At 37.2% G+C, this 259,946-nt stretch overlaps 10 protein-coding genes and 2 non-coding genes across 29 annotated transcripts; 4 read left to right on the top strand and 8 right to left on the bottom strand.

The window, feature by feature from the left end:
- The first annotated feature begins 22,371 nt into the window (after positions 1-22,371).
- On the top strand, positions 22,372-87,237 carry eya4 (EYA transcriptional coactivator and phosphatase 4). 11 transcript variants are annotated; one of them, XR_003672946.1, is made up of 21 exons: positions 22,372-22,660; positions 26,775-26,828; positions 56,661-56,710; positions 61,073-61,194; positions 63,351-63,434; positions 63,920-63,997; positions 64,634-64,700; positions 64,850-64,992; positions 66,203-66,346; positions 66,491-66,573; positions 69,441-69,612; positions 72,062-72,198; positions 74,553-74,636; positions 78,352-78,441; positions 79,099-79,157; positions 79,376-79,536; positions 80,541-80,655; positions 81,914-82,035; positions 84,448-84,548; positions 84,625-84,725; positions 86,592-87,237. XR_003672946.1 is itself a non-coding variant. In XM_028439366.1 (20 exons), exons 2-20 carry the CDS (start codon positions 26,796-26,798, stop codon positions 86,670-86,672), a joined length of 1,926 nt encoding a protein of 641 aa, XP_028295167.1. In that variant the 5' UTR covers positions 22,372-22,660; positions 26,775-26,795; the 3' UTR covers positions 86,673-87,237. The 11 variants fall into 11 exon arrangements, 10 of the variants coding, with proteins under 10 accessions (XP_028295167.1, XP_028295168.1, XP_028295163.1 ...); XM_028439366.1 differs by lacking the exon at positions 84,448-84,548; XM_028439367.1 differs by lacking the exon at positions 84,625-84,725.
- Positions 87,238-90,238: 3,001 nt separating this feature from the next.
- Positions 90,239-94,131, bottom strand: rps12 (ribosomal protein S12). The gene is made up of 6 exons (XM_028439573.1): positions 94,070-94,131; positions 93,900-93,945; positions 92,143-92,259; positions 91,969-92,071; positions 90,897-90,998; positions 90,239-90,334 (listed from the first exon to the last, which is right to left on the bottom strand). The coding sequence occupies exons 2-6, from the start codon at positions 93,911-93,913 to the stop codon at positions 90,272-90,274; spliced, it is 399 nt and encodes a 132-aa protein (XP_028295374.1). The 5' UTR covers positions 93,914-93,945; positions 94,070-94,131; the 3' UTR covers positions 90,239-90,271.
- On the bottom strand, positions 91,815-91,897 carry LOC114458145 (small nucleolar RNA SNORD100). The gene has a single exon (XR_003672991.1). It is a non-coding gene; the product is annotated as a small nucleolar RNA SNORD100 (small nucleolar RNA).
- LOC114458142 (small nucleolar RNA SNORD101) lies at positions 92,330-92,404 on the bottom strand. The gene has a single exon (XR_003672988.1). It is a non-coding gene; the product is annotated as a small nucleolar RNA SNORD101 (small nucleolar RNA).
- A 1,225-nt stretch (positions 94,132-95,356) lies between the features above and the next one.
- On the bottom strand, positions 95,357-97,413 carry LOC114457713 (SH3 domain-binding glutamic acid-rich-like protein 3). The gene is made up of 3 exons (XM_028439740.1): positions 97,182-97,413; positions 96,862-97,029; positions 95,357-95,571 (listed from the first exon to the last, which is right to left on the bottom strand). Exons 1-3 carry the CDS (start codon positions 97,224-97,226, stop codon positions 95,509-95,511), a joined length of 276 nt encoding a protein of 91 aa, XP_028295541.1. The 5' UTR covers positions 97,227-97,413; the 3' UTR covers positions 95,357-95,508.
- A 1,612-nt stretch (positions 97,414-99,025) lies between these two features.
- Positions 99,026-114,609, bottom strand: LOC114457474 (deleted in malignant brain tumors 1 protein-like). Of its 2 annotated transcripts, none has more exons than XM_028439313.1 (17): positions 114,263-114,609; positions 113,508-113,584; positions 112,930-112,956; positions 112,534-112,845; positions 110,761-111,060; positions 109,116-109,430; positions 107,894-108,184; positions 106,656-106,970; positions 105,461-105,754; positions 105,067-105,375; positions 103,472-103,786; positions 102,087-102,395; positions 101,716-102,009; positions 100,959-101,294; positions 100,769-100,879; positions 99,712-99,796; positions 99,026-99,613 (listed from the first exon to the last, which is right to left on the bottom strand). In XM_028439313.1, the coding sequence occupies exons 2-17, from the start codon at positions 113,557-113,559 to the stop codon at positions 99,457-99,459; spliced, it is 3,822 nt and encodes a 1,273-aa protein (XP_028295114.1). In that variant the 5' UTR covers positions 113,560-113,584; positions 114,263-114,609; the 3' UTR covers positions 99,026-99,456. The 2 variants fall into 2 exon arrangements, with proteins under 2 accessions (XP_028295114.1, XP_028295115.1); XM_028439314.1 differs by having other exon boundaries at positions 100,769-100,876.
- Positions 114,610-114,636: 27 nt separating this feature from the next.
- sh3bgrl2 (SH3 domain binding glutamate-rich protein like 2) lies at positions 114,637-126,630 on the bottom strand. Of its 2 annotated transcripts, XR_003672945.1 has the most exons (5): positions 126,438-126,630; positions 120,368-120,550; positions 118,520-118,600; positions 116,557-116,664; positions 114,637-114,677 (listed from the first exon to the last, which is right to left on the bottom strand). XR_003672945.1 is itself a non-coding variant. In XM_028439319.1 (4 exons), the coding sequence occupies exons 1-4, from the start codon at positions 126,480-126,482 to the stop codon at positions 116,650-116,652; spliced, it is 324 nt and encodes a 107-aa protein (XP_028295120.1). In that variant the 5' UTR covers positions 126,483-126,630; the 3' UTR covers positions 115,228-116,649. The 2 variants fall into 2 exon arrangements, 1 of the variants encoding a protein (XP_028295120.1); XM_028439319.1 differs by lacking the exon at positions 114,637-114,677 and having other exon boundaries at positions 115,228-116,664.
- A 597-nt stretch (positions 126,631-127,227) lies between these two features.
- On the top strand, positions 127,228-134,414 carry lca5 (lebercilin LCA5). Of its 3 annotated transcripts, none has more exons than XM_028439317.1 (9): positions 127,228-127,314; positions 129,304-129,732; positions 130,148-130,386; positions 131,113-131,418; positions 131,556-131,693; positions 132,471-132,567; positions 132,689-132,825; positions 132,894-133,014; positions 133,507-134,414. In XM_028439317.1, exons 2-9 carry the CDS (start codon positions 129,342-129,344, stop codon positions 134,286-134,288), a joined length of 2,211 nt encoding a protein of 736 aa, XP_028295118.1. In that variant the 5' UTR covers positions 127,228-127,314; positions 129,304-129,341; the 3' UTR covers positions 134,289-134,414. The 3 variants fall into 3 exon arrangements, with proteins under 3 accessions (XP_028295118.1, XP_028295117.1, XP_028295116.1); XM_028439316.1 differs by having other exon boundaries at positions 127,242-127,427; positions 129,304-129,717; XM_028439315.1 differs by having other exon boundaries at positions 127,242-127,427.
- A 1,265-nt stretch (positions 134,415-135,679) lies between these two features.
- fam167ab (family with sequence similarity 167 member Ab) lies at positions 135,680-142,533 on the top strand. Its single transcript, XM_028439318.1, has 3 exons — positions 135,680-135,794; positions 139,260-139,764; positions 141,977-142,533. The coding sequence occupies exons 2-3, from the start codon at positions 139,417-139,419 to the stop codon at positions 142,238-142,240; spliced, it is 612 nt and encodes a 203-aa protein (XP_028295119.1). The 5' UTR covers positions 135,680-135,794; positions 139,260-139,416; the 3' UTR covers positions 142,241-142,533.
- Positions 142,534-146,193: 3,660 nt separating this feature from the next.
- ccm2 (CCM2 scaffold protein) lies at positions 146,194-157,334 on the bottom strand. 2 transcript variants are annotated; one of them, XM_028440248.1, is made up of 10 exons: positions 156,987-157,334; positions 154,129-154,305; positions 153,838-153,921; positions 151,777-151,960; positions 151,525-151,661; positions 150,738-150,873; positions 150,572-150,629; positions 150,359-150,494; positions 150,138-150,276; positions 146,194-147,497 (listed from the first exon to the last, which is right to left on the bottom strand). In XM_028440248.1, the coding sequence occupies exons 1-10, from the start codon at positions 157,014-157,016 to the stop codon at positions 147,193-147,195; spliced, it is 1,386 nt and encodes a 461-aa protein (XP_028296049.1). In that variant the 5' UTR covers positions 157,017-157,334; the 3' UTR covers positions 146,194-147,192. The 2 variants fall into 2 exon arrangements, with proteins under 2 accessions (XP_028296049.1, XP_028296050.1); XM_028440249.1 differs by lacking the exon at positions 156,987-157,334 and adding an exon at positions 154,689-154,896.
- A 5,436-nt stretch (positions 157,335-162,770) lies between these two features.
- xkr6b (XK, Kell blood group complex subunit-related family, member 6b) lies at positions 162,771-234,802 on the bottom strand. Of its 2 annotated transcripts, XM_028439639.1 has the most exons (4): positions 234,682-234,802; positions 233,836-234,606; positions 166,668-166,864; positions 164,558-165,528 (listed from the first exon to the last, which is right to left on the bottom strand). In XM_028439639.1, the coding sequence occupies exons 2-4, from the start codon at positions 234,393-234,395 to the stop codon at positions 164,558-164,560; spliced, it is 1,728 nt and encodes a 575-aa protein (XP_028295440.1). In that variant the 5' UTR covers positions 234,396-234,606; positions 234,682-234,802. The 2 variants fall into 2 exon arrangements, with proteins under 2 accessions (XP_028295441.1, XP_028295440.1); XM_028439640.1 differs by lacking the exon at positions 234,682-234,802 and having other exon boundaries at positions 162,771-165,528; positions 233,836-234,395.
- Positions 234,803-242,678: 7,876 nt separating this feature from the next.
- On the top strand, positions 242,679-254,602 carry mtmr9 (myotubularin related protein 9). Of its 2 annotated transcripts, none has more exons than XM_028440362.1 (12): positions 242,679-242,743; positions 244,571-244,760; positions 244,837-244,945; positions 245,786-245,911; positions 245,997-246,170; positions 246,688-246,905; positions 247,310-247,471; positions 247,555-247,696; positions 247,782-248,002; positions 249,243-249,394; positions 253,050-253,240; positions 253,575-254,602. In XM_028440362.1, the coding sequence occupies exons 2-11, from the start codon at positions 244,579-244,581 to the stop codon at positions 253,211-253,213; spliced, it is 1,650 nt and encodes a 549-aa protein (XP_028296163.1). In that variant the 5' UTR covers positions 242,679-242,743; positions 244,571-244,578; the 3' UTR covers positions 253,214-253,240; positions 253,575-254,602. The 2 variants fall into 2 exon arrangements, with proteins under 2 accessions (XP_028296163.1, XP_028296162.1); XM_028440361.1 differs by having other exon boundaries at positions 253,050-253,247.
- Positions 254,603-259,946: the final 5,344 nt, after the last annotated feature.

The raw sequence follows: 259,946 nt of genomic DNA, 5'->3' as shown, positions 1-259,946 counted from the left end.
GTCGCTGTTCACAAATGGAAGTCGTTTTGTGTTTCTAGCCGGGTCAAAAACTGGGAACACTCAGAGCTGTGAAACATACTTTTAGGGCGTGGGTTAGACTCAGGTTAAGGGTCAAGTTAGGGTTATGTGTTAACTTATTGGTTAAGGTCAAAGTGTGATGGTGAAGTATATCTACATGACTGAGAAAATGCTTTTATTGACCTTGAACTGGGCCATGACTTCTTAGAAGAAAAAAAGGCCCATAATCCAAACATTTTATTTGGTAAAATAAAGGTTTAGAAAAATCATTCACTAAAGAATGAATAATGATGACATCAAACTTAAACAATTCCAATAATTCCTGACTAGATAATAATTTTTTATATTTGTTGGTAAAATTTGACCCTTGTTTTTGTGCTATAATACTGGATTGCTCCTTAATAAAAACTAATTTATAATATCCACAATATCATCATTCTAAAAAGAATTGGAGGACCAACTTAATGGTAATAAATAAATAAATAAATAAATAAATAAATAAATGAATAAATAAATAAATAAATAAATAAATAAATAAATAAATAAATAAATAAATAAACAGAATCAGAAAATACTTTATTAAACCCCAGGGGTTAATTGGAACGGCAAAGAGCGACTTATTAAAAACAATAATAATAATAATAATAATAATAATAATAATAATAATAATAATAATAATAATAATAATAATAATAATAATAATAATAATAATAATTACACACATGCATATAAAGGAGCAAGACTACACAGAGAAAATGTGCAAATGAAAGATATGGTGCAAAATATTAAAAAGAATAAAAATTATATAAAAAAATACAAATAAATAAAGTATATACAGTATATGGCAGGTCGGCTCTGGTAAATGTATAGATATATATAAATATATGCCATTATCAAATAAATGCATTAGTAAATCACTTAATATCTAAATATATGACATAAATGCTATGTATTTATTCTTTTGTTTATTGTATTTAATTGTTAATTTATTTATTGTATTTCCATTCATTCATTCAGTCATTGTTTCTTTAAATAATTATTTTATTAATAATTGTTTTTATTTTCACACAATGAAGGCTGTCCCCAGTTGCTGAACTTATTGCCTATTGGTTAATATTAATGAAGCATTTTATTAACACTTGTTAACATATATTACTACTTAACTAGCAAATAATACATATATTTATGAAGCTTATTTAGCCTTATTAATGTCAATAAACATTTAATAAGGTCTTATTAGGAAGCTCAGTAACATATAGTTACTGCTTATAACATGCAGCTTTAGTGTGTTAATAACAATAGGAAATATATTAATGAAGCGTTGTATTAACAATTACAGCTTTATTAATGTTATTAATAATTCAATAAGCCCTAGTAAGAAGATACTGATTAATGTTTATGAAGGCTTATTACAAGCACTTTATTATAAAGTGTTTCTGTTATTCTATCAGTGAGATTTGGAAGAAAACAGCAGAATTGCAGATTTTGTTTTATTGTTTGCAGATTTAAATGTTTTTCCTCTTATCAATTACAAAGTAATTTGCCTATTATTACGATATATTCCAACCTTGGATAAAGACGAGTGTGAAATGTGAGCAAAGTCAGTTTCTTCTGCATAAAGGAAATGATTGGGCGAGAGAAAACATTGGCCAGGTTAACCAAAAGAGCATTCCCAGGTGTGACCACAGCATTCCCTTCAACAGACCACTGTGTGTGTGTGTGTGTGTGTGTGCGTGTGTGTGTGTGTGTGTGTGTGTGTATACGTCATTGCAGCAGCCAATAACAACAGCTTTTTGGTAAAACACATTCAAACACAAACTTGTTTGCACACATTTGGACTCGAGGAGAATTGGATTGATTTTTCCATGACTAGACATTTCACGCATCATTCATTACATATGGTGACATCATACATTATTTCCCTGTTTATTTACAGTTTTTCATTCTCTTGCATGGTTGTGGAGCTAGAGATACAACTATTAGACCTTTGTCACATGACCATAAGTAAGTTAGCTTAGTTCCATCAGTAGGTTAGTTAATTATCACGAGTTTAATGGATGTTCTTGAGTGAAATATGACTCTCACAGCAGTTGGCAGATGTAGGGAATCATAGCCAAGATCTGCATGGGCGTCCACATGCTGCAGTTAATTATTGTTCTAAAGTTAAAGTTATAAAATTCTAAAGTTAAACTTCCAAAGGTAAAGATAAAAAGTTGAAATTCTAAAGTTTTAAATTTAGGCTCTAAAGTTAAAGTTGTACAGATAAAATATTAAAGTTAGAAATGTTAAAATTCTGTAATTTTAAAGTCAAAGTTCTAAAGATCAAGTGAAAAAGCTGTAAAGTTCAAAATTTAGGCTCTAAAGTTAAAGTTCTACAGATAAAGTTTTAAAGTTAGAAAAGTTTAAATTCTCTCATTCTAAAGTTAAAGTTCTAAAGATAAAGTTAAAAATGTCACTATTCTGAAGTTAAAATTCTAAAGTTGAAGCTCCAAAAGTCTAAAGTTCTAAAGTTAAAATTCTAAAGCTCTAAAGTTAAAGTTTGAAAGATAAAGTTAAAAAGTTAAACAGTAAAAACTCTGAAGTTCTTAAGTTAATGCTCTAAAGTTTGTTTTGAGGTTCTAAAGTTAAAATTCTTAAATTGCAAAGTCAAACTTCTAAAGATAAAGTTAAAAACGTTAAAACTCTGAAGATAAAAAGTAAAAACTCTGAAGTTCTTAAGTTAATGCTCTAAAGTTTAAGTTTTGAGGTCCTAAAGTTAAAGTTCTAAAGTCAAAGTTCTTAATTTCTCAAGTTAAAATCCTAAACTTGAAATTCTTGTGTGGTGTATTCCTGCATTAAGATGACTGACAAGTGAGCATCGTGTGTGTGTGCGTGTGCGTGTGCGTGTGTGTGTGTGTTAGAGCTAGTTAGGGGATTTACAGCGGCTATACAGTGTAAATAAAATGAAAAGGTATGAAATGTTGCTGTGTATATTCTATGTGCATCATACAGTTGATCATATTTCATTCTCAAACGACGTCTCGTAAGGGGAGGAGGTTTAAAAAACAAAAAGATTTGTTTGTGCTCCATGTGCCCCTTCTTAACTTTGAGCCCCGCCCCTTCAAAGGTCTCTGCACGGCCCTGCACATGGAGGAGGTGGGAGGGGTGTGAGAGAAAATAGACCAGAATTCATTCAAGTGTTGCATGTAGAGCTGGGTTCAAAAATAAAATTATCGATTTGAATTGATTCTCCTTTGCCTGATATTGATCGATGAAATCCTAAAACTGTCTTTTCTACTGTGTGGGATCAATTCTTAATTTTTAATATTAAACCAAGTTAAAGGTAGTTTCTACTATTTAAAGCAATAGTTCTATGAGAATGTGACTGAAATATCCTTAAATAACAGAAAAAATGATATATTACATCTATGGCTATAGTGTTGTCTTTAAATGAGAATGGAACTGAATGGAATGTATTACCATTGTTGGTATTTTGCTTTGTATTCTTGTATAGTTACTGATTATTATGTCAGTGTTTTTTTCCTATTCTGTTTAGTACTTATTGTGTATTTTTAAAAGTCCAAACAAACAGAAACGATATGATTAAAATTGTATAATTAAGAATCAAAATCAGAAAGTTTTATTGCCATTGTTGATGAACAAAATTCACAATTAGGGATTTGCTTAAAAAAAGGTGCAATAGCAAACAATAGAATAGAATAGATTAAATAAAATAAAAATAAGGCATGCAATAATACGTTCTTGATAATAATACTAAAAAAATACATTATAATAAAACATGTCGTCAGTGCAAGAAGAAATGGGGTTGAGAATAAATAAGTCTTTCTTCTTCCCACTCCCTTTTGAGCAGACATATTATTACAATTATAAGTGTACATGGATCTTATCTATTATTTTGAACATCTCTGATTGTTTTTTTTTCTTTTGTTGCTTTTGTTTCTGTTTTTTCCTTTCTTGTCCCTGCTCGAAGAAACAAATAAATTAAATTAAATAAATGAAGAATAAAAAAAAAATTCTGGATCTTGTACCAAGTGAGTGGATTTAGCATTTTCATTTTGTTTTTGCCTAATCGCAGAAATGTCGCCCAATTTAAACTCCCCGTGTGCTTTTTTTTTTTTTTTGCATTCGCTATTGTGAAAAAGGAACTTATTCTTAGTAAATACTTGATAAAATATCTTTATCATTAAAAAAAAACACACACACATTGATTTCTTTTATATGGGTGCTTGATTAGAAAGAAGAAGAAAAAAGTTACAACATGTTTAATGGAATGCTGTTTGGAGGCAGTACTGAGTAAAGCCTTGTTAGCCTGGAAACAGGAGCAGCTGCTGAGTGAGGCCTAACATATGGCACAGGTACAGGACACACACACACACACACACACACACACACACACACACACAGAGAGAGAGAGAGAGATCAACATACTCCATATGATGCATTACGGACACATCCTGCCCTGCAGTAAGTCCTAAATAAGCAAGGATGAAATTTAATGGCTGCTTTACATACCCATCATCTTACTTTCTCCCCATGTGTTGCTTTTATGCTCTCTCTCTCTCTCTCTCTCTCTCTCTCTCTCTCTCAGCACTTCGTGCCATTCAGCCTCGGCTTGTTATTTGAATGGGAGGAGTGGACCACCCTGGGGAGGAACAGGGGAGATTGTGTTACCCCCCAAAAATGTAAAAGGCCTACAAAAGAGCCATGAGACATCAGGGTGAGGGAGAGGGGGCAGCAGTGAGAGGGGGAGAAATAGGAGAGCACATGAAAGAGTGCATTAGTGATGGGAGGGGGAGATTGATTGGGATGGAGAGATGAGGGAGAGGATAAAGTGCATGAGGTGGAGGTGAGAGCGATGGTGGGAGGGGACGAAACATTTCATTTACTGTAATGCCACACAAACAATGCGGTAGGATTTGATGTAGAGGTACGTGCACAAACAAACATTTTAAAGTCAAACCAAAAATGGAAAATTGTGTAAATAAACACTTGCATTTATAGACTTGTTCATAATAAGGTGGTAAAGAGCCAGAATCTTCACTCTTTGCATTTCGTCAGCTTATGAAACAAGTTCGGATGAACTACGGCCGGGCCCACGAATAGCACGTACCACGTTCCCGAGTTTTCCATAGCAAAAAAAAAAATGGGGGCCCCCTGGCGCCCCCGTGACACATACGGAGTAATGGGCCCCATTCATATATTGGTATGTGTCAATGATACGGTACAACCAACTGTCGCAATAATTAACTCAAAAATAAATTAAAAAAAGACTTTAATGGAAACTAAATCATAATCAAAATCTACGTTGAATTAACTTTGAAACGATATATCACACGACTATGTTCCCATAAATTTGGAAATTACCGGAAATGGGGGGTGGGCCCCCGGGGCCCCATTTTAAAAAAAAAAGGGCACTGAGCATCTCATCATATTCATTCATTGAGTATTCATACCAAATAGTATCCCGATCTGACGAGAACTAACGGAGGTGTAGTAATTTGAAAAATGGGGCCCCCTGGTGCCCCCTTGACTTTTATATATTGGTTTGTTCCAATGAGTTGGTACCACCAACCGTCGCAATATTTGACTGGCAAATAAATGAGAAATCGACTTTTGTTTTTTGTGGGGCCCCAAATCGAAAATTGTGCTCTGAGCATTGATGCGTAGATATCCATAGATTATACCTACCAAATTTCAGCACGATCTGTTCTGGAATAATAGAGGAGTAGCAATTTTAACTAGTAAACACAACAACAACAACAACAACAACAACAACAACGCGAGTGGCATTTTGAGTCCGGTAACCCAGCCTAAAAATATCACTTACACGCACACACTTTAAACAACTTTAAATAGGAACCCTTCTGCTCTCTGGCAGTTCCATTGTGTTAAAATGTTGTGCATATTTTAGTTTTATTTCTGCTTCAAAGCCACAGTTCGCAAACATTTAATCAGCATTTTATCAGGTCTTTGTCACAGTAAAAGTCAATATATGTAACTATTGGCCGTGGCTGAAAAAGTTTGAGCAACACTGTAAAACAATGACTTGTTGACTAGAGATAATGGGCCAATGTGGTAAATGTGGTTATTTAGGTATAATTTAGGCAGGTCAGGTTAACTAGATTTGTAAGGAGGTAATTGTAACATATTTTAACAAGCTAGCAGGTTCAGACTGACTGGTTGGTTTATTCAAACTTGTATAATATTATTGTGTCGGTGGAATTTATTGAAAAGCAGAATTGATCGCTTGTAATGCTAAAGGCTATTTCACTCATGCATCACATGGAACATCTTTAAAATATTCCAATCGACTTAGTGTTGCAGGGAAAATAGGTAAAACGAGACAATTTAACAATGTGCTTCTTTTTAATAGAATAATAATAATAATAATAATAATATAATAAACAGACTTATACATGACACGAATAAAGTAGTTGATTTTCCTCTCTATTATCACCTATTATTGTTCTGTTCAAGTCTAACAGTCAGGGCTGGCCCGTTATATAGACAATATAGGCAAATGCTCAGGGTGCCATACTGTACATCCAGGGAGCGCCATATTGGCTCATTTAGTTTGTTAGTTTTTTATTTTAATTTTTTGTAATTTAGGCTAAGCCTTTTATATTCATCTTGTTTTGTGTATATTTAAATGTTATTTTATTTACTTGTGTATAAAAACTAAGAAAAAAGTAATTTTGCTGATGTTTTCTTCTTATGTAAAGCATCTTTGTGTGTATGGTGAAGACCACTATGCAAGTGTTATAAATTTTTTTCTGATAATAATATTATAACAATAATGTAAAAATCAATTACTTGGTATTAAAAAAAAATGCCATATAAGGGGATGCCAAAAGAAAATTTTGTATATATATATATATATATACATATATATATATATATATATATATATATATATATATATATATATATATTTATATGTTGTGTTTCTGTGTTTTATCTTTAGTTGAACAAGAGAAAAGAAGCTTCACGTACAGAGATAGCTAAAAGAGCTAGTATCGATAGCTAAAATCTGACTTTCTGTTATTCTAATTCTAAGTGTTCTAAAGCAGTGGTTGTCAACTGGTCTCACCCTGGGGCCCACATCTTGCCACAATCATTAAATCATGACCCACATCATGTTAGAAGTCAACCAATCAAAATTAGTTGAAAACACTTTATATAATATTTTTGAAAAACATAAATCTATATATTTTCCTGTGCAACATGCATTTCACAGCATTCCTGTCAAAAAAAAAAAAAAAAAAAAGTTTCTTTCAAAATAAAAGAGTCCAACATGAAAGACATTAAATATTTATTTATTTTTGACCAGCTTTCTGCGACCCACCCAATACAGGTCCGCGACCCACTTTTGGGTCCCGACCCACCAGCTGAGAATCTCTGTTCTAAAGTAAATTGGAGTAAAGGCCAAAATGTTTACGTCTTATTATTTATTTTCCATCAAAGCATCAGCTTTAGATTACGATGATTGTGCATTCTAGCTTTCTGCAAGACAAAAAGAAACAAAAGAAAAAAATGTTAAACAATCCAAATTTTTGCCACATGGAATATCTCCTCCTCTTATTATAGGTCTCATGACTCAGACTCAGCACATACATTATTCACTTGTTAACTATCCCGTGTGACTAAGGAAAATGACTCAAGAAGTGTAACAGTAGCTTAATGCATGCTAGAAAATAAAGGTTGGGCATATGAGGTAATGTCGCTCTTTTCAATAAAGTTACACAGTGCACTTGAGAGGAGGTCAAAGGATGTGAAACAGTAGCTGGACGAGAGATAATGGAAGAAAAGGTTATACGAGGTTAAGGTCTTCTTCTTTTCGTTAACGTTACTCTTCGCACATCACGCTACTTGTCTCACCTCACCTCATCCATCCTCGTTCCAACCATGTACTGGATTTTAAATCAGGGGCCAAATATGGACCAGTTTGAACTCAAGTGGGCCACAGATTTTAGGCGGGAAAACAAGTAATTTCAATATGAATGTGCTCTAGTTTGCACTTCCTCAGATTAATGATGTGTAAAGTGTGTGCGAGGCACTGATCTGCAGGATCTTCACTAAATTTCCTTGATTTTATGACTAATTTAAAATTTAATTTGGGGACATTTTTTGTAATGATTTGAAGAAAATTGCAAGATTTCAGATTTTTTTTAGATTTATTTTACAATTTGCAAATAAAAGATGATATAAGTAGAGGAAAACAAAGCCCTGGGAACTAATTTGGAGTTTAATCTACAAATGAATTACCGTAGTTGGTAAATTACACAATGATTCATGTTTTCTCTGTGATTTTTTACATTTTTCCTGCAGGCCGAAGCGGACGCTTCTAAGGGCCGGATTTGGCCCCCGAACCTTAGGTCTGACACCCATGATCTACTCACTGCAGAATTGCTGCGTGATTGATCATTAATTACAAATATGATGTAATTATATTAGTAATTGTAATGTTTTTAAAAATATTGCTGTCGTAATTATAATAAAATTGTAATTGAGCTTGTAATTGTAATTGCCATGAAAATTCTATAAAAAATTGTCAATTATAATTTAATGCAAAGCTGGGGAACCATGTTATATTTCTAATTCATTTCTACACATATGTAGTTAACAATCATTAAAATATGTTTCATATCAAAAAAGGCTCAGATTCCCACACCAAAAATATTAAAACCAATATTTTCATAATTAGGAATATATATTTGATTTTAGTGTATTTTACAGCTGATTTGGGACCTGTTAGCATAAAAGATGCTAACATAAAGTTAACAAACTTTATGTTAGCAGGTCAACTTTTATATGGTTACTCATTTCAGGCTCAGGAATTGTGGTTAATTTTAACTGAACTTTAGTAATTGAGAATGTAATTGCAATTTTCTTTCTGAGGATAAAAAAATATATATATTTTAATTGTATTTGGAAAAAAAAATGCAGGTCACTGTAATCGTATTTGATTTGTAATTGAACATGGGTAATTGAAATCGTAATTGTAATTGAAAAATGTACTTGACCCCAACCCTGACTCACTGCATGCTATTCCTCCTCCTGCAAGTCATTCACATGTCCATAGGGGGCGCTGTGGGGCAGCACTACTAGATGCATTAGCATGGGATAGATTTTCTACAGCTTTCATTGACATTTAATGATAACAATAACTTAAGTCACACCAGGGACAAAAGCACACACACACACACACACATGCACACACACACACTCGATGCCTGGTTAAAAAGACAAAGACATTAGCAGTAACTTGATGCGTATAGTGAGTATTGATCTACTCACAGGGAGTACAGCAGACAGCACTTTATCACAGCACTTGACCGTGTGTCTCTGTGCATTCATTACCACAAGGTTTTCATCTTTATTTTGTGCATCGCAATCTATCAATAACATCAGCATTACCCAGACCCAGAGGTGTAAAGATCACCGATACATCCTACTCAAGTAGAAATGATGTTACTTGATTGAAATTCTATTCAAGTACAAGTACATACAGTACAAGTCATACATACAATACTAAAGTACAAGCAAAAAGTAGCTCAATTAAATAGTACTCAAAGTAAACGATACTTTTCTTTCACCCCCCACATTTATTTTTGGTAATAAATATTGCCACGGTTCCAGGGGGTCTCAACCATGGGGTCGCAACTCACAAGACACTGGGAGGGAGTCGCCAGATGCCTTCAACAAACTAAGAATATGTATATTTATTTTTTCAATTTGAACCCATTTTTGCTTATTTTCACCCTTTTTCTGCAACTATATCGAACTCGCCATATTTTAACCTATTTTCATCCCTTTCTATTGCCATCGTTTTTCTGCTTTTAATGCATGTTTGCTACATTACTCCCATTTTTGCCACTTCTCCATCAAATTTCAATGCCTAAATTAAATTGAATTACCCAAACCCCCTTGTCCCCCGTTTCAGCCACTTCTAAGCCAATACTGAACCCTTTGAACCACTTTTTACGTCAGTTTTTGGCCACTCTAATTTGCAACTTTTAACCAATTTCTGTGGTTTTTTAAAATCCCATTTTGCCAATTTTTCCACCATTTTTGGTCACTTTTAACCCATTTTATTTCTGATTAACCATCTTCAGGACAGGTACAGTGGGGTTCTCTGTGACCTTTATTTTGGGGGTCGCAGACTGGTTGAGAACCACTGCCCTTGCATATAGCAAACATCTCAAGTATAAACTTTAAAAGAAGAGGCGGAATCCTGCACAATTGGAACTTAATTGATAACCCGTAGCCATAAAAGCAACTCAGTTACAGTAACATGAGTACTTGTAATTCATTACTTTCACTTTTGCCCAGAGCAGACTGAAAAGCAATCATACATATACGTATGTGTATTACTGTATGTGCTGGGACCAGTAGGGATTACTTTATGATTGTTGAAGACATATGTTGCTCAAATTCTTCGACGATTGCCTGCCTCTCAAAGAAATACAAATGCCAAATAAAACAAGAGAAAAAGAAAGAAGAAATGACAACATCATACATGGAAAGTCCGGACTGTTTTTTGAGGTTATCCAGACCACAATAACAAAAGGGAAAAAGTGACCAGAGGGGACCAGAAAACAAGGAGCAGATGGAAAATCAGCTCCATAATTACACATGTGGGCTTTTCCATGTATGTTCATTTATCACAAATCGTTAATATGAACAGCAACCACACTAATTAATTTTGCTCATGAAGACTTATTATCCTGCTTTTTGTCCTATACGTTTGCTACTCTACTATAGTTTCTATCATATACACATAATCTTACTTAACAATTTTAGTTTTATTGTCATAGTCTGATATATTTGGAAATATGCTGATTTTGTGGTGGAAAAGAGGTTAGAAATATTTTTGCCATCATTGATTCATATACAATTGTACAGTATGTGTAGGTTTGCACCTCATCCTTTCTGTGTTTCATCATTTTCTTTGTGATTATTGCAACAAAATCACGTCAAGAAGGTGTGAGACACAGGTGAGACGAGAATGAACTGTAAACTGTAAAACTGTAATGGGTGACACAAGATAAATGGAAAAAGTTTGGTGTTTACCAAGTGAGTACTCTGTTTGTGGTAAAGCAGAATGGCTATGTCATAATAACATCTCAATTGTTTGGACTATTATTAAAAATATATATATATTTCAGCAGTTGTGGAAGTAATTTAAAGTTCTTAGTAAGTTGGTTAGTAAGATTTTTTGCTTTAGTGAAGACAGTCTACAACCCTCTGTTCTTATTAGAGTGAACCTGCATTAACTGGGTTTCTTCTTGTGATTTTGTGCATTTGATGTCAGGACGTCTTCACCTTTTCTAGAATTTTGCCCGAAAAATCTTGAGCAAAAAACATATTTTAGATGAAGATTATTTGGTTAGAAAAGGGCAGTATTTAACTGTGTCTATTCGTACGGTTGCCATACGGACAACCCCTGGTGCTATTGGTACGTTTACTGAAGTACACGTTTGTAGCGTTTTAGGGTTAGGTTAGGTTATAACCCTACATCGCAACAATTTTTAGGGTTAGGTAAAGGTTTACGGTTAGGTTTAGTCTTGGTCACGTGACCTAAACTGGCCAATGAGGGGCACTGCATACGAATAGAATGTCAGTATATTGATACGGCAAGGGTTAGGGTTATTATTGAGTTGGAAAAATTTCAAAATCTATTTTGCTCTCATTTTAGTTAGACTAATGCAAAAACACTGAATTGACAACAATTTAATTATTAAGACCATGTCAAATAAATCAATTGGGATAATCTAACTTAAAGAATTTAACTCAATAAAGTGTTACCAATTGGAACAATTCAATTAAAGCTAGGGTAGGCGATTTCCTCTAGATATACTTTTTAAGTTTTTGGTTGAAATTGTCTTCATGAAATTGACAGAAATTAAGATCTTATGTGCTCTGAAAAAAGAATGAAAAAAATCTGTCAACTGTAGCAGCTGTAAATCTGTAATAACTTCGACCAATTAAAAAAAAAAAAAACGTTTTTTTTTTAACCAATCACGTCTCTCTGTCTCCCTGCTCGTTCTCGATCTTTCGCATGCACAAGCTCACACTGAAAGCGCAGAGTTTTTAATCACGTTTGTTTTAACATATATAATGGTAAAGTTTAGTGTTTACTTATTGCTGAATGAGACACGAGACAACGACGTTTCTACACAATACTAGCGATGAGCTGAGCTCCTCTTCTGCAGCAGCTGTGCGAGTGCATGTGAGTGAGCACAGGGGGGAGGGGCGAGGGGGTAAAGGCGGAGCAATCAGGGAGGCTACATTCAATATCATGCTAGCTTTTGAAAATCACCTACCCCACCTTTAAGTTACGTTGGTCCAACTATTTTCTTTTTCCAGTGACTGGTACTGATGTCAAACCAGTTCAATAGAAAGAAAACCACTTGACCTCAACTCATTCACACGTCGTCAGAGGACATGTTCCCTCGTATAGTGCAGAGGTGAAAATAATGGATTACAAGTACTCACTCACTGTTACTGTAAAGGAGTTGGTTTGTACTTTTTTCATGATATTACTAAATCTGTAATTTTACTTGTAGCCTACTTAAGTCCATTTTAAAAGAAGTAAAGTTATTCATTACATTTCTACACCCAACCGTTACCAAGTAAATTGTCATTTTTTTTGTTTTAAGATTATCAATCGACAAAACATAAAATGACAAGACAACAATTAAATGCATCATGACGCCAAAACAAACTTAGAGTTTAATATTTTATTTCGAATTGAATTATTATTTTTTTAATTGAATTAAATATTGAATTTATTCTTATTTCATTTATTTATTTTTTATTATTGTTCTGTTTTCTAATGTATTGCACTGTTTTTTATTGTAAAGTGTCCTTACCTGAAAGCTGCAATTAAATAAAATTAATTATTATAATGATTATTATTTATATTTATTTATTTATTTTTTCAATTTTACATTTTAACAAACCTTTTATTTCATTCAGATGCTTTTTTGGAAAATAAATGAAGTTCCAATCATGCAAGATTTCGTCTCTTCCTTTTTAAGTTTATACATGAGATGTTTACTGTACGCAAGGGAACCGTGGCAAGATTATTACCAAGAAGTAACTTTTACTTTGAGTACTATTTAATTGAGCTATACTTTACTTCTTAAAGGGCACAAACGTCAGCTGTTGTTGTAACTATGCTCCAATTTATAACACCATGTAGGCACAGGGACAACATGTAAACCACGCACTGAAAGGAAATAATGCAGTTTTTAATGCCAGTCTTCAAAAATAGTATTTCACAATGTAATAAAACTAACGTACCTTTTTCATGTGACTAATGTCCAACAATTCATTGCACCGCTCGTTTCTTCCACTCCCTCTGTGTATTTTCTTTTCTCAATTTATTTCTTTTAATTTGGTACGCCGTTTGTTTTTCCTTAATTCTTTCATTAGTTGGAACAACATAGCCTGCATTCCAGCTGTAATACCACAGAGATTCTGTATTAGTGTTGGGGTTTGGCTTGGTGTACGTGAGCGTGTTAGAATTTGATGAGGGAGAGTCAGGGAGATGGCAGCACACTGGAGACCGTCAACTATTGCCTCATAATGATTCATCACTGTCCATATGTGTGTATGTCGAAAGACAGCAGCACTGGTGCATGCTGGGGAATAATTCAAATGGGACAAATCTTATTGGATTTGTGGTTTTTTTTGTTACTTTAAATGTAACAATTGTTCGTTTTACTGTTTGTTGTAACTAAATACAGTAATTTAGCACATTTCAGTTCTATTACGCAATGATTTTAGACATAAAATTGTCACATAATGTAGTCTTTGAGTTATACGAGTCCTCAAATACCCCAATAATAAGGTTTTACCAGTCGGCACAATAATTACAAGCTCTGCTAATTTTCACAGACAATTGACCTATAGGAATTGTGCAGTTATTTCCCATCTTTGGTGAAGAACTGTGAGTGTTAAGTAAATGCAATAGTTTTCTTCTCCCAGTTATAGATTATTCCTTTAATGTAAAAATTATTTGTTTATTATATATATAAAAACATGAGGTATTTATTTATTTTTGTCTGTCTGTAAGCAGGATTAATAAACTTTGACCCAAAAATAGACCATTTTTATATGGAAGATTCCATTACATTCTGGAGAGGATCCCGCTCAGTATACTGATTCTGGATTAGTTTGAAAAGTAAAAATCCCAATCTCCTGTTATTAGTGACAAATTTCTAATATTTATATCTCGGTTGGTGATTGACTGATCTTTATGAAATTTGGCTCAGTTATGTCGGGTTGGATTCTCTAGTATCCCACCAAGTTTTATTAGGACTGAATCCAGATTGCTCATTTTATCGAGATTATTTGAAAAAATGGGGGTGCGCATACATTATTATTTTTGTTTTTGTTTTACAGGGTAGAACAATGTTGTTAATTTTCTATGTTTTTGGATACATTTTGTGCCCTTTTGTTTTTTTATTTTGAATGCTTTTGGAGACATTTTCTTTTTTATTATTATTATTATTATTATTATTATTATTATATTTCACCCAAGTACTGTACATCCAAAGAACTAACAGAAAAGACAATTACAGACAAATGTGAATATTCAATGTTTTCAAGTTCATTATTTATGAAAGTATGTTAGTTTGAAAAGAGTCATGTGTATATGTAATGCACAATGAACTCGGAATAAACAATCAATCAATCAATCAACAAAAACCTATATATCACCTATATTTATACTTTTGTTTTACACATGCCCATACATTTAGACCTACTGCTTTGTTATTAATATGGATATAAATTTCATACAAGCCTTTAAAGTGTCAACGATCATGATATAAACAGGATCAATGATCCAGATAACTGCCAATATCTGACAAAGAGGAGGTTTGTGTTCTCAAGCTCTCGGTATATTTTGTGCCAACTGTTTTTAAATGAATGTTCTCGTTCTTCAGTGTATAAAGTAACACTCAGTCCATCACTACCATAGAGCTCCTTTGACTGTTTCTACAATTAAATATTATGTCTGATCATAAAACATTTGATCCACATAAAGCAAACTCAAGGATCCCTAAAGTGCTGCAGTAAAAGCTGCATTAGGTGGAGAGAGCTGGCAGAAATCGTGGGCTGAGACTGAATGATAGATAGCGAGAGCACAGCTGATGGTAAACTAATTTAGTTGGCCTGTGTTACGCCCTCCCCGACACACAAAGCACATGTTTCTACTTTAAACACAAGTACTGTACAGTGTTTTCACTCCAGTGAAAAGTCTCCTATAACACTGAGTGTGCAATAGAAAATTTACAGACATTTTAAAATTTGTTTCTTACATTCGAACTCAAATGACTTATGTGAAGATTTTCATTGGTGTGTTTTCCTGAGAAAAAGAAAATTGGAATGCATGATCATTTTGGGGAAAGTGATGGAGTTTAATAAAATGTATATTTTTAAGGGTATTGCCATCAGTTTTTCGTTTGTCGTCCTTCTGTGAGTCCGTCCGTCTGTCTGTCTGTCTGTCTGTCGGTCTGTCTGTCTGTCTGTGTGTGTAGAGTGGTGTCGGTATTTTAATGCAACACCCACCAACCATTCCCACACCAAAACATTGGTACTAATGGGGGGGTTCCAGGTAATGAAAAAAAAATCTTGGTCGGTCATTTTTTGGCGAAAAAACGGCGTTTTTGAGGATTTTGAAAAAAACTTTGTCGTGGACTGATTTTAAAGAAGGAGGTGTACCACTGATACCTTGCTGTAAGGTGACGTTCACTCAGGGCTTTAGATTAGTGCAATTTTTTTTCCGATCTGATAATTTTTGGTGAAAAAATTGCATTTAAAAAAAAAAAAAAAAAAAGTCTATTTTTGGACTTTGATATTTTATGAAGGTGTAAATCTGAATTCATAACCCATCAACAACTCATGCAACAAAACAGGTAGTTCTAGGTAATTAACAACATTTTCCAGTCGACAATTTTTGGTTAAAAAACTGCGTTTTTGAGGATTTTGAAAAAACTCAACGTCATGGACTGATTTTAAAGAAGGAAAGGAGGCGGACCATTGATACTTTGCTGTAAGGTGACATTCACTCAGGGCTCCTGATTAGTGGCACATTTTTGTGTTTGTCACAGAAACTACTACGTAATAAAATTCTATGCATAAACAGGTGAGTAATCATCTTTAATAATGTTTTATTCCCCTACCGGTATTATAAATGTAATGGGTGAACCAATTCCAACAATAAATTCACTGAAGTGCTTAGCTTGGTCACAATAAATCAATGTACTGTAAATTATTTTTTGTGACACAAGCACAATATTTACGGTAATTCATTTGATTTATTTTCTGTTTACTGGGATCACAGTGGTGTGATAATGAAGCTACGTCTGTTACAGGGCCAACACACAGAGACAAACACATTCACTTTCACATAGAATACCACACAGTACATCACATTTGACTGTAGAGAAACCTGTTTTAGCAAAAAGAGAACATGCAAACTACACGGATAAGATAACAACCATAAAGAAGATTTATTTTTCCTCCAAAATAATAAAACATTTCTTAAAGAGTTCTTGAACACATCTTGGAATTTACCGACAGTTCACAGAGAGACATAAAACAGCATCTTCTTAAACTACCTTGGCATCCGGTGGTTGCCATGGTAGCATTGCCATAGCATTGCCAAGTCCCATTTCTCATTTGCTGCTAAACGCAACTTCAAAATGACGTCCCTGCACGGATTTGAAAAAACACGTAGGATGACACCTAATTAAGCATTAAAACCTCTGGAATGTGGACACTGATTGGCTGAAATAACCAAACTGGTGATGCCCATGCACATATAAAGGGCTATTGCGTGTTTGAATGCTGAAAGTTGATAAAAAATGACTCCGAAGTCATTTCTTTCCAGTTTTATTATCTAGACCGATCATCTAAACACCATTCATGTCATGGGTTTTGTATTGCGTTAACTGCTTTAGGCAAATAACAACTTGTGTGGGGCCTAAAGTTGATACTTGATCTAAATAACAACCCATGTTAAAGTTACTTTTTTTAAACTTTTTCAAAACTCTGTAACCATTAAAAAAATAACAACTATCTATTTGTACTTTTCTGCCAATTAGTTTTCCTCTAATTTGCTTCCATATGTCACTTGAATCTAGAAAAAAAAAAAAGTCGCATCAGTTCTAGTGTAACTGGAGCAGCGGCGTAGCAGCAGGACATTAGAGGAATTTACGACGTGTTAAATGTTTCCTTTGTTCTTCTCTGCAGAGTCTCACTCTTGTAATGAGGAGAGACAACGGCCTGCTGTGAGCTGAGCGTCTTCATTTTTGCAAAACAATGGAAGTAACTTTTCATTAGATCAGCATCATGTGTAGCTCAGGATGAAAATAAGTCTTTACACCGCTGATGGATGAAGAGATTTGGATGTATTTGTTATAAGGCTTGTCCACTGCTATAATTTCATACCATCTTATTCAGTTGTAGATATCTCAGCTAGATATCTAAATATACAATATTAGCCCCGCTCACAGTGTCCCAACCCTTATATCACAAGATTGCAGTCGTTTTTAATCTGAAATTGTTGAAAGAACTCCAAATTTTTTCCCAAACCCTGCAATTTTCTTCAAATTATTCCCCAAGTTTCCCCAAATTACACAAAAATTGGTCACAATGTCAACTAAATTGAAATTGAAGATCCTGCAGGGACTGATATCTGTCAAGTATTGCTTTGAAATTATTGGTGTGTTACATATTTTATCATGCGTGGAAGTGCAAACTAGAGCATATAGCATGCCCCCTCATATATGCCTGCCTACAACCGGCCCTGCATGTCATGGTATTTATGACATTTGAACTACTGGTAAATAATAAAGCAATATGTTCTATTTTAAATTATTATTATTATCCAAATGCTTTCTTAACATCTGAAATACAATTTTTTTATCTTGGCACTTGGTGCTCAAAATAAGCCCCCCATGCGTCACAGCCATTGGGAACCCTGCTTGAATTGGAGAAATTGAGGGTGGGAGCAGGAAAGGGAGAGGTATAAGTTGCTGTAGTAATAACCATAAATCAACTTTGAAATGCTGCCATGTCACATGCCACACTGGGCCACTAATGACCAGGCCCATCTTTCACTGGGTATTTTTATCTGTGCGCCCTGACACCCGACTTCTGGAATCGTCCTCTCGTTTTACGTCGTCAGCACCTCGGCCCAGCCTCAGCATAAGTTCTTTACATATCTATAAATACCAGCAAGCTAAACGGTATTTCTCTCACCCCTCACCCCCCTTGTGCTTGGCAGGAACCAGGGGCTCTTGGCAGAGGACCACAGTCCTATGGCTCTAAACATCTTAGGGCTGAGCCCCCCACCAACGCCACCATTCTCCAGAGAACAGCTGGCCAGAAAAATAGATCATTCTGCCACTGCCTTTATTTCCAACGTGGTTTCAAAAAACATTAGGAAAATGTAACACAACAGCAAAGAGTGACACACAGGAGACCACCTAATGAATTACAGAGGTGAAAGTAACAGATTGCAAGTACTCACGTTACCGTAATTGAGTTGCTTTTATGGGTCCTTGTATTTTTTTGAGTATATTTCTAAATCAGTAACTTTAAAGTCATTTATCATACAATATACAAAGAAACAAGAAACAAAACACAAAAAGGCACAGATGGGTGAGAAAAAATAGGCAGGAGGTAGATGAATCTTAATGAAAATGTGTACAATTCAAAAGATAGTGCTAGATAAAGGGTTTAGCAGTCAGATCAAATCTATCACATAAACAGCCTTCTACCACCTAAAGAACATCTCCAGACTGAAAGGTTTAATGACTCAGAAAGATCAGGAAAAACTGGTCCATGCTTTTATCTCCAGCAGACTGGACTATTGTAATGGTCTTCTGACAGGAATCCCCCAAAAGATCATCAAACATCTACAGCTGGTTCAGAACGCTGCAGCTCGAGTCTTAACCAGAACAAAGAGGTCAGAACACATTACTCCAGTTTTAAAGTCTTTACACTGGCTCCCAGTCAGCCTCAGAATAGACTTTAAAGTTCTGCTGCTGGTGTATAAATCTGTGAATGGGTTTGGTCCAGAATACACCAGTGAGATGTTAGTCAGGTATGAACCCAGGAGGTCTCTATAGACACAGGTCACATAGTGGAACCCAGCACTCACAGTAAACATGGTGATGCTGCTTTTAGTTGTTATGCTGCAAAGAAGTGGAACAAACTGCCTGCAGAGCTTCACGCTGCTGCACACTTCTCATTTTCGAACTCCATCAAGGTATTGATACCCTGAAGCCACACACCAAATGTGGTTATCCTATCAGCTTCTAGGAAAAGCTGTCCCCTTTCAAGATACCTTGTACAAAGTCCAAAAATGGAAAAAGGGCAATAACTATTGCGACTAATTATTGTGTGCTTCTCATTTTCAAACTTCATCAGGGTATTGATACCCTGAAGCCACACACCTAATTTGGTTATTCTTTCTTAAACGGTTTCTGAAAAAAGCTGTCCCCTTTGAAGATACCTGAAACAGAGTAAAGAAAATAGAACAAGGGCAATAACTCCGGAAAAAATATTGCGCGCTTCTCATTTTCGAAGGATACAAATCCTTATAGTAATTTTCAGAGGAGTTTTGTATTTCCTTTAAATTATGACATATTTTTCCAGATTGTGTGTCTTTAATGTTATGGCTGGACCTTTCCTCTTGTTGTTTTGTTGTCCTCCAGGCTAACAGTTTTTTTTTAGCTCTAGGTCCATTATCATAGTACCTTAGTTTGATGAACTTAGCTTTCATCTCCTCATGACTATCTAGTTTGTTACATTTCTACACCAAACCGTTACCGAGTAAATTTTTTTTTGTTTGTTTGTTTTAAAATGATCAACGGACATTGTGAAACTACAAAAAATAAAATGACCAGACAACCATCAAATGCATTACATCATAGCCGACCAATCAGATTAAAGTTGATGTTTCATTTATTCAGACAAGTTTATTCAGGAAATTTTTATCTCCAGACATGTTTATACTGTCATCTGCCAGTCTTCCTGAAAAACCTCATCTGAATTAAACAAAAAATCAACTTAACATACTATTCAATAAGAAAACAAAATGAATCTCGCTGGAACTATTATATGGAAGTCAAGTGAAACTTCAAAGGAACCATCAAAGGCGATCAGCAGAACTCTGAAGAAGGCTGGCAGTTGACAGTCGAAACATGTCAGGAGATAAAAAAAAATCCTGAAAAACCTTGTCTGAATAAGCAAAACCTCAACTTAACATGTTCTTCAATAAGAAGAAAAAATGAATCCCCGCCAAAAAAAGAAAGTCAATTTCATTGACGTACTAATATATGAATGTGGCCCATTATTCCGTATGTGCCACGGGTGCCCATTTTTCAAATGACTACCCCTCCGTTAATGCTCGTTGAATCGGGCTGTAATTTGACATGGATGTTCTATGAGTGGATGCCAAGAGTTTATCTGAGACCTTTTTGAAAGGGGGGGACGGGGACCCACCCCCTTTTCCTGTAATTTCTGAATTTATCAGAACATAGTCGTGTGATATATTATTTCAAAGGCAATTCAACATAGATCACAATTTTACGTCGCACAATTTCATTTGTTTTACTCGATGGAACCGAGTCAAGTCGCTGAATTCTCTGGAACGTGTATGTGCTATTTGGCACGGAGACGTTCTGCGGGCCCGGCTGTAGTTCATCAGAACTTGTTGATCATGTAAAACACATTGAATTGCCTTGTGTATGAAATGCACTATACAAATAAATGTACCTTTCCTATGAAAGAAACTGTGGCAAGATTTATCACCAAAAATAAACATGGGGGGTGAAAGTAACTAGTAACATACATTGAGTACTATCAAATCAAGCCACCTTTTACTTGTACTAGAGTATTTCACGTATGAGTTACTTGTACTTGTAGCTGAGTGCAATTTCAATCAAGTAAGAGTACTTCTAGTTGAGTAGCATATATCAGTACGCTACACATCTGATGAATTAACATGTAACGTCTACATTCTGCCACTCTAACAAACACCTGTAGTGTACATGCTTCCTTTGTGCACAACATTCTGCCAAAGCTTTTTAAGCTCGCTGACATGTGGCACTGCACTGCAGGTCAGAAACAGCTTCCTGCTATTTTTGGGCTGTGTCACAACATGAGGTTTTCATTTATTCTAGCAGAATGTGTCAATCAGTCAGCAGCAGGGCTCCAGCCACAGAGAAGAAATGCAGGCCAACATTTTACTGCTCAAACAAAGAGCAAAAATGACCTGGTGTTATGACAGCGTGTAAACTGCTGTCATTCAATAAAAAAAACACTTAGCAAAGATCCGATTTAGTCAGCTTAAAAATGCTGAAACCACTCATTTGTGGAATTTAAAAGAGATTTCACGGAACAAGTACGCTCACCGTGCAAAAGAAAAGATTTTCACAGACGCTTGCTTAATGTTTAATAAAAGGCCAATTGTGTTGCGTATATTATTAAAATATAATTGTTTAAAAAAATGGCGGTCACATTTATCTTAAAATGAGACCAGCTACAAATAGCTGAAGTGCATTTGTATTAGTGGTAATATCATAACAACAAATATTTATAGTCATTTTACCATTGCTAACACTGCAGCATCATTAAAGTTCAAAGAATATATTTATTTTTGATTTAATTATTAACTGTGTGCTTAATAACACAAATGATCAAAGTAAATCGTGAAAAATCATGAGATTTACACTTTCAAATGTTGTTCAATATTGTTGTTTCTTGAAGATATCCAACGTCTCAACATAAAATAGATATATATAGATAGATAGATAGATAGATAGATAGATAGATAGATAGATAGATAGATAGATAGATAGATAGATAGATAGATATGTGTTTTTTTTATTTTTACAAATGATCAAAGTAAATCCTGAAAAATCATAACATTATATGAACTTTCAAATGTGAATTGTTGTTTAGTGAATCTAATGTCTCAGCATAAAATAATAATAAAATAAAAAAATATATATACAGTAAGTTTATATATATATATATAGATAGATAGGTTGTTTTACAAATTATTAAAGTACATTCTGAAAATTCACATTATATACGCTTTCAAATGTTCATTGTCGTTTCCTGAACTATCAAATGTCACATTTAAAAAATAATAATAATCATTTTAACAGAAGATGAGAATGTAAAATAAGATAGATGGATAGAGAGGTTGTTTTGCACTAATAAGGTATCTAAAAATGTGAGCACATCATTTGGTCCCTAACTATTAATAAGCTAATAATAATCCCCTCCTTCCTTTGGACACTTGCCCACAGCGTCCACATGGCTGCCGGGCGCATGCGCAGACCCAGCGCTCAGTTAATACCTCTACAGTCAAACACAAAGTTGGACACGGAGTGGAAAATAATGGTGTTTCTCAGGGTTCCGTTCCACAAAGCTGCACTAGAGGACTAGTTTGAGGGCGTGTTGGTGGCTTTCGTCCCGCGTTGAGCTCCTCCAGGGCCGTGTTTGAGGGCTCCAGAGGGCAGTGACGGTATGCGGACAGCAGGGAGAGCTGTACCAGTGTGACCCAGTGAAGGGAGACTGGACCACCACCAGCAACTTTTAGGCTCAGGTAGGTCTGAGCCTTTATCTCTGTTTGATAAAATGATCATTTAAGTTTTAATTTAATTATAAAAAATTAAAAAAAATAAAATGTGGATGGAATTGTGAACATTTGGGTCTATATTATTAACTTTGGGCCTAAAAACCATCTGTAACAGGTCATTAGTTTATAGCTCACAGCTGTGGGGGACCAATAGTTAATTTACTGATGGACAAATGACACGTTAACTATTATATTTATTTTTTTAAACTCATATGTAGACTGTAGATTTAGCACAAGCGTATATAATAATAGAATCTAATAGATTAATGAATAGATTATAGAATAGAAAAGAATATGTGATAGAATAGAATAAAATAGGACACGTTGCAGCAACACAATAAAATAGCATCAGTAAAAACAAAAATGAATACCAACAAATAGCCTGCAAATATTCGACTGTGGGACAGACATAAATTGGAATAAAAAAAAATCAAAGAAAATAACAAAAGAAAATAAATAAAAAGAAAATTAAAGTTAAGAAAGGAGAAAAAACAACAACAAAGCAACAGCAATGGCATAAAAAAAAAACACAAATGTGCAAATGACAAATCTAATGAATATGTTTTTTTGTTGTTTTTTTTTGGTGGGGGGATCAGTGTTGTTACAGTGGCGTTAAACAGTATGATGAAAAGGTAAACAAGAAACAATCTGCACACACCTGGAATAACCTGTACTTCATTACAACATGGGATTTAGGTGTCATTTATTATTAACTATGAATGAATATATAATATAATATTAGAGATAATTACTAATACAACAGCACACTTTCTGTCATTTATCTCCATCATTCCATCAGTGGCGTGTCCATATTCTCTCTCTCTCTCTCTCTCTCTCATCCCACGTGGAGCGTGTGTTTATATTTGATCTGTAGGAAATGGAAATCTTATAGCCTGCTGCGTCCAGTCTGCTGGCTATTGGCCTTAACAACATAGTGAGTTTACACTGACTCTCATCTGTCTCTGTGTGTGTGTGTGCGTGTGTGTGTGGACGCAAAATAAAGTTAACATTTTTGAGGTTAACATTCATAAATAATTTAATTTGACTAATTTAAAAGTAGTTTTTTTTTATTATTGAATATGCATTTTAAAAATGCCAATATTTCCTTTGTTTTTACTTGTTTGTTGACATTATTGTATTTATTGCTGTGTTTATTTTGGTAAAACCTTTTAAATGGTTCGTGTTTTTTATTAATAATAATTAAAAAAAACAAAAACAGATGCACTATTTACAACTTTTGTAAATTATTATTTTTTTTTATTTAGAATTGTGAAATTACGACCATAAATCTTCCAAATTATAAAAACTGTCAAAGTCAAGGCCCGGGGGCCGAATCTGGCCCTTTAGAGCATCTACTTTGGCCTGAAGCAGAGAGCAAAACAACAACAAAAAAAAACATGAATCCTTGTGTAAATTACCAACTACTTAAACAAATTCAATGAAACTCCACAATAGTAGCAGGGCTCACATCTTCCCCAGGCTTATATCACATGATGGCAGTCATTTTTAATCTCAAAATGTCTAAAGAACTCAACTTTTCCCCAATCCTGCAATTTCCTTCAATTTTTTTTCCATAAAATGTCCCCAAATTACACAAAAATGTGTCACAATATCAACTAAATTGAAAGTGAAGATCCTGCAGGGAGTACTATCTTTCACTTCTTGCTTTGATATTATCAGTACCATATTTTATAATTGATTTATACGTAGAAGTGCAAACTAGAGCACAATAATGATTAAATTACTCATTTTCCCTCTTCAGAAAAACTGCTCCGTATTTGGCCCCTGAACTAAATTAGTTTGACACATCTGATCTAAAATAAATCTTTTGAAAAATACATGCGTGTCATGGTATTTATGAAATTTGAGTTACTGGTAAATAATGAAGCAATATTTTCTATTTTGAATTATTAATATTATTGTTAATATATGTTTTTCATGAAAAAACCTTTATTGTGATTCACTCAAGGCCGCAAGTAAGAGCAAAATATTTTAGAAATATTAAAGGCAAACTGTTATTCTATTTTCCCCATGCGTGATCATTTTAGGTTTGTCCATTTAAAATCAAATAAATACGCTGTGAGTTTTTTTTTTTTTTTTTTTTCCAGTAACAGTCTGCGGTTGGGTAACCATTCAGTCTAACTGCAGGTTTCGTAGCATGTCTAGCCGTGTAGTCCACTTTACTTTCTTCTCCCCACTCGGTCGTCCCTCATGTGTTTCTTGTGTCACTGTCAATAGCCATAGTGAGAAATATAATTCTCTCTGCAGGGAAATGGCAGGCACTATTGATTCCCTGTTTCGTGTCAGGTAACCAGTGGGTGGTTGGAGGGCCATAGCAGGGCCTCTGCAGCACTCAGGCCTTTTAAGAAATAATATAAGGTTGTTTGTTAAAGATGGAATGCAACATGCTTTACTTTTTTTTTGTAAAGAACAATTTATTATGCACTCACTGACAACAATTGCTTTAGAAATGCTGAGAATAAACATAAAAATCACGACTAAAAAGCAGAACATTGCATCTAAAAAAAAGGCTGATAACGTACTGAACGTAGGTGCGTGATCGAGGGAGAGAGAGAGAAAAAAAAGAGAGAGAGAGAGATGATGAAGAGAGGGAACGGGGTGAGGAAGGCCACAGCACAAATCAATTCACCTGAGAGACGCATTATTGTCTTCGGTTTCAGGCCTGGAGAAGCCGAGCGCTATGAAAAATTAAAAGGATGCCAGTTAGTTTAAAGGGTCGAGCCAAATAAACTCCACACACAAATCTTTGCTGTAAACCAGTGATTTCTAATCTTTTTTGTCCCGTTTATCCCCTTTTTGCATTTTTGTCAAATCACGTGAATCCCCTTCATATCATAATCATAAGTACCCTCTCCATAATTTCATATGATTTTTCATTTGTGGAACAATGTCTCCAACATTGGTTCCCTAAGGCTTAATCTACAAATTCAAAACAATGTGTGAATTTAAAGTGCTATATATATGTATATTAAACACCATGCAACTTTTATGTGATTACTTCAATAGTAAGTAAATACAGTCTCCTTTGTAAAACGTAGCTCATTATTGTCTCCTATTGTCCAAAGTGTAATAAAATGGCCTCTATAGGATAAAATTATCATTTTTCAATAAATTACAAGAAAATATACTATTTTATTGAGTTCATTTTTTCTTCTTGTTAAGGTTTCATTTATTCACACAACTTTTTTCAGGAAATGTACTTTAATCTCCTAACATGTTTCAACTGCCAACTGTCAGTCTTCCTCACAGGCAGTCAAAACATGTTAGGAGATTAAAGTACATTTCAAAGTAAATTTCCTAAAAAAAAAAAAAGTTGTCTTAATAAATAAAACCTTAAACAAATTATCTCACAATTCTTAGTTTGAAGTTTTTCGCCAGTGAAATGATCAAACTTATTTTTATTTTATTTTGAAACTCTTCGTCTGTGACTTTTACACTGCTGCCAACCTAATAACGGGGCTCAACATGTTGCCCTAACTGCACGTCTGCAGAAAGGAGCTCTGTTGTGCTGTTCTCATGGAATGACACCATTATTGTCTATTTTTTTCTGCCCATCTTTTGTTTTTGCATTGTTCTCTGCCTTCCAATGGCAACAAAAAAAAGACAAAAAGAAAACGCCGTATTGTTTTTGGCTTTTGTGAATTGCAACATCTCGGTGAAGTGCACAGACGAGCCGATTGGCCTCTTGTGCAGATCCTGCGCCAACCTGTCTCCTATCTTGTATTAATAGGGTCACTCGCTGTCTTTGTAGCTCGCCACTGTGTCTGTGGTCCACGGGCAGCCAAGCAGCCGGATCCTTTTCACTTCTCCTTTTTCATTGTTAATATTTACTTCTGCAATTATCTCTCGACTTCACCCTCAGCTGAAGTTGATATGCTGAAGTTAACTAGGGGTCCGGTCTCCTGTTGCTCACACATAAACACAATGACACGAGGTCTAAACAAGCAGACGCACACAACAAATCAAACTTCAACTAAAGCAGGTGCCGAAACAGTGTTGATCTGGTAAATAATTGATTATTTCAGGTAAATTAATACACGTTTCATTTTGTTGTGTGCAGTGCGTCACAGCTGAAGGAGCCATGGAGGCCTCGCAGGACCTCAGCGAACAGATGGTGAGTTAAAGCTACCGTATGTATGCGTGTGTGCGTGGTCACGGGTGGGTTAGGAGATCTTGTATTGGCCACACAAGTGATAAGTATTGATGCATTAGAAAGTTGTGTGTGTGTGTGTGTGTGTGTGTGTGTGTGTGTGTGTGTGTGTGTGTACGCTAACACACAGCAGATGTGGTTCAGTGAGTGTAAAGTGACCATATGGCAGCAGTGAAGGAGGAACAATGCTGGACACAAGCATTCAATTAACCCTCCTATTATCCTTGGGGTCAATTTGACCCCATTCAATTTTTATCATTCAAAAAATAATAATTAACTTTATATTTTTTGCTTCATGTCGTGTCTTTTACTGATTTGATGGGTACAATTTGATATAAGCATAAAATTATTATGGTGATAATTTTTCAATTTTGCACGCATTCGTGTTCCTCTGGGGTCAATTTGACCCCAAGCGGTGTGACCTTACATCCCCACACCTGCAGGTGTAGAGTTGATACTTTTGAATTAAATACATGATATGGGGGGCATTATTCTCATGAGAACAGACACAATCCCTACCAAAAATGGAAAGACCAGCATAAGAAAATGTTCTCTAGAAAAAGGTTTACTCTCAATGAGGTTTTGTAACAGCTCTTTCACAGTGAAAGTGACGTTGAGGAAAATGTGTCTGAAACTTTACAGTAAATAACCCCAAATACAGTATGTTGCAAAATTATGAAAATAAGTAAATAAATATGTTGATGAAAGGGAAGGGGGGGTCATGAAGGTGCACCGCAAATTTTGAAAAAAAATTTGATGAAAGATTTTCCAAGATACACTAACTCAAACTGTAAATTTGACCTGATGGTGGCGCTGCAGTAAAGATCATATCACCACAACCAATACGGTTCATACTCTTGTGGTCATTAATGTTGTCAATAAATTTCAAAAGATTTGGATGAAAACTATTTAAGGTAAATTCAGTCTAATGTAAAAGTTTGGCCTGATGGTGGCGCTCGAGAACAGGTCAAGATTTATGTAGTCAACAAAGTCACAAAAACCTTTCTGAAAATCAATTTCTGGAGGCAAATATCCCTGGGGTCAGATTGACCCCAAGGGTAAAACGTGTTAGTAATATTTGAGGATAATTGGAGGGTTAAGAAGTGTGATTTTAGTGCAAATGTTGTGTTTTCTAAAGTTGTAATGATTGAATACATCCATTATATACATTTGTAGATGTTTTTTTTTCTCACACACACACACATGCTCGGACCCTGATGTTTCAGCACTGGGGGCTGGTCCCTGCGTCACGTCAGTGCAACGTCCCAGTTCTGCTTGTTTAAAGATCAGACCCGTATTGTTTGGAAAATGATTTTGGCGGCGAGCGAAGTCCACTCGCATTTCAAAGTCGTTAGTCAGCCACCAGAACAGGTGTAATTTCATCTTCTCCTCCTCCTCCCCCTCCTCCTCCTCCATCAGGCCCTCTCTCTCTCTCCCTCCCTTCTCCTCTGACCTGCCAGCGTCAACAGTAATAATAGCGCAAACTGGGACAGAGCTCATGAAGTATATGTTGTTTTTCCCCCCACTTTTGTTTTTGTTTTTGTGTGTGTTTTGCTCCCTCTGTCAGACTGGTTATGGGTTAGATTACGCACTGACCCCATAGTGGAGCACGTCATTGCTTCATGCACACAACAGAGAAACACACAGCAGCGAAAGAGCATTCATCTATTCCCATTGCTTTATCTCCATATCAAATATTGATATCCCCATTCCCACAATTACTTCACCGACTTTAAATAGGGCGAGGATATCATTTATAATGTGATATCGAGCTCCCGCTCAAAGACATTGATTAATTGTTGAGGTTGGAAACAGGATCTGGGTGCAAGAACAGGGATTTTAATCATACCACACAGACTGCAGTCAGACTGTAGGCCTGAGATAGGATGCTGCTGCAACATTTGGGTTTATTCTTTACTCAGAAAAAAAAAAAAAGCTTATATGCTGATCAAGAAAAATTAAAAACCCAATCTAGTTGTTTTGCTGATCAAATGATATAAACCCTCTCTTGGGGGAATTACAGGATTAAACTCAGGAAACTATCTAGTTCTGTTGTTTTGTTCTTAGCATTGTTAAACATGTATTTTAACTAGGGATGAAACGATTAATCGTAAGGCAGTTAAAAATCAATTCATAAGTATCACGATTCACATCGATACTGTGCAAATTGAATCGCAGTACTTTGTTCAAGTCCAGAAGCGTTTTTTAAGTTCAATTGTTAAGGCACAAAATACATTTTCAGTTGCACTTTTAAAAAGAAAAGGAACTATTATGCAGTTTTGCATTGTTTACTATAGAACCAGAATTTGATTTAATAGGCTTCTTCATTTGTATTATTCCTTTATTTATTTCATTCAAGATTTGTTTTTAGTTAAATTGCATTGTTTTGAATAGTTTATCAAGGGATTCTTTTGACAATGAAAAATACAACAATATAGTTTTTTTCCCCCAAAAAATAATGGAATATTTTTCAGTCATCATTTTTCTACAGTCCCATTTTGTAAAATAAATCGTGAGAGAATCGTATCGTGAACCCAGTATCGTGAATCCAATTCTATCGGGAGTTGAGTGAATTGTTACATTCCTAATTTTAACTGATCCATGCTTTATACAGAATGTTCTTTGGATGAATGTCAGCCCTCAGTATCTGCACTTTATAGATGGACTACAGAGCAGGATAGAGATTGATTTTGTTGCCTTTTGGCCAATGAATTGCCTATAAAATATTTATATTTTGATATAAATACAGAACATAGAAAACATGTTGAATAACGTGTAGCATTTGAATTGGTCACTTATTGTCAAGTTGTGTCAGTTTAAACACAGATTTGCCCAAACTTGAAAAATGGCTTGCTTCTAAACATGAAGGCAAAGGGACAACTCAGATTGTTTGTTCCTTTTTTCTCTTTTATATTGAAGTAGTTTTAAAAGGGTAATGGAATAGGTTGATAATATTAGACAAACAGAAAAGAATACAAAAATGATCTTGTTTACAAGTTTCATGACCAATATATATATATTTCAATTTAATGTAATTTAAACTCAACTTTGGGTTTCTTCTCAAAATTCCTACCAGTTGCATCTTCATGTTGAGCACATTCTGTGTGTTTGTGCCTTCTTAGTTTGGTCAAAAGGCCGAATGACTTTGGAGGAAGGTGCTCCTCGAATAAGGTCTCTGAAAGAAACGCTGCTGGATGTTTTTTAAGTTCCACTTTCAGGAATTGCTGTTGCCCCTTCAGGCCTGGATTGGACGCTACACTTTTAAACTGTTTGTGGCATGTTTGTGCTCCAACTCAACACCTATAAAGAAATATTGCTTGGTTGATTAAATAAAATATTCTTTCTATATTGAGGGGAACATTTTAGAGTAAGTAAAAATCATAATGCAACTGAGTGAACGTCATGTATCCCAGACAATGGACACCATTAGAATAGTCCCTCCTATCTCCTTTCCTATTCACTTTTCTTTAACCCCCGGAAGTGTTTAAGCGGCGGCCATGATAAGGAGTGTTCCAATTCTCTTAAAGCTAGGGAAAGGAGGCTCAATGCTTCCTTGATAACCTCTTTTAGCCTAGGAAACACTGATGCATCATTTACCAAAGGACACCAGATAATGCTGACCCACAATTCCTTGCGGCGATAACATTTAAAGGAACCTGCTCATCCGAGCGTTCACGGAAACTCACGATGACTGAAAACAGAACACTGTCATTCAAGAAAAAGGTGTTAGAGACATTTTTAGCCACATTGTGTTTTATTTAACATATGTAATTCCCCTAGGAATGCTTTGTGCGGTTGTACATTTGTATGCCTACAACATTATGTATCATACTTACTGTATTTTGGATTAATGTTGATTTTCGAGTGGAAGGTGTGACATTATTTTAGTTTCACTTTTGTTCCTCGTAGCCTGGTAGCCTCTTTTCCTTTGATTTCAATTCAAACCTTTTGATATTTGAGATTATATCAGTGGTTAGAGGCACAGGGGAAAATGTTTTTAGTCCATTTTTGGAAATTTGTAGTTTTTTCACCACGCAGACGTCACTAACCTTTGCTGACATTAGATTATTACATCACCTAGTGAAGTGCGTCTTATTGTCAAAACAAAGTAATGGCCTTTCTCTAACTCTTTAGGAAGTCTCCTAACACCTTTCCTTAACCCTGTGACGTCGTCTACGGGGTTAAGGAAAAGTGGATAGGAAAGGAGATAGGAGGAACTATTTGGACGCAGCCCATGACAATGATCTACTTTTTCTGAGAATGAAACAATGATAACCCTCGATAACCCTTTTGTTCTCTAGTACAATACCGCAATATTTTTTTTCATTTTTCTATACAACCTCAAAAATAGGGTTTCAGCTCAGCTGTCAAAGTCATTGTATCACAATTGTTGATTTCCACATCACACCTCCCTCTTTAATTTCCAAACTGAAAGTGGCTAATTCTTTCCCCAACACTGCTTCAATGAAAGTGGCGTGTCTCTAGTGACTAAGAAAACAGCGCGGACCTCACACACAAAGTTTCAGGGAGTTGTCTGCTGACACCTGATACCACCAAACCTCCCCCCCACACACACACACCCACACACTCCCCCTCTCTACCCTTAAAAGTACCCTGTTCCTTAGTTTCTCCACCCCTCCCTTTAACCAACACATCCATCTCACGTCATCTGGGTTATAGTCAGGCGTCCTCGCAGGCCGCCTGCCGTCTGGGGTCTTCGGGGAAAGTTGAAGGCAGCCTGAGGCTAGGCCAACAATGGTTAGCTTGGTAATGCTACTTATAGCTTGATTAATGTGTCGTTCCACCTGTTGCCACGTACTTGTTTAGCTTTGGCTCGGAGGTGATAATAGGTTCTTTTGAGGTGATGGTGGAGCGCTAGTCATAAAGCTAGGCTGGATGAAGTGTTTTTAAGATAAATTTAATCTAAAATGCTTAGCATGTCCCAGTCCCCAATGGCTAACCTCGTGCTTCATCCTTCATTGGCTTTTAAAGAAGTAGAGCCCACCCCCCCTTATTTACTCCCCAAGACTTAACCCTAACACATTTTACCCTTGGGGTCAATCTGACCCTAGGGATATTTGCCTCCAGAATAGGATTTTCAGAGAATTGTTGACCAAGTTTTTGTGTCAGCTAGGCACTTTGTACATAAATAAATGCATAAATAACCCCTTGATAATGAAAAGGTGAGCTGCTCTCTAGTGCCACTACCAGGAAAAACTTTTAAATTAGAATTAATTTGTCTTGAATAGTTTTCATCCAAATCTTCTCAAATTTACTGACAACATTAATGACCACAAGAGCATGAACCCTATTGATTGTGGTAATGATATGACCTTTCCTGCAGTTCCACCATCAGGTCAAACTTTCAGTTTTATACCAAATATTTGCTAATTTGGGGTGCACATTCATGACTCTCACAGAATGAACCATAGTGATTGATGTTGGGAACCCCCCTTTCCTCTCATATACATATTTATTTACTCATTTTTATTAATTGTTATTCACTACAAAGTCCTCTGTCTCAGACACATCCTCCTCTATGTCACTTTCACTGTGAAAGAGCTGTTCCAAAATGAGGATATTGTCTGCAAAAAAAGTCAACTATTATGTTTGAAAGATGAACATTAAATGGGGTCAAATTTACTCCAAGGATACTAGGAGGGTTAAATGTACAACAACCTGAACAACAAGTGAAGAAGAAAATGGGAAAAAGAATAAAAAACTATGAAAACAGAGTGGAGAGGTGGTCTTTTAGCTTCAGCCTGGTCCTCTGGTGCACTGGAAGAGGTCTTAAGTATGGCAGCTGTCCCAGTCTTATGAGTGAGAGAGACAGAAAGACAGACTTACAGAAGAAGGGAAGGGCTCGGGTTGCACCCCTCTGTCACCCCTACAACCCCATTCAGACACATTTGCACAAACCTACATCCAGTGGCAGTAGCTTGATATGAGCACAGCCCAACCCTGATAGCTATCATAGTACATGTCAATGATGGGCCTATGTAGAATCTGCTCAGCAACAACACTAAAGTGTGGAGTGTGACGGCCACGCCCAACCTAGCAACCGTCCTGCAGACTGGCATTCAGGCTGTGGCACCGTGGGGCACTTCCATTTTAGCTTAGCGCTCAGTGATTCTTGTAAACATTTATGTTTAGCTAGCAAGCTCAGTTTAGCAGAGATAATATTCTGACCCACTTGATTTGTTTATCACAATAAAATATGTAGAAGATTAATCTGTATCATGTCCTAATTTACACAATAAACCAACAACTAAATAACTAAAACTTTAAAGAAAACGTTAAAGAGTAAAAAGCAAGAAAAGATCTGTATAAAAGCTCCAAAATGTGTCTTATATAAGCATTTGTCATAGACTAATGACATTTATTTTAGCCAACAAAGTCTCTTTTCCATTTTGCATTTCAAGTAAACTGCATTTTAGACCTTTTTTTTTACTTAAATGAATTATGTGATATTTTGTATTGCAGGACAAAGCAGATATGAGAGTAAGAAACAATCTAAACCTGTCATCATCCATGTAATGATGTCAGCAAGCTCAAAGTCAAATCAGCAAAAACTGATCATTAATGTGTACTGTATATGTTTGGCTTTTTATTTTGTAACTGGAACAGCATGCACTTACTTCCTATTATTCTCTACAACCACAAAATTGACATAACTGAACAAAACTAACCAATCACACAGGACGTTAAGCCATAGAACTTGTTCACACATGAAACCAGTGAGAATAAAGTAGGAGATGGACTCATGATAAAAGGAAATATGGTCAGATTAGATTGTATTAGGTTAAGCATTGTTTTTATTTTAATTTAATTTTTATATACTGCTTTAGTTTTTTTACACTTCATTGATTGTATGTTTCTTGTGTATTTCTGTAGTTATCTTGTGTGTTTTTGGACTAATTTTGTGTATTTCTAATGGTATTTTGTGTATTTGTCTCCCATTTTGTGTGTTTTTGTTGTCATTTTTTATTTTTTCTGTGATCCATTTGTGTTTTAGTTGTTGTTTTTGTGTAATTTTGTAGTCAATTTGTGTTTTTGGAGTCATTGTTGTGTATTTTTGATGTTGTTTTGAAAATTTTTCTGTCATTCTGTGTTTTTTTTGTTGCGGTTTTATACATTTTTCTTTCATTTTGTCTGTGTTTGGATAATTTGTGGTGTTTTCTTCATAATTTTGAGTTTTAGGAGGCAATTTTGTGTATTTTAATACTTTTTTTTGGTATTCTTGCAGTCTTCTTGTGTGTTTTTGCCGTAAATGTTTTTGTATTTTTCTGTCATATCAAAATTTTTTTAAATTTTGTGCATTTACGTTAGGGGCCACACAAAATGACTCCGATCTTTCAAGATTGAGATCGGTAAATTCCGACTTTTAAACAATTACATAAATAGGGGTTTACATTTTACCAATACAGTGCATACGTCACTAATTGTTGAGAGACATTTCTCCACTCCATTTGAAAAAAGAACATGTAAAAAAAAAAAATCTGGTTTACATTAATTTGTTGAATTTTAAAATAACTCCACAAACCCCACAAACTTCTTAAAGACAATGGAAACGGGACGCACACACACAGCTGCTTTGTTTTGACGTTGCTTTTATTTAAGAAGCGTGAAACAACCAAAACATCTGTCTTTCACTGAGATCTGTTCAATCCTTGTCGTGGTTCAGATAATTTAGAACTGGAATGAGTGAAAGTCTGTCCAAAGCCAAAGAAAGACAGCAAGGTGTGAGGTCAGCAGGTCACAGACAGCCTGTGAGCCAGTTAAAACCCCAAAACAGACTGGAGAATCCATCTCAAAGCCCGCAGTTGGCGGCGTGGTTTTTTTTTTTTTTTTTTGTGAGGAACACACCAGACAGGAAACCACATGATATGTGTGCTTTAGTGTCTGCTGTGTGAGAGTGTGTGTGTGTGTGTAGGTGTTTCGCTCTCTGTTATACACATAAACGTTGTGCAGTGTGGGATGGCTGAGGTCATGTGAGTGGAGGCTGTCTCTCATATTGTGGCCAAGCTCTTTAATGGAAGCCAATCAGGGCACGGCGCGTCCTGCCAAGACACCCTTCTTTATTGATTATACAAAGAGTTTTCAACAACGTCACGTGATTGCCAGATGTTTCCTTTTTCCTTTTGCAGAACATTTTATTGAAATAAAACACGGAACCTTTTTCACATATAGAATATTTGTTAGTGTGATATTATTTTCTATGTAAACTTCTTATTAATACTTTTCTTCTCGTTTGAATTCGACTTGAATTCGACACGTTAATTCCAGCAAGTTCATTTTGTCACCTTTTTTAAAATAATATGTTAAGGTTTCATTTTTTCAGACAACTATTTTAAGGACACATCAAAGTGTTTGGCAGACACCTCTGAGGAAGACTGACAGTTGGCAGTCGAAACATGTCAGGAGATCAAAGTATAATTTCAAAGTAGATTTCAAAGTGAAAAAAGTTGTCTGAATAAATGAAACCTTAACATAATATTTGTGCAACTTCCTTTGAAATTGTATTTTTTTTCCTTATTTCAATCCCATAATTTATGAAAACACATTCAGTGATCACAATGTGTTTACATTTCTAGATAGCGGCTTTAAGCTTAACACCACTTTTAGCTTTAGCTTAATTTTGATGCTATATTACTATTTAAATCTGGTTAACAGGAAGGAACAACAATATACGTTTAGAACAGTGATTCTCAACTGGTGGGTCGGGACCCAAAAGTGGGTCACGAACCTGTACTGGGTGGGTTGCGGACAGCTGGTCAAAAATAAATAAATAGGATTTGTCTTTTATTTTGAAAGAAACTTTTCTTTTGATAGGCATGCTGTGAAATGCATGCTGCACAGGAAAATACATAGCTTCATGTTTTAAAAAAGATTATATACATGTGCTTTCAACAGCTATTTTTTAAAAACTAAATTTGGTTGGGTGAATTCTAAAAAAAAAAAAAAGTGGGTCGCGATTCAATGACTGTGGCAAAATGTTGGTCCCAGGGTGAGACCAGTTGAGAACCACTGGTTTAGAATGTACAGAATTTCTATATTTGATGCTTTTATACTGACAGGATCACTAATGAGCTAACTTACTGATCTGTTTTTATAAAAGCAGGTAAAATAGCAACCAAATACGTTTGGGCAAAAGGGTTTAAAGCACATATTTGTTTTATTTTGAAATCACAGTATCGTGTTGAGAGCCAAGATATATTAAATTGTGTCACTGTCAAACTATGTATAGGGCCTGACTGCATAAGTGTTAAATGAAGGAATGAAGTCAAACAAAAACACACACACACACACACACACACACACATACACACGGGGAAGCAGAGGAAATATTTACACCACTAACTTTCTGAAAGAAAGCCCTTGGTTTGACCCGGTCTCTTTTAGGATTTGCTCATCTGCCATTGGTTACAAAGAATGAGCGTATTTCCTCACTTTGCTGTGAAGGAAATGAAATCGCAACAATTGTGCTTTGGTTTCGGAGGAACCTGCCTGCCGCGAGAACTTCCTCTGCTGCTCTGCTGGGAGATTGGGTTTCTTCCTCCTTACAGTTCACCATCACAGAGAGCAGCGGGTCCGTTCAGTTCAGGGGGCCGTGACACACATCTCTGGACTCACTTCAGTCCATATTGGTTTCCTTTTAACATTTTAACATTAGCTGCATGTGTTCTGCAGTTTTTAAAGTATTTGAATGGCCAGAATCTAATGCTTTGTTGTGTTTTTAAATAAATAAATTACTGTCCATATTCAAACAGTGAATTTGAAACACTTCTTCTGACACTAATTTATCACTGGTAATGACAATTTTCAGATGCCATTTGATTTAATTGACCAGTTGTAGGGCCTCCCATTTTCTTTGATCGTTGAAATGGATGAAACAAAAAAAAAAAAACAGAATTCACATTCTCCAACAGGAAAAAAGAATCAAGGTAACACTTAACTTGAAGTTTTATACTTAAGTCCGATATTACGCTATCAATATTATGATTCTTAGCATGAATAAGGTGTCATGAAGGCTGTCATTAACTGTCGTTCCTTACCATAACCCTTTATAACCCCTCTAGATCCCTCCACCTAACCCAAAAAATGCCAACATAGCTCCAAAGGTGTCATAATTTAGCGAACAACACTTAATGACAGCCTCCATGACCACTTTATTCATGCTAATAACAGCGTATTGTCAGCCTTATGTATAAAACTTCAAGTAAAATGTCACTCAAAGCAATCTGACCATTGTTTATGTAATTTCTCTCTCTTTGTTTAAAATCAGGCCCCAATGTGACACGAAAACGCCTCACATGCATGTTTTGGGACAATATCACGCATTGAATCCCTAGAAAGTTTGCAAAACTGACAAATGCGTCTAATTCCACCCATAATTCCGTTCAATATCTTGAGCTACATGTTACAGTGAGACTACTTGTCATGTTTTTAATGTGCTGGGATTAAAAAAACAGGTTAGATTATTATGACGACCGTGGCTCAGGTGGTAGTGGGTCGTCTTCTGATCGAGAGGTTGGGGTTCGATTCCCAGTAATTGACTATGTGTCGAAGTGTCCTTGGGCAAGACACTGAACCCCAAGTTGCTCCCAGTGGTTGACTAGCGCCTTGCATGGCAGTCCTGTCCCATTGGTGTGTGAATGTGAGAGTGATTGGGTGAATGAGCTGATATGTAAAGCGCTTTGGGACTGCTTCAGTGTGGTGATAAAGCGCTATATAAATCAAGTCCATTTACCATTTACCATGACTGCTACAAAGACAGCTTTAGCTGTTGGTGTACTAGCTGAGCTGGTAGTCGTTTTACTTGGTGAGACATCACAGCAGAAGCATCTACAATCACACAGCTTTGTGGGGTTTTGTGCAAAACGTGAGGGAGTTTAATTGGTTGGGGGTAAATAAAGGTTTGACAAAGTTTAGCGACCATATCACACATTTTCAAGGTATTTTTTCAATTAAAGCTAGGGAAGGCGATTTCCTCCAGATACACTTTTTAAGTTTTTGGTTGAAATTGTCTTTGTGTGCTGACAGAAATTAAGATCTTATGTGTTCTGAAAAAGGAAAATCCGTCAACTGTAGCAGCTGTAAAACTGTAATACTTGACCAATGGAAAAAAAATTAACCGTTTTTTTTTTAACCAATCACGTCTCCCCGTCTCCCTGCTCGTTCTCGATCCCTCACATGCACGAGCTCACACTGAAAGCGCGTCACTGCTGACAGAGTTAAAACAGAGTTTTTAATCATGTTTTTTAACATATATAATGGTAAAGTTTATTATTTACTGCTGAATGAGACATGAGACAACGACGTTTCTACACAATACAAGCGATGAGCTGAGGTCTGCTTCTGTAGCAGCTGTGCACGTGCATGCGAGTGAGACGGAGCACAGAGGGGAGGGTCAAGAGGGGTAAAGGCGGAGCCATCATACCCTACCTTTAAATGGACGTTGACGGTCTAGCAGTGTGGCTAACGTTGCTCTTGTGTCTTAATCTTGCATGATTTTAGCGTAAATTCTCATAAGCATATAAAATGTAAAATTAAAAACAGTAGTTCACTCTAATAAACTTTTTTAGCATGTTTGGTAAGATTTTGCGAAGTTCAATGGCCAGACAAGTCATCTAAACGGAGAAAGACGATGAAACTGAAAAGCATAAAGCGACGTGAAAATGCGTAAACCCTGAAACTGAAAATCTGACATCCTTCATATTTAATAAACAAATCAACTGTTCTTTTTTCTCATGTGGAGCAATGATGTGTGTTTAAACTTTAACTTTCTAAACCTTTTTTAGTGCATGACCCCAAAATAGAAATTCAGTGACTTGTTGGGAGCCAATTGTGACATAACTGACAAAGAACAAAGCAAAACACATTTTGAAATAACATCAATATGTTAAAACCTCTGAATCCCAATGTTGCCGTTTAATCTCATGAAATACATGAGAGGTTTACCTAACCCAGTGGTTCTCAAACTTATTGTACCCCCCTTTTCTTTTTTATCTGAATCCAAGTACCCCCTTTTGTCCGACTACAACATTGTGCTTAGAAAATTACAACTCTAAAGCATAATGATGAAATAAACAAGTGAAAACACACATTTTAGATGTATATTTTACACAATGAAAGTATAGAAATACAGATGTTTAAGATCGTGTGTCATTTTATTTAAAAGAAAAAAAAAAAAAGAAAAAATTAAAAAAATATATAAATAGATTTTAATTTTCCAGAAATTTCAGGCGCACATGGGGTCCCGACCTCAAGGTTGAAAAAAACTGATTTAGTGGCTCCTGAATAGATTTATTTCTCATAAGTAAGCAAGTAATCTTTATTTATAGAGCGCTTTTCACAGGTAGAAACCACAAAGTGCTATAGTTTTTGTAATTTCCGTCACCTCACGCCTGGTGTGGGACCAAGGCTGACACTTTTTTTGGTTATTTTTTGGTTAACTGTCTCTCTCTCTTTCTGTAGTGCCATTGCGTACCCCTAGAGGTACATGTACCCCCATTTGAGAAACACTGACCTACCCAATGTCAACCCAAAGACAATCCATCAACAACACATTTTAGGTTTCTACGCATGTTTTTGATAAAAACAGGTCAAATGTATCAAATAGATACAAGTTCACCCAAAATATCATCTGACCTGATCTATTCATGATATCGAGAGACATATTTTCTTTACCCTCTGTGTCCTTGATTAGTTTTCGTGCATTTCTCCCACCGTCTGTTTCCCCCGCCGGCTCGCCCGCCTCTCCGTCTCTCTTCGTGTCTCTTTGGCTAGAGTGATGATTCAGGGCCTATTGTGAAGTCAGCAATCCGATACAGAGCCAGCCCAAGAGCGAGGGTGGAGAGGTGGCGTGGGGATGATGGAGGGGAGGGGATGAGGAGAGCACAGGGCTATGAGAAACAGGAGGGATTATGGGTGTTCTCATAGCCGTGTCTATGCCGTCTGCAGGCCCGAGGCGCTTCTGGCACCCGTTCCTGTCCTTCGTCTCATACCTGTTGCTCTCATTCTTCTGTGTTTTTCCCCTTCGTCTTTTGTCCTCCTTTATTCTCGTCCTTTTTCACACCCCGAGGATCTTGACTTTTTCCAATTTCTGCCATTTTCTCTTGGATTTTTTTCCCACACTTGTTGTCCAACATACTGCACATATGGTATGACTGGTGATTTTATTAGGAAGATGATATGAAGTGTTTCAAGGACTGGTATGAGTAACAGCTTGCTACTTTTGAGACGTTCACCTTCTGTTCAGTCCTTTAGAAGTGAAGGGCAGCAGTAACTTCTAATAATCATCAGCATATTGAGTCTGAGAGCAGATGGCGTGTGTGTGTGTGTGTGTGTGTGTGTGTGTGTGTCCATTCTCTTGGCCGAAGATCTTTTTTTTCTCTCTCTCTTCTTATAGGAACATCTACCTTATGTCGTGTACACCTCACATGCGCGCACACACACACACACACACTGGGATGTCATGAGCAGCATTATTTAACAAGCAGCTGGGAGGCCATTCATCATTTAATTAAAAGCGTCTGAAAGGGATCTGAGGCCTAATGAGATTAGCTTTAATTATTGATGCTGCTGCTGCGGCTGCCGCTGCCACACACACACGCGTGTCGAACACACACATGCGCACACACACTGCCCAGTTCTGACCATTATTGACTGAGTTTTTATACAGAAAGTACTTAAATGTCCTCATTTCTTTTTGATTCTTTGCTTTATTACAGGGTTCCTGCGGATCTCTAAAAAGTCTTAAAAGGCATTAAATTAATTAATCTAAAAATAAGGCCTTAATTGTCTTAAAAATGTCTTAAATAAGGATCGACCGATACCAATTTTTTTTTCCGTCAGCCTTAGCCATTGATCTATACGGACTGCCGATTTTCTTGGCCCGATACTACTTTTGCTCCCTCAATTTAAATGATAAAAGTTACACAATGATAACAAATGGTAGAAATCTCAATTTTTAAAAAAGGAATATTTATTGAAATTAACAAAGGTGAGGTTGAACGACAACAATTAAAAATATTTAACAAATATTAAAAACAAGATGTAAAACAAGAACAAGTAAAATATAATTAACAAATATTAAATAATGTAAATCGGCAACCGCAGCAGGCTACATCGGCCAATGCCGATACCCGTAAAAAACGCAAAAATCGGCCGATATAATAGGCTACCCGATGTATCGGTCAATCACTAGTCTTCAATCAAAGTCTCAAAAGTCTTACATTACATCTTTTTTTTTTTTTATTACATTACATCTAACACATAAGTATGATTTTATAATTGTAATTAGTCTCATGTCAAAATAAATTGTGCACTTAATTTTTTTTTTTTTTTTTAAATATATAAACAACGTGGGAAAATGTACATTTAATTAAATTTGCCTGTCCAACAAAGTTGTTGTTTTATAGATTTATGGCCATTTTTTTAGTCATTTTGCATTTTTGGAGTGATTTTGATTATTTTAGTCTGTTTTTTGTGTATTTTACTGTTATTTTATGTATTTCTGTGTGTAACCCTATGTAAATGATGTGGTGTGCCCCCCCCAAATTATGTTGACTGAAGTTGGTCTTAAATTTAATTTCAAATGGCAATAAAAAGTCTTAAAAAGTCTTGAATTGAACTAAAGCTGTTGGAACCCTGTATTACCCGATGTGACTTTTGCACTTCTCCCCTGGTTCGGCTTCACATGCCTGGATGCGACGGCGCTCAGGAGGTGGGGTTGATGTATTCAGTGGGGAAGCTTGTGGCATGGGGACCAAGCAGGGGGTGCGGTTGATGCGGTTGGGGGGTGGCGGAGGGACGGAGGGACGGAGCATGGTGGTGTTGTGTTTCCTCTGGTCTCTCACTGCCTTCAGAAAAAGCTCTCGCTGCTTCACTTCGTTCCCCACGTTTTTTAGACTTAATACATTCCTGTTCATTCATGGAGTGAAAAAAAAAGAAGTCTTTTAAATCCTCTTTAGAGTATCAAAGCCAGGCATGTCTGAAGAAATATCCTGTTTCATAAAAACCTGGAAACGCACGATTATGGGAACGTGGTACAACGGCGAGATATTACAAGCATGCCTCATTTGGTGCGAAGTGATTAATGTTACAAGCAGAGTTTCTGAAGCATTCGCTCGGACTGAATAGAGCTTCTGTTAAACTAGTTAGAACTCCAGCACATTTCTTTCATTTCTTTTATGTTCCCATAAGCAGGTTACAGGCTGTGAGAATGAGCTTCTTAGCCACATGGGGGGAAAAAATCCAATGTAGCGTATCCCACTTTTTCAACAGAAACAGAACGTGGATAATAACTAGAAAATGCTTTTTATAATAAAACATAATTGGTCCTAAATTTGTACACACATCTGGCTGCGCATAATTGAAATTAATGAACCGACATTAACTTTAATTGTTTAATAGAACGTGTTCGGGTAGTTGTGCTTCTGTACCGTGTGTGTGTGCGTGTGTGTGTGTGTGTGGTCAGCCATGAGCAGGTTTCAGTTTCTTCAAGTTGTTTTTTTAATCACTCTCATCAGATTAGCTGCACAGGGGCAACCGAGGCCAAACGGACAATTAACAGTGTAGCACATGCACACACACACACACACACACACACACACACACACACACACACACACACACACATATACACACATCCATCAATGACTGTTCATTTGTCCCCATTTGGGTAAAGCTGCATTGTGATCCCTTCACTCGCTGAGACAATGAGGAGCCAATTTAAACATTAGAAATGAAGACCACCGGTACAGTTAGCAGCATGAGGAGAGGCCATAGTTCCCCCTTTACTCTTCTCCCTCTCCTGGTCAGATTGATTGAATATAAATAATCTATTAGGTTTAAAAATCAGTTTTCTACTCTAATGGACGCGTCAATGGAATTTCATCAGGAATTGGAGCTTATATGATTAATAATTTGGTTTTTGTTTAGTAATTGCCCAATTGCTGAACCATTTGTTATGGAAAACAGATTATATTGTATTTAATGTTGTAATGTAAAGATTTAATTCATGACTTTGTTGCAAGTGTAACACCTGCAACTGACATAGCACCACCTGTCAGTGCCCAATCCTTTATACGTACAGTATGTGCAAAACACGTCTCCATTCAGTCGGCCTGTTTTACAGCAGTCTGCGTACTATTTAAAAGGATGAAACCCTGCTATTTAAAAATAATTAGAAATGTATGTTTTGAGTGAATTCCGATTTATTTTGGTTTTTATTATTATTTTCTGTTTGGTTTTTGATTGTCAGTGTTGTGTATTGTGTTTTGATCCGTTTTTGTACATATCACAATTTGCTGTGGTTTTTATTAACTAACAATTAAAAACACCACAAAAAAAGTCACATATTTACATGTGTACTATTAAAATATTTAACAAACGTCGTATGGTCGGTTTACATTGAAATATCAAGTCTCAGGAGCTCTGTCGTAAAGTTTGCGAGTGAAGGAAGTGACGTAGTCTACGCAAATGCGTTGAAAAGATCTGAAAGGATTGGGCCCTGACACCACCTACCACCATCCTTACATTATTTATCTGCATAATCGTGCTGAAAACATTGCATTGTTTGGGTGCTTTCATACAAGGATATAGACAGGGAATACCAAAATATTTATATCTTTATTTGTTTTGACATTGCAAAGATGAAACTGTGTAAAAAATGTCAAGCAGTTGAGATACTACAGCATCCCTATTCAACTCCTTCACTTACAATACAATACATATACATACAGTACATACAATACATTAATTGTGTCCTGGAGTTTTGGCCGAAACTGATATTTATCCGATTTGATGTCAGCTTCAATGATACATACTTTTATTACTTTTTTGTTGTGTGTAATTTTAGAAAAGGCTTAATCAAGTGATATAACTCAAAAAGTAGGTATGAGGAAAAAACTAGAAGTGTTGGAGCGGAGTCTGGAATTGACTGCTTTTATCAGATCATTTAGATGCAGGTCAATGTGATCCAAAAGTAGTTTATTGGCTGATATTGGATCGATATCAATATCTGATGGGAACACCCCTAGACATTACAGTACTGTGTTTCTAGACAGGTTCCCCACCGTCATGAAATACTGGAAAAGTTATGGATTTAAAAAAAGTGATTTTCCAGTCTTGAAAAGTCACCGAATAATTTAACTGTTTTGGAAAAGTTTTGGAAATATAGCCTGTTTTATTCTAATGTTTAAGTTATATTGAACCCCAAAGATGTAAGGCGTTATCTCAAAGTTTAAGTGCAGCATACAAGCATGGAAATTTGGTTGAAATATTTTTGAAAAGTTTTGAAAAATCATTGCGAAATAAAGTGTAGGAACCCTTTATAGACATTAGCACCATGTTGCTCAGTAGAAATGTTGATAAATTCAGTCTTCAACACAAATGCTGTACTAGAGCTAACGTGGAAAACGCAAAACTTCCATTGTTAGCAAATTTGGGGATAGCCATGGAATTAATGCACACAGCATTTGATGAGAAGACGCCGCCCTCTTCTATAAAACCCAATGAAAGAACAGTCCATCTTATATGGGATAAAAGGTCAGTTAACTTGATTTATATTATACTTTAGTCTCAAATTGTGTTGTTTCAAATTCCTTTGCCAATTCCTACATACTCTCACGCTAAATGCAACAGAGCTTCCGTTCAAATGTAGCACTTGGGGGGACTTTAGGGTTCATTGTTCTACCAACGGACACACTGACAGGTAAGGCTTTGGATTCATAACGTCATTGTCTCCATTAGAAGACTAGAGATTGCTTATTTGGTTCAGATCCTGGTTAATAACTTTCACATCTGCTAAAACGAGGCAGACTTTCCAAACAAAACAAAGTCTGTGGACTTTGAACGCGGTTTTTGAGTTTTATCGATAACTCATAAAATGCTTTCTTGTTAGTATATGGATGCACTCCAAAATTCATCAGAATCAACAGTCACACACACACACACACAGAAAGAGGAAGCGTACCCATTTCACCTTAACCCCCCCCCCCCTCATGCTCTACAGACTCACCCTGTTCTTTCTTTTCACTCCCTCTCTTGTTTTGTTCTTTTATAGTTTCCTACTACACCTGAAAAAGGGGCATTTTTGGAGGCATAAAGAGAGGGATAGATTTACACCTCCCCCGGCTGGGGAGAGGGGTGGAGCAGAGGTGGGGTTGCTGGGGGAGTGAATGAGGAGGAGGTTCGGCGCAATGTATTTTACATGAAAGGAAGGGGATAGAGTTACCATGCTGATAACCACTCATACAAATGGTAAGAGGAGGGTGCTTTGAGCAGGTAGACAGGTAGCTGTGTGTGCGTGTGTGTGTGTGTGTGTGTGTGTGTGTGTGTGTGTGAACAAATGCAACAACCATGAGAGGGAATGCAAAAAAAATAGGCCATAAACTAAAATCCTTATGCGGTGAGTAACGTCCTTGGTGAGCGTGTTTTGTGGTCGACAAACCAGCTGTAGTCAAGAATCGGGGCTGACACGATGCACAGTTGTGCGTATGTATGGGCTAAACGTTGTCTTTACCAACCCTCATTGCTCTATTGAAGATCTCACAAAGTACTGTATTTACAACTATAACTTATTATTTTCACTCGTGTTTGTTGTTTTGTTCGTCTGTTTGCAGAATTATGTCAAAAGTACATGATGGATTTTGACTCGATTTTAACCAAAGATAGAACTGACACCATGGAAGATTCCATTACATTTTGGAGGGGGTGCGGATCAATATACTGATTCTGGATCAGTTTGAAAATAAAAAAAATCCTGATCTCCCATTAGTGGCAAAATTTCAAAAAAACCACATCTTGATTCGTAGAAAACCGATTATTATGAGTTTATGGGTTGGTTCCTAAATTATTCCATCAAGTTTAATCAGATCGATGTTGCGCATTTAATTTTTTTAATACAATCATGGTGTTCATTGTATACAGTGGCTGTGTAAGTGATGGTGTCACGCTAAGAGCAGCAGTCTGATCCTGGTTGCCTCTATTTACTGTACATGCACCCAGAGCTCTTCTTCTCTTCTTCATGTCACAGATTTTTTCAGCTCACAGATTTTATTTATCAAATTTCGGTAAACAAAAGGTTCGCATCAGCTTTTTTGACTTTTACTGATTTTTAGAGCAACCCAAAGCAGCACAAGTTGTCAGTTTGACTGAAAAAGCTACAAAATGATCGTGAATGCTTCACTCCTATCGAACTCAATGGGCTGAAAGGGCGATTGGCGTCATCAATGATGTAATTTAAACATGACGGCGCACAGGGAAAAGTAGTCCCAGTTTTAGAAGTTAAATAAACAAATATGGTGCAAAATAATTCGTTTTGTAAGGCATAGATCTTCTAATAAGGACATTTCAAAGGTTTTAGGCCACATTTGTGAAAACAGTGGAGGATCCCTTTAAAGTGTGAATGATGAATAGAACCATGATCAGGATCAATGATCCAGATATAGTAAGAGGATATGTGACACTTGTGTTTGTGATCATTATCAATATGTTTCAGGTCTTTTCCTGGTTCTGTACTTTGTTCTCCTTTAGGGAATTCAGTTCATAATCTACTTTTTCCCCCTCACCTCTCCTTTTGTTGTTTTTTCCATTTTTCATCTAAATACGGGGCGGGGCGCCTCCAATGCCCTTGGCGACCCACAGTTCTCCCGTTTTTTTGTCTCCCATGTTATATTGTGACTGTTCTTCCATGTTCTTTTTAGACGGGATGATACTGACATTTTTGTAAAGCACTTTGTGGTTTCTACCCGTGAAAAACGCTCTATAAATAAAGATTACTTACTTTATTTTGATATATCTGTTAATTGATGCTTATGAGAGAAAATAACAATAACAACAACTTCAAAAAATGTAATGGTTTCATCTTCATTTGAAGAAAACCAGGTTTTTTTTTAAATTCATAGCAAGAAAATATTTAAAAACCTTTAAAAACAAGCATTTTAAAGCCTTAAAGACCATAACAAATGTATGTATTGACTTCATAGATAAACCATTTCTAAAACAATCCAAAGCTCGGTCCATCTATGTCAGGGCTGTCAAACTCACTTTAGTTCAGGGTCCAAATACAGAGCAGTTAGATATCAAGTGGGCCGCAGATTTTTTTTTGCAGAAAAACGAGTAATTTCAACATTATTGTGCCCTAGTTTACATGTCTACATATACATGAAATACAAAATATGTAAGAAACTGACAATATCCAAGCTATGCGTGAATTTTAAATTTCTTAGAGTTTGTGATCAATTTCCATTTAATTAAGGGAAATGTTATGTCATAATTTCAGAAATATTTAAGGATTTTGTAAGAAATTTCATTTTTTTTACAACAGTGTAACATTAAAGATTACTGTCATCATGTGATATAAGCACTGGGAAAACTGTGAACCCCTGCAAATATTGTTGAGTTTCATTTACACAATGATTCATGTTTTCTTTGTCATTTTTACTTTCTGCTGCGGGCCGAATTGGAGGCTCCAAAGGGCCGAATTTGGTCCCTGGACCTTGAGTTTGACACAGATGCTCTATGTAGTCACACTCATATACGACTGTCCTCCTTTACCTCCCCTCACTGCTCTAATGTATACGTGCCACTGTTTTTTGGTTTTTTCCTCTTTGTGGGCATGTGTAGATTTTATCAGGCAGGTTTCGGGACACCTCCTCTGCTCCCTTCTCCACTTGCTGTGAAAACATTTCATCTTGGATGTTTATGGACGACCCCCTCCCCAATAGGGTCTTGCCTGGCTAATAATAAAGTGCTTGAGTTGTCAAGCGCTTCGGCAACACCCTAATCTGTTCTGACAGCCAGTCCTTTACATAGACTCTCAAACGTCCAGCGCACAGACCCACAAATGCACGCCAGCGTCCACATATAGCGTGCTTTCGACAGACATTTGCTCTGATCTGAAGCTCCACAGATAGTCCATCAATGGAGGTGTTTATTGGGGTTGGGGATAAACGCTGTGGGACAGGGGCCCCATGGTGTGACCATGGTGACCGAGCTAAAGATGGCCAGGGCACTGTGGGAGATGGTGGCCCACTTCCAGATTAGTCTTGAGATGTGTTTACATTCAGTACAAGTTTTCAGCTGTTTTTTTACACGAGTCTCATGTACATTACATAGATCAGTGATCAAACATTTTATTTCTGAATCCAAATACCCCCTTTGTCTGACAACAACATTTTGCTTAGAACACTGTAGTGAATTAATAATGGAATGAACGAGTGATAACACACATTTTAAATAATCTTGTTTTGTAAATAAGTGGAAATAAACAGCATATGGCGCAGTGGTTACCAACCTTTTTTGGATCGCGGCCCAATTTTGATTTCAAGGAGTTCTGGCGACCCCAAAGTCTTTTTTTTCTAGAATTATTTTTAGATCACGTTTAAGCTCAGATATTTATTTCTTTTTACTGCATTTTAGTTTAACTAGATTCACAAAGTGAAAGTATAGAAATACAGTTGTTTTAATTAAAAATGTTTTTAAATCTGTTTATTTTTCAGATTTTTCAGGTGACCCCAAGGTTAAAAAACACTGATTTAGTGGCTCCTGAATAGATTTATTTTTATAGTACATATTATTGTATAGTTCATATTACATCTGGGGTGGAGCCAAGACTAACACTTAATTTGTTATTTTCCACTTTCTCTCTCAAGTACCCACTGTAGTGCCATTACGTACCCCTTGGGGAACACATACCCCCATTTGAGAACTGCTGAAATAGATAACTGCTGTGGAAGTCGTAAGTGGACAATGAAATGTCTTCAAGATCTCATTTAATATAGGTGTAGATTTTACAGAATTGTGTTTTTAAATTATGGCTATTACACCTCTACAAACCCACAACGGGTTGGAATCCAAGAACAACACTACTTAACAAATTGCTGTAATAACACTATTACACGATAGTTAATTATCATTCTTTTCAAATAAAAACATCCCTGTTGCTGCTGTGTTTTCACCTGTTTAAAAAAAAAAAGGCCTGGAACAGACACCAGTTTCCAGCCTGACCCTAATTGTTCTCTGACCCGACTAAGTGGAAGCAGCTTTTGGGCGTTCTGACCCCACAGCACTCGCTCCACGTTGGAAACAGTAGCTCTGTCTGCCTTACAGTTGGTTCATACCTCAGTGGGTTTTGCATTTCTGTGCAGAGTTTGCATGTTCTCCCTTTGCGTGGATTGGATTTTTAATGCGAGCTCCGATTACTTCCTGATACGTACTGAGAACATTTATTATTACACGGTCAAGGAGGAAAGAGGGTTCATTGTAGGGATTATGTGTGTATGCATGCTAGGGGCGGGAACCTCTGGGTACCTCACGATACGACACAGCTCACAATTACGATTATCTCACGATACTGCGATTATCGATATATTAGTCAGAAATCAATCTACGATAATCTATGACATAACAAGAAAAAAAAAGATTAAGTGAAAAAATACAATTTTTATTTCATATCTCTGAAAGACAATAAATTGAAAAAGTGTCCTATGAACAGTGACACTATTTTAGTGCAACATTTCTGTAAATAAGTGTCAACATACCAATGTAAACCAATAAGTATCTCCAATAGTGCTTTATGTAAACAAAACATAGGGTCTTTCTTCTTAGTGCAATATTCCAGTTAGAGCTGGGCGATATATCGAATATGCTCGATATATCGCAGCTTGTAGTCTGTGCGGTGTTGAAAATGACCATACCGTTAAACTCGCGGACTTTTTTTTTTTTTTTTTTTTTAAATATCTTAGTGGCATTATGCACAAAAGGTGCACTTAAATTTAGTGTTGTTTTGAAATGTCATCTTAATGACAACATGCACAAAAGGGCACTATTTGTTTTAAAATATTGTAGTGGCATTATGTACAAAAAGTGCACTTTAATTTTGTGTTTTGAAATGCCATGTGAGTTGCATCCTGCACTAATGTCTTGTTTTGAAATGTCTCTGTGACAATTTTGCACAGAACGTGCACTTTCTGTTGACAATTTTATGTTTGAGCCACTCACTGTTTAATAAATACAGTTATGTCAACTTTGACTTAGTTGTGATATCCCCTTTTTTGCATGAAAGTTTAAAATTGGCATATATTAATGCAGTATGATCAAGAATGTTTTAATGTAGACATATAGAATCATCATACTGGTGTGATTTTGTGCATCAAAGTGTTAATTCAAGGGTAATGCAAAATATCGAGATATATATCGTGTATCGTGACATGGCCTAAAAATATCGCGGTATTTATAAAAGGCCATATCGCCCAGCCCTAATTCCAGTAAACAATATATTGGTTCCTTCAACAAACAGTGACAACATTTCTGTGAAGACGTACCTGCACATTTTAGTGAAAAAGCAGAAAAGGTTTTGAAAATAATAAAACAAATTTTAAATCCAAAAAAAAAAAAAAAAAAAATCGATACTTGGCACAAGCATATCAATAATCAATCGTGCGAAAAAATATCGTGATATATCGAGATATCGTCACACTCCTAATGCATACGTCCTGCAGGATACTGGTGAGATTAATGGATGGATAGGTGGTTGATTTTCTACTCTATATGGCAGAGATTGGACCAATTATCTAACCTAGGTATAAGGTGTGCTGATACTTTGGGTGGTGGAAAAAAGATAATCAATTATTGCAAATATATAATTGATGATCATGAATCGATTATTTACGTTGTTCAAATTGTAAAAAACAAACCAGGCAAGTCCTCCTAATTTGTATGTTCATTTACACTGCGAAGAAATTTGTGATACAACACAAACAGTTGGATGTTGGTTTGATATATTTGTTACAGTTTGTTATTATGATTGCAAGAAGTAAATTGGAACATTTTCAGATTTTATAATTTACCATTTATGACCATACAAAAGTACCAGAAAAGTGCTACTGTTGAGTAGTGATACAGATTGACAGGTACCGAGCGTCTGTTCAAATGTGAACGTTACAAATCCATAATTACAATATACAAAACTGAAGGCATTTTAAAGTGTTACTGAAAAGAGAAGTCAAATAATTCATCAGTTGGCTGACGTTAAACAGAAGATCAATAATCAGCAGTTACAGAAAATGTAACTGATAATTGTTAATAATCAAAAATCTCTACTGATGCTAATGATTATGAGGAGATAGCAGCCTTCCAGGACCTGGGCTTGAATCACCTGACCTGGACTTCATTGATCTATAAATATATTCACCTCTACTGTATTACAACTTTAAGAAACCTGGAAAAAAGCATAATTATCGTCACAGTTTTTATTCATTTTGCTGTTGTTGGTGTGATTTCTGATTGATGCACAGTGGGTGTGTTCACAGTGAAAGAGTGCCATCTTCAGACAAGGGCCTCTGAACACTCATACGTGTGTGTGTGTGTGTGTGTGTGTGTGTCTTGAACTACTACACACTCCTACACATGCCAGCAGCTCAGCTACACGTCCTATATCACACACACATGTGCAGGTCGTGTGGTTCTAATTAACGCCGATTGAGAGTGTGTGTGTGTGTGTGCGCTCGCTCAGGTGGATGTGTGTGGTGTGGGTGTGTGCGGTAAAGGGGGGAGGGAGGGGGGAGGGTGCCAAATAGCATGGTGTGAAGTTTATGGTCCAACACAGACTTTCTACTGCTCTGGAAGAGATTGAGGAAAAATCCACGACGAGTCTTGCTCTACATTACAGTGGTTCTCTAACGTTTTGTTCCACTACCACATTTTACTCAGAATTCTATGAAAAAAAACAAATATAGAACATCGTGATGGGATGAATGAGTGATAACACATTTTAAAGAATCTCATTTTGTAAATAAGTGGAATGAAATTGTTTATTTCCATTATTTATTAATATTTACGGTCATCTCCCTCCTAGTGTGGGACCAAGACTGACTCTTATATTTTCAGTTCATGTTCTAATCAAGATCATTTTGTGTGTTTTTTGTGTCTTCTTTTGTATTTTGTTGTGGTTTTGTCTGTTCTTTTTATTATTCAGTATATTTTCTTTTATTTTGTGTTTTTGTTGTTGTTTTTGTGTTTTTTGTTTGTATTATTTGAATGATTTTCTGTCAGTGTGTGTTTTTGGTGTCGTTTTGTACGTTTCTCTGTTTTTTTTTTGTGTGTGTGAATTTTGGAGTGAACTTATGTATTTTTCTCATTTAGTGTGTCTTTGTTATCGTTTTGTGTGTTAGTGGTAATAGTACGTATGTTTATCTCTTAGTGTGTGTGTGTGTTTTGGTGTCATTTTGTGTATTTTGTTGTTGTTTGTCTGTTCTTTTTATTATTCAGTATATTTGTTTCATTTTGTGAGTCGCTGGTAATATTTAGTACGATTATCATTTTTCAACAAAAAATAAATATTATAAAACCCCGTATTTTAATGCTTTCATTTGTTAATTATCTTCGCTCTCTTTTTTTCAAGTACCCCCTGTAGTGCTATCGCGCAACTATAGGGGTACACATACCCCAATTTGAGAAACACTGCTCTACCAGACCTGAATCATTTCAGAGTTTGAACTCAGTTTAAATTCGTTATGTTTTCCCAACTGAATTCGACAGAGTGTTTTCATAAGCCATTTAGTTTGACAATTAAGATTATTTTGTGGCTGCGAGATTAAACCCACATAGGAAAATGACATCTGCTCCACTTGAAAAAGTTGCTTGGCTTTAAACGTAAGCTCGAGTGAGTTTTAATGAGTGACAGTCGAGAGAGAGAGAGAGAGAGAGAGAGAGAGAGAAGGAAAAGAAGGGGAGGAGGCAGAGGAGGAGGGAAACAGGACGACTGAAATGTTCCCCATTACTGGAGTCGAGAAGACGGGAGCTGAGCATGATTTGACCCCAGAAGCAGCAAGAAAAGAAAAAAAAAAAAATCCCAGTTTGTTTTTTTGCCTTTTTTGTCCTCTTTAAGCTGGTGAATGTGTACGAAACACAAGGAAACAGCACAAGCCCTAAATGTTCCCCCCTTAACTATAAAAACAAGAAAAACTCCTGAAGACGAAAGAGAGAAGCAGGTAGACCTGGACGAGCGTGCGTGCGTTTCCGTTTATGGGGGCGACTCTGGTGGATCGTGAAAGTCTTTAATGCTTTATGGATGTACAGAACTGCTGACTATCATCTTTGCTCCCTGAGGTAAGACCAGAAGATGCTCAACTATTTCACCTTTTGAACGTCTGCATTGGGATAAATGCGTTTGTGCACCAATTAATGAAAAGGAAAAGATGGAGAGAAGATTTGCTCAACGTGCATAATATTTAAAACGCCTAAAAAGGTTAGAATAAATAATAATACCAATAACAATACATACTGTAGTAAATGTTTTGATTAATAGAAGCCACACACAATAATTTCTGTATTTGTTTTTGTTCATTTTTTATGTTAATTGCACAATTAAAATTCACCTTAATTGTTGGTTGTATCATTACATTTAAGAACTAATTTAATTGAAATACAGGAACATTAACAATTTTAGTGTTTTTCCTACTTAATGTATTTGGCCATAAATGTTTTCCTTCAGGTGCAACTTCAAAAGTTTTTGTAAGAAAAGAAAAAAGTGCTTTGAAATAACTATTTATTTATTTTTTTTAAATGCATCGTTTGCGTGTGAGGCAGCGAACGCATCGTGTCGCGTGTCGCGTTGCAGACATTACCACACACCAGTATTACCACTCATCTTTTTCTCTTGTTCCTCTTTTGTACGACACAAATCATCTCTGTGGATTTCATGTGCCAACATTTTATTTTGTTGAGTGAGTGACTTAAAAAAAAAAAAACACACTATAGAAATTTGGAATGTATTAACAAAGAGTTGATTTTTTTAGGGTCACAATTGGTTTCTCCCTAATTTTATCGTCTAGTAGAAGATAAATACTAGTCTACGCAAACATGGTGCGTTATAATCCCCTGAACTAAACAATAGTTATTGGTGTTAATTACTTTTGATACCTGAATTTATCCCTCGGGGAGTCCCTGAGGGTGGGTAGGTAGTGTTCTAGTGCGGTCACTCAGCCTGACAGGTTAAAGGTCATCTAATAAAGTGGTTCGGGTGACACAAATGGGCCCTTCAGGCTTCACGGCCACCTAAGGGCTGCTTTGTTGAATTCTCTTCTTCATGCTTTTCATTTTTTAACTCTTCACTCTACAAGACGTGTTGTATTTAATTGATTAAATGTATTTTTATCAGTCTAAAATGGAGGAAATGAGATTGATTACGTGCTCAGGAAAACTTAGACGATGCATACTTTATATTTAACTTTTTTATTGGATTTACTTCGAAGTGTAATAAATGTATTTAAAGAAGGGTTAGAGTTAACGTTTGTGATGCATAAATAGTGACGCGGCGAGGAAGGGAAATAGCTGCGACAGCACAGTCTGCTCTGAGGAAAAGCAAGAGGATAAAAGCGTTTCAGGATCAAAGCCTGCATGTGCTCGTGTTTTTACAGATCCTGTCGAGACAGAAGCATCCAAGCTTGTCAGTGCACATGTGTGTGTGTGTGTGTTTGTGAGTGAACTTGGGGCACTCTGTGTGTGTCTGCGTATATTGAGCGGCTCCGCGTGTGCGTTACATGTGGATTGCTGTTGATGTCGTGACTGACAGCCTTGTTAAATTTCAGCAAAGCATGAAACTTGACATAAAAGTGGTTTGTGTGCGTGTGTGAGGCTCAAAGTGTGTGTGTGTGTGTGTGTGTGTGTGTGTGTGTAAAGTGATCCATACGAGAGCACTAGCTAACCTTTGAACCTCGTCTTAAACGGGTAAGTGCTGCTTCTTATTCGTTCTCAGCAGGATCGTCTAATCAGAACCATAACAGCACAATGCAGTCCTCTATACACACACGCGCACACACACATGCACACACACACACACACAAAACATATTCGCTTCCACATTCTGAAACTTGCGTATTTGCCGAGCCAAGCACTTTCTATGTATACTTACCTGTGATTGCGATAATGTGCAAATGACGAGAATATATGCTGCCTGGGTGAAATTGACTGTGTGAACATTTGAATGTGTGTTTCCATGCGCGCGCGTGTGTGTGTGTGTGTGTGTTGGCACCCCACGCGTGCCCTACACTTCGACAGTGTGTTGACATAGTGATTATGGGGCAGCTGGTACACATTGGTCCTCGCTCCGCCCTGCATTTACTGTTCTAATTAGTTCCTGTTCCAAATAAGAGGGAGGAATTTTAATGGAGAACCACTGGTTCACTCTACACACACACACACACACACACACACACAGAGACAGATAGACAGAACGAAAAGCACAAAACCACTCTGTGTGTTTAAGCGCAGGGGGGTGTACGCTGCGGTGGAAACGTGCAGAGGATGAAGTGTGTTTTCTTTATTCCTTTTTTTTTTCTTCTTCTTCTTCTTCTTCTTCTTCTTCTTCTTCGTTTGGGTGTTATAAACAGACGTAGCACTCAGTGATTGACACCGCCAACTGTGTCCCCGCCCTCAATGTCAAGGCTCAGGGTGGTGTCCACGGTTTAAAGGTGAAGAGCGAGACCCCTGCTGTGACCTAACATGACCCAGTCGTGACCCTTACGTCTCTTTAAAAAGGTTGAGAACAGAGCTGGAGTTCAGGATGGATTTGGGTCAGGGGTGAAGAAGGGAAAGTTAATACCTGTCACTTAAACGCCACTTAGCGCCCCTGTTATTGCTGCAGCCATTAATTGAAGATTTTTATTTTAATTTATATAAAGCTCAATGTTTAAATAACTGCAGTAGAGAACAATACGCTATATACATAACGCTATATACATAACGCTATATACATAACACTAGATATTTGGATCATACCAACTCATTGTTCCTCAAGTCAGAGTTTGCAGATTTAGTTGTTTTTCAAACTATTGAAGATGACAATTAAACTAAGTATGAATATAATGTAGTTCAATTTTTTTTTGTTTTTTTACAAAAGATATATCTTTGAAAAGTACAGAAATTAGTAAGAATTTAAATCTCACAGATGTTGATGGCACCTGTGCATTTTGTTTTTTGTTTCGTTTTTCTTAATGGATCGATTGAAGTATTTATTTGTATTTTTAATTTAGTTTATTTCATTGGATTTTGCATTTGTTAATGGTGAAAAACGGCGGTACAGGACTTGACAAGCATAGGCTTCTTCCCATCTATTGTCGAACAAAATGTATTATATTGAAATGTACTTTTTTTTGTTTTTCATAGAGATTTCTGTTAAGATTAGTTTACTCGTTTTCATCCATTTTTTATTTGTTTGTTCATTGTTTATTGAAAAAGGAGGGGCTTACAAAATTGATTTTGGGTCTGTGCGTCCGTTTATCAGTATGTGGAATAAGATTCCGCCAATTAAAATTAAAGCGTGTCCAAATATCAAGCAATTTAAAAGAAAATATATCTTTATATTGTATGACAATTTTGAAAGTGCGTGTGTTTTTTTTATAATCAAAATCATATAAACAGGAGAAAATTAATTTATTAACAGCAGCAATGGTTGGAAAACAGGATGCTGAAAATTACATTATTTGTTACTGTAATGTAGGAAAAGGGGTGGGACTAATACGTTTATACTTCCACCCACTGATTTCGAACAGAAAAAAGTATGTGTATGCAGTAATATATGTAATTATTTTTTGTCTGCATCAAATATTTTGGTTATTGTAATTTTCTTTCTTGTATTATTGCATTTGTTTGAAATAAAACAGTATAATCAGCAAAAAAAAAAAAAAAAAAAAAAAAAAAAAATCCGTCCATACTCTCCAATCAGATATAAGATCTTGTACTGTGATGTATTTATTTAGTTGGCATTATGCTCTTGTTTATCTGCAGGTGAAGAAATCACACAGTGACTCTCATGTTCCAGACCTTTCAGACACCAGGTACGCTCCTATGTGTCTTATTTGTGTAACGCAAACAAAAGAAGAGGATATGTATTGCTTTGTGTGTGTGTGTGTGTGTGTGTGTGTGTTTGGTCGGTGTATGGCTATGTGCGTGTCCTTGTTTTTCTGCTCATGGTGCTGGGAGTTAAGGTTTCACTGCAGTATTCATCAGGTCATCAGCACCATACTTCCCTGAGCAATCAGCATCTGGGAAACCACACACGCACACACAAAGTATAAAATATGCATGCTTTTTCAATCCAATTGTCCGGAAAAAAGTGCAAGACAATGGCGTTAAATCAATTTAGTCACGTGGGAAACGATAATGTTACATTTTTTTGGATAAATTGTAGGTTTTATTCATTGTGAGAAAACAGAAAATATCTTATTTTCTCGTTAATATTTTTACATCGTGTACCACAATTAGAAGCTCATATAGTCAAATAATTGTAATCTAAAGCAGTGCTTCCCAATCGTTTTTGCAAAAATCATGTGTACCCCCTCTTCATAACATAAGTACCCTCTGCATAATTTCATATGCTTTCTCATTTGTGGAACAGCTCCTAAATCCTGAGCTGTGTCTCCAACATTAATCATTAAACAATGAGTGAAATTTAAAGTGGAATTTATTTAAAAAATAAAATAAAATACAAATGCAATTTTTGTGTGACTACTTCAACAGTTAATACGGTTAATACAGTTAATCCTATGTGAAATGTAGCTAATTATTGTCTCCTATTGTCATTTGTGTGATGAAATAATCCTGTTTCAATAAATTACAAAAAATATAGTATTTTATTTGTTAGTTTGTGGTGAAATTGTCCCCAAAAAATAGCCTAAAAAGGAACTAGGAACATTTCCTGATTATTTTTAATAAATTGTTAAATCTAGTGCCCCCTGCAACGTGCTCCTGTACCCCTAGGGCAGAGGTAGGCAACTTTTATCACAGCGGGGCCACAAAAATGTGTTTGTTTGATCGGAGGGTCACATGATCAACAGTCATGTCAGCATTTAGAATAATGAGCAATCTGAGCAATAATACAGGAAAGAAAAATGTTTTTCTGTCATTCTGTGCATGTTTGTTGTTGTCTTGCTAGTTGTGAGGTATTTTGTGTATTGATGTTGTGCGTTTGTGTATTTTTCCTGTAAAATATATGTTTTTTGGAGTCGTTTTGCAATTTTTGGAGTAATTTTTGTGGATTTCTGCTGTCGCTTTGCTTGTTTGTAGTACTGTGGGTTTGTTTTTCTTGTTTTTTGTATACTTAAGTTGTCGTTTTCTGTAATTCAGTATATTTTTCTGAGTAATTTTGTGCATTACTGTTGCCATTTTGTTCATTGTTGTAGTAGTTTTGTGTGTTTTTGGAGTATTTCCTGTGTCTTCCTGCAATGTTGTAATTATTTACATTTTTTATTGTATATTTGCTTTTGCTTTATGTATTTTTCTGTCATTTTGTACATTTACTTTGGGGGCCGTATGAAATTAGATCGAGGGCCGCATGTGGTCCCCGAGCCGCCAGTTGCTTATGTCTGTGTTTGGGAACCACTGATCTAAAGGAAATCAATCACTAATCTTTCTATTCAACTACAAGCCTGTCTGCGTTTGTTTAACGTCATAAACATACAGTCAGCAAAAAAAAAAAATCAGTGTTATTTCAAAGAGCAGACATAATGTAAAAACCAGTAAAGAGTTTATGAAACACCAACTTCTGCCATAACAGAGGGAAAAGGGGGCGACAAGGAGGGGAGACTGATTCATTTCCTTCTGCTGAAACACAAGCAAAACATGGAGGGAGAACTAAGAGTTTACAAAATAAAATGAAAACAGTTGTTTTTTAGATCAGTGTTTCTCAAATGGGGGTACGCAATAGCTTTACAGGGGGTACTTTAGAGAGAGTAGAAAATTGACAAATGAAAGCATACTGAATATGCTATACTGAATAATAAAAACAGACAAACAACAACAAAAAACACAAAATGATGATAGAAAAGATCTTGATTAGAACATGAACTGAAAATAAAAGTCAGTCTTGGTCCCACACCAGGAGGGAGATGACGGTAAATACTAAAACCTATAGAAATAAATATATTCAGATGGCACTAAATACTGTTTCATTCCACTTATTTACAAAATAATATTCTTTAAAATGTGTGTTATCACTCATTCATTCCATCATTGTGCTCTATAGCAGGGGTTCTCAACTCGTCTCACCCTGGGACCCACATTTTGCCTCAGCATCCAATCGCGACCCACTTTTTTTTTTTTTTTTTTTTATTTAATTCAACCAATAAAACTTAGTTTTTTTTCATAGATAGCTGTTGAAAACACACATATATAATCTTTTTTAAAACATAAATCTATATATTTTGCTGTGCAACATGCTTTACACAGTACGCCTGGCAAAAGAAAAGTTTCTTTCAAAATAAAAGACAAGTCACACATGACAGACATTAATTGTTTTTTTTTGGCTAGCTTTCCGCGACCCACCCAGTACAGCTCGGCCACCCACTTTTGGGTCCCGACCCACCAGTTGAGAATCCCAAAATGTTCCAGTCCGACAAAAGGGGTACTTGGTTTCAAAAGTTAGAGAAAGCGGGGACTTGAGCCAAAAACGTTTGAAAACCACAAGCAAAAACTGTTTTTTTTTTTTGCTTCTGAGTGACAGTGGTGTTTAAAAATATTGATGGATTGCTGTATAAAAACGGTAATAAGTAAGGTTTGCTCAATAAACATTCAGCTGTAAATAGATGGGAATTTATCTAAATGCTGATCTTGTGTAGTTTCTCTGTTTTTCACCCAAAAGCAGAGTCTGGTTGTTCCATTTGAGGGCTTTATGTTTATACCTGTCACTCTGGCTGTGGGTTGCAGTCATGTGTGGCGATGTTATCCTGCAGTACAGCATTTAGACAGAAAGCTTCACATATGTACACTGCTACACAGCCCCCTGCCCCCCCCACCCCACACACAAACACACCAAGCCCGCATTTCTTTAATTCTCCCTCCATCTCTGTCCTGTCATTTCTGGCTTTGATGTTTCACACAAGAGCACAACCGTGTGACAGACAGACGTGCGGGCAGCATGAGTCAGGGTCGACACACACACACACACACGCGGATGTTCAAATGAGATGCTGGAAGCTACGCACGGTCAGAAAATTGACTTTAATAGGACTTTTACCACAAGACCTATCAAATTAAGGGTTTGTGGCTATACAGTGGGCCACAAACCAGTAGTTTGTGTTGGTTTTCATATGTGCGCATTTCTTGTGCTGTCTACTATGATCTGATGGAGATAAATGTTGCTATGGTAACAGTGCATCCACATAAACAGGGACCAAGAAAGAGCTCAGACATCATTATTCACTCTAACTATTGATGCTACTTTTACTGTCCCTGTCTTTTAACCAGGTGTAAAGAGTATAAATATATTCTACTCAAGTAGTAATACTGTTACTTGATTGAAATTGTACTCAAGTACAAGTAAGTTATACATAAAATACTCAAGTACAAGTAGCTCAATTAAATAGTACTCAAAGTAAAAGTTACTTTCACCCCCCATGTTTATTTTTGGTAGTAAATCTTGCCACAGTTCCCTTGCATACAGTAAACATCTATTGTATAAACTTAAAAAGGTTTAGATGAAAATTTGCACAATTGGAACTTCATTTATTTTCCACAAAGGCATCTGTATAAAATAAAAGGTTTGTCAAAATGAACAATTTTTTTTTGGAAAATAAAACAACACCAATAAATTCAATTTAAAATTAATAAAATTCTCAGGCTCTAAGTATAGTTACATTCATGAACTGTAAAACTGAGAAAATAACAAGCATTTAATGCTGTTTTGGCGCCGTATATTACGTTTAATCTGATTGGTCGGCTATGATGTGATGCGATCATTTTAAAACAACAAAATAAGAATTTAGTCAGTAACCATTGGGTGTAGAAATGTAACAAATTTCTATTAATATTTTAAAATGTACTTAAGTACAAGTAAAATCACTGATTTAGGAATATACAGTACTTGTAATCAATGACTTTCACCTCTGCAAATTAGGACTGAGTTATTTCAAAGTGTGTAGCTAGTTAACCTTAGCTTGATGCTAATGCTTTCTAACCTTTCACCCAGTGTTTGGAGTAGAAACATTAGTTAATTAGGGAGTAACCATAAACAATAGGATTTCCATGTAGCAGGAAAGGATGAATTCATCATCTTGTGATTATTATTCAAGGAAGCCTTTAAAACTCAACGATGAAACCTTGTCCATTCAGTGTTATTTTACTGTAATGTACGTTGATCAGCTGCTAATATGAAAAAGTATTGTATTTAATCTTCCCTCCATCACTTCCTTTTGCCCCGACAGGTCTATGGAAATGCAGGACCTAGCCAGTCCTCATAACCGGGTTGGAGGAGGAGACTCTACAGGCTCCAAACTGGACAAGAACAACCTGGGCAGCCCCTCCATCACCACAAATGGAACAGGAGGTGAGAATCATGTTCATTAACCTTTTTAAAGCTTTTAGTTTTTTTTTTTCATATTTTGTGTGAGAATTTGTACGATGCTAATGAGTAGAATGACACCAGGTTAGCGGCAAACAAAGGTTTTAATCATTGAAAAGTAGAGGATACCAGTACATGTTTTCTCATTATTTCAATAAATTATCCTTAATATGTTAATAAATGGCAAAAGTAAACAGGTTAGGGTTACTAACATACTACACACTCATTGAGTACATACTGTCTACTATATACTATAAGTATGATTAGGATGATGAACGTTCCCACTAAAGTATACTTCCAAGTTTCCCAAGATGCATTTGGTACCGACAACAACAAAAGTTTGAAAACATTTTAAATGAGAAAGTGACCAAGTAGAATATCATATAATATCTATAATAAAGGTATATTTGGCTCTGTCATAACCTGTGATAGATTAGCGTCTTATCCAGGGTTGAAAAATCTGATAAATATTAAATTTACTTTAATGAAAAATGTATTACTTTGGTTGAAAATGTTAAAAAAATATAAGATAGAAAATTATTATATTATAATATTTAGATTGATTATATATTTCCATATTTAATTTCAGGCTTAACAGTAATGTACGGTATCCTTTAGTCTCCATTATATTTACATTAATTATATTAATTAGAGGAATGCCACGTGTTCATGTGTTTTACAAACATTCAAACAAAAGTCCAGCGCCTTATGTTTGACACTAAGGTAAATATTTAGTTGTGCGACTACTTTTATAAATGCTAATGTGACAAATGCCACAATTTTTTCTTAATTTGTGTAACTTTCACTCGTTTGTTTTGCACTAAAGTTGCAGCAAACAGAAAAATGCTAATAATTTCATTTGCAAAATCATTATTCGTGGAGATTGTGGTGATGCGGACGCTTCCTTATAGCTGGATGGTGATACCATGAAGTGAAGATGTACCACTGATTACATAGAGCTTTTGGTGAATAAAGATGATGGTGATGGACGTATGTTTGATCCATTAGCAGGAGGCTAACTTCTTTTATCTTGGTGCATCAATGGACACACGATCACAGAGAACTATGTCCTCGGGGTAGAATAAGAGCAGCAATGAAGCACAATAAATCACTTTTTGATGAGCTCACAGTTAATAGTTTTAGCATGCAGAGCTGGGACTACACTACACTCACATGCACAGCCAAAACAAATGACATACCCAACATTCCCCTCACCTGACATCAGCCCACGCTCATGCCTGTGGGTGATCGCCATAGCAACACGTGTCTTTATTACATCATGTCCAGTGGGTTCTATTGCTCCCTGAGGGGATTAATGAAGTCGTTCTGAATTAAATGGAGTTCTCAGATGTTTTGTGGCATTTGGGTTTTATGGTTTGTGAGATGTAACAGAAAAGCAGCAGCATGGACTTTGTCCAGGTTGTTAACAAGTTTGCTTTTTCTTTTCTCCACCGTGACTGTGATTAAAAACAAAGAGAATGCTTAGAATTTTCTATAAGAATGTTATTTAGCTTTAAAATGGTAGAAATGTATAACTTGGAACAGGTTTTTTTTTTTTTTTTTAAATACATTTCTTATATTTTACTTTATTCTTAAAAAAATAAGTTTTTTGTATTAAGCAGAAATTACATAAAACAGTGGTAGCACTTTGTAAAAGCAGGACTCTGCAGCCTAGTACAAGCCTTTTATTTTGAAAAATCAACTTTTTCCTGGGCTTGTGTTATGGACTAAAGCTGACATTGACTAAACAAACAAATATTGCGAAAGTATTTGGGAAATAAGGCAACAGGAGTGCTCAATTTGGTGAATAAAACTTATTGTTTGTGTTTTAAAAGCTGCTTACGCCAATGTTTTTTTACATCCTTTAACAGGTTTACCTTGAACATCCCATAATGCAATACGTGAAAAACAAACAACCTTTTACATCTTTTTTTCTATCAAATAATCTTCGATTTATTGATCAATGATGCCTACACTATGAATTTATTTAAATAAAACAATTATGAGGGGTAGCTTTAAGTGTCACCCCTTGGATTATTACCATTTTTAACTGCATGTTTAGAATGTGAGAGATCAAAGTAGGCAGATACATGTACAACCTAGTTATATTCTCACCAACTTCCCACCTTACGCCCCTATAGGTGAAAGTATGACCGTTCTAAACACAGCTGATTGGCTGTTGGGGTGCAGCAGCCCGCCCCCTGCCCCAGGCTCCAAGGACTATGGTACAGAGGTGCATGTGTGTGTGAATCCGGGTGGTCAGAACTCCTAGAAAAACAGCTGGACTGTGTGTGTCACAATGATGTTATAATTATATTCTTCTGCCAGATTTGCTCTTGGTGATTTTTATTTGCTGTGATGTTTCTGTGCTTGTGAATTTGATGCAGCACGTGGAGAGGTCACATAGACTTGTAGGGTTTCCCCCACTCTCTACCAATTATATACCACATCATCGAGTTTTTAAACATGTGTTTTATGGTTTTCATACATTTCCTTTCCAATGTATGAATAAAATCTGAAGGTTAGCGTTGGATTTTGCACTGCTTGGGGTTCATTTGAGAATTGCGAAACTACTTAGTATTTGCATTTGATATCCTGCACAATACGTGCTCATATAGTGCATGGTTTGTTTTAGATTTTTGTTGTGTGTGCGTGTAATTGAAAGGCTTTCTGGCACAGTTTAACACTGATCCACTGCCTCCTTTTTAAGTGAAAACAGAGCCCATGAACAACAGTGATACAGTCACCACTTCAGGCGATACAGCACTGGACACGTACGCAGGCTCAGGTAAAAACCAGCCACAGAAATCTTCTACATCTCACTAAATGTTATGTTAAGGTTTCATTTATTCAGACATTTATTTTGAATCTTGCTGGAATTATTACGTGGAAGTCAAGGAAACTTCAAAGTAATCACCAGACGCCTCTGACGAAGACTGGGGGAGCATCCGAATAGTCCCTCCTATCTCCTTTCCTATCCACTTTTCCTTAACCTTAAGTGTTGAATTTGCGGCCATGATGAGGAGCATTCCAATCCTCTAAAAGCTAAGTAAAGGAGGCCCAATGCTTCCTTTATAACCTCCTTTAGCCTGGGAAACACTGATGCATCCTTTACCAAAGGAGACCAGATAATGCTGACCCACAATTCATTGGGGCGACAACGTTTAACTCCTTTAGGAAGTCTCCTAACACCTTTCCTTAACCCTGTGACGTCATACATGGGGTCAAGGAAAGGTGGATAGGAAAGGAGATAAGAGGGACTATCAAAGTGGATTTCCTGAGGAAAAGGTGTCTGAGAAATGAAAACTTAACACGTTTTTCTAAAAAAATCTTACTAGAATTCTCACTCAATCTGTTTACAAAATCAAACTAAAATCATCAAAATGTTTTAACTGGACAATGCATTGTTATATTATTGTTTCAGTCATCACCAGCAGTGGGTACAGCCCCCGTTCAGCCCACCAGTACTCCCCTCCCCTCTACCCATCAAAGTAAGTGCAATTGTTTGAAAAAGAAGTATTATGAAGCAGTATAAACATGATCAGCTGCCAAATATACTCACATTTTTTGGCTTTTGCCTATGAAACAACAAATTTCATTACTAGTGACATGCACATGTTTGTTTCCTCTCCCCATGCAGGCCGTACCCTCACATCCTCTCCACGCCAGCAGCCCCCCCCATGCCCACGTATGCTGGTCAACCTCAGTTCAGCAGCATGCAGCAGTCCACGGTCTACACTGCTTACTCTCAGACTGGACAGGCCTATGGACTCTCTACCTACGGTATTATCATGCACAGTTAAATACACATTTAGCTGCACTCACTAATACATCTACAGCACAATGAGCTGCTGGGTAGATTATAAATCAATTTAGGAACATATTTGAAAAAATATACAGTATTAAAAATGTTCTTTTAAAGAAAAGAATAATAAAAAAAAATGGTTTAAATTGGCATAATTTCCATTGAACTGAACATTAATCACTGCACTTAAAGCACAACTAAGTAACTTTTTCACCTTGATAAATCCTTCTCATAGTCCCTGTGAGGGTAATACAAGTGTTTATGGGGTGGTTGGGGGGTCTTTTACCCCCCTGCTGTCTCTGGCCAGAAAACAGCACTTGCAACTTTCCCTGCCTCCGACCCGGTTGCAAGACGTACGCTTTACGGCAGCCCAATACAAACTATAGCTAGATTATGACCACGGGGCTGGCCATAATCTAGCACACGGTTGTCTACAAATTCACTTTTCTTAAACTTATATCATGGCAGAGCCAGCAAAAAAAAAAAAAGACAGCGAAGACCTTTGTCTGAGGAACGGAGCAACTCCATGCAGTGGAGCTCAGCAGCAACACACAGCAATCACACACGATGCCGTCGCTGCAACAGGCACGCATACACACTCGCAACCCAGCGCTCCATCAGGCAGCACACACACAAATATCCATCCATCCATTCATCCATTTTCAGAGCCGCTTTGTCAACACACAAACACATGACAGACATTTCCACACTCCCTTCCATATTACTCCCACATCATTAAAAGACAAACTACAACTCAGATTCATATTTATAAGATTGAGCACTGCGACAAGACACAAGGTAGATATACTGCATCAGCTTTGTTAGCACACTGAGGGTATAAGATGTAATGTGTACGCTATTTTAATAAGCAAAAAAAAAAAATCTACTTTTAGGATTGTCAATAGTCATTTGATAAAAACATTTTAACAAAGGTTAAGTTGTTAAAATTATAGTAAAATAAATGTGTCGTTTGCAACTGAAGGAAAGCCTGCTTTGGTGAAAAAAATCTTTAAAATTGTTTTGTTTTTTCCACTACAAATGATTGTATGACATTTGACAGAGGGCACTACATATTTGCTAAATAACAACTGAAATGATCATTTCTAAGGAAATATGCATTATGTGATAAAGCCAGATTTAGATTCATTTTTTAAATAATTTGTCCGTTTTCCTGTTTTCCGGATGCAGATCTTGGTGTGATGCTTCCAGGCATTAAGACTGAGACGGGCCTTTCCCAGAGTCAGTCTCCCCTACAGACAGGCCTCAGCTACAGCCCTGGCTTCACTACACCTCAGCCTGGACAGACGGCCTACTCGCCCTATCAGATGCCAGGTCAGATCACTACTCCACTGCTGCACTCATTAGACAACATTAAGCCTCGCAGAAAATAGCTTGACCAGATTACGTTTTTTTTTTTTTTTTTTTTTAAATCTTTATGTGTCGTATTCTTCATCTAAGTCGACTTTCTGTCCTCAGGTTCCAGTTTCACACCCTCATCAGGCCTCTACGCCACCAACAACTCAGTGTCCAACCCCGCCAACTACACTGCCACACAGCAGGTACACATGGCTCTGTGCTTTCAGCAGGTACACATGGCTCTGTGCTTTCAGCAGGTACACATGGCTCTGTGCTTTCAGCAGGTACACATGGCTCTGTGCTTTCAGCAGGTACACATGGCTCTGTGCTTACAGCAGGTACACATGGCTCTGTGCTTACAGCAGGTACACATGGCTCTGTGCTTACAGCAGGTACACATGGCTCTGTGCTTACAGCAGGTACACATGGCTCTGTGCTTACAGCAGGTGCACATGGCTCTGTGCTTACAGCAGGTACACATGGCTCTGTGCTTTCAGCATTACGTGCATAGCTTACTTGCATTTTAACAACCAAATTTTAACAATATTTAACATGTGTGTATAGTATTTAATTTTCAAGTCTTAAAGATGCAAATCAAATATGAATAATCATTCTTTTTAACCACACGTTTTTAACAAAATCAGATTGTTAAAAGTAAGTTAACTTAATATACTTTAACCCAGTTTTAGACCACAGCGTTTTTAAGCAATGTAAACCTTTTTTAAACAACTACTTCTAACCATGTTTATCTTAACTTTGTATTTCACATTAACCAAATCTAGTTTTAGCTACACAGCTAACATGGAACCTTAAATAAGCTGAATAAATCTTTAAATTCAACAAGTATCAAACTCAATAAACATTCCTTATATTTCCTGTTAAACAATAAACTTTACAAATTAATGAACAAGAAATGCATTCAACTTTAGTTTCACTGCTAAACAATGTTTAAGTCCAAGTTTCCAGATTACTTTTGAATAAATTGTCCAAGCAACAGAAGTTTATATGACACCATGGTTATTTCGAGGTTCTTACCAGCTTTCCAGTCCCAACTGAGGGTAAAGAACTCTTTCCTCTGTAGCTGTTAAACATCCACTGCCATTGTCCCAGCTCACCCACAGTGACTGGTTTGTGTCATTAAGAAAACCAGGTGTGCACACTCACGAGTGGGAGGGGCTTCCACCTGGCCCCTCACACTTGGGGGCAACGTGTGTGTGGAGTGTCAACAGGCTTAGTTTAAACTTCTGAGGGGTATTCCATAAAGCAGTTATGGTATGTTCTAACTCTGAGTATGTTCAGGCTCAAATGAAGGAAAGTCTGAGTATCTCATTCCTAAACGCGAGGTATGTTCTTCTCTGAGTATGTTACCATGGCAACATTGTACGTGAACTAAACCTGGTCGCTGGCAGGTTTTATCGAAGAAACCATGGGTTTCTACCTGGCTCCGCCCATCTGAACACCGTTTCTGAACACTTTAATGAACCTTAACACTCTTCTCTGAAACACATTAGTAACATCACACACCACAGACGTGTTCACATCATTACTAATGTTGTGTTGCTTTACTTTTTTTTTTTTTTTTTGTGCAAACGGTAATTTTCTTTATAACATTGTGGATACAGAGCATTAAGTGAAAGACACTGAGAGGTTGATCTGCATTAAAACATCTACTGACGTCTGTAGTAAAGTTCACTGAATACAAACCTTTATTTATTTATTTATATAAGACTGGCAGATGACTGCTATAGGTATTGCCCCAGATCTCCAAGCAATAGTTGACATACTTTAGGATTAGAGAACAATAGAAGATGAGGTTTCACAGAGGGTAAAGTCACTGGCATCTTATTTTTGTTGGTCAGGATCAGCATCAGTTCCTCTTGTTCCAATTTAACATTTTTTTTTTCTTTTCTTGGACCAATGAAGAGGACACACTGACTTTTGAGGCTATATTTGAGCTGCATAAACCACTTACGCAGGGATTTGCTTTCACATTGGAGCAGCAGCAGCAGCAGAGTGCTAATATAACAGGTTAGCGGGTTTGTTAAAAAGCAACAATGCATCTAGTCCAGGTTTATTTAAATGTTCACTGATCGTAGGTTCACTAAGGATCGTTTTCAATTGAAGGATGAAAAAAACAATTGATCAAGACACTTATGGATTATGGAGCTAACGTAATATAAATTTAAAAACCACAGGTGTGGTTCTGTTCTCCTCATTAGGGATTACTTTCAGAAATAAAGTTTGATTACATTACAAGCCCTTGCTATAGGAACAAAAAAGACAAACAGAAAATATTTCTCAGTGAAAGAGTGTTTTGTTCAGAATGTCCATATGATGAATTATATTGAGGTAGTAAAATGCTTAAAGGGGGAGTTTTAATGTCTGGCTGTGATAAATGTGGCTGTTTACAGGAAGTACGTGAGAGTTTGGGCCAGTGCGGGTGGACCAGGGAAATATGGTGGAGACATTTCTACGTGCATGTCTGAATATACGGTTATTAATCATGTTATGGGACAAAAACAGTCAAAGCTGTAGACATGAAAAAACAATCGATCTCATTTCATGACAAAATACTCGGTTTGATCTCGGCCTGCTTTAAAAAGAACCCGTCATAATCCTTTTTAAAGATCTGTAAAATCCCATGCACACCCACGATATATGAGTGATTACGTTTATAAGAAAATAAAGTAGAGTCTGACTGTCTGCCTACACAATGTGTGTGTGCTGCAGCTGTACAGAGAGTGCACATGCATGTGGTATGCTCCGGTTTATAAGAACGTAGAGAGATGGATGTAGTGACAGGTTTAAAGAGCCGCCTCATAAAAGTGCCCATCTCCACTGGGTCAGCACAAGGTTTGAATTGTTTCAGAAAAGGAAAGGAAAAAAAAAAAAAAACAAAGAAAGAAAGGAGCGGATAAAAGATTTAAGAAGTGAACACTTGTAAAAATGTGTCCCCAGGAGTATGGATGTTAAAAAAAAAAAAAAAAAAATCTATTTCCTGCTTTCTCCTTGTTTTTTTTTCACATGGAATGTCTTTATGTGCTGATGATTTATGTCACTGTGTCCACAGGATTATCCCTCATATACGTTTGGCCAAAACCAGTATGCCCAGTATTACCCTGCATCCACTTACGGGCCATATATGACCTCCAACAGCGTGGATGGCACCGGCTCCACAGCAGCGTACCAGCTGCAGGACCCCCCCCCTGCTATAACCGGACAGGCTGCTGAGCTGCAGCCAGGTTTGTGTAAACAACACACACACACACACACACACACACACACACACACACACACACACACACACACACACACACACACACACACCCACCCACACACACACAATTCCATAATCCTTTTTTCCACTCTTTAAAATGACCAGTTCAAAAATATCCTCAAGGCCAGAAATGTAAAGAGTACTGATATCAGGGTTGGGGTCAGTTATAATTGTAATTGCGTAATTGATAATTAATTACAATTATTGCATAATTCTAATTGTAATTGTAATTTTTTTTTTAAATACGTTCGTAAATAAATTGTAATTCAGTTTAGATAACTGACATTGAAATTGTATTGTACTGTAATTGAAATTTCCATTAATAATTCTATTACAATTCTCAATTGTAATTTCCCATGTTACAGTTCTATGTACAGTTCTACACATATGTAGTTAACAATTATTAAAATGTGTTTAGTATCAAGCGTTCCCATATTTTACCATTATAAAAAAATTTAAATTGAGGCGTATATTGGCACAAAAAAGTCTCAGATGTCACACCAAAAATATTAAAAGCTACATTTTTATTGATTAGGAAGCCTAACAAGGTAATCAATAGATTGGAAAGAAATTAGATGATAGATATTTGTTTTTAGTGTATTTTACAGCTGATTTAGGACCCGTTATCATAAGAGATGCTAATAGAAAGAGGAAGGTGAACTTTTCAGGCTAAATAATTATGATTAATTGTAGTTGAACTTTAGTTATTGAGAACTACTTAATTATAATTAACTTTCTGAGGATAAAAAATGATTGTAATTTAATTGTAATAGGGAAAAAATACTGGTAACTTTAATCATAATTGAAATGTAATTGAACATGGATGATTGAAGACGTAATTGTAGTTGACCATAACCCTGACTGATGTGTCCTTCTCAAGTAGAAGTACTGTTACTTGATTGTACTCAAGTACAAGTACAAGTAAGTTATACATAAAATGCTTAAATAAAAGTAAAAAGTAGCTCAAATAAATAGTACTCAATGTAAAAGTCACTAGTTACTTTCACACCCCATGTTTAATTTTGGTAATAAATCTTTCCACAGTTCCCTTGGATACAGTAAACATCTCATGTATAAACTTAAAAAGGAAAAGACCAAATCTTGCACAATTGGGACTTAATTTATTTTCCACAAAGGCATCTGTGTAAAACAAAAGGTTTGTCAAAATGTACATTTTTGTTTTTTAATAAAAATAACCAATTAATTCAATTTATAATTTAAAAAAATCGCCAACCTGAACCAAAGAAAGTGGGTGGGAGAACATGATTGTTGTTTTTTGTTGATCATTTTAAAACAAAAAAATATTATTTACTCAGTAACAGTTGGGTGTAGGAATGTACCAAATTACTTTACTTCTTTAAAAACGTACTTAAGTACAAGTAAAATTACTGATTTAGAAACACACTAAAAAAATGACCAAATACCCATAAAAGCAACTGAATTACAATAACGTGAGTACATGTAATGCGTTGCTTCCATCTTTGCTAAAGGCCATGATGAAGCACAGGAAGCAGCTTTATTTAACCTGCATGGCATCTCACTTACTAATTACAGATTTTGCCTGTGTTTACATTAAGTTAATTTAAGTTTGATTAGAGAAAGCCATGGTTTGTATTACATTGTAGAAAATAAGTCAGAAAAAGTAGAAAAGAATAAGAGTTGAATGGTGTCATGGTCAACTTTTCACCTGATTTTTCTTTAATTTGAGGTTTATCTTGGCTGTAATTCAGGAAGTCTGATTAAAAGAGCTTATCATTCCTCCTGTCACTGGCACTTTCCCTCTCACTGCCGTCCTCACTTATTCTAGTTTACTCTTTTCTCCACTTCATAACTTGTTTCTTTCTCTGCTTTTGTTCCTTCATCCACCCACTCGCTCCTTCACTTTTCCCTTCTTTTTGTTCCTGATTGAGACATAACAATATTCAAGCTGAAGCTTAAAGTCTGGTTCTAGTTACCACAGGGTGGTAAGAGCATATGGGATTTGGAAGTGGGAGCACGTGCAAGAATGTCTTTGTGTGTGTGTGTGTGTGTGTGTGTTGTGTGTACGCTGCCATGGATGATTGTATCTGCTCTACATTTGCGAAAAGCATTAGATTTCGTAGTCGTTTTTTATTTATTGCACAGTCTACGCCTACGTTAAATCTGTTCATGTGCATGTTGTCATGAATCAGTCCGAGTAGCAGTGATCCTTTCTTAGTAACTTTTTTAGATGATTTGTCTATTAAAGCCTGACACACACGGGCTTATTGGTGAGCAAAGTCTACATCTCTGGGATCCACTCAAACCTTAAATCACTGTTAGAACTGTTATGAACGCTTTGTGATCGCCTTGTGCAGCTTTATGCAGATATTTGATATTCACTCAGTTCTAAATTTGCGTAGAAAGGCTGAACTGTGTGTTTTTAACTCTCTCAGGAGACTTTGATGCAGTGCAGAGTCCGTCCACGCCCATCAAAGAGCTGGATGACCGAGCCTGCCGGAGTGGGGGGTCCAAGTCTCGAGGCAGGGGCCGCAAAAATAATCCCTCTCCTCCCCCTGATAGTGACCTAGAGGTAAGACACCCCACGAAGACTCACTGAATATTCAGCTCTTGGATCCTGCTGAGTCATGTTGCTCGTTGTAGTTTCAAAATAAAGGCGAAAAAAGAAAAATTGTCAGAGATGTCATTGTTCGTATTGTTAGCTTAACAATTAAAGCTGTTACTCACACTAATTTATTATTAGTCGGGGGATATAGGTTTGGGCTCCGTCTGTCTGTCCGAGTTAAAGGGGACAGCGTTTCTCAGAAACCGTTTAAGATAAGATAACAAAATTCTGGCTTCAGGGTAACAATACCTTGATGGAGTTCGAAAATGGGAAGTGCACAATTATTTTTTCCAGATTTATTGCCTTTGTTCCTTTTTTCTTTACTCTGGGTGAGTTTGTGTGTTTTGACCTACCACTGTTGCCATAGTAATCAGAAGTCGCCATCTTGAAAGCCAATGACCTACTGGTCTCTACTAACCAAGTTCTTGTATTTTCAGTTTGAAAAAACATATGCTTGTGAGTATGTTTAAGTGCACTGTTTGATAACACTCCTAAGACTGTGTATGTGAAAGTTAAGCATAAACGGTGAGTTATATAAATCACTGCCGATCGCGGTAAATGTTAGCATGAGCATATACATGGGTTTTCCCATAGACGTTAGCATGAAGCTAGCTGACTTTTTGTAAAGTGTGGAAGGGAGATACAGGTTTGAGCTAAATCCATCTGTCCATCAGTCCGTCCAAGTTAAAGGGGACCGCTTTTCTCAGAAACTGTTAGGATAACCAAATTTGGTGTGTGGCTTCAGGGTATCAATACCTTGAAGGAGTTCAAAAATGAGAAGTTCGTCTTCTGTCTTCTTGTTTTAGATAAAATAATAGTCAATGCCTCAAAGATCAATCACTTACTCCAAAAATAAAGGAAAAAGGTCCTAATTGCTGCTAAACAATTTGTTTTCATCTTCAATGTAAACCATAGGTGGAGTTTGAGATTATTGCCGGGGTGGATGGGGCAAAAGAAAAAATAGATAGAATTAAATATGTAAAGCACCTCGAGATTCGCGTCAACCACAATGTGTGTAACATGTAAATTAATGCAAAAATGATTAGTAACACAATTTATAATGTTGACACAAAAATTTGTGTTGTTTAATGTTGTAAATTAATGAAAAAATCAGAACGGTGGCCGCTTTCTGCTATATTTTTGCTGCAGTATCATATATGAACTGCTGGGCGCAGTGTAGCTTTACTATTTACATTGTGGAGAAGAATTACACAACAGAAGAAGAACCAACCTAAAGTCTCAAAAGTTTGGTACCATTTCACTGAAAACTTGAGGTAGAACTAACCTCTGTGACATGAAACTAACAGTAATACATACTGTTTAATGGCACTAAAGACATGTCTATATTGTGTACATTATATATAAAAAAAAAAAATTTCGAATAAATTTGGGAAAACTATAATGAAAACTTTTGACCACTGGGGGGGCAAACGCTGTCAGAGAAATACTCAAGATACCAGATATTTCAACTTAAAGCTACTACCAACGATAATTATTTTAGATGAAATCAACTTCCTCGAACATAATTTACTGCAAAAATCAAAAGGTCAAAATTCTTGCTAAAAAGTTTGTTTTTATCTCCACTGTAAACACACTCTTATTGACATTTTCTGAAAAGCTTTTATTTTTTTTGTACCAGTCAAGATTCTAGTTTGTTCCCGGTATTCCCTGTGATAGCATCTCACTCCGCAATTCATTTGGCCAGATTTAGATCTTTCCGTGTAAACCTGGAAATAAACATCTGCCAATCTTTTGCTGTAAATTTCACTCCTTGGAAAAACCAGAAATGTGTTGGGAAATCACTTTGAGTTTTTTGGGAGACAAACACAACAAATCATGGTAAAAATGAAGTAAAAACACTTCTATACATCTGTTTAAGGGACTCCACATCCCACAATGCATTGCGCAGAACTGTTCCGAAAATGTCAATAAGAGTGTTTACAGTGCAGATGGAAACAAACGTTTAAGCAGCAATTTGGACCGTTTTCTTTTCTTTTTGTATCTGATATCTTGAGTATTTCTCTGACAGTGCTTTAATTTTGATCCCATACATTTCACATTAATGAGTCTTCTAATCATAACAAATTGCTGCTTGATGTCTAATATATAGAAATCTCAAGATACTATGAGTCAACTAAATATCTAAAAATTGTCTTCTACTGTGTATCTGCACATCCAGTGGATAAACATTATTAGAAAAGACAGTAATATTTAAGATATTTTACAAGAGAGGGAGTTCAATCTTGTTTTTTTTCCAACTTACATCATGAATCTAATGTAAAAGAAAGATGTTTTCACTGTGCTTTTGTTGTGGTCCACAGAGGGTGTTTGTGTGGGATCTGGATGAAACTATCATCGTCTTCCATTCGCTGCTCACGGGCTCGTACGCACAGAAATACGGCAAAGTAAGACTTCACATTCACATACAGTACACTCTTGCTGTTTTTACATAATTTGGTTGAAAAAAAATTAGCGATTAAATTATTTTGAGCTTAAACAGACCCGGGGGCCACATGAGGTCTAATTTAATGCAGTCCCCAAAGTAAATGTGCAAAATGACAGAAAAATATACAAACATACATTGCAGGTTAATACAGTTTAAGACATAAAAAACACACAAAACCACTATAAAGTCAAGGAAATACAAAAAAATGACTCAGCAAAACCGCAGTACGAACAAACAAGCAAAACAACAACAGAAATCCACAAAAATTTCTCAAAAAAATGCAAAAAGACAACATAAATACTCAATATGACTCCAAACAAACACACATTTTACATGATGTATACAAAAGAGGACAGCAGAAATGCACAAAATGCAATCATAACAAGCAAGACAGCAACAAACGCTCATATTGGTCATTATTCTAGGGGCCTATGTTACGAAGCGAGATGATCTCTTTACGCGCTAACTTCCAGGATTTAATCAGTGTGTGCTGGACTACGAAGCTCGCTAATGTCTTACGGAGCTAAATCACCATGGTGACTTAGGCTGAACGACTAGCCTGGTCGGTGCAGGTTTTGCTCGGGCTAGGATCTGAGTGAGTGCTAAAGTCCCGCCTCTTGACCAATCAGTTCTCTTAGAAAGCGAGCTGTCCAATAAAAGGTGATGTGTGAACACGTCACTGTGTGGATCTGATCTGTCAGGAGAGATAATATTTAGACATTGATGCAATCATTTCATTTACTGATGACATCTTTTAGGAAAGATATAGATTTATATCTGATGGACTTATCTATAGTCGGCTGATGAAGCCTGTGTCTTTGTATGCGCGGATGGGTGAAGTCATTAATTAATTAATTCATTCATACGCTATAGTGGGGCTGACCGCATCAGCAGGAACATACTACAGACTGTGAAACAATGTGCTCTCATCCCAGTGTGTGTGATAAATAGGTCTACTTCAATAGATTGTACTGGATTAATATCATAAATAATTTCACGCTTTCTCAGCAGCTTCCTGCCTAGGTTCTTTCATTCCTGACTTTTCTGTAACAACAGTCTGAATTATGCATTTTAATTACCGGTATTCATAATTTTAAACTTAAGCAACACCTAAACAAGTCGGTACCAAGTTATGAAGTGGATTAGATCAGGGCGAGTATAAAAGCTCCGCCTCCTGGTGCGCTGCACTAACAGTGTTGCTCTTAGCTGTCCTCATAGATTTAAATTCATGATATTTGTTTAAGATCGCTCTGCCAGGTTCTCCATTGATTGGTCAGATGCTGCAATCTCCACCCCTTTTATGTGAACGCGCACGTACCCAGGCTGAAAACACTTGGCTTAAGTTAGCGTGTTGTAATCGACCGTCGTAGGACAGCTTCTCTCTGACAGGGAATGTTTGGTTAGTTGAAGCCCGCTAATTAATTAATCCAGGATATAATTATCTAGGTTCGTAGCATAGGGCCTAAATGCTAACATGAATGTTGATAGTGTGGCCCTTCGATCAAACATTTTTGTGGCCCCACCTCTGACATAATGTTAAATCTGAATTTCTCAATAGATGAACAATTATCTCTGTACCAATATTACTATGGTATCATTTAGACAGAAGATTGTATTTTTTAGCTACTTTTAGAACAGTTGTTTTCTTGCTAAAATCAGTGTATGCTTCCATTTTCTCTGTTAATTTGTTGGTGGTCTCACTCTGTCCCACCATAGAAACCTAGTTTATAGTTTCATTGGCCTTTTGCTCTGATCTGGGCTCATCCAATGCAGCCAAGGCCACATAGGCCTGGTTTTACTGCTGATGTCATTTCCTGTGGGCACCGTAGTGACCACCGTCCGGTATGTGTGGGTTCTGAATTTCAAAACCATTTGGATATTGATGTTTGGCCGTGGATCAAAGCTGGCTCAGCACACCCACAGTGTGAAGCCAGGACGTGTGCACAGCACTCAGCTGTTACACAGATACTGGGTTTGTGGAAAGTGATGCGCTTCCTAGTTGCTCTGTAATTGTGTGATTTGAAAGTTTGAAAGAGACGTCTTTAAACTGTAAGTCAATGAGTGGGTGAAAGCAAGAGAGAAAGTAAGAAGAATCCATCTGTGTTACTGTAGAAAAAAACTATTTTTTGTGTTGATTGTTACCATTCGCTCGTTAAAAATGCTTCATTTATTTTTGGTTAATTCATTCCGAAATACGTTGAGACCTACTCGTGTACTGCGTTAAAAAGCCATTCGTATTTAGCTTTACGTTTAGAAAATCTCTGTGTGCGCTAAAATGATCTGTTAGCACTTCCTCCTCCTAATATTTTGCAGGTTATAGCAGACCACACCCAGAATGCATTTACGTTAAAGGCATACGCGCTAACTAGATTACTTGTGCATGTTTGACGAATGCAAAAACATACAAAAACGGCGGCAAAGGAGAGAAAAAAACCCTCATAAAATTACTCCAAATAAACAACATATGGACATATGGAACAACAAAAATATTGATCAAAACACACAAAATGACTCCAAATACACACAAAAATACAACAAATCCATGCAACTCTGGAGAATACAAAATGACAAAAAAATCCTACAAAATGACTCCAAAAACATAAAAAGACAAAAAAAATCCTCGCAAGGTTATTAGATCAACCACAACATGTGTTTATGCACACTGCAACAAACTTTGAGCAAACCAGACCTATAGTGGGTACCTTTCTGCTGGTTTGTAGCCAAAGTAATCTCGTCTTGAGAAACGTAAGTGCTTCATTTCTTCTGCCACTGGCAGGGAAACACACAAAAAAAACCGGAGCATGGGGATAAAATTGCTGCTATTATTTGAAACAACTACATTTTTGGAAGTGCAACTTTCATGGACTATTTCCAATTTGTTGGGGAGGTTTTTCTGGCTCAGTCCCAGGAATGCGTCCACTTGGCTCACTTTCCCTGGCCTTCCTGTTAGCTTCTGTCTATTCCGGTCGCCTGACGGCGTCAGCGATTGGTGCAACGAGCAGACGACCCTCGCTGACCTATCGCTGATGATGGTTTTTGCAGCTGAGCCCCTGGTTGGCAGGATGGGCTGTGTTCTCTCGCTCACACACACATCAAACTATGCACATACCACATATACCACATAGCACATACACTCCAAGAGATTTCCTTTGAGGGTACCCACTCTGCTGTACACACACACATACGGAGACCCTCCCTATCCTACCCCCACCTACCCAAACATGAGGAATGCTGATGGAACAGGACAAGTGCAACCTGTCTGTCAGCATCTGCGCTGATGAGCGGCGCCTACCACTTTTACACATGGAGGGGTGATACAAAAAGGATGGAAATTGGATTTGAGGGAACGTGAAATTATTGAAAAAACTCTAATAGTATGGAATCAGATTTACAAGCAACGTTACAAGCAAATAATTGGGAATTGCATACAAAAAATGTAATGTTTCTACATCCTATTTTTTTGCCAGTGCTTCCGTACTTTTTGCTTGTGATTCTTGACTTGTTGCTTATAAGTAATATGTTTTATTTTTTAGATGACTTTTTTGGCAAAGTCTTATTTTTTGTTTGCAATTCACAAATTTTAGCTTTTGTCTTTTTGACACAAATCTGATTCCATAAAATAGCTGCAGCAGTTGCCATGGTGACGATATGTTGTCATTACCTTCCGTTTCTAGGATCCTCCTATGGCGGTAACGCTGGGTTTAAGGATGGAAGAAATGATCTTCAACCTGGCCGATACACATTTATTCTTCAATGATCTCGAGGTGATTCACACAACAATTTATTTATTGTCGTGTCATGCTTACATTTGTTCAACAGTTACTACAGACAAACTGTGATTCAGCTAAATAGTAATGCTGCCCTCTAGAGGAGGGACTTGGTACAGTCTAAGACCCCATTTTTATATCACACATTTCTCTTTTTTTCTCTAAAATCATGTTTGTTATACTGTGTCACAAGTATTACAGAGTAGCCAGTGTCAGCACACGACGTAACAATTAGTGCCAGCTCAGATATTTGTATATTGCATTTTATTTGAACTAGATTTATATTTGAGAAAGTGAAAGTATAGAATACAGTTCTTTGAGATTTCTATTTCTGTAATATTATGTATTATTTTTTATTTTAAATTGTGCAAAATAGACAAATAAATTGTGCAAAATAGATAAATAAAAATACATATTTTTAATTAAGATGTATATATATATATACTGTATATATATATATATATATATATATATATATATATATATGTATTACAAAATTAAAAAATATAACTTTAATCAGTTTGTATTTTATTGTATTATTTCTAGACATTTCAGGGACCCCAAGGTTGAAAAACCCTGATCTAAGATGCAGTGTTTCTTATGTTCTTTTTGGAGTTTCTTATATGTGTGTTTATGCTGTTTGTTTGTGCACAGGAATGCGATCAGGTTCATATTGATGACGTGTCATCAGACGACAATGGCCAGGACTTAAGGTGATTATTTACCCTTTTTATTCACCACCTTTAGCTGTAGGTATTTTACAGAAATATTTGTTTGCTCATCTACACCATGTACATGTCTGTATATAGAATAACATAATTTAATTCCAGTTCAGTCATGTTTGTAAAAATTATTAATGAGAATAATAATTTTATCTTTTGGTTCTACCAGAGCAGATTCTTCAAATAAAACATATCATTATTATTGACAGTACTTACAGTTTTGCAACTGATGGCTTCCATGCAGCTGCAACCAGCGCCAACCTGTGCCTGGCTACGGGCGTCCGCGGCGGGGTCGACTGGATGAGGAAACTGGCCTTTCGCTACCGACGAGTCAAAGAGTTGTATAGCACATATAAAAACAATGTGGGGGGTAAGATGATTGGAATTGAGCTTATTGAACACTGGGGCTACATAGAGGCCATTGTTACACTATAGTTCTGCTCTAGTTAAACTACATTTAAACATTTAGATTTATGGGAATGATTTAAATAACCTGTCAGGGTTACACTTTGAGTCCAGGATCACAAAGTACATAATTGTATTTGGCAAATGAAAATTGCCAAATAAACTGTTCTCGTAGGAGTTATTATTTTTTTTCCACAACTCCTTTGTCCTGGAACTCCTCCTAGGCTATTAATGCAGCACTAATGACACATATGTCATGTCATAGGGGCAATGTCAAGGATGTGCAGTTGACCTTTTTTGCAGCCAAAATGCCATTGTCAAGGTTGCATCAAGTGTCAAAAACCAAAAATGTCCATATCTCTACCAATATTTATCATACAAGTTTGATGCTTACATTTATGAAAAGCTCATCTCAAGTGGAGTATTTTATTTCGCTGGACCGAAGCTGTACGACCTACCCGTGAAAAGATCGGTAGGAGTCAAAGTTCATGACGTCACAAAAAAATTTAAATAATACTTTCTTCGCTATTACTTGGCTACTGGAACCATTGAACAACATGTTCTTTCAATGTGTGACCTTGACCTTTACTCAAAGTCATATTTAAGGTGAAGAACTCCTCAGGACGACGAAGCTCAGCCAAAACAAAAACAAAACTCAGACTGGTACCATTGAACAACATTTCTTTTCATTGTGTGACCTTGACCTTTACTCAAGGTCATATCTAAAGGCAAGGTCAATCTTTTGTTTTTCCTACAATATTACTTTCAACTTCATTAGTAAAAACTTGTCAACAAATCCAGATACAGGTTGTAATTTTTGCCAGTTTTCAATTGCCAAATACGTATTCGCCTTGCAAATACAGGTCTTGCCTAGTTTGTTTGTGTTTTTGTTAATATTTGATATTATATTTGAGATGTTCAGATTAGAATGAAGTTATCCATAGGGTTCTGACCCTGGCTCTGTGTCAGGTCTGCTCGGTCCAGCTAAGAGGGACGCTTGGCTGCAGCTCCGTGCAGAAGTGGAAGCTCTGACAGACTCGTGGCTCACCCACGCCCTCAAGTCACTGTCCATCATCAGCTCCAGGTGCCAAACAGAGATGCTCTACACTGTTCTACTCATTTAATCTAAAATCACACTGCTGAGGGGGAACCAAAGACAAAAACAAAACAATATCCTCTGTGATGGATATTGTATTTATATTTTCTCATAATCATCAATTAATTGACATCAATAATAATATCAAAATAAAGACAGAAACATATTGATAACAAGAGCATGCCAAGAGGGCAAATGTCCACCAAATATTATGTTTGACAGATACATACATATATTGGCAGTGATCTGATTAGTGATTCTGATCATGGTACCATCATCATTCACACTTTAAAGATTTGGAAGACATTTCTTTCCCCATTAATAACAAATACAAAAAAAAATTGCAATGAAAGGCGCAATCCACATCCAATCTGGATGAAACTAAGTGGAGTAATTGGAGAATCAACCCAAAAAAGGTGACTCAAACTTCATAAATATTAATTTTTTACAAACTGAGAATTTATAACTTCCGCAATGATGAGACAGAGATTTTTGGATATTTTTTTGTAAATTGATCCAGAATCTGTATTTTGATCCAGATTCCCTTCAAAATTCAATGGAATCCTCCGTGGTAGGAGGTCTATCTTTGGTTAAAATGTTTTCAAATTTCATGAACATCAGTCAATTACGAACCGAGATAAGAATTTTCGAAATGTCACCAATGATGAGAGATAGGGATTTTTTGGGATTTTTCAAACTGATCCAGATTTGGGATATTGATCTAGATCAGGGGTTCTCAACTCGTCTCACCCTGGGATCCACATTTTGTCATTCAATCGCGACCAACTTTTTTTTCTTTTTTTTTTTAATTCAACCAACCAGCCAAATTTAGTTTTTTTCAAAGATAGCTGCATATATAATGTTTTTTAAAATATAAATGTATATGTTTTGCTGTACAACATGCTTTTCACAGCACGCCTGGCAGAAGAAAAGTTTATTTCAAAATAAAAGACAAGTCACACATGACAGACATTAATTTTTTTTTTTTGGCCAGCTTTCTGCGACTAACCCAGTACAGATTTTCCGACCCACCAGTTGAGAATCGCTGATCTTGATCATCCCCCAAAAACTAATAAATTGTTCCTTTTCAAAAATCTGTCCATTAGTTTTTGAGTTAGGCTGTTCACAGACAAACAAACAAATAAATAAATAGCAGAAAAAAATATGACCTCCTTGGCGTAGCTAATAAAGATTATCCTTTTCCTTTTAGTGTGTGTTATACTTTAGTCTCCCTGTCTTTACACAGGAGTAACTGTGTAAATGTGTTGGTGACCACAACCCAGCTAATACCAGCGATGGCTAAAGTGCTCCTGTACAGTCTGGGATCGGTTTTCCCCGTCGAAAACATTTACAGTGCAACAAAAATAGGTAAGATCACAGATCTCTGCATGTTATTATAATTGTACATGTTGATGTGCCACGTGTTACAATTGGCAGATATGTGCTTTAAAAAAAAAAGAAAAAAACAGATGATTTTGATTCAGAAACGTGCAAATGTTCATGTTATCACCAGGTTTCGAAGCTCTGGAGAAAAGGAGTCCATTTATTTTCAGGTTTGGGAGCAAAGTGTGTTTACAGATGCAAACCTTGTACGTGTGTTTCTGCCCTCTCATGGTCTGTGTTCGAAATGGCACACTCCTTACTTTATACAGTACTACAAACTCAATGAGTAAAAACTTTAAGTATGATTAGGATGATGAGCATTACTCACTGAAGTATACTTCCAAGTTTCCCAAGATGCATTTGGAACCTACGGCTAAAACCTGAATCACACTGAGGCTAAATATTCTCCACCTTTGAAAGTTCTGAGAAAGTGACCAAGTAGAATATCAACATGTGCTCATTTGATCCATAAAACTCATATATACTTGTTTAATTTTTCCATTTTGGAGATTTTCAGAGATCCTCCATTGTGCTACTGCCAAAACCTTTGGTTAGAGCCCTATTTACAAAAAAAACCCAAAAAAAACGAATGGAAGTCAAGAAGAGATGCTTTTGTTTTGAAAAGCAGATGTTTGACTTTTAGCGTAAAGCCAGTCCCAGGACGATTTTGCATTCTGCTCGCAATGCATCATGGGACGGTTGAGTATGACTAATGTGCCCACCGTGCATACTTAAAAAATGTCCCGATATAGTATACATCCGCGTATTTCTTGCATACTCAATCTTTTCATACTATCTAATGTGAAAGCACTACATACTCATTTTGACGTCAAACCTAGTATGACTCGTACGTTAGTATGAATAGTACGTGAGGAGGATTACTTTTGTATGAGTAGTATGTCAGTATGACTTGTACGTTAATATGAGTAGTACGTTAGTATGCATAGTACGTTAGTATGAGTAGTACTTTAGTAGGAGTAGTATGTTAGTATTAGTCGTACGTTAGTAGGAGTAGTACATTAGTATTAGTAGTACGTTAGTATTAGTAGTACATTAGTATTAGTAGTACGTTAGTATTAGTAGTTCGTTAGTAGGAGTAGTACGTTAGTAGGAGTAGTACGTTAGTATTAGTAGTACGTTAGTATGAATAGTACGTGAGTGTGAGTAGTACGTTAGTATTAGTAGTACGTTAGTATGAATAGTACGTGAGTGTGAGTAGTATGTTAGTAGGAGTAGTACGTTAGTATTAGTAGTACGTTAGTAGGAGTGGTACATTAGTATTAGTAGTACGTTAGTACTAGTAGTACGTTAGTATTAGTAGTACATTAGTATTAGTAGTACGTTAGTAGGAGTAGTACATTAGTATTAGTAGTACATTAGTATTAGTAGTACGTTAGTATGAATAGTACGTGAGTGAGTAGTACGTTAGTATGAATAGTACGTGAGTGTGAGTAGTACGTTAGTATTAGTAGTACGTTAGTATGAATAGTACGTTAGTATTAGTAGTACGTTAGTATGAATAGTACGTGAGTGTGAGTAGTACGTTAGTATGAATAGTACGTGAGTGTGAGTAGTACGTTAGTATTAGTAGTATGTTAGTAGGAGTAGTACGTTAGTATTAGTAGTACGTTTGTATGAATAGTATGTGAGTGTGAGTAGTACGTTAGTATTAGTAGTACGTTAGTATGAATAGTACGTTAGTATGAATAGTACGTTAGTGTGAGTAGTACGTTAGTATGAATAGTACGTGAGTGTGAGTAGTACGTTAGTATGAACAGTACGTGAGTGTGAGTAGTACGTTAGTATGAATAGTACGTGAGTGTGAGTAGTACGTTAGTATGAACAGTACGTGAGTGTGAGTAGTACGTTAGTATTAGTAGTACGTTAGTATGAATAGTACGTGAGTGTGAGTAGTACGTTAGTATGAACAGTACGTGAGTGTGAGTAGTACGTTAGTATTAGTAGTACGTTAGTATGAATAGTACGTGAGTGTGAGTAGTACGTTAGTATGACATTTCGAACACAGCCATGGTCTTGATTCCTACACACAACATTATGGTTACCTGGACTTCCGTACATGTTATTGGACGTACCGTTAAAAAAATTAATGAAAGTATGCGTGTACAACAGATTGTATCATTGTGACCTATCACAGCACTGCTGTTAAACTGTTGTGATAACCACACTGATTCAAGTCGTCATGACAGAATAACTTTACAGGATACATTAATAGTGTCAGGATTAATTCCAGCGTGTGTGCGTTTTCATCTGGCCTTAGTATACACAGCTCTGCCTCTTCCTGTGTTTAGTTTCAGTTTAAGACTCGACACAAACAAACAATCAATCAAACAAACAAACAAACAAAAACCCCTGTGAAAGCCATTTGTTTGTCTCCAGGCAAAGAAAGCTGTTTTGAGCGTATAGTCTCCCGCTTTGGCACTAACATTACATATGTTGTGATTGGCGATGGAAAGGATGAAGAGCATGCCGCCAGCCAGGTAAACAAACCACTTATGAACTTTGACCCCTCTGACCTCATGACCCTCCTTCCTCCCCCTTTATTTGTTTTTGCAGGAAAAGAGAGTTGCTTTGAGCGCATAATGCAAAGGTTTGGCAGGAAAGTAGTGTATGTTGTTATTGGGGACGGTGTGGAAGAGGAGCAGGCGGCCAAAAAGGTAATGGACCCTCAGCCTCACCGTGGCCCACCCCCTCCCAGCCTATATTGCACGGTGTGAGCTCTGATTGGACGAAACCTGCCCTTCTTTGCTGACGCAGTTTTGAGTTTGGATCATTTCCTGGCCTTTTTTTCCTGGTTTTGAAGCTTAGTATGGGAGACTTTTGAGCCAAACTTTGATCACTTATAAAGAACTTTTGGTGACTGTGTAGGTTTGAATTCAAAAGCCATATATACCAAATATTAGAGCCCCATGTGGGAAATTTAAACTTGGATTCTTTACCACAATTAATTCAAAGCTAGATTCCATAATAAAAGTGGCTGCACAAATGTACACAGTTATTAAGCTTTTAGTGATGGTTATGTCCAGCAATGATGCTGCTTGTCATCTGTTGCAATGAGCTTCGTCTGTCCGTACTTTACATTACAGGAAGGTTGCATTATTAAACTACTGCATATTCAGTTATGAGTAGTGAAGCTTTCTTTGGTGTGCTACACTGGGACACTTTCTCTGGGTTTCAGGGACATGATGTGGGGTGCTGGGAGTGGCATTTTGGGATCAGCTTTTTTCTGCTCAGACTTAAATAAATCAGTGTTTTGTTTTTTTTTTTTTATCTCAAACTGAAGACTTGTGTTACCAATCCAATACTTTGCTTACGTTCCTTCCGTTTCCTCTAAAGCAGACGTAAGCAACTGGCTGCCCTGGGGCCACATGCGGCCCTCTGTCAAATTTTGTACGGCCCCCAAAACAAAATAGTAATTCATGCAGTTGTATATGAAGCCCAACTTAACAAAACAAAACTCCAGAAACAGAAAATGACAGCAAAATGCACAAAATATCAACCAAAGTACACAAAATGATAAAGACGCACTAAATAACCACTTAAAACAAACATGTAGAAATGGACTTCAAAGACAAAATATGCACACGGAATTGCACAAAATAACAGAAAAATACACAAAATAACAGTAACTCAAAAAAATATAACAAAAAAGCAACAAAAGTTTGCCAGATTGACAAGAAAATAGACAAAAATGTATTTATAAACAAAATGTCTAAAAACTCAAAAAAACAAAGACGAAACCCTTGGTTCTGTCCTGTATTATTCTAAATGCGATCATGAATGTTGATAATGTGGCCTCGGATCAGACGTTTCACATTTTTGTGGCCCTCGGTCTGATAGAATTGGCCCATCTCTGCTTTAAAGTGTCATGATGAACTCAAACTTTAGTCGTATTTCTCAGGTAAACAGAATTAATTTAGAAACAAAGATATCAAAACAAAGTCAAATAGGCCATTATCACCAAACAAGGCTGTTTTTTTTTTTTTATCTGCTCCTGACCTGATTATTGACAAGCATTTTTGTTTTCTCTTTTTGTCAAGGGGAAAGAAAACTGAAATCTTTGTCATCCATGTTCAATTTTGGCTCAATATTAAATTGGAATGTATTATTATTTCTAAATAAGAATATTGACTAGTAGTCACACTTGCTTGGAGTTAAGCTAAAATTTACAATATAAAATGAAAGTATAGTAGGCATTAATTATGATCAGAAACAAGTGTTAAGTCTGCAGTGTGAATAGTTAAAACATGCACATCAGAATTGTAAATACAATAAAACATATTTTCCCACGGGTCAGGTGTGTATATGTTAAATAAACCAATCACAGCTTCCTTTTGGAATGCATTTCTCTGAGCAGAAAGAGTCTTTCCCAAAATGAAGAACTCTTCATAAGAACTGCATGTTTTTTTTTTCTTCTTTTTTTGTGGTGTCAAGCTACTGTAGCGTAGCTTGCATGCCTTCAGGTGGTGGTGTAATAAAGTGTTTTCTGGACCATTTGGAATAACTTTTGTGTCACTCTACAGCACAACATGCCTTTCTGGAGGATATCGAGTCATTCTGACCTGCTGGCTTTACACCAAGCACTGGAGTTTGAGTACCTGTAACTATGAACTCATGCAATGACGGACAATGGTCAACCTTTTTTATTACAACTATTTAAAAAACAAACATTACACTGCAACTTTCTGATCCCTCACATCCTTTTTTTTCTTGAATGTCTGGACTTACAAACTATAAACGGTCTTAAAGTGGAAGGACTTAAAGGACAGTAGTTAGTAACTTAATATATTCATGCTCCGCCCGCTGCATAAGGATGCTGTGGACGGACTTCACTGGGGGCGTGGCTTCCTTTCCATTTGCAGACTTGACACTAAGGACCTTCTGGAAGTGAAGGAAGTGTCTTTTTTTTTTTACGTCTCGCTATCAGACGTTACACAGAAGATCCCTGGGACATGTGCTGAAAATCTCACCTGATTATTACTTTGAAAGCTCCTATATACAAACTGCATTACATATCTTAAGAGCTGTTTTGTAAAGTGTTTCCTTTCCAGTGGTGTAATAATCTCAACAGAGCAATGCAGTATGTGGTAGAAATATGTAAATTATTTACAATAAACAAGAAAGTTGTGGATTTTTATGTCATGGGATATTAAAATTTGAGGTCTTGTATTCTTTCTTCCTCTGGGCCCGTTTGTATGTCAGTTTTTCTTACAATCATAAAGAAACTCAGCTATGCATGGTTTAGGCTAAATGGGGTGAACATGAAATTGCAACATAGTGAACATTTTTGTCTCAAATGTAGGCAGACCAATAACTAAAGTAGAAATGTAAACACTATTGTATGTTCAGTCCACCAATCATGGTAGATTTCAGAGGTCATTTTATACACAAAGCGTATGCTATGTTCAGAGTCAGGTTTAACCAATCTACAAACTATCCCACATAAATAACCCAGAGACGGACGTTCTGAATTGATTTTTAATTGCGACTTAAAATTGTTACTGGATTCGGGTGAATAGTTGCCCAGTTGGTCTTATCCTGGTAATTCATACTTTGATTTGATCTATATTTATCTTAAACTCTCAGTAAAAAACATATATAATTGAAATTCATATGCTTGTGAAACATTGTATATAAATCAACCAGATGCACATATCTACAGTAAAATAAGAGACAGAATGAAGCAAAGCTTAACTAGTTCTGTCTCTACGTATATATACATACATGCTTAGGAAAACCACAATTGACTATTCAATTTCCATGGCAACAATATAAAAAAAATAAAGAAAAGCGCAACATTTATCACAGCAAAGACCACAAACACCTGAAACTATATTATACCCACACAATCAACACAAATGTCCATGTCTACGACATTAATCCATATTAATACTCAAATTACGCATAATAAAATAAAGCAAAAAATCCTGAGATTAAAACCTCTATTTTAAGAGCAATCTGGCCAAGACGGCACAGAAATAGTTGCAAAATATCCAGATGAGGTCACAACTAAACACATTTCATCAATAGCAAAAGCAGTTGCAGCTTTTGACTCTCAGTGAGACCTAATGTTTCAGATTTGTGTTTTTAAGATGTTTTAAGACCATCGGACAAAATTAAGAGAAAGCTGCTCTACCTAGTCTGGGGTAAACTCAGGTACCTGGTGGAACATTCATCTAGTAGTCAAGTATCAAAGACCAAAACAGCAGTTGGTGAATGATAAGATTGTATAAATAAGGTGCATGCAGGTAAATAACGTATCCAGTGTAGAACGCTAAACACTGCCTGCATAACACTTTGAAGTTAAGGCAGGTCTTACTACAATAATAGAAACCCAGCATAATCTAGGTTTACCATATGAACTTCAGTGTCAGGATTAAAATATTCATTAATCTTTGAATAGAAATGTGTTGCACCAGCAGACTATGGCTTCTGTGGCCTTTGAAAGTCTTCAATGGAACGTATTAGTTTAACAGCAGTGATTGGGAATAAGTATTTCTCTTAAAGGGATCCTCCAGATTATTAGAATATCTATGGCAGGGGTCACCAACCTTTTTGAAACCAAGAGCTACTTCATGGGTACTGATTAATGCGAAGGGCTACCAGTTTGATACACACTTAAATAAATTGCCAGAAATAGCCAAACTCTATGTTATTATTAATAATTAATATTTATCTTTGTGGAAACACTGATCATCTCAATGATTTCTCACAATAAATATATATAGAAACAGATAAATATCAATATGCAACACTTTATTTTTATATTCAAAAGAGCGGGCGGGGGGGGTAGTTTGCTTTTTAAAGAGAAAATGAAATAATTCAATTTCACAGTGTTCTTTTATTTGAAAAACACATATAAAGTAAAGAACAAATTCCACAGTACCCGTGCAAATGGTGGTAGTAGTAGAATAAATAAAATAAATAACAAAATTAAACAAAAAAGGCATACATTGCATAAATTATCCATCAATCTATGCAATGTATGCTTGAAATAAAAATAATCAACAAAAGGAAAATTAAACATAGCCTATACAACAACGGCTATAACCATAACAGAAACACTTCCCTACACATGGTTGGATTTGATTTTCTGCCGATTTCCTCACTGACATTGTCCGGGCGGACCATCCTTCACTGAGCGTCGTTTCCGGCCGGACAATAATAACGATTACACCTCTTCTTATGCGGTGTAATCATTATTATTGCAACAATATTATTATTACAATAATATAATTACACCGCATAAGAAGAGGAAGAAGAGTCTTCTTCCTCTTCTTATGCGGTGAAATCGTTCTTATTGTCCGGCTGGAAACGACGCTCAGTGAAGGATGGTCCGCCCGGACAACGTCGGGCAGAAATCAGGAGAAAATCGGGAGGGTTGGCAAGTATGTATTAAACACAAAAAACACTTTACATTTTAAGTGTTTTTATATATGTATTGTCATTTCTAAGTTACATGAATGTGTGATTTAAACAATAGCTAAATAAATAAATATATATATATATATATATATAAAAGCTCACTGGTAAGTGCTGCTATTTGAGCTATTTTTAGAACAGGCCAGCGGGCGACTCATCTGGTCCTTACGGGCGACCTGGTGCCCGCGGGCACCGCGTTGGTGACCCCTGATCTATGTCAACAAAACGCATTATTTGCACCTTTTCTTTTAAAAAAATGGAACTACTTAACCGTCTGAGTGTCTGTGCGCCACCATGTTGAAATGATGTCATTGGTGACGTAAACCGCCACATTTTAGTCCAGTGAGTTCTATAAGAGGCGATGCCTTCAGGATCATTTAGCAGCTTTTTCAGTCAAAATGACAACTTGTTTAAAAAAAGAGGTTTATGTGAATTTTTTTTAAACTGTTACTGATTTTTAGAGCAACCCAAAGAAGCACAAGTTGTCATTTTGACTGAAGCTGCTAAATGATCCTGAATACTCCTATAGAACTCAATGGACAAAAACGGGCGATTTACATCACCAATGACAACAGGATAAAGTAGTACCAGTTTTAAAAGTTAATCAAACCAATATAGTGCAAAATAATGTGTTTTGTTAAGAATATATCTTCTAATAAGGACATTTCAAAGGTTTTAGGCCATATCTGTAAAAACAACAGAGGATCCCTTTGACTTCAAAATAACAGTAAATGAAAACAATGAGCAATAGGTTTTTTTCTCTCCACGATTTATTGACACTTCATTTCTTGGCCTTGAAATATTCCTCGATCACGTCCTTGGCTTGAGACTCTTTGCCATAATCCTGTGTGAGAAACATTTAGTGTGAGCTGATGTGACAACTTTAAAAAAAAAAAAAAAAAGTGTGAACTAAAAAACTGATCAACAGCAAACTTCAAGTAGCAATGATGAGTCGACAATACTGGTGTTCATCTCAGAAATCCTAAATACAGCTGGAAAGTGTTTGTTATTGTGATTAGCCAAGTTACTGGATGTTTTTTAAGTAGCTTTACTACATTTGCACTCAACACATTAAGTTTATTTTTAAAATTTGGTTTAACGTCTTCAACTAGAAACTAGTCAACTGACCAAGTACTGTATAATGAGTCAGCAGTATTAGATGTTTGACAGCATGTAGCCATTACTCAGGGACCCCTGACACCACAGGTTGATGACGGGGCTCGTACTCTGGCATTTATTTAGCCAAAAACTTTATCAACAGCTGCATGGCACAACGCACAGCACCTGCACTTGATTGGCAGAGGACGATTCTTTAAAGCGCACAAATCCATTTAATGCTTGCATCCTAAGGATAATATAGCCTTTGTTGCTAATGGCAAAGGTAAGCTATCAAACAGGATTGTTACCTTGACAACGACGCAGCTGCAGCCAACCACTTTGCGGGGTTTGCCCTCACGGTCGATCTTGCAGAGACCAACCCACTCACCAAGCTTCTTGTTGTCGTCAACCTACAAGACGAGACATTCAGATCAGTGGTTTTTTATTTTTTAATCCCGTGTAATCATAAATACCCTTTGTATAAATCCATGTTTTTTTTTTTTAAATTGTGGAACAGTGGGCTCTCCTAAACCCTGAACGGACTCTAACAAGGCATAATCTTTAAACTCAAAACAATGAGTGGAATTTTTTTAATTTAATTGTTAAGCCTTGTGCACTTCTTTAAATTTACATACACTTGTACACACAAACTGTCCATTTTATAAAAGTGCAATAAAAGTTAACTACATACTATTTTACTTCAACGGCATCAGATCTTTTTTACCTACTTCAGACCAATCCATAGACGTACAATCCATAATTTTCAAACTGTTTTTTATGGACTAATCATGAAAACCCCTGATTTTTTTTAAACAACAAAGACAATTTATGCCATATATTAATGCAACTTTTATATGATTACTTCAATGGTCAGGTAATAAGGTCTAATATGTAGCTTATTATTGTCTCCTATTGTCAGAAGTGTGATAAAATGGCCTCTGCAGCATAAAATAATCACTTCAATAAATTACGAGAAAATAGTATTTTAATGAACAATAACACTGTTAGTTTGCGGTGAATTTGTCCAAAAAATGCCTACAAAGGAACATTTCCTGATTATTTTTAAAGTAATTGTTAAATACTTCCTAGCACCCTCTGCAATGTGCCCCTGTACCCCCTTTTGAGAACCACTGATTTATAGAAATCTTTATGTGCATGTGGCTGATTACACCAACAATCAGTAATTTGGGCTTATTTACATGTTAAAAAAAAAAAAAGTCTTCAGCTGTATCTCAGACAGAAATTGGGTAACAATGGCTGTGTCCTCATCAGTTTCAGTAGAGGGAGCCAAACTATCATCACTGATACAGCAGCAGTAATTAACTCCATACTTCTGACCCATTGAGACTAAAGATTACGCCCCAGGATCAGATCCCGTACCTTGATCAGGTTGATCTGATGCTCAGCACAGAGAGCCTCCACCAGCTTCACGTACATGGTCTCATCACAGTTAGCAGCCAGGACACAGAGGTGGGCCTGTCGCCTAAAGTCAAGTGTAACAACACGTTAGACACGAGCCAGAACCAACATTTAAAACTAACCACAGCAACGTACTTATCCAGGGCCTTGGCGGCCTCGCGGATGCCACGGGCCAGGCCGTCGTGGATCAGTGCGGTCTTGAGCACTTCAGGGAGAGCGGTGTTGACATCCATCACACCTCCGGCAGCAATGCTGAGAAACAAACACTGTTTACAACTTGAATAACACGAGTTCACTTAATCAAGAGATAGTTGAGCTTCTGGCATGTCAGAGAAAGATCTCACTCATCAGGGAGTGAAGGGGTATCCGACAAAAGAATGGAAATCATCACGTATGCAGCAGAGCTCAGGTAGAAAAACTGGAATGCTACTTTCAAACATCCTAGTGGACAAACGTATAAACTTCTGGATAAAATAATTTGGGTGATGATGTTTTTAAGAATCCGTTGAACAACTTGTGCTCAGTTTCATAACCTTTCACATCCTGATCAAATTTCCACAGCAAAGCACACCATGGATGAACAAAAAAAAAAAAAAAAAAAGTGGTGCGCATAAAAACATCGTCAGTTTACCAACATGACATCACCGCATTGTTAATAAACCATTAAAAACACAATCAGTATTAAGAGCCAGTATAAGAACTTGTAAAACTTACTATTTTAATTGGTTTTCAACTGCATGTAGTATTAGTTTTAGTGTAGGTCTCAAAAATAATTTGCTCCAGAAAAAAAATAAAGTACAAGGTTGAACTTGACTCTTGAATGTTTGTTTTAATGTCAACTGTAAAAACTCAGTTTGTTAACATTGTCTGATTGTCGCTCATTTGCATTGTAGGGTCAGTGTGGAATACCAGACGTTGATGCAAAAAAGTTACTTTTTTAATGCATTAATTAAACAAAATGTCATTTTCTCAAACTACTGTCATCAGAAGTAGTGTATTTAGTTAAATGAAAACTGATGAAAAACAATGAAAAAAAGGGAATACATTTGTTAAAAAAAGGACGCATCGATGGAAAGTAGTGGTTTTACTTCATTTTAACAGCAATTAGTTATTAGTTGGAAAGTTACTGACGGTATTGAAAAAAATAAATAAATCACATTAAAAATTATGTAAAACCATCTCCTGTACTCCACATCCCACAATGCAATGCATGACACTTCTACAAAGTCAAAAAAACCCAATGTTTGCAGTGAGAATAAAAACAAACTTAAGTTTTAACATTTCTTTTCCAAGCTTATCATCTTTAATTTCTTATTGATAGACTTACATTATGCATTTATCTAAATAATAAATAAAAACGGCTCCTGTAGCTTTACTTTTAAGACCAAGTGTGTGTAATAAATATATACACATGCAATAATGAATGGTCTATAAGAGCAACATTAATAATGTATGAGCTTTCAGCAGGACAACCTTGTAAGGTTAAAGATTGTTTTTAAGGCCGAAACAAACACATTTAGAGTCAAAGGGATATTAGCATCTCTGTTCACATCAGCAGGATTTACTATTGATTATTGATATTAATGTAACTGTGGAAATAAATGCAAATATATATTGTATTTGGCTTAAATATTTATGCATTATAGTTTCACTCCTCACTACCTTTACTTTCAGGAACCTGTAAACTTTGTACATGTGAACGACATCATGAGGAACACGTTAGCGGATTAGCACACGGCTAACACTGCCCAATATCAGGTGGAAATGGACTTATTTAATACACTACATTATAATGACGTAGCGATGTTGACAATAATACATTCTGGGGTTAATAGTACCGTCTAATCGATTCGTTAACAGAGTTTATATTCAGGACAAAACATTTCACTCACCCTTCCTCGGCCATTGTGAATTCTGATGGATGGGGGACTTAAGGTTCTGAAATATCGATGAGAGAAGACATAAGAGTTGTTATCTACCTCAAATTAAGCGCTGTGGTGTGTTTCTGTGAAAAGATGCTTGATGATTTTAATGGATTTTAGGGAAACTACGGAAAACTCACCCAGACCTCCTCTCAGGCAGCGGGTAAAGAGGACGTCATAAGAGCGCGACGCTATATTTATACTAGCAGGCCTTACAGTGCGTGATGACGTCATACGCAATCAAAATAGCGTCTGCTGTAGTTTTATATGGGAGTACTAGTAGTATTGTAACCTAAACATATAACCTTTCAAATGCCAGGCAACAGCTACATTTTTTTAAATTAGCACAAAAACAACAAAAAAACACACATTTATTCATGTGTTTTTTGCTCTATTTATATCATTCATATTGATTACATTTATATTTTCAAAAAAACGGTAATTAAGCTCGAACAAAAAGGATTACACATAGGAATTCAAAAACATTATTTATCATGTATTTATATTTTTGCAAATTAAAATGAAAATATTGATGAAAAAATCCACCGACTTCATTCATACTCATTTTTACAACCCATTTTGGGTTACCGTCAGTACGGAAACTGCCAGCGATAATTATTATTCATGTTTTTTAAAGCATCTGCTTTCATATGTATATATACGTTTTTATTTTTATTAAGTATAATTATTTTTAATATTTTTGAAATTATACATAAGCATTTGTCACTGTCATGACCATTGTTGTACCTTTTCCTAATTTGCACATTCATCCAGGGATTAATAAAGATTTTTGTGATTCTGATTATGATCATTAATGTTTTTTCTCAGGTAGAATCTGCAAAGTGCAAACCAACCAAACCTGGAGCCATTCTCTATCCCTCAACTTTTTTTTTTTTTTTTTTTTTTTTTTTTTGACACACTACCATAACATACCACACCAGGCTCTCCTGAATAATATGATATTACTGGTAAAAGTGTAGAACTACGCTTTTGACCTAATTCTGCTATGACTAAAGGAACACAGATAATAAAAAAATCTTGGAAGTGCAGGTTGACATTGCTTAGTCTAAAATAGGACTAAATTCAACAAATAGCTCAAATCACATGTTAAGTCTTTATCTGTTGTTCTCAAATGAGGTGACATGTATTTCTGAAGTGTACATGATGTCACTCTAGGAAGTACTTAAGACATGTTAGAAAATGTGCATTCTGGCAATTGGTTACATAGCTGATCCCTATTATTCTGCACTAACATTGCAAGCATTGACATTATAATAATTATTTGATTTTAATGTATGGAGAGGAACCAACAGGCAATGCATCAATGAAATTATAATAAATATTTTTACCACATTAAGAACCGTGATTGAAAATATACGAATTTTTATTGTTTAAAAAAAAAAAAGACAGATACTCCACAAAACAAGTTGGTATTTAATTTTTTTTAATTTAAAAGGTCAATGTAACTGTCATGATAATGCAGTATAAAAATGGTTATTCCATATAAAAATTTTGGTTGATGTCAGAGATTTTGGGGCTGTGATGTTCCGTTCTCTGCCAGAGCTGGTTACTGCTGACCTCAGATTTTGAGGAACTGCTCTAATGTCCCACACTCCACTGCTTCCTCAAACGCATTAAAGTCCTGCAATAAAGACCCAGAAAAACAAGGAAGCTGATCAGAACTTTTGGAAGAAGTAAATAGATGTATTTATTTCATTTTATTCAACCTTACTCAACAGGCAAAACAAGACAATCTAAACAGAATATTAAGCTGACATACAATATAGAATAGCATATGAGATGAAAAGAGTTCAAATAAAAGGAAACAAATGCATTCAGAGAGCAAACCTCCAACAAACACCAAATCTCCAGTTATCTGGATCAGTGATCCGAATCATGGCACCATGATTATTCACACTTTAAAAGCTTGGAAGAATTGTCAATCCCCATTAATAACCATACAGTAGGTCCAAATACTGTACGGGCACTGCCAATTTTCCTAAAAATCGCTTTGAAATTCGCTATCCGGATCCAATCTGGATGAAACTCGATGGGTAATTGAGGAACTAACCTGACATAACTGTCAAAACTAAAAAATAAATTTTTAAAATTTCACTTATGATGAGAAAGAGGGATTTTTCAATTTTGGAAAGTGATTCAGAATCAGCATATTACTCCAGATACACTCCAATATTTAATAAAATCTTCCATCAGCATAAGGTCAATCTTTAGTCAAAGTACTTTTGACGTAATCCTGCTAACTGACAAATAAACGAGAGTAAAAAAATATTACCTCCTTAGTAGAGATACTAATAAAATACTGTTTTTGGATAAGCTTAGCTGGATCGTTGGACATCTTTAAATTCTAGGATTTTAAAAGGAATTGGATTTCCAAGACAAGATGGCCTTAATACCATTTTGTTTCCATTTTCTAATATTCAAACATTAGCACAATTGGTCTTTGGAGGTTTGCAAGTCAAATTGTTATGGGGAAAAAAAAGGATTGGAAGATGCACGAGCTTCAATACACACACACATTCCTAAGGATGAGTGTGTGACACAAATGTGTCATGTGATGCAAACAAAAAAAATAAAAAATAAAACCTGTAATCAAGACACGTCCTTTGATAATGAGGTGGAGCCTGAGATCAGCATCAAGGTTTTATAAAACTCAAACACCTTGTGATGACGGTGTGGGTGTGTCTGTGTGTTAAAGGAGTGTGCAAACCTTTACCTGTTTTAGAAAAGAAATAAAACTGCAGGCAAAGGTGTGACTGACCACTGTTTGTGTATGTTTGGTTGTTATGGTTGGTCTGTCGACGTCCTATAAGACTATCACATGATAATGCAGAAACAAATCAAGCTTTGGGCACGTTTAACTCCTGAATATTTGATCAAGTTCAACATTTGTAACACTTTCCGTTAGACTCACCCCACAATACTGTTCTCCATTTGATATTTGTGGGGGCAGTGCCTTGGGGTCATTGGCTAGAAACCTCATTTTATCTTTGAGCTCAGATTCCGCAGCAATGTCCTTCTTTTGGTAAGCAATCCCTTTGGAGTCCAGGACTGAGAAAAGCCTCTCTTGTTGTTTCTTTGTCTGAAATGGAAAGAAGTTTTAGGATATTAGCTATTGAACTATGACCTTTTCTGAGCTGAACATTTAAATACACACAAAGCCCACATGTGACACAAATTTACTGAACAAATTTGAACAAAATATTTAAAGACATAACAGAAAGCAAACTCTACCTCTCGAGAACCAGTCACACTCGTGTAAAACACTGTCAGAACCATATCGCCTTCTTTCGTTTTTTTTTTTTTTTTTTAGTTCCTCAATCCAAACACACAAAAAGGGGAAAAGCTGTGAATCTTGTGCTATCCAAAAAGCTGGTGCGTTGCTGGAATGCTGTGACAACAGACGAGGTGAGCAGGTTTGAACAAACCTCGGCTGTCTGCACAGACACACCCACTTATCGGACTGCCATTCCAGTTGTGGCCTGTCTGCTAAGTTGTGAAATGATTCACGAGTGACACACGAACACACACACACACACACACATTTATCACAGGGCTAACACAGACAGTCAAATTCACACACCTACATCAACGTGTTTGGTGACTTATTGCTAAGATGCAATTTGAACCTACGCATTTTGGACTAGGACTCAAACCCAGGCCTTGGTGTAAAAAGGATAAGCTAGTATGGATGTTAGAAAACTTGATTTTGTATGTGTGTGTGTGTGTGTGTGTGAGTGTGTAACAGAAATAGCAGTAAATTGCTTTCCATGAATGAATTGTGGCATTTTGTCCACATGCCATCGACCCAAAGTCGCCCTAAGAACAAAATAAAGTCGAGACGCCGTCTGAAGCTAAAAATCACGAGTAGCCAATGTCTGAGTTAATGACGAATGTGATGAGTCAGCATTAAATCAGCTGTTGATCACTGGGAAAATAACATGGGGCACCAATGCTAAAATAAACACTAACTTTCTGCAACATTTAGCAACAAAGTACGTTTAAAAAAAAAGAATGTACATTTTTTAATGTTACTTTTGTATGTCAATGGTTCTCAACTGGTCTCACCCTGGACCTACAATTTGCCACGGTAATTAAATCTCAACCCATTTTTTTTTAGAATTCAACCAAATTTAGTTTTTCAAAAATAGCTGTTGCAATAATAATAAAAATGAATATAAGATATAATAATAATCTTTATTTAAACATAAATCTATCTAATGGCTTGGATTTATATAGCACTTTTTTTTTTTTACCGAAACCATTATTCAGTCACATCAGTCATTCTTCTGCAGTGGTAAGCTACAATGTAGCCACAGCTGCCTTGGGGCATACTGATAGAAGCATGGTGGCCATTTATAGCCTACAGCCCCTCTTACCACCACCATCATTCATGCACAATTCATACCCAATTATACGAGGCAATATGGGTAAAGTGCCTTGCCCTAGGACACAACTATAATGACTTGGATAGAGCAGGATTTGAACCCCCAACCCTTCGGTTACTGGGACAACCCACACTACCACTGATCTACGGTTGCCCATGCATTTCACAGCATGCCTGTCAAAAGAAAGGTTTATTTCAAAATAAAAGACAAGTCCAACATGAGAGACATTATGTATTTATTTATTTTTGACCAGATAGTCACAACCCACCCAGTACAGGTCCGTGACCCACTTTTGGGTCCCGACCCACCAATTGAGAATCAATGCTACAGTATATGTCACACAAAAACAAAAACAAAAAAGTAACAGACTACTGTACTTTTTGGGTAAAAGTAAAATAATAAATTGTGTCTCCCTGTGTATGCATAATTCGTTATGTCAATAAAATCGACATTTCTCCTGTGAAAACAGTGAAAATTTGGATATCTCTTGTAGAGTAACACATCTCTAATTAATCAAGATATTAACAAGTATTTCCTTTTAAAAACATGATACTTTTCTCTTTTCCTCATACTTACATGTAATCTGCAATTCCTCAAATGTGCAGAAAATCTTTCCAAACAACTTAGTTCTTGTGTTTTTGGTTGATGTGTACACTGTTTAATTCAGCAGAATCAATAATTGTATGCATGCAATGTAAGAAAAGTTTATTTTGTAATACAAAGACAGCCTAAAAGGTATAGAAGATTGATCAGCCATTATTAACAGCATATATTGTTATTTTTTTTAGTTCTTTGGTCATCAAAATCTCCAAACCAAAAACCTGTTGAAGGACCTTAAACAATGACATGCAAACAGGAAGCCGTGACATTTATATCACAAATGGTCCAAATATGTGAACAAAGGAACTTAGTCACACAAAAAATAAAAACCCAATGCAAAAAAATAGCAACATACTGTAAGTGTGGCAGTGTGATGAATAATGTGCGATGCTGTGGTGCCAATGTGAGAACAACATGTTTGAACCTTTGTGCAACCAGGTTTTTCCAGCCCAGTGTTTCCTTCTTTTAAATGTGGGGAAAACGAAATGATTAAAACCTTTCATTAATACTCATTATTATCATCATGAAAGAACAAGAGGTTCGAGCTCGTAACACACTCTCCCTGCCAGGTCTTCGGGATCTTGGTCGGCAGTGGCATCGGAATCAGCGTTTTGGTCAATGTTTTGGTCCTCGGTCAAACGACTCCTTCCTCGCTCGTACACTCGGGTGTTGGAATTCCTAAAGGAGACAAAGAAGATACATATTAATAATTAAAATAAAAAGCATGGATGGTTGGAAGGCTTCTACATCAGGCACAATACACTCTTTTCCCCTACCTTCCATCCAGAGCTCCATTGCTTCTCTCATCTGTATCTTGTTTGATTGCTCCTCCAAATCTGTTACTAAACTGAACCAATACACCTGGAAAAAAGCATAAAACCATAATGACATTTACTGCAAACTGAGGCATGATGGAATGGATTACAAGTACTCACGTTACTGTAACAGCATTGATGCACGTTCATGTGGATTTGTTGGGTTTTTTAATTTTTTCTTGAGAAATGCATGTTTTGATAGCGCTTCGAGATGACTATTGTTGTAATATGTGCTATATAAATAAAGTTGAATTGAAAGTTGAAAGAAATGAATTGAGTTGATTCTATGGGTACTTTTCCCGAGTATATTTCTATATTAGTAATTGTACTTAAAAGTTATAAAAGAAGGAAAATATTTCATTACATTTCTACACCAAACCATTACTGAGTAAAATTGTTTATTTTTTTTGTTTTAAAATGATCAACAGACATTGTGAAAGTACAAAAAATGAAATGACCAGACAACAATCAAATGCATCGCATCATAGCCGACCAATCAGATTAAACTTAATGCACCGGCGCCAAAACAGCATTGAATGGAGGTTATTGTGTCAGATCATTAAACAGAAGCCATATGTTCTTAGTCGTGTCATTTCTGTCACTTTCTTGGGTTCAGGTTGGGGTTTCCACGTATTATGTTGTTACCCACATGGCACTGTTTTAGAGTTCATAAATTTAGCTACACATATGGAGCCAGATATTTTTTTATTTTAAATTTACTTTATTAGTGTTATTTTAAAAAAGAATTGTACATTTTGTCAAACCTTTTATTTTATACAGATGCCTTTGTGGAAAATACATTAAGTTCCAATCGTGCAAGATTTTGTCTGAGACGGGACGAAAGTAACGAGTAACTTTTATTTTGAGTACTATTTAATTGAGCTACTTTGTACTTGTACTTGAGTATTTTATGTATGACTGACTTGTACTTGCACTTGAGTACAATTTCAATCAAGTAACAGTACTTCTACTTGAGTAGGATGTATCAATAGTCTCATTAAAGAGAGAAGCTTCCTACCAGTGCCTCTCCATCTTCTTCTCCAAAGGAAAACACCAACGCCTACCAGCACCAGCAACAGCACTAGACCTACGATGATGCCAGTGACAATCGATGAAGAGGAGCTTGCTGCTGAAAATTTTCAATAGAATATTAGATTACATGGAGAAATGCAGAGAATGAAAAATATTCATCTGTTTTTTACTCTTACAGACGACTGTAACTTGAATTGATTTGGAGTTTTCGGAGCGGAAGGTCAACGAAGAGATGTTCACGCAATAGACACATGTATAGTCTCCCTGGTCTTTGTCATCTATTGAGGGAAGGTCGAAGTACGCCATGTAGAAGACGGAGTGGCTGAAAGCTGGCCTGGCTTCCAATGTGCTTCTGTTAGACTTAGCCAGGGAGAAGAAACCGTTGGGATATTTGGAATGAATGGAGCAGGTGACTGAAAAGCTGCTGCCTTTGTTGATGGACACTTTGTCGGGACTGTATATCACCATTGCATGTGGGGACGAAAGGGAAATGCTGGGCTTTTCCAGTTTCACTGCAGAAATAGGACGAGGTTTGCACAAATGCAACTAAATTGAACTTTAAAAGCTATGAATATGATTCCAAATGTCAAACAGAGACAATACTTTGAAGGATACTTGGAAAAATACTTAGAACTACAGTTGAAAAAGAAATACCGAAAGAAACACAAAAAATACTTAGATAGTAGAAGGTAGTTAAATAGATACTGAAAGAAATACTTGGAAAAATACTTTAAAAAAAAGACTTAGAAAGATACTATGAAAAAAACTAGAAAAATGCTTAGAATAATACTTAGAAAACAACTTGGAAAGATATTTAGAAAAATACCTAGAAAAACACTCAGAAAATTACTTAGATTGATACTTAGAAAAGTACTTAGGATTATAGTCAGAAAAATACTTCGAAAGATAGACAGAAAACACAAACTTATTTACCTGTGACAGAAAGATCAGCAGTGTTTCCTTGAGGAAAATTGATGACCTGATTGGGTAATTTCTTTTGGAATTCACAGAAATACGAGCCTCTTTGGTTGAACTGCACCGAAGGAAGGACAAAGACTGCAGCCTCGTGGTCCGAGAACTTCTCCATTTTAACCGTCCCTTGGGTTGTTTTAAGTACAAATGTCCCACCCATGTGCTCAGACATGACAGTGCAGGTTATTTCAACTCTGTCGCCCCAGTTCACATCTGGACTGGGACTTATGGTGATTAGAGGCTTGGATAAATCTCCTGGAAGAGATCATTCAAAGACATTACTGGGATTTAACATAGTCATTCATGGATTCATAATGAAGTCCCATTCTTACCTAAACAGATAACACTGGCATCTTCACCGTGTCCGCAGTTATTCTCACCAAAGTTAGGATGTTGACAGTGTGTGAGTGCCGACTCCTGGCCGTTACACACCACATTGTCCAGCCATATTGGACCGGTGCCTTGGCCAAAATGGGCACTTGTAGGACCAGAGACTGCATGTCCACAACCAAGTTCCCTACACACCACATCAGCATTGCTCATTTCCCAGTCGTCATCACATACAGTTCCCCACTCGCCTTTATGGAAGACTTCCACTCTGCCTGAGCATACGCCTGTGCCGCCGACCAACCGAATTGGTGCTGCAAATGGAAAAAGTAAGAAAACATTGTGTACAAAGGTCACTTTGTGGGAAAAAGGACTTTTTGAGAATAGTGTGATGTTTGCAAACTTATAAAACAGGAAGCAAGGAAAGCCTTTACGTTTATCTGGATCTTTACTCAAAACCAGCCTTGCTCAAAATGTGGTTCACCAACCAATTGTGGTCTGAGATCACCCCACAGTGGTCCACAATGAGGGGCCACACTTAAATGAGCTCCTCTGCTAAAACCGCACCTATATTTTTAGACTGATTCATGGTGAGTCACTGTGACCCATTTCCAACAAGATCCTTATCTGGTCGCTGGCCTTGGCGCCCTGGTTGGTGTATTTATCTTCACTGTCCCTGTGTTTCATCCCTGAGCTGACCTTTGGTACTGTTCATCCGTCTGCTGTTAGTCGCTGATTTTACCTCTACATGGGTTGCTAATACTTTTATGATAGAAAACAGAATCCTGTTCTTTAGTGCATTGTTTCTCAAATATGCAATGGCACAACAGGAAGTACTTGAGAGAGGGAGAGAGTGGAAAATAAACAAATACTAGCATTAAAAAAATGGGGTTTTCTACTGTTTATTTTGAGCTAAAAATGATTATATAATATATAATGTTGCAGTCAGGGTTAGGGATAGGACCACTGCTCTCGAGCCATCAAATAAACGATTGAATTTCAACTGTGTAGTTTGTGTAGGCCTACTGCATCTTTCAAATATGGGCAATATTATTGGCCCACTGATAATATTGGCTGATATTTGCCATTTAATATCTGTCTATGTCTGTATCAGTTTTTCCACAGATATTGAAAAACTAACATGGCAAGTTTTCATTACCGAAGTTGAATTTGTTTTCTTATTTTGTACAGATGATGTTTTAGGTGGAATATATCCAGTGGTATATCCATGGTATCAAAAGTAGGGTAAATGTGTTAACTCCACCGATATATATAATGTGACCTAAAAATGAAGTTTGTGGGGAGGGGGTCAATGTATATTGCTATTGGCTGATTATGTGTTGGATATAGGCAAAAAGCTATGATCCAACATCTCTACCATCGGCTTTACCTGCACAGATAGCACTTGCGTCACGTCCATGGCCACATGTTGATGTCCTGAAGCCTCCGATGCTGCATTTCTCGAGAAAAGTCGTGTTGTCAAAACACGAATCACTAGCCTCAACGACCGGTCCGACTCCTTGGCCAAAATGAGCAGCACCAGGGGCTGTAACAGCACGCCCACACTCTAGGGCTTCACACACTGTATCGGCCTTACTACGAGTCCAGTCAGCGTCACACACCGTGTGCCACACATCAGAGTGACGGACCTCGACTCTTCCAGCGCACTCACCTTCGCCGCCTTTTAACTGAACTTCCAAACTTCCTGTAAAGGTAAGAAAAAGGTTGTTTGTGCGGTGGCAGACAAATTAGAGCAATATAGAAACAGCGGTCCTTTAATTTTCATTACAAATACAATTAAAAAGTCAATTATCTGAACTCAATTACAACTCAATTATGATTACAACAGCAACAGTTTTTTTCAAATACAATCACAATCATGACTAAAATATTTGCATTTCCTGAAGAAAATGCAAGTGAAGATGCAGGCGCTGGCACGCACAGTATTAGCTTAGCATTAGCATTTACATAGCAATAGCATTAGCCGAGCATTGGCATTAAACTTGCATTAGCACTGTCAGTGCCCAACCCTGATTGTTTCAGATCCTTCCAACGCATGCACAAAAAGCGTCTCCATCCGGTCGGCCTATTTTACGGCAGTTCGTGAACTATTTAAAAGGTTGAAACCCTGCTATTTAGAAACAATTAGAAATGTTTGTTTTGAGTTAATTCCGATTTATTTTGGTTTTTATCTTATTTTCTGTTTGGTTTTTGATTGTCAATGTTATTTATTGTCTTATTATCTGGTTTTCTTTTTAAATTAACAATTAAAAACGCCACAAAACAGTCACATATTTAGATGTGCACTATTAAAATATTTAACAAACATTGTATGGTCAGTATACATTAAAATTACACGTCTCAGCAGCTCTGTCGTAAGGATTGCGAGTGAAGGAAGTGACGTAGTCTACACGCATGCGTCGAATGGATCTGGAAGAATCCAGCCCATGAAAGTATTGGACACTACCTAGCATTAACACTAATCTAGCATTAGCACCAACCAAACATTAGCTAAGCATTAACATAGTAACAAAGTCAAAAAAGCTGAAATGGGTTAAAAAGGTTAAAAAAAAGGGTTGAAAAAGTTGAAAGGAGTTGAAGGTAGTAGTTGAACATGTTAGAGGTTGAATGGTAAAAATCAGTTGAAGAACGGCTGGAGATGAAGGGCTTAAAAGTTGAAAAAGATTAAATTTCCAATCGAAATGAATGGGAAAGAAAACATTTTATGAGTCAAAAAGTTTAAAAGTTACAAATTACAAAAATACAAGCATAAATCTCTGGAACTTTCTGAATTTTTTGATAGCTTAATTGTCAAAATCGAACAAACAGTGGAGGAGGAGTTATTGCAGACGGATGAAAAAACAATTAACAATAGTGAGGATGCCTCCTCCATCCTCACTAATTACGTCATGATTGTAATTAATTATCAATTACGTGATTACAATTGTTATTGATCCCAACCCTGGTCCATGCTCTATTTCTTACCTGCACAAACAACACCAGCGACTGAGGTGGTGTTGCAGGTTCTGTCTATAAATGAACTTTGTGGGCACTGAGTCAGAGTCGACTCCATTCCGTTGCATTCAATCTGATTCACCCACGTGTGTCCCAAGCCATGGCCGTATTCAGCCATTGTGGTGACCTTATGAGCTTTCCCACAGTCCAGCTGATTGCACACCACCGTCGCATCATTGATGTCCCAGGCTTCACCACACACTGTCCCCCACTCGCTTTTGTCATAGTACTCCACTCTTCCAGCGCAAGCGTTCGGTCCACTGGTTAGTTTCACATTGCCTGCACAGGACACGGTGCACCAAATTACACAATTTTCAAAGTTGATTTTTTGTTTTTAATTCTCAAACATAAGATCATGTGTCACCTGAACACTGGACAGATGCTTCTTCAACTTGACCATGCTGGACATAATCCCTCAGCGTGCATTGTGCTAGTGAGGTCTCTCTGCCATTACAACTTATCTGATAACCTCTGGAATGTCCCTGTTGACCAAAAGATCCTGAAGCCTTCACTGCATCTCCACAGTTCATCTCCCGGCAGACCACTGACGCTTCATTCATTCCCCAGTTGATATTAAACGCTGGGAACCAGGAACCACCATTCATGAACTCCACCCTGCCTGAACACTGGTTATTCCCATTTATGAGTCTTATTGTAGCTGAAAAGCAAAGAGGAGAAAACAACTTTCATTATTAAAAAAAAAATATATATATGGTAACACACTGTTATTATTATGACATGACACATGTTATTAGTGTGAATAAGGTGTCATAAAGGCTGTCATTAAGTGTCGTTGGTTACCCTAAACCCCTAATCCTAACCCAAACCCACAGGTGGGCAACTGTTATGACTTATGACTGTTATCTAATTTTCTGAACTAAGGGCCACATTATCAACATTTATATCAGTGTTAGGAATAAACGATCTGAGCATTGTCTTCTTTGTTGCCATTTTGTGTGCTTTTGGTTTCATTTTGTGTTATTTTGTGTATTTTCCCTCAATTTGTTGATTTTTGTTGTCAACTTGTGTACGTTTTGTAGGTTTTTGAACTCATTTTGTGTCGTTTTGTGTTATGTGTATATTTGTTGTCATTCGTGTATATATTTGTTGTTGTTTTGTGAATATTTGTTGTAATGTGTGTTTTTGTTGTCGTTTTGTACATTTCTCCGTCATTTTGTACATTTTTTGTGCATTTTTGGAGTCATTGTGTTTCTTTTAGTTGTTTCGTATGTTATTGGATTCATTTTGTGTGTTTTGTTGTCTAATGTATTTTTTGTAACTTTGTATGGTTTTTTAAGGTCAATTTCTGTGTTTACTTTGGGGGTCGCTCAAAAGTAGAGCCTAACCCTACCTAACCCCACTAGATCCCTCCATCTAACCCAAAAAATGCCAACATAGCTCCAAAGGTGTCATAATTTAGCGAAACGACACTTAATGAGCGGAATGTCAGCATTATGTATAACACTTCAAGTAAAGTGTTACCAAAACGCTTAAATATAAATGTAAAAATAATTGTATAAAATGACAGCAAGTAAATTATGTAATTATAAAGATGTTACCTGAACAAATCACACCAGCATCTTCTGAATGGCCACAGTTATTGTCTCCCATGGCAGAACGTGGGCAGTGAAAGAGCGATGTCTCGTTACCCAAACAGGCGACGTCATCCATCCAGATGTCCCCGTTGCCTTGACCGAAGTAAGCTGCGGTTTTGGCCGTCTGAGCCGTCCCACAATCCACTGCTCTGCACACCACCTGAGCGTCTCTGATGTCCCAGTCATCGTCACACACTGTGCCCCACCCACCGTCATGGAGAACCTCCACTCGGCCTGAGCACTGGTTTGTACCATTGACGAGCCTCAGGGGTGGATTACCTGCATTAATGGTTCATTCTTTAGCATGGTGTTCTTTTCTTAAACAACACATTCCACAGTTTGTTTTTTAATAAATAATCTATTAATTAACTAATAATACTGTTTCTCTATTTACTGACAAGTCATTGTTTATGTCTTCACATGTGATGCCCAAATAAACAAGTGTCATAACAGTTTGGAGGAATTAAATCTGTGTGAGGAGCTTAAAGTAGAGCTGTTGACACTAAGATTGATAGATTGACCTCTTAGATCAGGGGTGTCAAACTCATTTTAGTTTAGGGGCAAAATAATGACCAATGTAGGGGGAGAAATTTTTTTTCACTAATATTGCGCTCTTGTTTGCACTTTCATGAATAAATTATATGTAAATACAGTATGTAAAGCAGCAACAAGTAACAGATATCAGCTCCTGTAGGATCTTCACTTTGAATTTCCTTCATTTTGTGACCAATTTCTATTCAATTTAGGGAAATGTGGTGGAAAAAATTGAGGAAAATTGCAGGATTTAGATTTTTCTTCATTTTTACTTTCCTATGGGCTGAATTGGATGCTCCAAACGGCTGTATCTGGCCCCTGGGCCTTGAGTTTGACACGTATCTTAGGTTAATGCAAATCAGGTATTCTTAAACTGTTAAACATACATGACAAATTCTTAGTACAGCAGAAACTTGGATTTTTCATCATCATCAATGTTCAGTAACTGGCTGAGTGATAGAGAACTACTGTATCTTTATTTTGTGTTATTTTTAACAACACTGAGTAGATGTGTTGATCATTGACTCTCCTATTAAAAAAAAAATATGTTAGCCATATTTAAAGCCATAATAAATATCCATAGTGCATTCCAAACAGCATCAGTCATTAGGCTAAAAATAACACTTTTACTGGCTTAACTGGTGACATGCAATCGCTTAATTCCTTACCTGCACATATGAGGGAAACCCCTTCACATCTCCCCGTGTGCTCACTGAGTCCACACTGGCTGATGGACTCTGCTTTGTCCTCACAGCTTGTTATATATCCCACGAGGCCACTGTCACCATAACTGGGGTTTTCATTAGATGTTTTGGGGGGTCCACAGTTGAGCTCCTTACACACTATTGTAGCTTCTCGCTGGCCCCAGTTGTTGTTGCATATTTTCCCCCAAACACCGTTGTGGAAAACTTCAACTCTGCCAGAACAAGAGTTATTCCCATTGACCAGTCTGAGTGTCTCTAGAAACAAAAAAAAGCAGTTCAAACGGCTCAAAATCCATGTTTAACTACAACTCAATTATGATTATGATCAATTTCTCCAATTACAGGTCAATTACAATTGAGTTCTCAATTAAGAAAGGTCAAAATTAATAAATCACAATTACGAAGCCTAAATAAGCCCATAAAACTTAACCTTCCTATTGTATTAGCTTTCTGTTAGCATCGCTGATGATAACAACTTGGTTTTGACTCATGTCTTAAATCAGCTGTAAAATACACTAAAAACAAATATCTATCATCTCATTTCTATCCTACCTATTGGTTTCCTTGTTTGGCTTCCTAATCAATTAAATTATTGGTATTAATACTTTTGGTGTGGGTGTCTGAGCTTTTTTCTGTCGGTATACCCCTAGATTAAATTTTTAAAGAAAAGTAAAATGCTCCTGAAGAGAACTGTAAATTGTAAATTATAGTTATAAAATGTTCATGCTAATTACAATGTTAATTATCAGAATTAATATTGGTAATAATGTTTTGATGTGGACGTTTGAGCTTTTTTTCTGTCAGTGTACCCCTAGATTTCAATTTTATATAAAAAAAATGGTAAAATTGAAAAAGTGAAAACTTGATATGAAACATATTTCAGTAATTGTTAACTACATATGTGTAAGCCATGTAAACTGTAGCATGGTTCCCCAGGTTTGTGTTTAACTAAATTTCAATTGACAGTTTTTATAGAATTTTTATATATCTATTACAGTTACAAAAATAATTATCTGAACTCAATTACAAATCATTTATAACAGCAACATATTTTAAAATTACAATTAAAATTACATCCTAATTGTACTCAATTATCACGCAATTATAATTATAACTGACCCAAACCCTGAAACTTACTATATATCATATTTCTTTATGCAAACCTAAAACAAAGCACGTGTGCTACCTGAGCAAATGACACCAGCATCCTCAGAGTGATCACAGTCATGTGTCCCAAAGCCTCGATGAGGACATTCAGCCAGAGTTTTTTCATGTCCAGTACATTCAACATCATCCAACCAAACGTTACTTTCACCACTGCCAAAGAAGGCCCTGTACTTGACTTCCAGAGCGTTCCCACAATTCATCTCTCTGCATGCGACTGTGGCTTCCTGAATCCCCCATTTATCATCGCAAACAGTTCCCCACTGTCCACCATGGTTGACCTCCACTCGACCAGAGCAGCGATTTGTCCCGTTTGAAAGACGAATTGGTTGAGTGTCTGTCAGGAGAAGAAGTTATGGGCACGTTTATTGAGTACGGTGGCCCTGAAGTGCAAAGCACGAATGCAAAAGAGAGAACACACACAAAAGAAAAAACAAGAATGCGAAACGCAAAAGACAAAAGACGAACGCAAAAAAAACGAAAACACAAATTACAAAAGATGAACGCAAAAAGAAAACGCAAAAAGAAAACGCAAACACAAATGATAAAAGAACACAAAAAAGAAAACACAAAAGACAAACTCAAAAAGGAAAACGCAAAAGACAAAAGACGAACGCAAAAACAAAAACAAACACAAAAGACAAACGTAAAAAAGAAAACGCAAAAGACAAAACACAAACGCATGAAAGAAAATGTTAACATGAACGCAAAAAAGAAAACGCAAACACAAACGATAAAAGAACGCAAAAAACAAAACACAAAAGACAAACACAAAAAAGAAAACGCAAACACTAAAGACAAAAGACGAACGCAAAAAAAAAACCGAAAACACAAATTACAAAAGACGAACGCAAAAAGAAAACGCAAACACAAATGATAAAAGAACGCAAAAAGAAAACGCAAACACAAATGATAAAAGAACGCAAAAAGAAAGCACAAACACACAAAAGACAAACACAAAAAGGAAAACGCAAACACAAAAGACGAACGCAAAAAGAACCGAAAACACAAATTACAAAATACGAACGCAAAAAGAAAACGCAAACACAAACAATAAAAGAACGCAAAAAAGAAAACACAAACACAAAAAGCAAAAAACTAACACAAAAAAGAAAACGCAAACACAAAAGACAAAAGACGAACGCAAAAAAAAAACCGAAAACACAAATTACAAAAGACGAACGCAAAAAGAAAACGCAAACACAAATGATAAAAGAACGCAAAAAGAAAACACAAACACACAAAAGACAAACACAAAAAGGAAAACGCAAACACAAAAGACGAACGCAAAAAAAAACCGAAAACACAAATTACAAAAGACGAACGCAAAAAGAAAACGCAAACACAAACGATAAAAGAACGCAAAAAAGAAAACACAAACACAAAAGGCAAAAAACTAACATAAAAAAGAAAACGCAAACAGAAAACAAAACACTAACGCAAAAAACGGGAACACAAAAGACAAAACACGAATGTAAGAAAAAAAAACGCAAACAAACACAAAAAAAGAAAACATTTTCTTTTTCGCGTTCTGTCTTCTGTGTTTGCGTTTTCTTTTTCGTGTGTTCTCTCTTTTGCATTCGTGCTTTGCACTTCAGGGCTACCGTAATTTAGCCATAAACCTCTGATGTCTGACGATACAATGTGTGTACACGTGCATCACCTACTTTTACAGACCACACCGGCATCAACGCACGGAACTTTTGTTTTTGAATCTTCTATTGAGCATTGAGAGATGGAGGTCTCGTTTCCGGAACATTTGGATTTGATCGCACTTAAACTACTTGCTTCACCAAAATTGGCAACATCATCATGTTCAAAGGGTGTGCCACAGTCGAGCTCTCGGCATAAAACTTCCGCTTCCTCTTTCCCCCAGTCACCGCTGCACGTTCGTTTCCAATGGCCGTCATGGTAGATCTCCACTCTGCCGTTACAGCGATTGCTCCCATTGGCCAGATGCACAAAATCTACATAAAACAATCACAAAAACTTAAACCCTAAACCAGCTAGCGTTGATTATTCAGTAGTAATAACAATAATAATAACTCCTGGAAATTTAATACACAAAGTAACTGGAACATGATGTTGCCAAGTGATATTTGACCAAAGATGTCATTCACGGTGTCATTTTTCTGTCTTATATTTTTATTTAGTTTTCCGTCTTCTTTCTACTTCATTCCAAACCATGGGTGCAAAATTAAATTAATGTATTATTGTGAAAAGAAACCACATATGAAATGAAGTTCTAGTCAGCCGCCCTACACGGTCGACAGTATTGCGTCCACAGATTGGACAACAAACTATTAAATGAACAATATGTGCAGTTCTTTGCTTTTTAAAAACAAGACAGATTATCAATGTCAGAGAAATGCTGTGTTTGCTGTTTTTTTTTTTTTTTTTGTTTTGTTTTTTACCATAGCTGAGCTGTACTTCCTTTTTTTTTGACAGTTCCACTTTTCTTTACATATATATTGGGAAAGTTCATTGTGTTGCAAGAATGTTGGTCTTATAGTTTATATGAGTTACCTTGGTAACTGTTTGATAAAGTAATAGAAGATTTCTTGAAAAATGCAATTAATTAGACAAATGTATGCTAACTTCCCATCTAAAACTTTATTTTAATCTGTATTTCAAAGCATACATTATTAATTCACATATTTAGAAATGCACAAAGTTGTGCAAAAAGAGTGAAAGCTTATGTGAAATAGTACACTGAGGGGCGGATTCACTAAGATCTAAAATAAAGGGTAGTAAACCAGGTGTGTTCCTAAATCCTTTGGTGGAGCTGTTTGATTACCTGCTGTGAGGAATTCACTAACATTGGGCCACTAATAGCTGCGCGTATAGACGTGGTTGAGACCGCCCTGTTTAAATGAAAGTTTTGCTCGTTTAACGTGAAGACGTGAGTGCACAGAAGAAGGTAGAATGGAGGCAGATGGACTTACTGTCTGCTGCACAAACATTTAATAATATAGAAAACGAAATAAACAAATAAAAATGCCGTTTAATAAACTTTAAAACCTACTGTTATTTTTTCCTCTCTAATTTAATGTGGCTGCTCCGTCACTTTATGTAACTTTGCTCTTATCAGTCCGCGTAAATAACGCAGCTGATCAGCTGATTCTGGCCTGACGCTCCTTGCATCACGAGACACGAGAGTCAAACGGTCAAAACATTTAGAGGACGACACAGGAGCTCATGGGAAAGACACCGAAGGAGCTCCGCGCACAGCGACTCTCAGCACGGCAGAGAGGATGTGCACGGAGTTACACTGGACTCCAGCTGTTTCGCTTCCTCACACATCCTTTACTCTGCATTTTCATTCAGTGGCTGTTAATGTTGCCGATTGTTTTATTTGAATTATTTTCTTATATACATATATATATTTATGTAATTGTAATTGAACAATGTAATTGACCCTAACCCTGAGTTGGGCTCACCTGAACAAATAACTCCAGCATCTTCTCCATGGCCACAGTTGTGAACACCCAAAGGCCTGTGAGGGCATTTTAAGATGGATGGCTCGTTGCCAGCACACTGAATATCATCCAACCAGATCTCATTCTTCCCTTCTCCAAAGAACGCTCCTTTCTTGGCTTCCATAACCGTGCCGCAGCTCAATTCTCTGCACACCACCTCAGCATTGGGAATGCTCCAGTGGTCATCACACACTGTTCCCCAAGAATCCTGATGGAAGACCTCTAGCCTGCCCGAGCAACGCGAAGGACCAACCAGACGGATTTTCTCACATTCTGGAGAAGATGGACATTGAGGATGAACATCTCAACATGAACATAAAGCACTTTGTACAACAAATCTAGAGAACATTTTCTCACCTGAAAGCAGAAGATGACTCAGCACACCTGCAGATTCACAGAAAGCACAGATTAGCTCTGCCATTTTTACACATTTTATTTTATGTTTATGGTTTCAATTTGTGGCCCGGGGCCAAATCCGGCCCTTTGGAACATCCAATTCTGCCCACAGGAAAAAGTAAATTAAACTCTCCTGGTGCAAAATTCTTATAAAATTCTTACATTTTCCTCAAATTCTTAGATAGATAATAACATAGATAATTTCCCTTAATTAAATAAAAATTACTCACAAATTGTAGGAAACTCAAAATGAAGAACCTGTTGGGACTGATATCTGTCACTCTGGTTTCTTACATATTTTGTGTATACATTGAAGTGCAAACTAGGGCACAATAATGTTGAAATTACACTTGATATCAAACTGCTCCCTATTTGGCCCCTGAACTAAAGTGAGTTTGACACCCCTGGTTTAGCACATTAACTTGCTTTTTTTTTGGTCAAATTTAAAAAACAACAAACACTACATAATTTGACTTCTTCAATCTGTCATTAAGTACATGTAAAGAAGAAAACAGAATAAATAAATAATATTAACTCACCAAGTGACAAGTGAAATACAAAATATCGTTTTTCTGAAGAAACGAAGACCATTTCTATTTTCCAAGTGGGTTAAAAGCTGTAAATGAAGTAAAGAAATAAAAAAAAGACAAATTTTGTTACACTTTAGGAGAAAGACTCTTGTTTTGGAATTTGTTTTCAACAACAGTAAATGACAAATCTGCTTTACCAACAAAACAAAAATAAAATCACCCCGAGAACACAGATCCAGTAATTATTATGGGTAAACAGGACAGCCTGGACTTGGACTGGAAACATGGGCGCATGTTGACATTTTGATCAATCATTAAAGACGGAGGATGAAAGGAGAATCCAATCGGGATTACACAATAGTTCAAATTAGGGAAAACATGCCATTTAAAAATCTTGACTATCATACCAAACAATATGGAATGGACAATGAAGTGCATTAAATAAAAGAAAATGTGGGAAAAGTTGACTTAGAAAAACTCTTTCTTTCTACTTTTGCGTGATAACAATTACTATTATTATATTATTATTATACTAATAATATAATAGATTTAAGTGAAAAACTAAGAAATAAAAATAATATATAGTAACGTTGAGCAAAAAGTTTACTTAATACGCTTCTATAGTTGAAAAGCAATCCTTACATTGTTGTAATATAGTTTCCGTCTGACACACTTTGTATAAATAAACATATTTTCCATTCTTATAAATATTTAAAATCACGTTTTGCAAAACAGAATAATTCCATATCAAAGTTATAACTTACCTTTGAATGAACACTTGTTTTTTTTTGTTTATTAGTAAAGAAAGAAAGAAAAAAAAAAAACTATATATATATTTTTTTTAAAAAGATGAGGTGTCCGTTACTACAGATGTGTCCTCTCACTTTCCACTGGCTGCTGTTGTCCCACTTTGTGTTATCGCTTTGGAATCGAGGATTGTGAAACGTAGTTGTGTGTTTAAACAGTTCCTGTAAGAGACTCACAAAATTTGACCCCGCACACACCAATCAGTATAAAGTCCCCACAGATATTTTCAAAAATGCATTATTACCACACAGACCAGATACACAGCAACTGTTTTCTCAATGGTTTGGCAAGTTGTCGATTCAGCAATACGAGATGTCATTTGTTTCGACACATCAATTTCGAGAACGTGATTCCGGTGACAAATGCTGGCATCTGCAAGAAGAAAAGTATGATCACGTTTTCCTCTTTTATGAGTTTTGAAAAAGATAATTGTTATTTTCTAATAGTTTCAGTGACTCCAGCACTTTTTAAAAAGGTGCCGCATCAGCTCAGGTGGAGATGGATAAGAAAGCGGAGGTTAAAAGCTTTATGAGGCTTTACATGTTTGTTTTTTGGTCTTCATTTTTTTTTATCTTACGTTTTCTTTATTTTTGTACAATCAAACTGTTTCAGATTGGAAGAACTAATGTCTTGGGAGGTTAGTGAACTAAGCTCTAAACGCAAAGAATAAAACTACACTTTACCATTGGATTTTGTACACAAGCTACTTTAAGATCTAGAGATACAATTGTTTAGTTTTAAATTTTGAGATATTTAATTGAAGATGTAATTTCTGTTTCTTCAGTGTGTTCTCCAAGGAATAAATCCTCACAATGCAATTTAAATCTTCATTGAACAGGTGAATAACACAGTAACTGTACTTTTATCATTAATATCATAGTAATGACGGCTAAAGGAATAAAGCAGCCACACTGGAAAAGCATTTATGTAGCACAAGATATTTATTGTGACAAAAATGTCCAGAAATCGTTACAAATTCAAAATATAAGGGTACAAACAAGCAGAGGATCAGGATACTTCATGGATGGTGAAGAAAGGATTAGTTTTACGTCTGTCTTTCAGTAAGAAATTGTGATTTTCGATAACTCAGCCCTTAAACATGCACACATTCCTCCCTACATTCAATTCAAATCAAACTTTATGTATATTAAAATGATTTCCAATTGAGAGATGGCAAATGATGTGTTTATGTTGCGAGATAAAAAACCAACAAAGCCATAGCAGGATTAAATGAAACCTTAATTCTGAAACACCTGGATAGATTTAATTCCTGGTTATTGCCATGCTGTAATGCATTTCAGAGAATCCTGATTAGAGGATGAAGCTGGAGATAAATGCACAAACATTTAATAAATAAAAATACACAACATGGCCATCTATACTATTTCTGTACCACATAGGTGCACGAAAACTGAAAATAAATCAAATACTCGTAATGTGTATGTATATACATTATACTGTAATCAGAAGACCATAGATTTACAATAACTCAGGATTCTGTTGTTTTAAGCCTAAAGACGCAATGTGAATAAATCCGAGGCTTTAAATAGACCAAACAGATAAACTGCTTACTTATGTATTACTGATTTTATTTCTGGGCTGGAATGTTTATAGAATAGCAGTGACATAAACCATGACTTGTCCTGAGGAATGAGCTCTGTTGTGATCGACTGTTACAGAAAATAACAGAAACCAACAGCAACATAAATAATTGACACAAATGCCTTTAGTTTTACATTTTAACAGAGTGTTTTGATCGTGGAGGTTACACTATTAGGCTTTCTTGGTAGCAAAGTGGATTCTTGACATTTGGTCCAAAGTACATTTAGCTGCATGTCGACACGAACCCTGGAGCACAAACATAAAGGCTCAGGCTTGGGTTGTTTCAAGTTCTCACTTAACACAGCCTTCATTAACAGCTGCTGATGGACACGCGTACAATAAGCCATTTATAGATTAGATCACTTGTGTCGCAGTGCTGGTCCTCACTTGGTTATTTAGACTGCTAGAAAAAAAAAAGCTACATAGTGTTATAAAATGCTACTACATTATTAAACAATGCTTTAGCAGTTTGTTACTATCAAAAGAAAGCATCAAACAGTCATTAAGGAACTTTAAACCCTTCTGTGATCAAGTCTTTGTGGCTTCACTGAAGTTGTTGGAGACGAGGTGTTGTCCAAATGATTGAGGTATTTTTAGATTCTGCTACACCAACAAATTAATGAAATGAAATCCACTTTTGGCAAAGTACTGGCACAGATGACGGAGCCTCCTTATGATGAGGGCGATGCAACACGAACACGTTGGGGTGGGGTAACTTCAGGCAACATTGCATCTGTTTGATCTATGGCTCTGAATCCTGGAAGGAACATAATCATTATAAACAAATGTCCAATTATATGCAACGTTTATTTTTGTAGCAAGCCTGGGATTAAAGCTGCTGGAAACTATTTATGATATAAGTTGTGTTCAAAATGGCATAGTCTGTACTATGCACTACAAACTCAATGATATATACTGTCCACTATGTACTATAAGTATGGTTAAGAGGATTAGGATGATGAGCGTTCCCACTGATGATGCATTTTGAACCTACGACGACAAAAACTTGAAGCATTGAAGAGCTACTGACTAAACTTCTGGTTAACTTCAAAACAAGGGTTAAAGATCTAATGGAAAACAAGAAGAGATGCTTTTGTTTTGAAAAGGGGTTGTTTGACTTTTAGCTTAAAGCTGGTGTCATTTACCGAGTTCACATCGTACTGAGATTGTATATGCGCATATATGCGTTCTACTGGAAAATGAATTTTTGCTATAAAAAAACAATTTTTTGTTTTCAAAGTAAATGAACATGTGTTTTATTTGTTTATTGGATTGGGTTAGGGTTATAATCTCAGTACGGAGGTAAACTCAGTACGTGACACTGGTCCCAGGACCATTTTACGTGCATACTTCAAAAATGTCCCAATATTATATAGATTAATTTTTTCATACTTTACAATGTGAACGCACTACATACTCATTTTGACTTAGTATGAGTAGTACGTTAGTATGCGATTTCGAACACAGTCGTAGTGTAGAATAGTAAGAATGATGTAAAAACAGTTGATGCATCCGTTTAGGGCACTTCACATTCTACAATGCACAGACAATGTCAATCAACAAAGTTACGAGCAGCAAATCCAACCTTCTACATTTCTTTGTGGAATAAATTATATCTGATGTATTAATCTATGAGGCCTACACTATGTTAATCAAAAATGATCGTCTCCAGCAGCTTTAGGTTCTTGAATTACAAAATCAGCCAGATTTAAAACACTACAATGTGATGGAGAGAGGGACACATCTTATTGTTGTGTTTAGAGCCTTGCATGGTCAAGCTGCAGCTTATGTCACTGAGCTGCTGAGGCCTTATAATACCAGCAGGTCCCTGAGGTCCTCTGACCGGGGTCTGCTGGTTGTTCCTCACACAAGGTTAAAAACCAAAGGTGACTGTGCCTTTGAGGATGTGGCTCCCAAAACTTGGAACGGTCTATCCCCAGAACTGAGAGCCCAGACCTCTTTGGACATTTTTAAAAAAGCAGCTGAAGACCTACTGTATCTGTTCAGACTTGCCTTTAGCTAATCTGTATTTCTGCATTGTGACTGTTGTGTATTAACTGTTTTATTTTCTCTGATTGTGAAGCACTTTGTGACGTTTCTGCTCTTGAAAGGTGTTATATAAATAAACTTTTACTTACTTACACATCCACAAAATTATACTGAGGAGCTGCACAATGTCTTTGCTAAAAAAAAGACCTGAGAAGGGCTTTTATTTTTTTAGACTGTGGCAGTCTGTGATGTTCCTATAGGATAATCAAATTTGATAGATTTGAAATAATTAAAAAGATATAACATTAGAGTATACACTAGCAATTCCATAAATAATCAGTATGCTTTCATTCTCTGGAATGTATTATGGAATCGTTCCTAAAACAAATCATGAATGTGAGAATTATGATTATAGGATTTCTAAGAGGATATATTTGAGAGACATCGGATTAATCTTCACGTGTGGTGTTGCCTCCTGACTCCCATTCATTTTCCACTGAATCTAGATGTTTGGTTAAATATATGTCATACATTAATCTGATTAGGAACAACGTGCACAAGGCCTAGATCTCTGATTTAAGAGGTTGTGACTGATATTGTTGTTTTTCAGAGTATAAACTTACTTTCACAATGGGTCGAGAATTTAGCCGCAGGAATGCTAAGACTGTGTCGTTCTCCTTTGACTGGAAGAAGTCTTCATAGTCCTGAGGAGAGGAGGGGAGAAACATAGGATGATGGCTGTGTTTACATGGTCTTACTCTGATTAGAGGATGTTCATAAAAAGCTTTTTTTCTCTCCAGAGGAATGTTTTTGAACATTGAATGACTGTGACATTACAGAGTGATGATGGATTACCTTGGTCAGTGAGAGTGAAGACAAGGCAGTGCAGATAATCTGCCTCGCTCATGAAACTGGATTACTACAGGATTACAATGTAGCATGCAGTCTCAGCAGAGCATTGGTCAAACCCTTTCTCTATTAAAAGGTGCCTAAACCCTCCCTGTACCTGAACTGGTCTCCATGGGAATATAGCACGGGAATATAAGAAAGTGGGAATGCTAACAGCCCTCACAGCCACAGGAATTAAATGGATGCTGGAGAGTTTCTTCATGGTCGTCTTTCAATGACTGGGATGGCAAAAAAACAACATTTGCAACGCTTTGACAAAATAGTGGGTAGCAAATACCTGAGCTAATTCGGCATGTTCTAATGCATTTTTTCATGTACTTTGTTAGTTTGTATTGTCGATTAACAATGAATCAATAACCACACAATCTGAAAATATCTCATGCTGGTCTAATTTATTAAATACACTCAGTCTGGATTAAATTTTGAAATATAAATCACAATGTCAGATTTGACATATCTTTGCTTATACTGTGTTGAGAGAGAATTTATAACATAATCATATGAATTGTGTGTATTGATTGATGCATTTTACATAGTCATTATGTATATTGCTATTTCTGTGGATGTCTCTGACATTTCCAGTTAATCTGGACAGGGTTTTTGTTTTTTCTTCTCTGCCCAACACAAGGGAAATGGGGATGTGGGGAACAAAAAGGGGAAAAAAGGAAAGTGTGATGCATGCAAACAAGTGCGAAAATGTAAATGCAATCTAACACTTGAATAAAAAATGTATCACAAAAAAAATAAACACCACAATCAATAAAAATCAAAACAATTGTTGGTTAACAATGCAAATTGATGGAATGTTTAGGGTCGATGTTGATACTGATAATGGGGGACTTAAAAAGCCGATAATCAACATTTCGGCTGAGATATGAAACAAGAACATTTACATATTTAGGGCATTTATGTTTTATTTTTTGTATCTTGTTTCAAGAGCCAAATACAGACTTGATTTATATATAATGTTTTTCCTTTTGAGTTTGTTTTATTGTCTAGCTCGAAATAAAGAATATTAAAATAAAAAATACATGTATACACACAGGATACATGAACACAAATTCTTATAATACCCAAAATATCATTTAAGACAAATGTGCTACGTCTCATCTTAAAACAACAAAAGGGGTTTCCGTAAGATTTTTTAATTGAATTGAGAGGTACGTTGAAATTCTAACATTGCTACATAAAGAGAATAAATGTTTTACTCCTTTAACTATATGCATACAAAGCTCAAATGTTGTAAGTGTTTAAAAAGCTGTCATTTCATTTGGTTTGCAGGTATTTATACATTTAGTTTGCAGTCATTTTATTAAAAAAGCTTCATATTCTGAGGCTTTAAAGAAAAGACATTTAGTTGTGCTAATTCGAACATTGTTTTTTCTAATTTTCTAACTCAATTACCCACAAGTCCAAAAATGTTATGTGCACCTCTGCATATGAACTTCTTGCTGCTTTCTGTAAAGCGTCTTTGAAGTTTTTTTTTGTTGTTTTTAAAGCGCTATATAAAACTGACGTATTATTATTATGATAAAAAATATCAGGTGTGATATCAAACTTACGCCACAGTAACAATCCTCATTGAAGATCTGTGGAGGCAGAGGGTTTCCTTTCTCTGGCTGTTTGTCCTTGGGAATGTTTCTGTACATCCATAGCCTTTGATCCTCCATGGTGATGTCTACTTCCTGGAAGGTAATGCGATTGGCCTCCAAAAAACCCACGACTGCTTGTTGATGTTTCTTTACCTAGGTTAAAAAAATTAAAAAAAACTAACACATTCCTTCCTCTACTATATCCCCTACTGTCAAGAATAAACCGACCCTGTTGAGATTCAGATATTCCCATTAAAAACATTCAATAATTCTATCCCAGCATTGAACTGCTTAGTCATGCTAATAAGCTCTTGGGACTTTATACTCAAAGGCAATGTCCTTTAGACAAACAAACAGTGCAGTCTGTGAGGTCTAAGATGGGTTTCCCTGGAAAAATGTTCTGGACATTTCAGTGTTTTGGAATAAGAAAAAAAACGTGAAGATAAATTTAGAAGTAGCTCTTTGGTTTTTGTCATTCTTAGTATATCTCACACATTTAAAGGTTGTTTACAGCATTGATTTGAAACCATGCAATGTTTTTGAATGATTCATTTCATCCTCTAGTCTATAGTTATGATGAATGATTGATCAACCAAAATAATTAATAAAATATATATATTTTTAAGTCTATTTTAAATCAATGTACTATGATTGTGACTCCATTCCTTCCATACAATACAATACATATTACACACAAATGAAATATCATTGTTGTGTTAAGATGCTTGGAGCCACAATACGGTTCTTATCCGACCTTTTAAAACATCTCAGATTGTCTCTTTAAAGACAAAAAATTATGTTTAAATTTAGTCAAAACTAAAACTCTCAGTCACTCGATCAAAGCTGAGTGTTTTTTTTGGTTTAATTGTCATTGCTGGGGAATCCCAAGACCAAGCAGTCATGGTCTGCCTCTGATGTAAAGGTCAGGTAGTGTGTGTGTCTAAAGAATGACACCAAGGCCTAGAGCTGGGCAACATATCGAGATTCAAGATATATCGAGTTTTGTATTTTAGGGATTTAAAAAAAATTACAATATTGCCTATATTGATATATATATATATATATATATATATAGATTTAAAATACTTGTTTCAGGAGTCGCTGCTTTCACAGAACATGAAAAGCACAGTTTGATGGATTACTGAGTGCGTTCTAACTCAGACTTTCCCCTAAACAAGCCAGAACTCACTCACATGTGCTGTCCCTTAGAGGAGAAAAAAAACTAAAGTAGCACATATTGTGCAGCTGTTTGGATCATCAACTTTAACCCAGAATTGGCCAGAATTCATTGAAAATAAAATTATCGAGATTTATATTGTATATTGCTATTTTGAGGAAAAAATATCGAGATATGAGTTTTGGTCAGTTTTGGGGTCAATTATATTTGTAATCTGGTAATTGATAATTAATTACAATTACGGCGTCATTCTAATTTTAAAAATCTGTTGCTGTTGTAATCGTATTTAAATTGTAATTGACTTTGTAATTGCCACAAAAAATCTATAAAAAATAGTCAGTTATAATTTAACGCAAAACTGCTGGACCGTGTTACAGATCTATGTACAGTTGTACGCATATGTAGTTTTATTATTAAAATATGTTTCAGATCAAGCTTTCCTATAAACCTAGGGCTATACTGACACAAAAAGTCTCAGATTTCCACACCAAAAATATTAAAAGCAATATTTTAAATGATTAGGAAGCCTAACAATGTAACCAATAGATAGGAATATATTTTTAGTGTATTTTACAGCTGATTTAAGACATGGGTCAACCTCAGCCCTTTTCATAAGCGATGCTAACAAAAAGCTAACACAAGAGGAAGATTTCAGGCTCACTAATTGTGATTAATTGTAATTTTATTACTTGAGAATGTAATTGTATTTGACTTTCTGAGGATAAAAAACTATTGTAATTTAACTGTAATTGAAAAAAAATTCTGGTCACTAATCAAAATTGAGTAATTGAACATGGATAATTGAAAACGTAATTGTAACTGAAATTGGTAATTGAACCTAACCCTGGTTTTGGTCCATAACACCCAGCCCTACCAAGGCCTCTGCCTGAGTAGGCTCCACTATGTTTTGACTACCGCTATCAGCAATAGACGGAACCCTGAGAGCACTGAACAGAGATGAAGGTCAGAAAATGTGAACGCAGATTTGGATACGACACACGACGTGTTTTTATAGAAGAATGGGGGTTAGCCTCATTCACATTCATTCATTCTCTGCTGATCATTTCCGCCCCAATAATCACCTGAGAAATTATAATATGCATTCAAACAACAAAAAAAAGAAGTGGGACACTTTAAAACTGCTTGATAATTACTTTTGCCACTTATATTTCTATGTATTTTTCACTCTATACCACCATTCATGTCAGAATTTAGAATAATGTGATTCTGTTGTTGGTGTGTGTGTTTTTAGAGTCATTTTGTGTGTTTTCCCTGTTATTGTGTATACTTGTAGTCATCTTGTGTGTTTTTGGAGAAAATGTGTGTATTTTTCTTGTCCTGTTCTGCAATTTAGTATGTTTCTTGGAGTCATTTTGTGCGTTTCCGTGGTGATTTTGTATATTTTACTCATTTTTGGGTATATTTGTTGTCTTTTTGTATAATTCCGTTCATTTTGTATGCTTTTGTTGTTGTTTTGTGTATTTTTGGAGTCATTTTGTGCATTTACCCTGTTGTGTATACTTTGTAGTCATCTTGTGTGTTTTTGGATAAAATTTGTGTATTTTTGTTGTCCCGTTCTGCAATTTTGTATGTTTTTTTGAGTAATTTTGTGTGTTTTTGGAGTCCTTATGTGCATTTCCATGGTCATTTTGTATATTTTATTCATTTTGTGTATTTTTGTTGTCATTTTGTATATTTTATTTAACTGTGTATGCTTTTGCTGTTTTGTTTTTGGAGTCATATGGTGTGTTTTTCCCTTTGTTGTGTATACTTTGTCATCGTTTGTGTTTTTGGAGAAAATTTGTGTATTGTTTTTGTCTCTTTCTGCAATTTGGTGTGTTTTTGGGGTCATTTTGTGTGTCTCAAGGGTCATTTTGTATATTACTCATTTTGTGTAGTTTTGTTGTCATTTTGTACATTTTCTTTTATTTTGTATGGTTTTGCTCTTTTGTGTATTTTGTTCTCATTTTGTGTGTTTTCCTGTTGTTGTGAATACTTTGTCATCTTTTGTGTTTTTGGAGAAAATGTGTGTATTTTTGTTGTCCCTTAAAACAATTTTGTAAGTTTTTTTTGGAGTCACTTAGGGTGTTTCCGTGGTGATTTTTGTATACTTTACTCATTTTGTGTATTTTTGTTGTCATTTTGTATGTTTTCTTTCATTTTGTGTGCTTTTTACCGTTGTTTTGTGTAATTTATTTTGTCGTTTTATGCATTTACTGCTGTGCAGATCTATATTTAACACAATCTAACCATCGGACGTCTCTCTCACATACTCACTTCTAATTTCGTAGTAAATGTAGTCTCTCCCTCTTTTTTACTGCATCACTTGTAACTCAATTCAGATGCATTCAGGGGGAATTACATTCACATGAGCTCAGGCTGACCCAAATGGTGGATCTGCTCAGGCGTACACAACTTTGTGTAGAGAGGGGGAAAAAACACTGTCGGAGTTTTGCATGTACGCGTCATAAAGTTAAAAATAATCTTCTTTGGGAACACTCAGAGTCTGAACTGTACACTTGGCAATTCCAAACATTATTAAATAATAAATACATTGCTCATTTGTACCCTTACCTAGGTTGGAAAATATTCACATAAGGGGGAGGGAGTGTTTGATAAATATTCAGCTCACACTAAGATGGACTGTTTCTCCAAGAGGGCGAGAGCAGCTGCAGATGATACTACCGTACTTTACATTTTCTAATTTGAACTATAGGAAGCACTGGATCTAAATAAAGTATGAATTGCACAAGAATGTTGGGAAGTATCCACAAAGTCTCTATATTTGTGCTTGTTGATTCATATTAATCTAATTTTCTTGTTAAACAGCCACTCTATTCCTTATTCCAGATTTAAAACAACATTATCTTTGCTTGTCTCTTGCAATCACTGAACATAAATCAGCATTATATGGCTTTAAATTAGGTCCAGCTGCTGCTCTGCAGTGAAGCTCCGCCTTCATATCGCCGTCCTACCAGTAATATCCTCCTAAAGATTCTATATCAGGAGTTTCTAACTAATTTTAGTTCAGGGGGCCAAATGCGGAGCAGTTTGATCTCCAGTAGGCCACTTTTTGTGGAAAAACTAGTGATTTCAACATTATTGTGCACTAGTTTGCACTTCTACGTATACATAAAATACAAATTATGCAAGAAGCCGATAAGTGACAGATATCAGTCCCAACAGTGTCTTCACTTTGAATTTCCTTCCTTGTGACCAATTTCTATTTAATGAAGGGAAATATTATGTCATAATTTGAGGAAAATTTAAGGATTTTGTAAGAATTACTGTTAAACATTAAAAATTACTGCAATCGCACAATCGTGGGCCCCTGCAAATATTGCTGAGTTTCATATACACAATTATTCATGCTTTCTGTCATTTTCACATTCTCTTGCAGGCCGAGATGGATGATATAAAGGGCCGGATTTGGCCCCCGGCCCATGAGTTTAACACATTTGCTCTATAGGTTTCCCATGTATTGTTATATACGTATGTGGATTGCATTTTTTTTCTGGTGGTTTAAGCTTTATAAAAACAAAAACACCACAAATCATCCCCTTTTTACAGTTTAGGAGTTTTCAAATAAATCTGAATTTTATGATCACATTTAGAAACAGTTCAGTACAGTGGTTCCCAAACTTTTTTGGGGTCGTAACCCCATTTTGATATCAGATCAGAAATTTCTTGTGACCCAAGGGACATTTTTTCATCAAAGTGTCTATTGAAATGTATCAATAGACTCCAAACTATTGATACGGAAACGTGTGTTTTTGTCTAAGCAACTGACTCAAGAACTCTCCCTTCCGCTGCCGTGGGTTCGAATCCCGAGTTTGTCAAATATTTTTTCATTTTAACAAATTTAACACAGACTTCCCTCTCGGGGTCCCCCCGGAAGAGCTGGAGGAAGTGGCCGGGGAGAGGGAAGTCTGGGCCTCCCTACTGAGGATGCTGCCCCCGCGACCCGGAAACGGCTAAGCGGGAGAAGATGGATGGATGGATGGATGGAAATTTAACACAGCAAATTCTACTATTAAAAATATATATACGAAAAAAATTTTACATTTTAGGGTATTTCCTGGGTTAGGGTACTTTAAGTCACATGGTGCACCAATCACGTCACCTAAACTGGCCAATGAGGGGGCGCTGCGTACAAATAGACGGAGTCAATTGATACATTTCTGTATGAACAGCCACGGCCTTTTTTCTTTCTTTCTTTCTAGAATTAGTTTTTGATCATGTTTCTTAAAGTGTGTTACAATTACAGAGAAGCCAGGATTAGTGCACAAAGTGACAAGATACCTTTATGCAGCATTTAGATTCATATTTGAGAAATTTTAAGTGTAGAATCACAGTTGTTTGATATTTATTGTGTGTGATGTGTTAACTTAAAATGATATTTTTAAAAAAACGACAAACATACAATTCTAGTCAGTAAATTTTTATTTATTTATTTATTTTTATTTTAAATTAATTTCTGGATGTTTTAGCCGACCCCATTTTAATTCCAGGTGACCCCAACCCCAAAGTTGAAAAACACTGATTTAATATTTTCTTAATGTATGTATTCCTGAGCAAATGTGACGACATCACTTGACTATTTCAGACATTTGTTCATTAAACTGATTGTTGAACTGGCACATTATGTTACAGTTAGATACATGTATGATTTAAACTATTTATTTATTTATTTAATTTCAATTTTAACTGTGCGAGTTAATTAACAACATGTGATCAGCCAGTAGTGCATGAGCACAAACAACCCCGCTGTGATTACATAATGATGTTCAGGTGAAACGGATAAACAGTCCTTTCATCATCCTTCCACCAAGTTTTCAGACGCATTTAAACACACTTACTTACCGCTATGGAGCCACTTGAGGATGCGATGCAAACCTTAATGACCATATTGATGTAAATGAGACGGAGCGTTGTTAAAAACTGGTGTTATACAGCCACACACTGGGAATCACAGAGCAGACCTCTACCGTTCCGCTGCAGCAGCTGAGCCATGATAATAACACAGCCACGAGCGCCTCTGCTCATCACAGGCGCTCCACGAGCGGAACGGTGCACGCGCTGCACTGGACTTCCGGCTTCCACTGTCAAAATAAAACACAACACGACAAGCCCTTTTCATTGATATACCACCGAATATTTAGTTCGTATTAATAAATAAATGAATAAATAAAAACTATACAAAAACTATTTTAAAAAGAATTAAAAGAATGTTACTCTACAACAATCTATCACCTATATTATTTAAAAAAATATATATTTCTAAATGCACTACGGATTGACATCTATACATTTAATGGTTTTTTAAACTCGATATTGATATGAATATTAAAAAAAATTCTAAGAACATTAAAAAGAAAGTACTCCACAACAATTTCCTGACCAAAAAATGTTATAGACAGCCTCTTTTCAACAGCAAAACAACATACATTGCAGAAATATTGAGAAGCATGATCCAAAACCAGCAGTAAAAATAATCAAAATTGTAAATTTTCTTCTCATTTGACCTATGTTTAGAATGAGTTATTTTTAATAATTTTTTCTGTGTCATTTTACTCTTCCAAAAGGTAATAATACATATTAAAACACGCACACAGCGCCCTCTCTGGTGAAACATCAGTATGACACTTGGTATGTGGTTGCCATGGTTTGGCGTCCGAGGAGACACTGAAACTCAAGGCGTGTACTGGGAGAAGGGCGAAATGAACGCCTCTGACTACCAGTAAGTGTCTTCTCACGCGCTTTTAACATTTTCCCCGCATAGCAGCATTCAGCAGGACATTTTTAAACACCGTAATGACTGATTCATGAAAGAAAAATCGCCGAACGACAAAGGTAAGTGAGCTAATGTTCAAGCTAGCTTCAATGAAGCTAACAATAATGAAAATCATCTTCATTAAAATATGACAGCAACGTGAAAGTTTTATGTTCGGGCTACACACACACACACACACACACAAACAAAACAAACAAAAAAACAGTTTAGAGACATTAAAAGTAATGCTTGGTCAATAAAAAAAAACAAAAAAAAAAAAAACACCGCCCACCTGTTGATATTGAAGCTAGCGTTAGCTTGTGTTTAGCTAGCTGTCAGTCAAAGAATCATAACCTCTACAGAGAGATGTCTTTGGCTTCTGCATCAGGTTCAGGTCATAAATCAATCTTTAATTCGTGGATATTTGATAGTATTTGTGCTTATGGCGCTTATTTAGAGCCTTTACTGCACCTGTCAACAGCACACGGCCCACTTTAATCCACTTACCAGCTGTCACACACAGAGACTCACCATGGCTAAAATAAAATCACACTGTCCCTCACAGGACACCATACTTTAATGCTTATGGAGATTTTTAGGCCATCTCAATCTTAATATTTGGAGTTTATTATTAAATTTACCCACCTTCAACCATTCTAACAGTTTCATCACCTTTTAGAAACCTTTACACATGGTATGCAAATGTATTTACATAATTTGGACTATTCTTCCAGTAGGGTTTGCCATACATTTCTTTGCTATTTATCTCATTGTTGATGAATTTATATTGAATATAGATTATATTTATATTTACATACATTTTGAAGGAGCCAATAACAAGAGTTGCAAAGGGTGGATAATTTCCAGTGAAATTCCACTGGAACTCGAGCTCAAAATTTTTTTGGGAATATTCAAAAATATAAAGTTTTCATGGGATTAATCCCAGAGTCTTTGTTGACAAGGTAATTGAATGTGCGCTACATGATTCAAAGAGTGCAACAGAGAACATTAAACAGTTTTAAAAATAAATAAAAACATTAAAATCAGCAGTAGAAACATTAAATCGACAGTAAAATGATCAGTTTTAGGCAGTATAGAAATATATTGGAATAAAATAACCGGATATTGGGAGTGATTTTAACTGTATCATATCCAAACATTCATATTATCATGCGTTTAAAATGATAAAATTAGAAAATGTTGCGAATCAATCGACTAGGGTTGCAAAATTCCGGAAATTTTCAATTCAACTTTATATACTGTATATATATATATATATACATATATATACATAGCGCAAATTACAATAATAATCATCTCGTAGTTCTATCAAAGTATAAAAAATTTTTTTTTAAAAAAAAAATTTAAAAAAAGAAGGTTGTTAAGTTTCAATGTAACTGATAATAATAATAACAGAATACTTTAGAAAATGAAAGTTGGCAGGGGTGTTAAATAAAATTGGAACAATATATTTTAGCATCCTCTAAAATATCAACATCTGTTAATTAAAATGACTCCCAATTTAGAATAATTTCCTTGAAAAGTTTAAATTTTTGAACATTCTCAAAATTGATCCATGTTCATATCCTTGGTTGTAAATTCATCCCACAACTAAGTGCAAAATATTTATTCAGCACATATCACTTTCAAACTTATTGTATATTTTAACACATATATATATATGTGCATAGTTATATACTGCATTACTGATCCATATTCATATTCTTATTTGTAAATTTGGTTATAGTGTTTAGTACACTTGTATATTTTTGATAGGGCATCTACTGGATTGCTCCAACAGTATTTCGTTGCACTTGTACAGTGACAATAAATATATCCCTCTTATCTCTCTCTTAAATTAAGTTTAAGTTCCCATGGAAATTTACCGGAAATGATCAGCCCTTTTCAACCCTACCAGTTACACTAAGTTTATAATGGAACTTTGCTTTGTTTTAGTTTTTTCTATAGGTAGTGTGGCTCCCAAAAGTGGCACAATGGAGTCTAAAAACACAACTGAAGCATACGAAAACAACCGAGATCTAAGTCGTCAGTCCTGCAGGAGCTCAAAGAAAGCCTCTCGAGCTTCGTCCCTACACGGTCAAGGAGAGAAGACCCACAGTGAGGATGAAAAGGAGGACAGCACGGAGAACAGATCGAAAACCAGAATCAGGCGTTCTGATCCGGATCGGGACCAGATGTCAGGTGGAGAGGAGAGAAGAAGCAGCGGTTCATTGTACTCTGACGATTATGATAACGATTCACCTTCAGAACGCTCGTTGTCTCCATACTCACGTTCTCGAACCCCATCACCCAGTCCCAAAAGAGGGGTGCAGTCGAAGAGAACAACGAGCAGTCTTCTTCTAAAAAAGGGTACGTACAGCACAGGTAGGAAAATAATTAACAATTATTATTATATATACAATTATCATTTAAATATAAATGAATGACAATTAAAAAAAGAAAGTGTCTATTCTTATGGTTGACGTACGGACAACCCCCAGTGCTATTGATACGTTTACTGAAGTACACATACGTAGCGTCTTAGGGTTAGGGTTAGGTTATAACCCTATATCGCAACAATTTTTAGGGTTTGGTTTACGGGTAGGTTCAGTCTTAGTCACGTGACCTAAACTGGCCAATGAGGGGCGCTGCATACGGATAGAATGTCAGTATATTGATACCGTACAGATAGACACTGCCATTTAAAAAAATGGTACCATATTTATTTTAAACTTAAACATTTCGGTTTCCTCTTACCTGTTTTTGTCATCATGTAAATATAGATATTTCTGTCATGCAGGTGTTGTTGGATGCCATGCGTCTCGATCAAAACGCTCCTGTGTCCAACCACCGGCTCAGCAACATCGCAAAGGAGTGCGTTCCCAAAGCAAGGAGTCCAGTCCTTCAAAAGACCTCGACCTCGTGACGAAGCGGATGCTTTCAGCTCGACTCCTGAAGATCAACGAGCTGCGTAACGCTCTGAGTGAAATGCAGCAAAGCATCGACGAGCTCAAGAAAGAAAACCGCATCCTAAGACAGGTAAGGCTCGCCATTCTGGATTTTTATCATGAATAGAGATAATAGGGGTGTGCATTGCTGATGATACGATTCACGATTTGTATGTCACGATACCATTTAACTCGATATATCCTGATACTAAACACTACAATACACATTGAAATATATCGCGATTTCATTAACTACAAATGTCGTCTTTACAAGTACAAAATGGTATGAAATACAATTTATTTCATTTTGTTTTAACTTGCAAGAACAAGTAACTAACTGTAATTCAAGTACGAATGTCAAAAACAAGTGGTATGTTTATCAAACTGTCAAATTATATTTTTCATAAAAGTTAAACTTTTGCTTCCACAACAGATTCGGATTTAAAAAAAAAAAAAGTAACCACATACATCTATAAAAGTGCCCAGTATGTTTTATTAAAATAAAGTGCAATCCTGCTTCCACGCTAAAATGCATTGATGAGTGAGTTCGTTTAATAAGGTCTGATGTGGTTCACTGACACCTAGTGCTATTCATAAAAACATCATTAAAAAATCAATTTGGACATTTTTTTGGATCGATACGATAATTGCACGGTGAAATATTGCGATATATCGCTGAATGCATTTTTTTCTTACACCCTTAAGAGATAATGTTGCAAATTACGGCAAATCATTTTTTAGTTTTTTGGTTTGTTTTTGTCATTTCAACATTTTGTAGGAAATCTAATTGGAGTATTTGTTTCATTTTCCTCGGCAGCTTCAGGTACGTCAAGAAAAAGCCCTGCAGCGCTACGACGACACCGAAAGTGAGATTTCTGTGTTGATATCGCGACACTCCAATGAAATGCACGTGTTGCGCGAGCGACTGAAGCGAACTCAAGAGCGGGAACGAGCTGCCGAGAGACGCTCAAAAGACGGCGAGGAGCAGCTGCAAAGGAGCCAGAAGACAATCGCACGGTTAAAACGACTGGTAGACCAGAGAGAACTGGGAGAAAAAGACGAGTTGAGACGCAGGCTGGAGGAAGAAAAGGCTCGGGCTCAGGAGGCAGACCAAAGAATTAAAGTAAAGAAATACACTTTAATTTTTCATCTTCAGAAAAAATAAAATGTATAGATTTTTTTTCCCTTTTTTTCTCCTAAAAACTAATTTGGCGATGTTTAGGAAATCTTGTTTTTCATTCCTTGTCTTTCTATTTGAAGGACCTGCAGCGGAGCTTGGAACTTAACAGTGGGAGTTTCCAGAGGCAGCTAGTTGCAGAGAAGAAGAAATCCATCAGTGCTCAGGATGACATAAGGACTTTGCAGGAAGAGTTGGAAAAAATCACCAATAAACTAAGGGTACGTAAACGTGAAAATGAACCGTACATTAACAGTCTGAACTGCGAAGCTGGATGGGTATATCACTCCGTTAGCGGGCTTCACCTAACCAAACATTTTCTGTCAGAGAGCCCCTGTACTACGAAGCAGGATATAAATATGTTCACTTAAGACGGGTGATTTCAGAAAGGCTACGTGTGCACCCCTGTGACAGGTGTGGAGATTGCAGCATCAGACCAAACACAAACACGGCCAAACTGTGTAGAGCAACTTACGTCACAATTGAGGAATAATTCTTTAAAAATATGAAGACTTAAAATCCATAATTCAGACCAAAAAGAACACTGTTGCTGCAGAAAAAGCAGCAAAAGCATCAGATGTAAATATATACCTTTCCTAAAGTATGTCATCGGTAAATGAAAGGATTGCATTTATTTATTAATAATCTTTCTTTCCTAAACACAGCTGTCAGATCTGCACCAACCAGGATCTTCTAACAATGGGCAGGCCATTTTCCAAGAGAACAGATTGGTCAGGAGGTGGGACTTCTGTACTTGCTTAGATCTTATCCACTTAATAACCTGGTCCTGACCAGGTTAGTCATTCAGCCTAAGTTACCACGGTGACTTAGCCTGGTAAGAATTTAGTCAGCGTCATACGATAGGACACAGCGAATAAATCCCGGAAGTAAACGCTAAAGGATGAAATCCAGCTGCGTAGTACAGGCCCTAAAACTGCAAGACAAGCGAACAGATCTGTGAGCAAATGTGTAATCAATGCAGTTTCTTCTGTCTTTAGGAAAAAGAACGTGAACTTGATGCCAGGAATATTTATGCTAACCGCATGGTGAAACCCTCAGTGAGGAGAGAAAATGACGGTGGTGCCAAACGTGAAGGTAAACCAACGTAAATTGAGCCTCAAGATGTCGTGGACTTTGAATTTGTTCTTTGAAAAAGGAGGTATAAAGATCACGATTACAATTAAACTGAAGAGGTTGTTTTTTCAACTATTTGCAGCTCAGAGCAGATGCAGCACTAAAGCGATACAGACAGAGGACAGAACATCAAGCCTGGGTTTTCCAACTCCACCTCCAGCCATCGGTGATGTCAATGGATGCCGGGAAGATGCGCCTGATGAATATCTGTCACTTAAGGTATAAAACAATCTGTGACCTGGCTTTTTGATCAATGATTTACCCTTGTAATCAATCACTTTAAACAGGAGCTGACCAGAGGGAATCAGCAAGCAGAGGAAAAGCCCAAACAACCTTTCAGTCAAGAGCTGAACGTGCTGGAGGAGAGGGCACGGAGACGGAGGAATAGTAAAGACAAAGCAGAGACACGTAAGAAATGAATATGGCTTTTACAAAAGATGAACGCAACATGCGTTATATGCACCAAATGTGTCAAACTCATGGCCCGGGGACCAAGTCCGGCCCGCAGGAGGCAGTAAAAATGACAGAGAAAACATGAATTATTGTGTAAATTACAGAATAATCCAGTTATAGATATCTCAAATTCAACAATTTAATGAAACTCTACAATTGTTTTAGCGGCTTATTGTTTTCCTTTGTTTATATCACACGAATGTCATTTTTAAATGCAAATTGTGGAAAGAACTCTGAATTTTTCCACAAATCGTGCAATATCTTACAAACAAGTCCACAAAATTCCTCTAAATTACACAAAAATTGGTCGGAAAATCATTAATTTTTTAAGCAAAGATCCGGCAGGGACTAATATTTAAAACTAGGGCACATTTGATAAAACTGTTCTTTTTCATTCCTAAAATCTGAGTTTGACACCACTGACATACCCTGTGCCTTCGTTGGCAGGAGTGGAGAAAGAAAAGGACGACATAAAGACGTCAAGCCTCCAACTAAACCAGATGGAAGAAGAAAACTACCTGAACCAGGGTTACGTTCAAGACGAGGTGCAGAAGTGGAACCAGGACAGAAAAGCCAATCAGCCGGTGGCAGAAGACACACGGCGCAGGAAAAACCAGCTGCTCGCTAAAATGCGTGAGATTGACCGCGAAAACCAAGAAGTGCAAAACTCAATGTTTGTGGAGGCGGGTTCTTCAGAGGCCAGTAAGAACGGCGGTGACTATTCATCTTCACATCCACCAGAACAACGGAACCGGAGATCACTGCGCTCCCAAACGTCCAATGAGGACTTGGCATTTGGTGGCTACGCTCCTTCATTCGGACATTCAGGTTCTAGAGCTTCTATTAATTTCCCTCCAGCGCCGCCCAGAGAACACAAGGAATCAGCTTTAGAGGCAATCGGAATTTTTAGTTTGACAGAGTCGGCAACAGAGAAGAGGACAGAGAAGGATCCAATCAGAGAGAAGGACAAGAAGTCCAACCTCATGCAGCAGTTATTTGGAGCTCAGGTTTCACCAGCTAAAGATCTGAACTACTATAAAACAGAAACGCTAACGAGTTCTCCAAACGTCAACGGAGAGCGTTCAAGAAGGGAAGGAGTTCTCAGCTTCAGCTCAAGGCCTTCCACACCTCCATCATCCTCCATCAGCACCGTCCACGTTACAGACAGCAGACCAGCCATCCGGGCCATCGCCTCCTTTGACGATGATATTGAAGAACTGGCTTTATAATTAAAGAGACAAACGCTGTGTTCGAAATGGCACACTCACGTACTATACACTACAAACTCAATGAGTACTGTCTGCTATATACTATAAGTATGAGCATTCCCACTGATGTATACTTCCAAGTTTCCCAAGATGCATTTCGGAACCACGACGTCAAAAACCTGAAGCACACTGAGGCTAAATATCCCTTTGAAAGTTCTAAAAGCATTTTAAGCGAGAAAGTGACCAAGTAGAATATCGACATGTGCTCATGTTATCCATAAAACTCACATAAATGCATTTGATTCCGATATTTTGAAGATTCCATATTTTCCGCCGTTTCCTACTGACAAGAAGAGATGCTTTTGTTTTGAAATGGTGATGTTTGATGTTTAGCTTGAAGCCGGTCCCAGGACCATTTTACATTCCCTAAATGTCCGCTCGCAATGCATCATGGGGCGGTTGAGTATGACTAGTGTCCCCACAGTGCGTACTCAAAAATGTCCCGATATAGTATACATCCAGGTATTTCTCGTGTACTCAATCTTTTTATACTTTCTAATGTGAACGCACTACATACTCATTTTGACGTCAGACTTAGTATGAGTAGTACGTTAGTATGACATTTCGAACACGGCCTATCTTTAAATGTCAAGTAAATGCCGATGTTGCACTTTATCATGAACACAAACTATCTGATGCTGTGTTTGAGGCTTTTATTGTCTACACCTTGCTTTTTGGTTTTTCTGGAAATACATATTTTGGTGTGTCATCTGCTGAATCAAAATACATGTGGAGAATGGACAAATTAGCAAGACAAGAAGACAAAACATTTAATTACATTTTATACATTAGCACTTAGCCATGTGGATTGCTGTTTTTAAATATGTACTATAAATGTAAACAGAAATAAACCACTAATTCAAGAATGACAATCGTGCATCCAACGAAAAATAAAATAGTATGTATGACAAGTGTGACAAAAGTATCATAATAAAACTTGTGTTATAGTCCTTTCCTCCTCAGTAGAGTTGCACTTATTTTCACAACCAGCACTACAACAAATCTAAAATCTGCAGCCAATACTGAAGTCACTAATATATATATATATTGTTAGTTTAATTTAATTTAATATAAAAAAAATAATTATTAAATCAGTATTCTCCTTAAAACTCTTTTTAAAATGTTTTAGTTGAACCATATTTAAGCAACAAGTGTGTATTTTTATTGTTATTTTGTACAAATATGTAGTTCATTGTTGTTTTTAGGACAAATAAAAGTTGTTGTTTTTTACACGCTGGTGCCGCTGTGTGGCGCTGTTGTTGAAATAATATTTGTCGGAAGAGGTGATGAGTCGCAGGGCGTTTCTAAGCAACGTGAACCTGGAGCGACACATCACCGCCCTACTCCGGTAGCTCTCCGCCGGAAAAACTAGGGCGGGCACGATCGTCTCTGAGTGACTGTGTTTTTTTTTTAATGGGAGCTGTGGGGATGGAGGACTGGGATGTCGTCGCGAGGTTCTCCCACCAGGTAAGAGACATGTGCAGCTTTTGAAAGAGTTTAGAGATAGACTCATTTTAGAAATAAATAAATAAATAAAACGGAAAAACGTGTATTTCTTGACGGAGTTCCTTCCCGTGGAAAATACTTCTAATAACTTTTCAAAATAATGTTTTTTCTGTGAGAATAAGTTATTTCAGTGTGTGTGTTGTGTGTGTTTCTAGTGGTAACAATCTTCCGACTTTTAGGGATATTTTATTATTTTATAGATAGTAATGCTCGATAATGTATATTTTTTATCTACTCAACTTATTTGTAATGATTTTACTTCCTTAATGTCACCAAATGACTCATTTAATTATTACTTTTCATTTAATTAATGCATTACAATAAATTAATATATACATTATAATAAAATAATAATAATTACATTAATAATATTTTTGTTTAATAATAGTTGTTATATATTGTCAAGTTGTACTTCTATATATATATATAATACTTTTTTTTACATAAATTAGTCAGAAACAAAAAGAAAACTGCAGTTGGAAAAATAATCATGGTTTTTTTTTGTGTGTGTGTTACATTATATATGGTACAGATATGGACAACTGATGGTCCGGGGGTCCACATGCGGCCCTTGGTCTAAATTTGTGCGTCCCCCAAAGTAAACACACGGAATAAACTAAGCAAAACAACTGCAAAAATACATACACAAAATACACAACCAAACTACACAAAACAATACCAAAAATACACAAAATAACAACCAAGCTACACAAAACTATACCAAAAATACACAAGAATTACTCCAAAAGAAAAAAAAAAAAAAACTACCAATTTACACAAAAGGACAACACTACTACACAAAAGTTAAAACTACAAATAAATATAGACAATAACACACACAAACCGTTGGTCTTTTCCTATAATAATGCTCATATTGATCATTATTCTAAATGCTGACATGAATATTGATAATGTGGCCCACAGATCAGACAAACACATTTTTGTAGCTTCCACTGTGATAAAAAATCAGAATTATTATTGTTAGTTTAACTAATAAACTGTAATATAATAAAATATATATTTGATCTATAATATAATACCATTTAAAGTTGTATCTTTGCGAGTAGCCAAACTGTTACTATTTTTTCAATCCCATCTTCCTTCATTTAAAACAGATTTCCACTATGTGTGATTGTCTTGGTGTGTGTTTGTGTTTAAATCGACCTGTTTCCTGAACATGAAATCTGAGGGATTGCATGTCAGATTTTTCTATATGAATCATTTGTTACCCTGGACTACGAATAACCCTCTAAACCACAGGGACTGCCTGTGGATCTGAGCCTTGTATAGACATTTATAGATTTACATTTGGATTACATACTGTACAAGCATTGACAATGAAAACCCTCAAATGGAAAGTGCCCAGCAGTGATTGATTCAGTGGAATTGCCATATTTTACATGGTACTAAATTATATTATATATACTCAGTGCGGGCTGGTTCTACCATTCTGCGGTTGTCTTTCTTATGTAGACATGACTGCATGTTCCACAAAGAAGAGCCAAATTTCCCTTAAGTTCCTCAGCCGCTGCAGTTTTTGGTATTTCCTCGACCAACACCACAAATAAATTAGATTTACAACCACAGGCTGACACCAGAAGGACGTACGAATGCTGAGCACAGCTTTTGGTGTCGGTAAACACCAGATTTTTTTTATTTATACCCATGGTTTTGATATTTTTGGTACTTGTATTGCAAATGATTTCATATTGTTACATCATTACTTGTGTTAATGTCAGCATAATTTCATATGCCTTCATCCAACCGTGTACTTCCTATTCTTGATTTAAACTGCTCCATTACAGTGGGAATAAAAAGTTTTCCTTCTCTCATTTCCTATAATGATCCATAAGTCTCTACTTTGTAAAGAGGACTATTAAAGCTTGCAGATGGTAAAAGAGAAGTCTATCATTAGATAGTGATTTGCCCAACTCTCTGCTATGCCCATTAGGGGATAAACCAGTGCTAACCACAATCTAAGTGATTTAAGACTTTTTGAGAGCTAAAAAAAAAAATCTGCTCACTCCAGTGGGAGTGAAGTCGTGTGTGTGCACATCTTACACATTTCTGGATATAAAACCTGAGTTTTGGCATTTAAAGCTGATCTAAAGAGGTGGAAAGCTCCGGAGTAGTTAAAAAAACCGCAAATTGCATTAAAATGAGTAAAATAGCACCACCACATCTCAACCTATACCTGTGGATTATACAACTTTAATGGCCAGATTTTTATCAGTTGTTCAAGAAAATTAGAGGTCGACCGATATATGGGGCCGATATATGGACTTTTTTCCAAAATATATATATTTTTTATTTGGCATTTTAGAGTAGCATTAAAGGAAAAAAGAAAGAACATAAAAAACATCCATTCCGATGTATGAATATACAACAACAACAACAAAAGTTATAATAATAATAGTATGTACATGGGAGAGGTTGAAGCCAATAGGCTTACAAATAAAAAGCTGATATAATAAGATAAGGATATAATATAATAGTGCCTGATCAAATATTCTTATCCTATTATATCCTTAATAGGATAAAGAGTTTTGTTTCACTTGGATGTGTTTGGGTATATTTAAAGTAAATGTTGAGTTCTATTGGTGTATTTCACTTAATTTTTAATATATACATTTATATCATGAGTGTTTCAATTGTCTTTCTTAATCATTATCGGTCAACCTCTAGTCAATATAATATTACATCGGTTTGATTATTTGAAGGATTAAAACACAACTTTTTTGCTTTTCTGAGCAGAGATTTCAATATGCATAGATTTATAGCCCAGAAACATGAATGTTCGCCAAATTATTCAAAGAATTTTGTAAAAGTGTCCATGTGATTAAAACATACTTAAAAGCTGACCGATCAAATAGTTGTTAAACACAATTGCTTGATGTCTGGTGAGTAGTTATCTATCTCCTGTTATCCTCAAATATTACATTTTACCCTTGACATTCATAACCACAAGAGTATGAACCCTATTAGTTGTGGTGATGATGTGACTTGGGGTCAAATTGACCCCGGAGGAACACCAATATGTGTAATTTGTGTTCAGCACATTGAAAATATAACATCATGATAATTCTCAATCTATTATAACCATCAAATTAGGAAAAGTAATGAAATATGAAGCAAAAAAAAAAAAAGGCAACTGCTATTTTTTATAAAAATGATAAACATTAAATGGGGTCAAATTGACCCCAAAGATTATAGGAGGGTTAAATATCCCAACAGTGTTCTAAAGGTTTCCGCCTTGTGTTTCACAGGAGGTGGAAAATACTGTAGCTGATTGATTTACAGCAACTGTCATCGCCATGGAAACCATTAGTTTCCATTAAATAATAAAAAAAGAGACACTGCTGTTCATTGTGAGATCAAACGCTTTTAGTTCTCCACTTTGTAACCGCTGTGCTTTCTTCTCTCCAGCTCCAAGGATCAATGACCTTTGAACCAAACGCTGATCCCACACAGTGATCCACCCTAATGTGGAGAAATCCGATGCTGGGACAACAAAGGACATTTCATTTCATTTGGTGACCATTTTTAGGAAAATTTTTTTTTTTTTTTAAAAAGCTGATAAGGAATGGATCATTCAGATCTCCAGATTCTAGTAAGCAGGGTTTCTAATCCAGAGGATGTCGAGTGTGAAGAACTGCCTCCAGATGATGATCTGATGACTTTGAAGGCTTTGACAGAGAAACTACGATTGGAAACTAGGAGGCCGTCTTTTGTGGAGTGGAAAGCCCGATTGGAAGCAGAAGGCTTCAGAGAATCAAGATTTGTTAAAAAATCAATTGAAGCGGTGGGTGAGAAAAAACCAGCAAACCCTGTCGAGGCTGCATCAGATGAAGTGAAACGTAAGCTGCCTTCAGGTGGCGTGAAGGGATTCAAAAGCATCGACGAAGCTCTTACGTGGCTAAGATCAGAACTGGTGAGAGAACTTCAGTTCAATTCAACTTTATTTGTATAGCGCAAATTACAATAAAGTCATCTCAATGCACTTATGAAAATATAAAATTCATAATAAGAAAGAAAAAAACCCAACAAGAACCACATGAACAAGCAATTAGCGACAGTGGGAAGAAACAACTTCCTTTTAACAGGAAGAAATCTCCGTTAGAATCAGGTTCAGTGGTGGCAGCCATCTGCGTCGACTGGACAGAAGGACCAACAGAACAGGATAGAGAGATAGAAGTGTCTCAGACTAGTTGAGCAGTGAAGCACAGATCAGGAATTGTCATCATCAGCTTCACGACACCTGAAACAGAGCAGAGAGAGAAGGACGAGGAGAAGGCACTGACTGCAGAAAAACATGATACTGTTTTATCAAGTCAGCCTGCCTTGGCCTTGGGCCTCACTCCCAGTGGCTTACTCAGCACTTATAAAGGCGACGAATCTCTTCCCGCTAATTGGTAAGCTAACAGCGACTACAAGGTCTGTAAATGCAACCAGACGAGCCCATGTCCGCTCCAGCGGTTAGATTGTTATGATTCAGTCCTGTTTATGCTTTGATTCAGATTATCGCTTGTTTTCATTTATAACAGAGCAACGTATAGGATAAAAATGTCCCTCAGAAGCGTTCTCTTTCTCCATGTCCCATCGGTTTGTCACAGTTTCTGCAAAGGGTAATCATTTTTACTCTGCTCAATTACTCTGCACATTCAAGCATGATTTATGAGCTTGAAGTGGGTACACGGAGAGGCACAGAGAGAGGGAAACTCATCCTTAAACACCAGCCAAAAGACAAGACTACGATCCCTGAACTCCAGCTGGACATAAAGAGTAAAAAAAAATATGTTACATGTGACGTCGTGTAGGTCTCAGAGCAGTAAATCCAAGATTATTTGCTCCAAAAATTATGTAAAAGGTTTAAATGTATTTTGATCGCAACCAGGCATATTCTGTTTAACATTTTCCATAGGTTTCACACATTGCATTGTGGGATGTAGAGTCCCTAAGACAAATTCACTAAAAAAAATGTTTTTTTACTGTGATTTGCCAGCAAAAGATATGTCAAAGTGACTTTTCAACACATTTCTGGTGTTTTCATGGATTGAAAGTTGTGGTTAAACAATAAGGGATGTTCATTTCACTGAAAGAACCGAGTTCGGCTGAACACTGGGAACAAACTAGAACAAAAATAAAGTTAAGGGAATCACTGTCGTCCTTGTTTGGCGAAGAAACACAAAAAAATCACAGTAAGAATTCAGATTCACTTCAGTTTGGCCTGATTTTAAAACCAACAACAGCATAAAGTAGTAATTCCAGGAAGTTCATTTTGTATTCTTTTTTGAAATAATGTGTTAAGGTTTTCATTTATTCAGACAACTTTTTTTCAAGAAGTTTCCTTTGATCTCCTCACATGTTTCGACTGCCAACTGTCAGTCTTAAAAGATTAGTAGATGCCTCTGAGGAAGACAATTGGCAGTTGAAACGTGTCGGGAGATCAAAGGAAACTTCCTGAAAAAAGTTGTCTGAATAAATTTAACCTTAAAGCTGCTTTCCGGAGTTTCTGAGAAACGTCTCGATGTCCCGCCCTAAACAGTTTCACTTCCTCCCACTGCCTCTCCCAATCTACCAGAAGCCACACCTCTACTTTTTTGCACGCACATCGCGGAACATTACAAGGTCACATTGATATAGGTCTATGGGTCAGGTAAGAGCCAAAATCATATTTACCTGTTTGCTGTTGTGACGCGCGGCCTTGTTTTTGTGCACAGTTCCATATTCACTTTGATTGACAGTCTCAAAAACAGGAAGTTGACGCCTATTGGCTGGGTGCACTCGGTGATCGTTTCCATTTGTACAAGGGTCTATAGGATGAAGGAGAGACTAATATACATTAATGTATATGAATGACCACCGGCAATAGACCATAGTAAAAAACTAGTTTTTCGCATTTCAAAAGAATCGTACATAAACAGATTTCTCAGAAACTCCAGATATCAGCTTTAACTTATTATTTAAATCGTAATATATTATCATGAAATAAGTCACACATTTTCAATGACCATTAAGCCAAATATAAACACAACATGAAGTCATGACGCCATACTAGGCAATAAGAATGTTTCTAAGGTTAGGGTTTAAAGTTAATGTTTGTTTATGGGGTACAACAAATGTTCATTTTCACTCCTTTGCAGATTGAAATGCGCTTCCAAGACCAGCAGCTGGCGTGTCAGCTAATGCGACTTCGTAGCGACATCAACAAGCTGAAGATCGAGCAGGCGTGCCACCTTCATCGCAGAATGCTCAACGACGCCACCTGTGGCCTCGAGGAGAGAGACGAGCTGTCCGACCTGCTGTGTGAATGTCCCGTCACACCCGGCCTCGGACTCTCCGCCTCTCTCAGGCTCATTGGTGTCACTAAAATGAACATCAACTCTCGCCGTTTCTCCCTCTGCTAGTAATGATGATTGAGGCCCAGTTAATAAAAGGCCTGGGTGAATTTACTTTGGATGATCATGATTATATATTTCTATACGTATATGCAATGTCACATTTCTAAGGTCAGATATTAATATTTTAATGCTTTTTTTTCTTAAAATTTTTTGTATATTTGATTAAGTTCATTTTAAATTTGGTATTTAATTAAAAATGTGTGATTTACCAGAATATGCTCTTATTTAGATTCGATGTATATTTCATATACAGTACAGTCATGTGATTAAATAAACAATAAAGTTCATTTTTTATGATTTTTATTCTTATAATTTGTATTTCTTTTGTTTAGGGGCGACCGTGGCTCAGTGGTATAGAGTGGGTGGTCCAATAACGAAAGGGTTGGGTGTTCGAATCCCGCTCTCCAAGTCATTGTCTTTGTGTCCTTGGGCAAGACACTTTACCCACATTGCCTCATATAAATTGTGCATGAATGATGGTGGTCAGATCAGAGGGGCTGCAAAGTGGCAGCCACGCTTCTGTTAGTCTAAGCTAGGGCATATGTGGCTACATTGTAGCTGACCACCACTGGTATGACTGATGTGAGTGACTGGTGTAAATGAATAATGGTTTCTGTAGTTCTTTGAGTCTCCTCGAAAAAAGCGCTATATAAATCATAGCCATTATTATTATTATTATTATTATTATTTAGGACACTAATAATCCACTGTTTTTTAACCTTGGGCTCATGACCCCATGTGGGGTCGCCAAAAATTTAAATGGGGTCACCTGAAATGTCTAGTAATTGGTAAAAAAAAAAATTATCTTTTGCCTTTTTTTTAATTATTGATAATTATTACTATTTAATGATTCTTTACCACACACAATCTCAAACAAAAATATTCTAAGCTTTCACTTTCGTAAATAAATAAATCTAGTTCAAATAAAATCCAGTATAAAATTAGAGAATAAATGTCTCTGGATCCGTGAGATATTTGCGATATAAAAATGGGGTCAAGACTCAAAAAAAGGTTCGGAACCACTAATATATTCTGTGTCTAACAGTAACAAGGGTGAGTTTCATGGATAAACATTAAAATCTTCCTTATACTCATTCTATTCACAATACAAAAGCCAGCGTTTACACCAGCGTCATAAGGACACATCAAAGCAATCAGCAGATGCCTCTGAGGCAAGGCAAATGTATTTGTGTAGCACATTTCATACACAAGGCAACTCAATGTGCTTTACATGATCAAAAAGTGCAACAGAAAACATTCAACAGCTTAAAATCAATAACAACAATTAAAATCATCAGTAAAATCAAATAAAATCATCAACATGAGGAAGACTGGCAGATGACAATCGAAACGTGTCAGGAGATCAAAGTAAAATTCCTAAAAAAAAGTTGTCTTAATAAATGAAACCTTAACATATATTCAAAATGAAGACTACATGAACTTGCTGGAATCACTATGCGGAAGTCAAGGACACATCAAAACAATCAGCAGATGCCTCTGAGAGGGACTGGCGGTTGACAGCCGAAACATGTCAGTAGTTTAAAGTAAATTTCCTGAAAAACTGTCTTAATAAATGAAACCTTAACAAATTATTCAAAAAGAAGACTAAATGAACTTGCTGGAATTACTATGTGGAAGTCAAGGACACATCAAAGCGATCAGCAGATGTGTCTGCGGAAGACTTGCAGTTGACAGTCAAAACGTGTCAGGAACTCAAAGTAAAATTCCTTAAAAAAAAGTTTTCTGAATAAATGAAACCTTAACATATTACTCAAAATGAAGACTAAATTAACTTGCTGGAATCACTACGTGGAAGTCAAAGACACATCAAAGTAATCAGCAGATGCCTCCGAGGAAGACTAGCAGTTGACAGTCGAAACATGTCAGTAGTTTAAAGTAAATTTCCTGAAAAAAGGTGTCAATAAATGAAAGCTCAACAAATTACTCAAAAACAAGACTAAATGAACTTGCTGGAATTACTACGCAGAAGTCAAGGACACATCAAAGGGAATCAGCAGATGCCTCTGAGGAAGACTGGCAGTTGACAGTCGAAACACGTAGGGAAATCAAAGTAAATTGAAGGAAAACTTTAACATTTTACACTGACATGAGGCACAAAGCTGTCTCAGCCTAGTTTTGTGTTCTAGAACCTTAAGTGTGCTAATTTAAATATACATACTGTTTATTCGATGGGTGAAAGAAACAAGTTTTTCTGCCTCGGATGTACCGTTGGAACAGATCAGGTAAAACTGCCATTTGCCTATTCACACAGTAGCTTAAATCAGGTTCAGGCTTGAATAAAAATCTGTCAGAAGATTTGATGACAGACAAACAAGCTGGCAGATCTCTCCCTAACATCTAAACATTCCTCCATTATGGAAAGTCACAAATTATTTTCTGTATCGCCATCTGTGCTCACTACTTTCAAGCCGATTTGGGTTTTTGTGTGTTGAGGTCATGAGTTTTTAACATGTGACTATCAGTGGAGCTCACTTGTTGGTCCTTTTGTCTCCATCCGTCCTCCTTTGTGAGGACTTTAAGTGTTTGTCGTGAATGATTTTGCTGACCCTGAGTTTTTCATGCATGACTTCAGGCTTTCTTTGGGGCGACTGCTGCAGAAAGAACCAAATGACTTCGTTGTGAGAGGGTATTATACACATTTGCTAACAAGCTGCGTGGTGACTAAGGTGGTCCTGGTATTTTTCCATACCACAAGACTTTTGGTATTATAACGGCAATAGATTATATACGTTAGCCAAACCTGATTTTAATACATTCATGCATAAAACCTCTTTTGAATAACTAATTGATAAACGGGAACTAGAGCACTATCAGTAATGAATGAGGTTACATTGAAGGTTACAAAGTACCTTCAATGTAATTACCATTTTGTTTTTTCAGTGAAAACAGCAGAAGTATGCTAACAAACTGCTAAAACTCACTGGATTTCTTCAAAGCAATGGAGACACCAAAGGACTGCAGGTTTTAGCACAAATAATTCACCTTTTTTTGTGTTTTTTTTTTAAAACTTAATTTCACTACATTGGTATATTTTTATTTATTTATTTCGAACAAACAAAAACATTCCCAAAAAACGGAAACGAATAAACAAATCTCAACAGAATCTCAAAAAATAAGTCAATTTCAATAAAATAAACATTAACAAATATATTCTCCAATCGAAACAAAAAACTAGAAATGAACAAGCACCATCAACATCTGTGACATTGTACTTCATTTCTGTACTTTTCAAAGATACATCTTTTGTAAAAAAAAAATAAAAAAAAAATGTAACAGGATTATATTCATACTTGGTTTAATCGTTTAATCAAGATCGTTCCACAAAACCAACCCACAAATGGAAATACACATTCTTTTGAAATTATTCAGAGCATACTGTTGTTTCAAGTTTAGTTTCCCTCTAGTTGCTGCAATTAGAGGCAAGAAGAGTAAATGTTCAGCCTAAAATAAGATTAGAATTTTACGGTTTGGTGTTTCTCCAAATGTGTGAAAAAGCAGAGATGAAACTTAAGAAGACAAAGTGACCAAATGTAGTTTATCTGCTCGTCTCCTTTTGCTTCAATCCAATCTGGTTATTTGAGCCTGTGTGTAATTCTAGAGTGAGGACATGAGCTCCAGACTTCTAATATATACATGAGATGACTGCCTTTACTCGCATTAACGTCCCAGTGTGCAGGTACGATGGCCTGCTGAGTGGTTTAAGTGAGTGGAATGTGCTGAGATCCAGCTGTCGGTCCAATTTCATGTTGCTACGACTCGCAATCCTAATCCCCAACTTCGAGGCTGCTCAACGACATCCGAAATGATGAAAGTCTCAATGAAGGGCAGCTTAGGTTCATCCGAGCACATGATACGCATCAGAAAGCCTTCATGTCATGTCTGTCTATTAAACCTCCGAAGACTCCAAAGACCACAAAAAAAAAAATACAGCAAACGGATGAAAATACCATGTTATTTTTAATGGTGCTTGTAATATCTCAACATACAATCAGCATAAATGATCTGTTATTTAATAACCATAATTTGAACAACTGTTGTTACAGTTTGTAATCGCCCATCTGTGGCTGACAGACAGTTGGCAGCAGTGTAAAAGGCACAATGATAAGAAATGGGATGTTAAAGAATGACCTGCTTGAAAAAAAAAGTTTCTAAAAAAATCAGCCGTCGACTGGCTTTGTCCATTACAGTCCCCATCATTCACCAATGAGGATTGTCTTCAACAGCATTTCCTTGGTCAGTTTGCAAAATATGAGGCAAAAAAATTCAAAATAAAGCAACAAATAAACACTGATAAACAATAATAGTGTGAAATACAGCCATACGCAAAACACAGAGGAAAAACACACAAAGCAAAGTCACTCCTGCTCTTTCATAGCAACACCGCAAGTGACAACTACAGGAAGCTTTAATGGTGCATGAGGAAGGTTGTTACACAGCAGTGGTTCCCAAAGTGTGGGGAGCAGCCCAGCTATTTGCTAGTTACGTTGGACCAGATGTGTGAAATTGTTCCCCTTTGGGAACCACTATAATAATAATAAAAAAAAAAGCATAAACCACTTTGGCCTCAGTCTCCAGTAAAAGGCACGTGGTTGTCTTCTGACACACCGTGCTTTAAATCAAATACTCTCACAGGCTGATGCTACGTTGCTGACGTCAAGTGGCAGATACTGCCAATAATTAGGCACAATAATAATATTAATAATCTGATGCTTCATAAAAATCAAAAAACAAGTCAACTACTATAACTGAGGGCATCTACACAACGTGTTTAAGTGCAAATGTTGACTGAAGATTGAACGTTTTGGATTCTTGTTGCGTGAGGAAAAGATAGGAAACGCCCTCTTGACAATTAGAGGAAAATGTATCAACCTAATGTTAGGTTAGTGCCAAGGAATCGCCTTCATCTGATCCCCTCGCCTTCTGCCTTGTCCCTCCTGTCAGGGAGCCACGCCCTCCTGGTCCATGCTACAGCCCAGAGCTTCGATGTCGTTGCTGATGTCGGTGATCATTCTGTCCCATTCGTCCCCCTCCGAGGCGCCGTGGCCCTCGTCTGAGGCGGCACTGTCGCCGCTTCCTTCTGCGGCCCCGTTGCCGTTGGTGGTGGAGTCGGAGGCGGAGCTTGCCGTGCGTCGATACCGACCGAAGCTGTCGGTGATGATTCCTCTGCCGTCCTTCACTCCGATGGTCTCCAAGAAATTCTCAAAGTGCTGGCTGTCCTTCTCTGGTATGAAGGGACGCAGTCCTGGAGGGGCAGGGAAAGGTTCTTCAAACTCAGGAACTGTGGTGTTAATGTAGCATTGGTTCATTACTGTTGGACTGAACGTGATTTTTACTGTGTTGGGTCAGGTCAGTGTGGGGCGTACCCACCTGGTGGGAAATGGAACAGGTGGGGCGCCACAAACAGAACATTTTCAATTTCATGGCGTCTTTTTAAAGTCCTCGTGGCATGATAAAACAAAGTTAACTTCAATAGAAAATTGAGAAGCCAACGATAATTTTTGATATAATGACACGGCCAAATGTTTGAATGACTAAAAATTACTGACTGCCTTTTTCTGACACACAATAACTTCACATTCAGATCTGGGATTGGGCCATTCCTGGTATCAGTGGACAGGTCTGGTTCTACTGATTCAGAAAACGTGCCTTGGGGGGGTCTGAATTGAGCAGCTGGAGGTGAAACGCACACTTTTTGGAAACAACACTTTTGTTTCTTTAATGCAGATGATTCGTTTAATTTCATCTGTCAGGATTACTTGGGGGGGAAATAGGGAAAGTGGGGCATGAACGTTCACATTTGTCCAAAAAAGCAAAAATGCCTAAGGCTGCTTTTACATCAGGATAGCTGTTCTCCACCTGGCCAAACAGGTGGAGAACAGCTGAAACATTTATCACCTTGATTTGACTCAGTCTGTGGCCCAAATTGGATCAAACTCTCAGGAAGACCCCAAACATCACAAGAGTTGCTGGTTTTAAGTACACTATAACTAATATCGTACTCTGCGGATACGATTTTCTGCAGTAAAAAACACATCAAAGCTGTGTGTGTTGAAGTGATGACAGCTTCATTCCACTAAACATGTTCAATCCTGATTATTTGAGGGAGGTTCCTCAAACATTACGACACACCTGTTCCTCTTCACGTCGTCACATGACCAGGTTTTAATGTTTGAATGGTTTTTTTTTTAATTTACTCTCACTGCTGCCAAAAGACAAGCTTGCTTTTGTTTTGGTTTTTTGATTTGGTGCAGCCAGCCAAGTGTTTTTGTATACATCTGCGTTTTGTAGCAATTATGGCTCAAATATTAATTGCTTTTGAACAGTGGTTCCCAAACTGGGGGCGGGTGACGTCAAGACAGCCTTGCTGAACATGGCACATGAATAATGTAAAAACTAGGGCTTTCGAAATTGATGCGTTATTAACACGTTAACGCCACTATTTTTTTTATGCTCGATTAATGTACGCCACGTTGGCCAACTTGCAGGAGAATGATTGAGCTTGGAGCTGTTCCCCACACTCCGTGTCAGTAAAAGGCAGTAATGCCCCAAATGGTGGAGGCCAACCACCGATAAAGACCACGAAAAAGAAGAACATCCGGGAGGCCTTGTGTGTGGTTGGCAAGGGATTTTGGATGGAAAGTTCAGCTTTGCACTTGCACGCAAGTACTTGGCAACACCTGCTACATCTGTACCATGCAAGAGGTTATTTTCACTGTCTGGGCTTGTTGTTCAGAAGACGAGAGCTGCCCTGACGTCTGAAAATGCAAACATGCTTGTGTGTTTGAGCAACTGGCACAGTGCTAAGAAACCAAAGTAATGTGGACAACTCACATATATAGTAACTCTTTGGTTTTGTTCATTTTGTTAAGAATAGGATGGGAAAGGATCAGGCAGGATTACATAGACTTTGTTGAATACAATATGAGAGCCATTAATGGCACAATTACTTTGTTTTAATTTTTTTTGTAACACATACCTATGTTGAGCCTACTTTGTAGTAAGGGATGATTTTGTGTTTTATTTCTACCCATGTGAGGTATTTAGGCACAATCATGTTTTGTGCTCTTTGCTTTGAGGTGGTACGTTTAGATGACGAATTGAAAATGTCTCTGCTGTGATGCGGAAGGAACAATTATTTATTTTAAGCTCTTTGAAAACTGAATGTTTAATCATTCTTTCCAAATCTTGAGCTGGACACTACATTGTCGATTTTGAATTCATGTTAATGTTCCCATTTGATGATTCCTGTTGGGCTGAGTTTTAAATGTTGCAATAATAAATATTTTTGCATAATGTAAGCATATTGGTCCACTCCTATATTTAAAAGAGTATTAAAAAGTTGAAAAACATCATTTTAATGTACAATCAGACCAGATACAAAATATGTGATTAATCATGAGTTAATTATGGAAGTCGTTTGACACCCCTAATAAACACTTTTTTTTTTTACTCAAAGAACTTTATTATTACTGTTGTAAAATATGTGATTTTACATTTTATGAGTTTCAAAGAAGAACAGTCACAATTTCTAAATGTTTTAATAAACGTTATTTTTTTTGTTTTGTTTTTTACCCATTCTGTTGAAATTTTGTTGTGATGGGACACAACACAAAAAGTTTGGTGCTTTAGAATAATAAAAGGTTGATAAATGTCTAAAATAATAGTTAAAAACACAAAAATTTCTCTCGTTTAATTTTTAGAATAAAACTAATATTCTAAAATTCACCTTTTTAAAAAGGGCACTAGTAATAATTAATAATAATTTTGTAATTTTGCATTTTCACAAGCAAATCCACTGTATTGCAGTAATAAGTCTGCATTTGACAGCATAGAAATAAAGCTACATGAAATTTTGTGACTTGAGTAGAAAAACAGTTTTTACCAAGTAGAAGGAACTTCCTGCTGTCCCCGTAGAGCTGTCGTAGATTAATACAAAACTCATGAATGGATGAACCGTTCCTGTATTCGTGGAGCAGGGTAGCAAACTGCTGAATCTCCTGTGATGACAGCTTCGTCCGCAGCTAAAAAAACAAAAGACAAATTAATTGCAAAATCTGAATTTTAGTTTCTATAGGCTGCATGAATGAGAGTAAATCATCATACAGTGGTCATGTAGTCCTGCAGGAGCTCAGCAGCCGTGGTACTGAGCTCTCCTTCACTCAAGGCCTTCGTCTGAGGAGATGCTGGTGTGGAAGCTGATGGACAGTTTCCTTCTGCCTCTAGCGTGGCCTGGAAAGGACTAACAAAGAGTGCTGCTATTTAACAACACAGCACAAGCAACAGAAAAAGATTAGCGGCGTACTAAACCCCACTTACAAAGCACTGCCATCTGCTTCAAAGGCCTCTTTCACGTCCACTTTGCTTGAGGAATCATCTGCAAGATCGACAAAACTGAGAGGTTTTTCAATTAAAAAAGACCACAGAGGAGTCTAACGTCTCCCTAAACATCTACATAATCATAAATCCATTTTTTTTTTCTTACCGCTGTACAGAGAAAGATGCCTGGTGGGCGTAGTTGCTCCATCAAAAATGGCTCGGTCTAAAAAGTCAATGGTGGATTCTGTGTAAACAATCTGGAAAACTTGGCTGAGCAAGAGACACAACTCCTCTGCTGCTGCCTGAAAAAAGACAACACAATCAAATGATTTATTGTCATCTCCCAAAAAATAAAGCAGAATCATGAGTGTAAAGTTTATGGAAACATTTTAAACTTGTTTTTTTTTTTTTATTCGTTTAATCCTTGCTCTAAGCCAGGGGTTCCAAGGCTGCATAATTATGGCCAAAATCATCATCATCGCGATTATTTTTGATCAACACTGTAATCACAATTATTTATCATGTTTGGGGAAAAAAAACAGTTTTTATTACACTACTTTTAACAAACATGTACAGTTTACAGTGCAAAATGAAGCTGTAAATATGAATTATACCAAAAAAATTTAACCCAAGAATTGAAAATGTACCAAAGGCTAACAAAATAAATACAATATTACAGAGTACAGAGTCCTTATTTTAGATGTAAATATTGCCGTCGATTAGATTAATGTCACCGTGGCAACCAAAATCATGATCACAATTAAAATTTGATTAATTGTGCAGCCCTGAGTGGTTCCCAACCTTGTTTGAATTTGATAATAATAATAATAATAATAATTTAAAAATCTAAAATTTAAAAAAAAAAAAAAAAACTCTGGGCAACCCCAAGGTTGAAAAAGACTGCTCTAAGCTCTCCTTATACTTTCTTATTCTTAGCTTTACAAGCTTATCACCTTATTATCCACAGCCAGTACAAGCAGGCAGCAGACCTCCACGAGAACAGCTCCACTCTCTGACAATGAGCTCAGGGTCTGGGACTTATTCAGATCAGGACATGAGCTTGGACAAGGAGAACCGCCTGAATCCTGAGCTGAAAATGACATATGACAAAGGTTAATTCTTTTAAAACTGGTTTCATCCAAAGATAAAAATATGTGTTGCAACCACCATTAATTGCTGCTAATATTCTACGTAAATCTACTTACCAGTTTTAATCACGACAAGATGTAACGAGTCGTCTCTAATGTAGGAAACGGCTGCGATATCATGAATGGGAACTCTCAGGATGATGTCCTCGCCATCACGCCAAACTAGCTTGATGTTGTACGCCGACAGGCTCACGACCGCATCCTGCTCCGACGTCAGCTGGCCTGCCAACTGATGAGACTTCTAAAGATATGTATAAAAGGATAAAACCACATCATATTATTTGATGTAAATGGGGAATCTATGTTGGTTTGCATTTTCATGAAAGGAACAAATAAATAAAACGATATATCACGATACTAAATAGGGCTGCAGCTAACAACTTTTTTAATAGTCGACTAGTCATCGCTTAATCGACTAATTTTTATTTTAAAACACACAAATGAAAAGCAAAAATAACTTAAATAGTCTTTTTACTCTTTATTATAAACTTTTTTTATGAAGTCAATAGCTTTAGCTCTTAGCCCAGTCTGTATTTCGGTGGGTTAGCTTAGCTTAGTTAGCTTTAGTCCAGTTTCCAGTTGATAATCCTTGCAGCAGGTTCGTCTCTGTCAACATGTTTGTGGGAACTTTGTGTGGATCTGACAAAGGAAGTTAGACTGGCATACATTGTTGGGTGGGTGTCTGGGCTGGTAGCGGTGTGACGCTGCATGGCGACTTCAGGCTGTGTGTGTGAAGGCTGGGGGCGGGAGGGGGGCCCTGCAGCACCGCGGTGCTCCAGAGAATAAGTTGTTGACAAAAGACTTGGAGGCAATTTTGGCATGTGGAACAAGGTCTTTAGAGCCATTCTTGGATAAAGTGAGGGCGCAACGTGCATACAGCTCTGAGCAAAGATATATAGAAGGTAAGATGAGCAACTCCTCATGAAAAACTATATTCAGCTCCGTCCACAGCTTGCAAAAGACGGGTGATGACATAACCAACAATTGTTTGACTATTACATTTGTCGGTGACTAATTCTGTCATCAATTTTTGTCGACAATGTCGACTAATCGTTGCACCCTTAATACTAAACAATACGATATACATCGCAATATCTATAATTACAATTTTCACTTTTACAAGTACAAAATGGTATAAAATAAAATTTATTTACTTATTTTTTAACTTGTGAGAACAAGTAAATGGTAACTAACGGTAATTCAAGTACCAATATGATTATCAAACTGTCAAATTATATTTTTCAAAAAAGTTTACCTAAAGCGGAGTGAGGTAGTTTAACAAGGTCAGATGTGTTTCACTAACACTTAGTGACCGGGCGTTTACGTGCTATGCATATGTTTAACCTTTTTTTTTTTTTTTTTTTTTTAACCTTTTCATTCATGTGTTGGTTTTATGGATTGTCAGAAAGAGACAAAAATAGCATGCCCAACATTGTAAAAACTTGTGCCAGGATCATGTGTGTGCCAACTCCTGATTTGCACTCTCTATGGAGCAGGCAGGTGCCCCAAAATGCAAAGAACATCATTGGCCATCCACAATGTGCTCTTAAGGAAAGATTCACCCTGATGCCCTCTGGGAGGCGCTATCTCGCTCCCAGCAGGAAGACAAATAGATATGCAAGCTATTTTATTCCTGCTGCCATCAAGCTTTTAAACACTAGCGAGAGCGCCAAATGAGATGAGTCTCATGTACTGTTTTTTAGGGTTGCATCTATTTTTTTTTTTAATTTATTGCCACTATTGCACTTTATCGCAATGTCGTAACTGCTGTAGCAACTTCATGGCTCTGTTCTTTTTCTCCTGCACAGTGACTGACTGACAAGATGAAATGTGAATGTGTGTGTAATGTTCTGTCCCTTGCTGCAACCCAACCCGCTACTGCAAACTGAATTGCCCCTGGGTGATAAATAAAGTCTTCTGATTCTGATTAGCGCAAAAATCGATTTGGACATTTTTTGGATCAGTGCAATAATTGCTCTGTGAAATATTGCGATATATCGCTAAATTGATTTTTTCTTACACCCTTAATAGTATTTAGTGACCTCATTTCTACACTTATAAATAAAAAATATACAAGCTATAATAAGCTAACAAAAGGATGACATTACAGATGCCTACCCTTGCATTGTCAATGAGCTGTAGGACTTCTGTTCTACTCGAGGGGTTCAAGTATCCTGGAACGGACGTCAGCTGTCCCAGATACTGCAAAGAAAACACAACACTAATGATGAAAAACACAATGGAAAGAACAAATTCAGTCAAATAGAAAATATACAAATGCAACAAGTCAATTTAAGTTCTGCCAAATGGGACAAAAACCTAAATTTGATTGATCAACAAATGAGAAGATTAAAGCATTGTTTACAGAAGTGGTTTGAATTGTTGGGTTCGTTTTACCAATGCACTCACTTTAACTTCCTTTTCTATGTAGTCGTTGAGCAGGATGTCAGGGTCGATGCGGTGATCAGGCTGAGAGAGCGAGAACGTGTGGAGGGCCCTGCGCTCTGTGGACTTCTCCTGAGCCTTTTTGTCCCGTCCCTTCTCTCCTTTCAAGAAGACTCGCTTAAACGGGGACACGATACCCGGCTATTGGATCAACACAAAGTGAAGAAATGATCATTAGGACGACACGATGTCCATCACGCAATTAAAGCAAGTAGCCTGGACATGTACACAGAGCAACAATATGTTTGTTGTGTAAAGAAAACTAAATGGCATCCGTCATTTCTGCAGATGTTATTACTGAGAAACTAAAGTAACACTCAGCAGTATTACACAAACCGTTTGACTCAAATGTCATCCTACTATCTTCTATTGACAACCAATTTTTAAAAAAGTTTTTCTTCCTTCATAACAAACTACTACTCAATTAACTTTCCCTGATTAACAAGTAAAAAATTGTTATTTTAAGAGAATCTTGTGACACTTTTGGCAAAAAAAAAAGCCAACAAGAAATTTCAAACACATACCTCGCTCTCCATCAAATTGACTGAATTCACAGGCTGCTCTCGGATGCAACAACACCAGCTGCACAAGTCACCTGTTGTTGCCTCAGATAACACACACACGCACGATGGCAGCTGGCAAGCGATAAATGACGCAGCCCGGATCGAATATACAACCTTTAATATGTGAGGCCTGTGACTTTGCACCAAGAAGAAGAACAACAACAACTTGGTTTCTGACTTTGTAGTCAAGCACAAGAACAGGAAATGGAGCAGCCACAACTTCCTGTGATGACACATCTGTCATGGCTAAGTTAGAGCGCCTACAGAAATACCTGATGTAACCTCTATGCTCACACATATGATGACAATTCAGTATTTCTACTTTTTCTTGAGCTTCTATCTTGACTTCTGTTCATTTTGATTAACAAACCTGCATAATATAGTGTGAACAAACTAAGCCAATGACAAAAACAGCAGTACTTTGTAACGGCATCAAAATTTTACAGCTTTTATTGATGAAAAGTTAGACAAAAACCACCACAGCAAAAGCCACATGATGGAGTAGCTTGTGAGGAACTTCTCTGTGCACTGATGATCATCAGGTGGATTTAAAGGATTCATACAGTCAAGAACGGGAAAAGACGGTAAATAAATAAATAAATCCAGCTGTTTTATTATTTAAAAAGCAGTAAATTAACCAAAATTACAATTAGTGAAGTACTTTTAATCCTAATCCCACAAACTGTTTATTTTTTTATTTTTAAATTATTAACAAGTTCAAATAAAATCTCAAAATAAAGTTAAAGAAGCTTTTCATGCAATTACAATGTTTTTCAAAAAAGCCAAAAATAAATCACTATCAGCACCAAGTGGATCAAAGCAGAACTACAAGAGGAAACCATCTCAACATTCACCTATATTATTAATAAGACATTTAATACAAAGAAGTGTAATGTACTAAAGTAAATGAATGTTATGTTTTAATAATACGGTTTCAGAAGGAATATTTACTTAAATATCCCACTTGAAATTTTGACTATTATCAATAGCCGAAAAAATATTTACAGTGTTGGTGTGGAAGTAAAGATGGAAGTATAAAAATCTAAACTATGAGTATGTTTTTTATCGTCACACATCATCACAGGATCAGAATATTTGATCATGACTGACACTCACCTGCACTTTTCCAGGTTCTCCTCGACCTGAATCCTTCATGCAAAAATCGTAATACATGGTCTGAATGTCCTTGGCCATGTGTGTATGTGTGCTAGAGTGTGATCATACAGCTGTGGTAATTGATTATACTGTATCATACAGTATGTATAAACAATACATTTTTAAAAAAATGGTGTATCACTGTATGTATAAATATTGTTATCATTAATTCTTAGGAACCTAGTTAATTGTATTAATAAAGGCCATAAAGATACCTTAGAACAGTGGTACATTTCATATGCTTTTTCATTTTTGTAACAGTGGGCTCTCCTAAACCCCTAACTGTCTCTCCAACATTGCCTCCCTAAGGATTAATCTATAAAATCCAAACAATGAGTGTCATTTAAAGTGGAATTTCAACTGTTTTTAATATATATAAATATCATGCAACTTTAATGTGCTTACTTCAATAGTAAGTATATAATCTCCTTTGTAAAATAGAGCTAAGAATTGTGTCCTATTTTTTTTTAAAGTGTGGTAAAATGGCCTCTACAACATAAAATAATCATAAAAAAGAAAATAAACTAGGTTATTTTATTGAGCAAAAGTATTCTCAGTTTGTGGTGATTTTGTAAAAAATCAAAAAAAAAAAAAAAAAAAAAAAAAAAAAAAAAAGGAACTTTTCCAGATTATTTTAAAATTAATTAAATCTTTCCGAGTACCCCCCTGCAATGTGCTGCTGTCCCCCTGTTTGGGAACCACTGAGAATATTCTGAATCTGATCCTACTTGTACTGCTCACAAACTTTATTTTGTCCCATTTTTTAAAGCTTTTCTGCTGCACTATTCCTTGAGATGTTTCATCTCATTTTTGAGGCTGTCCAAACTCAACCTAAGAAAACCCAAGACAGTATGGGGAGAACATGAAAACTCCACACAGAAAAGACCAAAGTGTCCACCCTGGGGTTTAAACACAGGACCTTCCTCCTGTGAATGGGACATGCTAACCACTACACTCACATTAATGCTTTTCCCTGTGTACCTCGAGTTATTTACAGTGTATTTTTCTTATCCAGCTAGCTGAAGTTAATGCAGTATACACCAATGCTAATGCGAGTTAGCATCTCGAAAACTTGTTGCAAAAGTGTCAAAATGTCCAACTTACCTTCTTTACTTTTTTCACATCGTCCTCCATGGCTACAGCTCAGATTGGCACCGGACTCACGGCTCACCTCAGATATCCAGACGAAACTCTTTTGCCAGACACTCATCTGACAGCATTTAGCTTAGCCTAGCTTTGGTACAGCGATGCCCGGCTTCGAGCTGATAGCAAATAGCCATCGTTACAGCGGTCTACTTTGTTATCAAGTGTGAGGAACGAAGCGCCGGTTTATGTATTTACGGAGTGTGAACTTAAAGAAGGCCCGTGTAGTGTCTGTAGGGAGCGCAAACTTGATCAAAACAGTGAAAAGTTTTCAATCGTGCCGCCATTTTGGGCGTAGCACCGCTCGTGCCGTGGTCCAGCATGCTTTGCTGCGGACAAACCAAAACAGGTTGACGCTCAACTAATGGACACGAGCCAAGTCACCAAAAATCCTGCTGAGATTTAAGTTTATTCCCTGTTGGTAAAAGTTTCACTTTTGAAAATGTTTCTACATAATTTACTTCACGCGAGGTCAAATTTTTTAATAGATAAATATCTCAAGTATCATATTTTCTATGTGACGTCACATTAAAAACAGTGCATTTTTTAAAAAAAATTCTACATAACATATATCATATGTCAAGAATCATTGTCATCAAAAACAAAAGTACCTTTTTCTGTAAATAATAATTAATATTTTATAATTATTATACTTCATTTTTTTTTAATATAAAAATCTTTATAATTCATTTTGAACTAAGTGAAACTAATTTTGTTTCATGGTTGCCCATTTAGTTTAGCACATTTTGGAGAGAACTTGACAACTGCATTCTGCGTAAAACATCACAAAAGAATCAACACTGATGGGAAAAAACATTATTACTTATTTTTGATTTAATAAATTATGTCTAATCACCATAATCTCTATATTATTTTCATATTTTACAAAGGAAGTATCACATCCATAAATATACGTTTTAAAACTCATCTCCAATTACCGTATTACTGTTGTTCTTGATGGATTTTTTTTTTTTTTTTAAAGTCTCTTGTTAGTTACAAATAAGAAATGTACATCGATGATTGATACAATTGTAATAGTATTCAAAAAATATTAATATTTTTCTATTTTACACTAAATTTCACTACAAGGTCTGCCACAAAACTTTTTTTTCTTTTCCCCTTTGTTTCTGTTACTATTGCTGTCACTATATTGTTATATAATTGTAAGTCTTGGTCAGATTGTGAACTGGAATGATAGACTTTTATTTTATTTGTACAAAACTAACTTTAAATAAAGTTTTACTTTCTTTTTTTTAAGTGCCAAAAGTATTGAAACATGTATATTCATTACAGGACAATACACTTTAAAATAAAAAATAAAAAAACTAAAAAAAAAAAACTTTTTTGTGTTCCTCATAATGCATAATACTTTGTCCACCATATTCCTGTATCATGTGAAGCGTTACATTCATCCACCACCAATAAATAGGAAAGAAAATGCGGCTGATAAATAACACTTTGAAATACTATATTTATTTTTTTCTTTTGGAATGAACAGTCTGATATATGAATCTACAGTAAGGCGTAACATTACATTTTCAGCATATTATTTCTCTTTTCAACTAGAAACAAAAACAAACAAAAAGAACTTTAGCACCATATGTTAATAATATTAATAATATTAATAATAATATTCATATTGTTCCCAAAAATAGGGTGAAGTTACAATACTGGACATCAGTTGATCTTTTTTTTTTCTTCTTCTTCCAAGAACGGGGTTCAATGAAACCAGTTACTCACAATTCATATTTAACATCAACAAATAAATCATTCCTTTTAACACTTTTTCAGTTCAAACACTGGCTTTAAGAGTCCACGTCTAGAAAGATGCTACATATCGTAGCAAATTGGATGACTCACATTGTGCCAACTTTTGTATTACCAGATAGTATCCAGAAATATTCGTGAAATACATCAACAAGAAAACACAATTTAGAAAAATCGACTGAATATAACAAAGCCATATTTCACATATTTCCATAAAAATGTAACGTAAAGTTGCCATTACGCTGACAAAGTGTCTTTATTAAACAATGAAATTAAATTAAAACCCAAAAGTTCATAATAAAGAAAAAAAAAAACTTCTGTCTTTACAATAACAACAAAGAAATAGTTATACACAGATTAAAGACATAAATGACAGGAATTTACAACACAGCAATCACATTCTCTCTATATATATTTCTATATATATATATTTTTTAACCCCAAATTTAAGTAGCAGGAGTACATTTGTGCTCCACCGTTGGCTTAAAAAAAAAAAAAAAAAACATGTAATCTGACAGTTTCCTACTGTCAGAGGAAAACAAACTGTACTAAAGCAGGAATAATTAACCTAAAATAATCTGTGTACGCTATCAACCACTTTACTCTGTGTAGCCTGAAAAATAAATTAAAATGGCACCATTGAGAGTTGAATTTAGCTGTAAACAGTGTGGCTTTTTTTGGAGGGGTGGGGTGGGGGTGGGGGTGGTGGCTGTAGAGCAAATATGAGACTGCGATTATGTAGTTTGCAGGTTCTCTCAGTCATGGGAAGGCTCTGCTCTAAGCTAGTCAGAGATTGGACCACGCAGTCCACCGTGATAGCACCTTTTACATGTGTTTAATCAGCACCGGGTACGAAAACCAATTTAAAGGAAAAGGAAGAACGCACCATTGTAAGCATTACAGTAATGCTGAAAAAACAGTGTGTGTGTGTGTGTGTGTGTGTGTGTTGGACCTCCCATTAAATTTCACATACATGCTCGAACATGACGCACAAAAAAAACAGATTTTTTTTTTTTTTTTTCATCTTCTTCTTCTTCCTCTTCAGTTGTCACTTAGACGTCGTCCACATAGAAGTTAAACTGCAGGCATTTGTTGATACAGTATTCACAAGAGACACAGACCAGACAGAAATATTACATCTTGGCACCGAAAACTGTTCTGATATGCAAGACGAAAAAGGCATAAGCAAAATTACAAAAACCATCACTGAACCGAAACCGTCAAAAGTTCTGTACCGTGTCCGACCAATATACCGTGAACCAATGCCTTTGAGCGTTAACTGGTCACTTTCTTGAATTAGCTAAGGTTAAACTGGTTCAGCTTGCCTAGACATACATAAAAATAAACGTTTAATGTTCTAGTACATAAGATGTTTGTTTATATTGCCTTTTTTGTCCCGTTTTTGACTATTTTCCACCCAAAATGGGGAAAAAAATCCCCACTGTACCCAAGCTGATTCATTAAACCGTGTGTTTGGTTTATTGACATCTGGGATGAAACTGTGAGATGTCAACTAAGATGTTGTGTAACAGTACTGGATCGATTTAGGTACACACAGAGATGTGGAGGGTGGAAGGAGTGAAGAAAGGCATTGGGCGTGGTTGTTTGCGGACCTGGCTGCCATGGCTGAGTAGAAGCACCCAAAGTAACAAGGCACAACATGGACTGATAGGAGCTAGCCTGCTTTTCAAACACTCTGTGTGTGTGTGTGTGTGTGTGTGTGTGTTTTGAGGTTTATCGTGGACTGTGGAGCCACTAGTGACTCGAGGCAGGTCACCTGACAGAAACAGATCTGTGGGCGACCTCTTTGTGACCTCGTGTGTGTGCGCTAAAAGTTGTCGTAACACTAAACCGAACGGCATAGAAATCGGTTTTACTCACACATTTTTTGGAGCCAAGCTCTCGAGACATAAAAACAATAAATATAATAAAGAAAGACATTTTCAGATATCCAGAAAACTATCCAACTAAGTGCTATTGCTACTATTCTACAGTGGAATATTCTGTTTTGCAACATTAAGCACCTTCGAATAAAAGCATATTAAAATAACTCACAGTGTATTTTGCACCTGATTTGGACACGTCACGTGTCCATGTTCTGAAAGAAGATCAGCAGTGTTTAGAAAGGATGCGCCGGATGCCAGGCAGCCAACTACCACAAAAAACTAGCACACAGCCTCGTAAAACCAGAAACATAAAAGCAACAAAAAAAGTGTGCAAACTATATAGTTTAGTGGTACATTCCCAGCTGAGGAGTGGTTCGGGATGCACGGTGTGTCAGAGGGTATAGCCTGGCGATGAGAACTGCAGTGAGACACCCCTGAGTCAGCTGGTTCAGTGGTCTTGTTGGTCCTGAGGAACCCCTGTACTGGCTGTTTTGCTTGTCTGCTGAACAAATAATACTCATTCACTCATCGACAATTAACATGGCTATTCATCCACAACTTAGAAGACTGCTCTGGTTACTACAGTAAACGATGAATGAGCTGATAAGTTTGCATACATGATTATGATGACTGTTCCTCCCTAGCTGACCACACGGTTCTCAATTACTCAGAGCTGAACACTGATTTCAACGTAATCTCCAGGATGGCAGATGGTGGATGTTAAAGTTCTCGGCTATGGCAGTGTACACCATTGCACGTTCTCATGGCAGGATCTCCGTTCGTTCAGCCTCTGTCCCATTGTCTTATAGTTACCAGAGATTGAGAAAGCGTGAGGCTTAACCAAGGCTGAACAGCAAGAGAGGAAAAGGCTTTAGACTCAAATAAGAACAGATCGAGAACATGCAACGACTCCGTCCTCATGTTCTTTTCAATTCCTGGCAAATTCACTTGTCATCCCTTTGCCTGAATTGAAGTAATTGACAATGAGTCTGCGTTTTACGGCATGTTAGCAAGCATGGGAAGCTATAGCTAGAGCTGGGCGCTAGTAGGCCAAAACAAATCACTGTAATCTGTGGGTCTTTGGGTGCATTTGTCCAAATAGGTCACACACTAAAGTCATGCCAAATTATTCTACAGTTAAAAACAACAACAACAACAACAACAGCAACAACAACATTAGCCTAGTCAAATGCATCATTGTGTACATTAGCAAAATAAGCGTATGGATCACTAACATATATTGTTTAGGGATGTCCCGATCCAACTTTTCCCTTCCGATACCATGTCAATATTGCAGCCATTCGTATTTGACCAATATCAATCCGATACAATATCAGCACGAATCATACATACTTTAATTAATTATTTTGTAATGTGGATTGTTGGAAAAGGTTTAATCAAGTGTAATTACTCCATATGTGTCCAACTCATGGCCCGGGGGCCAAATCCGGCCCTTTGGAGCATCCATTTCGGCCCAATGGCGAAAGTAAAAATGACAGACAAAAAAATAATCATTGTGTAAATGAAACTCAACAATATTTGCAGGGACTTATATTGTATTATTACAGTTATTGTTAAGGTTAAACAGTTGAAAAAAACTCCAAAATACTTCAATTTCCCTCAAATTACGACATAATATTTCCCTTAATTAAATACAAATTGGTCACAAAATCTAGGAAATTTAAAGAGGAGATCCTGTTGGGCCTGCATCGCTTATTGCTTTGATATGGTCGGTTTCTTACATATTTTGTATTTTATTTATACGTAGAAGTCCAAACTATGGCACAATAATGTTTAAACTACTCGTTTTCCTGCATAAAATCTGTGGCCCGCTTGAGATCAAACTGCTCCGTATTTGGCCCCTGAACTAAAATGAGTTTGACACCCCTGTGTTACTCAATATGAGAAAAACTGACCTATTTATTATTACCCAATAGGTTACACTTACACATAAAAATGTTCTACAAATGACTAAAATGAATAATCATGTAAAAAAAAATTGAAAAGACCCTAAAACATGATCTTGATAAATCCTATAATTACAAAAATTAGCAAAAGTACAAAAGAAAAACCCAAAAAAACCCACTAGTTTAATTTAAAAATAAAATATTCAACAATTGAATAGAATAGATAAAAAATAAATCAGAAGACCCTGAAAAATAACCTTAAAACCAATTTAAAGAAAAATAATTACACTATTAAAGGGAAAATCAACAATTTATTAATAATAATAAAATAACAATTTTAGTTATTTTGTACTGTCTGTAATGTGATTGCTTTAGAGATTTTAGATGCAGGTTGATATAATCGGTCAGATTTTTTTTCCGTTGTTGCTGATATCGGACTGTAATCCGATATCAATATCGGATCGGGACACCTCTAATATTGTTCCTAATTGTTTAATAGCCCTCTCAGGAATATATAGTCAAGCTTAGAAGGCATATTCCAACAAAGTCATTTTCACTGTCATTTACAAACCCTTCGTGGGGGGGGAAATGCTCATATTTCAGCAAAGAAATGCACTGTGATATTGATGTGTAACTACACACACTTACAGAGAGTTGTTCAGCTGGTTGAAGCAACGAGGGTGGAGTAACAGAATTCAAAGTACAGTACTGGCTGATACAATTTGGCTTTGATTAAACTGTGCTGGCAGGCACCATGACACTTGCCCTGTACACACATATAGGAATTATCTGCAGTCTTGACAAATACAACTTTTTACTAATGTAACATTTTGTTGTGTAAAAAAAGGTTTCTGTCCTGGCAAAAAGGTACCACTTGACTATCAATGTAGAAACATTATGCAGAATGAAATACAACAGCATAGGGATGTTTTTCTTTGATTCTGAAGAACTGTTTCATAGGTTGTCACAGGCAAATATTAATCAAAAATAAAATATATATGACTCGAAATGGAAACATTCAAGGATTTAAGAGGGAATGGTGGTCTTTTGTACTTTAAAATGTGCGTTTAAAAAGTCTTTGGAATGTTTTTACGAATACTTTTACAGTTTATGATTAATTTAGAAGAAATGCATTTCAGCTCATCCCTAATCTCCCATTCACTTGTGTTTTTATCGCATCTCGTGTGCTTTTATATTAATTGTGCCATCAAAAATTGACCAAGTAAATTGTGCTATTGCATCTTCTTTCCACTAGAGGGCAGTCTGCTCTTCAGAATCTGCATGGGTGTAAAACTAAAGGTCAGTGTGCTTCATTTTTCCTCTTTATTTAGAATTAGGATTTTGGGGGAAAAAATGGGAGAGCTAGACTACTCTTGTGCTGATATGTGTTAAAACATTCTTAAATTGGATACATTATCAATTCTTTCCATTGTTTAAAAGGTGTGTGTTGTTTAACATGAATATATGCATGGGGGGAAAATACAAAGTAAACATCATATATTTCATTATTTTACAGAAAGACTGGCAGTAAAAGTTGGGACGTGCAAAGAAATGCTCTCCTCTATATTCCCATTAGGCTTTGCACCAGTCCCATGTCACAGGGACATATAATATGCCCTTCACAAGTAATCACAGGCTTACTCACCAATACAGTACAATGCGTTAATAACATTTCCAAATGAAACATTCATAAGTTATCTGTACACTCATACAAAACTCTTCTCTAGCAGTGTAGAGAGATTAAGGAGATTTTGGACACTGGGAGTTCATAGATTTTATATCTGTACTATATGTAATCTTTCAAAAAAATAAACTATAACTGTGTGGTGAGACTTTTTTTAGATACATTTTTGCCAACGCAAGTTTTCTCTATAGAAATGGAAAATGAAAGAGGACAGATGAGCCACATCAGCTGGAATAAAGTAAACGTGTGCGTTATTGTGAGTCGGAGTGGGGGGGGGAGAAGAAGCCTTCAGAAGGACGACTCGTACTGCAGGAGTTCAAAGAGAAGTGGACCATCCCTGTACCTGATGCCCACTGCGTTAGGGCTGATGAACTGCAGCACATTTACGGTCCTGCGCAGACGCCGATCCACAAAGTGTGCGTCCCAAGCTGGGTAGCGTTTTCTGGGCATGTCTATTTTGATGAGGGGCCCCTCAGGCTGGATGGGTCTGCCGGCTGCATCCACGGGCTCGGTGGATCTGACCTGGAAAACCGGAAGGCATGTGTCCGTGGCTGTTTCATCTGACTCCACGTGTTCCCCGGCCAGAGCCCGAGTCGGGGTGGCCTGGGAGCCACGGGGCCCCGGAGTCGGAGCCATCGGCTCTGCTTCAGGCGGCAATGGAAGGCCCCAAAGCAGCTCTGCACAGCAGGAGCTCGCCAGCAATCGCATTTGGGGGCCCATGGGATGAAGGACCCCGTAGTACAGAACCATACAGGCCACACCTGAGGCGAAGCACAGGAAGACGCTACAGAGAGCTAAAGAGGCATAGGCGTCAGTGGTGGCGGGGTCGCGATACGCATACCAAAGGGAGCTGAGGAGGGCGTTCTCCAACAGCACCAACGTGTAGTAAACCACCATCCTGTACCGCGTCCGGCCCTCGCGTACATTGAACCAACAGAACACATACACCACGCCCACCACCATGTTAAACAGTACCTCCTCCCATTTGGACATGCAGAAGTCAGTTCCACCATGGATGACCCAAAACGCCATAGCACACCAATGGAGCACCACGAAAATGCCGAAGTAGATGTGAAAAACGGAGGCAAATAGGGCAAAGGAGAGCACCCGAGAAAAGATGGTGAAAAGGCGCCAGAGCAGGTGAACCAGAGCACCACGGTAACTCATGCTCTTCTTGTCGTCGCGTGAGTCACGCAGGAGTTTGTGGTATGAAGCTAGCACCCAGGCCAGGGACAGGAGTGAGGAGATGGCAGAGAAACCTGGGAATACACACAGAGAGGGAAAAGTAGAGTAAAAGGGGAAATACTCATTGTATTTTCCCCTTTATTTGAAGTTTTTTATACATAAGGCATTACACTACGATATTACGCTATCAACAGCATGAAGAAGATGTCATGAAGGCTGTCATTAAGTGTCATTCGCTAAATTTTGACACCTTTGGAGCTATGTTGGCATTTTTTGGGTTAGGTAGAGGGATCTAGTGGATTTGGGTTCGGGTTAGGGTAACAAAGGGTTAGGGTAACGAACAACACGTAATGGCAGCCTTCATGACACCTTATTCATGCTAATAACAGGTGTTATGTCATAATAATGAAAGTGTTACCGAAATCGCATACTACCATACTACTCATGCTAAGTCTGACGTCAAAATGAGTATGTAGTGCGTTCACATTATAGTATGGAAAGCTTGAGTATGCGAGAAATACCCGGGTGCATACTATATTGGGACATTTTTTAAGTATGCACGGTGGGCACACTAGTCATACTCAACCGCCCCATGATGCATCGCGAGCGGAACCTAAAATCGTCCTGGGACCGGCTTCAAGCTAAAAGTCATTTCGAACACAGCCAAAAACTCAAGTGTAAGACGTGCTTTTGTCATCCCTTCCTGCTCTATTCCCAGTAAGCAGTACATTTCATTTCGTGGAAAGCAATCTGTCAGTTTTGAGAGCTATATAATATTACAGATATCCACACATGTCAATCCTACATCCATTGAGTGTACTAAGTCAGGTTCCCGTGGGCATGTGCATCCATAAAGACAGCAAATATGTCAGAGAGAGAACCTGGTGTATGAAAAATGATGGAGGATTATCTACAGAGCAGCAACATGGAGCCTGTCAGCAAACATATTGATAGCATTTCAACAGACAGTTCAACAGGGAGAGATATCACTAGTTATTATCAAAGTGGCCTCTCAAGCTAACAAAAGGAAAAAAAATTCAAGGATTTTGAAATAGTCGATGTCAGAGAATATAAATCAAAGGTGTATATAACTAGAAGGTTTCCCCACATCTCTTTTATGACATATGAGACAAATGATGTCTCCGCCCACAATCAGCACATCGAACCTGATTGTTGCCTGCCATGATCAAAGTATTTTATAGTAAACGCTTACACTGCAGCGACTCGGCCTTGTTGCTCTGGATCATGATGCAGAGCTGTAGCACCAGCTGAGGCGCGCTTTCTAAGAAGGTCTCCAGCAGTCGCAGCATGTTGACGTCTGCGTACTCGTACATCATGGCCCAGTAGAACCGCCGCTGGTTCTCCTTCTGCCGGTGAGTCTGTATGCCGAGATACATGGTGCGGATGTACCTGCAAAGAGCAAGAAAAAAAATCTAAATAATAATGCATATATATATATATATATAGATGTATGTTTGTTAGGGATGTAACGATTCACTAAACTCCCGATATGATTCGATTCACGATGCTGGGTTCACGATGCTGGGTTCACGATACTGGGTTCATGATACGATTCTCTCACGATTTTTATTTTACAAAATGGGACTGTAGAAAAATGATGACTGAAAAATTTTCCTTTATTTTTTTGGGGAAAAAACTATTAAAAACTATACTGTTTTCCTTTTATTTTTCATTGTCAAAAGAATCCCTTGATAAACTATTCAAAACAATGCAATTTAATTAAAACTAAATCTTGAATGAAATAAATAAATAAATAAAAAATACGAATGAAGAAGAAGCCTATTAATTTAAATTCTGGTTCTATAGTAAACAATGCAAAACTGCATAATAGTTCCTTTTCTTTTTAAAAGTGCAGCTGAAAATGTATTTTGTGCCTTAATAATTGGACTTAAAAAAAAAAAAAAAACAGTGATTACACTGTATTTACGTCAGGTATTTGTTTGGACCAGCAGAGGACGCTGGTAACCCAGTGGTCGGTTGGCATGCAGATATCTTGCAGTGAAGAAGAGATGCTATGCTAGCAGACAGAGCTAATAGAAAAACATGACTTTTACAAATATTCACGTAATATTACAGATATTTTATCGGTGCTAAATGGGTAAAGAATCATGTATGAACATATTTAAAAGTAGAAGGCAGCCAGAAAGAAAGTATTAGCAGATTCCGGCACTGTCAACACTTCTGGATAGCGCCCTCTGCTGGTTAAAAAAAGCACTGCTATTCAATTTTCACAGTATCAATAATGTGAATCGTGATGCCTATGAATCTGAATATGATTTTTAACTGCCTTACGATTAATCGTTACATCCCTAATGTTTGCACAATATAACCATCCAGATGTATGATTAAAAGAAGAAAAATGAACGGAAAACCACTTAGTGGCAGGTTGTGGTTTTCAATAGTAACAGTTGTATATTGGTGTCCCAAGTTGTGTGTTTTACTGGAAGTTTTCTCCAACTACACTAAAACTGGCCAAAACACGTCAATAGCAGGCTAAGTTAAGTCTTTGTATGTGTGTCATTCCCATGCACTTCGCTCTCAAAAAATTAAATTTCTTTTTTTACTCATTGTTCCTTAAAGGCACACTGTGTAACATTTGGCTGCTAGGGGCGCTAGACCTGTACCTGCGCCGCAGCACTGTCACAAAAATCACCAAACAATCAGTCGGGCCAGCTTCCCTTGTCCTTTGATTGTGTATGCAGACAATAGTTGACCTGTAACTTCGGGATAAGGATTGGCTCTAACGGCTGGGTTGGTCGCTGGAAATTCTACCAACTGCTTGTTGAAATCATAGAGGTTAGTACAAAACCACAATATATTTCAACTCAAATTTCTAGTTTAATGACGTCTCGCTTTCCTTCACGACGTAACTGCTTTTCACAAAAAAAAAAACTACGCAAAATCAAAGTCTGTCAATCATAGTCATATATGAAAATCCTCTTTTTCAACCTCAAATCACTTATTTAAAACAAAGTACACAAAAAAAAATTAACACAATGTGGGGTGATAATAACTAGGCAGTGGCTATCCATACGGTTGCAGTATCAATACACCGACATTCTATCCGTACGCAGCGCCCCTATTTGGCCAGTTTAGGCCATGTGATAGGTCAGTCATTGGCCACTTTAGGTTGCGTGACTAAGACTAAACCTTACCCTAACCCTAAAAATTGTTGCGATATTGGCTTATAACCTAAACCTAACCCTAAGACGCTACATAGTAGCAAAAAATCATGAGTATTTTAACTTTACAGTTTGACCCACATCCCATCCGTTATCATTGAGGAGGCGGGGTTCATGACCTACACTGTAGCCAGTCAGCAGATGGAGCTCTAAATATAAAAGCTTCACTTCACTGGGGAGCTTGTCCCATCCATTCTTTTTACAGTCTATGGGAATAACCCATGTGAGTGTAGCAATATCACCACTAAGCTAGGTATCAGAATGAATGAATTGAACGGATACAGCAGTGGCCTCTTTAAATCAATTATATTGTCGCTCAGGGCGCTGAAAATACTTTTAAATCAATAGAGCTGCCTTGACTGGTATTTCATTCTTTGAAGAAGCTCCACTAACTGAAGGTGAAGGTTTTTTTTGTTTTTTTTGTTTTTACTTTAATCACAAACTGCATATGGGTGAGTAAGCGAGAGATATGTGACTAAAAAGCAACCAGGATGACTCATATGGCCAGATGGTGGAAGGAATATTACTAAACAGGTGTCATGTGATGAAGTGAGTGGTGATTGGTGCGGTATACTGTACAGCTGGGCTCAGAAAACACTGTGCAATGCAAAAACACCCTGGGTCGACCTCCACTGGTTAAAGATCATCTTATAGGTTCTTGGATCTGTATTGGAAAAAGAAACACGGTAGTGCGCTATGGAAGCACCAATTAACCTTTGTAAAATCGTGAAGCATATGTGAAAAACTGTCTCATTCCTGGATTTAAAGAGAAGTCTTTCTGGCTTTCAAAGTCACTGCTTTAAACACACCTGAATGTAACAAGTAGCTAATCATCAGCTGGCTGATTACACATGTATTAGTTACAGGTGTGTTGGACACTGAGACCTCTACTGCAGTGTTTTTCAACCTTTTTTTGAGCCAAGGTACGTCTTTTCATTGAAAAAAAAATCCCAAGGCACCCCAGCACCAACGGACAACGTTGAAAAACATGTACATTTCTAGTCGATGTTAACAATATAGTCATTCTTATCTAACTGTCTTCAATAGGAATCAAATAAACACATAGAAATACCCTTTTATGAAATTTCTTTTTTCCACTTAAAAAGTGCAATTCACAATCTGCAGTGTCATACTTATCGAAGTGTCTTGAATAATAAATCAAGCATAAAACAAAAAAAAAAGTTCTTTCATATTTTGCATACTTGATACACGTCGTGGAGGGATACAAATAAGCACAAAAAAATATGATTAGAACTAAAATTGAACTTTATTCTGTTAAATATAGTTTTGTTTTAAATAATGTATGTTTTATATAAAATAATTTTGTATTATATTTATATAATATATGAACCGAATCATGATATTTAATAATGTGCAGCTGCACAGTGGTTGAAAACCTCTGATCTACAGTATATTAGGGCTTCAGACCATATGGACCAAAATTAATATATCTCAACATTTTTTCACAAAATGGCAATATGAGATATAAATCTCGATAGTTTTAATTCAAATGAAGTCTGACCGCAAAGACAATTTAGGGTTAATTTTGCTGACGCAAAATGTCACACAGGCACATTTATTATCAAATAGTTGCACAAAAAAGGGCCACTTTTGGCTTTTTCTCCTATAAAGGACAGCACGTGTGAGTGAGGACGCACTCAGAAATCCATCTAACTGTGCTTTTTAATGCTGTTCTGAGAATTAGTGAGAGCAGTGAATCCTAAAATTTGTTTTTTAATTCAAAATAGCCTATACATTATACATATATATATATATATATAGGCGATATTGTAATGTTCTATATCGCCAAAATAGAAAACTCAATATATCTTAAATCTCGATATATGGTGCAGCCCGAGCGTGATGTCAGTGTTACCATTTCGGCTTCTTTAAACCATCATGTAAAATGTCAAATTAATAACAATAGTTCACTTTCATAACTCTATTTTGTATGTTTGGTACGATTACAGGAGGTTTCAGGAAAGATGATGAAACGGAAAAGCAAAACAGGTAAAACCGGAAACATAATTTGGGAAATTTGGAACCAGAAACCCAAAGTCTTCTTACCCAGTTGTGGAGACTGAAATCCCCATCACTAATATGACATTTACAGTGGATTATAGTTGTCTATAACTGTGACTTCAGCAATTGCATATTAGGTAGTGGCTGCATGGTCTATCTGACTGAGCGGAGCTGAGTGGCCAAATAAATCCAGTACTTGATGTGAAGGCAGTCAAGCGAGGACAACCCATGTCGCAACAACAGAGATAGACGAGACAGTTGCACTTGACGACAAAATGTGAAGAATTCATAAAGAGTGAGCCTCCATCTCAATGCAATGGGACAAATATCCCAGGGAATTAAATATTCATAATTTCCCTTTTTTCTTTCTTGTGCACTGTGGATACATACACATAGTTTGAGTAATATATTGTACATTAGGGACTGATTATCTTTGAGTGTATACGGGGTGGACTGGCTATCCGGTGGGCCGTCGACCCAAAGTGGGCCGGTCCGGTCCGCCTAAAGCAGTTAATGAAACCAAAGTCTGAAAAAAAGGTCAAAAATGTTGAAAAGGGTCAAAAAGGGGACAAAGAAAGTTGCAAAATGGCAAAAAGAAATAGGTAAAAAAGGGCTGGTCTGGACCAAAAATGAGCGTACATTGATGTGTGAATGTGTTACTATATTACCATATTGATAATCATGTAGAGTTGTACATAGGAAATTAAGTGTGTACATGTGTGTATGCATGTGTGTATATATATATATATATATATATATATATATATATATATATAATAGAGATTAGGGGGTAGGATTAAATACGTTTTTATACTTCTTCCTAAAAAAAATAATTATGAAGATATGAAATTTGGTCCATATCCATCCATCCATCTTCATACCTGCTTATTCCCGTTTAACAGGGTCGCGGGGGTCTGCCGGTGCCAATCTCCGGCTCTCATAGGGCGCTTGGCGGGGGGTACACCCTGGACAGGGCGCCAGTCCATCACAGGGCAACACAGACAACCATTCACTCTCTCATTCACTCCTATGGGCAATTTAGAGACTCCAATCAACCATACAGTCATGTTTTTTTGGATTGTGGGAGGAAGCCAGAGTACCCAGAGGAAACCCACGCAGCACGGGGAGAACATGCAAACTCCACACAGAAAGGACCCAAGTCCACCCCAGGGCTTGAACTCAGGACCTTCTTGCTGTGAGGCGGACGTGCTAACCTCTAAGCCACCGTGCGCCCCGAACTTTGGTCCATATCGCTCAGCCCTAATATCTACCCATAAAAATAGATGAAGACATTTCAGAGTTATCTCATTTCATCCCAGTCTAAGTTTAAGATGTGAGTAACAATAATGTCAGAAACTTGTTCACAGATGTGCAAACAATATTATTTACAAATCCGCACAATGACCTTTTCAACAACATTGAGTAATAACACCATATGGAAACTAGGCCATTCATTGGATTACAGCAGAGAGACCCAGGACAGAAGGCTATTGGAAATTAACATAGCCTGTATCAAATCACATTGCTTATCTCCCTTTCGGCTCCCCAGCTGCCAAGGCTAAAGCCAAGGTTGTCTCAACTCTTATCACCAGGAAGTTTCTGCAGACGGCGGCTCTTACCCCCCACTCCCTCCCCCCGCTCCTTCCCTACATTCCTCCTGGAACTGTTGATGCTGAACTTTTCCACACGTCATCTGGTCATCAGTAACGCAGCTACAGGTCTTCAACTTCAAATGCCTTGTCGGCCATCTTTCCCCACCTCCCCATCCACAGCTGCATGGAGGCGTGGTTGCAGCGCCGACTGGCAGCACGCCCATGTCCCCAAACGGCTGGACTCCTGTTGTTCTTCCCACCTGACCCCCTCCCCCAGCCAACCTCCCACCCAACCCTTCCTACATGCCTTGTCTCGAGTTGTTTGACTGTGTCATGCTTACATTTATGTTTGCAGAGGCGGTTTTTTTCCTGGTTTCACACTGTTTTCTCTGTTTAAGGAAATCAGTTTCAAACTGGCAGTTTTTTTTCCCCTCACCCCTCCTCTCCGCCTGTTATTGATCCCTTTTTTCACCTAAATATGTGGGCGCCGCAAATGGCTGCTCCGGTGTGTTGATGTGTCTCCTCTCACTGCAACTACCTAGTCAAATTCCTCGTATTGTTCTAAACTGTACCTGGTCAATAAAGCTGATTCTGATTCTGATTCTGATTCTGATTCATGCCGTGACTGATTTATGAAATGATTTTAAATTGACAGCTCAAACCATCTGTTCTTTCCTCATCGCTGTTACACAATAATTATTCCCTCCAATGGGCTGCTGCTATAAAGACACCAGGCACAACAAAAACATCAGGCATTGAAATCGGACAAATTTTGCTCTAATTATGTGTTTGTTGTCAATAGACACCAAACTATTTGAAGGCAAAGGCTGGCATACTGTGACATTTTCACTGGGATTGGGAAATGTCAGAAAGAGCGAGTCAACCCCACTCTCTCACTAATGACCTGCCACAGGAACCAACAAAGCTCTTTGTCTCCCTTCTTCGGTTTCTATTAGTCTGTGGTTCTGCTGATACATCTCACTGGTACCACTGGTCTGTGATACGTCACTCACAGAGTCACAAGCACTGATCTGCAGCCTCCGACATCCTCTGACGTAACGATACAGCCTGATATGGGATGGTTTTAATATTTGTAAATAATACTAAATACACACAAGCCAATTTTAATGTAATCAAAACGTATAAGACAACATGATCACATGAGATCTGATTGGATTTCTTCCCATGTGACAAAATTATAGTTTCGTTTTTATTAGTCGACAAAAAAACAAAGTATTTATTTTCAAAGTAACATTTTAGTGACTTTTTAAATTATTTTTTTAAATGAACACTAACCATATGGGGTCCCGTGTATAACTGTCCATTTTTGACTACTTTTAATTTTACCATTGGTATCATTTCTTAGCTGTATGAATTTATAGTTAATATATTATTTTGACACACTATATTGCCATATTGGACCAAATATTATACGAAAAAACATCAAATCCGAGTAAAAAAAACAAATTGTGAAATCCCCAAATATGTTTAACAAACATACATTTCATAATGTAGAATACACATATAATATATTTAACATATTTGTTATATACATACATTTCTAACTGATTCCTTTTATCACTATTCCAGGTAATTTATTGCAATATCACCATACCTCTTCAGGAATGTAGGAATGCATGTAATGATCATTAAGGATATAAAAACTAATATTTTTTTATACTTCCTCATCACTGATAAAGTATCAATACATAAACGTATCATTAATCCCAAACAGCAAATGATGAATGCCTCCGTTTTCCCATTCAAGGACATAAAAACAATAGAAGCCTGTCATTTACTCACATCTGCTTCCTCCCTTGCTGATGATAGCAACACTTCATCCAGTTTTTTTTATTTATTTTTTATTTTAATTCCCCTGACTTCAACAGAAAAGAAAGAAAAACTTGTGCGCTTAAACACTTTTTCAGGGTTGTCAGTAAAATGTGAGCCCACTCCATCACGTCTACGACCCACACAGTGCATTCCTTTACAACACTCATACATATCACGCAATTGTGATGCACGCTGTCAACACTCCCACTGGGCCTCTGCGGTGCTAGGATTACAAAATATAGCTTGGTGGAGAAAATAAAAAGACAAGCTGCACACTCACACATGAGGATACACACATCATGCAAGAAGAAGCATTGCTATGCTTGTCAGTGCTGTAGGTAAAAAGGGGATTTCCTCTTCTATTTCTGACACATTTGTCAGATGGATGCTTTTCCTCCACTTAGACTGAAGTCTACGCTTTGATGAGTTGCTCTACCGTTTCCCTTTTTAGCTCTGGAGCTCCTCTACAGAGTGCCTCATGAATTATTTGTGGCGAGATCATAGCAAGCACTCGTGGCTCGTTACGCAGCGTATAAGATACGCGCGGACTAACAGCTGGACGTGATGCCGAGGTCACGGTCCCAGCCCCGTTGTCGTCTAGCTCCCGTCAGAGCTAGTGTTGTGCTCAAGACCACAGATTTCGAGACCGAGACACGACAGAGACCAGAATGCACCAAAACCAAGACAATACCAAGACTTTTGGGAGTCGAGACCAAAACCGAGGCTATGAAAATCAATTCCACAAATAATAATAATAATGCATTTGTTAGACCATGCTTGGTCAAGACATGTTGGCTTTTTAATGATTTGGCAATTACAAAAACGACTTTTTAGTATCTCATTCCTCATTTCGATTTTTTCAATTCTGGAGTGGCTAGTTTCCCCGTTTTTCCAAGAGCACTCAAAACTGCCATACTTTAAACACTTAGAGCAGCCAGTCATTGGTCTTAACAAAAAATCCCGAGTCTGGGCACTCCGAGATCAAGACAAGGCCGAGTAAAAATGCTTTCGAGTCCAAGATTGTGGTCTCGAGACCAAGACCGGTCTGGAGTACTACAATACTATAAAGAGCCCAACCACCATTACGTTCTACACACCTATGGATACAGTCAAATTCACCCACGTATTTGTCGTGAGCTACATCTTTTAATACAGGGGTGTTAAACTCATTTTAGTTCAGGGGCCAAATATGGACCTGTTTAATCTCAAGTGGGAAAAAGAACTATTTTAACATCAATTGTCCCGTAGTTTTTAATATCAGTCCCTGCACTACCTTCACTTCAAAAAATCTTGATTTTATAAGCAATTTTTGTGTAATTTAGAGAAATATTTGTGAAATTGTTTGTAAGAAATTGCAAGATTTGTGGAAAAATTGAGAGTTCTTTCCACAATTTGCAATTAAGAACTTTTGCAAGCCCCTAAAAATAATGCTAAGTTTCACTGAATTGGTGAATTTGAGATATCTACAACTGAATTATTTGGTAATTTGCACAATAATTCACATTATCTCCATAATTTTTACTGCCTCCTGTGGGACAAACTGGACACTCTGAAGCAGAGTTTCTAAAATGAGGTTATATGTACCCCTAGGGGTACATAATGGCACTACAGGGGGTACTTAATAAGAGAAAGAGAGACTGGAAATAAATGTGGGGTTTTATGTTTATTTTTAGTTAAAAATCTGTAGTTGTTTTTCAAAGTATTCTGAATTTCAGCGCAAAATGCTGTAGTCAGACAAAGGGGGTACTTCAGAAATAAAAGAAATGGGGTACTTGAGCCCAAAACGTTTGAGAACCACTGCTCTAAAGGGACGGATTTGGGCCCCGGGCCTTGAGTTTGACACGTGTTTTAATACATCAACATGAACACGAAGCGTACCGTGTGGAAGTCTTGATCATGTTGTTTCTCCCTCTCCTTGAAAGTCATTGACTGTGGATGAATCATCCAAACACTCTCACATGACAGTAATCCCTTGTGTCTGAGGTTTGTTAGAACATCCCACGCAAACAAACACACTCACCTATGGACATGTTGGACAGCAGATGTCTTCCAAGTCATGCCCGTGGGTGGGCTCAGCAGCTACGTCTCCATTCATATGTTGTCATAAGTCTATGCATAAGGTGGTCGCATGTACTTAGAGCATCAACAGTTACAGGGGGAAGGGAGAACAATGCTAATCGTGGGAAACGTGCAGTAAAATATCGACAAAGTGCGTGTGTTCAGATCTCAATTTAAGTTCGTTTTTTCCATTGGTGTGCATTGCCATTAATCTGACGATACGATACAATTTGCATGTCACAATACGATATATCCCAATACTAAAGAATGCAATATACAATGTCGCGATATCAATAATTACAAATTTCCCCTTTGCAAGTATAAAAAGGGATGAAATACAATGACTACTCCTCCGTTAGTTCTCGTTAGATCGGAATGCAGTTTTGGTACGAATACTCTATGAATGAGTATTATGAGATGCTCAGAGCCTTTTTTTGAAACACGGTAATTTCCGGTAATTTCCAAATGTATGGGAACATAGTCGTGTGATATATCGTTTCAAAGATAATTCAACGTAGATTACGATTATGCCTGGCCTTTTTTAGGCATTTTCCATTAAAGCCGTTTTCTCACTTATTTGTAAGTCAAATATTGCGACAGTTGGCGGTACCAAATCATTGCCACATACCAATATATAAATGCGGCCCATTACTCCAATGACACTCTAAAAAGTTTAACTTTTGCTTCTACAACAGATTTTGATTCCGTTTACGTGCTATGCCTGTTATCGCAATTAAATGTTTTCTTCTTTATAAAAAACACAATAAAAAAAGGAATTTTTTTTTTTTTGGATCGATACGATAATCACGCCGTGAAATATCGCAATATATCGCCAAATCAATAATGTACATTAAGTACTGTATAAAATCAACAAAGCGTTTAGATCTGAACTGAAGTTAGTTGTTTCACTGCTAATGTATGTTTTGAAATGATTAGCACTGCTATATATAAAAACTTTTGTAATATGTAATCATTAACACTAATACATTCATTCAATTCAGCACTAGAGTTAACATAAAAACATAAAATGGCTTTTAAGCCAAATATAAACATTGGAAACATTATTTAGCTGCATTCAAAAAAAAAAAAAAAACAGGAAGAAAAGGAATTTGGTTTCCTAAAAATCCCACTTCTTCCTTCTAATAACAGTGTAAATACAGTTTAGGAAACAAGGCTGCATGGCCAAGCTTACCAACATTGAGCGATTAGAGATGGGAGCCTTTGGGCACTTCCTGCATGCAGAGTATTGTTGAATGAAGGCTGAGTTTGTTAGATGCGAAGTGAACGTGATGGGGTGAGGCAGACTGAGATGAGAGATGCTGTGTCAACTTCACTTTGCCTTGTCAGCTTTTAGAAATTTATATCAGTTAACCAGCTCTGACGCCTTGACTAAACATTTTAACACATCATAAATACACAGCGACAAAACATAAATACCCAACGTTGAAGGGTTTCGTTTGGGAGAATGAAAAGACTATTTCGTTTGAAGTAATTGTGGTAATTCCCAGCGTTATTCAGCTGGATTTAAAACAAAGAGACACTTGTTCAAAAATTTTTCAAGGAAGCTTTAGAGATCACCTAAATTAGGGAATAGGTCAAAAACTAAACTGATGCAACTTTTTTCAGAAAGTTTTACTTTGATCTCCTGACATGATTCAACAGTTTACTGTCAGTCTTCTTCCTAGGTGTTTGCTGATCGCTTTGATGTGTCCTTATGCATTCTTTCTGGGCGTGAAAAAAAAGAATAAATGAAATATTAACATATTAATTAAAAAAAAAAAAGAAGGCAAAACAAACTTACTGGAATAAATTACCCGAATAAATCACTATATCAGTCTTTTCAGCTCATTTCATTTATACACATGTGTTCCTTTTGTGTTGTACTTTGTGTTTTCATCAGAGTACAGATTGGTTGGTTTGACATCCCCCTCACTTTTTACACAGAAGGATGGATTTCACCAGAAATTAACAGTGATTGGTAAAAATGAGTAACAGGTGGCAAAAAATGTTCCAAAAGTTGCAAAAACGTGGCAAGAAAAGAGTGAAAAGTGACTAAAATGGGCCAAAAGAAAGTCAAGAGTGGCAAAAAAATTGACAGAAAGAGGGAGCAGGTGGTATGGTAGCTTTTAAATGAGCAAAATATGGCAAACAATAGTGAAAAAGGGTAAAAATGTGGAACAAAGAGAGGCAAAATGTAGGGGGAAAAGGAAATAAGTGATATTTATTGGGCAAAAGTTAGCTTAAGTATCAAAAAATGGTTAAAGACAGGAAACAAATGTGTCAAAAAGAAGTTGCAAAAATGGACAAAAAAAAAAAAAAATAGGAAAAAGGGATATTTATTGGCAAAAGAAGCTACAACCTGAAAAAACAAAAAAGTGTCAATCTTTTTGGAAAAGGAGCAGGAAGTTGAAAAATGGCCAAAGAAAAAGGTAAAAGGGGTTAAAAATGTCCCCCTTTTAAGGTTTTCTATAGGGAATAATAATTAAAATTCAGATATAAAGAGCCACACGTTGACTATCACTGACTTAATAACAGCTTTATCATGGTTTTAGGAAACTAATTTAATAAACTAAATTGGGAGTGGACAGTTGCCCTACCCTTAGAACAACATCACTTTTAAAATCGCTGGACAAAGAAGAAAAACCAGAAACTTCATGAGCATGTCAGCACTAACACACTGACCTGTCTTATCTGTCATGTCTACATTAAAACTGAAGGACATTAACATAAAGGGTCAGATATTTAACATACGGAAGAATTTGGATAAAAACAAGTGTTCTCTGCACAGCGAACAAACGCTCACTCTGTCTGTCTTCCCTCTGCCGCACACTTCCACTTCTTTCCTTCTCAGCACAACCAGTCATTTGTCACCATTAGCAACGGTCCTCAGGTACACCAACACAAGGAGGCGTCACGTGCTCATGTGACATAATGCTAACATTAAGATCGGTGTGTGTGGGGGGAATAAAACATGGAGATTCAAAGGAGAAACATGTGGTATTGAAAGCAACATGATGCCATTTTTATGTGAACTGAAGATAATTAATGCCTCACATGATCATGTTTGTTATATTGTGTTAAAGCTATGGAGCAGCCAAGTTTAGTGACACCTATTAACCATAAATTTGTTGCCTATTAGCACTAGTAACACATTGGCATTTCATTAATCATTATTAAGTACTTATTAATGCCATAGTCTCACAGTCCAAACAGGGTTAGGGTTAACGTTAACCATGACTCTTATGTTGCGTTCACACCGGACAAATCTTTCCGATGCAGCGGTGCAGTCCTATCCGCACGTGAAATGTGTTGGCCGTGCGAGCGCGCTCCCGATTTTACGCATATCCGCACACCAGCACATTTGCAAGAGTTGAAAATATTGAACTCCTGCGGCTGTTTCGCATGATGAAAGCCAATCAGAGTCTTTGTTGACGATGACGTCAGGCCGTCAACACGGACACCGGTCTGTTCACCCACTCAACCATGGAGTAGAAGCTGTGTGTGACCACCTGGAGCTGTATGACACGGCCTTTATAACCGGGACCGGACTAGGAAGGATTTGGCGTGGAAGAGAATCAGCGAGGAGGTGGTAGTAGCAGCTCTCTCTGTAGCACTGAGCTAGCATAGCATTAGCCGCTAATTATACCGGCTTTTTTCACTGGTTGTTTATGTTTATGAGAGGAGAAAAAGAAGCGCAGCTCCTCGCTTCAGCAGGCAGTGAAACGCAGTTAGATGAGTCGCTGGTGGGCGGGGCTTTGCTTCAGACGCGCGTCTGAAGCAAACTGGTGAAATTTTTTGATCCTGCGGACCCTGCAGTACGTTTCGTGTGACAGATGCGTCCAGTGCCGCGCAAGACGCATTCGGTGCGAACGCAGCATAACCATAACCTAAACCTTAACCCTAACTCATGCATATTGAGATCATAATTCATATACAACAACCTCCTTACTTACAACTAATAAGTAATAATTCTGAGTTTATTGAGGGAAAACTCTTAGTTAATTGCGTACTGGTTGTATATTAAGGCCATGCAAAATAAGGCATTAATAAGTACTTAGTAATGTCTAATTAATAGTCAATATGTTACTAATTTTCATGCTAATAAGCAAATAATTAATGGTTAATAGGTGTTCCCTAATATAAAGTGTTACCAAAATAATTTAAAAATGATTCAATTCAATTAAACTTAATTTATATAGCGCTGAATACAACAATAGTCATCTTGCAGCGCTCAAAGAATTTATATAAAAATGTAATATATAGATGAATAGATAGGAATAAATGTAGATTAATAGTTAAGATATAGATTTAATGACAAGAATTTAAGAATTTAATGTATTTTTATGTATCAGTACTTATTTTTCAGTCAATTACTAGACATTTCAGACGACACCATTTTAATCCCAGGCGATCTCACATGGGGTCACAACCCCAAGGTTGAAAAACAGTGATGCAGGTTCAGTATCCCTGCTAATACAAATGGATGCTGCTTAAGTGAATGATTAATTAGATTTAACAACTACAGAGAAAATTTTCCATAAAAACCAAACAAATTGACCAAACCTTTGCAAAATCAGTTTATCGATTTCAGCATATGTAAACAATCTTAGTTTGTCTCACTCCACATTAAATTAATATCCACACAAATTGTTAGGAAGATAGTGAGCAAACAAAAGTTTCTTATACATAAAGCCTGGTGTTTATTTGAACTGGTGACTCCATACTTTATTGCTACATCTTACCATGGTCACAGTGATCCGATTTGTTTGCCAGAATTTAATAAAACCCACAATCTTGCAGCTGTGCCGTCAGAAACCAGTGAAAAGACGACATGAGCAGGTGCTGAACTAGAACAACATGTTTATGTAACAGTCGGACAGAGTATGATTATCTATACAGATGTACCAGTCACTCTCTATTTTAAAATAATCATGTATTTTTACATTTTACATGTCTGCGAATATCACATATCGAAGGAAAACAAGCTGTGCCCACTTGAAATTTCCGACAATTAAACAAAAGTTCTAAAAAATGTCAAAAACACATCTGTGAGAACTCTGAAACTGAAGTTGGGAGAACGGTTCTATCTATATACCATTGTTAATGGTGCATACACTGCATTTAGTTTCACAGATTATAATAAATAAATGTCTGAACACATAATAAATAACTGAATTAGCTTAAACATTATATTTCATTAGTCTTTGTGTTTCTGTGACATTAATTAAATACATTTCTGCAGAGAAATGTGATCCATGCTGAATTTTTCTCCCTTTCCCCCCGCTCGTCGCTCTCCCCCAGGCCTTGATGATACACTGTTTTTGTTGCCAGATTTGGTCCAGATTAAGAAGAAAAGGCGTGACCTACTTGCTTTTCAAAGAGCTCTGATCTAAAGAGCACCATGTGGTGGCCGCCTTTCACTCAGCTTAGGCATTTCTCTTGAATTGTTCGAAACACTTGTTTATTACTCTTCAGACTTTAATTAACGGCGCTGTCATGTGGTGTTTAAATGAGCGACTGAAAGTCCGCGTTTGAAATGTCAAGGTTTTGTTTTTTTTAAGTGTCACATACTCAGAAAATTGCTCAATCTCAGTATTTTGCACAGGTTTGGAGGCGTTTGTTAAGTTCTATTTAATTTCATTACATTTATGTGTGTAGACCTTCACTGTTCATGTATTTATCTTCATCTGTTTTATTTCTTTTCTTTTTTTCTCTTTCTCAAATTAATGACAAACTACCTTCATTCAGTTATTTATTTTTTTAATTTTCTCTTCTTTTCTTATTGTCCACACACATACACACACACACACACACACACACACGCATTAGTATTAAACTAATATTAGCCGAACATTAGTATTAACTTGCATTAGCTAACATTAATCTAGCATTAGCATTAACTGGCATTACTCTAGTATTAGAATTAGCCTAGCATTAACCTCGCAATAGCATTAGCTAGCATAAGACTAGCATTAGCATTAACTTTGCATTAGCATTAGTCTTGGCGTTGACATTAGCCTAGAATTAGCCATGAGACAGTTGAATATTTCAAAAGTTGAATGGTGTGTGTGTGTGTGTGTGTGCTCACTCTCACACACGCATGCGCATTTGTCATGCAGATCAACCATATACATGGTGTGGCGTGTGAGCGTGTGAAGATTTTGAAATGCATTCATCTCACGCCCAATGCGTGGGAGCTTTGGTAGCGTGTGCGTGCGGCTCAGATGCCCCTCCCCCCTCTCATGTCTGTCCGGTCTAACCCCCGTTGATTTTAAAATAAAAATGAAAATAAACGTTTTGAAACGTAATCACCAAAAAAAGTCCAAAATAATGGATGCACACCCTCGGGGCCACGCGCATGTTAAAAAAGTTTAAGGTCGATCAGACACTGCGCCAGGGAGAAATGCGCTACACACACGCACACACACACACACACACACACACACACCTTCCTTGTATTTATAGATAGATGGCAAAAGTTACAGATCACAAAAGTACAAGCGGACACGGACAATGTCTCCTGCATCCTCACTAATTACATTAAATCTAGACCAAAAAAAAAAAGAAAATAGTTCTGACAATAACTAAAAAATGAAGACACCAGTCAGCACACATGGGGTGGGGTGGTGTGTGTGTGTGTGTGTGGGGGGGGGAGGGGGGGGGGGTGCTGAGACAGAGATAGAGGAGAAGCGGTGCAGATAACCGCCGAGAAAGTGAAAGAGGAGGAGAGGGTGGAGAGAAGTGACAGTGTGATGTAGTGACCCGGGAAAGTGGAAGATTTCAGGCGAGAGGCGGAGGGGTGGTGGGTTGGTGGGGGTGAGATGATGATGACGACGTGGTGGTGAGGAAAGGCTAGTAGTGGAGGTGTAGAACCTGCACTGGAGTGAGCAGAGAGTGAGAGGAAGAGAGTGAGACAGAACGAGACCCTGGAGGTAAACTAATCACTGAGCACGCAATGCAATTTTCTGGCTCCGTGCCTCCACCACCCCACCCCACCCTCCTCCCTCCTTCAGTGCTCACTCCTTCCGTCTCACCCCCCACCCCCTCCCTCCTCTTCCTCCCCTGCCCCCCTTCTGTCTCGGGGGCTCCTTTTACTATTCCACTCACACACGCTGTCTCCTGCTCCTAGATCTATCAGGCTGTACCATTTCAGGGCTCTACACTCATTTCTGTGGTGCTACGACTTCCCCCATGGCTTCTATTAAAATGGTCTGAGCCACTCTGACCCTCGCCATTTGACAGAAAAGATGTAGATGACGGCAGAGAGGAGAGAGAGTTTTATAGTGCTCTGCGTTGTGAATGAATTGTCATTTATTGCTAAAAAAAAAAAAAAAAATGGCGTGTGAAGGTTTTTCCTGAGCGGCAACAAAACACAACAACAACAACAACAGCATCTGTTTGCATCTTGTGCGTCGTGTCCATTTTTTCCTTGGTGCAGGTTTGATATGAAGGGAGTAAAATGGGAGCTTGTAGAATGTGATGTGAATTTCATGTCACAAATGATGGGGAAAAGAAAATATTCACACATGCTGCAAACTTGTAATCCAACATTTACTCACGTTTTTTTATTATTATTATTATTACTCGTACTAATTATCGTTTACAACCACAACTCCGCTACAGATGCAAAAACTGTTTTTCTTGCGTGTATCCGCACTAATCGAGTTTTCCTACACATTTTGCAAAGATGTCTGTTGCAAAACAGAATTTGTACCTGTAGAAAATGTTTTTTTCTGTGACTTCACATTCAGATCACGCATGTGTGAATATTTACTTTGGTTGTGAATTTTTAACTCAACAGATTAAAATTTTTTCCCAACATTTGTGATTTTTTTGGTGTGGATTCTGTATCCCATTTTGCAACATATGTACATTCATAGTTTGATACAGCAGCGGTAACAGTTGAACACTCCTTATTCCTTATTCCTGTGTTTCTGTGCACTGATGATGGCGATGATGATGATGATGATGATGGATGGTGGTCGCTCGACACGAGAGAAAAAAAGAGGCGGCACCCCACACGTGTGCACATGCTTTCCTTCACAAACCCGAGCACTATGTCTGTGTGTGTGACTATGAATAAACCATCCATTGATGTAATCCTCCCTCTTAAGGGAATACACTCCAGGGAAATATTCACTCTCACACACTGACGCTTCAAATCTGTCCCATTTTCAAGCATAAGTAAAGTACATAGAAAGGTAAAAAACTAAAAACGTGCACTTTGATGTGATGGGAAAGACTCTCTGAGGAAAAAGTGTGAATAACTGATTGAAAATTGAGCTTATGATTGACTTGTAGAATGAAATCTCATCCATTACAGAGGTGTATACAGTAGCAATGCAACCAGTGTGTAGATCAACATGCATCAACACGTTTATCCTACAAATAGAAGAGAAGATAACTGTGCACACAAGCAGATCCTTTAACCCAGTGGTTCTCAACCTTTTCAGCCCGCGACCCACAAAATAAAGGAGCCAGAGACCGGGGACCCCCACTGTACCCAAAGGTGGTTGAGCACAGACATGAACATTGAAGAACAGTCATGTGGACACAGGGCCATCTATAAAAGGGGATAACTGGGAGAGATTTTTGGGGTCCATCCATCAAATCAGCAAAATGATGGTCCATTGTTCTATGAATCTGTGATAACCACATTTATTTATTTATCTGAATAATATCCACTGTTATCCAGGACGTTTATTGTTATTTGCTCCATATAGTCATCTTAAAGAAGTAAATCCTTGTTTTAATCAGAAATGAAATTGGTTAAAAGTGACAAAAAATGGTGGAAAAGGTGGTGAAATGGGATTTTAAACACCACAAAAATTAATTAAAAGTTGCAAAATAGAGTAGGCAAAAATGGACAGAAAAGTGCTAAAAAGCATTCAAAGTGTCAATGTTGGAACAATTAGATTTAACTGGCAAATAATAGGTATGACAAATCGTTAAATGTGGTTAAATTGGAAAAAATAAGCATGAAATATAGTGAAAAGAGGTTAAGTGACAATAATGCAACATTAGGTGGGAAAAGTGGCAGAAAGGGTTTATATAAGGGCTCATATTGTTATATTAAAAAATATTTTTAGTTTCTTGAAGGCATCTGGCGACCCCCTCGCAGTGTCTCACAACCCCAAAGTTGAGAACCCATGCTCTAACCCAAGAGATCCTGCAGTCACATAATGATACAGATCTAAAATATCGAATCTGAATCAAAAACATCCCTAGCTATGTGATGTTTAGGCTTCAAGGTTAAAAACAGTGGAAAGAGGCAGCTAAATAAAGGCAAGAGATCATTTTTAATATTGAAAAAATTGGCATTGACACCATTTTTCAGGACTATCAAGAAGAAAAAGCAAATGATTAAACACTGCACTTTTCTCAGCTGGGGGATTGTTATATGGAGAATGAGAGAGGAAAGGGGTGGGGGGATGGTTCCAATTGGATAGAGCCATCCTGTGAACCTTTCCATTTCTTCATACAGGCAGGAGGCGTCACGGTTAGCTGTTGGTGTGGACCCAAATGCAGGAAAAGATGGAGGCAGGATGCAAGAGTAGCGTTCTTGGAACCAATCCATGTTTTAATTCAAAAATCCAAAATCAAAACTAAAATCCAAAACAGGAAGCATGAAGGAATCAGGGAACAAGACTAGAGACGAGGAAGGCGACAATGAACCTGACATTACACACAACGAACCAAGTTAGGCAGCCTCCCATGAGGCAGGGCAGGCGAAGCTGGAGACCAGGGCTCTGGCGGCCTCCCATGAGGCGGAGCCGGCGAGGCAGGCGGGAAGACCTCCGGCGGGCCGGGCGAAGAGGGCTCAGGCGAGGCAGGCGGGAAGACCTCCGGCGGGTCCGGGCGAAGAGGGCTCAGGCGAGGCAGGCGGGAAGACCCTTCCGGCGAAGAGGGCTCAGACGGGACAGGCGGGAAGACCTCCGGCGAAGAGGGCTCAGACGGGACAGGCGGGAAGACCTCCGGCGAAGAGGGCTCAGACGGGAAAGGCGGGAAGACCTCCGGCGAAGAGGGCTCAGACAGGGACAGGCGGGAAGACCTCCGGCGAAGAGGGCTCAGACGGGACAGGCGGGAAGACCTCCGGCGAAGAGGGCTCAGACGGGACAGGCCCGGAAGACCTCCGCGAAGAAGGGCTCAGACGGGACAGGCGGGAAGACCTCTCCGGCGAAGAGGCTCAAACGGGACAGGCGGGAAGAACGCTCCGGCAAAGAGGGCTCAGACGGGAACATGAAGAGCTGGGAGTGTGGGCGGCCTGGGTGCGGTGAAGCCGTCAACTGGTGTGGCGCACGTTGGCCTGTGCCTGGTGGCGGGTAGCCTGCACTGGCGGCAGGGCAGGCGCGGCGGCCAGGTGCGGGGAGCCGCACTGGCGCAGGGCAGGGCAGGCGGGCCGGTGCGGGGGGAGCCGGGAACTGGCGTGCAGGGCAAGGCGGCGGCCGGGTGCTGGGAGTCCGGGACTGGAACGCTAGCCTGAAACAGCTAGGGACACAGGGACGCTAGCCTGGGAGCTAGGAGACACAGGACGCTAGGCCTGGGAGCTAGGAGAACACAGGGAGCGCTAGCCTGGGAGCTAGGAGACACAGGGACGCTAGCCTGGGAGCTAGGAGACACAGGGACGCTAGCCTGGGAGCTAGGAGACACAGGGACGCTAGCCTGGGAGCTAGGAGACACAGGGGACGCTAGCCTGGGAGCTAGAGACACCGGGACGCTACCTGGGAGCTAGGAGACAACCGGGACGCTAGCCTGGGAGCTAGGAGACACCGGGACGCTAGCCTGGGAGCTAGGAGACACCGGGACGCTAGCCTGGGAGCTAGGAGACACCGGGACGCTAGCTCGGGAGCTAGGAGACAACCGGGACGCTAGCCTGAGGAGCTAGGAGAAACCAGGGACGCTAGCCTGAGAGCTAGGAGATACCAGGGACGCTAGCCTGAGAGCTAGGAGATACCGGGACGCTAGCCTGAGAGCTAGGAGATACCGGGACGCTAGCCGAGAGCTAGGAGATACCGGGACGCTAGCCTGAGAGCTAGGAGATACCGGGACGCTAGCCTGAGAGCTAGGAGATACCGGGACGCTAGCCTGGGAGCTAGGAGAGACCGGGACGCTAGCCTGGGAGCTAGGAGATTACCGGGACGCTAGCCTGGGAGCTAGGAGACACAGGGACGCTAGCCTGGGAGCTAGGAGACACAGGACGCTAGCCTGGGAGCTAGGAGACACAGGGACGCTTAGCCTGGGAGCTAGGAGACACAGGACGCTAGCCTGGGAGCTAGGAGACACCGGGACGCTAGCCTGGGAGCTAGGAGACACCGGGACGCTAGCCTGGGAGCTAGGAGGACACAGGGACGCTAGCCTGGGAGCTAGGAGACACGGGACGCTAGGCCTGGGAGCTAGGAGACACAGGGACGCTAGCCTGGGAGCTAGGAGAACACCGGGGACGCTAGCCCTGGGAGCTAGGAGACACAGGGACGCTAGCCTGGGAGCTAGGAGACACCGGGACGCTAGCCTGGGAGCTAGGAGACACCGGGACGCTAGCCTGGGAGCTAGGAGACACCGGGACGCTAGCCTGGGAGCTAGGAGACACAGGGACGCTAGCCTGGGAGCTAGGAGACACAGGGACGCTAGCCTGGAGCTAGGAGACACCGGACGCTAGCCTGGGAGCTAGGAGACACAGGGACGCTAGCCTGGGAGCTAGGAAGACACCGGGACGCTAGCCTGGGAGCTAGGAGACACCGGGACGCTAGCCTGGGAGCTAGGAGAAACAGGGACGCTAGCCTGGGAGCTAGGAGAAACAGGGACGCTAGCCTGAGAGCTAGGAGAAACAGGGACGCTAGCCTGAGAGCTAGGAGAAACAGGGACGCTAGCCTGAGAGCTAGGAGATACCGGGACGCTAGCCTGAGAGCTAGGAGATACAGGGACGCTAGCCTGAGAGCTAGGAGATACCGGGACGCTAGCCTGAGAGCTAGGAGATACCGGGACGCTAGCCTGAGAGCTAGGAGATACCGGGACGCTAGCCTGAGAGCTAGGAGATACCGGGACGCTAGCCTGAGAGCTAGGAGATACCGGGACGCTAGCCTGAGAGCTAGGAGATACCGGGACGCTAGCCTGAGAGCTAGGAGATACAGGGACGCTAGCCTGAGAGCTAGGAGAAACAGGGACGCTAGCCTGAGAGCTAGGAGAAACAGGGACGCTAGCCTGAGAGCTAGGAGAAACAAGGACGCTAGCCTGAGAGCTAGGAGGAAACAGGGACGCTAGCTGGAGCTAGGAGAAACAGGGACGCTAGCCTGAGAGCTAGGTAAAACAGGGACGCTAGCCTGAGAGCTAGGTAAAACAGGGACGCTAGCTGGGAGCTAGGAGACTGGCGGGGCTGACCCTTCCTTCTCGACCGACCTTTACCTCGTTGTAGGCTCGGGGTCTCCCAAAGCCAGTCGAGTTCCCAGTAGGGATCCCTAACAGGCTTCGTCCTCCCATCCATACCACAGTATCTTCCCTGGCCTCCAGTAGGTAGCTCTGCCAGTATGAAGTCCTTTCAGCCAGGTCCATCTCTGCCAAATCTATCTCCGCTGGATCCACTTGTGGCTGGTTCGGTTCTGTCACGGTTAGCTGTTGGTGTGGACCCAAATGCAGGAAAAGATGGAGGCAGGATGCAAGAGTAGCGTTCTTGGAACCAATCCATGTTTTAATTCAAAAATCCAAAATCAAAACTAAAATCCAAAACAGGCAGCATGAAGGAATCAGGGAACAAGACTAGAGACGAGGAAGGCGACAATGAACCTGACATTACACACAACAAACCAGCAACCACACTGTGACCAAGCACTCATTAAATAGTGGAGGAGGCCTGATTAGGAATGGGCCACACCTGGGTGCAAACATGAGGGAGCTACTCAATCACCAAGCACTCACACAGACATCACTGGGGGGTGGAGCCACAAGCAGGAATCCCTGAAACACAGACAAGAGTTAACAAGACTAGACTCAAAATAAACAAAGACACAGAAAAACTAAACTTAACCAACAGAACATGACAGGAGGACCAGATGCTGACTGGGACACAAGCCCCTCCTCCAAACGCTGGATCGAGGACCCTTTCTTCCTCTGAGGGTCCTTTCACAAGTGTGGAAAGTCACTGACTGGCTATTTGACCAGACACAAACATCCCCTGTCATCAATAAAACTAAAGAGTGTGCGTGTGCATGTGCATGTGTGTGTGCACAGCTAAAGCTCTGTCAGCACTGCAGGGAGGGAAGTGAAAGAGCTGAGATGGATGATAAGAAACAGCCTTTGTGTGTGAGGAAAAGGCTGAGGATAGTGTGGTTTCAAAGGAAACATGTACTATATTAAAAAAAAAACCCCTCGTGTCTGTATGATTAAAAAACAGAAGAGACAAATCTGATGTGAAATAGAAAGTGAAACTGAGCAACGACAGTAAATTTAAAACAGGAAGCTGCATTTTCTAAAATGCTTGTTGAGTTTTTCTATGGGGCGCCGATTGTAAAGTTGCACACGCCAGAATAAACAGCAACTTTTTGCAACATTTAGCAACAAACCACATTTAAAATACAGCATGTAAGTGATTTTTTTTCTGTTTACTTTTTGACCAGATTTACAGCAATATTTGTTGAAAGTTGGGACATGTTTTTTTCTAGTATCTTATTTAAAACATCACTTGCTTCATCAGTTCTTAAAGTTCAAACAACAAAAGATACAAGATTCAACCTTAACAGAAGCTACATTCTGCACAGAATATTTACTAGGCTGGGCGGTATGACCACAAATGTACATCATGGTATTTTTTCAAAACTCTAACGGTTTCAACTGTATTTTTTATTTATTTTTTTTCATGAATAATCAGGTGTTCACAGCATTTCTACTGGTTGAGAGATGAATTACTGCAGTAGATGACTAAGGAGTGGTCTATTTTACTGTCATGATGAGTGAATATTGTAGAATAATTCCACACTAGCAGTAATACAAGTTGCAACAGCAGCCCACTGGCTACTTGTCATGCTAGCTTAGCTTTAGCATTAGCTTGATTTCTAGCTCTAAATGCTGCATACTCATTGTGATCCTTTGCTCTCTTTTTTTGTGTATTACTGCCGACATGCTAAGCTAACCGTGCCCCCGTGTCCGTGAGCGTTGTTCTCCTGTAGCAGAGGCATGCGCACGCAGACACATGCAACACATGTAGCTTCAGAGCTTTTCAATTATGTCTTTCTTTATCCATTTATACGTATGATTTACCCGTAACTAACCACCAGAACGCTACTGTTTACCTTTTAATTTAGAAGTTCAACGTTGAAAAGGGTCCGGTCTGAAACGCGGCGTAGCGTTCCAAAAGTTGTGTAATCAAATACACCGGTACGGCGGTATATTAAAAATTCATATCATAGCAAAATATATACTGGTATTTGGTATGAACCGGTTATACCGCCCAGCCCTAATATTACTGTTTAGTTTGTCTAACAAGTGTTTTGATGCTAAAATCAAAGATTGTGCAGACAAGCACAGAGTCAATATGGGGGATGAGGAATTTCAATTATTTTTATATCCTTTAGAAAATTTTACTTTTCCATTCCTTATAGAGAAAATTAGAGGTTTAATACAAGTATAAACATGGGCTTTGGATCTCACTGATGTATATTTATTCATCATAATCTCCATTTCAGTTACATTTCTGGTAATGTAGGATGACAGTGGCTGACAAGGTGTAACTGTAACATTAAGAAGCGAAGCTGCAGAATGCACTACACGTAAAAAAAGGGAAGAAGAAAAAAACCCAAACAACAACAAAACAAAGTTGTAGAAATGATGAGCAAAAAAATAGGTTAAAATTGACCTCAAGCAATATTCAACGTTTTTTTCTAAGTATAGCGATATTTTTCGAATTATAGACATCAACTTGATTCATGTTCATCTTAAAAGATGACGTTAAATTGTGCTAATAACGGTAAGTACTTAAAATACTAGACATAATTCTTTGTCCTCACTTTGTTCCAAAGGTTTTCCTTAATCTGAAAACACTGAGTATATCCACTGAGCAGAAATAAACCATGTTTCTCTTCATTACAGCTTGTTGCGTGCCATGTGAAACACAGGTTGGCTATTACTGCTACTACAGAGCACTTTACGTCCAGGATGGTGAACGGAGCATGGCTGGATGAAAGAGGAGAAGCCTGTGGTCATGGATGAGAGCTGAAATTAGCTTTTGCGTGCGTGTATGTGTGTGTGTTTGTGTGTGTGTGTGCATGTATTTGTAAATGAGTGTTTGGAATGCAGTCTCTAGCAACAATGTGTTGAGCGAGCATCAACTATGTCTGTCAATTAAATAAGGTCTGATACAATCATAAGAAGAAAGTCCAGATCATCTAAGTAAGTGGTGGGATGTGAAAAATTGTTTCTCTATCACAAAGACGTTTTGGAGATTTCAGAAACCAAGTCATTACCTTACACTCGTTGTTATTAACTGTTTTCACTGCAATGTATATTACAATCATGTTTTTTTTGGAAAATTTAAGATTAAATCATCTTAAATTATTTATTTTCGTATGGAGTTTTATTTTAATCATGTTTTTTCCAACATGTGCTTTATTTTTTTATCCAAACAGAATGCATGTAATAATAATAAAAAAAACTGCATTGAATAAATTATAAAACACATGTGAGCAGTGTGCATTTTTGTGCACTTCGTCATATAACATTAGCTTTGAACCTTAGCTTTGAAATTAAATTCAAAGCTAAGGTTAGAAGCAGAAGTAGCATAATTCATTTTCCGGCAGCGCGCATGCTCATAACCGATCTCAGACCGAGTGAACTCAGACCGTGACACTGGAATTCATGAAGACATAACATTTTCCACTTAGCGGTTAATCCTGAACTGCAACAATGCATGAGTAGGTGCTTGTTAAAGTAACATTGACTAAAAGCGTTGTCTATTACAGCCCTAATTTTATGGTTACATTGTTTAATATGTTGAAGGTTTCATTTATTCAGAAAACCTTTTTCAGGAAAATTTACTTCTGAAATGCATTCAGCGACAAAAAGAAGGCAAAATGTACTTGCTGGAATTATGGTTTTCTTGTCTGTTTGTTTGCACTAAATGCACAGTATGTGTGTGTTTACTTGTTTTTTTTGTTAACAATGCGTAACTTTTTCAGGAAAAGCTGGCACACCACAGTGTTTACATGCTGTTATATGGAAGAAACCCAATCATAATCAGAAAACAAGGATTTTCAAACATTTATACCGTCCCCCAAAAAATATCTTTATTGAAAAAAACTTTTCTGTTTCCTTTTTAAACATAAAATCCACATGGAACAGTCACATATACATTTGAAAAGTAAGAACTTGGATTACAGAATACCGTGTCAAACAGTGAACACGTTCATTGACTCTTTAAGAAGACATATAAAACATATTATCTTATATTTCAGTTGACCTATTTGTGATTTAGTCGAGTAAAATCCTGGATTTAGTCAGCTAAAACTAGACTTAATTGAAACAGCCTTGATGATTACATTAGAACAAAAATAAGTTTGCGTTTTAATCAAAAAACTATGAGTAAAACTACATAAATGAAAGTTTGCTGTCAAAAGTAACAATGTACGTACCCTTGTAGTGCAATTTAATCTATAGGTTATTTTTGAAGGGTTTAGGTTTTATGGAGAGAGAGGAGAGAGAGAAGAAGAAGAGCCAGGGTTCCTGAAAGAAGGGAAGTGTCTCCTGGGAGAAGCTAAATGATGGTTAACTCGACTCCAACATGTTGTAGTCTGGGAAATATCCCGATAAATATGAGGAAAGGTGGCCGATGATAGACGGGAAGACGGGCAGGAGGGCAACCTCGCTGTGTAATGCGTTGGCGTGGTGCCAATGTGTCCATTTCATTCACAAAACCCTCGAGCATGTCCAGCCTCAGGCAACAATCTGCTGCTCCTACTGCCCAGGAGACGCAGGGAAGAACACGTTCTTACCTCCTACTACTTGTTCTCTTCGTCCTTTAATTTGTTTAGCTTTTCTCATCCACAACACGATTCTCCCTTTAATTCACTCTAAAGCAGTGGTTCTTAACCTTGGGTGTCAGAAAGTCACTTTTCAGAGGCTAAAACTCTGGAAAACAGGAGAGTTTGGAAAAATAAACCTCAAATACTATGTTGTTGGGGTTCTTAGAACAAATGGAGATTGGTGAAAAATATCATAATACTGAACCTTTAAGAAACAGAATATTTTTTTTGAACAATTTGGGCCAATTTTTTGCTTATTTTTACCCGTTTTCTGCAACTACACCAACTTGCAATATTTTAACCTATTTTCATCACCTTTTCTCCATATTTTTGCTCCTTTTAATGCATTTTTGTTACATTTTTCACATATGCCACTTAATCAAAATTTCAATGCCTTTTCTGTACATTTCTTCCACGTTCAAGACATTTTTGGCACTTATAACTCTTTTCCACCACCTAATATTGCATATTTGACCTATTATTTTCACTTTTAACCACTTTTCACCCTATTCATGCTTATTTTTGCCAAATTGACCACAGCCCACAATTGGAAAAGCCCATTATTTGCCAGTTTTAACTAATTTTTCCTGCCATTTTTAAGCCAATATTGAACACTTTCCAAACACTTTTAACCCACTTTTTTCGGTCCGGAACTATTGTGCAAATAATAATATACTTCCGGAATAACAGTTGATATTATTCAGATAAATAAATAAATGTGGGTCTCACAGATAAAACAATTGACCATCCATTCTGCTGACTTTATGGATGGACCCCAAAAAATCTCTCCCCTTTAGTCCCCTTATAGACGGCCAGGTCTCTACATGACTTGCTCTTCAATGTTCATGCCTGTGTTCAACCACCTTCTGGTTACAGTGGGGTCCTTGGTCTTCTGTATATCTTGTTTTGGGGGGTCGCGGGCTGAAAAGGTTGAAAACAACTGCTCTAAAGAGTGGTGGTCTTTAAATCTGTTTCTTTAATGGAGCTTTAATCCATAATTAAACGTGTTTGTTTTGTAGTTTTCTCAGTGTACAATGGGCTATTTCACAGTATCTTTCATTTATAACTGATATGAATAAATATGTAATTTCCCCTCTGTGCTCCATATCAGCTCTGCCGTTGAGCTTCTCTCATTGCTGTAATGAAATAGACTGCATTCCTGAGGTCTGAATGCCAACATTAAACCCTGCTAAAGTTACAGCTGATTCTTTAAAAGTGAGAAAAAAGCAGTTTGACACTTTTAATGAAAAGTAATCCCTCCAACATGAAGAGGCTCAACTCACCCTGACTGTGAGTAATTTGAGCCAGAGGAGCCGTTGCTGGAGTCTGGTCATCATGAAAATGATACATATAAAAGAAGTGCTGGAAATGAATATATCCGACACAAAAACAAATTCACTCAGAATCTCCTTCCATATATGAAGCACATACAGCTTCTGATTAAAAAAAGTGGGATTTTTTTGGATGGGCTTTTGCATCTTGCATATGCATTGAGCTCAGGTGTAATATTGATTGCATTAATTTCATTTTCCTTAGATGTTTCTAGTTTGCTAAATAAACATATGCATTGAATGTGGTCGAGGGTAGAAGTTTTCAAACTGATTTAAAGGCTTTACCTTGAAGTACCCACCCAATACAGGTTGATTTAGCATAAGCAAATAGCTCTGTCCAGCATTTGTGCAAGCTTCTAAGCTTCCAAAAGTAAAGATAGTCTATTAGTTCAGGCTTGGTAGTGAAATGACACATTTACACAACAGACGTCTTTGCTATGGTATGAAATGTTTGAATAAATATCATATTAGCCAACCGTTAGAGAGAATGGCTGTAAATACATCTTGCTGTAGTAAAATGCCTAAAAATGTGGTAGTAAAGTCAATATTAGCCACAATTGTGAAAAAAAATACACAAAGGTTCAAAGGGCACTCACTTCCTGTTGTATTCACGTAGTTTAAATTCCGCATGTTGGAAAGCGAGCATGATTCAAGCTAGCCAGACCTCCTTTTAAGCTTCACCACCCTCCTGTATTCTCCCGTCGGGGCTGCGTCCAAAGCCACGCCCCCATAAGTTTGAACTCGCATCTGATATAAAAATATAAATTTGTCCCCAACCAAACAAATAATGGAGCTGTCTAACAAAAAGAGCAACCTCTGCATGACTTTCAGGTCCTTCAGATCCTCTGTTGTGCTTGATATGTGCAAAGAACAGAAGACGCTGGCGTGGGAGACATGAAGGCATCTGATTGGTTTTTAAAACAGAATGAAGTTGCTACCGATGTCTGATTCTTTTCTTCCCTTTTTCAGAAAAACATAATGTATTGACTTCTCTCAGGATGGAAGGACCATTTCACCCAGAATAACAAAGAAGTGTTTCTGAAAAGGATTGCAGACTCCACCTTTAAGTGCTACACTATTCCTTCTGTATTGATGCAACCTTGCTCAAATAAAGTTATTGCAGTATTTTTTTTTTACATTAGATCAAATTGAGCCTGAAGGACAAATGGAAGTTCCTATAATATGGACAGTTCTTTTTTTTGGAGAGAGGAAGTTTGCACATCACCGACTGTGAGCCGTACTGCATGGTTGCACCGCCAACAGGGGGTGACACAAAGCGTAGAGGGGATATTATATTTTGTAAAAGCTACAGATTCTGATTTTGAGTCAGTGAGACTTTTGTGTGATAAGGGATCGGAGAGAAATGACGATCGGGAGGAAGAAAGGGATGCGAGGATGAGAAAGTAGGACAGAGATGTGTGGGTTTGGCTCTGGGAGGACAGTGGCTCTAATCAGGCCTGAGCAGCTGCTATTACTCCAGCACTTTCTCAGGGAGAGAAAGACAAACACTGCACATGCCTTAATAGCAACGTAGGAAACCCAAATTATTGGAGTCATTATCGCTAAATGCATATCTAATGGTTGAAACTTTGCAATAATATACTTTCATGTACTTTGTTCATGGCAGTTCCAGATGTTGACATGATGAAAAGAACTCAACTCTTCTTGACCGTTTTGTAATAAAGTATTTGGTCACATTTTATATCACGATATAGGCGCATTTATATGCTGATAATAATATATATCCGGATATAGTATATAGTATTCTTCCTTAAAATGACATGAAATGATTGGAAATTAATAAACTAAAAAATAAATAAATAAAATAAATGCTACTTCTCCTTTAAGAATTGTCAAGTGTTCTGATTTGTAAATTTGTATGTATAAATGTCACCAGGGGGCGCAAAGAACTAATAACAATGGCCACTGCTATTGTTTTTAACCGTACCTGTAGTGAATTTTACTCGCAAGTTCCATCAAAGATCATATATGATAGTAGAGGTTATATTCTTTAAAGGTCCTTCTACAGCAGCAGGAGATAAATTAACACTTCCATTTGAAGGACACGTTTGCAGCTATTTTCCTTGGAAAAACATATTGGCTGTCATGACACAGTTTGTAACCAGACTAATTGATGATTTCGGTCGCTCCGCAGGACCCAAACTGGTGGAAAAAAGCAGCATTTCACCTCTGCATACCATAGTATGCAGTTTCTGTATCTTTGTCGCGCTAAACTAAACATGATATATATTGTTATACTTATATCGCACAGCATTTGATCAATCCAAACATTGGCTTTCCTTCATTGGCTTCCTGTGAAATTTAGAATAGAGCTTAAAATCCTCCTGTTAGCCTACAAAGCTCTAGATTATCAAGCTCCTGGATAACTTAAAGACCTGTTAGCGCCCTATTATCCAGGCAGAACAGTTTGCTGGTCTTCTGGAAGTCCTGAAGTGTCTAGAAATAGAACAGGAGGCAGAGCGTTCAGCTACCAGGCTCCTCGCCTTTGGAAGCACCTGCCAATCTTAGTACGAGAGGCTGCTACTTTCTCCACCTTTAAAAGTAAACTCAAAACCTACTTATTTGCTATATTGTATAATAGCAATAAAAACTGAAAGGGACATGGTCCTCATCTTGTAATAGCCACAATCACTGTACCATTACACATAATGGTAACACACCTTAGACAATTACGTGCAACCATTAAAATCAAAACTACTTATTTGCTAAAGCGTATACCGTATATGAGCTGTTAACTTAAAAACAGACAGGGTTTCGTCTGTAATGGTCGCAATCACAGACCATTACGTGCAACCACTACAAGACAAAGTCTCGTCTGTAGTGGGAGCATTTCAGGACCATGGCAGACGCAGCCAAGACTTTGGACGTTAAACCTAACCACTAGGAACAAGCCCAAAACCTGCATTCAGATCTGCTAATATGTATCATGTTTTTCTGCAGTCTGTGCCTTCTCCTCTTCCCTTCTCTCTCTCTTTTCTGTTTCAGGTGTCGTGAAGCTGACGATGGCAGTTCCTGATCTGTGGTTCACGGTTCATCTACTCTGGGACACTCTGATGTTCTATCTCTCTATCCTGTTCTGTTGGTCCTTCTGTCCACTAACCCCAACCAGTCGAAGCAGATGGCTTCCACCTCTGAACCTGGTTCTGATGGAGATTTCTTCCTGGAGTTTTTCCTTCCCACTGTCGCTAAATGCTTGTTCATGTGGATCTTGTTGGATTCTTTCTTTCTTATTATGAACTTTATATTTTAAGTGCATTGAGATGACTTTGTTGTAAATTGCGCTATATTAAATAAAGTTGAATTGAATTGAATCTTGAATGTCCTCTAAAAGCAAAAGCAAACATCCGCTTCATGACAACTTAGCACTGTGTTCTTACTATCATCAAAACTTTTTGCATTAGCCTTTCCAACACACACATTGTTTTTCCAACAGCAGCAACGACGCCAGGCAAAGTCTCACGCTGAAATATTACACAGAAAATGGGAAACGACAGCCTTTCCAACACTCAGCACTTTCTGTGGGAAAACAAGCTGTCAATATCTGCAGTGTGGCAGCATGTGGAGACGAAGAGATGCTAAGGAAAGAAAAGTAGTGACAAATTGAAGTCTCTCTCCATTTCTATGTCTCTCTCTTTGTCATTGTGACAACTGCCTCTCATAAAGACAATGCAAAACTTACTACCGTAATTAGGTTTTGGGGTCAATAATGTTGACGAGGACTTAATAAAATAGAAAATTGCCCGAGGCCAATATTTACATTCCCATGAAAGAACATAACAGTGATGTAGTTTAAAAACAATACCTCAAACTGTAACAATAACTGCATCATTCCATCTCCGAGTGCCACATAAATGGTACAAACAGAGTCATTGTATTAATTACACACATTTAAAAAACAATAAAATATGTAGACCAGGGGTCTCAAACTTGTTTAGTTCAGGGGCCAAATACAGAGCAGTGTTTATCTTAAGTGAGCAGGAAAATTAGTAATTTAATCACTTTTGTGCTTTAGTTTGCACTTTCACGTATGAATAAATTATAAAATATGTACGGCACTGATACTATCAAAGCAGTAAGTGATAGGAGTGTGACAATATCTCGATACGGCGATATATCGCGATATTTTTTCCGCACGATCAATTATCGATATGGTCCCGCTAAGTATCAATTTTTTTTCGATTTTGTTTTTTTTAATTTAAACAAAATAAAAAATTTCCAAAACCTTTTCGGCTTTTTCACTAAAATGTGCAGGTACGTCTTCACAAAAATTTTGTCACTGTTTGTTGAAGGAACCAATATATTGTTTACTGGAATATTGCACTAAAACTGGTGTCACTGGTAAGAAGACCCTATTTTTTGTATACAGAAAGCACTATTTTAGATACTTATTCATTTACATTGGTATGTTGACACTTATTTACAGAAATGTTGCACTAAAATAGTGTCACTGTTCATAGGACACTTTTTCAATTTATTGTCTTTCAGAAACATAAAATAAAAATTGTATTTTTTCACTTAATCTTTTTTTTTCTTGTTATGTCATAGATTATCGTAGATTGATTTCTGACCAATATTTCAATAATCGCAGTATCGTCCCATCGTGAGATAATCGTTATCGTGAGCGTTGTATCGCGTATCGTATCGTGAGATACCCAGAGGTTCCCACCCCTCATAAGTCCTTGCAGGATCTTTACTTTCAATTCATTTGACTTTGTGACCCATTTTTATGTAATTTAAGGAAATTTTGTGAAATATATTGAATTGTCGAATTTTGGAAATTATAAAACAGTTATTTTAAAAGTGACCTGCTATCATGTGATATGAGCGTGGAGAAAATGTGTGCGTGCTAATATTGTGGAGTGTCCTTGAATTTGTGTATTCAATTGGAGATATCTACAACTGTGAACTGGTTGGTAATTTACACGATGATTTATGGCTCTCTGACTTTTTTGCTTGGTGCCGCAGCCCGAATGGATGGTTTAAAGGGGCCATATTTAGCCCGTGGGCCTTGAGTTTGACACGTGTGTTTGTAGACTTTTCAAAATTAATAATAAAATAATAAGAATAAACCAAATCAGACACATGTTAAATTTAATGATGAGGTGTTCAATTCCTTAGCTCATCAATAACTTCCTTCATTTGCAAACCACATCTTTAATCACCTGCCACAATGCTTCCTTCAATTCAGTTTTCAAAAAGGAACAAACTATCTGACATACATGTGGGTTCCCTTTGTGCCTGTGCAGCTAAAGTAAATATTTGGGGAATTAGCCGATGTGAATGGTACAGTCCGTCAGAACTCGGGTCACACCAGTCCAGATCAAATGGCTGCATTTTAAATGTGCAACACATTTTCTTCAAAAGCTACACACAAGAGAGTAATTCTTTATAAAGGCTCATATGTTACGCATGGTGTGCTCCCAAGCAGGCCAGGGTACAAACAGCATAAGAAACACACACATATGCACGTACACACACTACTGTGAATGTCCGCAAACAATAGGGAAAAGGCCAGGTCATTGTAAAAGCATTGGATAGGGGAAAAGGCAAAAAATAAATAAAAAATGCAGTTCCTGATCTCTGTAGGTCAAAATATTTGACATTTAAAAAAACAAAAAACTCTCCCTTTAATTAAACGGTGGAAAAATATCCATGCAGTAATTTCTTGATGTTTCCTCTTTTTCTTCCATCAGCTGCTTTTTCAGGAACTGTTTTCACTGAGACAAGCCAATATCAAGCAGACTTCAAACAGTTCTGTCCCATCAAACAACACAGCCAGTTTTACCTTTGAAGCCCCCAGAATGGAGTTTGCTCTGAAGCAGTCAATAAGTCATTACCGGTGGCTTCAATGACAGTTGTTCACCTTGTGAGGTTTGATCACTGACGCAGGAGTGAGATAAGGAAAACCTACTGCACCAAACCTACTTCATCTGATGAAAATAAAAAAAGAGCTTTGGATTCTGGAATGTCTGGACTAAGATATGCTGATCAATTAAAAAAATGTCTGTATCTGTTGTTTAGACAGTGTCTTAGCCAACAAAAGAGTAGAAAAATGCAATCTGACCCCAACATGTTGGAAACACCACACATGCATGTTTCAGGACAATATCATGCATTTACACACTATTTTCCACTGGAAATCAAGTGATTAAATGTAAAGAAAGTAGTAACAAGTAGACAAATTTGTCCAATTACGCAGATGATCCTGTTCAAAATGTTGTGCTAAGTGTAACGGTAACAGTCGTGATCATGTAATCCTGTGAGTCATGCTTCATCCAAAGCATGGTTTTAATGTGTTGTGACAAACAAGGGTTCAAATCTGAAAAGGCACTAATATAAAGACCAGTTTAGCAGATGGTGTAATAGCCAAACTGGTGGTCTGTTTACTTAATGACACGTCTCATCTCCAAGAAGACGGCTGCAGGGGGTTTAGTGCAAAAAGTGATGGTGATTCCTGGGTTGGCGTTAATAAAGGTTTCACAAATAATGTTTTGGGACCATATCATGCATTTCCAAGGTATTTTTCCCGTTAAATTGGTGTCTGAGGGTCTAGCGGTGTAATCTTGTTATTGAGGAACCATCCCATTCATATAAATCATAGGTTCCCAAAGTGGGGTACGCAAACTGTCATAGGGAGTACGTGGATAAAAATTAAAAACACTGACAACATTGGACACTGGAATATAAATAGAACAGTTCATGTTAATGCTGGGTTAATGCTAATGCTATGCTAGTGTTATTGTTAGGTTAATGCTAATGCTAAGCTAATGTTATGGTTAGGTCAATGCTAATGCTGGGTTAAAGCTAATGTTAGGTGAATGCTAATGCTAGGCTAATGCTAGCTTATTGCTATTGTTAAGTTACTGCTAGGTTAATGCCAGGCTAATGCTATTGCTAGGCTAATGATAATGCTTGGTTATTCCAGGATAGGTACATTTCACTGTAGGGCTACACTGCATATGACATTACCTTATTATGTTTGCAGGAGTAGGGGGTACATGGCTTTAGGTTAAATGTCTGAAGGGGTACAGGATTGTGAAAAGTTAGGGAACCACTGATGTAAATCATCTGAAGTATATAAAATAAAAATTTAAAAAATTAAACAGTGGGTTTGCATATTTGGTACGTTTTAGTGAAGTTTAATAGCCAGTAAAGTCATCTAAGAACTAGAACTAAAGCCAACACAAATATGTTTATTTTAAAAAATGATAACAAATAGCATTGACTTCATCTTTCCTTCTCGGTTAGTATTATATTAGCTATGATTTTTTTTGTGTATTTTTATTCAACTGTGTTTAAAGTGTGTTTGAAGTTTAGGCAATATTCCGTGATTGTTGATTTTTGCATGTTAAACTCTTCATGTAAGTCCTTCTGATTGGAAATCAAGCACTTCCTTGTATTCCAGTTAATAAATTATGCCGATGACCTTGAAACCCCTGAGCAGCAAAAGCGTGGAAAAAACCTCTAACATAATTACTGCGGGAGAAGATCTGTCACCAGAAGAGCTTTGTAGTGGCCATATTGTAGCTTTAAATGTTTTAATCGAAAGGTCCGACTAAATCGTCACGATTGCACATTTTAATGAATCAACAATGTCCTTTTGTTGTATCTTCTCTCATACGACTAATCAGAATTTTTTCAAAGCCATTGTCCATAAGCATAAAGTAAAAAAAATTGCTAAACACTCGACTGTTTTAATAAAAATAAGGATGCTGGAGCTTGTTCACTAAATCCATTATCAAGCTAATCCCACACTCTTGTGTCCCTTGTCAATTATCTCAGTTTCTACCAAAGCAAGGAGAAAGAGAGAGAGAGAGAGACACAGAGAGAGAGAGAGAGAGAGAAAGCGTGAGAGAAGCTGTCGTTTCCAGGGCCAAACTGAGAAATGGCTTCACTCTCACATAGAGATCTGTGTCCGTCCTCAGAGGAGCCTCTAACCAGAACAACACCGGAAAGAAGCAAGAGCGTGTAGTCATTGAGGGAAAATTAAAAAAAAAAAAAACCCAGATGCTCCGCCATAAGTTATCAGAATGATGTTCATTATCCTTGAGTGTTCGCTGCACTGAACTTGAGAAATAACTATTAAAACAAAATGAATGCTGCTGCTCGAGTCGTACACTCAATTCCTGGAGGACTACAGTCCAGCATTTTTAAGATGCCACCAAGCTGCCAAATACCTAAAACTCCAGTCCTGCAGAAAACCTGAAGAATGCTTTTTTAAAATTTCCTGGGGGAAATGAGCACTGCCAAAACGATTAAGACACAACAGTAAGTATTTGAAGTGCCATAATTTGATTAACAATGAGAAACAATGAGTGTAGTTTTTTTCTGTCTGTATGGAGAAACTATAACCAGGATTTTGAGATTTAATAAAAAAAAAAAAAAACTTCCTTCAAGTGTAACTGCGAGCTATCATTATCGCAACTTCAAAACTACAGAGATAGACATTTTTACTAGTATATTCAACAGCTGTGGCTCTGTGCTGTGATTTCTGCAAGCTGCCACTATTGAGTCAGCAATAATGATTACAAAATGACAACACTGAGAGAATTCTGAAATTTACCATTTCAGAATTGAGAAACTTTATTTTATTTATTTATTTTTTATTATTTCTATTCTGGAAGTACACTACTGCACAAGTTTTCCTTTTCTCATTTAGCAGTGGCTTACAGTCCTTATATTGACAGTGCTAATTGTTGTGGTGGTTTTGATGTGCTTTAGGGTTGCTGGTCAGATGCAGACAGAGGTTTTATTTGGTCTGGCCTGCATAGTCTGACCAGGAGATAATCCTGTAATTACATATCACTAATAATTCAAGTTCCTCATTTTAATTTATGTCTTTTGCGTCTTTTTCTTGAATCATATTTTGGGTATTATAGAAACTTATGTTCATCTACTGTATATAACCTGTGAATATCAATGTTCTTATTTCAAATATCGGCTAGTGATCGACTTATCGGTTATCAGCAGATACATCAGACATCAACTTTTTAAAACCCCAAATAACAGTATAGGCTCTAAACTGATCGATCGAGCTTCAAACCCAACAATCAGCCTTCCATGAACCACAGAAAGTGCAGTGGGCTACTGCTGGGTTCCACCCGACAGTGACACCTCTGCAACACTTGTGCACTACTTACACACCAATAGGGGGTCTTTGTGCGCACAGACAGATGCCATGGTAACTAATGAAACTCTTCAGCTGGTAGAACTCCTGTTGCCTTGAGACCGAATGGAAGTAAAAAGCGAATCGTACGTAGGTCTTTGTGTGTGTGTGTGTGTGTGAGAAAGAGAGAAAGAGAGAACCCGAACACGATAGCCGAGCGGCTACAGACTTGAAAACAGATCTTAGGGATTCCCTTCCTCCCACCACGGCACATTCTTCTTGTTTGTGCAGAAATGTCAGTGCCGTTGCTCATATAACTGTTTGCACACACATTCAACACCTTGTGAAACACATGCCGTAACGTGAGACAGTGACAGGAAGGTGAAGGCAGAGATTGTAACCGTTCTTTCATTGAACTCAAATATTACTACATATCCACACCGTCAATCAGGGTTGGGGTCAATTATAATTGTAATTGCATAATTGATTATTAATTACAATTAGGGCATAATCACATTTCTATTTTAACCTTTTTCAACCTTATTGCTAATGTTCAGCTAATGCTAGGTTAGTGCTAATGCTAGGTTAGTGCTAATACTTTCACGTGCCGGATCCTTTCAGATCCTTTCAACGCATGCGTGTAGACTACGTCACTTCCTTCACTCGCAATCCTTACGACAGAGCTGCTGGGACGTGATATTTGAATGTAAACCGACCATTTGACGTTTGTTATATATATTTTAATGGTACACATTTAAATATGGGACTGTTTTGTGGTGTTTTTAATTGTTAATAAAAAAATAAATAAAAACACAATACACAACATTGACAATCAAAAACCAAACAGAAAATTGCTAGGCTATTGCTAATGCTAGGCTAATGCTAATGCTAGGCTAATACTATTGCTAGGCTAATGCTAACTCTAGGCTAAGGCTAATGCTAAGCTAATGCAGTATGACGTGGGCCAGCATCTGCATCCTCCTTTGCATCTTCTTCAGGAAATGCAATTATTCTAGTTGATAATTCATTACAATTATGGCATAATTATAATAATAACTGTAATTGAAAACATCTGTTGCTGTTGTAATCACAATTGAATTGTAATTGAGTTCAGATAATTGACTTTGTAGTTGTAATTGGCATGGACATGTCATAATATATAAATACTACAATTTAATTAAACTCAAAACTGTGGAACCATGTTAGTGTTCTATAGCTTAAACATATGTAATTAATCATTAAAATGTGTTTCTAATCAAGTTTACCCACTACATTTCAGTTCTCTCTCATTTTATCTTCTTTTTTTTGTTTTTGTTTTTTGTTTTAAATGAATTGAAATCGATGAATAAACTGACAGAAAAAAGGCTCAGACGCCCACATCAAAGATATTAATACCAATATTTTTATGGATAAGGAAGCCTAACAAGGTAACCAAGAGATGAAAAACAAATTAGATGATAGACAACATTTTTTAGTGTATTTTACAGCTGATTTAAGACATGAGTCAAACTGACTTGTTATCATAAGAGATGCTAAGAGAAAACATCTGTAAGCCGAAACATCTGTTAAATGGGTTCAGAGTTTGGTGCAATCTCGAACGGAGAGAGTGCAGAATTCAACACTGGCGACAATCAGCATCCAAGTCCTCGGTTTGAATTCTTATAACCGGGCTAATAAAAGCTCTCAAGGGAGCAGTCATTTAAAGCCCACTTGTTGCCATGGTGATTAAATGTCAATCAAGGGATAGCGGTGTGTTCTCTACATCAAGATTTAACACCCACTCGTGTAAGCTGTGGGTCTCACACTTACCATTTTCAAGCATATGAGGCCATACGGCAAATAAACAAACAAATATTGGAGGTTAGTGATTGGTTAGTGAATTTCAAAGTTTTTTTCTGTTCCCACATTATGGTTAATTAAAGGTTTATGTACCAGATTTATCTTCTTTTCATGTGTTTTAATGTCTTCTAAAGCCATCCATCTGCACACTAGGGTTGCGGTCAATTACAATTGTAACTGTAATTGTAATTTCAAAAATCTGCTGTCATAGTCGTAATTAAATTGTAATTAAGTTTAGATAATTGCATTACAATAGGGTCCAACACACTTTTGTGCTTCGACCCTATTGTAATGCACCTCGTTTTTATTATTATTTTGTTTACGGCAAAATGATTGCATTTTTGAGGGCCTAAACACATTCAAAAACACATGAAATTTTTAACGCATATTAGGAAATCCTCAGTGTACTGAAGAACTATTACTTCAGTACACTGAGGATTTCTTACTACCAAACTACCACAAACACACATTTCCATAGATTACACAATGTAACCTTATCGTCTAATGATTTACATCTGTTTTATACGCACACAAAAACAAATCAAGCACCTCCAGTTATGGTTTAACCCAACCGTCATTCAAAGTCATAGCGCCACCTACTGGTAAAAGGAAACCGTAGGCATATCTACACAGAACATTGCAGGAAAGTTTGTAATGAATAAAATCCTTGAAAATGGTCAGCTACGTCTCAACGCTTTATAATTTCTGCCACATTCCGACATGCAACACACCTCAACGTGCGCCACTTCCCGGCAAACGTGTGGTTGTGAGGACCCGTTCATCGCTGCTTGCAGCTTTAATTGACTTTTAATTGACTGTCATTGTAATTGCCATGAAAATTCTATTAAAAATGTCAATTAGGATTTAATGCTAAACTGAGAAACCATGTTCCAGTTCTATGTACAGTTCTTCACACATGTATGTAACTTTTAAAACGTGTTTCATTTCAAGCTTTGCCATATTTGACCATTGAAAAAAATCTAAATCGAGGGGTATACTGACACAAAAAAGGCTCAGACGCCCACACCAAAAATATTAAAACCTATATTTTCATTGATTAGGAAGCCTAAAAAATTAGATGATAGATATTTGTTTTTAGTGTATTTTACAGCTGATTTAGAACCTGTTAGCATAAGAGATGCTAACACAAGGGAATTTATTTCAGACTCAGTAATTGTGAATAACTGCAATTGAACTTTAGTAACTGAGAATGTAACAGTAATTGACTTTCTGAGGATAAAAAAATAATCAGAATTTAATTGTAATTGGAAAAAATGTTGGTACTGTAATCGTAGTTGAACATGTGTAATAGAAAACGCAATTGTAACTGAAAAATTTTATTGACCCCAACCCTGCTGCACACAATTTTTTCCCTTGTAAATCCAAATATTTCTCATTCATTTTTCCCATTCATTCTCACCCTCTCCCTTTGTTTCTGCAGCACAGAACGTGTTACTCTGTCTCAGCGGGAATTAACGACAGCGACCTCACAATTGAGTGCTAATACAACTGTCATCACCAGCTGCCACTGAGGCCCCCGCGGAAAAGGAATTGGAGGGAAACAAGTGGAGGAACGAGTGTGAAAAGATGGAAATGTGGTGAAAAGAAAGGCCAGGAGACGGGACAGTGCCATGCGGTGGACGAAAACAGTGAGACGGAAACTGATGTCAGTGGTAGAGGAGGATCTGAATAGGGCAGGCTACTACTTACTGGTTATGGAAGATGGTTTGCTATTAGAGAGAACGCAACATTTGGTAAGAGTAGTGGCCATAAATGAGGTTTGTAACATCTTCGGTGAGTTTTTCCTAATAAGGGTGTAAGAAAAACATTTATTCTGCAACATATGGCGATATTGCACCAGCGATTATCAAATTAATCCAAAAAAATATCCAAATGGATTTTTTTAGTCATGTTTTTTAACAGAAAACTTTAAGAACTTAATAAAATCGGAAACTGCAAGGTAAAAAAAAAAATAGTAATTTGACAGTTTGATAAAACATACGACTTGTTTTTGATATTGGTACTTGAATTACAGTTACCATTTACTTGTTCTTGCAAGTTTAAAAAAATGAATAACTTGTTGTTTCATACCCATTTTGCACTTGTAAAGGTGAAATTTGATATTAGTTGATATTATTTATACCTGTTTATTATCAGGATATATTCAGGGTTTCCACTTCCCACACTTTTTCACAATGATTTTTCAAAACTTCATGAAAAACGTTTCTGAAATATTTTACCAAATTCTCATGACTTACTTCTGAACCGCCAAGATCTATTCAAGACCATTAGGGCGCAAAAATGGGCGGACCTTTCCAGTGTACTCGTGTAACAGAGGTCTGTGAGTGTGGAAATAGACTTTTCAAGACTGGAATATAGTTTTTTTCCATTCCTTAATTTTTACAGGAAATTCATGATCGTGGGATAGAGCTGGGCAAAATATCGACTTAATACATTTCTTGATTTTTTTTTTTTTTTAATATATTTTATTAATTTTGAATTTTAAATTTCTTTAAAAATTGGTTTTTTTTTCCCACCACAGTTTTTAGAGATTTTTTTGCGTTCCGTCCTTGTGGGTTACAGTAGCGGATGTGAGCCAGCCCCCTCTTTGTTTACATGTGTTTACCCTTTGAGTGTATGCTATATGTGTGACATAGGCATGTTTAATGTTTTATTCACACTATGCTGAGATGCTAAGAGAAGAGTTTATTTTTTTAATTGTAATGTTATATGTTATATAAAATATGTAGTTATCTGATTTCCTAATCGATTATCAAATTTGTAGATAAAATAATTTTTATTTTGCAAATTCTAGTTTAAAAAACTTATTTTTATTTTATTTTTTATTATTAATTTGTTAATTTTTATTTTTTTTCCCCCACCACAGTTTTTACAGACTTTTTTTGCATTCCATCCTTTAATTGTAATGTTCTATGTTATATAAAATATGTAGTTATCTGATTTCTTCATCAGAAAATTTACGCTACTGTGAAGTCGCTGTTGCACTTTTTGCTTAAACCCTGGATTAAAGCTTGAAATTGTTGAATGACAGCCTCATTTACTTTTTATTTTGGCATTGTTCTATGCATTTTAAACTCTTGAGAACAATCACAGCAATAAAGTTGCACATTTTGACAATATATCTGATGTCTGCAGTCATTTTTAAGTGCATTAAAAAAAAAAATCATCAGATTCATGGCACTACACACCTATCTTTCCTACCTTGGGATGGATTTAAATGGCTTATCTCAGCCAGGTCAGTATTTCACTCACATTTACAAACTCAGTCAAAAGAACACTGACGAAATAGAACAAATTGATACCACAATCATTTCATAAGCTTATATTCAACCAAAAGTTAACTTGTCTTTGAAGTGTGGTAAAAAAAATTTGCTGCACTCGAACTAAAATCCACACATGCAGAACATGAAATCTCACACCAGTGAGACTTAGCCCTGCAGCAAAAATGACTGGTTGAATGGTTTTTCTCACAGGTTCCCATGGAGTTGATTTTGGAAAGGAAAGCTGAGGGCCTAAACCCCAAACCCACGGGAGGGATTATGTCTCCTGGCAGGCTTGGGAACGCTTTGGGACTCCATGTAAAAAAAACAAAACAAAAACAAAACAAAACAAACAACTGGTGGAAAGGGATATAATATATAATCTATAATTTGTGTAAGAACTAGAATTGCTTGTCTGGAATCTTGGTTTGCTAGTTTGGCAGCGCATTAGCGTTCAACCGGTTGTGATCAAATGCGTGGACGCAGGTGTTCCTTTTCAACCAGTATTAACGTCTAATTTGTCCTTCACGCAGTCCGTGAGCACGATGACACGTAGGCAAGTGTTACTTACAACTGTAACTGATCTGCAAAACAATGTGTAGGGGCAATACATATTGCACACGGAGTTCTGCTGCAATTGATTAGTCACAATCTAACTGCACTGCCAGAGGATCTACTTAATAATTCCCAACAGCTAATGAAATCACGTGACGTTTCCCAATTGGCGGGAAGCTTTTATTAGACTTCCTGCACACCTCATTCCAGATGTTTTTCCCAGAGTGGTGGAGCATCATGGCCAGCCTTCAAAGCCTTGGAAGTAGGCTGATTATTACATATTTCTAAATTGTCTGTTCATTCTCTTTGTTGTGCTGCCTATTCGTGTATATTTATCAAGGAGTCAATCATTTGTTAATGGGGTTAAGTGTGGGAACTATGTTTTAAAAATTAAAGATGTCAGCACTAACATTGGAAACTAATATTGTTACGGAATTTGTTTCTTGTACCTTCCATTTAGCAGCAGCACCATTAGAGTAAAATTGGACACAGTGTTTTTTTTCCTAAACACCAGATTATACTAGGGCTGGGCGATATGGACCATAACTCATATCTCGATATACAATATAAATCTTAATAATCTAATTTCAAATAAAGTCTGACCAGAAAGAAAATTATCAGTTAAATTTGATGATCCAAATGCCACACAGGCACAATTATTAACAAACAGCTGCACCATATGTGCCACTTTTGCCTTTTTCTCCTCTAAGGGACAGCACGTGTGAGTGAGTTCTGTAGTGTGGCTTGTTTAGGGGAAAATTTGTGTTAGAACCAGTGCTGGGAATGTTACTTTAAAAAAGTAATTAGTTATAGTTACTCACTACTTGTTCAAAAAAGTAACTGCTTTAGTAACTAAATTACTTTATAATAAAAGTAACTCATTACCAAGGAAAGTAACTATTTGTGTTACTATTAAAAAAAAAAAAAAAAAAAAAAAAAAAGTTGTTTTATGTCAAATAATTCACATTTTTTAGATGTGTGTGTCGTTATGAGGCGCTTCATTAAATTTGAGTTGCTTACAACAGATGTGGACAAAGTCTTCACATACACGTTCTTGCCTTTGACCACAATCAATTTAAAGTAGTGTTTGTATCGTCACCTTAAAAATGTCAACTTTTCATCAGACTGCTCCACGCTCGCCATCTCTGCTGATTCATCAAATCTGCTCTGTGTGTGTGTGTGTGTGTGTCGCGGGTGCTGGCACGTCGCCTAAGCCAATCATAATCGCTCACCTTGTTTTTAACCCACCTCCTCACAGCAGTCGAGTCAGAAGCCGGGGATACTTTCGGATAACATTTTATTTAATCAATGCATGTAACGCACCGCATTTAACGTTTAGTAACGATAACGGCGTTGTAACGCCGTAAAAAGTAATTAGTTCGATTACCCCGTTACTGAAAAACAAACGCCGTTACCTAACGCCGTTACTTTAAACGCCGTTATTCCAAACACTGGTTAGTACGCACTCAGAAATCCATCAAACTGTGCTTTTTATGCTGTTCTGAGAAGTAGTGAAAGCAGCGACTCTTAAAACAAGTATTTTAAAACAAAATAAGCAATACAAAAATAGTATATATATAGAATCAGCACCTCCACCTAATTAGGATGCCCCCTGAACGCCTCCCTAGTGAGGCGTTCAGGGCACGCCCCTCCGGAAGGAGGCCCCGGGGAAGACCCAGGACACGCTGGAGAGACTATGTATCTCGGCTGGCCTGGGAACGTCTCGGGGTCCCCCCGGAAGAGCTGGAGGAAGTGGCCGGGGAGAGGGAAGTCTGGGCCTCCCTACTGAGGATGCTGCCCCCGCGACCCAGAAACGGCTAAGCGGGAGAAGATGGATGGATGGATAGATGGTATATATATATATATATATATATATATATATATATATATATATATATATATATATATATATATATACATTGATGAAATTGTAATTTTTATATATGGAACAACTCAATATATCTTCAATCTCGTCATATCGCCCAGCTCTAGATTATACATTACCTCAATCCTTTTAATCCCAAATCAAGGGTGATAATTCTCGGTGACTAATTTCAATAAATCAAAATAGTAATTAATTACTTCTACACTTTCATTTTAACCATTTGAGAGTTTTACGGAAAGAGATTGACTTTGAGCATGTATGTTTGGATCTTGTCAGTTGTATATAACTGATGCATAAAGCACGTCTTCATATTAAACATCATTTACACAAAAAAATAATTATGGTAAGAAATTTCAGCAAAACAATCCCAAATACCATAGATTAGTTTTTGTCATTAGCACTATGGGAGTTTTAACATTCTATGGGTTTTCAGAGGAAACCAGGTGTGAAAACAATATGATCATCAACTACATAAAGCTCTGTTTTCCAGACTCTCTGCACTGTTACTAATGTGTCACACTTTGCTTTGTGTGCAAAGCTTAGAGATTGTGGTGGCCAATGGGGAGATGAGTGAGAGGGAAGCATCAGCTCAGCAAAAGGAGAAAATCCACTCAGTAATCTCCAGTGGCATTGAGGGGAAAATACCAAGAAGCATAAACACGTAAAACCAAACAAATGAGCAGCATGTCGGACTGGAAAAAATGTTGGAGACAAAAATCTTTAGTTCGTCGTCCACTAACACAGTGGTTCTCAAACTTTTTTGGTTGAAGCACTCCCTTTAATTTTTTTATTTATTTTTTCCCACCACAGATTTTTCAGACTTTTTCGCGGCATGTTTACATTTTTACTCGCACTATGCTTTTACTTTTATATGTTATATAAAATATGTAGTTATCTGATGTCCTAATCAATTTAATCGATTTATCAAATTTGTAGATAAAAACGATTTTTAAAAAAATATTTTTTATTTATTTTTTTTATTATTCATTTCTTAAATTTAAAAAAACATTTTTTTTCCCACCACAGTTTTTACAAACTTTTTCGCATTTCGTCCTTGTGGGTTACCATAGCGCGATGTGAGCCAGCCCCTCTTTGTTTACATGTGTTTACCCTTTGAGTATGTTATATGTGTGACATAGGCATGTTTAATGTTTTACTCACATTATGCTGAGATGCTAAGAGAAGAGTTTATTATTTTTTTAATTGTAAGTAATGTTATATGTTATAAAACATGTAGTTATGGGATTTCTTAATCAGAAAATTTAAGCTACTGTGAAGTTGCTGTTGCACTGTTGCTTAAACATGGATTAAAGCTTGAAAGTGTTGAATGACTGAGCCTCATTTACTATTTATTTTGGGATTGTTCTATGCATTTTAACTCTTGAGGACAATCACAGCAATAAAGTTGCATGTTTGACAATATATCGGATGTCTGCAGTCATTTTTAAGTGCATTGAAAAGAAACAATCGAAAATCGAATCAAAACTCAAATTTTTCTTTAAAAAAAAAAATCGGACATTTTGTTTTTTTTAGGCAAAATTACCCAGCCCTAATTTATATCTGAAAATCTCAAAATGATATGCTAATCTGTGAAGGAAGATTCACGGAAAGTGGAGGCAGCTCTAAACCAATCAAAACTGTAAATATTTTTTCTGTTTACACTTCATAATGGTCAGAACCGTGTGCACTAGCTTCATGGCTAACCAGCATATATGTATATATATGAAATATTAGCAGACCTTCACTATTTCTTAAGCGTTCCAGTTGGCATTTGAATTAGAAAAACTATTAGACCAGTGATTCTGGGTTTTTATCTTAAAATAACACCATTTGATCCTTTTAAATACATACATTTTATATTCAAATACTGTTTCCCCATATTCATAACATATATTATTTTATATTAAATTGAATATAATATTCCATTAAATGTGACGTAGATTTTGGTTTGACTTGAAGAAGAATGCGTACATTGTGCACAGAAAGAACTTTTAGCTGGTTTGAAACTCTGAAAGGAACTGTGGACTAATCCGCTCCGACGCGGTGGCTGAAAATATCTCACTGACTCCATTTCACCCTCAATCCACTTCATAAGAAGCATGAAGTGGAACAATGTCCAACTAGATCTTGCCTCACGTTGGCAAGTCACAATGTGCGTGATGCACTGTAAGCTTTTACCGACTAAGTTCTTGTGCCTACAATACTGGGAAACATCACAAGAGCTTAAACGTTAAATTGAACTTAAAAATCTGGTGCATTATTCTTAGATTTGTGTATTGTATGTAATGAATCCTTAAAATGAATGAGTAATTTGTGTGCTCTTTGTGTGCAGGAACTTCCTGAGCAAACTCAGATTAATCTAGGCTAATCTAGTTTCTCCCCATAGAATAAAACCTGTATTTGGATGTATTTGCAATTTGATTAAAGTACATATGCATGCTTTTGGTCATCTCTTTCTGTGTGTGAACCGAATGATGAACCGAAAACCGATACATCAAAATAAATTATTATGCAAACAATTATTCCTGTGGCATTAATGGCTCTGAATGTGCATTACTAACGTCACTAAAAATAAAACATCGCAATTGTATAAATCAATATTAATGCTTCAAAGAATTAATCAATTATAATTATTTCTTGTGTGCAATTCTTTCGGCCATTTTCGGCCGAAGATTTTTCGGTAGCCGGAATTTCGGTGCATCGCTAGAAAAAACTGAATTTGCCTTCTGAAACAAAAAAACAATGCGGGTGATGGAATGTCTAGAAAGTGTGACAAACAAACAAATATGTCCACTTCCGCCCATAACCCTGTTCAAAATCTTGCGTTACGTGTTCATGGTTGAGTAGTGATCGTGTTATCCTGCCGCAATTTAAGCATATAAAATGTAAAAATAATGACTCTTAACCCTATTTAGCATGTTTGGTACAATTTTGGGAAATTTAATAGCAGATAATGTAATTTAAACGTGGAAAGATGATGAAACGGAAAAGTTAACCTGACACAGAAATGGGAAGCCCTACTAATGTTTTTATGTTACTTGTAAGGGCATGTGGTAAGGGTAAATGTTTGGGCCCATTCAATCAGGGATGTCCCGATAGAACTTTTTCACTTCCAATATGATACCGATATTGCAGCCTGGCGTATCGGCCGATACCGATATTGATCCGATACGACGTCAGCATGAATCATGCATACTTTAATTACTTATTTTGGAGTGCGGAATGTTAGAAAAGGCTTGATCAAGTGATGTTACTAAAGCATAGAACAATAATCCGAAACAGTAGGTTACTTTGTTGTATGTAGTGTGAACCACAGTCACCTATGGAGAAAAGTGCTGGAGCGGAAAATTTTATCGGAGAGCTTATATCGGTGATTTTAGATGCAGTCCGATAAAATACGATATTCGTTTTCTGGCTGATATTGGACCGATATCCGATATCATCATTGGATCAAGACACCTCTACATTCAATACAGTATGATACTGTGCTGTATAGGGATGTAACGATTAATCGTAAGGCAGTTAAAAATTGATTCATAGGTATCACGGTTCACATCGATACTGTGAAATTTGAATCGCAATACTTTTTTTAAACAGCAGAGGGAGCTATATATTTATTCCTTCTCTTGTCCAGAAGTGTAGGCGGCGGGCGGGATCTGCTACTACTTTCTTTCTGGCCGCCTTCTACTCTTAAACATATTCATAAATGATTCCTTACTCCTTTAGCACCGAAAGAATATCTGTAATATTATGTGAATATTTGTAAAAGTCACATTTTTCTATTAGCTCTGTTTGCTGGCATAGAATCTCTTCTTCACTGCAAGGATATCTGCATGCCAACCGACCACTGGGTTACCAGCGCCCTCTGCTGGTCCAAACAAATATCTGACGTAAATACAGTGAAATGACTGTTTTTTTTTAAGTCAAATTGTTAAGGCACAAAATACATTTTTCAGTTGCATTTTTAAACTATTATGCAGTTTTTCATTGTTTACTATAGAACCAGAATTTAAATTAATAGGCTTCTTTTTCATTTGTATTATTCCTTTATTTATTTCATTCAAGATTTATTTTTAGTTAAATTGCATTGATTGAATAGTTTAGCAAGGGATTCTTTTGACAATGAAAAATAAAAGGAAAATAGAACAGTATTTTCCCAAAAAAAATAAACAAATATTTTTCAGTCATTTGTGTACAGTCCCATTTTGTAAAATAAATTGGGAGAGAATCGTATCGTGAACCCAGTACCGTGAATCGAATCGTATCGGGAGTTGAGTGAATCGTTACATCGCTAGTGCTGTAATACCAACAAATATGTAATAAACCAATAAGAAATGCAACAAAATGCTGTTTTTCTGCACAGATGCATCAAATATTTCAACCATAAGATGAGTGAAGAGCTGAGCAACACTTATCTTGGCATAAGCCTAAAGAACATTCACACTTTACATGCATCAATTCATCCCCACATGTTCACTTCACACACATATGCATGTGTTAAACATATACACACATATATGTATTTAACATATACACAGGCACAGAGGAAATATTATGTTTCAAAATTTGTCTCAAATCGAAGCATAGAAGCAGCATTAAAAACAAACAGACATTGTGTGAGAGTAGAAAATAAAGACTGAAACAGGAAGTAATAAATGGCCACCAAAGAGCAAACCAAAGGAAACAAAGACAAGGCGCGGGACAACAGGAGTCAGCTCAGTGAATTAAACAGAGTATTAGGGCCAACAAAGACAATACATCTCAGTGTTGAACATGTGAAAGGCTTTAGTGAAGCCGTTTCCTGTCAGGCTTGAAGTGGTGGGTGTGACGTCCAACAATAATAAAGCTGAGCTGATGATGACCTCTCTCCTGTGATGCTCTCAGGTCCTCCACGAGAACTCAATTTAGCTCTTCACACTCACTGTGGCAAAACGGAATGAAAAGAAAGAAAAGAAGAGAAAAAGACCTTTCCATCCTTGAAGGATGAAAGGAAGGACGATAATGGACGAGGAAACCCCCAATATGGGCTGCTCAGAAATGGATCAGCAACAAAATGTGAGCCAAATGTTGTATATTAGCCTATATTACAAGCTCACAATGGTTTTAAATGTATAAAACAGTCAATGGACTTTGCTTGTATTGTCATAAATAAGGAGCAAAATGGAGACACACACGTACGTTGGTTGGTGATTTTCCTAAAATATAAGAAAATGTGCATATTCACTGGCTACAATTTGATTACTACATTAATATATATTTAAGGTTCTTGCCAGCACTGTTGAGTATAGGGGTCCCCTACGGTGTGATTCCAACCAGCGTAGAGGGCTTTGCTGTTGTTTTTTCCTTTTTTATTCGGTGCCTTCGTAATAATTGTTGCACACTTGAACACAGGACGAGTTTGGGCCGTGTTCTGTTGGGGTCGGGTCTTTTTTTGGCCCGATTAAAGCTCTCCTGTGTGCATCCTCTGCTTTCTAACCCATAATAACCGTCCAATCATAAACAGTGGGCTTCATAATCTAAACGAAAGTAATCAACTAAATAAAACAATAGTCAAATATGAAATACGTAAATGAGTGTCCATCAGTCCCGGTATTACTGCAGATCCCACATAATACCTCATTTAAATTTGAAAAGGGCTCCATTCATCATGACCCTTTACAAATTCAACAAATATATTAGAAAGATCAAATAAAAACAACCAAAAAAATTTGGCCCTCAGAGAGTCATTGATTTCAAAATGTTCCAGGTTGTCTTCTTGTTCTAATTAGGCCGGGCTTTTTTCAGCATTTCTCATTTATTTGTGAGTCAAATATTGCGACAGTTGGTGGTACTAAATCATTGACACAAACCAATATATGAATGGGGCCCATTACTCCGTATGTGCCACGAGGGCGCCAGGGGGCCCCCGTAGGCCCCAATTTCAAATTCTGTTAATGCTCGTTGAATCGGGCTGTAATTTGACATGGATATTCTTTGAGCGGATGTCAAGAGCCTCTCGGAGCCTTTTTGAAAGTGGGGGGGGATGGGGGCAATTTCTAAATTTATCGGAACATACGTAGTCGTGTGATATATCGTTTCAAAGGCAATTCAGCGTAGATTATGATTTTACGTCGCACAATTTGATATGTTTTACTCAGTGGAACCGAGTTATTAGACTAAATTATCTGCAACGTGTTACGTGCTATTCTACAGGGTGACGTGCCGTTCATCAGTTTTTTTAAGCCTTTTATAAGGATAAAGCTCAAATTTCATTAAAACAATGAAGGTATCCATTTCAACAAACACTTATTCATTAATAAAGATGCTTTCAAGTAAAACCACAATGTTTAATCCACCTACTGTGTCCCCGACAACTGCTAAAATCCACTTGCTTTTGTAAGCTGACGAGCGCTAATGCGACACCGTCGACCCAGTCCTTCACAGACACACAGTTCTTTAATGACCTTGTGAGTGGAACTGGAAAATGTTTCCAATTGCCACGTTTTCAGTGAGTCAGTGTCTCAGCTCACTTAACAGGGTATAAACACGTTACTGTGAGCGGGGAAGGGTGAAACCCTGCAAGGGTGTCACTGTGAGAGCAAGGGAACTAACGGGGCCTGTTCAATTATTTATAAGAAGAGATAGTCTGTTTATCAAACTGGTGCCTGGAGCGTCGGCCATGATTAGAATCAAACACTGGTGGTCTTCAGTGAACACTGCTGATGCAGCTTCAGAGTCACGGCCTGGATATGAATAAAGCTCAGACAGCATCAAAAAGATGAGACCAGGGGTGTGCATCAGCGGATATTAAAACTCTTTATATTTGGTCGTCTGGGTGATACATTTTACACTTGGCGTGCTGGTATTGAGTCTTTATCCCTTTACACGCCAGTTATGAACATTTTCTGGAAAAACACTGCAAAAAAAATCATATTCAACCCCTTTATTTTTGGTTTTCTGAAATAGATAATCCAAAAAAGATTTTTTTTTCATTGCATTTATTTTCATTCTGTCAGCTTTTTCACCAGGAATATTCAACCTTGTTACATTTTAATTCCTGCTCTTTACTCAATCAAAACATCAAACAATTGGTCTGCCAAGTTTACATTAACTGAGATAATGATATTAGAGCAATAACAGAAAAAAATACAATAAATAATACATTAACAAATTCAAGGACGTACACGCCTACTGTACAGTATCAAAATAGGAAAACAAATAACACTGATCACCATGTTCATTAGGGATGTGAATCTTTGGGTGTCTCACAATTCAATTTTATTCCGATTCTTAGGATCACGATTCAATTCAAAATCGATTCTTGATTCAAAAATTGATACAATGCATAGTGTGATAAGGCAAATTATGACATCAAAACAATCCAGTTTGTATAAGATCATTTTAGATAAACTGATTCCAATGATGTAATCACACAAAAGCAAAAATAAGACAATGGTAACATTTATTCATGCTAAACAAATAAAACAACACACACTCCTTGTGCTGTCTATGTAATACATTGTAAGTTGGGGTTGTCAGAGGTCTGGGTGAGTTTGTGTGTTTTGACCAACCACTGTTGCCGTGGTAGTCGGAAGTCGCCATCTTGAAAGCCCATGGCCTACTGGTCTCTGCTAACAAAGTTCTTGTATTTTCAGCTTTAAAAAAAAAACATATGCTTGTGAGTATGTTTAAGTGTTAACTGTTTGATAACACTCCCAAGACTGTGTTTGTGAAAGTTAAGCATAAACGGTGAGTTATATAAATCACTGCTGATCGCTGTAAATGTGAGCATGAGCATATACATGGGTTTTCCCATAGACGTTAGCATGAAGCTAGCAGACTTTTTGTATAGTGGTATTTTCTATTTATAAGAACACTAATATGTATTTGTATGTTCAGTCTACAGTGTTTCCTGAGTAAAGACTCGAAGCGGATTTTCTGAATCCGAGTTTTTCTTGGAAAAATAAAAACAATAAAATAAAATAAATATTTTTTTTTTATGTTTATGAATTGATTCAGAATTGTGGATGATTAGAATCGTGATTCTTATGTGAATCAAATTTTTTCCCCACCCCTAATGTTCATATTGTATTATGAACTCTTTTTGTATATTCTCTTAAACTAAAATATATTCAAACATCTCGCTGTGTAAAGAACTCCAAATTTTGACCGCAACAACAATAATGCACATCTGCTTTAAGGTTGTTCGTGCAAAGTGGTTCCCATCCTCTGAACTAAAATCAAACAACTTTTCTAAATGTTCTGAAATTTAATGACCAGTTTAAAGTAAGAAAGAATGACTTTAACTCATGATGAGGAATAGAACATTTGCCTCTGACTACAGCAACCAAGCAGTAAGACACGACGTCCTCTTGTATTATGAATGGAGGAGGATAATAAGCATTTAGAGCAGCGTCAAAGCATTAATAGGTGTGAGTGATGAGAGGGGATGTAAATAAAAACACGTGTAAACTTTGTTGGGAATACAGAAGATGCAAAAACACAACACGACGGCAGATTTCAGTCCCTACAACTCACAGAGAACATCCTCTGGGTACAGATAATGATTGTGCCTGTGTAAGCAGCGGTGGTAATAATGTGTAAGCATTGCAATACATCACACAACATGTGTTGGAGGTGAGGAGGGATAAAAAACAAAAAACAGGCCAGTTCAGAGTCTGGCTATGACGAATACTGTATATAGGCTTTAATTAAGCGAATGAAGCGGTAAACGTGAGCGAACAGAACAAGGCGCACAAAGCACTGAGCAAACATCAAAGTCAATAACTCTGGCGTCTAGAGCTACGCTACAGGAGGAAAGTAAACATGTTAACACACTAAAAACGTAATTGGATTTTGGGTCATTCCACGTGACTTAAACACATTTTCAGGACAACTTACGCACTTAGGTGTCAAAAAATTCTGATTTTTTTTTTACCAATTGTATCTTAATGATTCAATTGGCACACTGTAAATTTTTAATTTGATTGGATTAATTCTTTTTGAGATATGGACAATTTAGTGAGGTGTTGATTTTTTATGGTTCCTTTTTTTCTTCTATTTTCTCACAAATTACACCACATAGGAAACTGAAATTTGGTATATTAATACAGCTTCACCGACTCTCTCAGAATATACAAAAATATCTGCTCTGCATCCTATATGGTGGACATGCCAGCTCCTCAAAATTGGTAAAAGTTTGCTGGGTTTCTGGCTCTAACATGTTTGGGCCTTCAGTAAATAACTTAGCATATGCCTCAGCTCTCTGTAATGTAATCATCTCTGAGCTATGTACATAGACTGTTCACATCACTAATGATTAGTCACACATATACATGGGTTCTTGAGTGACAGTCTCTTGAAATGAGAAAAAACACTTATTTTTACTATTTTCATTGCTCCATAACAGCATGTGAGAATGTAAAAAAAACTCTGATCTCTGTTTTAATTTATAGTATAAAGATGACTCTTTCTTGATGCGACTTCTTCATTTTTATTTTGGATCGAAACTTTGGGGCTATTTCACCAATCGCGGATTGTGAAAATCTTTTACATGAGGTCGTTGTACTGAGCTTGCCTCGGGTCTTTTAATCATTTATTGTTGATTAGTTTTTCACTAATAACACACTAAATTGGCCATATATCAAAAAGCATTAATCCGATCAATCTAAAATAAATAAATAAATCTAAAAGTTAAATCTAAATGTTACATTTAAATCTAAATGTTACATTTAAATCTAAATGTTACATTTAAATATAAATGATAAATCTAAATGTTACATGTAAATATAAATGTTAAATATAAATGTTACATGTAAATATAAATGTTAAATATAAATGTTACATTAAAATTTAAACGTCAAATCAAAATGTTACGTTTAAATCTAAATGTTACATTGAAATCTAAATGTAACATTTAAATCTAAATGTTAAATCTAACTCTACATGCTAAATGTTACATTCTAAATCTAAATGTTACATTTTAAATCTAAATGTTACATTTTAAATCTAAATGTTAAATGCTAACTCTAAATAGTAAATTTGCGTATTAGCTAAAAATGTAGTTTCACCCGTGACGTTTAGATTTAAAATTTTGATTTAAATTTTACATTTAGATTTAACGTTGACATTATACTGTTACGAGGAAAAAAAAAAAAAATCACAAATTTCACAAATATTGCTGTTAATCTGGTCAAAAGTAACATAAAAAAATTCATATACGTTTTCAAATGAGGTTTGTTGCGAAATGTTGCAAAAAGTTGCTGTTCATTTTACCATAGAAATATGCCCGTTGGATGCAAGAGATAACACCGGATTTAGACTAAGGCAAGGCAAATTTATTTGTATAGTGCATTAAAAGCAACTCAATGTGCTTTACATGATCAAAAAGTGGAACAGACAACAGCTTAAAATCAATAAGAACATTAAAGTCGGCAACAAAACATTTAAAATCGTCAGTAAAAACATTTAAAATCATCAACAAACACATTACATCAACAAACATCTTCTCTTCCACCTTTGCCACAAATGAGGTTGTTGTTGAGCCTTAACTTATCATGATAGACCTACACAATCTAACTGTGACAACATAGTGTTTCCCCAGAACTGGAAACAACAAAGCCTTGGAACCAAACATAACAACCTTGGATCAATCTGACACTGAGAATGTTCATGTACATACCTTTAATTTAAATGTTCTACTGCACTACTTATCAATGCTCTACTGCACTATTTTCCTTTTATTATTATTATATTTTATTATTATCTTTCTTTCTATTATTTTCCTTCTTTTATCTTATTTTTTTATTTTTATTTTGTATCTATTTAATTATTTTTTTATACTATTATTATTATTATTATTATTATTATTATTATCATCTTGTTATTTGCACATTCTAGTCTAACTACTGTTTATATTTATACTTATGTTTATACTTATTTTCATCTTTTCTAGCTGATTGTTTATTGTTGAAAAATTTTTGTTTTCACTATTGGAGAGAGCACAGTTGACCGAGTCAAATTCCTCGTGTGTACAACATACACTTGGCGAATAAAGATGATTCTGATTCTGATTCTGATTCTGATTGAGGTCTTGCCAACCCCTGAACTGAACCATCCTCTGTTACTTTTAAAGTCAGTGTTATTGTTTTAGCTTCATTCAGCATCAAACTACACTCACCACCCTGGGAAAGAAAGCAGGTTAACTGTTTAGTTTACTATGTCAACGTTTGAGTTTTTTTAAGACTACATTCAAAATACAGTCGACTATTAATGCAGAATTAGTGGAGAAGAGGGTTTTTTTTTTTTTTTTTTGCAAAAAGGAAAAGAGCTGCAGGGGTGCTCTCTCTCTCTCTCTCTCTCTCTCTCTCTCTCTCTCTCTCTCTCTCTCTCTCTCTCTCTCTCTCTCTCTCTCTCTCTCTCTCTCTCTCTCTCTCTCTCTCTCTCTCTCTCTCTCTCTCTCTCTCTCTCTCTCTCCTCTCTCTCTCTCTCTCTCTCTCTCTCTCTCTCTCTCTGCGCCTAAAAAAACAGGACACGGAAATGTGCAGTTCTGCCCAGGTCAATGTTTATGCCTAAGCGAGTAAGTCTCCCATGTGAAACTGTATAGGTAATATGAAAAGACCCCCGAGGGGCTTTGTGTGTGTGTGTGTGTGTGTGTGTGTGTGTGTGTGTGTGTGTGTGTGTGTGTGTCTGACTGGTGTGGAGAAGCAACATCTGAAATAAGGGTGTGCATTGCCGATACTAAACAATAAGGTTCACATAGCAGGGTTGTTCCATTACAATTCAGTTACGATTACAGTGACCAGCATGTATTTTTTTTTTTTAATTACAATTAATTTTTTAATCCTCAGAAAGTTCATTCCAATTACGTTCTCAATTGCTAAAATTTCACTAATCACAATTACTGAGCCTGAAATAAATAACCTAATGAAAGTTAACCTTCCTCTTTTGTTAGCTTTCTGTTAGCATCTCTTATGATAACGGGTCCTAAATCAGCTGTAAAATACATTAAAAACAAATATCTGTCATTTAATTGTATTCCTATCTATTGGTTACCGTGTTAGGCTTCCTAATCAATGAAAATATAGATTATTATATATTTGGTGTGGACATCTGAGCCTTTTTTTTTGTCAATATACCCCAAGATTAAATTTTTTGAAATGGTAAAATGTTGGAAATCTTGATATGAAACATATTTTACTGATTGTCAACTACATATGTGTGTAGAACTGTACATATAGAACTGTAACATGGTTCCGCAGTTTTGCGTTAAATTACAATTGACAATTTTTATAGAATTTTCATGGCAATTACAATGACAAAGTAAATTATCTAAACTCAATTACAATGTAATTACAATTACAAATACAATTACACCATAATTGTAAATAATGATCAATTATGTGATTACAATTATAATTGACCCCAACCCTGGTGCAATGTGTTATATCGCAACATCCATGATTAAAATATAAAACGGTATGAAATACAATTTATTTCATTTTTTTTTGTACTTGCGAGAACAAGTTAAGGGTTAATAACTGTAATAAAAAAATCAATTTGGACATTTTTTGGATCGATACTGTAATCGCGCGGTGAAATATCGCAATAAATCGCCGAATCGATTTTGTTCTCACAGCCTTAATATGAGACCTTGTTTAATTCTGTAAGCAGATAAAAAGCAGGTAAAATAAGCCGTCTTAAAAACGTTTAATTGAAATTGATTTACTCAGCGCTAAACTTAATATCTGACATAGAGATTAAAACCATAACTGAATATTAGGGATGTAACGATTCACTCAACTCCCGATACGATTCGATTCACGATACGATTCTCTCACGATTTATTTTACAAAATGGGACTGTAGACAAATTTTTTTTTTGGGAAAAAAACTAGAAAATACTGTACTATTTTCCTTTTATTTTTCATTGTCAAAAGAATTCCTTGATAAACAATTCAAAACAATGCAATTTAACTAAAAATAAATCTTGAATGAAATAAATAAAGGAATAATACAAATGAAAATGAAGCCTATTAATTTAAATTCTGGTTCTATAATAAACAATGCAAAACTGCATAATAGTTCTTTTTCTTTTAAAAGCACAACTGAAAATGTATTTTGTGCCTCAACAATTGGACTTTAAAAAAAAAAAAAACGTGATTACACTGATTTACGTCATATTTGTTTGGACCAGCAGAGGGCGCTGGTAACACAGTGGTCGGTTGGCATGCAGATATCTTGCAGTGAAGAAGAGAAGCTATGCTAGCAGACAGAGCTAATAGAAAAACGTGACTTTTACAGATATTCAAGTAATATTACAGATATTCTTTCGTTGCTTAAGGGGTAAGGAATCATTTATGAACATATTTAAGAGTAGAAGGCGGCCAGAAAGAAACTATTATAAGACTCCGCCCACCGCCTACACTTGTACACACCGCCCTCTGCTGGTTAAAAAAAGTACTGTGATTAAATTTTCAGAAAATCGATATCAACCGTGATACCTATGATATTCGTTACATCCCTACTGAATATCTTTAATTGTCTTCTTCAAAAAAGTCATATTTCCTGCTGCTCACAAACACAGCGTCCATTCTTCACGTTTCTCTACCAAACAACTGACGCTCCAGTTCTCCACTTTCCCAGTTTCTCTGTCTTTCCACCCCCAGCTGTGGTGTACGTTTGCCTGGGAGCAGCTCGGCTCCTCTTGCATTTCAATGGCTTCCACTGTCACGTAATGAAGGGTTTTTGTGGAAATCCGGCTTTAAAGGTTTGTTCCCCCCGTTATCATCGCTAATGTGAAAAACAGGAGCGTTCCTCGGGAACGTTTCCGACCGGCGTTGGCAGTTTAATATGCAGTGTGTAAATAACACAGTAGGATCTGTACTTTGGTGTCTCTGGGTGTTTTCGATCTGTGTCGGAGTCGTCTAATCATCTTTTTGTTAACTGGAAAAAAATTTAAATAAACCGCCTTTGGGGAAGGTTCGTTTCCATTGTTATATTATTTAGAGCAGATGTTGCAGCAAAAACAAACACTTCAGTCAAGGAAAAAAATGATAACATTTGTGTTTTAAGGTTTATTTCACACGTCTTGTCTTCTATGTCCCATTAGCCTAGAGCAGTGTTTTGGCTCAAGTTCCCCCTTTGTCCGACTAGAACATTTGTGAGAAAATAACTTTAGAGCATAATGATGGAATAAACGAGTGTTAACACACATTTTAATGAAACAGAAATAATTTATAAATCTATTCAGGAGGCACCAAATACTATTGTTTTTATCATTTACAGTCATCTCCCTCCTGATGTGGGACTAAGAGTTCTAATCAAGATCATTTTGTGTGTATTTTGTGTCATTTTGTATGTTTTCGGTACAATTTTGTTGTTTTTTGCCTGTTCATTTTATTGTTCAGTATATTTTTCTCATATTTAGTGTGTTTTTTGTGTCATTATGTGTGTTTTTGGTGCCAATATGTTGTTTTTTGCCCGTTCTTTATATTTTTCTCTGATTTTGTGTGTTTTTGTGTTGTTTTTGTGTGATGTTGGTATTTTTTAAATCATTATCTCTCTCAGTGTGTGTGTTTTTGACGTTGTTTGGTTGTTTCTTATGTTGTTTTGTATGTTACTCTGTTTTTTTTTGTGTGTATTTTGTAGTGATCTTGTGTATTTAAATATTTTTCCTCTCTTCGTGCGTCGGTTTTTGGTGTCAGTTTGTGTATTTTGTTGTTTACTTGTGCTTTTTATTGTTCTCGATAGTTTTCTCTTCTTTCGTGTTTTTGTTGTCGTTTTGTGAGTTTTTGATAATATTCAGCATAATTATAATTTTCTAACTAAAATTAAACATTATAAAACTCCATAGTTTTAATGCTTCCATTTGTTCATTTTCCTCTCTACCCCGTCTAGTGCCATTGCATAACCATAGGGGTACACGTACCTCAATTTCAGAAACACTGCTGTAGAGTAATGAGGGTCTGATGGAGTCTGGACCTGCTGAGCTTCCACTTCTTAATAAACAATTGTACCAAAAGTCTTTGCCGTTCTTCTCATTAGTGTTTCTTTCTCTATGATGAGACAGCTGGTTGCATTATATCATCTCAACGTCCTGCTTCACAGCGTCTACAAGCATATTTTGGCAACCAGGCACAGCTCAGCCAGCCAAGAGAGACTTTCGTTTATTCCGGCTCTATCTATTAATATTGTGCAATCCTTTAAACCCAGGCAGATGTCAACTAAGTGGCGTCTGTTTTTTTTTTCAATGTCGCCGAGTGGTGAATAGATTGTTCTTATGTGTTAAACAAATCAATCCTGAAAACACTGTATTTTGTTACAATGTTGTGTACAGTTGAGCAGAGAAAACTCTAAATTTCCTGATTCTTTTTTTTTTTTTATGAAAACCCACATTGACACATATCTAGCACCCTAATTGTTGTTACAATGACAAGTAAAAAACACTCAACTTCATTTCACTTGATTTCTACCACAATCCAAAACATGCATCCAGGACACACGTTTCCAGATTAATATCCAAGTTATTCCGTTTGTTTGATTTTTTTTTTTACCTTCAGCTGGGACCACTTCAGTGTCGTGTGCATCTGCACTAGTGGATAAGTGGGTATAGATGGATGGAGGCACTGGTGTTTGAATTTCAGCACTGGACAGCTCCATCAATGAAAAACAGCAGAGCACTGTCAGTACCTTAATAAGGCAAGTTTCATGTAATCTGATTTAGAGGAAATAATTGCCAATACACTCGTCAAAATGGACTTAACAGGGATAACTAAAATAATAATAGAAATAAATATGATACATTTCCAATTTATACATATATTCAAATGTTGTTATTCAAAACAAAGGTTGAAAATCATTTAAGTTATTATAACAAGCTTTGGGGTTGGGGTAATGTAATTTAAAAAGTCAGAACAATTTCTATAAACTGGCAAATAATGGGCATGACAAATCGGAATGTGGTTAACTTGGCAAAAAAATAAGCATGAAATATGGTAAAAAGAGAATAAAAGTGACAATAATGGGTCAACATATGTGACATTAGGTGGTAAAACGGGTGAGAATGGTGTTTATGTGCTGAAAATATCTTGAAAGTGGAAAAATGTACAGAAAAGGCATTGAAATTTGATGGAAAGGTGGTAGAAATAGGAGTAATGTAGCAAAAATGCATTAAAAGGTGCAAAAATATGGCAAGAAAAAGTAATGAAAATAGGTTAAAATAGGGAAAGTTTGGTGCAGTTGTATAAAAAGGGTAAAAATGAGCAAAAATAGGTTCAAGTTGTTCAAAAAATATTCCTAATTTCTTGAGAGTTGACTTTGGTTGAGGACATTTTTCCACTCCTTCAATACCCGAGACATGTCCCACCCAATACATCTTTTCTGAATATGTGTAAGAAAGTGTTTGGAAGAATGGCAACTAACAGATCTTTGAATGAGTTACTAAACGTCCATTAGGTGAGGAAATATACACTTGAAAGGCATATATTTATTGTGTTTTTCCTCCATTTTCAAGAAGGCAGACGTGACACCAGCCTCTACTGAGAAGAATTACCATCAACCAAGACGTTCCTCATGTATTTATTCATCGATAAGAGATGGAAGCTCATCTTTCCAAGTCCGACTCTAATTATTCCACAATGACTGAGTTAGCCAAAGCCACACCTCTGTGTGCATTAGTGTGGGAAAGTCAAGCTGTGAGAACAAAATCTCCAAAGCTTAAGGAAACCCAGATCAGTAGTGGGTGATTCATGCAGAGGAAAAGACATGAAAGAGCCGTGGAAAGCCGGCGACAAAGCAGGATTACTGATGGGAGAGAGGATCCCTCCCAGTTCTGTCAACAACTAATGAAGAGATGAGTGCAAAACAAACGGGACGATCTGTCATCTGCTTGATCCTCAGGTGCACGCGGAGAGACAGAAAAGCGGCTAATTGAATGTTGGATAGCAGACACGAGTAAGATATGAGTTGTGATAAAGCAGGATGTTTTGATTCCTGTCAGCCTCTTTTCTCAGAATAAAGCAGATGGAACATTTCATACATTGATAAACACCTAAGAATGGCCCTGACAGGTGCTTTGAAATGCAGTGGTGTAAAAATATCCCGTCGCCCAACCGGCATCAAACTCATCATTTGTATAAATTCATCCTAATAAATCAACATGAATTAAAGAGCTGGACCACATATTGTGATAATTCAGTGATATATTGTGATATTTCACCGCACGATTATCGTATCAATCCAAAAAATGTCCAAATTGATTTTTTAATCATGTTTTTTATAAAGAAAAAAAATTAACTGCACTAACAGACTCCTTGCCTCAAGTGGAGGAGTTCAAGTATCTCGGTTCTTGTTCACGAGTGAGGGTCGGATGGAGCGTGAGATCGATAGACGGATCGGTGCGGCGTCAGCAGTGATGCGGTCGCTGTATCGGACTGTTGTGGTGAAGAGGGAGCTGAGTCGGGGGGGAAAAGCTCTCAATTTACCGATCGATCTACGTTCCTACCCTCACCTATGGTCATGAGATTTGGGTAATGACCGAAAGGACAAGATCGCGGATACAGGTGGCCGAAATTTGTTTCCTTCGCAGGGTGGCTGGGTGCACCCTTCGAGATAGGGTGAGAAGCTCAGTCACTCAGGAGGAGCCCGGAGTAGAGTCGCTGCTCCTTCACGTCGAAAGGAGCCAGCCGAGGTGGCTCGGGCATCTGTTTCGGATGCCTCCTGGTCGCCTCCCTTGGGAGGTTTTTCAGGCATGTCCTATTGGGAAGAGGCCTCGTGGAAGGCCCAGGACACGCTGGAGGGACTATGTCTCTGAGTTGGCCTGGTGTCGCCTCGGGGTCCCCCCAGGACGGCTGGAGGAGGTGTGCGTGGATCGGGAGGTCTGGGCATCTCTGCTGAGACTGCTGCCTCCGCAACCCGGCCCCGGATAAAAGCGAAAGAAAATGGATGGATGGATGGATGCACTAATATATGCATAGCACGTAAACGCCTAGTCATAAAACTTACTGGGCACTTTTATACAGTAGATGTATGTGAATTTAAGAACTTAACAAAATCAAAATCTGTTGTAGAAGCGAAAATTTCACTTTTTTGAAAAATGTAATTTGACAAATTTGATAAACATACCAGTTGTTTTTTATATTGATGTATATTGGAATTACACTTAGTTACTGTTTACTTGTTCTCGCAAGTTTAAAGAAAAAATTAATAAATTGTATTTCATACCATTTTGTACCATTTTCTATGGTGAAATTTGTAAGGTGTATATCATATTGTTTACTATCGGGATATATGGTATCGTCAGATGCACACCCCTAAGCCTGAGTTAAGAACAGTTTGTCCACTATGATAAACATATGCTTGCTAGGGGCAGGATGACTCTACAGGCCCTGATCGACTCTATGACAACATCTCACTCTGACGGCCTCAGGTTGTGAACTCCTACTAAGCTGACAATGGCAGCTTTTGACCCTTAAATCTGAACCAGCAGCCAAGCAGATCTGCCCAAAGGGACCGAGTGGTCTGACAGCAATCCCACACAAGGCTTTGAGCTGTCACAACACACACACACACACAGTCTCCACCACTTCCCTAAGGATCTCTTACAATCTCTAGAAGGGTATAGGTTAATCTTGAGTCATTGTTTCTGCAGTTTCTTTAAAAAACACTCAAAAAACAGAAACTCTTTCCTTTACATTTACACCTTTACAAAACCATCACAAACAAGTGAGTTACTAGGGCTGCTTTTCAGATGATTATATGAATATAATCAGATACAGGTAGGCCTGGGCCAATAATCAATAAATCAATTAACAGGAGGGTAAATGAAAATGAACTGTAAGTGTGCCGGCCTCGGCGCGCCTGTCGGCTGCAGAGGCTAGTGCTAGTGTTAAACGTTAGATAACTCAGTCAGTTCTAATCATTTCTCAGTCAACCTGCAGCGTAATTACTCTAAAATAGTATTCCACCGCCAGGCAATCTTAGATTTAGGTAAATCAAACAGTTACAGTCCAGTAGATGGAACTCTGCACCTACTACGTAGCTTCAGATTGCTACGCCGGCTACTCCCAGCGGCCTCTGAAACAGCGGAGCCTCTTACCAGTGGAGGAGACGTAAGCGGTGTGATCGGAAGCAAAAGCGGGGATGCTGAGCGGGGCTAGCAACCAAGCTAAGTTTAAAGGGATAGTTCGCCTATTTAAGACATGACGTTGTATGCAATTTTAATCGGCACTATTTTCTCTTCCGTTTCCATCAATCCGCGCTGCCGTGCTGGTGAGGATTGCATACAACGTCATGTCTTAAATAGGCGAACTATCCCTTTAAATATTTGTTTTCCTCGTCTTTCGCCTCCAAACAGACTGGATGACCCTCACTCTCAGCACCTGCATGTTTGTTCCATAGCAGAACAAACGGAGTAAACTAGAAACTATTTGGTCGGTTCTGTAATGGTTTAAGACTGAATGAAAACAGAAGAGAGTGAAACAGGGGGAGGCGGGGCCGCTAGAATTTTTGTTTACAAAGGTTCTAACTGGATTGGAAGTGTTAGCTGTTAAGGAATGTACAACTATATTATATACCTCTGTGCCTCAGTGTTTAATAATTATTGCAAATGCAATTTCATTTTTTGAGAGAGACTTATTAGACCATTTTATTTATTGCTTTGGTTGTGTGAGGTTTGGCATTTGAGTTTAGTTTTTTTTGTGTGTTTTTTGTTCACAGAGACAGGGTTTATTTTATTGTTTTTGTTTGAGATATTTATTAAAGTGCAATTTTTTACTAACAGAGACAGAGTCCATTTTATTTGAATTGATTTTTTTTATTTGTTTAAAATATTTAAAAGTTCTTGACATTCCAATCACAATGGTAAAAAAATACTATTGAGAAATACAAGTTGATTGCGTTTGAAAGGGTGTACTTGCATTATTGTAATACGTTATCATGTAATGGTTAATTTGGTCTAAAAAAAAAATATTGTTTATAATAATTTGTGGGACAATATATCATCCAGCAAAATACAGGGTAACTGCATCTTGATGAATTTGTCACTGAATATTAACGTAAAATATGGTTTATACAGTCATTCATACAACATTGTGCTATGTTAAGGTTTTATTTCATCAGACAACTGTTTTTTAAGAAATGTACTTTGATCTCCTGACATGTTTTGACTAACAACTGCCAGTCTTCTTCAGAGGCGTCTGTTCATCGCTTTCATGTTTCCATGATTTCTGCGTATTAATTCCAGCAAGTTCATTTAGTCTCCTTAATGTTGACTTTGATCAAAGATCTGCATCTGTGCTCTTTGTTGAGCGCATACTGTCACCACTGAGTGTTTTGCTAATGTACAACTAAACTGTAACGCCACATTGCACTCTCACCCTAAAACAGTCGTCTCTTCCCCACCCCTTCCATTGTCCGACCCTGACTTCCTCTCCCCTGTTTCTTCCCCCCTCACCAAGGTGTTACACTGCCCTTTCTTTTTACACTCTCCCTCTAATAAAGTTTTTCTTACCCTTCCATGTGCAGGGCTGGTGATGGTCGCAATTACACAATAAAATAATTGCATTTATTTAATTGTAATAGTAAAATATAGCGAAAAGATTGCACTACATGTAGTGTTGACCTTTGCCAGCAGGTGCAAAGGAAAAAAGGGAGAAAAAACAAAAAAAGGACAACGAAAGTGTTTATTTGTTCACGTTATTGATGGGTTTGTTTGGATTTCTTTCGCCTAAAAACGACTTAGTTTATGAAAAGTTCCTTGGACGTGAGGGCTGATTTATTCACATTACGAAGTACAAATTTCGCACTTGAAAATGAACTAAATATACCTGATTGTAAATGAAGAAATGAGAGATTGAAACAAACCTTCCCAAAAAAAAAAAAAAACCTAAGCAACTAATGGTCTAATTACTCAGAGAGTAAAGGGCACTGATAAAACACTTTGTAATTCAAACGCTATTAACCTGCTTTTTATCTCAACACCCTGTAATACAAACTGAAAATCTGCACTTGAAAAAAAAAAATAAAAAAAAATCTTAATAGTTTAATTTCAATTTGATTACAGTAAGAGATGAGTCTGATGCTTATTTTGTGGCATAAGTGCAGCTAATAAATAAATAAACGAGTCCATAAAGAACAAAGGGCATCCCCATGTTATAAATAATACATTTGACTGTGGATGGACTAAAATTGACTACATAAAGTGTGTATATGATGGAGCTTCAGAGCAGATGAAACTGCTGAGGTTGTGCTGTTTCAGATGGAGACACTGCTCCTTTTTTTTTTTTTGCAGCTGTCACTGTTTACGTTTCCCCCATAAAATGCAGCCACTTCGTTTGTCTGCGCCAAAAAGACACAAGCGCGCGCCCAGACACACAGACAGAGGAGCGCGTCTGTCTGTCTGTCTGTCCGTCCGTCCGTGCAGCGGTGGGTTTTGGACACACCGAGGACGGAGCGCCGCAGAGGAATCGATGACATCATGTCTGTGGTGATGATGATGGTGGTGGTGGGGGGGTGTTAGTTTATTATAGCGAGCCGTGAAAACAGATGCTCGTCTGGACTCCTTGTGTAGGAGGATCGGACGTCTGAGTGAGTGGCGTAGGGGGGAGGAGGGGGAGGAGGAGGGGGGGGGGGGGGGGGGGATGGGGTGAACCGAGGCGAACGTGCACTACTGCACCACACACACACACGCGCGCACACACACACACACTTCCCCCCCCCACATCCCTCCAAACGTGCGCAATGACGCACGGTGTCCGTACCAGATGTGCACATTTACAACCAACTCAGGCAGACAATTTGATCATAAATGAGAGGTTTGCAAGTAAAAATCATAGTGTAATAGACAAAAAAAAAAAAACAACAACAACAATGCACAACAGTGTATCACTATCACATCGCTGTGTGTGTTGTTAAGTGAAAGCGTAATAAAGTGCACGGTGCTGATTTCCATCCTGGTCAGGTACACAGAGGGAGAGGATCGGGTTATACCAGGTGAGAGTCAGGGGGAGGTGAGGAAGAGGATGCTGATGGGGGTGGGGGTGGGGGGGGAGAGAAGTGAGGAAGATAGAAAGACTGCAGGGGATTTAGAATAGAATGGAATAGAATAGAAGCTTCTATTTTAAAACATATTCACTTTAGGTGCTCTCCAACAATGAGAAAAGAGGAATGACATGAAAAATAAATATATATTACTATAATACTACTCAGCACACTATATACATTACCATTACCATAATAAATACAGCACATATAAGTATAGGGCTGCACAATTAAGCCAATTGTAATCGTGATCACGATGTCCTGCTTAAATTAACCTGATAGTCTGCAATATTTACATTGAAAATTAAATTACACTCAAATTCAGTTAGCCTTTGGTACATTTTAAATTATTGGGTTATTTTTTTAATTATGTTTTCAGTATAATTGTTATTTAAAGCTTCAACTTGCACTGCAAACTGTACACACATTTAGTTTAAATGTAGTGTAACAAAAAAGACAGATTTCTTCCTGTTATAACATGATAAATAATTGTGATTATTATTTTGGCCATAACCGTGCAGCCCTAGATAAGTATGGCACAGATAGTGAATTGCAGGATTCGTGTTTGAGTCATGGGAGGAAGATGGTGGTAAAAAGTGTTTACATGAGAAGTAGAATCAGTATAAAGTTACTCACCTCCACACTTGTCCCATCTGAAAGATGTGTATGACAGTCTGCCAGACCCACACAGACAGACGGCAGCACCTGTCTCTCTGAAAGCTGTCAGTGGCTCTCCGGCTACTGCTGAGCCCCTCCACAGAGCCCAGTCCCCCTCCGGTGTAATCCTGCACAAACCACCTGAAGCTGAGGATCTGGACCAGCACAGAGGGCACCAGCACAAAGAACAGGGTCAGGCCTGACCACAGGAAGTCCTGATTGTGGTAATAGTGCACCGCCAGCCACAGATCGGAGCCCACGTCCCAGAAGAAGACCAGCAGAGCCAGGATGATCCACAGGCAGTCCAGCCAGAGGCGCCGCTCCTGCGTCGGGCCCCCCTTCTCCTGCCCCCTCCTCCGGAGGTAATGCAGGCAGGCGCTCCGGCATCCCCAGTAGCAGGACGAGGTGTTGCAGCAGTGGCAGATGTGGAAGGAGCTGCCGGCCCGGGGGTCGTCCTCCCCCGTCCCCACCACCTCGTCCAGGTTGTGCAACTGGGCGAAACCGGTGACCACCCCGCGACCATCGGATTTCGCTGCCATCTTCCCCTCTGATGTTCCCACCTCCTCCTCTGGCTTCCGGGGTTCGTGACGACACTTCCCTGACACCTGTGTTGCACCCCAAATGTTGGAGCCATCTAAGCGCGTGGTGACGGCGCGGGGCCGCCGTCGAGCCTGATCCACTCCTCCCCGGACAGCGCTGCACCACAGGCTCCTCCGCTCATCTTCCCTCCGAGACTCTGGCTGCAGTAATCTAATCAAACGACATCAGCTGTGACTCATGCGTCCAGCTGTGGTGGAGACATTTTTATTTTATTTTTTCTTTTACCTGTGCGTTGGTGTCAGTCCTGACTCCCTGGTGTTCAGGTGTTCCCTCTATGCAGCGGTGCTCCAGCTGCAGGCTGTGCCATGAGCGCACCTCTCTCCTCTCTCCTCTCCTCTCCTCTCCTCCCTCACACTAGTCTCTCCCCCTTTTCTCTCTCTCCCTCCTTCACACACACCAACTCTCAACTTGGTTGCCATCTAGTGTTTAGTTCCAAGTGGGACAGAGGGCAGAGTGGGGTGGGTGATGGTGATAACAGCATTTGTCAAACTCATGGCACGGGGTCCAAATCCGGCCCTTTGGAGCATCCGATTTGGCCCACAGTTAAAGTGACAGTCTCCTGCTAAATACAAATGTATTTGGGTGTGAAGTAGTGCTGTTGATTGAATTTAATCAAAGTATTTCAGTTTGGCATTGAGTGGCTGCCCTCCATGGGTTGAAACCATCAGACTGCAAAAAGAATGGACGACAACGACGTACGCTCACGGGGAAGTGTAGCCTTTTTTTCCCCCTGCTGACTGGCTGCAGTGTAGGTCATAAGCCCCGCCTCCTCAATGTAAACCTAAACTCTGCTGTGATCAATAGTTATTATCATCCTACATTGTGTTCAAGTGCAATTTTTTTCTGTGAAGTTTGTTTTAAATAAGTTATTTGAGGTTGGAAAATAGGATCTGATGTCATATATGACGATGATTGACAGCTGGTTGGGCACTATGCTGAATGGGCGGGGCTTGTTTCCAGGGTTCCTCCCGCCGGACCTACTGTGCAGACTCTGGCTCAAATTTGCAAGATGGAAGGGCCTCTAACCTAATCTAAACTCAGCTATTACAATTGATTTTTGCTATTGGCTGAGAACAAGATCATGTGACGTTTTGGGACCATCTCGCATCACGAACAAGCACAATTAGCCCCGCCCCTTTTATAAAAGCTAGTGAGTAGTGAGTATGTTGGATTGAGAGAAGAGTGAAGAGAGAGTAATGAGTAGCTAGTTAACATTGAATTTCCCTCCAAGTGGCAGGTCAGTAGAAAGCAGGGTCTTAGTTATTCTTTAAAGGTCCAGTATTAATGCTACTTTTTCCTTTCTCCATTTGTTCTAAGAACCCCAACGACATAGTATTTGAGGTTTATTTTCACAAATTCATCTGTTTTTCTGGAGTTTTAGCCCTCTGAAAAGTCCATTTCAGAGCGCTCCTAAAAACAGGCCATTTTTGGGCCTTCATGCATATGCACGAGTAGGCAAAAACACAGCAACAGCAGCAGTAAATCATTAACAGTTTTCCTTTTCCTCCTCACCTCTTCTGACCACAAAAAAGTCCATTTAAGAAGATAGTCCATTGTTTTGTCCAACCGCTGCATCGCACTGGGTCACAAACACGTCAGATTGTCATAACGGCGGTATAACGACTACTAAAAATGAAACTGTTTGTGAGAATTCATGCTGTGCTTTCGCTTATCTATATTTGCCATGTTCCTTTTACCTGTGAGGTAGTTTGAGAAGGAGGAGCTCACATTCTTATGTAGGGTAGGAAGAGCCAGAATTGTCTGGAGGAGGAGTTCCTTCCTTATGAGTCATAAGGAGGCAAAAATCCAACTGGCCCATTTGGAGCTGACTTTTTAAAAAATGTGGAACAGCAAGGGATGGAAAAAAGAGATCTTTTTCAACTTTGGCATTCTGAATGATGCTAAAGGAATATACTGTACTGTATATCACAGTAGCAAAATCATTATAAAGTGATTTATTTTTCATAATACTGCCAGTTTTATCAACATTTTCAGGGGCCAACAGTTTTTCCAGTGCTTATATCGCATGAGTGCAGTCATTTTTAATATTAAACAGTTGAAAAAAACCACAAAATTCTTACAAAATCCTTCAATTTTCCTGAAATTATGACAATATTTCCTTTAATTACATAGAAATTGGTCACAAAATTAAGAAAATTTAAATTGAAGATCCTGTTGGGACTGATGTCTGTCACTTATTGCTTGGATATTGTCATTTTTTTTGCCTATTTTGTATTATATGTATACGTAGAAGTGCAAACTATGGCCCAATGATGTTGAAACTACTCTTTTTCCTGCATAAAAAACTGCTTCGTATTTGGTCCCTGTACGTTAGATGAGTTTGACACCCCTGTGATAAAGCCTTTCCTTTCTTTGACCCATTTATCAAAACAGGACGATGGAAAGTAAACACACATTCTGCTGAACACACAAAATGTTTCATGCATAGGTTTTTACGGCCTCATAAAGTTTTTTATGTGACCATAGAGAAGTTTATGGCATTTGTGTTCAATTGGGTGGAATTGTAATGTTTTATGATGTTCGCAGAATGTCATCAAACACCACAACCAACACATCCATCCATCCATCAACAACGGTCTTATCAGGGTAGGTCTGATTGGATCAACTCTGGATTACTCCTGCTTTTCTGCTTTATTACAGTCCAGATCAAATGGATCATCCCCCATGTCTCTACAATCTCCAATCCCACCCAACTCTCCTTCATTCTACTAAGTATTCAGCTCAATGGTCTAATGTTTTCACATTTACTGCATTTATACTGTATATTGTTTGGGAGATTCATTTTCAAATGCCGTAGGATCATACTGTAACTAACAATGTTTCAGGTAAACACATGTGTTCACTATGTTGTATGTATGCATTTAGAGATGAAATATCTAGTCACAACAAGTGTGTATGAAAAGCAAGAGGACGTAATTAACTTCAATAGGAAAAAGAGAACAGCAGACACTGTCAGTGATTATGTTTACAAGTGTTAAAGCCGTGGGTCATATTACTGTGTGTGTGTCTGTTGGTGCTCTTCCTGTAAGCAACAGTGTATCTCTGACCAGCAGCGTGACTTCAGTTCCAATGTAAATTGTGCATTTTGTGGCCAAAGTGGAGAAAATCAATGATGCATTGTGGGCTGGAGTACTTTATGTGCAGCGCTGTAATCAATAGGAGTGGTAATGAGAAGCTAATAATACGACTAAGTGTTTTTATCTAAAAGTGCTGCGTTTAGGGTTTTTTTTCTTAGGAGTTCTTTAGAGAACTCTTCAAATATGACCAAGGGGACAACAAAGTGCAGAAGGAATTGGATTAACCTTTCTCCGCTTTTTTTAAGGGCTGCACAATAGCTCCTCTATTCAGTAGTGATTCAAAAACAAACAAAGACCACTGTAAAAGTATGCACAAAACAGACAAATATAAATTTTCCCCTAAAAGCCCAGATTTGTGTCATTGTGTAGCAATTTCACACGTCTGACAAATGTATCTGAATAATATCCACTGTTGTCCAGGACGTTTATTATTATTTGCGACATAGTTTATAGTCATCTTAAAGATGTAAATTCTTGTATTAATCAGAAATAGAATGGGTTGAACGTGACCAAAAATGGTGGAAAAGGTGGTGAAATGGGATTTTAAAGACCACAGAGATTGGTTAAAATTTACAAATTAGATTCAAACTGTCATTATTGATAGGAACAGATAGTTTAAACTGGCAAATAAGGGGCATGACAATTTGTGAATGTGGTTAAATTGACCAAAATAAGCATGAAATATGGTAAAAAGAGATTAAAAGTGACAATAATGGGTCAACATATGCGACATTAGGTGGGGTAAAGGGCTTAGAAATGCCAAAAATGTCTGCAAAGTGGAAAAAAATGTGCAGAAAAGGCATTGAAATTTGATGGAGAAGTGGCACAAATATAAGTAATGTAGCAAAAATGCATTAAAAAGAGCAAAATAACGGTGAGAAAAAGTGATGAAAATAAGTTCACAAATTTTGGTGTAGTTGCAAAAAAAGGGTAAAAATAAACAAAAGATTGGCTCAAATTGTTAATTTTTCTACCATTTCATATTTTCTTACACATAAATGCATAAAATTACAGATAAATACTTAAACTTAGGCCTGTTTCACAGATGTGAACATCTTAAAGAAAAAAAAAACTAAAGGAAAGGCTGAAAACACTTGCACCAAGCAACAGCTAAAAGCAACATCATGTTCAAAAGAAATACATCCAACCCCCTGGCATTTCATGATGAAAATGAGTGGGCGTAATTAAGCTGTGACTGGCTCTGTAAACTATCAGACATTAGATTTCCATAATAGACATTGCGCCCACATTTTGGTTGACAGACTGAACTGATTCACCAGACACATGTAAAAAAACACCAAACATGTGAGCAGACTCATTTGTTTATCAGGGACTAAATGAGAAATACAACTGAGTGATGAGTAAGAGTACGGGTTAGTGTGATGTACATTTGTGTTTGTGTGAGTACTGATGATAAAACAGGACATTTCACATTCTTAAGATGCTATATTCTTCTCTTTAAAGGTATATATTCTGAAGATTTTGTGCAACTCTTAAAAGTGAACCAAATAGTTGTCTCTTTTTTTTTTTTTTTTTTTTTTTTCAATAATTGTTTCTAATGCTTGCACAAGTGAATTTCCTTCCTATTTGTCAAAGCCTCTTTTTAGATCAGCTAGTACAGTGCCTGTCTGAAGTATGTATTCATATAGTGGGAGTTTAAGTAGAGTTGTCAATTATGGCCAAATGAGTATGTGTTTGAAGGTTGGATGTACAAAGAGGTGTACATACTCTGTACTCTGTAGTGTTATAAAGGGCTATATTTGCAGGTGCAAAGTAAAATAGCGTGTGCAATTTCCCTGGTTTAATTCTATGGGACATGTTAGAGTTTTGAGATACTCTCGTGTTCAGTACCTTATTTATTTTATTATTTATTTATTCAGTTCATTTCCGACATGGTTGCAATGGTGTGCGTGCGGCTCCAGTCCGGTCAAACCCGCATTCAAAATAAAAATAAAATAAACGTTTTGAAATGTAATCACCGAATAAGTCCAAAATAATGGATGCACAATCCAGTGCCAAGCGCAAGCTGTTCAGAAAGTTTCAGGTCGAACAGACACTGCGTCAGGGAGATATGAGCTCCACACTCACACACACGCACACAGACAGACGTTCCTTGATTCATAGTTAGATACTAGATGATTCCCCACTCTGGTTATTGATCAAAGATAAATTGCAAAGTACTATTTCCTGAGAAGTAATGCAGCTGTTTGATTTGTAGAGCAACTCTTGGGTTTCAGATTCAATCCAGCGACTGGTGTCTAAACACTGGTCTCTGTGGCATGAGCAGGAAAAACCCACAGTCATCTATTGTTGAACTCAGACAATGTGCAACCAAAGCAAATATTAAGTTAATCTGAAATAGATCAAAGCATACTCACTCACACACTCCCCAACTCGACAAAATAAAGACACTTTTGCACTGTTCTTCTTCTGCTCCAGGGAGCCTGTAGTTCCTGGTTGATGGGAGTTCTTTTCAGATTCCAGCAGGCAGATTTATGCACTCCAGCGTGATCTTAAACAAACCCTGAGGCGGAGACTTTTCCAACTGTGCCCCTGTTACAGCAGATTTACCTTCCAGGAGCATTTTGGGGGTTGCAGCTCAGGTTAAAGACTGACTGTTGCCTTTGTTGTTGCGTGATGTCCTAATCAGAGTCTCTAAACTAAGTAACACAGTGCACTGTTAGGTCAGCTCTAATTCAGGTATAGGCTACGTTTATAGACCTTTTCTACATATGGAGATTGTGTTTCTGATTGGTTGTTGATTTGTTCCTTTTTACTTCCCTGTGATGAAGGTTTGGATACACTGAGATGCTGCCAGCAGAGATATTTAGGTATCAGATTGGCTCTACTGGAGTAAACTACTGAAGCTGGGTTTCCATTACAGATTTTCGCAAAATAAAAGCAATGTTTCTCAATGTCGTTAAAGTATAATTGCGCTTTGAACGTGTTTCCATTGAACGTTGTTTTGGTTCAGGAGCCTCGTAACTCCTGTGAAATCTTATCCCAGGACGCTCCAAACCTCCTCATGACACTCCGTATTCCTTTGTTGTACACCTCTAATGTGGCAGTAATCATTTTCAAGTATAATGCTAAGAAATGTCTCAGTCTCTTTTTCTGGCCACACGTACAGCGCTATGTTTTCTTGGAGCGAAGTGGTCATGTGACCAGGTACCTCACGCTCTGTGACTTGTATTTGCGGAAAAGGTGTGTCCATAGCGCTTTTGCGACACATTTCAATATCAAAACGTCTGAAATTCCTCCTCAGGAAAGTGTTAAATATGTTGAAATTTAAGTGCTACCATTACCATTATTGCGCTTTTTAGATTTTTCGCATTTCCAAGAGTAATGGAAACAGTGGTGACACTATTTCTGGGAATAGGGCCACAAGCGCTCAGGGTCCTGCATGAATGGAAGGGATTCTGTTTTTACTGTCAATGTGTTAGCCCAGTGATAAACTGGTGATATGCATGTATTTCTGCCTTGTGCCTAAATACTCATTTTACTTGATTAATCTCTTAAGGAGCATCTTACAGCGACTAACTTCATAATAGGAAGTTTGGGTCCTCCACTTCACCTGTCATGGTGAAGTGGAGGACCCAAGCGAAGAGAGCGATTGAGGCGGCAGGCAGGGGTAGCGTTTGTAGATCCAGTCCATTTTTATTGTGACACAAAGAAAAACCCTAATCCACAAAAAGGCACAAAGCAGGAGACAACAGGCCGCGGCACACAAGGAAAGTAACATTTACAATGATCCAGCAATCATTCAGTGTCCAAACACTCAGCTTGAAGAAGAATCCGTGTATCATTCGTTTTTCATTATGTAACAAAAACATGAAAAACAAACAAAAAAAACACACATTATTTGATATTTGTTTCCAAAACCAAAATGAAAAAACGGAAAACGCCTTGTTTTTCAAATTCAAGCTCTTTTGCTTCGGTGCAGAAAACAAAAAACGGAAAACTAACACCTTTATTCGTTTTCTCCATTACCGATTGGCCAAAGTACGTGACCAGGAAGTGAAGCGTTACACATTCATGATATCTTTAGCTCTGCAACACTTAGGAGTCTCTAAATCCTCCGTAATGTCGTGAGGAGGTTCTGTGCCCAAAACCAGCTAAAGCGAAAAGGACATCTTTGGCCAATCGGTAATGGAGAAAATGGATAAAGGTGTTCGTTTTCCGTTTTTTGCTTTCTGTACTTAAGCGAAGAGCTTGAATTTGAAAAACAAGGCGTTTTTCCGTTTTTTCATTTTGGTTTTGGAAACAAACTTCAAATAATGAGTGTTTTTTTTGTTTTTCATGTTTTTGTTGCATAATGAAAAATGAATGAATGAATGATACATGGATTAAGAAGGCCTGATTGGGAACGTGCTACACCTGGGTGCAAAACATGAGGCAGCAAATCACTAACAACCAGAAGACTTTATCACTGGGAGGTGGAGACATGAGCAGGAATACCTGGAAGCACAAAGACAAGATTTAAAACACAACTAAACTCAAACTGAATCTGACACCACCCTATCACTGTAGGTAAATAATAAGTATTTGGGTGTTGAAAACTAGCATTCGCTATAAAACACTGCGATACTTGCATGGGATGCCTGTTTTCAGCAGTCTATATTTAATATGTCCCAAACAAATTAACCCTACTTAAGTATTTATAAGAAAAAAATATGTATTTTAGCAGATAAACAAAACAGCATACGATTTTTCAAACATAACTGAAGAAATGGACTCGAATTTGGCAGGAATCCCGTTTCTCACGTATGAAAGTGTCTCCCCCTGGTGGCAGAGTATGATAACTAAATATTTTATTTTATAATTTTTTTATTTTATTTTAATTTATTTAATGTCAGATGACGATCAAATGGATAGCAATTTTCAGAAAATTGTTACCCATTGTTCATTAAGAAAAAATTTTCTTCATTATTTTTATATAAATCAATAGCATCTGAATAAATAATGTATATAATAATAAATTAAAATAAGTTAAATGGGCACGGAGAATATAATGTAGAGTTATTTAGTGCCACATTTTATATTATTTGTGTGTAAACACTTTTTGGAAAAGTTTTTACGTTGAAAATTCACTTCATTGTTGGCGGAACTAAAGCTACACTAACACGTTCCCAGTCGGCGTGTTTATCTGAACGTCCCGGTGTCGCCTCCATCCAAAGCAAACATAGCAGGTACTGTAAATCTGCCATTTATCCATTGACAGCAATGCAAACTATAAGAAGTGACATTGGTTTGTGTTCGTTTCGTGCGTTTAAAAGAAGCTTCTGAAGGTGACACACTTTAAATAATCGAGTTTTTGCTGCGCCTTAGCCTGCTAGCTAACGTTAGCGCTTTCATTTCCCTAAACAGAGCACAGCTCAGGTGAGACACCTGGCTCACTTTTGACACTTTATGGATTTTTTTTACACGTATTGTTATTGAAGGACACCAACTTGTCCATAATGACATTCAGACTTGGCCCTTTTTCTCGTTTGCTAGTTGGAATTTTCTAGAGCTATAATGTCTTTCTTCGTTTACTTCCTTTATGGGTCTCCATGACGAGTCATCAGACACAGTTTCTGTCTTCTGCATCATCAGCAAAAAAAACACCAACCGCCTGCACACCATCATTCACTGTATATATATATATATATATATATCTGCAGGATTTCTATTTTTTTCAGCAGCTGAAAATACAACTTCTTTGTCCAGGAAATCTACTTCCGCTCCTATAAAATTCAAACAGGAAAAAAAACACACACACAAAACACAATGGCATGTCTATTTAATTTATTTTTAATTTAATAAAATTTCAAGCAAATGAGAAAATGGAAGAAAACCTTTGTTTAAAAAAAAAAAAAAAAAAAAAAACCTCTTTTCAAACAATTTCACTTTTTTGTTTGATCATTTTTCCAAAAAGCAGCGCTCTAAACATACAATAAAATATTGGCCATGGGTCGTAAATATTACACCAAATCCAAACCATGATTATTAACACACACACACGCAAAAAAAAAAAAATGTCCGTGCTGGAAACAACAGGAGCAGTGTTAATTTTGACAGAAAATCTTTGTCAAGTTTTAGTCATAACCTTTTGATTAAAATGCCTAGTTTTGGTCAATATTTATTTAGTCACCAGGACTATTTCAGTTATATATTGTAGTTTTTTGTCAACTAAACCATATTTAAGATTTTGGTCGACTAAATCTGTTACAGATATTAGAATAGATTAGGCTTTTATTGTCATCATGCACAATGTACAACGAAATTGAAGGACAACTCTGGTGGTGCAGGAGTATATAATAAAACAATAACACAATAAGCTAGTAACAAATATGAAATAAAATAAAATGTACAATAGGAGAGCATTATAGCAGCACTGGGAATAAATATATATATGTATAATGCACAATGAAGAGTGACTGAAACATTGGAACAAGGTGTATTTACTGTGTGTTCAGTACTCAGATAAAAATATAATAATATAGTCAATCAAAATATAAAGCATGTGTTTATGCTTAAAAAGAAGAAGAAGAAAAAAAAAAGATTAAATGACTGTTTATCGGCCTGATATGGGATGGTATTAGGGTTTGTAAATAAAGAGAGACAGATTTAATATCAATGCTCAGTTGCTCTGTAACATGTGCAATGACAAATAAAGATTGATTGATTAAGATAAACACAATGGTCCCGCCTTGCATGCAAGAAAAGTAGTTTTGATCAGATTCCGTAGTTCTGATCATAATTTCCTTTTTATTAGTTAACAAAATGTAAATTTTTCTTCATCATTGTCTTGTGTGTACAGTATGTTGCAAAGTAAAAATTCAAAAACAAGAAAAAACTAAAATATGAATATATTTTTGATACAGTTTTTGTTCATATTTAGTCAACATAAACTATGATGAAAATTTGCAGTCACTGAAATGAACACTAAACAGTTGTTAAATGGTTTGATCACATGAATAAAACACCAGCCTTGTGTCTGAGCTCAACAATGTGTGTTTCCTTTATGATTCCAGGGTTGAACATGGAGTTTGCAGAGCTGATTAAAACCCCCAGAGTGGACGGGGTGGTCCTGCATCGGCCGTTCCTGCCCACCGTGGAGGGGACGCTGTGTCTGACGGGTCATCACCTGATTCTCTCCTCCAGACAGGACAACACTGAGGAGCTGTGGCTGCTTCACTCCAACATCGACTCAATAGAGAAAAGGTTTCAAACAAAATAAAAGCATTTTTAAACTGTAATTGCATGAATAAATCTCAACTTTGTTATTTTCTATTTTTAGGTTTGCAGGATCTTTAGGGAGTATTATAGTCAAATGCAAAGACTTGAAGGTAATCCAGCTGGACATCCCCGGAATGGAGGAGTGTCTGAACATTGCTAGTTCTGTTGAGGTGAGAACAAATACTAGACATACATATTGATTAGGGCTGGACGATTTTGGAAAATAATCTAATTGGTTTTTTTCCCCCTCAATATTATGATTGCGATTTAATATGCAATAATTTTTTCAAGAGCCTCTTGTCATGTATTTTTCAATGAACACAAGCAATGAATCAATCCGTTTCATAATAAACAATTTCAGATTTATTTAAACTTTATATAAAATTAAAGCAGCGATTCTCAACTGGTGGGTCGGGACCTGTACTGAATGGGTCGCGGACAGCTGGTCAAAAAAAAAAACTTCATGTCTCTCATATTGTCTTTTATTTTGAAAGAAACTTTTCTTTTGACAGACTCATGCTGTGAAATGCATGTTGCACAGGAAAATATATAGATTTATATTTTTAAAAAAATATTATATATGTGTGTTTTCAACAGCTATTTTTAAAAAACTAAATTTGGTTGGTTGAATTAAAAAAAAAAAAAAAAAAATGTGGGTCTGTAATGTAATGACCGTGGCAAAATGTGGGTCCCAGGATGAGACCAGTTGAGAACCCCTGTTTTAAAGCACAGATTACAACAATAAAGCAAACAAATCTGTGGCTTTAATTCTTCAACATATCTGACGAACTTCATGTTTCATAAAACATGTAAACATGTGGACTGCACTTCTTAAACACACTGAACTTAACAAGAAGGACAAGAAAGAAAGAAAAAAATAGCCTTTGCAATTAGAAAATTGCATTTTATGATATTGCGATAATATCGCAAATACGATTAATCGATCAGCCTTAATATTGAGCCGTTTACAGTGATGGTGTCATCTATGAGCATCTTTTTCCTCCCTCCAGGCTCTGTCCACACTGGATTCTGTCTCGCTGATGTATCCTTTCTTTTACCGGCCCATGTTTGAAGTGGTCGAAGATGGATGGAATTCTTTCCTTCCACAGGATATGTTTAAAGATTTAGAGTCTATGGTGAGGAGAATGTGTTCAGAAGTTAGTTTAAAACTGGGTTCAGGGTTATTGGTGCTTCATAATGTGACATCATTGGGTCCTGCAGACAGATGAGTGGAGGCTGAGTGAAGTCAACAAGGACTTCAGCGTGTGTCCAACCTATCCCACGCTAGTAGCAGTACCTAAAGATGTCGACGACGACACGCTGAGGAAAGTCGCCACTTTCCGTCACGGCGGCCGTTTTCCAGTTCTCAGCTACTATCACAAGAAGAATGGCATGGTAGGCAACCTGGGATATATTTGTTTTTGCTGAACAAAACCAACACACATTATTCCAATAATAATGTTCCTCCACTGCCTTACTATGTGCAATATTACACGTTACTCATTGTAAAGCCCCACTTACCACTTATTTATATTTTTTCTGTACTGTTGTCTTGGCCAATAATTATTATTTATTTTATTTTTTACTTAATTTTTCTTAATGTATTTGTATTTACTTTTCTTGCTTGCTCTTTTTGTCTTTGGCTGCTGTAACATGTTAGTTTCCCCACTGTGGGATAAAATAAAGTATAATATAATATGCCTGTTATACGCCATTTTAAGTGTCTTGCGCAACTTCTAAATATTCATTCATTTGCATAAAATTTGGACCCAAAAAATTTGGCAAGTCATGAAACCAAATGTGGTGTTTTAATGTACAGAATCTAAAAATGTTTTGGACCACCGTAATATTCATAGTTCTGAATTGTTTGCTGATTATAGATATTTACGTTTGAGTGGTTTGGCTTTAACAGGTGATGATGCGAGCAGGACAGCCAATGACCGGCACCAATGGCCGACGCTGCAAGGAAGACGAGAAGCTGATCAATGCCACTCTGCGGCCAGGAAAACGAGGCTACGTCATCGACACACGCACAATAAATGTAGCACAGCAGGCCAAAGCCCGGGGGGGAGGATTTGAGACCGAGGCCAACTACCCTCAGTGGAGGAGAATCCACAAAGCCATTGAAAGGTGAAGTGTCTTTAAAGAAAACCTCCATTGTTTTTACAAATGTGGCCTAAAATATTTGAAATGTACTCAGAAGATCTATTCCTAATAAAATGCATTATTTTGTACCGTAATCGGATCGTAATAGGATAAAAACAGTTGACGGACTCCCACCCAAAAGCACTTCTATCTTCAAGGTTTGTGCATCAATCGCATGATTTCAAGATGATGGAACACAGGCTGTAAAACGCTCTCATTTTTAAAAGTTAATAAAACAAATATGGTGCAAAATAATGCATTTTCTTCGGCATAGATCTTCTAATAAGGACATTTCAAAGGTTTTAAGATACATTTGTATAAATTAGTGGAGGATCACTTTAAGGATTTTATTGATTATTACGCACTCGTGACGTGTTTGTCATTTCCAGGTCCAACGTTCTGCAGGAGAGCGTGATAAAGCTGGTGGAGGCGTGTAATGACCAATCCCACAACATGGACCGCTGGTTGAGCAAACTGGAAGCCTCGAGCTGGCAGAGTCACGTCAAAGAGATCCTAACCACGGCGTGCCTGGCTGCTCAGTGCATCGACAGGTAAGGACGGCTCATGCTCGCCTTCCTTGGCTGTTTGAGCCGCTAGCTTTAGATCTGCTCTCTGCGTTTGTGTCCTCACTCAGGGAGGGGGCGTCTGTGCTCGTCCACGGGACAGAGGGGACCGACTCCACGCTGCAGGTGACCACACTGGCTCAGATCATCCTGGATCCAGCATGCAGGACCATCAGAGGCTTTGAGGGCCTGGTGGAGAGAGAGTGGCTCCAGGTAAATCACTTTTCTGTAAAACTATTATCACTGAAAGTCGGTTTGTAAAGCTTTCCTTTTGTCACCTGTCTGACCTTCGACCCAGGCTGGTCACCCATTTCAGCACCGCTGTGCCCAGTCTGCTTACTCTAATAACAAAGCTCGCCAGGAGGCGCCCGTCTTCCTGCTCTTTTTGGACTGTGTGTGGCAGATCCTGCGCCAGTTTCCCTGCTCCTTTGAATTCACAGAGAGCTTCCTGGTGCTGCTGTTTGAACACGCGTACGCCTCACAGTTCGGTACTTTCCTTGGAAACAACGCAGCGGAAAGGTACGTGGGGAAAGTGACTGATTATCTGATACAAGCTAATCCCAATTATACACCACTATTGAGGCATTCATTTTATTTCACCCAATCAAAGGCATGCGTGGCCTCTAATTTTCTGTTTTAGATTTTTTGTTTTGTTTCCATTTCATTGACTTTCCCTGATCAGATGTCATTACAGGCTATTAAACATACCAAAAACATGCCAAACATGCCTAATATGATTGATGGAGTTTACTATTGTTGATCATTTCATATTTATACATAATCAAAATACGATGAAAAATGCACACGCTGAGATCAGGCATGGATTTGTGCGCCGTCCATCTATTTGTTACACTTGCTAGAACTAGACATGATTTTGCAATGTGTGATATTGTCCCAAAACATTTTGGTAAGGGTTTAGTCTGTGTGATAAAACAACTTTTTATTTCATAAAGAGAAGTTTGTCATATCGTGTCATTTTGTCTTTCTAACCAGCTGTTTATGTGTAAAAATTGCACAAAATTGTTTCTTTTCCCGAAACATGCACGTCAATCTATATTCAGTGTCATTTTTGCTCTATTTTAATATTAATAGATAGATAGATACTTTATAACAATGATAACAATATTGTTATTTACATTTTAGTTAGTTAACTTTGTATTTTCTATTATGGCGCGTTTCCATTGGCGGTATCGGCTCTACACGGCTTCGCACTCCTCTGTTTTTCTGGAGCGTTTCCATTGAGCACCAACCTGACACGTGAAACTGCCAGACTCCACGGATATGCATAAAAAAAGTGTGTGCTTTTATTTTGAAGGGGATCTGTAGATGCAGGAATGCACCATTTAATCTTATATCCAAACAGTTTCAGGCCAAAGTGTAGTAATGTTGTACTTTTTTAGTATTTAACAACAGCTTTAAATGATTGTATTTCATCATGTAGTGTTTGACGTTAACACTCCTTCTTTGATGAACCACTGTTTGTTTTTAGTCTTTATTGGTAATGCATTATGACTAATGTGCCAGGCTTCTATTTTGCTCTTTGGCTTCATTGAAAGTGCTTTTTAATTTGTTGAGATAATGGCGTGTCCCAAAGCACAAATCAATCGATCTTACATTTTTAAGGGAATTTGCTTAAAGTTTCTCATGTTTTAGCTTGCATCCTGTAGAAATTGTGTATGAAAGCTGTAATTTTAGCTTCTGGACTCACATTAGGACGTGCCTGCTCTCTCAGCTAAATTTAAAACTCCCCCCCCCACAGAGCTCGGCTGTCCCTGCCTGAGAAGACGGTGTCGTTGTGGTCGTGGGTGAATCGACTCCAGGAGCTGGAGCATTTGGCCAACCCTCTGTACGAGGCCAACAGTCTGGTGATCTGGCCCTCAGTGGCTCCTCAGAGTCTGCTGCTGTGGGAAGGTAAAGTACAAACACGGAAACACACCAAACACTTTAAAATGCAGAAACTTCAACGTTTTCGATTATCCATGTTCAATTACAATTGAACTACGATTACAGTGAGCAGCAGTTTTTACCCAATTACAATTAAATCACAGTTATTTTTTATCCCCAGAAAGTTAATTACAAATTGTTCTCAATTACTAAAGTTCAATTACAATTAATCACAATTACTGACCCTGAAATGAATAACCTAATAAAAATTAACCTTCCTCTTTTGTTAGCTTTCTGTTAGCATCTCTTACAATTACGGGTCCTAAATCACCTGTAAAATACACAAAGAAATATATATAATCTAATTTCTAATTTTTTTTTCCAATGGTAAAATGTGGAATATTTATAGAATTTTCATGACAATTACAAAGTCAATTATCAGAAACCAATTTCAATTTATTTACCACTAGGACATCATATTTTTTTAAAATTAAACAATTACTTCTATTTATTTATTTATCTTTTTGTAGAGCATAATTCTGTTCTTTCCTTGTTTTGCACCTCGACTTATAATGTCTGGGCTGATTTGTTGTTGTTTGTAAAATGTTTTCAATCTGACTCAGGGACATGCACAAGAATTCCATTGTACCTGTTCTCTTTAGTTTGTAAATATGCAATAACATCTATTCTATTTTATTCTATTCTAATTGTGATGAATTATCAATTACATTATTACAATTATAATTGATCCCAACCCTGACTTCAACTGAAAGACGGACAAGGAAGGAGGATTTATGCCTCAACATGTATGAAATCCAACCACAAGAGGGCGCTGTTGTAGTTGACACTAATCTAACCTTTAATAAACTTGCTAACCCTTAAAGCCTTCGGTAAATACTTAAGCATGTACATGTAAACCTGGTTTACAATAGCAAATGAGTCTTAAATTACATAATCAGTGACTAATGTAGACACAAATGAGTGTATGTGACATAAAAATGACATAACATGCAATAAAAGAATAGAAAAAAAATAATAAATCTGGTTTTTATTTTAACAGTAACACCCTCAGAGAAAATATAGAAAATACATTATGAAGGAGGGACTGTAAGAAATTAAAAAGGTGTGACCAATTTGTTCTAAATAAGTAACTATAACCCCACCCACCAGGCATCCTGTTGAATCTGTAGAACTTATTGACTTGCATACTTTGAGAAATGAACACAGGCCTGTTTATGTCTGTCCGTGAGATAGTGTGCAGTGGTTTACCATCAGGTCTCAAGTGTTCCATCTATTATTAGGCCTGTAGCACGCTCCTTGATGGTTCTGAGTAACAATCTTGCATAACACATTCATACATATTCAGCCGCGCTTTTACAATCATCGTTATGGCAACATTTGTGTGTTACACAATAAGTAATTTAAAGTTTTTCACATGTTGAAAGGGTTTATTGAGGTTATTTTCAGTTTGGTTGTTATTTATTCTGTTAAATTTTAGAGTATTCTTATGTTTAAGGTTAGAATTTATGTAATCCATTGATAAGAAATGGGTCAGTAACTAATATCACAGCAACGTTCCACAATAGGCAAGGCCAATTTATTTGTACAGCGCATTTCATACACAAGGCCATTCAATGTGCTTTACGTGATTTAAAAAGTGCAACAGAAAACATTCAACAGTTTAAAAATCAACAACATTAAAAACATTGAATCAACAACAATACAACCAAAAATCAGCAGTATGATAAATAATTATACTGCATAATAAGTAATAAAAGTATGCATGGTTATATGCATGGTAAAGTATGCATTATTCACGCTAACGCCGTATCGATTAAAATCTCTATCGGGCAATACTCAAGGCTACAATATCGGTATCGTATCGGAAGTGGAGAAAGTGTTGAACCTTCTGTGCCAAAAAAACCTAAAAACTCCCATATTAATAATCACTGAACTCCTTTTTAAATCACTTGATTCATTATAAGATGCAAAGGCCAAACAGGAATTTAGAAATTCACTTGTACCAAATGTTAAAGAGTAAAAAAGAAGCATGGCTTCAAAAACATATATATTATAGATTAAAAAAAATTAGATTAGGTATTTCAAGTTTATTAAAATATGCAGATGATATGTAACTAAGTGTTTTTTGTGAAACTAAAGCAATTTAATCCTGACCTTCCATTTTAAACCATCAGCGCTTCATTTTTTGGAGCAGTTTGAGTTTACTCTCAGAGGTCCAGTTTCTCCAAAGTTCAAAAGTTGCTCCCTGAGGGAATCTGTCCGAGGTCAAACAATGAGGGTTGAGGTTACAGGGGGGGGTCTTTGGGTTCACGTATGCTTGCTGAGTCAGCGGTTTCTGAATCACACTCACATTCCGCACAGAGTAGGACGTGACTCACGAGAGCCTAAAGATCCTGCTAACGTACACAAGGGACATGACGCACGTTCTGTGGCCAGATTAAAGGACCCGTGGTGGGTTGTTTGGACAGAGTGTTTACGTTCCCTATAGGTGTAAAACATCAGCGTTAAATGTGAACGTTTCCTCCTGAGGTAACTGCGTCTGCCTTTATCATTTCATCACACACACACACAAAAATATTATTTAGTTGTTGTTTTTTTTTGCTTTTTGACTCCACCCCCTCAGCCCCTGAAACATTTTTGTAATTCAGACGCGTCTCTCTCATGTGCGTAAAATGACACCCACATTCCTCCCCAACTAACATATGATCATGTTGGGGGTCACTAATCCTCACGGGGGGAGACAGTTTCTCCACACAGACTAATTGGATTTTCATTCATCTGTTTATATTAAATGTAGAGTTTTCTTGATCCAATATTGATATCGGTCCAATATCAGCCAGACCACTAATATCAGATTTTATTGGACTGCATTTAAAATTTCCGATATATATTATATTTATTAAATTGTAAAATATTGTAGATATTATGAAGGTTAAAATGTATGTAACCAATTGGTTAATAATAAATGGGTCAGTTTTTTCTCATACCTACTGTTGCTGACTATTGTTCTCTGTTTGAGTAACATCGCTTGATCAAGCCTTTTCTAACACTACAAAATAAGTCATAAAAGTATGTATGATTTGTGCTGATATCGCATTGGATCGATATTGTTATCGGCGGCAATATCGGTATCGTATCGGAAGTGAAAAAGTTCCCTAATTAAAAGTGGTGTTGGGGCTCAATAAAAAAAATTTAAATTTTAATTAATAAGACACTTTGTAATTAATCTAAATTAATCACATAACAATATTTGACACGAGAAGCAACATTTTTTCCAATATAAATGGATTATGGTACATAATTGAATTAATGAAAACAATAAAATATAGCTGCAAGCGGCGATAAACAGCCTTTGCCGCACCAGCTTTGCCGCGCTGCCTAAATAAGCGATTACCAGTAACTGCGTTATTTTTTTGTGCATTATTTTTCTGTAATTAATTAATTGCAATTAACGCGTTAAAGTCCCAACCCTAATTAAAAGCCGATTCTTCTCGGTCATGTTTAGTTGTCTCCTTTTGCAGGATACTTACCTGCATTGTTACACGTGTGCACACTAAAGTCCCAATTGAGCTTTATTGTGAAAATGCACAGCAGGATGTCCTGGATTGACTGTATTTTATTTCATCATACTGTGCTCACTGTATCCTCTGCTCACTCACAGGAGTGTTTCTTCGCTGGAATCGCTCCTCCAGGTGTTTGGATGAAGCTAACGAGGAAATGGTTCACATCATTGAATACAACAAGGAGCTCCAGAGCAAAGTGAACAGTCTGCGCAGACAGCTGGCCCAGCTGGAGACCGAAGACCCTCTGCTGCAAACGCCTTAAAGGGGAACGCACCGGGGGAACACACGGGTAAAAGGTAGCAAAGGGAGGAGTACAAACACAGGTCACCGTCCACATTTGATCGTTATTTTAACAACTATTTAACTAAATTCAAACTGAAACCTCACTGTAAACCAATCCTACACTTTACCATCCAAATACGTAACCATTCACAAAGTGAGTAAAAGCTAACTCCACATTCTTCTTCTTCTTCTTCTTCTTCTTCTTCTTCTTCTTCTTCTTCTTCTTCTTCTTCTTCTTCTTCTTCTTCTTCTTCTTCTTCTTCTTCTTCTTCTTCTTCTTCTTCTTCTTCTTCTTCTTCTTCTTCTTCTTCTTCTTCTTTCTTCTTCATGGTGTTCATCAGGTTCAGGAACGGCGATGATGATGATGATGATGTAGGAGGGAAACAGTGAATTAATTAACACTGGGTTCACATTGACCAAACATCAAATCCTGCTGTTGTCAAGAGCACTGAAGCACTACCGAGTTACCATGGCAGCATCTTAGATGCTATAACACTGCATGTGACTTGAGCTCACTTCTTGTTACGTGTAGATACGTTTAGCTCTTACTGTATTGGTGTGTTGTGTAACGCTACCAGGCTACATTTATAATGTGTGTGCGCGCGCATGAAAACAGCACTTTCTCTACATTTATCAGATGACTACATAACGTTCCAGCCAATAATATGCATACTTACAGCAAAAATCAATAACGTAACGACTCAAATGGGTGTTTTGAGTCATATTCTTAGAGTAGGCTTCAGAAGTAAAAATTTCATAATGGTACTGAGGGTTGTTGTTGTTGCCATGGCGATGGAACCAAGACAGCCCTCCTATGGTCACTCGCCTTTAAAGATGCTGCACTACATTCCCAGGATTCATCACAGGTGACTAAGCCGTGTTCAACCCGTGGCTACGGAACCTGAAAACGATCCGCAAACAACTTGACCTAGATTCTTGTTTAATTATGTACATAAGTCGCCCTAAATATGTTGGAGTGTTTGCCTGCACGCTAAAGCACTTATACTCCTTACTCGCAAACTTTATTACTACATGGGACAGACCTAATGATTACACTGAACTGTGCTGCTTTAAACTGCATTACAAAGGGAACGTTTACACATGTGCTTTATTTAATCAATTTGCTTCATAAGATCAGGTAATTGTTGCTTTTGGAGGCCCACAGGGTAAATAATATGATTCATGATTTCAAATTAAAGTTTGCCTGCATTGTGATGATGTTTTTTTGATGTTCAATGGTTGGCAATGCCTTAATGTAAAGCATAAATCAAATTAGAACTGTGAGTAATGAGTTAGTTTGGGCCAAATGCTTGTAAAAGTCTTTGTTTTTTAAATCTTTTTGTTGTCTCAATAAAATTTAAAGCCTGAATTAAGTGTTTTTACTCAATGAGGCAATAAGAAACAGCTTTTAATATCCATCCATCTTCAAACCCGCTAATTCCCGTTTATCAGGGTTGCGGGGGTCTGCCGGTGCCAATTTCCGGCTCTCATTGGGCGCTGCTTTTATTCTCATTAAAGGATATTATATTTATATGTATCTTAACCTAATATTAGATTTTTCAAACTTGGGGTCAGGAAATATCTAGTAATTGGTATAAAAATAAAAACATGGGTAAAAACTGATTGAAATTCTATTTTTCAAATACATATTACACAATAAATATCAAATAACTAACAAGTAGTTCAAATAAGATGTAGTATAAAAATACTGAGGTGGTGGTGCACTAATCCTGGCTACCCTGTATTTGTAACACACTTTAATAAACATGATCAAAGACTAATTCTCAAAAGAAAAAATGTCTCTGGACATTTGTGATAATAAAATAGGGTCACGACCCGAAAAAGGTTGGGAACCTCTGCTAATATGTTGAGGTTTCATTTATTCACACCCACTTTTTTCTGGAAATTTACTTTGAATTTTGTATCAAAGCAATCTGTACGTGCCTCTGAGGAAGACTGATGGCAGTCGAAACATGTCAGGAGAATTTCAAAGTAAATTCCCTGAAAAAAGCTGTCTGAATAAATGAAACCTTAACATATTTGAATTTGAAATTTATTTTGGCAGTCTTCAGAAAAACAGAACAAAAAACACTCAATTGTCTAAATAATTTTACATACAGTGGCGGTAAAAAGTCAAATGCCAGGTTTTTGTGATGTAAAAAAATGACACCAAGATAAATATTTTCACAACTTTTTCCACCTTTAATGTCACCTATAACCTGTACAATGCAATAGAAAAATCAAACTGAAACCTTTAAAAGGAAAAACTTAACATGCACAACTAATACTGTGTTGCAGCACCTTTGGCTTTTATTACAGCACTCAGTCTTTTTGGGTAAGAGTCTATCAGTGTGGCACATCTTGATGAGGCAATATTTGCCCACTCTTCTTTACAAAACCGCTCCATATCTGTCCGATTACGAGGGCATCTCCTGTGCACAGCCCAGATCACCTCACAGATGTTCAATGGGATTCAGGTCTAGACTCTAGCTGGGCCATTCCATAACCTCAATCTTATTCTGGTGAAGCCATTCTTTTGTTGATTTGGCTGTGTGCTTAGGGTCAGGTCGTGTTGAAAGATAAAGTTCATCTTCAGCTTTCTGACAGAAGCCTGAAGGTTTTGTGCCAACACTGCCTGGTCTTTGGAACTGTTTCCTAATTCCCTCCATCCTGACTAAGGCCCCAGTTCCAGCTGAAGAAAAACGGCCCCAATGCATGATGCCGCCACCACCATGCTTCACTGTAGGTATGGTGTTCTTTTGGTGATGAGCAGTGTTGTTTTTGCGCCATAGCACATTTTCCCGCATGCGTTTGGGAGACTTCAAATGTGTGTTTGCAACATGAAGCTGGGCTTGGATGTTTTTCTTTGTAAGTTAAGGCTTCCGTCTTGCCACCCTACCCCATAGCCCAGACATATGAAGAAGACGGGAGATTGTTGTCACATGTACTACACACCAGTACTTAACAGAAATTCCTGCAGCTCCTTCAATGTTGCTGTTTACCTCTTCACTGTGTTTCATGTTATATTTAATTCCAAGAAATTTCTTTTGTATTCACCTCCCTGAAAGGTTTGAGTTTGTTTTTCAATTGCATTGTACAGGTTATAGGTCACATTAAAGGTGGAAAACGTTGTGAAATTATTTATCTTGGTGTCTTTTTTTACATCACAAAAACCTGGCATTTGAACAGGGGTGTGTAGACTTTTTATATCCACTGTACATACATACACTTGAATGTACATGACATGTACATAATATTTAGAATTATACTATTTAAATTTCATCAAATATATTTTAAATAAAAAATATAGTGCGGCAATATTTACATTAATTATATTATTATTTATCACAATATATACCTTTTATTATGTTTTATTAATTATTAAAACATTTTATACCATATTATACAGTATATTATTTCTGTCCTAGGTAAAATTGTTACTCTTCTTTCTTATACTTACTAATGATATATGATTTAAAAAGCTTTTTAAACTGGTTCGTGTTGGTGCTTTGTTTTATTTTATCCTTTAGGCAGTTCCATTATTATTATTTTTGCAAAAAAGTAGACAAAATGGACTTGCTGGAATGTATCTTATCATATTGAGGATTCCGTTCTCCAATAACAGGTGGTGAGTAACTTTTCTATAACCTGATCCCTGAATAGCTGTCCAAAGTAAACATTCCCCCCCTCCTAAAACTAATGACGAAACAGTCATATGATGATTGAAGGTAAAAAATAACCAGGGATCAGCTGCTTCCCTAAGGCATGTAATGACGACCACAGTGTTTACAGTAAAGCTGCAGTGATCACTTTTATGTGTTTGCAAAGCCTTCTGATGCCTCGGGAATATATTTTAACAGCGTTTGTTTAAGTCACGTGTCAAACTCATGGCCCGGGAGCCAAATCCGGACCTTTGGAGTATCCAATTCGGCCCGCAGGAGAAAGTTAAAATGACAGAGAAAACATGAATCATTGCATAACAATAGTTTCAGGTGCTCACAGTTTTCCCGGTGCTTTGATCGCATGATTGCAGTCATTTTTAATGTTAAACAGTAAAAAAAAACCCTCTAAATTCTTACATCATTAAATTTTCCTCAAATTACAACATATTTTCTTTAATTAAATAGAAATCTAGGAAAGTTAAAGGGAATATTCTGTTTGCAAACTAGAGCAAAATGACATTGAAATCTGTGGCCCACTTGAGATCCAACTTCTCCGCATTTGGCCCCTGAACTGATATGAGTTTGAAACCCCTGGTCTAAGGGTTTATTTGACTTCAGGCTGTGAATACATTTTAAATCATTTTAAAATGTTCCCAGCATGTGATGACAAATGTGAATTTACTTCTAAAGACAGATGAAGTTTATTCTTACTGATTTATTAGAAGTGAAGGTGTTGAGGGGTAGGGTGTGTTATCTCTCCACCACTCACCTTCCAGCCAAGATATCAAACCCTCCCTTTGCTCGCTCCACTTGTATAAATGGACCTCAAATTCAAACAGCAGGTGTTCCACACACACACACACACACACACATCATACGTCACTCCACAGGCTTTGCTGGTTTCAAACTACAGCTTCACCTCTCCCTGCTGTGACGGGTCACAAAAACTTGCAGAGCTGCATTTGTGCTTGTTATTTATTAGTTATATAAGCAGTAATCACCTCAGGCTGTGCCCTGATTTCATTTTACTTTCATTTATGTGGAAACCAGATAAGGTTATTGGTAACCGATAGGCTACATTTGGTGGACGAAAACTAATGTCAAATATTCCGAATCAGAATCCTTTTATTGTCATTGTACAAAGTACAAAGAAATTATAGCCTGGACAGACAGTTATCATTAAAAAACAACATAAAGTATGGTAAAAGTCTGTCAGAGTAAAAGATTCATCAGTATAAAAGTTAATCAGAATAAAAGTGCATTGATATGAAAAGTTCATCGGTACAAAAGTGCATGGTATAGAATATTAAAAACACACAAGTTCAGACAGTATTAAGTCCTGCACTCCCATCCTAATAGAACACATGCGTATGTCTGGCTTTATATTTCAACTGTATTCCTTTTTCTCTCTTATTTATATTTGTTCTATTTTTTTTTCTAGATACTCAGCATTTTGGCTCTTCTAAATTTCCAAGACTTTTTTGGAATTGAGTGTTAAATAAATCAATGCAACTTTGAAAATACAAAAAAAAACACACATTTTTAAAGACTTTTTTTTTTTTTTTTTTTAAACACAAAAAACTGCAACAAAGCTGTTGTAATTGGCAGCCAGTGAAAAGATAACGAAGAGCCTGGAAGTAACATCTACAAAGGCCCTGCAGGAGATGATTCCAACTCATTAAAAACCCAAACTGAACAGTATTCAGGGTCTTCACATGAACCACTTTATGTGAGGCAGAGGCAACGTCTTAAAACTTAACTGCACCACCATAACTATCCACAAATGCAGCACCCTGTTTTGTTCAAAGCCTCCATTGAAGAGTGCTGACTGACTGGCTGTTTAAAATCATTCACTATGATGACGATTCAAAATACATGTGTCTGTTGTAAGTTTGGTTTTGTATTGTTTTAGTTATTGGAGTTTTAATTATAAGCTGTGGTACAGGTGCTGGTCATAAAATTAGAATATCATGAAAAAGTTGATTTATTTCAGTAATTCTTTACAAAAAGTGAAACTTGTATAATGTATGCATTCATTTCACACAGACTGACATATTTCAAGTGTTTATTTCTTTTAATGTTGATGACGCGGAGAGCAAAGGCCTTTAAATGGTCTCTCAGTTTAGTTCTATAGGCTACACAATCATGAGGAAGACTGCTGACCTGACAGTTTGTCCAAAAGACGACCATTGACACCTTGCACAAGGAGGGCAAGACACAAAAGGTCATGGCTAAAGAGGCTGGCTGTTCACAGCGCTCTGTGTCCAGGCACATTAATAGAGAGGTGAAGGGAAGGAAAAGATGTGGTAGAAAAAAGTGTACAAGCAATAGGGATAACCATGCCCTGGAGAGGATTGTGAAACAAAACCCATTCAAAAATGTGCGGGAGATTCACAAAGAGTGGACTGCAGCTGGAGTTAGTGCTTCAAGAACCACCACGCACAGACGTATGCAAAACATGGGCTTCAGCTGTCGCATTCCTTGTGTAAAGCCACTCTTGTACAAGAGACAGCGTCAGAAGCGTCTCGCCTGGGCTAAAGACAAAAAGGACTGGACTGCTGCTGAGTGGTCCAAAGTTATGTTCTCTGAAGAAAGTACTTTTTTAATGTCCTTTGGAAATCAAGGTCCCAGAATCTGGAGGAAGAGAAGAGAGGAGAGGAAGAGAATCCACGTTGCTTGAGGTCGAGTGTAAAGTTTCCACAGTCATTGATGGTTTGGGGTCCCATGTCATGTGCTGGTGTTGGTCCACTGTGTTTCCTTAGCTCCAAGGTTAACGCATCCGTCTACCAGGAAGTTTTAGAGCACCTCATGCTACTTGCTGCTGACCAACTTTATGGAGATGCAGATTTCATTTTCCAACGGGACTTGGCACCTGCACACAGTGCCAAAGCTACCAGTACCTGGTTTAAGGACCATGGTATCCCTGTTCTTGTTTGGCCAGCAAACTGGCCTGACCTTAACGTCATAGAAAAATCTATGGGCTATTGTGAAGAGGAAGATGCGAGATGCCAGATCCAACAATGCAGAAGAGCTGAAGGTCACTATCAGAAC

The sequence above is a fragment of the Gouania willdenowi genome, chromosome 24 (assembly GCF_900634775.1).
Source record: "Gouania willdenowi chromosome 24, fGouWil2.1, whole genome shotgun sequence".
In the NCBI taxonomy this organism is placed as follows: Eukaryota; Metazoa; Chordata; class Actinopteri; order Blenniiformes; family Gobiesocidae; genus Gouania; species Gouania willdenowi.
This window is presented reverse-complemented; position numbering and strand designations above follow the sequence as displayed.

What these genes read in the sequence shown, in the direction of transcription:
- mtmr9 (XM_028440362.1), top strand. Translation starts at nt 244,579, where the DNA reads ATGGAGTTTGCAGAGCTGATTAAAACCCCCAGAGTGGACGGGGTGGTC. An exon ending in ATCGACTCAATAGAGAAAAG is followed by an intron (nt 244,761 to 244,836) that starts GTTTCAAACAAA and finishes TTCTATTTTTAG; the next exon opens with GTTTGCAGGATCTTTAGGGA. An exon ending in GAGTCTGCTGCTGTGGGAAG is followed by an intron (nt 249,395 to 253,049) that starts GTAAAGTACAAA and finishes GCTCACTCACAG; the next exon opens with GAGTGTTTCTTCGCTGGAAT.
- LOC114457474 (XM_028439313.1), bottom strand. Translation starts at nt 113,559, where the DNA reads ATGGTCTTCGTTTCTTCAGAAAAACGATATTTTGTATTTCACTTGTCA. An exon ending in GGTTTCCCTCATATGTGCAG is followed by an intron (nt 106,971 to 107,893) that starts GTAAGGAATTAA and finishes CCATTAATGCAG; the next exon opens with GTAATCCACCCCTGAGGCTC. An exon ending in AATTCAAGTTACAGTCGTCT is followed by an intron (nt 100,880 to 100,958) that starts GTAAGAGTAAAA and finishes GAAAATTTTCAG; the next exon opens with CAGCAAGCTCCTCTTCATCG.
- xkr6b (XM_028439639.1), bottom strand. Translation starts at nt 234,395, where the DNA reads ATGGCAGCGAAATCCGATGGTCGCGGGGTGGTCACCGGTTTCGCCCAG. An exon ending in CAGATGGGACAAGTGTGGAG is followed by an intron (nt 166,865 to 233,835) that starts GTGAGTAACTTT and finishes TGCTCTTTGCAG; the next exon opens with GTACATCCGCACCATGTATC. An exon ending in CAAGGCCGAGTCGCTGCAGT is followed by an intron (nt 165,529 to 166,667) that starts GTAAGCGTTTAC and finishes GTGTATTCCCAG; the next exon opens with GTTTCTCTGCCATCTCCTCA.
- LOC114457713 (XM_028439740.1), bottom strand. Translation starts at nt 97,226, where the DNA reads ATGGTTCTGACAGTGTTTTACACGAGTGTGACTGGTTCTCGAGAG. An exon ending in GTGTGACTGGTTCTCGAGAG is followed by an intron (nt 97,030 to 97,181) that starts GTAGAGTTTGCT and finishes TTTCCATTTCAG; the next exon opens with ACAAAGAAACAACAAGAGAG. An exon ending in ATGGAGAACAGTATTGTGGG is followed by an intron (nt 95,572 to 96,861) that starts GTGAGTCTAACG and finishes TCTTTATTGCAG; the next exon opens with GACTTTAATGCGTTTGAGGA.
- ccm2 (XM_028440248.1), bottom strand. Translation starts at nt 157,016, where the DNA reads ATGGAGGACGATGTGAAAAAAGTAAAGAAG. An exon ending in ACATAGAAAAGGAAGTTAAA is followed by an intron (nt 153,922 to 154,128) that starts GTGAGTGCATTG and finishes TTTTCTTTGCAG; the next exon opens with TATCTGGGACAGCTGACGTC. An exon ending in TACTGGCTGTGGATAATAAG is followed by an intron (nt 150,874 to 151,524) that starts GTGATAAGCTTG and finishes GTCTTTTTTCAG; the next exon opens with GCAGCAGCAGAGGAGTTGTG.
- fam167ab (XM_028439318.1), top strand. Translation starts at nt 139,417, where the DNA reads ATGGATCATTCAGATCTCCAGATTCTAGTAAGCAGGGTTTCTAATCCA. An exon ending in CGTGGCTAAGATCAGAACTG is followed by an intron (nt 139,765 to 141,976) that starts GTGAGAGAACTT and finishes ACTCCTTTGCAG; the next exon opens with ATTGAAATGCGCTTCCAAGA.
- lca5 (XM_028439315.1), top strand. Translation starts at nt 127,400, where the DNA reads ATGAAAGAAAAATCGCCGAACGACAAAG. An exon ending in AAATCACCAATAAACTAAGG is followed by an intron (nt 131,694 to 132,470) that starts GTACGTAAACGT and finishes TTCTGTCTTTAG; the next exon opens with GAAAAAGAACGTGAACTTGA. An exon ending in TAAAGACAAAGCAGAGACAC is followed by an intron (nt 133,015 to 133,506) that starts GTAAGAAATGAA and finishes CTTCGTTGGCAG; the next exon opens with GAGTGGAGAAAGAAAAGGAC.
- rps12 (XM_028439573.1), bottom strand. An exon ending in GCCGCCAAGGCCCTGGATAA is followed by an intron (nt 92,072 to 92,142) that starts GTACGTTGCTGT and finishes ACTTGACTTTAG; the next exon opens with GCGACAGGCCCACCTCTGTG. An exon ending in ATCAGATCAACCTGATCAAG is followed by an intron (nt 90,999 to 91,968) that starts GTACGGGATCTG and finishes CTCGTCTTGTAG; the next exon opens with GTTGACGACAACAAGAAGCT.
- sh3bgrl2 (XM_028439319.1), bottom strand. Translation starts at nt 126,482, where the DNA reads ATGGTCATTAAGGTTTGCATCGCATCCTCAAGTGGCTCCATAGCG. An exon ending in CCTCAAGTGGCTCCATAGCG is followed by an intron (nt 120,551 to 126,437) that starts GTAAGTAAGTGT and finishes TTTTTAACCTAG; the next exon opens with GTAAAGAAACATCAACAAGC. An exon ending in ATGAGGATTGTTACTGTGGC is followed by an intron (nt 118,601 to 120,367) that starts GTAAGTTTGATA and finishes TCCTCTCCTCAG; the next exon opens with GACTATGAAGACTTCTTCCA.
- eya4 (XM_028439362.1), top strand. Translation starts at nt 26,796, where the DNA reads ATGGAGGCCTCGCAGGACCTCAGCGAACAGATG. An exon ending in CTATGGACTCTCTACCTACG is followed by an intron (nt 64,993 to 66,202) that starts GTATTATCATGC and finishes TTCCGGATGCAG; the next exon opens with ATCTTGGTGTGATGCTTCCA. An exon ending in ACTACACTGCCACACAGCAG is followed by an intron (nt 66,574 to 69,440) that starts GTACACATGGCT and finishes CTGTGTCCACAG; the next exon opens with GATTATCCCTCATATACGTT.